General features: G+C 37.5%; 5 protein-coding genes and 1 non-coding gene across 10 annotated transcripts in view; 3 read left to right on the plus strand and 3 right to left on the minus strand.

The window, feature by feature from the left end:
* The first annotated feature begins 14268 nt into the window (after positions 1 to 14268).
* On the plus strand, positions 14269 to 23611 carry LOC139691699 (transient receptor potential channel pyrexia-like). Its single transcript, XM_071589582.1, has 3 exons — positions 14269 to 14362; positions 16788 to 16846; positions 21500 to 23611. Exons 1-3 carry the CDS (start codon positions 14269 to 14271, stop codon positions 23609 to 23611), a joined length of 2265 nt encoding a protein of 754 aa, XP_071445683.1.
* A 2920-nt stretch (positions 23612 to 26531) lies between these two features.
* On the minus strand, positions 26532 to 181944 carry LOC139694982 (organic cation transporter protein-like). Of its 3 annotated transcripts, none has more exons than XR_011702253.1 (13): positions 181842 to 181944; positions 50508 to 50875; positions 49660 to 49821; positions 47971 to 48117; positions 46468 to 46579; positions 45237 to 45405; positions 44309 to 44438; positions 42327 to 42537; positions 39793 to 39921; positions 38647 to 38837; positions 35885 to 36021; positions 30917 to 31814; positions 26532 to 27464 (listed from the first exon to the last, which is right to left on the minus strand). XR_011702253.1 is itself a non-coding variant. In XM_071593548.1 (12 exons), the coding sequence occupies exons 1-12, from the start codon at positions 181888 to 181890 to the stop codon at positions 27386 to 27388; spliced, it is 1884 nt and encodes a 627-aa protein (XP_071449649.1). In that variant the 5' UTR covers positions 181891 to 181936; the 3' UTR covers positions 26539 to 27385. The 3 variants fall into 3 exon arrangements, 1 of the variants encoding a protein (XP_071449649.1); XR_011702256.1 differs by lacking the exon at positions 181842 to 181944 and adding an exon at positions 68283 to 68808; XM_071593548.1 differs by lacking the exon at positions 30917 to 31814 and having other exon boundaries at positions 26539 to 27464; positions 181842 to 181936.
* TRNAS-AGA (transfer RNA serine (anticodon AGA)) lies at positions 138903 to 138984 on the minus strand. The gene has a single exon. It is a non-coding gene; the product is annotated as a tRNA-Ser (tRNA).
* Positions 181945 to 208411: 26467 nt separating the features above from the next.
* Positions 208412 to 226566, plus strand: LOC139691786 (organic cation transporter protein-like). The gene is made up of 11 exons (XM_071589691.1): positions 208412 to 208696; positions 211600 to 211767; positions 212853 to 212956; positions 213046 to 213200; positions 213915 to 214083; positions 217567 to 217717; positions 222421 to 222601; positions 223130 to 223258; positions 224929 to 225119; positions 225219 to 225398; positions 226513 to 226566. Exons 1-11 carry the CDS (start codon positions 208412 to 208414, stop codon positions 226564 to 226566), a joined length of 1767 nt encoding a protein of 588 aa, XP_071445792.1.
* A 3500-nt stretch (positions 226567 to 230066) lies between these two features.
* Positions 230067 to 263609, plus strand: EndoB (SH3 domain containing GRB2 like, endophilin-B). 3 transcript variants are annotated; one of them, XM_071593575.1, is made up of 9 exons: positions 230067 to 230147; positions 230324 to 230465; positions 230551 to 230679; positions 231803 to 231965; positions 236415 to 236478; positions 241149 to 241187; positions 242808 to 242998; positions 257783 to 257981; positions 261876 to 263609. In XM_071593575.1, the coding sequence occupies exons 1-9, from the start codon at positions 230085 to 230087 to the stop codon at positions 261987 to 261989; spliced, it is 1104 nt and encodes a 367-aa protein (XP_071449676.1). In that variant the 5' UTR covers positions 230067 to 230084; the 3' UTR covers positions 261990 to 263609. The 3 variants fall into 3 exon arrangements, with proteins under 3 accessions (XP_071449676.1, XP_071449685.1, XP_071449694.1); XM_071593584.1 differs by lacking the exon at positions 241149 to 241187; XM_071593593.1 differs by lacking the exon at positions 261876 to 263609 and having other exon boundaries at positions 254092 to 257898.
* Positions 263610 to 280685: 17076 nt separating this feature from the next.
* Positions 280686 to 288358, minus strand: part of LOC139695017 (uncharacterized) — a 23133-nt gene continuing 15460 nt past the window's right edge. Inside the window, exons 2-4 of the mRNA XM_071593606.1 lie at positions 284765 to 284926; positions 283425 to 283811; positions 280686 to 282497 (exon numbers count right to left, since the gene is read on the minus strand). Of these exons, the coding sequence (XP_071449707.1) occupies positions 282297 to 282497; positions 283425 to 283811; positions 284765 to 284788 (612 nt within the window). The 5' untranslated portion in view covers positions 284789 to 284926 and the 3' untranslated portion in view covers positions 280686 to 282296. The remainder of the gene's footprint in view (positions 282498 to 283424; positions 283812 to 284764; positions 284927 to 288358) is intronic.

Below are 288358 nucleotides of genomic sequence, written 5' to 3' on the forward strand. Positions count from 1 at the left end.
ACACTGCAGTCAAGCACGCCCTCACCGGAGGTAGCCTTCAGGAATCGCGTGCCTCGAACTAGGCTCTTAGAAATATACTTGCTTATTCATAATTGCGTTTTAAGCCATTTTGAGGGAAACCTATAGGACGATTGGCTCTGAATCCTGGTGAGCAGCGGTAAAAAGGTGCCCGAGATGACCTTTGTCAAGCAATTTGCATCCACAACATACGGGGCCTCTTACAAAGTTTTCAAGTACATAAATAGGGTGCCAACACAGCAGCCATGACCACCAATTCAGGAGGGGAGTAATTTGAAAACTATAAGGACCGCTAGGTCGCAAGTTTTTTCCCCGAAAACATTATATAAAACAATCCAAAGCTATTAAACGCGCCCCGTACCTGTCGAAATTACAATTGGACGTATGTCAGGGGATGTGAAAGAAAAGGTAGATTACAGCTATACTCGGAGATTCTTATGAAGACGCATGCATACTCGTGGCATCATAGGGCATTTGCGATATTAAAAATAATTCATGGTAAACATACCCGCTTTATGTAATGCAATATTGACTCATTTCCTTGCCTTTAATTCTCTAATAGCGGTACAGGATATGAGCAAGATGTGTTGAAGGTTAACACACGAAAAAGAGCATGAAGCGCTGAGAATTTGAATTTTATTTAGAACGATCTGTAAATCTATGAATATAAGTATTTTTCCAATTATTCTAGCGTCATAAAAAAATGTAATCCAAGAGAGATAGTTACTATGAATTTTGTTAGCCGCAAAAGCTAATGTACTAGCAATTTTTTATAAGGAGTTTGAGCAACATAATACTGCACAAAACACCAAACACTCAACTTGTGTAATAAAGGCTAACACTGACTTTGCACACTGACTCTGACCATTATGAAGTATCCTTGCATGTTTATATATTGTTTTTCTCTTAATTCTTTGAAATTTATTCCATTAGTTGTCAAAAGACGTCAACATTTTAGTGTCCACGGGAGCTAAGAAATTATTCCAACTTTTTACTTTGGAGCTGAGGTGCGTATTCGTTGTTTCAATCTATCTAGTGAATGAGGTAATGTATCGCAAAATACGTATTTCTATGTACACTGATGATCGCAGATCCTTCAAGTACCAATTTTGATTTACGGGGCTTGCACAGGGCTTCCAATGCCTCATCCTGGGTGATCCAATAAATTTTATGTAATTCATCAATTGCCAGCGGTACCAATCACTACGAGCCTACTCATTTCACAAATCGTAATCTTTTTCATACACGTATTCGTCACTCGACGACGGCACCCATCAATGGTTGCTCCGCAGTATTGGATCCGATATAAAAAATGATTATATCCGAGGAGGAGTACCCATATATTTTCAGATTATTGGTGTTATATAGGCAATATGTAACTTGTATTATTTCGGTTAGTGTTTTTGAGTATTGCTCTTCAATAAACATTAACTACTCTTCAGATCCAGAAGGGGTACCAGCGCGAGTAACGAAATAGTAGCTTAACTCTTGTTTTAACTATCGCATCTTGATGAACAGTAATTAATCTTGAGAACCAGAAGGATTCCTTTAGTTGTTCGTTTATTCCGAATAGTACTGAGAGAGTTGATGTCAGATAACACTAAGCCCTTTTTATATTCAACGAGACCCTTTCGGAAGGTAAAGTGTCGAAAATACCACCCTGGGGATCATGATGGGGGCTAATGTACTGGCTTCCCACCCAAAGGGATCGGGTTCTAATCCCGCCGGTGTTGAATATTTTTCAGTGGTATCTCGATCCCTACTTGAGGTGCTTTGTGGAGGGTACTTGAGTGAGTACGTCGTCCGTCGGATGGGGCGTTAGCTGCGAACCCCTTGGCGCCTTTCGTAAAGAGTAGGCTAATGCCGACGCCGGGTTTCTCTCCACCCTTCATCCTTTCTTGTCCATCCCCTATGGCGTAAATGACCTCAGATTTCGGTCGCCTCCCCTAAATACTACTACTACAAATACCACCCTTCCATTTAAAACTTCGCAAATGAATATTTTCTTTGATATTCCCGTCAAACGTCATGCCTGCCATGAAAATACTTGAACATACTGGTACAAATAATTGTGAACTACGTCACGCATTCCCTGGATGGTCGGTTTTTTTACAAACACCCGACTAGGATTCCAAAAGACTCGATTTTATGAAGTACAACGTAAGCTATTCTCGACTTCTTTACTTTGGGGGAATCGAGTTAAGATGTATACATAGAATACCCTTAGACTTAAAAAAAATTTAAATACAGTACCACACAATAAGCTGATATGCTAACTTAGATTATATGGCATCAATAAAAAATGAGTATGAAAATTGGGCTCATTATTTTTATCTTTGAGTGTAAATAAAAAGTAGCCTCTGGCGTCCCCCTGGAAAGAGCGATTACGCCCTTCCTTTTCATCATTTACATCTATAAAATTAATTCTAGCATAATTAGCAGCGACACGTTCATCCACAAAGATATGAGTAGCAACTGGCACTGTGGGGCTCCTTCTAGCGTCCTCAGAAATATTATCACCCAATGCCAGGATAGGGGTCTTCAGTAAATCCTGAAATATACATATACACATTAATGAATTTCCGGGAAAATAAATCCATTCGCCCTTTTACACAAGGGCGTGAAAGGGTAGACATAAACATATTGGACCAAATAAAATGCACGGAAGTTGCACTAACCTCGGTTCTAACTTGGGGAATCACATTAGGTACATATACTGACGGGCATATACAGACACTCTTTTCCTATAACCAGAATCAAGTTTTCTTATGGCGCGCTCAATATAGTACGAGGGTCATCCGGAAAGTAGTACCCGTTCGTGAAATAAAGACACAAAAGTAAATATTAACAAACATAAAAAATTTTATTTGAAAGAGGATACTTTAAACTACTTCTCAACATAATCTCCAAGCAAATTAAGGCATTTGTCATAACGTGTGACAAGTTTCTGTATTCCTGCTGCATAGTCCTTCGCCGCCAGCTCATTGAGATACGCGAGGGACCCATCTTGCACAAATTTTTGCATAATGCAGATGGTGTTTAACAATTTCATGAACAATTGTTCGAGAAACATTGGGAAAATGCTCACAGATGTCATCAATTGTGACGCGCCGATCGTTCCTCACGAATTCGTCAACTGAGCTCACCAGTTGGTCTGTAATGACAGACGGTCTCTCCGAACGCTCATCGTCGTGTGTGTTCCCCCTCCCCATGTTGAAGTTGCGACACCACCGCCGAACAGACGACTCGTCCATTACATTGTCTCCATACACCTCCTTTAATTGGCGATGAATATCACATGGGCGAACGTTTCTTGCATTGAGGAATTTAATCACTGCCCTAACTTCACAACTGGCGGCGTTCTCAATTTTTTTAAACATTGTAAACAATCACAGAAACAACACAGGCAATGCTAGCGTCACGCAACTTGGCTCAGAGAAGGCAGACAAGCCACTGAAGCTATCTGACCTCGTCCAGCGGCTACTCGCGTCGTCAGCACTTCATGCGGCACGAACGGGTACTACTTTCCGGATGACCCTCGTATATCATCATTTGGTTAAAATGACGTTCGGTGGGCAATCCTTAATATCACTAATGCTGATGTGGGTTTTGGACCGAAGTGATTATTGGGTGACTATGGGTGGGGTAGGCCTCTGTTTAATGGCGTTAAATTACATCGTGAGGTAATGCGGAATGGAGCAACGGGCGTGGCTGTGAAAGAACTGTTCGTTGGCCGTCGGTGAGTTTTATCTGCGGAGATGCATTAGCGAAATTTGGCTTCATAAAACGAATATGGTTGGAAAATATTTGAATGAGAAAGTATAAAGATGCGGTATTTTGCGTCAGTTCGATCTCATCTATTGAAAGCACGTTGGACAATTAGGACCCTTCCTGGAAGGACCACCCCTGAAAAACAATATGCGGGGTGAAGTTGCACGTTTAGTGAAAATTCTTAATGAACAAACAGAAAACGTCGCACAACTATTGGAAATACGTTGATGTCAGAAACCGGAAGCAGGACAATTACAAGCACGACTTCAATCAAAATTTTTAGATTTCGGAAAATAAAAATTATGTGGCTTTAATGCCGGAACTGAGGATATGTTTTTACTTCCCCCAGTACATCGGTAGGCGACGAGAAGTTTAAGATATTGGCCGTAGTGCAGCCCGAATTCCGTGACTACTACGGTAGAAAAGATCACACTCGACAATTCAGACGACTGGAAGATGAAATGTCTAACGCTAATAATAATCAGCATTTACCAGAATGACTAGTGACCTTACATCCCCTGCCATAATCCATCGCGGTTGCTTGAAATGTAAAATGTACAACATATGTAAGATGGACAACCTATTATTTACATTCATTCCGAAGGTCCTTTTAGATAAATACATTTAAAAAATAAATAAATGTATTAAAGGTCCAGTGCTCTTCTGTCCACCGGAGGTTGAGAAACCCTTCTCTACTGCTAACCAAGTGTGTGTGTGTATATATATATATATATATATATATATATATATGTTAATGACGACCACGCATGATCGCTCCATTTACCACAGGGATGGTCTCTTCTTTTCATCCCCCTTGGCCCACAAAGTGCAATTGCGATCGCGCGGCGTCATCGGGCGCCCTTCTTCCCCCTACCTTCTCCACCCGCTCACTTCTCCGTTTATAATTTCCTGCAGCCGAGCCCACCCTGCCCCCATCACCCCGGGGGCACAAAAGGCGGAGTGAAGAGGCACACTCTTCCATCGAGGGCGTCAATTGGTCGCAATCACGAGCGTCTCATGGGTCTTGTCTCTTGGTTTGACCGGTGATCCATTGATCCCTCTTCTCTCGTACCCGATTGTGAGAGTGTTGGGAGAGGTCGCCCACACGTTGCCCACCCCCGTCCACCCCTACCCTCAACTGACTCAATCGCCCCAGAGTGCATCATCCCTCCCATCCTTCCGCTGCATCCCTCACCAGTCCTCTCGCCTTCTTCTCGTGTGTGTGTGTGCAAGCGTGTGTGTGTATACATTTGGGGAGAGGGATTCAATCCGGTGAGGATAAACAAATACCATCAAGTGTGCTTTTGAGTAAATGTGCATGCTTGGGAAATACATTATTTTCGAGACTTCAAATTTTTAAAAACTGATCTCATTTAATTAAAGAGGAAATACTGGGAAAACTGATCCAATCGGCGTAGGTAGAGGTAGTTTGAGTAGTTTGAGGTAGTTTCGCAACTTGTATATACGAGGGTCATCCGGAAAGTAGTACCCGTTCGTGAAATAAAGACACAAAAGTAAATATTAACAAACATAAAAAATTTTATTTGAAAGAGGATACTTTAAACTACTTTTCAACATAATCTCCAAGCAAATTAAGGCATTTGTCATAACGTGTGACAAGTTTCTGTATTCCTGCTGCATAGTCCTTCGCCGCCAGCTCATTGAGATACGCGAGGGACCCATCTTGCACAAATTTTTGCATAATGCAGATGGTGTTTAACAATTTCATGAACAATTGTTCGAGAAACATTGGGAAAATGCTCACAGATGTCATCAATTGTGACGCGCCGATCGTTCCTCACGAATTCGTCAACTGAGCTCACCAGTTGGTCTGTAATGACAGACGGTCTCCCCGAACGCTCATCGTCGTGTGTGTTCCCCCTCCCCATGTTGAAGTTGCGACACCACCGCCGAACAGACGACTCGTCCATTACATTGTCTCCATACACCTCCTTTAATTGGCGATGAATATCACATGGGCGAACGTTTCTTGCATTGAGGAATTTAATCACTGCCCTCACTTCACAACTGGCGGCGTTCTCAATTTTTTTAAACATTGTAAACAATCACAGAAACAACACAGGCAATGCTAGCGTCACGCAACTTGGCTCAGAGAAGGCAGACAAGCCACTGAAGCTATCTGACCTCGTCCAGCGGCTACTCGCGTCGTCAGCACTTCATGCGGCACGAACGGGTACTACTTTCCGGATGACCCTCGTACATCACGTTACTTGAGAAACTTGAAACCTTACTATTTCAATATTTTGTGTGTGTTTTTGTTCATAATTCCGAGTAAAGTATTATTGAGGATAAAAGTTGCGGTTGGTGAAGAGGTGAAGATGTACCAAAAATATTATGGGCTCTTCTTTAGTGACAACTTATTTTATGATCTCGTATGCGAGTGATACTATTCTGATTGTTCACTTAATATTGTGGTGCGTTTATAGGGGTTCCGAATCACATCGATGGTTGTGCAGTGGTAACCTTTCCAGTTTCAATCAATGCAACCTAACTCATGGCTGCTATGAAGTGACATGGCATTAACTTTTTATTGGTAACTTCCTCCCTTAAGAACAAAATGTATCGCCATAAAAGGCGAGACAACATGAAGTAGATAAAAAGGGTAGCGGTCGGTGAAAGATATTCTTCTATCTGTTCGCGATTATATTCTGTATCCACTCCCTGGATGCAATGCACTACCATAATGCGCATTCCGATCAATTAACTCCTTCCTGCCTCTCAATGTGAACTGAAAATTCCTTTTACCTTTCTCGCAATTCTTTGACTTCCGCAGCGGATGTTGCAATTATGGTTCCCTTTGTGGCCATACTATTTTCTGTTCAGCGACGGTCTGTAATTTACTCACGTGTTCCGAGAGACTATTTTGAGAGCTCTAGAGAAAAAATGAGTTCCTCCAGTCTCAATGAACATTTCCTTTTCTCTCTCCATAGGCCTTCCTCTTTCCCGCGTCGTCTTTACCCTATTTCTGTTTTCATTCCCGGCCTTTGTTTTTATCCTCCAATTTAAAGTGTTTCCCTCTATATAATATTTTGATGCTCCATATGGTTAAGAGTTCATTATTATTTGACGGTGGATGATAAATGAGCTTCGTTGTTTTTTTTCAAAGACACAGATGTCATGCGACTTAGAGTAATTTTACTTATCTGTTGATGGATGGGATTTCGCTGCTTCTACTAACTGTCAACTTAAGCGAGTTAAAGAATGCGCAGTGTACAGAATTAACATTAAATATTGCGAGCTCTCCAGAGATGTACATCTTTATTTTTGGTGTGCAGCTTAGCTAGGGAAAGATATTGTCCCGCATGCCCAATTGAAATACTAATTTCGATGATTCATTCATGCATCGGATTCATTCCAACTATTTGTCTGAAATTTCATCATTTCTCGCCGTGTTATTTCTCTATTATTTAATTTTTATTTTTTATTTGCCTGAACATTCATAACGATATTTAGTTTTTGAAATTTGAAGATAATTTTAGTTTAAATTAAAGAGTTGAAGTGGTCCTTGAAATTTGAGAATCTGCGGTAACCTAGTGGGCAGGGCTCTCGACTTCTGTGAGGAGAGTCCTCCGGGATCGCTCATCATCTCTTGATGTCTTTGCATAACCTCACACATATAAAACGTTCAAGCGGCTCAAACGATGAGGTTTTCTGCATTTTAGAGCTTCGGAGAAACCAAAACGGGGCAAAGGCAGGGAGTTCGACCGTCTACCCTGAATACGTGAATTCAAACAATTTGTGAGCTCTATCGTATATCCAAAGCCATCCTTCTGTCAAAACCAATTGAAACATTATATTTCTTTGGACAACTCGCGTGGGACAAAAATGCAAATTATACAAACGCATTTTCAGCCAGTATACATTTTTATGTTGGTATTTCATAATTCCTTCGGCGTCATGTACCAGAAGTAATATCAAAACCATTATTTTTGCATGAGCACAAGCATGCAGCCGCTTATTAATTATTTTATTATGAACATTTATATTTAAATGGCAGAAATAAAATTGTATATATTTTCGCTATGCGACGATGAAAATCTATGATTTAAACGAAATAAAATCACGAATGCTGCCCGAATGTCGCCGACTTACATGTAATGAATGGGATCCGAGCGAAAAAGGCCTCATTCGGGAAATTGAGAAGGTTCAACACCGGGCAGCCCGTTTCGTTAGAAACTGTTACGATAAAACGATGAACGTCAAAGAAATGCTTCTTGGGTTGGGTTAAGAACCATTAGAAGAAAGATGATTCAATGCTAGGTTGAACTTACTAAATAAATTCTGAGCCGCATGTTTCAGCACCGAGGTCTCGCAAATTATTCGCACTCCAAAACACATTGGTCGCTTGGATCATGTATATAAAATTCTGGAAATAGATGCTAGAACTAGCACCTTCAAGGATCCTTCCCACGGAGAATACGGGATAGCTACTGTCGGGTTAGAGGTAGCAAAAATCCCTCTTGACACCCACGGCGTCTAGGGAATAATTAGTTTCACTCAAATATGTGCACTTTCACTAATCTCGTGTATTTTGCCCCCCCCCCCTGCAGTAGTGTGTGAATTTAACACGCCGTTGGGCTTAGTATTAGGTCAGTTCGACCCTCAGGTATCAAACCTACCTTCGGGTTGATAGCTGTGTTTTTTATGTTGTCAAAAATGATGCTACATACTCGTTCAATATCCTAGTTGGGTCCTTTGCTGCAGAGTGATGGATTTGTAACTAAGCTTCCCAGTGAGCCCCGAAAAACTCATGACAATTGGTGCATGTGTACAAATATGGCTAGCATGAAATCTTTGCCATTATTAATGCTATAATAAGACAAACTTATGGGTAATAGTTCTTAAATTAGGGACGTAAAAGTTAGAAGTCAGTGGACATCAGTTTTCCATCACTGTATAATATCTCTAAACTTTCCTTTTAGGTATGGTTAGCAAACCTGATCCTGCCACGTGAGAGCATTCTACCTCTTCAATTGAAGTAAAATAATGACATAATAAAAGCATAATAATACGTTACTCTATCAATCCAAGAATTTAACTATTGATAATATACCCCTCCCATAATCCACCTTTTTCAAATGGGTTAATCCAACCGTTTAACACGGCATTTCTATTTCAAATTCCAACAAACTAATGTTACACTTTTAAAAGCCCGGGAACATGTCAAAAAATGCAGCAGGCATTCCTTGTGGCAAGTAGTTAGGTGGTAGAGGAAACTTCAAAGTCTTAACTTCTTCAAAACAAAGACACGGGTCCATCTATCTGCTTCCCCAATTCTAATTTTCTCCGTTTTCAGCAATCTATCGTCTGACGTCCCGTCTTTCCTTGTCCGCCTTCCCGTCCGTTTCCCCCTGCCTGTCCCTCATTTCCTCACGCCCCTCCCTCCCCCTCGCACCCTTGTAGACCCCCCCTCCGTAAACACCCGCCTTGTCGCGCGCCCCCCGTCCTCCCATCCCACACACACCCCCGCATCCCCTGCCGTTCGAATACTGCGAGGGCCCCCCTCCCACCCACCCAACGCACCCATTCCTGTCTTCCCAGCCCCCGCCGCGCTGTGCCATGTCAATTGACGTTTTTAAGTGGCCGGGATGAGGGCGTTTGGACGAACCGGGGAGGTGGAGGGGATGGGTTGGGAGCGAGGACGGGCGGGGGCGTGTGTGGTTTGGGTGAATGGTTGGGGGGGCGAGGAGGGTGGTCGGTGGAGTGGGGTGGGTGGCTGGTTGCCCGTTGGGATGGGTGGGAGGATGTGGAGGGTGGAGGAGTAAGGGGTGGCCGGGCGGTGGAGGTTGTGGGTGAGGAGAGGAGACGGAAGGCGTAAACTCGAGAGAGAGAGAGAGAGAGAAAGAGGGCGGAGGTGAGGAGGGAAAATATCCAGCATCCCTCGTTCGGGAGTCGAACTGAAGTTTCACGCTCATTTTATTTCGGACGGTAGTTGTGACATATTAAGTGCGCCCCTTACATGTCATACTATGTATGTGTGAACGCTATTTTCAGCTCCGTTATCTATGTGTGGCATCCGCAGTGCATGAAGAATGGGAAACTGCGATTTTAGATTAGGAAAGCATGTACTTTACCGACAGTGGCAATTTTCAATCTTTGAATTGACGACAGAAACTACAGCGAGCACTTTAAAATTATGCTATCAGAGATTTCATTTTTTATATGAAAAAGCAATTTTAGGAGCTTCTTTTTCATTACTGTTTTTTTCATTTTTCAAAATCTTTTATTCGTAAATTATGCGCGGTTACATCGAAATGGAGGGGCTGAAGTGAAATTCCATGAGAAGTGCATGGCATCTGTCATTAGGAAGTAGCTTTCCTTGCACTGATATATACTGTTACAGATCAGCATTTCACTAAACAGAAAATACGTCACGACTTCGTATGACCAGTGCACCATTTACATTCGGGAAGAGTGTATGTTAATTCTTACGGTGCTACTAACCAAATAAAATGCCTAATGTAAATTAAATGTATAAAAATGTGCTCAGAGCGCGTGCCGAAAGTAAACTTTTCCCTACATAAAGTTAAATATGAATAGAATATTGTTCAGTCCATCAAATCTGAATATTATATTCAAATAGTAGCCATGAGAGGTTTTATTCTTCAAATTTAGTCGTCATATTTTTAAAATAGGAAAACTTAAGGTAGAAGAATTTTCATTTTCTTTTTCAGATTATTTTCCTTTTGAAGGATTGAAGTTGCAACCCGTAACTCACTTCCCAGAGCAGTCAGAAATTAGGCTGACGAAACGTAATCCCTCCTGTCTCGTCAAAATCCCATTTGTAAGTATAAATATCTTAACACGTCATGAAAACATTAAAAAGTTTCGTTTCGTTGGTTGACTACGAACCCTATTCGATATTTATACATTTGCCTTAAAATACGTTCTATGCATTACTTTTCCACGAGAGAGAGAAACGTAATTTTCTAGAGCTTCAGTAATGGATCTTACAAGTTTAGGCCTGTGAGAAAATATTGAATATACCTTTTTTTCAGCTTAAATAACGATTCGATGTATTAAAATCGAAACATAACTTGAAAGTACTCCTAACCTTGACTCATGTACGCGTGGCTGTGAAATCTGTTATTCTTTCATTTACACATGCATGTCGCCCTGCAGTAGACGTGCGTATGAGTTCCATTTGAGATATCTACAATCGTGTGACAAAGCAAATTTTCAGTTTTACGCCAATGAAAATTGAATTAAAGAAAACGAGGGAAATTGTTTTTATTGTTTCCAATTGATAATTCGAGTAATGTATGTATATTTTCATTTACCTGCTGTATAAAGCGATTGATAGAGACGGGAATATTAACCTGGAATCCTTCAACGATCTCGGGTAGAATTTACTAAATATTTTTCAATTTAGATCGAAGCAAAATACCTGCAGCTTCGATCTGCCTATTATTTTTTTTACGGGAAATGTCGAGGGCGTGGTATACTCTTGGGTAGAGCACGAGGCTATTTAGATCGTATGCTTCCGGGTTTAAACCCGGAGTGGCACTTCGCTGGGCGAGCTGTGTAATTTTTTATTTTAGTTTCCTCACACCCTCCAGATCTTACTGGGTTACAATGCGCGGCAAAGTGAAAGAAACTTCCTTCCCTGCACTAAATTGTGAATTATTCACGAGGGATTAATTACACGAGGATGAGCTCTTAACTTCTACCTCTCAAACCTACTTTTGGGTTGATGATTTCAATTTCGTAAGTTGATCCTCAGGCAAAATGATTAAAATAACATTACAAACATCATGTGTGTTTTGACATTTGAAAGAGAATCAAAGTAATAAAGCCGAAGGTTGGCTTAATCGGTGAGGCTAGAGCACATCTCAGTCCAAGTCTTGGAGAAGATCGCATAATCAGTGCGGCGTGACAGCTGGCGAAACGTTTTCGAACGGGGTTTTTTTTCTGAAAGAAAACAAAAATACCTCAGAGACGTCGATTTTATTATGTATATTTCATGCTTAATTCGTTAATTCGAGCACTTATATCAAACTATATTTGTTTTACAAAAACCTAAGAAGAGTGAGCACAAATTCAATCCAGAGCGTGAGGGGAAAGGAGAATTTTAATTACCTAGTTTTGCAAAAGCGGTCATAGTGGGAAGGAAAATTAAGATTTTATTTCTTCATGGATTATTAATTATTTGAAGAGATTCTCAAAGAAAGTTATTCGTATTCGGAGAAAAGATAAAAAAATCATCTACAAAAATGTTGTCGACATTTTCCGTCACTTCCACCCAGTTAATTCGTTCATCATTACTTCACCTCCTCACTGGAAACATCTGGAAGATAGTGCCAATAAGAGACATTCAAGATGGATTTCTCAATGGCTATCGAAACAATGGTAATCCACTCCTGGGGAGTGCTGGCCTTAAACCACCTAGTTCATTTCCCAAGCTGATGTCCAAGGAAAAGAAATGCCGTTAAGGAATACCAGTTCTTAAGGTAGGTGAAAGCCTTGCATGTTTACATTACATTGTTTGCATTCTGGCGAAATCGGACAAACGTCTCACTCACTCTGGTCAAAGTTATCACCAAATGGACGGGGGATAGTGATGTTCGTACGTATATAGGGGGTAGTGGTTCATTTGACTTTGTAAAAAAGGGGTAAATGCTATTCTAATCAATTCCAGTAACTTATGCCCCTCTTTTTCCATGAATGAATGTGGCACCACCTTCTCCATCCGCGTCAGAAATTTCCGTCGCTCTACAAATTCCCTCACATTCTTCGATCTCCCCATTTCTAAATACACAGCTTCCCGAAATCATTCCTAGGATTACTGCTCTACCGTAAGACCAATAGAAGTTTTACTAGAATCAGCAGACAGCAATGAGGTGATAATCCCGGGGTTGGCTCATATTTAGGTTGAAAAGACTTTTTAACCTATCGGCCGGTCGGAAACAAAGCGCACTAAACTATAACCACCATTTCTTCCCTGCCACCCCTGAGACATCCATCCATCTTTCCCTTTGTAACCCGGTTAAGTCGGTTCTTTCTGCTAGAACATAATTCTTCTGCATCCGACGATAGTGACCCGACCGCATCAACTTAAAATTTCTTCGTGAGTGTCTTTATTCATTCGTTCATTTTAATAGTCTTTTATAGGCACTGTTTGGAGAGTGGAGAGTATCATGCAGTATGACTGTCTCGTATTTGGCCAGCTAATCGCTGATAAGAAGTGACGTGGGAGCTGAAGTGTTGTGGTGATGCAACTGTCAACTCTCGTTTTCTAAAAACCTGCTTATTGTTCTCCTTTTGCGTACAGCAGCGCTCAATTGCCAAACTAACTCCAGGTAGACTATCCGATCCCGCTAAATGAATTTATAATGGACTCTGTCATTCTAATTAAAAAAAAACGACAAAACTTTCACGATTGACCGACTCATGCCAGTTTTTTGGCGAGCTTGATCCTTTCCCCGTCCATTCTGACGATTACATTTTAGTCTCGACGTCAAGCCAAGTATCATTTCCTGTTATAATGTTTGTTAAAACATTTTCATCGGCACTGGCAGTATCAGGAGGGTTTCTGACTTATGTTAATGCAATCTTTTTTATCATAGCAAACTTGGCACAATTTTTGCGGAGACGCGGGATAAGTTTTTCTGTCCAAATTACATAATCTTGCACTAAACCTCGCTCCGTGTCAGCAATATCTCAAACATTTAAATGGTGATCTTCCCGAACAATCTTAGTGCGAACTGTATCAATGTTAACTTGGTTTGTTGACGTATAATGTCGTCCAGGTCTGGGATCTTCAGCTGTCAATTTTCTGATCCTTTAAGTGAATCGTTCGTAGTAATGCGCTCTGCTCATAGTCTTTCCTAAATGGTTGATGAAACAAACCACACTTCATCTAGAGGTTTCTGGTAGTGTTAGATGGTACCTGAGTGTGGTAGACAAGTCGCCTGAAACATATTGCACAACCTAAATGTTTTTCTGATACAATTGGAGTAAATTCAGAGTTTTCAGTTCTTAGTATGTTAAATTTCAGATTTATTTGAATTAAATTAAAACTATTATCTATTTTTCCTCGTTAATAAGGTTAATTCGACATTTTTGCGTAGAAAATTAGTATTCTATGTATGTAGTCATCCTCATGGTTAACTGTTTGCGGATATCCACGCATTGGAAGTTAAAATGAAGCTTTCCATCATTAAAACCTTCGTAAATATTATATCATAGGGACACCTAGTTTCATGACTCATTTTTGTACACAATTTTATCTCCAGACGTACATTCATCTTGTGCCGAATTTGAAGTTGCAAAGGTAAGATAAGAAGGGGCAATCAGCTAACTTTCCTCTTTCGGATACCGTTACTCGGATCATGAGTTTCTGAATCGAGAACTCCGATATAATATTATCATGACTTAGATAGTGAGGCTCAAAGCCTTTCGAAAGTGATGCAGTTACTTAATCGGTGAACTGCTGTTGGTGAGAGGTCCTCGACGATTATGGACATTCCAGGAACGTCGCGTTCCTCACCCTCATCCAGGAGAGAAGTGCCAGCCGAACCATTTTCGTTCGTCTCCATTTCTGAGGATTCAGGTAGCGTTGCTGAAAATTTTTTTATTATAGTCTCCTGATTCTGTTCACGTGGAAAAGGTCCATGCGCCTGCGTGACGTCCTTGGAGTGGAGGTCCCACACTCACGCTAATCTTCCTCTCTTCTTACGTGCATCCGCCTCACTAGAATTTATTTCACTATGGGAGTCCCGTTGCAAGAGCGTTGTTCCCAACTCCTAAGACTTCACTTGGACTTCATTTTTGAAATTTTTTGAAGCTCGTTCTTGTCATTATGATAGATTGGTTTGATAATGATGAAAAAGTGGTGAAACCAATAATTTCGCGGTATCTTGCGAAATATTTTGATCCCTTTGATAACATTTTGTATTTAGACAAAACTAGTGATTTCACAAAAACTCGAAAATAACCGTAACAACAAAAAATCTTTGATACACAATACTGCTCTAAATCGGAAGTAAATCTTTAAACATAGTATTGAATAATTTATCACAATGCAGTATTATTATACATTTAAATTACTTTAGATTTTGGGTTCATTATCCTCAACAATAAGATCATCTAAATCTGCTTATGAACAAACTTCACAAATTTAATGGTTTCAGGCTCCACTTTGTGAAAATTCAAGCTCAATGAATAATTAAAATATTTATTTTTTCACAGATACCTAATTTAAAAATCGTTCGTTCTTGTAGAAGCAAAACTTAGGTGTTTTACCATCATGTCATAGTAATTTTAAGGATGACATACATATATTTGCTGCCAGCGTTTATCAAACTAGCTCTTAGAAAACTTAACGCTTGGAAGTATCTCAAAAATGTGTAGAAAATATGCTATTGATTCTTAGTTAGGCCACTCATAAATACTCTGTGTGCATTTAAGATCCTTTCCCAGAAGAATAGGTTCAAAAATTGAATCAGATGTAAAGAACGGATGAACAGTTCCCGAAAACTATTGTGAGGAGCAGATAAATGATTACTGCGTAATAGGGGTCTTATAAGGTAGGAAATATCAAGTTCTGGATTTTATGTATTGCGAAGGTATCAGTCGCGCGAAGTATTTATATGCGCTATTTCCAAGAAATGATCAAAACCTTATTATAAACATTGGAAGGCCAGAAGACGATGACAAAATGAGGCAGATAGAAGCCGAACAGATTAAAGGATCGATTTTTCCCCGGAGCAGCGATAAAGAGAGAGAAAGATCAGCGTACACCTATGCCCCTTCTTACCGATCCTATGTAGATAAGCAGATCACAAAAGCCTGAATGGAAATTAATTCAGAAAACTTCAGTCAAACCATTAATGGATAAACACGGTTTAACTGATTTATTTCTTGATACGTAATAATATCTTGTCTTGAGTGTCTCTTAGACTTGGACACACATAGAACTCTAGGTTTATCCACTCCTCTCAAACCATTAACTCCTCACTCATGTTTCGGTACTTGATGTTTCGATCCTTATCCATTCCCTCAAAATAATCGGTTTGTAGAGTAGTTGTAGTTTTTCATACTTGTACTTGTTTGCTGCCGAGATATCCAAACAACATTCTTTAATGACCCAGTCATTCCTCACCTTATCTCACCTATTTTTACCACAAACACCGCTCAAGTACTAAAAGTGCGTTTTAAGTACGGATGTTAATGGAAAACTTTGTCTTATTTCCCTGCTAATCAAAACTCACCTCTTTATTCCATGCGCTTCTCTTGGTGATTTACTTTGAGAGTGAAGAGTTATGAGGGCTAGTTTAACCAGTTGAATCGTTTCAGAATCTGCTACTATTTTGAGTAATTTATCGTACATAAAAGGGTGTCTACTAAGTCACCTTTCGACGAATGTACTCCAAAATTCTGCACGGCCTCAATAATTTTTCCTCTACACTATTTAAAACGCTGATCTTGAAATGGACGAAGTAAAAGATATTCTGAACAATTTTGAAATTTCTTACTTTTGATATTCTTTTATTGATAAAGCGTCGTAAATTCGCTTTCCATTTCTAATATCTCACTTATATTTGCTTGGCTCCTCATTTTCACTGTGTATAAAATGTTTTTGGGTGAGCCTACCTGCCCCGAGTGCCAAATTAAGCTCAAATGTACCAATGGCCCTTAAATACTCCTTCAGCAATTTTCTAAATGGACATGAAAAGTGTTCAAACAAAATATTCTGAGGAGTCACATTTTACACGCTACGAGCAAGTAAAAAAAATCATTTTTAACTAAACAATTAAGTTATTATGCGGAGGTATAATATTCTAAATCCTGTGTTCGCATTAATTTTTCGATTTGCTTTTTTCATTTTCGTAAATTGAGGGAAACTGCAAGATTTCATATCTTTCCTTTTTCCCTAAGTTGTCTCGACTTCTAAGTAGCCGAGGATGGGATTTAAATGTTTTCGGACCTTTCTTAAAGATGCCCTTCTGTAACATTTATATTTCGATTACTTACAGGTGCTGATACAGATAGTTGTGAAAGTGACAGCCATGAAACTCCAGAATATATCCCTGCGGTAAGTTTTCTTTAATCTCTTCCAATAATATTTGAAGAGCAAACTTCCATTCATAACTCCTCCATTAATTTTATTATTATTAGGTAATCTACCAGTTAAGGTAGGTTTTTGGATGGACATAATTACTAATTAAATAATTTGTGACCCCTAGCAAAACACAACATCCTACTCTACATCAGGTCCTTCTTCATCTCTGAGTACTTTCTTCCTCCCTTCATCCCGTCCAGCATCCCTATCCTGTTCCTTCCCTTTCCTCGTTTGCCTAACATTCTCCCCTCAATTACAGTCTTCAACATCCCGCTGCCGGTCAATATCCCCTTCATCCACTTTTTCTGCCTCCATAGGATTTCTCCCAACAAACCCCTGTCCTCGCCCACCATACCAAGTACTTCCTCATTTGTTTTCTTCTCTGTCCATTTCACCTTCTCCATTCTTCTCCAAACCCACATTTCAAAAGCCTTCAGTCTACGTCTATCCTCCTGCTTCAATGACCACGTTTCCGCACCGTACATAGCTACCCTCCATATCAAAGTTTTTACGAGTCTTTTCTTAATATCCTTACTCAACGTCCCCGTCATCAACTCCCTCCTTGTGAAAGCCTCTTTGCCTAGCGCAATTCTTCTCCTTAGCTTCCTACTACTTAGACCGTGTTGGTCCAAAACACTTCCGAGATACATAAACTGTTCTACCTGCTCTAGTTTTTGCCCTCCTATTTTAATGTTTAGCTTATCCATTTTCTTTCTGGAAAATCGCATTACCATCGTTTTTTATTCACTGAATTTCCAATTCACTCAGCAAAGCTTGCAACCCCTTGGCTGACTAACAAACTAAAGCTTGGTCATCAACACATTTTATGAATTCCCCACCCATTTTCATTCCTACCTCCAGTTCTTCCCATACCTCTTTAATCATTTCCTCTGTTCCTAACACTGCCCATCCGGACTCCCCGTTCCCCACTCGCACTTGAGCAATCTGAGACATGTACAAGTTGCGGATTAGCCTCCTTTCCCTCCAATCTATTCCTATTTTCTGCAATATACCCATCAGTTTTTCCCAATTCACTCTATCAAACGCTTTTTCGAAATCTACGAAACAGGCAAATACCTCCTGGTTGTGTTCGATATTCCTCTCGATTAATAATCTCATTACCGCAATGACATCACGCGTACCTCTCCCCTTCCTAAACCCAAACTGATCATCCCCTAAGTAAACATTTGCCCTACTCTCTATTCTTTTGTTTATGATCCTGAGAACAACTTCAGCTGCCTGGGATATCAAACTTATCGTCCTGTAGTCCTCACATGATGTAGCCTTTACCTTTTTCGGAATAGGAACTAAAACTGATCTCACAAATCTTCCGGCCAGATTCCTTCCCCATAAATACTACGAAACAGCCCATGTAGCCTTTTCCTCCCACATTTCCCTAAACATTTCAATAGTTCCGCAGGAATGTAATCCGCCCCCACGGCCTTATTTAGTTTCATCTCCCTTAATGCCCTTTCTATTTAATCGTCGAGTATGCCTGGACCTAAGCTGTCTTCCTCTACGTCATGGTCATTTTCTATGTCTAACTTTGTTGGTCTAAGTTCTTTACTATACAGTTCTTCTATATATTCCTTCCATCTCCCCTGGATCTTTCCTGTGTCAACTATTACCTTACCCGCCTTATCTCAACTGTTAGCATAGATCTCCCTTTCTTTTTTCCCGATAAAGATTTAACTTTGCTGTAAAGCGTACCGATTTCACCCTTCCTCTGCAGATTTTCCAGGTCGTCCACCATGCTTCTTTTGCTTAATCTGTCGCCCGCCTCAATTTATTGTTTAATTCTTTGTACTTCATTTTGCCTAACTCTGTATTGGCATTCTTCCATTTTCTCCGCTCATCCATCTTTGTAATCATCTCATCCGTGATCCATGGTTTCCTAGTCCTTTTAGCGTTAACGGTTCCAATAGTGTCTTTTGCGGCTATAGACAACCCTTTCTTGATACTTTCCCATTTTTCTTCGATAGTACTTAGCTCTTTACCATGCCTCATGATTTCCTCTACCGCCTGTTGGTACTCCTTCCTTTTCAAACCATTAAATGCTTCTACATTCCATTTTCTAACTCGCCGCCCATGCCTTATCTTTTTGAAACGGACGCTACATTTCATAACAACTAAATTGTGGTCGGAGTCGGCATCCGCTCCCGGGAAGCTCTGCGAATTTATCACATTGTTCCTAAACCTGTGTCTAACCAGGATATAATCTAGCTGATACCTTTCTGAGTCACCTGGCATTTTCCATGTATACCTGCGTCTTTTGTGGTGTCTAAACCAAGTGTTGGTGATGACTAGCCCCTGTCTCCTGCAGAACTCAACTGCTTTCTCCCCGCGGTCATTCCTCGTGCCTAAACGGTAGTCCCCGACCTCATCACCATCTCTTCCTTCGCCTACCGTTGCATTCCAATCCCCCATCACTATCAAATGTTTTCCTGCAGGAACACACGCGATCATGTCCTCTAACTGATCGTATATCCTATCGACCTCTTCTTCCTAATGGTTGCTCGGGGGCATGTATACCTGAATCATAACCAAGTTCGTCGGTTCTGCTTTTATCTCTACTAGTAATAATCTATCCGTTACCTGCTCTATGTTGACTACGCTTCTTCCTATCTCTTCATTTAATTCTATGGCAACCCCTCGTTGGCTATCGTCCCCGCCGCTGTATATTATTCTATACTGATCACTCCAGTAATCCCCGCTATCCTTCCATCTCACCTCGCATTGACCCAAAATATCTATTTTTCCCCTTTCCATCTCTCGCTTAACATTCTCCAATTTCCCTGTCCTCATCATTGTCCTAACATTCCACGTTACTATTCTAACTAATGTGGTCTTCTTCTCCTGCGTCTTCTGTCCTGCTGCTGCTGGTTTTCCCTTGCAAGGGTTTCGTAGGATGACGACCGCGGAAGCCTTGCCTCCCCCGCTGCCGGGCACGACACACGGCTGATTGGGCCGATCCCCGTAGTTGCCAGGACTCAAAATCTCTGTATAGTCCATCATGTTAATCTTGGGAATGATAATTGAGGTGGTTTCCCGTTGCCTTCCTCAATAGTGTTTTTAACGTGACACCGTCACTTACTGGCCGCCCCACTGGGGTCGGACGCCATTGCAGCCGCCTCACTGAGAAACATACGCTGCATGGACTACCTTTCGTCTGGCTCCTAACCTTCGACCTCTCTGGCATGGGTGACCCTACCAGGAGCAATTATTATTACTCCTGCCAGCACAGCTCTTGGGGTCATCGGAACGCACAAGCCCTTCCACCACGTCAAGGTTGAAGCCCGGGGAGGGAACTCCTCCATTGTGGACTAAAATACATACTATCTTTTTTTTAGTCCAATTGAGCTGTAATTGAGATAAAAGAAAAAATAATCATAATATTTGCACATTTAAGTATTTGAAGTCTTACTTTTTACTTCTGGCAATCCTCATCAATAATTTTCGAACCATAAATTGGTTGACTGCAACCCTCTCTTTCAAAACATTGTCTATACTCTCCTCTTCCTCACTTTTTTGTGACTTTATCTTCTTTCGAGTATTTTCTGCCGCCTTTCTCTTACTTTCTGCACTTATGTTTTTCATTACTGTTCTAAGTTTCTCGCCGATTATTTTCCTACTCGTACTTCTACGTATTGCTTTGATATCCGGAGTTCTTTTCTCCTCTCAATTATTTGCCTCTTCCATTTCAGTTACGCCTACAAATAAAGTCAAATCTCCAATACGAAAAAATGTACATTACATGTTATCTGAATAAATTTCAGGGATAATATATTCTTTCAATACCATTTACAAACTCTAATGATTTATAAGGATTAATTAATACTTTATAAGGATATTAGACCGAAATTCATCTTTGAGAACAAATGATACCAGACATAAACTTCTAACGGGTTTCCTCTGGTTCCGGGAGCTAATTAACTAATTATCAAATTTCAGTTTTATAGCGTGTCTAAAAGTATTATGATAACCCTTGTCCCCAATGAAGCAACTTTCTTAAGCAGCTGAAAATTACAAGGATTAAGGGTTACAAGAAATTCACCAGTCAATATTTCATAGTCCACTTTTCAAATGTCCTGCTTTTCTAATAATTGCATAAAATGATACATTCCACGCGGAGATCGTAGGATTTTGCAATAATTTGATAATGCTAAGGTGGATTTCAAATATGGTTGCGGGTGGAGCTTGTGACTCAGGGTGGCCCAATGTAAGTGCCTATAGGGAGGTGAAATAAGACGTAACAACTACTCCGCTCCTATAGACTCTTTGCACTGCAAGAGAAACGCTGGGCTACACGACGAGCCGCACGCAGCCACGAATGCTACTTTGTCATTCCACTCGGTGGTTTTCTCTATTTTGATTCATAATATTTAAGAGAAAGTAAATTACTGACACGGGCCAATTCCAAATAAAATCTTATCTGGCGAATATTCTGCCTTCAGTACCTATTGCACTTATCTTCATACGTGTATTCTTGTCCGAACCTCCCTTGAGAGGTTTAACTCGAGTCGCTCAGAAGCTTATTCTCGCTCTCGGTGTGAGAACAGGGTTGATCTAAGAAAATTCGATGATATATACTTTTATTCTGATATAGTCTTACTATTTGCTCTAAAGGTATTACCGGAGGGAAGTAGTGACCTCCACATCAAGGTCTTGGATAATGATCCGGATGCCGTGAGGGACTTGTTAAATAACAACGCGGACGTCAACGCGAGAAATTTTAAGGGTTGCCCTCCTCTACTCTACGCGGGCACCACACTGATGGCTGATGACACAGATGGCATACGGAAGTATGAAGAAGTTGTGGCAGCCCTGGTTCATTCGGGGGCCGACTTGAGCGTGGTCGGAGAGGTCTCCGTACGCTGTAGGATGTGCGAACAAGACCGAGGCTCCACGCGACAGAATTTCAGGACAACTGCGCTACTCACGGCTGTCGCCCTCCGCTCTGTTCTCGCCGTTGGCGCACTCTTGAGGGCTGGTGCAGAACTCATGCAGAGGGCTTCGGGCATCACTGTAACCCACCTGGCAGCCAGCTCTGGTTCCAAGGTGCTTCTCCAGTTCGTACTCGACCCGAACAGTGGCAACAGGGAACTTTTGCTGAATCAGATAAATGACAGGGACGCTAATGGCTGCACTCCTACTCATCACGCAGCTGAGTCTGGGTCCCATGATTGTGTCGAGCTCTTGATTAAACTGGGGGCAAATCTGAGCATAAAGAATAATTCGGGAATAAGCGTAATAGAGGCCATACTGGTCCTTATACCCCGCCCCAAGTCCTTTCTGCTCTCTGTGCTCGATTCTTGCATTTGCGGGAGCCAGAAGATAGAACCTGGGAAGAGAGGCTACATAGTGAGGTTGGATTTCCGTATGCTTTGTCCTGACCGGTGCAAGACCCAGACGGACGTCCTGAGCGCAATTTTCACGTCCCGTCATCTCCCGAGAGAAATGTGTCGCAGTATTTTCAAGCATCCTCTTGTTGAGGCTTTTGTTTACTACAAATGGCACAATCTGCGACATTTTTTTCTGGGAATACTCCTGGTGAACTTGTTATTTGTCCTTACTCTTACGGCTTTTGTTTCCATGCTGTTTTATTATCGTGTAGGTAAGGAGGTAATGGTGATCGGTCTGATTCGATATGGACACTTTATTATAGCTCTTGTTGTTATGCCAATCAATATAGGACAATTTGTCATACGTTTTGGCTATTACAGTAGACACTATGAAGCTTTAACCCATTTACTTAGCGCAGCAATGTCTGTTATCTGGACCATTGCGAGCATTTTTCAGTACTATGGGATTTATTGCGGTGTTGAGGCACCACATTGGATGAGAAACTTGCTTGCCTTGCAATTACCTCTTGCGTGGGCTGGACTAATGCTAATGCTAGGGAGACTGAATGTAGTGGGTTCTAAGGCAACGATGTTTGGCTTTGTACTAAAAAATGCTCTTCTCACTTTTGTCGTTTTAGGGTTCATTATCGTTGGATTTTCAATGAGTTTCTTTATTCAGTTCTATGATACTTCGCCTGAAGTCTTTGGAAATCCTTGGCTCTCTTTTGCCAACACATTGGTGATGATGACTGGGGAGTATGGATACATGGATTTATTTGGCACAGAAGAAAAGATCGAAAACCTCCCCATAGTTAGCCGGGCTATATTTCTTTCTTTTGTCTTGGTGGCAACCATTGTACTTATGAATTTAATAATTGGCTTGGCTGTATCTGACATACAATCCCTTTCTGATGAAGGGGAGTGGCGATGTATCAAGAAAAAAGCTGAGTCAGTGGATTTGCTGGAAAACCTCCTTCCAGATATTGCTTACCGTGGAAAATTGTCACGTAAAGTTAAAATTCCCGTGTATGGAAAGCCAAAAGATAAAGGATACGATAAAACACAAGTTTTACCAAAAATAACTCTTAAAGCTCTGGTGAATGTTGCAACGAGAGAAAAAGCAAGAGAATTAGCTAGGAGGAGCCAAATAGCGGAAAAAATCTCCATCACATTCCCACATGCACCAGAAGGAACACTCAAGCATGAAGTTTTCAACACAATAGATGTATTTATGCAACAAATTTCTCATGTGCTATCTTTACATTCAATAGAAACATGTGCCGACGTTGAGGTCCCTGGAATTATAAGACCCAAAAAGAACCATCTTCAGACCATTGCGAGGAAAGTTATGGAGAAAAAGCAAAGATTCCGATCAAATCAAACAGAAGATGAGTGAACGTTCCAAGGAGGATAACATATACTTTTCCATTAAACGATTCACTTAATCAGTTGAAAAGAAACGTATTCCTTTTATTTGAACGAAAGAGGTAAATCATGAGTGATTTGAAACCGTGCCTCCCTGGCTAGTGGCCGATCGCTCTACCAACTTGGCCACATACAATACAAATGCCACAGTTATAATCACTTCCACTTCCATGAGTACATCTTGAATTTTTCGTAAATATTTTTATTCTCTTGCAATTTTAATTGCTCATGGAATGAAATGCATGTGGAAAATTCAGCAGTCCCACTGACTCGTCTTTTAGCACATTTATACATATTTAGACATATTTTATACTCATATACAGAATTTTTTACTAACTTTCACTACATGTCCTTACGTATGTGATATCAGTGAGTACATTTGAAGCTGTTTTGAATTTGGTAATGCCTTGGAATTTTTCCAATGCTATTAACACTAAGGATTAAAGTTGTATTATGTTGATGTAAAAGCCTATATTGTGCTTTCATCGCTCTTTTCACTTTTGTTAAATATGATTTATTCAAAGTGAATAGCATATGGAGTCTTAATGGGCATCCATGCTTCCAACGAGGAAAGTTATAATGAATCACAGGTAATAAAGTCTGAAATTTCAGTACCATAAATAGGATTTCAAATAACATATTTTGGGTGAGCTGTAGGCACAATACTTACCCATAAATGTTAATAAATCTTAACGGATGGTGAACGCTAGACAGATTGATTCTATTGAATGCTATGAATAAACCTTTTACCAGTTCCTGATAGAAATTTCATCTCTTTCACGCTTGACTTTACAATAAATCTGAAATGTTTGCATTTGTAATTCCAAATAAATATGAAATAAATTTCAAAATTCAGAGAAACCTCGTGCTTTTGAATATTGCATTACTAATTTTTAATTTAAAGAAATAATATTGACATCGTTAGGAATAAAAGAAAACTAGAACCTTGGTAATGGCGACTGGAACAGTGGTGGGAGAAGGCAAAGACGAATGTGCGGAAATACGGGCTGAGAAATTCTAAAGGAGGGTACAAGCTCGTAATTGTTAGAAATCTGCAATGAGAAGAATACCGTAGTGGCAAAAACACTCTTTGAACAACATGAAGCTGAAGACACACATGGAAGATGCTGAGGGTGAGAGCCAGGTGTCCAATCTTACCATGTCGTGGTAAGAGAGAGGCATAAGAATCAAATGAATCAATGTAAGAGCTAATCGAATATGATGTATAAGCAGTGACTGGTATATAACCTTGCTGTCATGGAAAGCCAACTTCGACACAGAAATATAAAGAAAAAATGAAATGAAATTGATCATGAACACCTGAGAAGAAGGTATAAAGATCCAGCATGGCCCTCGACAAAAACTGGAGTGAGGAAAAGTGAGCAACACAAAAGGAAGATAGAATGGAGTGAAGAAGGGAAGTACAGAAGTAGTAGAAGGGCAAATCGCTCTTAAGAGAATTTAAACCCAGTTATCGTGGACAACGGAAAGAGTAGAGAGCTGCTTGAAGGAAGAAGAAAACATGAGAAGCCTAGAAATGAATATGAGAACACTATACAATACATTACAGAACCAAGGCATTCGAGAATCAGATAATGCGAATGAAGAGTGAATGGAAAACCTCTGCCAATAAATCGGCAGTGACATGAAGAAGAGAAACCTGAAAGAGCATGAAAGCTAGTGAGGAGTCAGTTTGAAGAAAAAACGAAATTCAGCAACATCACAGATTTAAATGGGTGTATACGGATAGAAGATATTGACATTAGGGAATAGCCGGGTGGAGAATATCGAAGAACTATATCAGGGCAAACCCTTTGAAAGATGGTGTAATCGAGTCCCAGGCATACTCAGAAGCGAATGCAACCAGGCAGTGAAAGAAGAAAAACAAGGCTCTAGGATATGACAACATTAATGGAAAATTCACCAGGGTGCTGAAAAGAAAAGCAAAGGATGTCCAATTTAAATTAATCAGAGACAGCTACGAAAGTGAAAGACACCGAAGAAATTCCAGAAGAGTTCATCATTGCAATGCCAAAGAAAATGAGAATTGGCTGAGGTGAGGATCATCGAACCTTTGGCCTAGTTTCATATACAACCAAAATACTAACAAGAATAGGCAGTCTATGGATTGAACAAAAGTTGAAGACAACCTATCGGAAACCAGTTTGGATTCAGGGTGAACAGAGGATTATATACGTGGTCTAAATCTGATTGAGAAAATGGCACGTGCCAACAAACCACTCTCCATACATGGACTTGAAGAAGGCCTTTGATTACAAGGGGAATAAGATCTTCAGATTGCTGGATAAACTTATAATGGATTAAAGGCAGGAGATAATCTATCGGTTCTTCAAGAACCAAGTCACAATAATGCAAATGGAATATGGAAGACAAATAGAGGCTAAAATAAATAAAGGGATTTGACAAGGATGCCATATCTTACCGGTGCTTTCAAGATGTACTACGAAAATATGGTGGTTTTCTAAACGATTTAATGCATAATTGCTAATTGTCAAAATGGCATATCTTGTGATAGTATTTTTCCTATTCTATTAGCAACTAAATTTTAGAGATGTACAAATACTTCCATTGTCGTAATTATTAAGAAAAAAATTTAATCATTTTCAAATGTGATGTCAGGTTACCTTTTATTTGGTTTTTAAAGAAAGGTAATAATTTATGCATTTTCACATTACAGCATTTCATTTATAATATTTTTAAATAAGATAAAGGTGAAACCAATAGAAAAATATATGAGTACCTGCCATTAATAATATAAAAATACCATAAAATTCACTATCCATCGGCAGTAAAAATGTTGTTTGGAGTGTTTTTTTGGGAGAACTTATTTTTAAGCAAGTATGAAAAGGACAACTATGAAAAGCGAAGGTTTTTTAAATAATTTTATTTCTTTAATTATAACATATCACAACTGTACAAATATAATTATAAATTAAATATTCTAGATTAACTTGTGTAAAAATATGCATGACCATATGTTGAATAATGAGTGCCCAAATCTGTTAATTGCTCAAAGCAATAATGCCTAATTAAAGAGTTAGATATTCTTTAATTTTAAAACACTTAAATTTATTTTTATGTATTCTACATATTATGTATGGTACAGCTCCCAACTATCTAATTGAATGGGCAATTCATTTAAGCTCTTATGATGGGATAAGGGTGCATTTATGAATAGTAAGTAGCTGCTCCTCTACCCCTGATGGCCATGCCTATAATCTATTTTCATGAAAATTAAATATATGACTTCTAGGTGAGTATTCTTGAATTGAAGAAGTATTTTCTTCTATTTGTTATGTTGTGAAATAAATGGATCTGAAAATCAATGATTCTAAATACTACATATTCTTTATGGGCAGTGCCATTATGGTACATTTGTACAACTTAAGTTGGAGGGGCTAAACACCTGCAACACTCATTATTCATAAGTACATACTCGTGACAGGATGATTTCATGAATTTATAATTGAAGCACAAATCAATTATTTACTTCAAATGAATAAGGGTTTGAAACATGAGTACCACATTTCTGTGAACTTATTCTTCATGAACTACATGAGCTTTTATGGAATGCTGTTCAACTTGTCACTAATAATACTGTTCTTGGTTACCGATTCAGTATTAACCTAAAACTCTAGACCGTAAAGATGCATGAATTGACCTTGTTCTTGCTGAATACTTTTTTACAGTTAGAAGGAACCAGCCTCCTTTTAATAACTTCTTGTTAATTTTGTGGAGAGTTCTCACTTGGCCGATATGTATCCCGACTCTCCGATGCTTCCCTTTTCTTTTCCTTGGCTCTCCTAAAAAAGGAATAATTTTCATTAGTATGAAAAACTGGCACCATAAACATGGAAATGGTGTCTGATAGAATTAAGTCTCATCTAAATCCACATCTACATGTATACCAAAAGGGGTGTGTTGCAGGGTGTGCATGCACCAGGTGGAAAGAGTAAGGGATAAGGGAGAGGCAGAGGGTTTAAGGGGTGAGGGAAAGGTATAAAAACAGTCTCCACCAACAATAATTTCAATCTGGAATGACTTTTCAATAATCTACTTAACCATTTTATTTCATCCCTTTTTATAAAGAATTGGTGACCACTATGATTGACTAAGAGCTGAGGAATTGACTCTTAGTGTGAAGAGTTGTAAATGTTACCTGAATACACAAAAAAATGATGCTTCAAAAAATTAAATATAAAGTAACTTAGCAAAGATTACCTTTATGTAAAATGAACCATGCTTCCACCAGCATAGATAGTTTGTTTTTTCTGGGAGAGATTTAACTGTCCTCAGGCTGAAGATTATTTTATTGCATACTAGAAAGAATCTTGAGTGACCTCTAGCCGTCATTTATCATGACATAACTCTTAAATTCGCCTAGTACAGATTTTTAAATTTTGAAATACATGACATACCCTATAGGGTACTTAAAACTGTATTACCAAAAGAATAGAATAGAATTAAATTCTGAATATAATTCCATTGCCTTTGAATTCTTAAATTTAACCTCTAATTAGAGCTCATGAAGATGACTCTCATTTAGAGCATTGCCTGAAAGAAAATTTGTTAGACCATAACAATTTTCCAACAGCAGTTTGGTGATTTTTCAATACCTGTTGAAAATGTCTTTATTTTTATTTTATTCTCTATCAATGATGCTTCACCATGCAATAGTTACCCATAGCTACACTTCTCCCATTATTTAAACAGGCATTTGAAAAGGCCAATGTATCCCATGATCTGTCAATATCAAAGCTTCTTGAAAGCCTAATAGTACAAGTTGAGTGATGCAGTGAAAATGGTCTATGTTTAATGTTTAAAATCTCTTAATTTATTTGAGCAACAAATATATCAAAAGTGAGTTAGCTTAATTCAGGTGCAGGGGCTAACGTACTGGCTTCCCACCCAGAGGGCCTGGGTTCAAGTCCCGGCGGTGTTGAATATTTTTCAGTAGTATCTCGATCTTTACTTGAGGTGCTTTGTGGAGGGCACTTTGAGTGAGTATGCCATCCGTCGGATGGGACGTTAAGCTGCGGACCCCCTGGTGCCTTTCATAAAGAGTAGGCTAATGCTGATGCCGGGTTTCTCTCCACCCTTCATCCTTTCCTGTCCATCCCCTATGGCGCAAATGACCTCAGCTGTCGGTCGCCTCCCCTTAATAATACTACTACTACTTAATTCAGTGGCAGGACTGGCAAAAACATAGGTTCGGATGAATCATATTCTATTGAAGCACATAAGTAGTTTCATGTTTTATGTCCTAATTTGGTACTGATTTGAGTGCTGAATTGTGATATCTACATGACCCTTGGTGTGGGTAACTAATGAATAGCAAATTCCTTAGTTCACCATATTCTTCTCTTTTTCTAGAACAGCTTAAGTAAGCTTCACTGAGTAGCTATTTATATGGAATGTGCACTGAATTACATTGTGTGATTAAATTGCATTATTCATTTCAATAAGAAAGCCTGAAGTTATCAAACAGGCTTTAAGCTTAAAGCCTGAAGAGTGCTTTAAGCAAACCCTTAAATCACTCTTCAGGATTTCCTTATGACTGTGTCAGTTTAGTCCATTCAGTGAATTCAATCGCTTCATTTTCAACTGACTACATTTTCCCATCAATAATTATTCTGTAATCTTATGAGCTCAACAAATATGAGCTTTCCTCCCTATGGACTACAACTTTGAAGTGGTGGAAGGGCTTATGCGTTCTGATGACTCCTAGAGTTATGCTGGTAGGAGCAATGATATTTGCTCCTGGTAAGGTCACCTATGCCAGTTATATTGAAGGTTAGGAGCCTGTTGAAAGTTAGTCTGCGCAGGGTCTGTTCCTCAGTAAGGCAGCTGCAAAGGCGTCTGACTCCAGTGGGGTGACCATTGAATGATGGTGTCACGTTAAAACACTATTGAGGAAGGCTACTGGAAGCCACCTCAATTATTAATCCCAAGAATGCCATGATGGACAGTATAGAGAAAATGAATCCTGACAACTATGGGACTTGTCCCAATCAGCTGTGCCTCATGCCCGGCAGTTGGGGAGGCAAAGCTTCCTCAGTCGTCATCTCCCAAAATCCTAGCAAAGCAAAATGAACAGTGGCACCACAGAAGTTGCAGAAAATGACTGAATTAGTTAAAAGTTTTAGGGCTGCGTGAGGTGAGATGGAAGGATAGGATGCTTGACTAGATGAAAACACCCAGAGGCTTGGTAGCAAAGTGGTGGTTTCACCATGACAATACTCCTTTAGGTGCCACCTTGTTGTGAAACAATTTTAAACAAAAATGGTATGATTCTACCTCCTCTCCTGGCCTATTTAGTCAGTTTATCCCATGAGTCTGTTTTTATTCCCTGAATGAACAAAAGTGCTCAAAGGAAAACATTCTGAAGATATGGATGAGGTGAAGAAAAGATCTTTTTAGGTTTTGGAAAGCATCATTTTTCAAGAGTTTCAGGCTACTTTGAAAACTGGATAATACATTTGAATCAGTTAACTAAGTCAAATGGAGAGTATTTTTAAGATTTTTAAATTGTCAGTGTGAATGAAAATGTTATTATTAAAAAATTCCAGTATTTTTTTTACCATCCCCTCTCATGCCGTCTCCCTGCTGCCCAAAAACAACTCCAAGCCTTCATATCTCAAGTCTTTGAAGTTATCCCAAATACAGCTCACCATGAAAATAGCCACCACTTGTACCATTTTATTTTGCATATATAGATATGTAACATAGAAAATGTTGTCTCCAGATCTAATCCCTTCCTAAAAAGGATTGGCCTTTATTACCGACTACAAATAAGATTAGATCATGACCATTTCCCTGATAAGTCACTTGAAGAGTTGAAAACTCCATTTGCATGAATTATCTTATCCAAGCATGGCCTGGGCCAGACATCTGTGCTGTTTGAAGAGGGGATGTTTGAAACTTTTCACTAGCATGTTATAGGACCCAGCTGCAATTGTAACTATTGTATTGGTTTCCATTGAAATTTCTTGGCCCACTATGTTAATTTATACCAACCATGGTCCATCATCCTGCAGGTTAACATCACATACATGTTGCATTAGTAAAGCCACTTCATCCAAAAATGTATGCTTACATAATTGCTTTCATTATCACAAATAACCTCAAAACCATGCATACTCTTCCCTCTATTGCTTTCCCTGCCCTAGCAATTGACCATGAAAGAACCAGATTAAACAATTCCTTTTCCAAGCATACCTGTGTTATTTTGGCACAATTCTTTCAAGTGACCTACCCTTTCACAAATATTGAATTCCTGATCCTGTAATATTTGCTCCAATTTCTCTTCATTCACATCAGAAGCCAATTCCTTTTTTGCAGTCACCAATGGTGTGGATATCACCTGGAGTTGCTGCTATGATTTGGTGAATTTCCATTGTATCTTTCACTAGCTGGATTCCACATAGTCATCACCATGAGTCTAAAGAAGATGTGTTCCTTCATGGTCCCCCTGCTGATGCCATTGAAAAACTCTCACTCTACTCTTCATGAACACTCAGCCACATTTTTAATGCCTTCTCTCTGGTCCTGAAAAACTGCTCTGATTTTCCAAATTGCAAAAACTCATCTCGCAAATACAGAGCTCTCTCTGAGTTAGCATTGCACAAACCCAGAACTAGTTTACTCTGCAATGTCTAGTTCAATGTTTGATCATAATTGCAATTCTGCCACACATTTGCAAGCCCTCTAGGGAATTCATACACCAACTCTCAATTACTTTGCAAAAATGTGTGCCTTTCTGTCATTATCGACATTTCCAGACTAAAATGGCTCAGCAGTACTGTTACTTTATCCATGAAAATGAGATCACTTGTTTTGTTTGGCTCACAAAGGTTTTTCAATACACCATTATCTATTTTCCTTTTTCAAGAAGCAGTGCAACATTCTTTTTGGCCTCGTGCTTTCCTCTGTTACCGATTCCTTTAGCTCAAAATACTGACGAAGATGTTCATCATGAAATTTCCGGTAACCCTCCCCATCATCAAAATGTTCCATAAAATTTGATATCTTCATCACCATTGCAATGCCTGGGACTTATGGAAGACAGGCGCTGGACATGTTGAGTTCTGGGGTTGAACTGCCGTGCAAAAAGTCGCCCAGCCATCACACTTATTTTTGCACAAAGTGAATGGCTGTCAATATAGGAAAACAATTAATATCTCTCCATAGAAAAAAATGAAAACTATGTACATAACACATTCATATAGCTCCTTGTGAATGATTAAATTGGAGCAAAGAGGGAGGTCAGATGCGCCTTATTTGGTTTCCCTCTAAGAGGCACCTTTCCATCAATAAAGCAGGAGATGAACTTTTAGTGTAGGGAGATATTCTATTAGATGACATTGTTATAATGCAGTGAATGTCAGGCTTACAACATACTTAACACACTTCCATCCAGTTACAACTGGATGAGGATCAGAAAACTACCTGTTTGACATTTTCCTAAAATTACATCAAGACAGGTCTTGGATTGAATTTCATTTGAACTGATCATTAGCTTTGAGCCTTATGCTGAATACATATGTATATGTTTAATAAAAATAAAAAACAACATTTTATATCTCAGCGATGGAGAACAGTGCATGTTATTGTATTTGGGTTACATAAGAGTGAATCATATTAAAGAATTCATGTAAATTTTATTGCTTTACTTCATTACCCTAAGATTTTATTCTAGTAAATTTCTCTACGGTGAAAACAATTAGTTCTCTCATAACCCTTAACCTGTAAATACATACTTGTCTCATCTTTACAATTTAAATTTCTTAGAAGCACTTCATAATGGTATTTAAATGAAAAAATAAAAATCTTTAACCAAATTTAAAGTCGCAGTCATTCAAAATAGTCACAAACATTCAGTAAGCTTCCTTAAAAAATGAAGGTACTTGGAGGATGCATGTATGTACATTATTCATGCCTTCTCCTACTCATTCATAGCATTATTAACCTTATAATATGGCATGCCTATGATTCCATTTTAACTGAAGTATCTCCCTATAGAATATTATGAAGCGAGTTTCTTATAAATGAAAGTTTTAAGATTTCATTTGAGGATTTCCACATCAGAAGAGCAAGCAGACCATGAGTTTGAAAAATTGGTTTTGTATTTTCATAGAGCTTAGTTCATTCCCCTGTCAAAGTGGCTGTGCTGTGGGATCAGTTCACCCTTATAGTATCATATTTTCAAAAGATTTGCAATGCACGACATTGTACATGTCAGATAATCAAAGAATCCAATGTTAGTATACATTACTGATGAAAATGCCAAAGTTGCTACTGGAAAATCCTTGTGGTCAAGGGATTGTGAGACATGTATTTATCCTTAGTTCAAAGTTTAGTTCATTGTTGGATTAGACACTCCTTGACTGAAATATATATATTTTTGGTGTGGATTCTAGTAATATATAATGGCGATGATTAAACTCAAATATTCTGCCTATAGAAGGAAGTATTAGAAGTATAGAGGCATGGAAATGTATTCACTTAAAGGAGAAAAGGAACTCTTTTCAGGCTTATATTAGAAACAAAATTACTGAATCTATTACTGCTCATGTGGTAGGATTGGAATATTTATTTAAAATGGAAAAAATCAAAGTAATTATTGATAATTTTTACAGATTGGGTGATTATAACTAGCTGAATGGCTGTTTTTTAAGGTTACGTGAAAATGTAATATGTTGCTGCATCAAAGGTAGGCACAGCAGGACACAACCATTACATAAATTTCACATTTAAATGGTGCTTCTTATGCCTGCCAAAAGGCATTTTATAGCATTCATGGAATGAAAGAGAAGGGATTGTGAGGTGTGCCTAATAAATTAATGCAAGGTTATGCTACTAAGGAGATGCATTCAAAAAGTCCTCAGAAAATAAATTCCTACTGGATAAGATATCAATTCTCTGCAGTATGTCTGTACTGTGAATGGATAAATGGACACCATAGAGTCAGTTAGGTATAGATATTTACTGGAACCAGTTTCCAATAGATATTACCATGTTATCTTTAATAGGGACATCAATGTGGGCTTCGAGCTGCAAAAGATAAACATATATTTCAGGCTTTAAGGTAACTATGGAATAACCTAAAGATTCCACTTGAAATATGCTGAAGTTGAATATACACCTTAAAATCACTCAAATATAAAATGGAAATGCTGGTGGTTGAAATTGGCTAGGATCTCCAGCAGGCTATGCCTATACAAAATCTCATTACCAGTGCATGGTATTATGGGAGAAAACTGAACTGTTGACTTCTGTACACACAATGTAAAATTAAAAACAACTTCAATATGTTAATGGAATGGCAGTGTTGAAAAATGTGGATCTACAGAAATTGTAAGTTGCCTGATGCACCATAAAGTCACACCTGGCTTGAAAAAATTAATGTTGTTTGGTGATAACTGCGGGAGACAAATTAAAATTAGTAGCATTATTCTTGCATATCTTCAAAGAATGAGCCTTGAACATTACTCATTCTTTTGAGCAATTATCATCTGCCTGTGATAGGAATTTTGGTCAAATTAGGCAGAAAATAAAAGATTTGGACATATATTCCAAATAACATTATGCCATGCAAATTCAAGGATGTAGAATCATGAGGCCATTCACAATTATCAGAATAGACACATCATTGTTCTTGGACTATGGTGTCCTGGAAGACTTTCTTACAAAGATGAGTTTGACCACCAGCTTTAAGGACCCAGCAGCTTTTCTGTACTCCAAGCGATATAAACCTGGCTCAGGATGAAAATCTTTGTAAATATGCATATTTACTTTGAGATAATTATGAGAACTCAATACAATTTACCTAATTCTAAACCATTGTGGGCAAATAATCCACATTATATTCTCTAAAAATCGAATTGTGAATTTAAAATTCTCTAATAATTGAACTTCAGAAATATTCCTAAAAATTTGGTATCCATATTTGGGAGCATTTCTCCCATGAAGGTTTTTTAAGCCATCATCAATGAAATCTTATCACCTAAAAAGGAATTCAGAAAGTTCTTATGATTGAACTCGGGTTATTTTTACTTGGGTTTCCCAGATATAGCTATCAGTCTCCCAAAAACTGCATCTTTCTTCATCATATTGCTTATTATAATAATATCTGTTCAATGCTGGGTTTGGCATTGTTGTGTGGTGGGACTATTCCAAGCTTTACACTCTTATTAGTTTAACTATAGAAAATTGAGCCTTTGCCTTTGTCCTAGAGATTACTTCATTTATATTTGTTGCACGCAAGGTATTATACATTTTTTAGAAATAAAGTGTAGTGTGAAATAATATTTGGCCAAGATCAAAGGGATACACATTTAATAACTTTCTTTAGCTTGAGAAAGACAGGACATGACCAAGTCCTTTTGAAAGTGGGTTTTTCACTGTTTTGACTAAAACATGGATAAGTTAGTGCTACTTGTAACCTCTTTACCTCAGAGAAGTTGCCAAGATTGTTAGATTCAGAGCTTAAATACTTTATTGGTACCATTAACCAAAATTGAAGGGAAGGGTTGCCAACAGCACAATGAAATTATTCTTGCTTGTAATAGGAAAGTTCTTGATCTTGCCATAGTAAATGACAAAAATCACACAAAGGACATGTTTCTTGTAGTATTCTTTGGCAAAATAGCAAAAAAAGGTGGCACTGGCACTGCTTCTTACTACAAGAATGATAAGTTTTAATACCTTACGTGAAGAAAAAAGGTCAGAAATTGCATATAAATAGGAATAAGTGTGCTAGTGTTCAGAGTCTAGCATTAACTCAGCAGATGATTTTTTACTTATTACTTCACTAATTTTGCCATGTAAAGCACTCTAAAACTTCATCTAGTATGGATTAAATATTCTTTAGTTATTAGTTTTCTTGATGATTATTTAGTGTAGCTGGATCCTTAGGGAAATTTTTATTCAGATTTCTAATTGACATATTTATAATCATGAAACAATTCAAAAAGGCAATATTCTCCTATGAATGAATAATGGTTCAAATAAACTCTTCATCAAAATTAGAGTGATTAGATTTTGGCAAACATAATATTAAGGCACTAAGTAATAACCTATGTCAGAGAGAGTCCAATTTCAATATGAAATAGCTTCCACAAAAGTTGTACTTTAATTGAGGAAGTTAATGCAGAAATTATTAAAATAGAGGTTAAAAACAGTCAAAATTGTGTCTTTAATTTCATATAAGGTAGGTATTTACCTTGCCATTTCTTCTCCTTCTTCAATAGTTTGTGGCATACGTCGATTTGCTGTTTCAGGAAGGAGAAGTACACACAAGCCACCAACCACCCCTAATGCACCCAGTGTGCCCATTGGCAAATGTGCATCCATAGCAGACTGCAAAATTAAAAACATATCTTAATTAGATAAATTCATATTTTATACTGTCACAAAATCAATGGAAATGTGCATATAGCCTTTTGATAAAAATTAAATTTCTTGATGCAAATAACAGAATCGGGGAAAGGGTGCAACTCTCCAGCTGGATGGGCAAATTTCACACGTTTGTGGGCTTAGTAATGGATGATCTCTATTCTCACCTATTTCATCAACCTTTTCATTGATGACTGCACTTATTATATTATACTAATTGAACGACACAACATAAATTAATTATTGTTCCAGGATTGAATCAATTCAGGATACAAGCAGAGTATTTTGGGTTGATTACTAAACAATATCATAAGTTGGTTAGGTATCTATGTAAACCACTTATCCATAAAAAGAAGATACCATGGATATCATCAATATTTTTTTTCCAGATTTGCATCAGGATCGTGATAAAATTCATACTCTCAAAAAAACTTGGCAGTCTAGGGTACTGCCGACAGAAGTGAAAACTTGATCTGGATATATGACCCAGCTACTTTTGGGTTGAATTGATATTTAGGAAATTTGATTCTCTCGGCTATTCCATTAGCCCCCACCCCTGTAACAGTTGACCTTTTCAAATGATTTCTCAAGATCGGGTAAAATTAAATATATTCAGACACATATATGTGCAACTGAGATCGCACGGCAGCAGTGCATAGGTGCGTAACCTGGCGTAAGCATAAGAGAGGGGGTCGTTTCTGTAGTAGCACAGGGACGTGCAGTGGCAAGGATGCAGCTTTGAAACCCCCATCTTTTATATGGGGTTTCATAATATATATACGGCTATGTATAAATATAATATAATATATATAAATATAATATATATATAAATATATGGCTATAATGTACAAAACTATGAATTTATTTAAAAACAGTAAATAAAATCATTAATTAATACAACACAGATGTGTGTGTGTATACTGCCGGCCCCGGTGGCGGCGGGGTAACGTCCTCGTCTGCCATTCCAAGGGTCGCGGGTTCGATTCCCGCCTGGGTGAGTTTCACTCCATCTAGGGCTTGGGTGTTTGTAAATGTGACCATTGTTATCGTTGTTAAAAGTTCGATGTAAAGGCCAAAATGTGCTGTTTTCGGACTTATACTGAATAAATAAATAAATAAATAAAATATATATATATATATATACGTATATATATGTGGGTCGCGGTATTCCAGGGGGTAGAGCATTGGACTGCTGACTGGAGGGTCCCGGGTTCGATTCCCAGGCATATCTCTGGACACCTGCAGATCCACCCAAGCTATGTGATCTTCCTGGGAAACCATAACCGGCACAGGGGAAGGAACTGGCCCCCCTACCATGATGTGAATTTCACATGCCGTCGGGCTTAGTATTGGGTGAACTCTACCATCACCTACCAAACCGACCTTCTGGTTGATTACTGTGTTTATGGTTATATATATATCTGCATCTTCTTTATAGTGAGAGTTAGAGCTTTTATGACCAAAAATTTGAAGGGAAGGTGGGGGGTAGGGATGACTAACAACCCCCACTACATGTTAACACCCTTGATGATGGAGTAGGTGGGGGTTTGAAAATGATAAGATTGTAAGCAAACCCATGTTAATGTTTATTAGATGCACAACAATAATAACCAGCTGCATAATGGGACATCACGTTACATCACGCAGCTCTCACCAAATCACTCAAATCACTATCTAGAAAAGCCGGAGAAGCGGACCTCACATAAGAAGTTTTCACTTCAAAGATAAGGATGTTCTGGATTTCATTTTGAGGAGGAAGTAATCATTATTGTTAAAGTACCTAGGCATTTATATATAACTATGGCTTAATGACAAAGATATTTATTATTAAACATAATTCTCTAGGTACTTATCAAGGTATGTTAAATAGTCAACCAATACATTAAATGCTTCATAATGCCTGATGATATTTAGAATAATGCAAGAGCAGTAAGTTGGTAGAATCATTTTGTGTGGATACCATGAAATCACAGTGACGTGAAGATTGGTTTGATAAGTGAGGATAGAGCTCACCCACTACTGAGCCCAATGTGGTGTGAAACTCACATCAGGTTAAGGGGGGGGGGGCAATTCCTTTCCCTGTGCATTTCCCAGGAAGGTCTGGTGCCCAGAAAAACAGTCTGAGTAAAGTTTAGGGTACTTAATGGTGTCACCCTGAATGAAACCCAGGTCCTCTGGTTGAGAGCCCATCACTTTCCCCAATGGACTACCATGTCCTCTATATTACATGGCTACAGGACAATTTTTAAAATAGGTAAAGATTTTTTCCCCAAAGAGTGTTGATTCTGTCTTCATAAACCTTTGCATTATGACCAATTTGTTTGTGATTTTGTAATTTTTGGCATATATATTATTATTGTGGGTCGCGGCAGTCCAGGGGGTAGAGTATTCAACTGCTGACCGAAGGGTCCCGGGTTCGATTCCCGGATTGATTTTAGATAGTAAAATTATTTGCCTACATAAAATCCACCCATAAAGACAAGTAGTGCAAGAAGTTGGCTTATAGGAACTTTGGCAAAATTTTCAATTAGGATTCAATATTGAGATAATATATCATGATGGATTCAATGAACAAATGTGTGTACTTACCAAGCCCCACAAGTAAGGAACCAACATCAATGCCACTCCTGCAGGTATATTTGATGATCCAACACCCAAATTTCTTACTACTGTTGGAAACAGTTCAGCTGTAAATACCGGAAGCATTGCATTTGAGGCAGAGATTGAAAATTTTCCAGCCATGGCCATGGTAATTGTGACCCACTCAAGATCTACTCTTCCTATTCTCAAAGAATTAAGGATTTCAAAAATTAATATTTTAAGCACTCAACAAAATAATTAATAACACTAAAATTATACTAGTTATTCTGTATTAAACAGGTCATATTGTAATAAATCTGGACAACTGGTCTCATTTAAAAATCAAATTTATATGGTTTTTCATAATTAAAATATCTGACTAAAAGAGAGGATTAAACTCCTGTTAGATGGGGTGACTCTCTACATATGTGCAATATGAATGTGGATACTCATATGATCCATGTTGATAGGTGAGATGAGAAAACCAAAATAATTAAAAGAAATCATTTCCTGTAGTTTTGTTTTACCTTTATCTCTTAAACAGTTTCATCTCCCACATATTGTCTAGGAGCTTATCTCCAAATCAATTATATAAAATAGAAGAAAAATGGTCTCATCAGTGATCAAGGTCTTAAAACTATAACAAAAAATACACACATATAAACATTTTTTGGCCACTGCCATAAAAAATGAGCTGACTAACTGACAGGATAAGGTGTGGGCTGTAGCTTGCTTGTAGTACTGTCCTGCTATTACTGTTTCTGTTTTGCTATAGTTGAAGCATGATACATTTTACAAGGCTTAATTTATTTAGCAAATATATACAAAATTTTCTCTTTTTTATAAAGGCAACCAAAGAACACTTTTGAAGCCCATGAGTCTATCATTATATATCTAAGAGTAGATACTTAGAATAAAAATAAATCAGTTATGAAACAAAATTTTGTGCAAAATTTCAGGTTAGGTAGGTAGGTACCTACTGGAAAAAAATTATGCTTAATATTTTTTGAAAAATGTGTCAATTACCTGAAAAGCAATGGCATTACTTAATATGCTTCTTTTCATTTTAAAATACCATATATATAATAAGGTGTTTCTTTTACTTATAGATCATAATTATAACATAATAATTCTCTTTAGTTTGAATCTACTTACCAAGAGGGACTGTGAGAGTTGCAAGGCAAGCAATACCACTTCCTAGCAATGACAGGCATAAAGGCCATCGTCGTCCCATTTTTATCAAAAATAGTATGCAAATGGCTATTGATGGGAGCTCAACAGCACCTGAAATTTGAAATGGACTTCATATTATGATATACACCTAAATTTATTTAGCATTAAAGTGGAGGACCATTTGCCAATTTTTGCTGAAAGGATTCACTTATAACCAACACACAAGGTCTGTCCCAAGAGTAGGGTGACTGAGTTGATTAAAAAAAATGTATTGCCAGAACGCATTCACTGAAAAGTCTTTGAAGTGTCATGCTTGTGCGTTCACACACTGCTGCCCACAGGTTTTCTACGCCTTGTATGCCTTCTGGAAGGCGGCGCCCTGGATGCTGCTAAGCTCCCTCGTCACGACCTGTTGTAACGCCTCCACCGAGCCGTGGTGATGTCCTGTCAGCATGGATGAGGTGGGGGAAGAGGAAGAAGTCTGGTGGGGCATTGTCTAAAAAATTTTGATCCTTACTCGCATGGTAGAAAAGCTCTTGGCGCATGGGGGAAAAGCGAGTTTCCTTTTGTTCATCCGAAAGCACACATGGCACCAACTTTGCATGCACCTTTCTCATGCCCACGTTTTCTGTCACAAGTTGGTGCACATCACTTTTAGGAATACCAAGTTTAGCAGCAACCATGCTAACACTTAATCTGAGATCTCTGTCCAACAAAGCCTTCACTCTTGCAAGATTTTTGTCACTTTTTGGGGTTGAAGGGCATTGTGAACATTTGGTATCTTCAACATCTCTACCCTCCTGAAATAACTAGTGCCACTCAAAAACACCCGATCTACCCATCATATTATCACCATAAGCAGCCTTGAGGATGTCATGAGTCTCATTCCCGCTTTTTCACATTTTATGCAAAATTTGATGGCGTAGTGCTGTTCAAATAATCAGTTCATGACGGAGCTTAATGAGACCGTGTAATATAGGTTTCGTAAATGAAGGATTCGCACTCGGCAAAGGCTGGGAGTCAACTGCCTCTGGCCTCTGGCCATTACCTAAGACTCCCCTCCCTCAAACCCAGCCAGAGAAACCATTGCCCGTCCATCCATCAATCCAGGAAAAAATGAGTCCTGCTACTTTTGGGACAGACCCTGTGGGTAAAATCATAGGTGGTCTATATGTACATCGGAAATGAAGTAAAATGGCTATGTAGCTACTTGTAATGTTTTTAAACAATTGGATCATTTTTATTAACTCACAATCTTGAGTGCAAAGGAATAACTCTGAGTAGAATTTAGCGAGAGTTACAAGCAACTGACAAAGGGTACTATTTCTTTCCTTTAAAAGCCATAAAGACTAAGTGTATTCCTGAAACATGGATTATTAATTGAATTGATCCACAAAAAGACCTTAGCTGTCAACACGCCCCAAGCATTACTACTACCTGGGATGATTCTTTTACATTTGACCCTATAATTAAATGATTATGGCTTTTACTTGGAATTGATCATGACCTTTCCAAATTTGACATGACCAAGGCCAACTCTATATAAAAGCCATAGCTGCAAATAGGTCATCCCCCTAAGGTCTTAAAACAACTTCAAAATTGGTTGCCATACATCTTGTGAGATGTGCAATTATTGTACCTTAGTATGAAGGGAATGGCAGTTAGAAAGCTTCCAAAATTTTTGGAGCGATGGAAAAAAAGTCATTGAAAGAATACTTAATATAACATTGAGCAAAATCTAGGAAGTGATTATGGATTTCTGTCGAGTAAGAGATGTGCAGCTCATCTGTTTGCAATTCATCATAAATTTGAAAAGTGCATTGATGTGCAAATGAGAGTTTATTGCATATTTAATGATTCCGAGAAGGTCTATTACAGGCTGAATAAAGGGAAATAATGGAAGGCTTTGTTAAAATACAAAATGAATGAGCGATTACTAGATGCTAAAAAGGAATATGTGAAAATAGTATGGTGAGTGAAAGGTTGAATATAATCTTGAGCAAGTGAGACTGGCAGATGCAGTGAATAAATGAAGTTCACGGTTCAATTTTTTATGTCCAAATATATTTTCTGCTTTATGTTACTCCAGCACACTCATTCAAATCATCAATTATGTATTCATGCTGAATTGGCTAAGGTGCAGGACAGAAACTAAAATCACACAAATTTTTTACTTTGAATAATCAAGAACATTTTGAGTATGAGATTCAAGGAAAAACATTTCAATGCTTGATTCCGCAAAATATTATTTTATATATGATGAATTTTTTCACAATTGGATTGAGGTAAGATCTTGAGTTACTTACTAGCCTGTTAATGCTATTACAGATTCATGTCCACTTCTGCCAAATGTGTTGTGTAGGCAGTGATGAAAAGTGAAGGCTTATTAGAATATGAGACCACCCATGGCATCTAATATAGTTTCACAAAATGCATGTAGAACAGATCAATCAACAGAAAAAATGAAAACAATATCATAAAGCACTTCTTTTAGGTTACTCCACTTCTATACTTACCCGAGAGAACTGTGTTGACATATATATTTCCGCCGATGTTGCTCAAATTTAGTACTAGTCCATAGTACACAAAATATAAGACAAACCAGATGACATATAGGAGAAGGGAGTTCTTTCGGATGTTTGGAGTGCGAAAAAGGTCCAGGAAACCAAGTTTAGGAGCTTCTTCTACTGGAGCTTTATCATCTGAAGATGGTGACTGAGCATTTGCCTGAAATGAACCATAGAGCAAAGTGACAGATTAAGCTGAATTGACAATGAAAAAATTGTTATGAACTACTTAACTTGAATGCTGAAGGCCACATCTACTACCAACAATCTGTTGCATTATTGGACTAATAAGTCAATATAGCTTCCTCAGATGCTGATGGCATACTCATAGTGGAATTCCGAAAGGTCTAAAATTATAATAAAATGTACATCATACAAAATGTAACTCAAGGATTTGGAATCCATTAATATATTTTTTCTCTACAAAATGCATAAGCACATACTATTGTGAAGATATTTTTTACTAAGACTGATCTGAGAGTCATTTATCAATGTCTACCTACACAATTGTTAGCTATGATTCACAAAGAGCAAAGGAATTTCTGACCTAAGCTGACCTCTCTAAGTGTAGAGAGAATTGCAAACCATCCAAAAAGAGTACTAGAAGAAGATTTAGCTTACAGGAAAATTGGTACTTTAAATATATTTCTACTATTAACGGAAAATAAAATCAAATATAGCTATGATTCTCTATGCATCACAAGCAATTCAAAGTTAATGAAATTAAGAATACAAAGTAACTTTCCACTGTCCTTTATTAGCGTACAACCAGTTTCAACGCTCAAGCGTCATCATCAGGTACAAAATAAATCAGTCGCAGTTCACTTATATACCAATCATGAGGGAGAGGAGGGGTGGGTGAGAGAGGGGGATGAGGAGGAGGCGAAAGAAAATGGAGTTGCGATTGGCATTGATGAGGAGGGGGAAGAGGGGTGTTAAGTGTCAGGACAGGTGTTTGGTTGGTTTAGAGTGGGGTGGGGTGGGGTGGGTGGGGGGTTTTTGTCGGGTCTATCTGTGAGGGAAAGGGGTACTTCCAGGATTGGGGAGGGGTATTCAAACAATAAATCTAAACCACATGACCCGTTTTTAAGTTCTTTCTGTTTTCAAATTCTTCCCACTTGTCTATCCTCATTCCTTTTTCACTCTTGTGTAACAGTTCTGGGTTGAAATCACTCCCATGGTTTTCTTCCCATAAATGTTTAGCGAAGTGCGATTGTTTTAGGTCACAAGTTCTAAAACAGCGTTTATGTTCCTCCACCTGTGTCTTTAATGACCTCCTCGTTTGACCTATATATATAGCACCACAGTCCCCACAAGTTAACTTATACACACCACTTTTATTTTGCGTACATATTTTGTCTTTAGAGTTATTCAAGAATGATTTTAAATTATTATTAAAATAAAAAGCTATTCGAAATTTCTCTCTAGGAAAAAGGTTGGCTAACTCTTGTGAAATTAAACCATAATATGGGAGTTTGCACCATTTGTAACCTATTTCCTCCGTATTAATAGGTTTGAACAAAAGATTGTGTGCTTTGGAGGAACATTTTCTTTGTAGCATTTTGTCCACTAAATTTTCTTTGTAACCATTTTTCATTGCTAAACCTTTAATCGTTTTGAGTTCTTTAGCAAAATTACTTTTGGAAAGGGGGATGTCTAACAGTCTGTTTAAAAGGAAATGAAAAGTGGAAAGCTTATGCGATATGTGATGACGGGAGTTGGAGGGGATGACCCACCCCTCCTCTCCCTCATGATTGGTATATAAGTGAACTGCGACTGATTTATTTTGTACCTGATGATGACGCTTGAGCGTTGAAACCGGTTGTACGCTAATAAAGGACAGTGGAAAGTTACTTTGTATTCTTAATTTCATTAAAATGAATTTCCACAAGGTTGAGCCAGAAACAATTGAACATTTCAAAGTTATTTACCTGAGCAAGAAATTTATCTGCTGGGAGAGGAGGAGATCTGCCATTGGCATCTGTGGCTTCCTTCAAGATCACTAAAACCTCCTCTATTCTTCCCATGGCGAGGAGCCATCGTGGAGATTCAGGGATAATCCTAAAGATAAAAAATTACAATTTCCTGATTAAGTAGATAATCAGACACTAAGGACTGTAGGGTTCTAATTTATTTTAAATTCTTCAATAACGCTTTATTTGAGTATTATTATAGTTCCTGTTAGTGTATTCGTTTTTCTGTATATGCTTCTTCAGTTCAATGCAACAATTTCAGAGAGAAAAAATCATTTGCCTTGACCGGGATTCGAACCCGGATCCCATGATGTTCACCCAAGTGCTTTAGCTAGTTAACCTATCAAGGCATCCTCTTAAACTCTGAGATTTTGGGGGCTTTAAAGGAACAAGATGTTGTGATGAAATACAATACATACAATGTCACAGGCATTCATACTCGTGTGCAGCGTGCCACAGTCCACAAGGTTAAAGCCAACTTTCAAAACTTCCAAATTCCAAGAAACTGCGGGGAATGCTGCAGTTTCTTGGAGCTTCTTTCATTAGTACAATTTTTCTCCTGCTATCCCCATTTTTTATTGAAAAAATGTGTACCTACATTTATCGCCATCTGCTCTAATTTGTTTCATCCCACTCTGATACCTGCATTTTACTTAACTTTCCTTGTTTTTGAGAATATCTGGTAGGCAGTAGACAGATTATAACTTAAGTATTTACAACAGGAACTAAGAAAGTAATATTGAAAGAGTAAATATTTCTTTGAAGTTTAAAATATATTTGAATCAATTCAAATGTCCTTAACCATGTATAATGGGAATGGTAAACCTTTCAGACACATGACTTCACGTGCTTTTGTTTATTCAGACTGGTGAGGGTGTGAACTTACCACCATAGACTGAGAAGTAAAATTGCTGGGAGTGTAATGGCAAGTTGCTGCCATTGCCACCCACGTATAACATAGCAAATGCCAGCAATTGTAATGTAGCTGAGAGGAACTGGAAACAGGTACGATACGCCAGAAATGGTTCTCCATTTGCCTCCAACAATCTCCATACCTAAGCGAGGAAATTAAAATTACAGATGGGATATGTAAACTTCCATGATATGGTTTTTTTCCATGCATAAAGTAATATAAAATGTAATGTTTACAATACCTGAGCTGTAAAAGAAAAATGAGGAGGTAAGAGGAATCATAAAGATGGCGTAAATGAGCAAAAAGATGTTGGAGGGAAGATTGTGGTGGTTGTTTTGGCTATGTGATGGGGAGAGGAGAAAAATACCATGGTGATGTTGCTACAAAGAGAGAGAAAAAAAGGGCCACCAGAAGAAATGGACAGACTGTTTAAACGTACTTATGACCATACTGGATCTGGAAGAGGACATACCCATAGATTGAAACAGATGTATATGGTTGACCCACACTAACCACCCACAAGAAGGACTAATACGTTTTGGAAGAAGACATTGGTATGTTATCAAGCTCAGTAATGATTCAAGTGAATTTCTATGCGTTAAATGAGAAAAACGTAAGAATAGATGTAATTTTTCAATCAAATACTCAATGCTTAAGTTGATTGCTTTTTGTAATCTAAGCTTGTTTTCAAAGAATAAATTGTAAACATTTTTAATCACAGGATTTTTGATTTATGCATATTTTCAAGTACAAGAAATTGTTATTAAATGGAAAGTAACTCATTAATTGAAGCAATAGAGGAAATTTCTCAGAATTGTGGTTTCTTAGTGTCACCATTTCTTTTATGTAATATAGACTTACTTTGGTATACTGTAAAACTTTACCACTATATTTTTAAAATAACCCTATTTCCACATGAAATATATCTATGAACTATAATTGTTACATTATATTCCAAATCAATTCCAGGAATTCATTTGCAAGAGCCTGATTAACAAAGAACATTATAGTACAAACTAATCCTAACATCACTTTGCCATATAGACTTATGCACACATTTCTTATGATAATTATGAGACACATAGACTAATATTTAGTTAAACTTTGAGTCACATATCATGATATTGACACATTTTCAATTTGAATACCTGGTAATGTTAGAAAAACTAGGCAGCTAATAATACTGAATTTCACATTCACTCACATATGACAAACCCACTGAATACAACGCTGACAGACACAAATCCCAAGAGGAATCGGATGAGGAAGTAAAGTTCCAACCATGGTGTAGCAGCTAGTATAGAGCCAAATGTTATCTGTTGTGGAAAACATATTTTAAAATGAAGCAGCAGCACATATACCAAATTTTCAACATAATTCAATTGCTTAATGAGTTATATTTTTAGCAGTCTCATCAACTAATGAAACCATTTTAATTGTGGGCCATAATATTTAATTATTTTTCATATTTTATGTTCTTTAAGAACTCAGACTGCCTCTTATCCCACTTTAAAAGGGACCTGGCTACTTTTTTACAAGTCAAAACAAAAATTAAGAAACTTAGTACAAGCAAAAGTGATGGTTTATGAACTACCAAAAAGAGACATACATGTAGCAGATGGTCAATAATTTTTTTATTAATTTATTTGTTAGGGATACATGTACATATTTCTTGTTTCAATTGCACAATGACAATTTTTCTATTACAACAAAATTGGCCACCCCCTAGGAGTAAGGTCTTTCCAAGTATGTAACTTGTACCATTCAAATTGGTCTAGGGTTCAAAATTTAATTTATCAGAATTTTTAGATCTGCTCGTAATCAGATAAAATAGCAAGGAATGCAGAGGGGATTGTATTATTTCATTTAAAATGGTTGCCTATGATTATTCATGGATATTTGTGCCCTCCTGAAGAATTTTGTCTTCAAAGCTCTTTGTTTGAATTAAATGGACTCATTTTAAAATTGACATTATTTGGAACAATCTCATATTCCTATTATTTGTTCTCTGAAGACAGCTCTGGTAAAACCTCATCGAATGCATCATTTGAGTACACACAATATCACTACACATACATAGACACCATTTCATATTCATATAATCTTGGCCATATCAATAAGTGCTTAGAATTCATGCCAATATTGACTAGAAAAAATGATTGCACATTCCTTTCTTGACAGATGTAATGAACGTTTTCATTTTTTACAAATATATCTATCTAAGAAATATCTTAACCATGCATTAATATACACTAATATGCATTAATATGCACTTACTGATACCAAAGTTAAACTCAATGAGTATTACATAAGTACGAGTTCAATATTTTAATACCATCTTTTTTCAAAATACTCAACTAATTATTACTAAATTCCCACTTAACTTTTCAAGGATGCTAGATCATGAATTGAATGGCCTGCTCAAAAATCAAACTTAAAATTTTTACTCATTAAACGCTTTGAGCAAACCAAGTTGCGCTAAGAAAGACAGGAAAGAAAACATTCATAATTATTCTTTGTTTGGGTAATGTATGAACTAAAGACTTAGTGGGGTACTAAAAATTCTTGGGCAGACCCTGAACATGTGGGTACACTCCTTCAATGTCGTTCTGGACATTATTTTTCTTGTGCAATAATTTTCATTTGCTATGAAATAGAAAAATGATTTTCTATGCCCTATTTTAATTTGCATTTTCTGCTGCATTACCTGCAGTGCCAATGAAGCCATTAATGTTTTTTTCCGACCAAAGCGATCTGACAGAAGGCCTGAGACCAGACCTCCAATGGCCACACCAGCAAGGAATGTCATTTCAGCCACCATGTTTAAGTAATGTCTGGAACAAACAAGTGACCACTGAAAAATAAAATAATATTTTTTAGTCCATTTCCAAAGAACAGTTTACCAATGAAGGATTCAACATAACAATAATATAACTCATAAGACTAAAAAATCAAAGAGAAGTTGCCATTTGTTATTTCTTTACAGCGATATTGTGACACAAGTAGATCTTAAAGGATTTAATATGCTATGATTCCTTGGTTTCAATAATGGCGTGCCTTAGCATTCGTGAAAAAGGTGTATTATTATATATCAACATTAGTTTTAAATTAAAATGCTGATTATTAATTCATTGATTCCTATTTCAATCTTGTCTCATATGACTGCTTAACAATGGTTTGATGGTAGTAAAAGTTTAAAAAGAAGAAGTCAGTGGTTGAGGAAAAGGAAAACAAAACTAAAAAATGGTGGTGCCATGGTTATGATGTGGCATTGGGTCTGGTCATGGGGTCGGAGCAACTGAGTGTGTTGAACTGTTTGATTTGTTTACCCTTGGGACCAGTTTCTCAGAAGGGGGAGAGTAGGTTTGAGCATATAATTTCTCATTACAAAGCATGGTATTGGGGTCTGCCAAGTGCCTATGCATCTTGATTAGCTCGAGAGCTTCCATTTTTAATCCTTTAGGGAGGATAGGTAGTATTTCTGGGACAAAATTGCAATTATGTTTACAATTTAAGAGGTGTTTAGTGAAGAGGAAATTGGGTTTTGCTTTCTGTCAAACCTAGCATGTTCTTGGGCTAGTGTTTTGAAAGTCCTCCCAGTTTGACCAACATAATATGTGTTGCAATGATCACATTTAAGTGTATAGATGTCTGTTTTAAAAAGTGCATCTTGTTTGTCTTTGCCATTAGCTAAGACTTTGGAGAGAGTAAAGGGGGGGAACTTTGAGTAAAAGGCCACTTTGAATGTAGTTAGAAGGGACCCTAATACAATACTTTGTAATGAGAAATTATATGCTCATCCCTCCCCTCTCCTTCCTGAGAAACTGACCTTGACGGTCAACAAATTCAATGGTTCAACATACTCAGTTGCCCCAACCCCATGACCAGACCCAATGTCACGTCATAACCAAGGCACCACCGTTTTTACATTTTGTTTTCCTTTTCCTGGACCATCGACTTTCACTTTTAGAAAATTCCCTGACCCACCTTCCATTTTTCACTCTTCCTCCTAAATAGCCACTCCTCTTCTCAAGGGTAAACAAATCGAACTGTTCTACGCACCTGTCCCTAGTCTCCACCTCTCCAATCCCCCAGACCAGACCCAATGCTTAGTCATAAAGCAAGGCACCACTGCCTCTCCTTCCCTTAACCGGAAAAAAACTAAGTTCATCACCTTTAAAGTCCAGAAAAACCCAACCCCCCTCTCCTTCAACTTCCCCCCTTTCTTCTGTCTGAAGGGTTTATATTCAACAGCTGTATGTTTAACTTGTACCCGATGATGCCGCAAATTGGTGAAATTTATTTTACCATGAAATGAAGTTTGTGAAAGTCTTGTACTCGTATGTGCAGTAAGCAGCAGGCCTCTTTTCACTCTCTCCGTGGATCATACCCTCACCTGTCCCTTAACGGTTCTCCCAGTGATGCTCTCGTTGAAAGTCCAACTTGTGCAGGCTTTCATGGAGGAGTTTGCTGGGATGGGCAGAGGGGGTGAATGTGACAGGATTTGCTCATAGTCGACATCCCATATTTCACATGGGTCATACTCCTTTTCTCCCAACTAGTGTCATTGACATGAGGAAAAGAAAATATTTTCATTCAGTTCTCCTTCTTTGATGGGACGTATGAATACTTGGAGAAACTTCGTTGAAATAAACAATTTTCAATTAAGTTTCTCCGAAGTATTCCAATCAAGGATGACACAAAAACATCATTTGGCAAAGTTGAGAAATCATACTTAATTTTCACATGGCTAATGAAAGTTGTCATTTTATGTTAATATTTTGATACTTATAATTATCATGGTTCGTCACAATAACACAACATTTTTGGTGTTTAATAAGGGGAAATTAATTCTGGCGAATCAAAATTGATTTTCAGGTTATTTAATTAAACATTTAAATATTTATGTGCATTGGACAGTACATTTAAAATCACAGTTTAAAAATATGTTCTTTGGGATAAACTCAAAGACATGCCTCGGATGACTCAACTGGGGAAAATTCTTTATTTTCAATTGTTAGAAAAAGACTATTGAGCTTCTCTATGAATCTTAAACTAAGCTGACATTTCTTTTGAGATTTTGTTCGAGTACATACGAGGGATTTTCACAAAGGAACATCTCTTCACTACCCACCAATCCTCACAAGAACAAGCAAGGGAAACGAGGGATAGAGAGAATTAATGACCAAAATGTAGCGATCTGCGAGGGATTTTATTCCCGCTAACCGCCGACCGTTTACTTACCGCATTCTCCTTGGGAACATGGCTGAGATTCCTCCAAAATTCGACGGCGTCTCCCTGGTTTTCTATTAGCGACACCACGTCTTCCGGTGGGGAGCACCAGAAGTCTCCATCTAGTGACTGGAAGGTGAAGGCGAAGATGTGCCAGGTGCAGGGTAAGTTGAGCAGAGAGAGGAGAAAGGTGAGGCGGAGCTGCCATTTGCCAAAGGCGCCGATGGCGTCCGTCACCGGATCGAACTCCTCTTCCTCGTCGCGGTCTCTGGGATTGTCGCCCGCCTCTTCGGCCTTAGATTTCGGCTTCTCTTCCTTGCACGTCGCATCCTTCCCGTTGCTGACGGGAGGCGGGAGCCCAGAAGCCATTGCCACGATCGCTAGACAAAATAAGACGCGAGGACGATATGTTAAACCGACGAGCGGAAGATAAAAATCATACGAGTGAAACCAAGCACTTGCGTTCCTCCCATTATACCAAATAGAGTTGGAGTTCGGATGACTAACAAATTCAGTCATTCTTCTAGTTTAAGTTATTCAGGGAATCAGCGGGAAATGGCGTGACGGATATTTTAGTCACGTGCTGATATCCACACAAAGGAATTCTCAATTAATGAGTGTTTTAGTTGTTTGAGAGTTTAAAAGCATACGCGAAATAAGTGAGAACCTGAGTTAAGAGGCCCCGGCAAGAAGACTGATATTTTTTCTACGCAATGTAAGTAGTTTGATAAAATGCTGAACATTAGGAAAATAAATAATTTTATTCTCTACATTTGCCATTAACTCAGCCTGTAATCATGACATTTCCTGTAATCCCCAAAATTTTCTTTAAAATATTCTGTACCTTTTTGCTTTCCTTTAATCCACCGTAATATACAAACTTGCAATATCTACTAGTACATCGTGTCTCTCATATAATTTCATGCAGAAAATAATTTCCTCTTCTTCCTAACCGCATTCCCATCACGCCATACGTACATGTATTCGCCGCGCCTTTTTGTAAGGTCAATCACTTTCTCCTGCAATTCCCTCTATTGAAAGCTTCCATCCAATCAGTGTAAACGCATTCATTACTCTTAAGTATCCTCCACACACTATTTGTTTTGATTTGTGTCTTCCTCACGTCATGTCAACCAGCGAAGAAAAACCTATTCAGATATGAATCGAATCATATGGAATTGCTGACTTCCTATATATGTAGACCTACGCGTCAATTTTCGGAAGTGATTGTTTGAAGGCGTTCCTCGGCTCCTCCCACTCAAATTCTAAATTTGAGTATACATCGATAATGGATTCGATGGCGATCTTTTACCTTGGAGTTGATCTGGATGGGCTTTGTCCAATGATCCATGAAGATTACTTCATTGATGCCTAAAAGTGTGTTTAGTTCAGGTTCATTTAGCTGACGATGCCAAGTTGTAATACTGATTGACATTATGCTGGGCACTTAATGCATGACAATTTTAACATATTATATAATTCAACCAAAATACGGTTTTTTTTCATGAGGAAAGCCGTCCGTCCTCGAGCTAAAATTCTCTAGAAATTTGATTCATGTGTAAAACACAAATACTTTTCATTTAGTTATTCCATTAATTTTTCAGATGGAAATAAAATGATATACCTAAACAAAGGCCAAAATATCCTAAAACAAAATGTATGGGCTATAACACAATAAGACAATAAAAGCGTAGAGAATATAATTAGACAATAGAACCATCTAGAATACAATTAGACAATAAAAAGGTAGAGAATATAATTATACAATAGTAGCATCTAGAATACAATTAGACAATAAAAGCGTAGAGAATATAATTAGACAATAGGAGCATCTACACTCTGTATAATACAATTAGACAACATAGGCATCTAGAATGCAATGAGGCAATATGATCATCTAGAATACAATTAGACAATGGAAGCATTTAGAACAACACAATTACACAAAGGAAGCGTTCGGAATCAGATTCCTCTGCGTTGCGGCATCTTTTCGCTTGAAAATCCTTCAGTACGTGGTGTCAACTCGGGGGCCCGTTACAACAATTTTCCTTTGCTCGTTTAAAACCTAGTGACTGAGAAGAAGTCATCGGGTGTATACATCTGGTCGCGGATGATAAAATAACCTCCAGATACAAAGGTTAACCAAGAAATAAGCTGGTGTACTCAATAAAGCTGGGATTAGAAACGGTTTAAACAGAGGGAGAATGAGCTCTATGGCTTAACGGTCCAAAAGTATACTTCTACATCTACATAATACCCCGCAAACCGCCACAAGGGCGTGTGGCGGGGGGTGTTAGGTCACCAGCCATACATGCACAATCGCAATCATATTACCTCCACACACACATTACTCTAATCATGCTCTCGAAAAATTTTAATCGCACGAAAGAAAGTAATTACATGCAACACTAACAAATACGTATATTGAAATCATGCTGTAGAACTGTAACAAACATGGGTATATTAAATGAAAAGAATAACATGCTGGATATCGACAAATATATAAACTACCAATTCTAATTATCTCCTACATAGAGATAACGAGTAGTGTAGCATAATGAAAAGATGCCGTGACATACGAATGGCATTAGGCTTACACTCTGCATTAGGTTATTAATATCTGGAGGAGGCAGCAGCAAGGGGTGGATACAGGATCTTTGCGAGAGGACGCAGCTATAAAAAGATTATTACCCGGAAATAAGGGAACAAGAGAATGGCAGAGAGGGCATTTAGCACAGTACTTAAAAATTGTTTGTTTATCGATCGATTCAAATTTCTCCCTGGGCATAAAGAAGACAGTTTTAATCCCTGCAAAATGACATCTATTTTTTTCCCTTTCCTTTCTTCATGGGCGGGGCCGCACATACCCTCCAATCTCCCAGCAGCAGCCTAACTTCCGATGAATGAAGGCGTCATTTCTATTTCATGCAAGTGGACGTACGTTACTAAGGCCAATTTCGGAGTTTTTAACCCCCCCCCCCTTGAAAGGATCAGCAATTCCCCATCGTATTAATTGTCGGCGCTATCATTAATATATCAAACAAGAACATTTTTCAAAGTAAAATGCACATTAAAGTTTGATTTGGGCGTTTTTCACAACGATCCCTTCAATTACGTACTTCAAGTAAACAGTTCACTGCCTAGAAAACAACTTGTTTTTTTGTAATTCAATTGGCATTTGAATACATAATACAGTAAAATGGAATGTATATTTCGGAAATATTTTAATAAAATTACAAATATTTGAATAATTCAGAACCTTTCATGATCATTTATATGCCATGTTTTTTGGTTATTAGGGATAATTAAAATCCTTTTTCATAAAAATCGTTGAAATGATACAATAATAGTAAACCTTGCATTAGATTCCTTCTGAACACACTTCCCCACCCGCATCCTCACACACCTGTAAGAAAACGTCATGAAATGGCACGCTCGCCTCGCCTGTAAGACCGCATATAAGAACAGCCCTAATACCCATTTCACTAGATGGGCGGCAAACATATTTGAACGACGAGAACACTGCGCTGTGAAAGGCAACGGGATATCAGTATATTGATCATATGATGAGGAGCATCTCCGAAATTTTCAATTTTATTGATTTGATGAGAGACATGATGAAATCCTATCGAGTAAACTGCTACTCCGGGAGTTTAACTTGTCCATTAATTGGCCTACCGGCGGAGACGGTTCGAGAAAGCTCCGGAGCCAATTTAGCACGCCAATTTATGACTGTGACTTAGAATTCCACGCCAATTATGACGTGTACACATTTAGACAAACCTTCAAGCAAAATCGCGAAGAAAAGATCTACGCATCTAAGAAAATTTGTAAACAAAGACATGAAGACAAAACAAAGACTTGATAATGCAGCCGTTCAAACAAATACGAGTAATTTCACTAATCAAAAATCATTCAACGTGATTCGAAACCGGATTCCGAGATTTCTGACCGAAAGCATTCGTGAGATAAGCTAGTGAGGCGTCCTTTTACACTGTGAACGTATAATGATGATTTCGGCTGAGTGAACTTGCTAGTACTTTTTCAGGTGACACCGCTAATAATATTGTTGCAATATGCGAAGCAGTCGTGCAATTCAAATCCCTTTAACTGACTCCGATGATATCACGATAGTTATTTAAAATATTCAGGAGGAAGAAAGTTTTATTATCTAAGAATTTGAATCTAAAATAACCAGAAAATATCATACATTAATTACCGAAGAGAAAGAGGGAGGGAAAAGAGAAAGAAGATATTCACCTGAAATCTGAGACTAAAGAATCAATAAAGAGTAATTGGCAGGTAGAAAGATAAAAGGGAAGGCAACTAAATCAGCCATTGCTGCAAGCAATTGGGAGATTACAACACTATATTTATATAAGATAGCAAAATATACAAATTGAAGGAAATTATCACAGGAAATCATGCTTCATGGATGTAGTACTGGTCCCACTCGAAGAGAGGAGACAGCAAAAAATTCTAAAAAAATTAGAAAGGGCAAAAATATTTAAAAGGCTCGAATTTAGCTAAGTAATAGGAAAGGCTAAAGAGTAAAGGGCTAAGAAACTATTCGAAGTATTTCAATCTTTCCCAATAAAAGTTGAAGCCTCACTTACATGAAGGTAGCTGGCAATAAAGATCGAGGTGATAACCTTGAAACTCTTACACTTACTTAAGAGAAGCAGGTAATGGGAAAAGAATTTGGAAATACTTTTTTGGAAATACTCGAAGACCGGACATAATGAAATACTCGAACAAATTTTACTCTCCCTCTAGTAACACCTGATATCATTGATTTGAAATGCAGAATGAAGCCAAGGAAGAATTACGACGAGAAAATTACGGAAAATATCAGTGTATGAATTAATAATAAAGTGAGAGACTATCGAGAGAATTTACTAGTTTGTAAGGCTGGTACAAATCAACTCCAAGATTGGTACCCTGAAATGCCCTCATACTATATTTACGACCATTGACAATATTTATGTAGCAAAATTATTTTCTTTTTATTTTTAGTTCACATGATCCAATTTATTTTGTAACCAAACTTAAAAACTCATATACTTGTGCATATACTTAAAAGATCATATACTTGTGCATTCATATTCATATTCCTGCTAATACGTAGTTCGGAGACAACGAAAGCCATTAGTTTGAGGGAGAAAGATAATGTGAGGAAGTTTTGAAGGACACCACCAAAATACACTCGTTTGAGTTCTATCGCCCAAGGGAGCGCGTGCGCCAGCGTGATAACGTATGCCGATATTCGGTTCTCATCAGTCATGAGGCGAGGTTAAAATGCCAAACAGAAATACTCATGATGAACAGCAACCAATCATTAAATTTTTAAATTCGAAGACGTGTTCACTATTGTAACCAGTACGCCGGGGGAAAGAAAAAAGGATATTGTCATGCACGACTTTCTCTTCCATAAGCCTGCAGATTAAACTCTGGATTTTTAATAAGTTAATTTTCACTATTCTCATGGAAATTGGTACGATAAAAAAATGACGAGTATAAATGGTTAATTCCCTTTTTGATAGTTAATTAACTGTTTAATGTAACAGCGCAAGTTAAAGAGCACCGTTTTCATATAAAAAATAGATAGTGGGAAGAATCGCCGAATCGTAAAGAGAGTTCATTTTTATCTGCTGTTGTCTCCCTTCCTGAAATATTCGCGTGAAAAAAATGGAGGGCGTACTCCACGACATGTGCTTTGTTATCAGGTTTATCAACAGTGGGAAATTGGGTTCGGAGTGGAATGAATAGCAAAGCACACATATAGTCACGCAGAAATGCCAACATTGTTATTGCCGTTTGCGACGTGCGCAATGTAATCAACAACGATTTTGGAAAGGGGACCAAGGCCAGTTGGACGCCGAGGGAACTTCATTTTTTTTGCCGGACTGTTTACCAATCGCACGGGGTCCATAAGGCGTGGGCGCCGAAATGCTAACATAGGATCGACGATCCGTGATTGGGAGGAAGGGTTGAAAATAGATTTATGTTTTTGCTCGGTGGAGGTTGGTGGTGGCTTGGTGGTGCCAGACCGCATCGGCCCGCTTAACGAAACCAATGGAAGACCCTCGAGGCATTCATTCGCGACCGAGTACATTTTAGCCCTGTTACTATCATGAATGGGCAATAAAAACCTTACATACACGAAAACTTGAAGTTTAATGTTCGAACTCTCTTTGATAAAAGCTTTCACTCACATCTGACGACGACATACCGGTGTATATACTTGTAATGGCCAGGAAATATACTAGATAGGTATTTACAATCAACACAAATTTTAAATCGCAGCATAGTTGAAAAATCTATTCTATATTTGTACTTAGTACCGGCCTAATATTGATTGATTGGGTCTATCTATTTATCTTAATGCATCCTACTTCGTTTATTCCGATCTGTATTGCTCAAGAATAAAAAAAATGCCAGCCGGTTTGAGAACTTTTCGGTCTACTAGATTGACGTTGATTCGCACGTTTTCACCAGGTTGCTGTTGCTCCAGGATCCTCCTGCGTATCATTTCAAATGATGCGAAGCAGGGTGGTCGACCTGAATTTCCGTGGTGAAATTTTGATGCTAAAAACATTTTGCAACCTATTCTTATTATACCAAAAAAGTAATTTTTAAGTAAAATATTTAAATTTTGAACTACTGCAAAAATAATACACAATTAGACACTTTTAGGCAAAACACATGAGGGAGTCCACAGCACTCCATCCGGTTCGCGAACCAAGGTCGTATCATGTCACACGGCGAGTACCGGAAGCTTTATATGTTGTTGAGCTATGCAAGAAAATTCGGTGTGATTTGACGCCATTTGTTTCCCATTATTTCTATTTTCGGTACGTCAAAATGTTTTATTCCGCCTCCTTTGGGTTCGAGAAAACGCACAAACTAAGTTATCCCAGATTATACTAGGCATGGCTTTGTGTAATTCACACGCTGGCCATCTTTTGAGCAAAATATTCGCTTATCATTATGATGCGTTTTGCGGGTTGCTATTTCAATAAAAAGTTTTTAGCATTTCTTTTAAAAATCATGTACACTGTTATAATATGAATAGAGTATTTTCTAAGTCAGGATTTCTTTTGCGCAGTAATAGCTACTACTCCATAAGGTCCAAATTTTCATCGAGATTCCATGACTCGTCAATAATATTTTGTTGAACATCGTCCAAGCATTTTTGTCTATCATATGACTTGTAAAATTAGACGCATAAAGGTCGGCCTATGTTTTTCTTACTTTCATCTCATAATCTTATAGAATTGTAGATTTGTATCGTAGTAAAGTACGCAGCATAAAATCTTGACCCGCGTCAAAATGTAAAAAATACTGCATATTGTCTTCAATCGTCATCTTCGGAAAAATTTGAGATGATGTCTTAAAGTTATATCTCTTTCTATTACAATAGTTGCTGTATTGCAATTAACCCTCGCACAACGGCTTGAAGATTTCTAATAAATGGCTAACTAATTTAATTCCCGAGACCATGTTAGGTTTCTTGAAATATTTTTTCGAATGAGAAAATAGAAACGATCACTGGAGATATATGTGCTGCGCCTTCAGAGATAATTGCGAACAACGAATGCAACTCCAGAAAGACATTTGTAACACAAAATCCATGCCCAAGGCGAGATTAAAGCAAAAGCAACAAAACTAAGCCCAGCCAAACGTCAACAATGTCACTCTCTCCGTGATATGAAAATAAACCGTGAAGGAATAACATGTTTATTACCTCCTTGCGTCAGCGCGGAATAATTTTTACTGCAAACTCTTTTTAAGTTCGCTCGTCACTAAAAACGCTACTCTTAACGGAGAATATGAGTATCATTTTTTCGATATTTCCAAGTTTAATACTATATCCAACTGGGTTAGTGCAGAAGGTAACACTATCAGAAACTAACCCAAGTCCCGCCTCAAGCTGGGGCGTTGTAAACAAGTTCAATGGACGCGTGGAAACCAAAATCAACTGATAGGGAAACTGGATGAAACACCAACGCTCAAAAGCTTCCATAAAATTAAAAAAAATACAATTGACCGCACCATAGCGAAATCTACGGGCTTGGTACACTATTAGCGATTCTCTCAGCAATGTTAATGGTATGGGTTCACCTGAAAATCTATCCATTGCCGATCGTGGAACTATGGTTGAAATTATTGTTGAAATATGCACAAAAGTAGACAAATTCAAAAAGAAAATAGTATGGAGTAATTAGAAGCAGTGCCATGATCTAGGCAAAGTGTGTAAGCAGTAAAAACAACTCGGCCATCAGTGATCATTAGTGGGTGGCATTATTGAATATTACGTGGTCTGACGGGTGTCATTTCACATTGCAGAGCTAAAACATATTACGCTTTCCAAGTTTTCAGCCGAATTCAAACAAACGCTTATAAAAACATATCATGCAATTAAAATGTTTTTTTTGTCAATGCTTAATACTTAATATTTGAGCTATGTTTGCCATTACATTTATTGAAAGATTTTCAAAATCGTATATTCAAGTTTAATTAAAGATTAAGAGTGAATGGGATAGGCAGAAGAAACATTCTTAACTCTCAATATTTGATCTTGAATATATATTTACATATTCATCTATGATATTCGATTTGTGGATGCTTTACGAGTCATGCTTCTACTGCCTGTTATTCTGTCCTGGGTTTCCATAGCTGTATCCATAATCGTGAAAGCGAAACACGGGTATTCACGGGTATTATCTTTTGGCGAGTTTTCCCGATTGGAAAAATAACTTCGCGAAGGAGGTGATTCCACAATCGGGAAATTCACGCGGTACGCTTTCGTTAGCACATTGATGGCGTGGATATAGTCTTTGTGTAATGCTCAATTTTTAGAAATTACGATTTTCTGCTCCTCTTAATAACCACAAGACCAGAAATTTCTCAATTGTTGCCAACCCCAGGTGAGGTAATCCCCAGTAAATATAAGATTTAAATGGATAAATATGGGTTTTGTTTTCACTTACCTCCACCGGCGCAGGGGTCGTAGTTTGTGACCATGGACCCACGTTAAGGCCAACTCGTGTCAGTCGAGCATTCGAAAGCGAGAGATTCACAGTGGTAAAAAAAATTGGATCAAAATTGAAGTATGTACATATTAAAATTTTTCTCATTTAATTTGACTCGCTATATCCTGAGCTAAAACATGACTGTTATTGGCAGGATTTTGGTCATGTACTTGGACAAACGGTTGTAACATGTTTTAATTTAGCAATTCAAGGTTAAAAAAGTACTGCTATCTGTATGGGATATGCGTTATTTTTTTGAATCTGATGTTGAAGCATGGTTGGTGTGCACAAGCAAATATTTATTTTTGGCCACATCAAAGTCCAAAAACAGTCTCGTGTGTAAACATGAATTGCAGAAACAAATCTCTCTTCCTAGAGCTCATCCGGGTTTTCAGTTACTAGAAAATTCTTCTAGCAGTAACTGAAGAGGTTTCCACCAGCAATACGGTTCAGGGACTACAATGGTGATAGGATGAGCATCATTAGGTATCTTCTCTTCGTAGAAAGTTACAAAGCACTCTTCAGCATCTTTCGACGACGACAAATAATTCTGAAGAGGTCTATTAACGATAATGTTGTCAAGTGGATCATATATCTTAATCTCTGAATACTACCTAATTATTAATTTTCTTTTAACGAAATAATTGAGTTTAATAAAATTGCTAAGCTTTTATAGCACCAATCTAATTCCATATAAAAAACGATTCTCGTATTACGATACGAATCAATTTTACGTATCGCTCATGTACCTAGCAGATAAAATTTAAAATCCAGATAAATGACACGTCGAGCTTCGTATTGGGAATGCGTGGATTTATTCGTTCTGGATCTTCATATACCATAGCTGAAGGTTGAAGTGGACCCTGGAGTTTAAAATAATCTTTCGAGTTTTCTCAAAGCTTTTGAAAAGGGCAATCAATGATTAATTTTCTCGCTTCTGACATTTTTATCACCTTACAGCGTATTAAAGATGGTTAGAAATGAAAAGGTTAAAGGTATTTATGGGACAATCTTCACTACTGCATTCTTCACAACTTTAATCAAGAGTAAGATATGTTTCAAAATCAACCGCAGTGTCAAGCAAGGCTTTTAGATACGGAATTATTCAAATTATTAACGCTACTACGCCGAAAAAGCAGAAATTAGCAGAAGTTTAAATTTGAGACTGCTTAGTGCACGAAGAAATGAGGCCTGGGATTTCACTTGGACTTAAATATGCATTGATCATTGTATCTTTATCTATCGGGAGAAGATGAAATTCCACAGTTATACTTCGTCTTAAGGCATAAAAAAGAAAAATAAATACAGTCGACCCCAAAGTGTCTACGCATTATTTATGACTGGGTTGTTTACTAGAGGTTGGGGGGGGGGGAGGATTGAGCCAGTTTCAAAGTTACTAATCCGCTGGTGAAGCACTCGTTTTTTTGAATTCATTTCTTGAAATTTCTCAAGGTTATCAATTGATAATTTACAATGTGTTACAATTCACGCGAGGCTGACAACCGACAGCGGTGTGAATACACAATGAGTTTATAGTGTTTCAGTATCACTGGAATTGAACACTATTCCTATAAATGCATAATCTGCATCATACTTGAAAAGCCACAGTCGAGGTCGTGTGGCAGAGAGTGTTAGGTCACTACCCTTTGAAGTAATTTTTGAATAATTCATGGAATTCGGTAAGAACAATTTGTTTTAACTTATCTGTCGTACTGTCTTGGACTCAAATTATTATTAGCAGTTGCCCACCGGCCTAGGGTAGGTTTTTGATAGACCATGGCAATACACCTTGCACTCTTAATCCCTAACTAATATGACGAAAACATCCTTTAAACCCAGACTACATATAAAAATAACTCAGTCTTTAGCTCTTGCATACTTTCTGTTCCCATAATATCATCCATAATTCATATATCTTTTCCTCCGTGTATCTCGCTTACCCAGCATTTTTCTCTCTTTTACCGTCTTCAGCATTCCATCGCTTTTCGGTATCTCCTTCATCCTCTTGCCTGCCTCCTCGGAAATTGTCTCATCATTCGCCTTTCTTCGTGTATCATGTCTAAAACTTCATCGTTTGTGTATATTTCAGTCCATTTGACTTTCCCCATTCCTTTCCAAAACCACATCCTGAAGGTTTCTAGTATACACTTCTCCTCTTGCCTCAACATCTTTGTTTCTATCTAAAACTAAGCTCCATATAAGAGTTTGTACTAGTATATTCTTTATATATAGTATTTGCTTAAGGTGCCTGTCATAAATTCCCATCTCTTAGTAAAAGCATCTTTACGAAACGAAATTCTTCTTTTAGTCTTTGATACTTTGCACACCTTCTTCTAAAACAATCCCTAAACACGTGAACTGTTCGAGTCCATGTCAAACGACTGTAATTGCGCGAAGGAAAAATTATTAATTGGCTCTGTAGTCAATTTTTGCCGCCTCATCTACCAATGCAATGACGCGATAGGATTTTTTCTTCTAGTTCCACTTTGAACTTGAATGATTGGTACTTGGAAACCTATAACCTTCGCCTGTCTAGTGTCTCCCAACCGATTGTGAGTTCGTCGCAACATCGTGAGATGTGGGAAAACGCAAATAGGTATTCCGTAAGGATCCTGTTTCAGAAAAATCATTGGGTAAAGAAGTTCTGACTGTGAGTACGGTGTTAGTAAAATCATAAATATAATAAAATAGGAGGAATTAATTGGTCAGTTGTACTAATAAATCGTTAAAACTTAAATGGACAACTAATCATGCATTGGATTGACTCATGACAGAGAGAATATTAATTGAGGTATTGAAATCGCCATGGATTGGCTTTTCTAACTTCCAAGACCACCAGTAAGATTCAATAAGGAATATCCTTAAGTTGCAACGGGATGCCATTAAAAAAGAGTTAACACACTTTTCTGGCAAAATTTGATTACCGAGGTATGCTGGGTGAGTAGCGTAAGTTTACGTAGTAGTCACATTCCTTGGTATCGTACATTGTACATCTGGTTTTCAGTCAAATCTACCTACTTGTGCAATTGCTCTAGTTTTGTTCTAGTGCTCTAGACTCACACATGCGAAACGTCATTACGGGCACTGGGAGGGACTGAATATGTCACCATGTCATATCGAAGTAGAAGCCCATAAATTAAAGCAGATTATACGAAATCATCAAGCCATTTCAAACTCATTCGAGAAGAGTCCTACTTGTGGTTCTCCCATTTAGAACAAGCCCTAGAATCAATTTTTTCCAGATACTCCTAATTTTTCCACATTAGCAATTACGCGTTAAGACGAGCAAATTGGCATAATAACTGTCCTAAATTCACGAATGAAAATCGGCTGACGAATCATTTTCATTTAGGCTGAATACGAAATGTTACTCGATTTCCATTCGTCAATTTGGGACTGTCTCGAAGCCAATTTGAACGTTTCAATACGCGCACTATAAAAAATACTCGAAAGAATATATTAATTGTTCACTGCCAATAAATATGGGTCTTCAGGAAATTTACTGCGTTGCCTTGAACTTGTTAACTGAGGAAAGGTTAAAAACCGTGTGCGATCCTCTAATGAATTAGCATGCTTACAGCGTGGGAAAGGGATGCGTTCGGCATCGCGAAGCTACTTAAAAATTGTTCAAGGCCATCAGTTTCTCTTGACCGATATCTCTTTCATCGACGGGTAGTTGTTGTCGGCTTCTTTAGGCCAGGACCTTTTTTTAATCAATTTGCGTGCACTAAAGGGATAACATGAGTTTCCAATTTTGGTAAAATACTATTACGACAAATAATTACTATATATTGTGACTTAAAGCCGAGGGAAGGAAAATGTTTTTATAGTTGATAATTGTGTAGGTCAGTTTCAATGCTATTAATGTATTTATATCTATGGATGTTGCGTGTATTCATAGCGATAACAGTAATTTGCTGTAATTGTATTTTGAATGCTCAGGGGATTATTTGGTGCAGTTTTCCTCAAGAATGCTGATGCCTGTGAGTGGAAGTGACTAGATGCAAAGACATTGAATTCCCATTTGCTTTTTATTGTTTACTTCTTTAACCGCCGCCCCGATACCATTTCAGGAAAATAACTCAATAGCTGTAAAATTAAACAGTTAATAAAAAATAAATTTAAAATTTACATTTTTGAGGAAAGAACTCTTAGCAGTTAAGTGCTTTATTACAGACAGCTTATAATTAGAGTTAGATTCTGGTTTGACCCTAAATGTATGACACAACACCTTAAACTTGTTAACCACTTTTTACACGACAGCTGGGCTGACTCCTTTTTTCCTTCAGCTGGCCATGATTTCGCTTCTACTTCACAACATCTTCACTCTTATTCTCTCTCTTCCCTACTTATCTAACATTATTCCTTTCATCGCAATCCTCAACATAGAACTATATCGCAATCATGAATCCATTCACTTTTTGTCTTCACTTCGAATTTCCTCAAAAAATATATAATCTCTCCCAACAATACACATCACATTTCAACAACTTCCATCTACCCTCATCTATTTTCCTCAAAGCTAAGACTTCATAAAAAACATCGGTACAACCTTATCACAGTTTGTCTACTCTATTCTTTAGTTGGGGTACATGAGCATGCCATCAATCCTCTTTTTTGTATATTTTACTGAGACAACGGAATTCTTTTCCTAATGATCTCAATTTTTTTCTTCAATTGATCCGCAATATCGCCCAAATAAGTAAAAATCTAAGATCTGTTTTTACTTCACTTAAACTGGATAACTTAAAAATGTTTTTACTTAAGACTTAATCGTTCTTCAGAATGTTAATACCTCACAAAGATCCTTTGATGACCTCAAACATGTCTGCAATCCCTTGACCGACTAACTTCATCATACGAAAATCTTGTCGATATGATCAACTCCGGGCTTGCTTTCATTTCTATTCCCAACCGTCCAGGAGCCTATCTCACAATTTTCTCAGCGTATGGGTTTCATAGGGCGACCGATAACGTACAGCCCTGTCTCCCCCCCACCACTCCCTCGCAATCTCTCCCTCAACCGATTCTCTTACTTGTGTTGTATGATTGATGTTAAGGTTATAAATAAATCGTGCAAGGATGTCCAGTGTGTAGAGTTTTGAACTACTGACCGGAGCCGGGTTTGATTCCCGGAATCCCTACTACCCTGATGTGTTAATTTGACACATCGTTAAGATTAGTATGAGGTGATCTATTCCGACACCTACATGTATCAAACGGACCTTCGGGTTGATAACTGTGGTTTTTGGTGGTATTATTCTTTTCTGCTCACATAATGCCCAGTGACTTCATTAACTTTCTCCACTCCTTTGACTGCCTTCTTGAAATTGACGAACCAAAAAAAAAAAAACAAAACTCCCTTGGGATTCTATTATATTTTTTGCTGACACTCTCACTATTACTGTAAGGTAATCTCCCCTCATCTTTTCAAACTCAAGCTGATCTTCGCCTTAGGGGCTTTGACCCTCTATAACCTTTTGCTGATAATAAACCAAAAAATGGTGAGTCTATAGCCCCTTTATTCTACTGATTTAGTATTTTTCGAGAGAGACTTTGAAATGACCAAGTGAAGTCTAATGGCCAACTAATTCCTCGTAATTTTGACTAATGAGTAAAAAAAGACGCTCCATTCCATATTCATCCAAATAATTGATTAAGTTTTCGTCGATGTATTTCTCCCCTAATGCCGTTTTCGCAATCATTTTCAATGGAGAGTTATCTGTTTCTCTTTTTAGCATTCCAGGGCGAAAGCAGCACCTTCCAAGTATCATTTTTCCCTTGCACATTGAAGCGTGCTGGCCTCTTTTCCTTATTTTTCTCCACTCTTCATCCTTTCCTATCCATCCCCTATGGCGCAAATGACCTTAGCTGTCGGTCGCCTCCCCTCAAAACTACTACTATATTATTACAAGTGAAAGGATATTTAATTCTTATTAACGGTGTCTTAGTAACATATACGTTAGGTTTACTTGGTTGAAGAAGCTAGCTATCTACAAACATATTAACCGTCAATCTCCAACATTGGTGTAGTAAACAGCAGTCATGATGCATAAATACTTGTCTACTTTGGTCATAAATTGGTGGCAACTGCAACTGCACCCTATCGTGATCTATATTACCTTTATATAAGGCTGCGCAATTTATATTTTAAATTGTTCAACCTTAAAACCAAATATAATTACCGTGACGAGTATTTATGAAAAAAATATTCGATTGACAATTAAGTAACGCAAAAATGTGATCAGTGCGAGGAAATGCATTAATAGATTTTCCGCGAAAACATTAGGAAATTGGATATATTTAAGAAGTAGAAAAATACCTTTAAGACTTCATGCGAGTCTAAATTCTTTTTACCCCAAAGAAAAGAAATAAATTGAAATTTGGGCTGCATGGCTGCATAAATGTGTCACCTTAAACAGTTAATAAATTATCAAGCGATATCCCAAATAAAGTTACGATAAAATATACATTTACACCTCCCGTTAATTTATTAACGGCTCGAAATTCAAATATGAGAGATCACGTATAATCTTCAGCAAAAATATGATTAAAAGGGTCTCCTCATTGTTTAAAAACAAAAATAAAAAAAATCGAAGGTGGTTTTGGTAAATTCTAGATACGAAAGACACGTATCAATAAACTCGTAAGGTGCATCTGATATTTACAAGATTCTTATATTGTGCAACTGATAACTATTTATCGATAAAATTAACTGGTTGATAGAGATTCCAAACAGCCTTCCGCGTCCTGAGAGAACAACCTTGATCATTAGTACACGTATTTAGGATGATGGGAAGTTTTTAAAACACTGAATTGAAATTTTTATAGCTTTGAAATCGAGTTTCCAGTTTTCAAGTGAAATACACAATTAAAATTTCACACTTTTAAACACAAATTTGCCACTGCCTTTCAGTCAGATTTGCCAAACAATTTATTTATATTAAAGAAACTACTTTGGGTGGTTAGGAACATTCAACACAATCGTTATTTACTGCTTCACTCTAAGAACTACGGATCATTTATGATAAATTTGGGGAAAGTTAGTTAGAAATAATAAAACACTACGCTATCCGAATGCTTGACAAAAAGTTCAACCACAATGCCTCTCGCCTAGACTTCGAGCCATCGAAACAATCGGTTGAGATTAAAATGGAATTGTTTATCAGAAACATCCTCCTACTGTTATTTAAGATTGATTTCTGGAGTGCCATGCGAGTGGACTCATCCATTCGTCTGAGACGAGTGAGATGCTTACATGTCTCCACGATCCGTACCGCCAAGCTTCCCTCAATCACGCGTGGAGGCCGCGCCTCTCCAGTCTGACTGACTGATAGATCGCGCGCGCCGCTGTTTTTGCCTGCATTTCGATGAATTTTTCCGTTGTCTCGCTGCATGTACCTCCGCATCCCCGTTCGACACGGGGCGTATAACCTTCATCCCACCGCAATGCGATGACGATGCGAGCGTAGACCGGAAAAAATGGGATTATGCATGCGGGTGAGTGTGCGCCGGCTGCGTGAGCTCCCGCTGATCTGTCCGACGCGAGGGGCCGGAAGATCGAAGTAGACACGGCCGCCGCACGGTAATGGCTCGAGGGGGAAACAAAAGTTTATACAGACGACCACGGCGAACATGATTTAATTTTTCGACTCATGCGTTTCCAGTGAAAACGCGACGACTGTAGCCATATTTCACACCTCCTGGTCTTTGTCTCAGAGACATGATCGGAGTTCGGGAAAACTCGTGTCCCTCTTCTGACGAGTACAACGGTATTCTTTTTGTACGGTTAACTATCGGGCAAAAATCTCAAAAATAGACTCCAAGGGAATCATTACCTCAACTTTTCGATCTATAGGTCTCGTGAAAAGGAGTTTTATTGTCAAGTTCGTACCTCTCGGAGGGTCGATGTGTAGGTCAGTGTTGGTGTTTGAAATTTGACAGAAATTGACACGTTTTTTAACTTCGATTCCTATCGGACGATAAGTCCAATAATGAATGATGGAGATTCACACTACCGATAGGGAGGCCCGTCTCATCCATCATCCACCGAAAGCAAACCGGCTTGGTGAGTAAGCAGTTGCGTTACGAGCCATTCTATAATTATAACTTCATGGTTAACTATATACAACGACCATAAATGAGGAAAATGTCACAATTAGAAAAAATATTTTCCACCCACGAGAGTAAATGATTCTCGATTACTCTTTCTTTTGGATAATTTCCAGATCCTCCCCTCTTAGGAGCAGTGGTCGTTATGAAAGTCGAGAGACTTCCTTCAGTCACTAGTCTTGGACAGATGGGTAAAAGACAAAATGGGACAGATAATCCCAGTGTAGTCATCAGCTTACTTTCAATTAAAGGCTCCAAGGGGACCAAGATTAACTTCCCATTCGAAGGACGGATGCAGCGAGTATATCCGACAACCAAGAACAGGTTTCGAAACAAGAGCCATTCACCTCCCTCCAGACTTGGAATCATGGCTCACTGACTGGTGGGGAACCAGTGCTTTGTCAAAAGATCCAATTCGATCGAAACTGGCAGGCATCCGTCAGCGGCGCGGCGGCAGTAAAAGCATTTCCAACCGTTAGTCGGACGGATCCTTATCCGAGAACGATCCTCCCGAGCGCGACACCGCTCGCCGTGTGCCTCGCGGCAACTCCCGTGGAGGGCGACTCGACGTCCCGGCCCGCGAACTGGCCCGACCTCCCGTTGGCGAAACGTGGTTCGCCCTCAGAAGATGAGAACTCACCCTTTCGTCTCCCGCGGAGTCCGTTCCTCTTCCTCTTCGCCGGCGGCTAACGACCGCTCTTGTAGAGCGGCTGACTCCTCGAAGTTCTCCGGCTTCCCACCCACTCTTCCGATCTTGCTCCTTTTAACGGACGGCCAAATACACACTCCACCCTCCCGAACACGCCCTCAGGAGGGTTGGAGCAAACCTATCCTACTTCCCGTGACCCCCCGTTAGGCACTCTTTCTTCCCTTGGTCCCCCCCTCCCCAAGGTGCGCTGCAGGGCACCGGCGAACTCGAGTCGTGGGCAGCGCACAGACAAACAAACAAGCGAGAAATGGATGAGAACGAAAAAAAAAAACGCTCAGTGGGTTTGCGCCGCTCCTCTCGCGGCCCGCAAGCCTTCTTCCTTCGTCGTCCTCGGCCCTGGGTCGCCTCTGCCGCCGGCGTCGCTCTAAACACGCTGCCCTTTGTCTCAAAAGCAGCGTAAAGAATTGCGGCTCTCCTGCGTCGGAGGCGGCTACGGATGGTGTTTCGTCCGCGGCGATCGCGGGCGCTTTCGCGATTGCCGGCGCGGGTGGAGAGATTGATGGCGGGGGGGGGGGGGGTGCGGGTGTGGGGGCGGGAGGAGGAGGAAGGAGAGATCGGGGGAGGAGGGAGTACTGGCGGGGGGGGGGAGAGGACGGAGGGATGGAGAAAGGGGAGGCGAAGGGAAGCGAGGGGGAAGGGTTCCCAGGGAATAAAGGGATGTGAGGATGGAGGAGCGGGAAAGGGATATGCATACTACGAAAGGCGTTCGTGAAAAGCACTGACGGGAAGGGGGCGGGCACAAAAGGCAAAGGGGGACCCTGTGTTTTGTGTGTGTGTGTGCGCGCGCGCGCGAGCCCGTATGTGTGTGTGTGTGTGTGTTTATGCGTGTATCGGATGGACGGCGTGGGACGGGGGCTAGTGATTAGGCAGGGCTGCGATTTGACGGGCGAAAATCCCCATTGTGAGCGCATGTAAGGATGTTGCGCGACCTTGCCATGCTTCAAGCTACCTTTCGGCGTGTCGCGCCAGCCACTTGTCGCATTTTACTCAAATGCCTGTGTGTGTGGTGCGTGGAAGTTGAGTTGTCTTTTTTCGGCTGTAAATGATTCATGCGGTATCTGTTTCTCGTCATCGACGAGGAAGGGCTGCGAGAACAGAACGAGTGGTGAATATCAATCGGCAATAGCGAAGGGTTGCTATATGATGGCCTGCTTTACGCGCTGGCTTGTTTGGTTTATGAAGGTTATGCTTTCATTAGTTTGCAGCGGCGTGAATTATTGCCTCATTCAGTACACCTTAAAAGTATGCAGTATATTTTCTCCATACTTAGGGAGGTTATTAGAAATATTATGAAAAATTTAGTCCATTATGAAAAATTCATGTTCTTAGTAAACTGCTTCATGCAATAACTCTGAAATTCTCCTTTCCACTTCCCTCTCAACTGTTACTGTCGTCCACGTGGATTAAACTGATGAAATACCTGCACAAGTGTGAAACTATCTCATGTCGCCGAGAATAATATGGCGAAATTGTTTTGTTTGAAGAAAGAACGGTTGTTATATTGCGTGAGAAATGACTTCATACCTTCTCTATTGCTACCATAAATCTTGGCAATGAATTTTGAGTGGAGAGATGACATTTTATCTCCGTAGTAAATTGTATGTTGATATGATGGGGCTTATTTTGACTAGGAGAATTTATTTAGGGTAAAATTTGTTGAATTGATTGTGCATCGATTAGCTAGCTGGAAATAATATGTGCCTACGCTTTCCATGTTACTCATTCATTTTGCAAGATCTTTCGAACTAGGGAAATTAGATGGTGGGAACATTTGGCCTATTTCACTCGATTTCAATGGAGTTAAAATATTTTTTAGTAGGAATGACATCCTACGATCTAAAATTATGCTTAATGAACTTTTTTTATCGAATTTTCAATATTAATGAATATATGTATTGACCACAGGTAGACTGGCATGCTAGCATAGGATTTAATTAATGGGAAACAATGACAACAACAAAACAGCGTCAACATCATTAGATGTTATTTCTTTTGGCCTTCGCTCAAAGTAAAAATCTTGTTTTCGCTTGAAACTTAAGAATTTTACCTGCAAAAAAATGAATTTTAAATAACATCCAGGTTGTATGAATCAACAGTTTTCCGCGCCCTGTAGGAATCCCCCAGGATAACCCCTGAGGTTCCTTGGGGGTTATCCTGGGGGTGATAACAATAAAACTTACACCTATTAACTCATCTTTAATCTAAAGAGAGTTTTACTTGACTACTGCATATAAATACATCTTACAAATTACCTCTTATTTCTTTGTATCATTCAACTCTTTCGAGACAATATTTCGCCCTTCCAAGCCACAGCGCAATTCGTGATATTTCATTTTTTTTAGGTTTTGTTCGGTGAAATAGAAAGAATTGCTTAAATTTATAATGGATTACCCTCTAAAATACTAAAAATTGCGTAAAAAATCTCCATTGGTAGTTTTAGAATTGAATTGAATTTTAAAATGAGACGCGGAACATTTAAATTAAGGCCAGAGCTCATGGCACGCCCACTTGGCGAAATAATTTCCTCTGGCTGGTCCCTTCGTGATTAATAACGGATATGACAGTGAGATGAGCTTCAGTTAGAAGGAAAATGTGGATGTTTTGAATTTTTATGTGGTGAGTATGAATGAAAAAAAACAAAGATTTTGTTTTGGCTGATTCCAGAACTGTAACGACTGCTTCAACAAAATCGTTTTATTTTTTTAATTGTGCAACAAGTACTTCATTCTGCTGAAATATGAGGGAAAAACTTGACTCGTAATTATATTTGAAATTGATTTCCATGAAACTAGTGGTGCATATGGCCTTTTAAATTTAATATTCGTTACTTTTTCTTCTTTTAGAGCAAGTTTTGATGACAAGGCAGTGGGTCGTCTGGCATTGTAAAGAGGAATATGTATACTTACTACAAACTTATATATATATATATATATATATATATATATATATATATGCATATACTGCATAAATTGTCATACTGGCATGCTCCAATTTGTGCAAATTCATTATGTAAATACAATGAATTTGTAATTTTTCTCGGCAATTTATCCCTATAACGCGTTTCGATGCAAACAAAACTGTCTATAGAGTATATACAAAATGCCACCTTGTAAGTTAGTATCGTTCGGTCATTTTTTACGCACTAGTTCAGAGGTAGCCGAGTGTTTGCACAAATGAAGCAATAAGCATATCTTGTGACGCTCTTATATTCAGGGATTGCGAAAATTGTCGCAACTTCGTCCTGTTTTTTCAGTGATTTCAGTCATCCTGTCCCTTTCTTAACCGATACAAGAATCTTTTCAGACATTAATATCACTCCGCTTTTACGCATCGGCTGTGATGCTATTTCATCAAATTATTTGAAATAGAATGATCCCACCTATTAGGCGTGGCATTATGTTTAATTGTTTCCACATACTCTACTGTGTAACACACAACTACTTACGAAACCGTTTTTTGCTTGAGAAACGCGCATAGCTATGTTACAGTCAATGAATACTTGGGATATTCCGTATAATCTTGAAAACTGTTTTTATAGAACATTGATGCAATAATCCCGCAAATTATTACCTTCAGTTTTATTACGTTAGTTCGGAGACCCCGGAAAGTAATATATACAAAACATATGGTCGTTATTCAGTCATTCTGATAACTCCAGTTCCACTCTGTCCACCCTGATGCTATTTATCAAAGGAGCGTGGAAGCATAAATGGATTGCTCTAATCTTCATTTCTGCTATGCGTCTGCGAGGAAATTATTTGTAGCGGATATACCTCTCCTGGGATATACCGATATGCCAAGCAAGATTTTTCACTCGGGGGTGATAGTTTTTCGGAGAAATTACTAACGTTTTCACAGTAGCTTAAAACTACAAACGCTTCTATAACGATTATATCACATTATTTAATTTTCATGAGCCTGAAAAATAAATGTTTTAAACACCCCTCCTCAAGTTCTGTACATGCATTAATCGATAAGGGTTTCGCGTCAGAGTCACACTCTTCTCGGTGCGAAAAAGTTCCCTCGAAATACGTGACATTTTCCCCATATTTCTGGAGTTGGACTTCGGTACCACGATGCCTAATTTTTCTCTGTTATCGTGTGTCATTCTAAATGTACCATCAAAAAGGAAAAATGAGGTCTAGCCCTCCGACCGCATCATTTTAATGGCGATGCTCCCGAGAGTCAGTCTCACCTGAGGTCTAGGTCATTAGTCTTGTTGCATCTCGCGCCGTCGCGCTCATCCCGGGCGTGAATTTTCCCGTCCGTATTCCTAAAATCAATCATTCATTCTGCTCGCGTTCAGTAGCCAGCCTCGTTATTTTTATCATCTCTCGAAAAACTGAATTAAATTAGTATTTTAATCGAAACAAAAATAATCAATTTTGAAAACGTGGCCTATTCCATTAAACAATTTAATAGTTAATACGGAAAAAGACCTAATAGCAATTGGCCAGCGAATTGATAAGGTCAACTTTAGTGACCTTTAAACATTATATATATTTTATTCACGTAAACTCTAGAATTTACGAAACCGAAGTTATTCATTAAATTAAAAATCAATTGGATCACAATTGGAAATGCATATTTAACTCTTGCTTTAGAAACAATGACTTCGGTGCAGTGAAAGATGATTTCCTGAAGGGTAGATTAATTTTGATGGTAACATTTTTACGCAGGAAATAAATGCGAGTGTTTTTTGTTTTGCTGAATCTTCCTTGAGAACTAGAGCTAACCCTTAGTTCAAATTCATTCTGATGCATTATAATTACCAAAATATATATTAATAATTACACATTCAGCTACGCGGAAATTACAAATCCTTATAGAACCCTACACAACTGTTATTTTGTCTTATTGTTTGTAGCAGAGATCCCGAGATAATACAAATTATGCAACGATATTTAAATGTTGTAAAAAGCATTAAGTTTATTATTTTATTTAAAAGACTTATTGACAACAGATTATTCCACTTCTGTTTATCCCGAGTTATTTATTTTACTCTTTCAAATTTGGAGTAATTTTTACTAATCCATCCCAATTACCTTATTAACTTCAGACTTTAGCTATGCTTCAAATTCTTCTCACAGCTCGATATATATATATATATATATATATATATATATATATATATATATATATATATATATATATATCAGCATTTGAATGCTTCTTACACACTATTCGTCCACATGGTCTCTTATCGAAAAAGTTCATTTAAATAATACGCCTCGCTTTAGCTGTATTTTCCTTGCACTTAAAAATATTTTCTCTTTGGTTTCGGTAGTCGTATTAGAGTTAGGAATTTCCTATCGAATTATTATTCCCACATCCGAGGGTAACGCTTTTCTGCTGCCACTATAATGAACGACTGTATTAAATAGTGAAACCACGGCTAATACCTATTGTTATTTGCACATATAGTTATATTCATATTATATGCGTGATTAAAATTAATAAATCACCCTTATATGACGTTCCCAGCATTGCATGTGGTAATGATAAAGTGTAAAACACAGTATATTGGACCTCTAACTCGTACTTACTCCTGCTCCCTTTTGTATGTCTGCAATGGGTGCGTTCTGGCTGGCTGGTGAATTTACACCATGTTACATAAGCTGCGGATATCTGAATCAGCGTATGCTGGGCCCGGCGGTTAATGGCTTAGTGGTCATTTAAAGAATTATGCAAAAACTGAGAAAAGTATCAAAATCAAAATTTACAGTAGTGTGAGAGTATCAATGAATTCCGGTTCGATGTCCAAATTAATTCATTCATTTTGTGTCCCGCTCGAAATATTTCCGTGGGCGGTTTTGTCGTTATTTTCAATCGATCCAACTAAAATCAAAAATAAATATTATAATCAAACTCTCGGTCTCAATAAATTTGTAATCGACATTAGAATTTTATCAAATACAACAGTTAGGGTTATTCCATAATAGGCGCTCTTAAGGTTACGGTAAAAAAATTCTAACTCCTTCAATTCCCTGTCTAAGTTTGCACATGGAATGGTATGAATCCCTACTACTTTTAATATTTTGTTGTTCCTTAAAACAAAAATAAAAACAACTTTGGGAAATATTCAGAAAATCCTTATTTCATGAAAAACAACGCATGGACGAATTAATAGAAAATGACGCCATATCAATAAAAATAGTCATTGAAAATATATTTCGCTCTTTCTATGCATAGGGATTCTATCCAAAAAGTTACAACTGAAAGCGTTTGGTTTTCATTAAATAGCCATAAGGATTGCCTTTACATGTAACCAAACACTGGTCCAACTAAAGCTTCTGTAACAGGGCATACTGTCGTGTTATTTGACGAGGAGACCGGAGTCTGTAATTTGCCTACGGTTCCAACTAGGTTGGGAAACATGTTTTTTTCCTTTCTTGGAATGGCACATTGCTCGTTCATTTCTCTCGGACTCGATGAGTGGTCTATAATTATTAAAACTGGTTTACAGAGGAATTTGAGCTGTGAAGAATGATCTGGTATTTTCCCGGCGAATAATGTTTTCCAAGATTATTCGGGTCTCCCACCGGGTCCACGTTCGTAGGTTTGCCGACGTTTCGATGCCCTGAGCCGTCCATCGTCTTCAGGGCATGAAGACGATGGACGACTCGGCCATCGAAACGTCGGCAAACCTACGAACGTGGACCCGGTGGGAGACCCGAATAATCTTGGAGAATTTGAGCTGATTTCGTAGAAATGAAACGATAATTATCTGTGGGCAGACATAGAGAAGGAACGGACAACCAGAGAGCAACTGAGAAGTACTCGTACAGTTATCATCCTTGAGTATTAAAAATAAATATCTAAGAATAACCTACAGGGTACAAGTACGACTACGAACGTGGTTTCACCCCTTAGAAATGAAAACGGATTTTTTTAATATGGCAGCAATTACATCATTTTGAGACTGTCACAGTCGCCTGGAGTCGCTCACTAAATGGTGGAGAAAGGTACGAGCCCAAAAAAGTCGCGAAAGCGGCAAAATCGAAAGCTGATTTAGCATCATGATCCTCTTGCAATAGTCGACGATCATCGTAAAAAACATTTTAGAACCTCTTCTCCGAGAAATATTATTATGAAGTTACCTGAAGAAGCATGACTTTGTCATATAAGGCTCTTAAGGATCATAATGATCTTCATGGCTCATTTCATGCGAGATCTATGACGGTTTAAGTATTGTTTCATAATTTTGTTATCTAGCAGATTTATGAATCAAGTGCTTTAATTAATCTCTTAAATGCGATGCGGAAACTATGATGAAAACTGTGTAGTCTGATGAAAAAAGGGGTTATTTGTCTCGAGGAAATTGTAGTCTTTAACGCAGTGTAGTGAGAACAAAGATGAGGGAATCGTGTACCATCTTCATATGGTCATATTACCTGATCACTTAAGGATAATGAAAGCTAAATTGCCACCAAGGCCTGTGGTGAAGAATTTAAAATAGAATCACAAAATATGCTGACATACTACATTGGAAATTGTATTGACTTCTGAAACATGAAAACAAATTAGAAACCTTAGTTTGTATCAAATAATTGTGTGAGTAATAGAGAATAATCGCAATGTACATTCATTGAACAATGATCGATTTTTTTTCCATTGCATATCATTTACATTTAAATGGACGGGAAGGACATCAAATTCACGGCAGGATGAGGAAAATGCTGCTCAATATCGGTGTCCTAACGTTTTGATTACGCTTGGGGCGAAATGGTTTTTTTTTGAACGAGTTGAAAAACAAGCTCAGTGGCGAGTTACGCTCATTGAGGAACAATTTTGCTTCCGTGGATATCTCCTCGAGATTCATGAACAATAATGAAAAATTATCTACAGTTGCACGCAAACAAACATATCGCTGAAAGACAACTGAAATTGATTCCAAGGTGACTCCACTACAACAACGTGTTCAAAACATTCATCTTAAACTTTTCTCTGCTCTTTGGTTTACATTTTTGTTAACCAAAGAGCAGAGAATGACTCAATTGTGATGACTATCATATCATTAGACTCTAAGCAATCAAGTGTAAAGCTTTTGGTACATAGCCTAATTTAAATGAGAGGATTGGAAATATCGAGAATGACTTGCCTATCATAGTTATTGGCAGTAAAACTCTAACAGGAAAAAAGTACGTCAAAATTTGGTAATAATGCTTTGTGCTAATAATTTCACAGTTTGAAATACGAAATTCCGCACTAATTTAAGCGGTCATAATATTTTTTAGTTACAAAAATGGAATTACTAGTCTTTAAAGGGAATTAAAATTATGGCTACTTGAGTACACACAGTGAAAATGTATGAAGGCATGGCTTAGTGATTGAGGCTTGCAAATATAGATAGTCTCATCCCTTTCAAAGCTCTGTGAAGGCAGACATGTCGTTAATGCTTTTTTCCATGCTATGTAAAGAAAATGATTTAAAGGCACCGCAGTGCACTTTGTGGAACGGATGAAACGGCGAGTCAGGTTTTCGTGCCTCGGAGGGATTTGCCATCCGCTTGAAATCCATTAACCTCAATGAGGTGCTCTATAGAATTGTTTGATCCAAACTTAGGTCTGCCTTTGGTCATTCAGGCCCTCTTGGCCCTCGCAGGGAGTAGGAAAATTGATTTTAATGGATTGAAGGATTCCATATTACAGACGATGAGTATTGATGACATGGCCATTTTTTCTCCTTATCATTACATAGTACTCTGCAAGCCAACGGTAGGGTGTGTGGCAGGGGTCGATTACACGTCAGACTATTTTTGATGCATAGTACATTCCTTCCCTAGCGCGGTCGGATGACGTTGCATTGATCCCTTATCGTTCGTGGGCAAAATGGCATCTTAAACCTATGTGTTCTACACTTATCTATAATTTTTTACACAATTTGTTATCTGTTCCAAACATTCGGGATGGGTGATGATTTTGTTAGAACTTGCCGTAGCGAGAGTCGCAGGAAAATTTGCAGGTTTTCAGGTCAGTTGAGCGTTACGTAACATTTCAACTGCTTATTTTGCAGTCAAGCAATCGGGTCAACAAATGGTCTGGCATAAAGCGGTCAAAGAATTCTACTCGTACGTGATTGCGAGCAATGTAAAATCAAATTGAACAGCATTGTCTCCATAATTTCCGCTTGTCACATGAGCGCCGGTCAGCTGAAATCTAAGGGTGGGAGGTGAACGAAAGATAAATACGTAACTTCCTCATTAATCATTACTTTCTCTTTTTCCCACCGTCCTGGTTTTTTAGGGATGTCATTTTCTTCCAGAATGTGATATTTGTAGGTTTTGATATCAGATATGTCAACACATATCATAATGTATCTGACATTTTTGAGAGAATGAGAGAACAGAGGACCTCGAGGGGTTAGGGGACCATGGACCTTCTCTGATGACGCCCTTGGATCGTCGTCTACGCCGTCAATCACCATCCAACTTTTTATTAAACAAAGAAGTTTCCACTAAGAACAGCATTAACTACTATCAACGAGGACACGCAGTAACTTACGTAACAAAGCGGGGAATATAGGCAAAAGTAACGCAATTTTACGACGAAAAACCCTTTAAATTTGACGATAAACATACTTAGGATTTCCATGCTTGTTGCAAAAGAGATATTAACCAAACGCTAAGGTAATTTCCAAAATGGACCAAATGTTATACTACATTGGTTTTATGTTATCTTAAGAATAGTTTAGCTGGCCTAGACCACAGAATAAAAATTAGAACTGACAATGCCTTGAACATCGAGCAATGTGTTCCTCAGACATCCCAAAAGTGCCGTTTGTAATGTAGTAAGTACCTCTTGAGTAAGAGTGAATCGAGGATTGTAACAATGCTCTCTTACAGGAAAATTTGAACTTCTAATTACAGTCTTAAGTTGTTTACTTATTCAGCTGTGATCTCGTATCAGAAGCCAATGATAGAAACGTACATTTGACTCACTAATGAGGGCGCGTGGTACACGGACATACTTTCAATTGTAATGAATGCAGTGTTGAATGAAATAGCTCAATTCATCTAAAAATATATCGCTATACATTATTGGTAACGTGAAGAGTTCTTTTTAAGATCATTTGGACTCTAAGATGGTTGTTATCTCCTAATGGGTGATTGGGGCTTATGGTGCTACATTTGATTCTTTTCGGTGTACTTCCTCGTACATTAACTGTGACGCTCTTCAAATATTCAGGCGACAATCTCAATTTATTTAATCAACAAGCTTAGTGATTTTATTGAACGTAACCGTGTACCTGTTTGAAAATTGCGCGGGTCTCTGAAGGATGAATCTCGTTTGGCAAAATGAAGACGTGAGCGGTAAAATAGTCTTGCTATGTGAAGCGATTTCTCGTGATAACTCCGTTGTTCCATTCATTTAAAATGCCAAAACCGAAGCAATGGTCAAGTATTGGTTTCAAATAGAGATAAACCGATAAGCAAAACGGTCAATTACTGATTTTTGAATAATCGTCTTTAGATTTTCGGCTTATTTCCGATTACTGGACCTACTACGAGTTGACATGTGTCATTTTGTGCTTCATTCGTTCGTATCACAAATGCATTCATGGTATGTGATCATTGTGAATAGATTTATTTCTATTTTCGCCTTGAAACACTGGATATTCTGGTATACATGACTCATACATATCTATTTATAAAAGAATGTGGTGTATATATTTAATACCCAAGGATATGTAGGACGCTCTCTATATTTCGGCATATTTTGAAATGAATAAAAAACCCCTTTGGTGGTAGCACAGTACCACCTCATCAATATATTGTACGGAGGAGAACAGTTTTACACCAATGATTTTGTCTATGAAATCATAAAACAATGGCACATTTGCTTGCTTCGCACATCATTGCGGTGCCAGGCGGTGGTGCCAAATGGTGTTGGGCTACTCGCAAGGTTCATCCCCCATCACCATCTCATGAAGGAAATTGATTTGAAGCCAGGAGTCGGCATGATGGGAGACAAAATTAAAAGGCATTACTATCATCGATTTTTACCACTGATAACCGTCAATTTTTCAGTTACTAATGATCTAAAATAATCAGGGAGTACATTTTACAGAAGAGATATTCGAAGTTTAATAGTTCGAAACACCAGGAAATAGTCGAAAAATAAAGTAATTAAACAATAATTTTTAAGTTTCCAAATATTCTTGTGCGGCTTAAATGTATCATATTTTGACATAAAATATTAAAAAATAAAATACGAACAACGTAAAGGAAGAAGTCTAAATAGAAAGACAGACTTTTTAGGGATAAAGTTTTGAAACTGGAAGGATTCCAAGGTGCAAAGGAGAGTGAAAAGAACAAGTCCAAAGTGATCCGAAAAAAGACAAAAGAGACGATAAGATGGTAGATTATCGGCAGAAGAGAGAATAACAGAGGAAGGAATTAAACTGGCATGTCTGGTCCCTAGATGGCTCTGCCGAAGGTATGAAGAAATTAAGTGTGAAATATAAATCCACCACTTACAAGACCAACATTTTTGTTATCCAGATGATTTACTGATGTATTTTCGTACTGAGGAAGAATAAATTACGTGATAGCTCACACTGAGAAGCATCATGGTAGCATCCGTGAGCCATCGTTTCCCTTTCGTTCACCTATTTACTTTTCGTTTCCCCCACGATTTATTTTCCAAAGGAATTTCACTTGATTCTATATCCTTATCCATATCACATAAAGCTAGAGCCCAATATAAACATCGTTTCTAATTTCAAATTACTTTAATGTACGTACGCACTACGGATTATGTGCCTAAACTACTATAATTCACTTCACGCATCTCAGGAATCTCAGAAGGCACCGTATCCGTTTGACCTACATTGGAACCTGGAAAGCCGCATTGGGGACTTGCGGAGTTGATTTCCACGTGCTATACCTGCAATGTTTGATCAGGAGCTCATGCACACATAAGCTCCGTAATAATGTGAACAGTTATGACAGGTTACTCTAGGATATATATATATTGAGGTAAGGATGTAAGAAAAGACTCGTAAAAACCACATCTATATATATATATCCTAGAGTAACCTGTCATAACTGTTCACATATATATTATATATATATACAGGGTTCGTCCGGAAAATAAGTGTACTGAGCTCAGGAAAAAAAAATTATTACACTTATACATATCTTAAGCTAATATTCCTCAGAATAGGACCCTTGTGAGTCGATACACTTGTTCCAGCGGCGTTCCCATTCCTGGAACGCTCCCGGGAACCTCTCGAAGACACGTCGTCACGGCCTCTTTGACGGCGTCCAAAGTCCCGTATCGCGTTCCTTTCAAACTCCTCTTTATCTTCGGGAACAGAAAGAAGTCCGGTGGTGCCAAGTCCGGGCTGTAGGGCGGGTGCGGCAGCGTTGCCACGCCGTGCTTGGCCAAGAAGTCCGACACGACAAGCGCGGTGTGAGACGGCGCATTGTCGTGATGCAGCCGCCAGATGTTTTTGATCGCTAGCCGGACGCGGGCGACTCGTTTTCGAAGCCTGTCGAGCACTTGGACGTAAAATGCAGCATTTACAGTTTGTCGTTCAGGTACATATTCGTAGTGGACGACTCCCCTTTTATCAAAAAAGACAATGAGCATCGCCTTGATCCGAGATTTGCTCATGCGAGCTTTCTTTTGACGGGGTGATGATGGGGTGTGCCACTCCGCACTTTGTCTCTTCGACTCCGGGTCGTACTCAAAGATCCACGTCTCGTCACCCGAAACAACGTTCTCTAAAAAATGTGGATAATTTTTGCAGTGATCCGCAAGTTGTGTCGCGATTTCCAAACGATTGAGTCTTTGATCATCACTGAGCACTTTCGGCACCAACTTTGCACAAATTTTTCGCATCTGTAATTGCTCCCTAATAATCTCGTGCACTATTGTTTTTGGCACATTACACTGCTCTGATATCATCCGAACACTAAGACGACGATCAGAGTTCAGTACATCGCGAACTTTTCGCACATTTTCGTCGGTGAGTGTCGTTGATGGGCGTCCAGGCCGTGGTTCGTCGTCGACCTCTTCTCTGCCCGCCACGAACATCTTGTGCCACCGAAAGATCATGTTTCTGGACATGGCTGACTCCCCGTAAGCCTGGTTAATCATACCGACCGTTTCGGTAGACGATTTCCCAAGCTTTACCGCAAATTTGATGGAATAACGCTGCTCCAAAAACTTCGGCATCGCGTTCCGTGACGTGGGTCGAGCGTGGAGGTTCGCGTTAACAGAGCTCCTCACTACACCACAGCTCAGAGCCGACTGCCTTTTTCAGCGTCGCTTGCCAACATACCCCCCTCCAATCGCAGCCCGTCAGAGCGGTGCTGGGCGCGCCTGGAGCGGCGGGAAAAAATCAGTACACTTATTTTCCTATATATATATATCTATATATGTGTGTATCTTTGTATATATATATATATATATATATATATATATATATATATATATATATATATATATATATATATATATATATATATATATATTTATATATATATATATATAGGTTGAGATCGCTAATTTAGAGCGGATAATCTCATAAACCATTACACTGAATCGGATTTCTGTGCATCAATTCTTTTTTTTTTAATTCTGTTTGACTTCATGTTTTCTGTGTGGCATCGCTAACCTTTCGTCTCAGAGTAACGGGGCTGATTTTTAAGAAACACTACTTGATAGATGGAAACTGAACTTTTAGACATCATTTTAGTTGATTGAAAACCAATTTTCATGACATGCGTTCTGTAATGCCGGTATTTCAAGGTAATGTCGCCAAACATTTGCCCATCAGTCTCCCAAATAAATCCTCGAACGAAGCTACTAAGTTAATTGGATTTATTGATTCAAAATTTGCGAAATTAACAGCAATTTAGTATTAAAAATGCAAATGAACCGTATTGTTGATGATTCTAAACATTCAGAAGTATTAAGGCATTTTAAAGTTGAAGAGAAAACAAAATATATCTCAACTACCATGGAACCCGTGAATTTTCGATTCAGATTGAACCAATTTATGCGTAAATACGAGCACATTACTCTAGCTCTCGAGCTACTCGAGCTCGTACATTGCCTTTCAGTCTGTTTGTAATCCTTAATTCGCTTTGACTAATGACTCAGCCCAAATTCCACAGAAGGGCTCTTTTTTCGCTCATGGTCGTATCCTTTCACTCCTTAAGACGCCCAATGCAACGTTGAGCTAAATCATGTTTCTTGCGCTGGCAGACTCGAAAGTCAAAGACGCATTTTATTCGGGGAGTTGCTATTTGGCTTGACAGAAGGCAAAAAAATATCGGAGGACAGTTTTTAAGTTTAGTCATCGCTTGGCTTAACTCTTCAGCCAGTCGCAAAATGTTCTCACCAGATTAAAATTTGCCCGCGAACTGTTCGGGAGAATCAATTGCTTTAATGTGGCAGGTGTTTAGTAAATATATGCGACGGTGGGCGACAGTTAAACACGTAAAACATTCCATCGTTCACAGCATCGGTTTCGCGAGAGCCGTGCCTGCGAAAATATTGTTTAACGGGGCCGTGACGTGCGTGCATAAACATTTCCGAACGTTGGGCTCTCTTTTTTGTGCATTCGCACTCGCATCTCGTACTTTTTACTGCATTCTCCTCCCCATTGTTCTCCGTCACACCTCTCCGCTCACTCTCTCATCGTCTTATTTCCCCCTCCTCCGCCCTTCCAACGTTTATTTACCTTCCGTCTCCACATCCTCCCTGCTCCCCCACTTCCTTTCGCTATCCCTCCCGGTGTTCTAATCCCGCCTGCCCGCCCGCCCTCCCCCTTGAGCGAGCTTTTCTCGGCCGCTCTCATCATCTTCAAATCGCTGTCCACCCTATCATCACTTCCACTCTATTCTCACACGCCCCTCCCCAACCTCCGTCTCCCTCCTCCTTCTCTCTCTCACCTCCTTCGCCTACCCACCGTCCCTCATTTCTCCAGATAATGTCGTCTGCGAGCAAGATCGACGCAATCTTGCATGTTTTTTTTCCTTCGAGGCGGAATGTTTTCAAAATGGATTTACGGTGACCCAGATCCGACAGTTGTCTTTAGCGCGCGTGTAGGTAGTATTTAATTACCGGCAATGGCAGATGAAAACCTAAAAGAACCAAGAGAGTGCTCAGGGCGATCGGGGCAAAGAGTTCTCCTATAACAGTGATGACTCACTGGATTATGGGCGTATTCCTAAATGTACCTATTGAATTTAACTAAGAAACGCCTGCCTATAAGATGATAAATAAGGTATTATTTTTGAAAATAGTTTTGTATTTATGGCAACTTACACCAAAGATAAATTTCGTTTCCCTCCCGAGAATCTATTCCAAAACTATAAATATAATATTACTTTGATATGATATACCTGGCAGTCTAACGACTTCTACTGATTTCGGTCGTAATCAATAAAATTAATAACCACAATGACTTGTATATTTGCTAAACATTTGAAGGGAGATTGTCACTCAATTAGATATCAGTATAGGCTTTAAGATACCTGCAAATTCTTTTGCCACTGTACAACTTGAAACAAAGGACATTAATTCGAAAGAAAACAAAGGGAATAATAAATATATGACACGTACTCGTATTGCAATACTATCAGCGAAAGAGACAGCATTAATAATTTATGAGCCGAATGATGTTGTTTTTGCCATCCGTTGAAATACTGGGAATAACCGAGGAGTGCAAGCGTGAGAGCTTGTTGTCACTTGGATACTGAACGCGCCTTATTATCACTAAGATGCTGAATGTGTCGAGAGAGACAATGGTGATAAACCCAAAGCTTAATTCCCGCTTAGGGGTTTTTGTTTTTAACGCCTATGGAAGCAACTTTCTTTCATCGTATCTATCTTATCCGCTGCTAATGCTCCCGCAACTCCCTCACTCTCATCCGCCTTTCTATTTCAATCTCTGCTGTGGCGACCACTCTCACTCTTCTCCCCCCTCCCCCTCCTCGCTCCCTCCCACACCCTATTCTCTCCTCCCCCCGCCACAGACACTCTCTCCCTCGCAGCACGGAGTCGATCAAGCACAACAGGAATTTTCCTTTTCAGAATCCACGTCCCCTTAAGCAGTGACTCGCTGGCAATAGGTGTTCGTTCACTGGCAGGGTAAGGCGCAGGGGTTTTGCAGGCTCACACCCAGTCGGTCGTGATTGGAGGCTCTTCGCACTTTGTTGGTGACTCCTCACGTGGCTCCATCCAACTCAATGGCAATGCGAGGAAGGTGGGGTGTGGAATGGAATGGCTACATTAACGGGTCACCATTATTTCCATCTTTGTATAGCATTTCGTGGAAATGTGATCATCAGGAATGTCCGAATTTGTGACATCTCAATATTGAATAATAAGTACTATATATTGTGCAAAAACATTTTTGCAAAGGTATGCTGACGTCTTGTCAAGTTCGCTATTGAATATGAAAGATACTTGAAATCATGTGAAGTGTCCAAAATGATAAATTTATAGCACATGGAAAAAGCAAAGAACATAAATAAACCCTATCACAGAGAATGTATGCATTCATTATGAAAAATTGGATAACTACTCCTAGTACCGAACTTGGTTCATCAAATAACCGACCTAGTAAGGAGGCGTGGAAAGAATAATGTATCTTACCTTTTTGTTTTTCTACCGATTAAACGGAGGATTTGGGCGGACACTGAAACTATTTATTACCCGATTTCGCGTTATTTTTTAAATACTTAGCAATAATCCGGCCCTGATCAAGATAAATAATCTTTATACTGCACTATGTTGTATTTAAATATGCAAAATTTCACGCCTCATTGTTTTTCGGATCAGAAAAAGAGTATATCACACAAAGGCTTGAAACCGTACGGACGCACATACATGCAAATCAAGAACTGTTACTTATGCACTAAACTGACTAACTATCCGGTTTTTCAAAATAGCATGATTCCAAAGAACGGATATACGCATCGACAGAGTAGAAAATAATGCTATAACACTGTGATTTTTTCAGACTATAATTTTACTCCTAGAAATAACATGCTGCCTTTCGAGAAACATTTTCTAAGGCTTATTTCTTTTATTACCGTTACTCTACAGCCAGTAATCTTGAGAATTAATCGGTGTTACGTTATTATTGGCAATTAAAGTCATCCTCCATCACCCTCTAAGTTATCCTCTTATATAATTGAATCGGGCAAGGCAAATGGCGCACTACATCAATGGTAACTTCTTGGTTACAATTTTTTTTTCATATTATGCATAATTCCCTCGGTGATTTGAATTTAGTTACAACATTGTAGCTTTTAGTCAGTTATGTAAAAACCAAGAAAAACAGTAAAGTAATGTTATTAATGTTAGGGACATTGCTGATTACGGAACTGTCGTGAACTAATGTTTTCGGGAGAGTAATCACTCCCTCTCCGAGATGAAGCTTGAGTTGCCATGGTGGCGATACAATGAGTTGCGTAGTTTCTATTGAGAAGACAAAGAGAACAAGGCGTTAACTTACTGCTGTATGCATTGAAAAATCCTGGGAGGGCAATTTGTAGGAAGGAATTCTCACGCAAGGAGAATCGTGGAGATTAATTGGGTCGATTATCTCCAAAAGTCATCAATTCTGGCAAATCCTCACTCAGTTATCTTATCTAATAACTTATTTACACATATTTTCTTTTACTTCTGCCATTATATCATGCACTTTTTCCCTTCGGAACTTACTCCATTATTTATTTCTACGCCCTATATTTTTCAGAACATACTGATTCTGATCATACTGATTAATACTGATTTTTACTATGAAAAATATATTCAAGGCGTCGGTCGCACCAGAGGGGTAATGTAAGACGATGCACGCGGTGGATACAAAAATGAAGGAACATTTTACAGTAAAAATTAAAGGGAAAGCCACGGTGAAGGAGATTTAAATCATACCAATTACTAGAACGACTGCGCACATCTTCCCCTTTAATATTTCTCATTTCTCCTATTTTCAAGTTCGTTTATTCACTCCAACCCCCATTTGCTACACCTAGCATCTCCTTTGTTCTATCGACGCGAACTCTTCGTACATACGTATGCTATTTCTAATTTATTCATGGAAATTAAAAATGTCCCTCTCCCATTATTCTATTATTCAGCGCCTCCCAAAGGGACATGATTCTCACCCAACGGAGAGGGCGTCCTCTGAAGTATCCAAATATACGGCCCACTGCCGTCATAACATTTCCCTCCGCACGAGCTCCATCTGGAGTCGTAGAAAACTTAACGACTTCCATTTTATCTCTCTCGTTCCGGGTGCGGAGAGCGATGTGTTTTATGCGTGTCCAAAGGGAATGCAAACCCATTAACTTGCTCTATGACATGCATAGAGCTGGGGAGGGGATATTCGAACTTCAGAGATGCAGTCGTTTTCTTTTACTTTCATCAGAAGAGTTCTAGGACAGAAATTATGACATTTACTCGTAGTTCAACTCTGCCACCTTTCCAACAGATGTTGGAAGGGCTGCTTTAATTTTTCCTCCCAAAATGATATTGATTGTATACCTAAACCTCCATTCATTTTTCCTATTCACAGATCCCCTTAGTTAAAACGCTCAGCTAAGATTATTGTTATAGGTATTCATTTTATAGCTCCACAAAAATATAGAGTAATTATATAGATATTTATTCAGGTTACTTCTAATTTACCTTCTAATTATTTTATCTTTCTTCTGAGGAAAATATAAATTAAAGCATGCCTCCGGTAAAATGTTTGCTTATAGATTCATTTTATAACTCAGATGTATATTTTGATTACAGGTTTTAATTATTATTATCTAGATTTCAACGATACATTATCTAAGGAAGCAATCAAACGTTTATACTAGACTATAATTCTGCATTTGCCTTTGCCATTGCATTTTATTACGCGAAAGAAAAAACAGGTTTACTTTTATCAACCTAAATATCAAAGAACTCTCCATTTTCCATGAATATGCCAACTGTTTCACATTTTTCTTATACGCATTTTTATCTTGGATTTTTCATGAAGCATTTAATTGTGGGAGCAAAATACTTTAACTCTTCGATTATAAATGCATAACTCTGAATACTTTAATACCAAAAAAATATTAATATGGAAATGAGATAGAAAATTGTAGGAAATAGGACCACTGGGACACTGAAAGAAGCAAATTGAAAAAGAGAAGTCGGGAAATAAATACCTGTACTTCTAATTATATGAGTTCTCATGCTAGAGTACTGAATTTATTTTAAAAATAGTTCAAGTACTAGCAAAACTCCCGATAGTTAAATAAATCATATGTCTAATTAGACCTAAGAAAATGAATTCTCATGGGTTGAGTATCTTTGGTGAATGATAGTTTACAAACAACCTTTTTGGAGAAGAAATTATTATTAAATATTAATAATCGTTTTAAATATATTTTTATCGTTGTATTACCATAAAACACATCTTCACCTCCCTTTGCTACCACCCGCTTTATTGAACGTGTCCAAGTAATGCAATAGATATCTTTTTAAAGAATAAAATATTAATTGAATTTTTTCTAAATATTCTATTTAATTATAAAAAAAGCCATTGCAGATAAATATAGCCAAAATTTTAATCATTTACAAATAAAAAGAGCTATCCAAACGTACATTAATAAGAAATACATTCTTATTAGAAAATTACTTGAATTTAAACAGCGATATTATAATTCCTTTTTTTATTGATTTGTTGTGATTATCATCTGCTCTGTCTAGGACAGGAATTTAATTCTGATGAGCAATGGAGGAATGCATTATCCCTTATTTTTTTATTGTCATCTAAATAGGAACAAACTCATTTTAATTAGGGAAAATAAGATAACATTTCTAACTAGTTAGTTCTCCTAGAAAGAAAAAACAAATTTCGAAGCGTTCATTTTTCGAACTCTGCGTACCTGGTTAGAAATATGATAACCCATCGTCTGTTCCTAAACCAAGCATGTGATACAGAGCCTGAAAAATTTGCTTCCATTTCAATGACAATATTTTAAAGCCATTTACAATTCATCCCACTATTTCCTCAAACCTAATTCTCTCAAAGCTGATACGATTAACGAAATGCTGGGATGAGGCAGCGGGTGTTTTTTTATATAAGCCACATTATTAACATTAACGTCTGTAATAAAGAGAAGAAGAAAATTGAAATCGTTATCTTCATTAGACCCTCTTCTCGTGTAATTTTCTGCAGAGTGGCGGGCGGATGACGCGACTATTTCCATCGTTGCGAAAACCACTCGAGGATCCTAGATTTCTATGTCGGCAGCCGACCGTGAACCGCAAAAGAAGCGCCGAGGATCGTTTTCCGTCGCAAAGCGTAGACTTGAGCTGACGTAGATTCACAAATATGGTCGTTATTGTGAATACACAGCTACGAACCAAGGGCGGAAAACTAACTCTTCGCACAGCATCTCACCCAAAATAAAAAGTTCTCAATCAATCTCTCTCCTTCCAGAGCATGTTAGCGTTTAAAAAAAGTTCTATGAAAGGCACTACACGATGTGACGTATAATAGACTTAACAAAAAACCGACTTCACTAGATGGGACATTTGGATACGGGTTACATTGTTGCTTGTCAATTTTGTTCAAAAAATTCGAGTCTTCTATTAACATGAACAATTGCATCCATTTTTTTAATAAATTTGTTATTGCATGTTACACCCGAAAATTATTGTTTTAGAAAATTTTTGAAAATTTCGATTTTTTTACGAGGTAACTTTATCAGACTCGAATTGAATTTAATTTGGAAAGCAATTTCGTGTTGAATATAATTTTCTATTATTTTTACTTTACTATATTTTCAAACCTATTATTATCAATATATTTAAAATCGTCGTGAATTAATTTTTTAATGTGCCTAATCCTGGCTAACTCAAAAAATCAATAATTGTTAAAAATCATTCTCAAGGATCACACTGGATATTATTTTTAAAATACACCGAGTTTGTAGTCATGTGAGAGTTAATAAACTAATGACTTCAAATTTATAAGCTGAAAAATTATTTCTGGGTAATAGAAAAGAGAAGATACCGCACAAGACTGCCAGAGGAACTAGTATTGTAGGAAACTATACCTAGTATATATCAGAAGATAGAGTTCAAGCATCAGTATACCTTATTCCCCCGGGCGTCATTGTGAAAAAACCCACAGAATATTTTGGAGGGATTGAAGAAAGAAAATAAGCAATGAAAGGAAAAGACTTTATTTCTTCTTGGCAAAAACACTGTGCAGAACATTTTATATCGTCGTACATTGCGCTTGATTTATTTTGGATGATGCAATATTTTTTCAATTGATGATCTATTAGTAACTGCTGCTTTAGGTTTCTCAGTAATACAGGAAAAAGTGTGGGTAATTTGATTTCCTGTCTCCCCTTAAATTTCTAAAATTGCCTAATCAACTTCTCTCTGAGCTATTTCAGGGGCAAGGCGACTGGATTGCTCTACAGTTTGGCACCCCTTTCGCAGTTTGGCGACTCCTACGCTAATATCTCAACCTCTTCCAGCAAAATAATGACACTTATGTACATAATTATCTATATACTGCCCGGTGCCAAAGGGGAAAGTGAAGAGACCCGCATTGGGAAGGAAAATTACAAGTGAGGCATACCAAAAGCCGATCAACACGGCGGAAGTAAAATGGTTTTCATTAAATGAAGCACACGAGAGTAAGCGAAAGTCAACAAATAAAAATATTTTTAGCGATCGATCAAAATATTGGTTTTTATAGGTGGTCGATTCGCGTTAAGTCTTATGGATTTTTAAAGCTGAAACACTCAGGGTAGCTGGGCCAGTTACATTCCCCGCCACCAGACAAAATTTCTAGCACCAACAGATTGCTTAAATTGTGTATTCCTGAGGCCTCTGCGCATTGCAATACCACGCCACTCAAGTGCCAACTATAAAGATTATGAGCAATAAAATCGAGGAAAAATTAAATGGCCTCATGCTGCACGTGTGACAAAATATTATTTGGGAGTCTGACACTTGGTGACAAAGCGTGACCCAGTGGGAGGAGGAAGACTGGGAAGGGCAAAAGACGAACGATGTAACGCATGGGCAATCCCTCGTCTCAGTCAGCATGCGCGTTCATTGGAACCGCCCCCTCGCTCCAGCTCACCCAACCCCGTGCTTCCACCGTCCATTTAATGGGCCCAAGCGGTCGGTCTGTCTAAGAACGAAATGAAAATCTCTCTCCCTCACCGTGTCCTCTCCTAGACCCACATTAAGCGGAGATTTTTTTGGCACTTCCGTTGGCCAAAAAGGGATTTCCACTCAAGAACTTGACCTTCTGCTCCCGCGTCATTTTCCTCCTCTTTAACCATTCATAGTTCAGCGGGCGTTGAAAAAGAGCCGCTGAATCTCAACACTGGGGTTTTCTCCTTTGTTCGCGAAATGTGTGCCATCATCTGTTTTTAATCGGCCCCGTTGCCGTGGCGTCTGCTTGGAAGAGATTTGGGAGCGATGATAAATAAAACGAGAAGGCTGTTCCCGAAGGTTATGTCTCACTCCTTCCATTATACTAAGGCAGGGTCATTAGCATCGACGCACGATCTGTGTGCTTTTCTTCGTGGTTACCCGGAAAATTACCGGAAAAGATGTGATAATTATAACTTTCTATGCATATAGTATAGGGGTCTGTTTAAAATCTAATTCGAGGAAAAATAATTCCTCGAGTATATTTACGAATGCTTCAGGAAGCTATGACCTCATCAAGCAGTAATAGGGATATGAAGTCACCCGCACATTTTACAATCGCCATTTCTTTCACTTCCTCGCGAAGAAATAATACGGTAACCTCTTTATAAAGAACGAGTTAAAAATGGTTTGATTATGACAATTTTTGGGTTAGGGGAAGAATATTCAAAGGAATATCTAAATATATCGAATCAAAATAACCTAAATGCGTAAATTGGGTATGCGAGGTGGTTATGAACTCTGGTTTAATTCAAATGAGAGGACCGTCGGCTGGGCGATGAGAGCTTTCCTTGACCGCCGGAGTTTGCGTCGAACGAGAACGAAGCGTGAATTATGGAATCCTTGAAATGGTGACTCACGCGTCGATTTGAAGGAGCAGTATCCCTTCCGACGGCATGTGTATTTGTCTAAACTGGACTGCAGCCTATAAATCTTACTCTGAAGATGAGCTTCAAGGAAAGCGCCTCCCTTTTAGAATGAGCAAACCATCCGTTGAGGATGTCTATTTTTTTAAAATGTAGTGGCCTCTTCCTGCGTGGCTGTGCCGAGGATGTAGGATGCAAGAGGCACGGATATTCCAGATGGAAGATGGTCAAGGGGACGGGAGCTCTTAGGGAAGTTGCGGTAGCCTTATGCGGCGTCGCAATCGTTATCACCAGCCAGGGCGGATTCGCAGTAATGCGCGACTTCGACATCCAGCAAACCGACATTAATTACTTGTTAATTTTTTTCAAAAACAGGGAACGGGAATGATATTTATGGTTGCGTAAGTTCTTTATCATTTTGCTTATTTCTTGGGGGAATCCTGGAATTTTTCCTGCTTGAGGTGAATCACTGAACTTCCTGACTCTCAGCAGATGATACAATGTAATCTAAAGATTCGGTCCCGGAAAACAGTGTGAATTGCGCGATGAATATTGTTTAGGAAGGGCAACCAGAAATTCTGATAGGAAATTGTAGTTTCGCACATGATATCACGGCAGAGTAAGTTGACACTTAGTAGAGAGTGCGTATTATTGAATTGAAAAGTCTTAATTTCGAGTAATTTGATCGGTTAATTGTTGCTGCAGCATATTATTTTGTGGAAGAATTTGGAAAATCATTCTGCGGTGTACCTCGGGGATGAAATAAATAACTTTAAGTTCAAACATTTATCTTAGGAAACATTAAAACCTACGAAAACTTTTGAAAATCTCATCCAGGGATTAGATGATAACTTTAGCATTTCCAGCAAATGGAATAGCAAATAATACTATTCATTTGGACGGTCTCCTGTGTTTTCCCATCAATGTTGTAAAACTAAATCAAAAAAGTTGTTGGCAAGAGAAATATTAATCATTTAATAAAGATTACGATAGCGATACCTTGAAAAATATTCAAATGAAACGCGATTCAATAAATATGTCATATCGATGAATTTATGAATTATTTCATTTAAATAAACCTCCTTTTCATTTTTTATTTCATTTGATTTCATCCATTGCGACTTATCCTGGAGACACCGCGTTTACGGGCGAGTCCATATTTATCAGAGATGTGCCAGTTTTATTGCTGATAAATACATAACGCTATTGTAAATTAAGCGATTCATCGATATACTTAATTAAGTTTCCCCTAACTCTAAAGACAGAGCACGGTAATGCAATAATTTCAATGTACAAATAATTTGCCTTGAATGGGATAGGCGAACGGTTTTTACATTCTGAAATTATTTCATTGTAATGCATATTTAGCGGATGAATCAGTTAAAAGTTTCTGTCTTGGCATCTCTCGCAGTTTCTTGGAATTTGACCGAGCACATAATTTTGCAAATATGTTATTTCAAACCATATCATCCTGAATCCGAAATATAACGCAGCTATATATTTCCTTCTAAATGTTGACAGAATTATTGTTGGTATTGCATCATTATTAACTTTAACCATAGCGGGGAGATTTTCAGAACGGAACAGAAAATCCGACTTTATCACGCAAGTAGTAGAAAAGGATATTTTCGATGGGTAAAAGGTTTGGTCATTTAAAAACAAACAAAGAAGAATAATGTACTCTATCATGAATAATTTGAAATTTTTATGCGTTTTCACCAACATTTCCCACCATTTGTATCGAGAAACAAAATTTTTCAATCCCCTGCTTAAAAATACACCGCTAGTTTTTATCTCCTGATTCAATTTGATTTCTCTTCACGAAGAGCTGTCGAAATGCATCGTAAATTTTACGATACTTATAGGCCTTAATGAGCGAAGGGAAAGGGAGCCATAATTTAGAGAAGGTCGTAATTCATGATGAATAAGGGAATGGGAGGAGGAATGTCATGTTAAATCCTGAACACGTTAATGAAAAAAGTTCGTTAAATTCGTCGCTTCACAATTAGTATAATTTTCAAAATGGCTACTGAAAAATTATAAAATTTTAAAGCGCTTGAAATACGGATCCACGGCTCAAACCGGCGAACTGAAATTCATTCTTTAAGAATCGCTCTTCACAACAACGCGCGCCCACACTGATGCGCAAAATGTTACAAAAACTCGGCTATTCCACTGAGATCTTTCTGAGCCTCTTTATCGCAGCAACTGCACCTAGCGACTTCCAGCTCTTAAACCTCTCGTTGGAAAAAACTTGTCCCTCGATACAACAATTACTTGGGAAACGATTGTAACCCCGTAGAAAAATGAAGTTAATAAGTTAAAATCATGAGTAAACAGTCAAAAAGGTGGTTTTACAGTTGAGGGTAGGGCCCATCGCTGTGCTTTATGGCGTGTGAAGTTCGCACATCAGTGCGAAAGTACGTCCGTGTTCCTGTGCCATCATCTTGGTGACTCTGGACACTCTCAGATCCAACAAAGAGGGGTGATTTTTCCGGTACCAGATCATCCAAGGATTCCACAAGCGGCAGATGATATGTACCAATTTTGAAACAGAAATTTATACCCCTTGGGGCGCACTTTTTCAATGACTAACCGATACTTTTGGACTCGCGTTTCGGTTGTAGAGTTTGAGAGTATTATAGGTCGTATTTGGAAAAGAAAATCCGTGTACAGATTGCGGTACCCGTGCTTCCCGCCTGATATCCTACCACCAAAACATTTCAGTCCTTTTGTGTGTACAGCACTCGCTGGTTTCAGTCCGGACACACGTATTTCCGCATTCACCCAAAAAAGAATTATTCATACAATGTGTCCTTGCTGCTTTTCCGAGTCTAATCCATTTGCTATAAAATAACAACCTTCAATTTATAGTGATCGCTTTGAAGAGGAAGAGGAAGCACAAAGGTTGCGAAAGCAAACTGAAGATCATGTCTAATGCTAGGTCACTGAAAACGTAAAAGGGGACATAGTAATTGGGGGAACAATAGCCGCGCGCACGTAATAATGCCTTTTAGACCGCCATAGGCAATTCGTTCTCTCAGTTAAATGACATCGAGCTCGACGGTGTTGTACTTCAAAACCCTTTGATGGCCTTATAGCACATCGTGGATTAACTTTTAATTTGATATATTCCAATAATGGCCACGAGATAGTACGGAAAAAAGGTGAACCATAGTTCTTGCTTAAACTAGGAAGCAACCTTTAAGGGCCTAACTACTTCTCGTATTGCAATTTAAATTGTATTGAGTCGAAGAATGAAGTCTTAATAATTGAAGGATAAGAGAATATATCATTTGAACTATGTCTTACGCATCTGTATCTACACAATACCCGGCAAGCCTCGGTAAAGGTGTGTGGCGGGGGGTGTCAGGTCACCAGCTATGCATGCACAATTACAATCAATACACCGCTATGCAAATATCATGAAGTTCGATCATGAACTCGAACAATGTTAAGCACAGGAAAGAATGTATTTACATGCAAGAATATATAATAACAGAATATATATTCAAACCATGTGAGAACAATTTTAGGAAGATGAGTCTATTTAAAATGTGTTCAGGGTATTGATTAATATTTCCCTGATTTTATGTACGTGATCTGATCCGCCATAATAAGTCAGAGCCTATAAAACTTGCTTGATATAAACAACTACAAGCAAGTAAGATTACCTGTTGCCACCACACTACGAAAAACTAGCAACAAACAACACGAAAACTAAGCTACTCCCCATGATTCACGTTTACACCACTCTTCCCTGAAAATCAAGCACACAGTCGCTTTGGCTAAAAGAGGAAGCAGGCAAACAGGTATTGTCAAATCGGTTTTCAGGAGCGAGCTCCCGAGGACCAGTTTGATATTTATGTAGACCGAGCTATTAATATAAACATAAAAAAATTTGAAGCACTTTACAATTTTCTTCAGAAATTGTCTCTATGCAAAACTGAAAATTGATCATTTTAAATTAATGAGCGAACAAGGTAATTCAAAATTTCTTAAAAGTAGCTTGAAGATTTTCCTCGAACGCCAACTCTATACAACTAACGCTCAATTCATATTGAAATATTGTGGAAAAATATAGATGCACAGATTTATCCAAAAAATACCAATAATTCGAAAGCGATAAGAAATATGTATTTACGAGAGGATTTAGTAACTGTACTGTGCAGACTCTGGCACACACCTAACCAAACTAACTAATGAAAATTAGCGATTAGCGCCGCAGTTATCAATTTTGTAAAATTATTATTAAATAATTATTTCAATATGGATTTTGCGTCAAGTATATGTTTTTTTGATAAAATGTCCTGTATTTGCAGTCCTAAGTGCATTTAATTGAGTTGAGATGTTAAAATAGGATCTTTAAAATAGGTTTTCATAGAATTGAACAAAAAATCCAAGGTTTTATACAAGTTTTTGTGCCAGTGAACTGGAACCAGAATAATTATGGATTAATGGTTTAGAAACACATGTCCTTCGCACGAAAAACTGCTTTTATTTCCGCAATCATAAAATAAATGTTCTATAGGCAACATAACAGTACCTACCTGTCTTTGTTTGAATGATAACAATTAATTCGTAGGTAAAACAGCCGAAACCGCTTTTTATAAAAAAATGGTCCAAGCTTGGTCCAAAATAACGTGAAATAACGTTTAAAAAAAGGATAAGAACCTTATAGAGTGCTTAAAAACTGTTAATTTACATATATACGAACAACGCATGAATCGGTGAAATTTTATTACTCGTCAATAATACACAAAATAATGTTACACACTGACTCATGCAGTCATGATCGAACCTCCATAGTTTATATAGCTTAAATTTATGCATGGGCGTGTGGCACCTTCCTCATTAATTGTCGCGCAGATTTCCTCTCGTAGCCCTTCCGTGCATCATTTCCCGAAAGCGGTATGTAACTGTGAAAATGAAATAGCCAGTAGACACACAACGTTTGGTGACGTCCGCTCCAAATATAAACGCACAAGGTTGGAGGCCTCGCCCGGTGTGACGTAGATGTAGATGTCTAAGTACGAACGGGAACACCTGCTACTCGAAGCAGCAAACTGGAAATTTGTTTGCGAAGGCACGAAACCACATGAATCTCTGACGGGACACTGTTTGCGCGTATTCACCAAGCAAGCCCAATGAGAGCTTGGCCTCTACCTATCGCGAGGCATAATAGGCATCGCAAGGTTTTAGTATGCTTTCGAGATAAATTCACGGCTAGTACACGGGTTTGCAGTCTCGGAGGTCACTGTTTCCTTTGAACGTGCAAAGGTCCCCGCATTCTTGATAATGAACTAGAAGAAGAAACTTATCATTTTACTACTACTTTATTTTGAATAATTGCATCGAATTAATGATACTCAGTGTCCCTGGTCATTTAAAAAATTTAATTTTGTATAATTAAAAATATTTCTTTTTCATTTATTTCCCCCAAGGATCTTTGTCTTTCCCTCATAGGCTCTCCTCTGCCTTCGTCTTTTCCCCATTTTATTTAAAAATATCTTATATTTCTCCCTGAATGTGATACATTTGTCCATTACTTTCTGTATCCAGCGGTTTATTTTGAAACCGGTAAAATTTCGTATCTTCTCTTCTTCAATCTTCAAACAATCTCCGCGAGAGTAAACTTCGCCAATTGTAAAGCATAGTAATGGAAAAATACTGGACTAGGGCATAGACTTGATTCGGGGATTAGGCGCTCTCCTCATGCAATATGCGACAGAAATGTAATTTTATGCTGAATTTATATCTCACTATATTATATAGGCATACATTTATTTTTAATGGCGTTTTTTCTGCGAAGACCATAAAAACTCGTCGTAGTTGAAGCACTGCATCATGAAAACAACAGTCTTCCACTGGCTCCCTTTGGAGTTATTATTGCAATCGAAAATATGCGATAGGAAATATGGACCTTTCGCGTGATTTGTAAATAATATCAACGGCATTAAAACTCTCATTAGTTCACAGCGTTTGGAAAATTGGTTAAAAAATGACAAAAATCATGTCATATTTTGAATGATATTTCTTATCACTCAAAAATCGCTAGCCATTCTTAATATGGTGCCAGCAATATTTTGGCTAATTCCTTTACGCTTAAAAAATAGTTTCCTCTCTCTATTAAAAATACCTTAATGAGAAAATATTGTAAAATAGGATTTAACTGGAGGTAGTAATATATAATTAAATAATATGCATCAATATTGTAATAAATAACGCTTTTCAAGTGTCGTTAATGTAGGCAGTGAAATTTAAAATACACCCATTCAATATTACAGAAATGTGAGAGTGCTGTTACAAATAACAAAGTTTTTAGAAGAGATGAAAGATTTGATTACAGTTATTCAAAGTGGTCGTATTTACGGTAGGCATTTTTATCAGAAGAGAAAATCCTCAGAGGTGGTGACCGTTGTGCAACCCTACCCCATTAAATAATCAACCCGTGACCATTAATTTTCTTCCCCAAACGTAAAGTTATACTTTGCTTTGATAAACTCGAAGCTTCAAAGTAACATAATACCGAAATGCTGATTCTCCGTTATTTCATTCTTTCTGCCTCCGACTCAATTATTATGACAAGGTACCGCTGTATTGAAAGCTTACATACCATGTGACAATATACTAATTGGCAAGAACGCAGCGTTATTTCACGCCTCTCATGTTGCCTCGAATCATTTATTTTTATTCGGGCGTGAAATACAAGAAAAGGGTTCTGGTTATAGCCGTTGGGACAAATTGGGATCAAGCAATAAGGGGCCTTAAATCCAGATTTTCTGCCATAAAAAAGGACGAAAAAAATATCACAAGTAATATATGATGCTCAATGTTGGCGGCACGATAAAGGTTTGTTTTACAATAATTCTTTCAGTGCGACAGTACCCAAATACTTAAAGAAGACGATACAAAAGACACAAAACTATAGACAAAATATCATATTAAATAAATTATCTTACTATTAACTCTTCATAACAACGGTTTTACAATTAACAAAATCATTTCTTGACATTTTACTTTATGAGTAGGTATCTACTTCCTAGTTTGGAGGAGACATTTCGGAACTCTCAAAGTCCTAATCTGTGATGAAGCTGATAAAAGACCTAGGCCACAACCATATACTATAGATAGCAGACCATGATAATACGGCAATACCGCGAATGAATGTAAATTTAGGGAATCAATCAACTCTTTCCAAATAAAATGGAATTATTTTATCCCGCAACGTCAAATAAATGGTGAGATCACAACTGCTTTCCATAAAATTATGGCTCACACAACTAAAAGTATGATAATGAATCAAAATTAAATCTTTCGAAATCAATTCAATCTTTTAATAGTAATTAGTTCTTAAAGTTTTTGGTTTTAAAGTTATTTAACTTTCGTCCTCCATAATTATATATTAAAATTATCATATTCACAGCATCTTCTAAACCCGGATTAATGTCGATCTATTCAGAATAAAAATTAAAAACTTGACTTTGAAAAATAATTCTTCATGAAACGCCGATTCCAGTGCAATCCGCATCTCACTGTACTCGCTGCTTCGGTTGCCGCCACGGGTCATAGGTGCTCGCTGGCTTCCTTTCCCACAGATGTATCGAAGATCGTGTGTCTCGTTCCGCAACGAAAACGTGCACAAGGACAGCGAAGGTTATCATTATTGCACGCAACACTTATAAGATGCCACTACTTTTCAATGCCTCCAAGGTCTCTCCTGTAGCGGTGTCACGGTGCGGAAAAAAATGATGACAATGGAGCGCTCCCCCTTGTAGTTAGCGTAATATTCTATTCCGAGCACGGAAGTCACCACTTCTTGATCCCCAAAAATATACAATTACTCGAAGATAATAGAGCATTAGAGTATTTTCACAATAAATTCATGTGCCAAGTCACCTCATTACACCAAAGTGGTCACAGTGATATTTTTGCTCGAGTTTGTTCAGGAAAGTCGAGGAAAACCACGCAACATATCATGTTTTTACAATATTTAATAGCCTCACGCCATATAACCACGTTCTCATCAGATGAGAACTCCCAGTAAGTGTTATTTCTATTCTCTCAAAACCTATTTTAATGTGAAAATCCAAATTATTCAATTCAATTTCAAAGAATACGGAAATACCGGTTTAGTTACTTTAGCGGTACATACCACTTCTGGGTACATAAAATACGAGAATATCTTAAAATTCAGTCCCCTTGACTGGGAATAAATCCTTCTGAGTACACATCGGTAGCTTAGCTAGCTAAAGCACTCGACCAGATATCGAAGGTTCCGGGCTCGGTCGGGACGAATGATGTTTGCACTACGGCATTCTCACATTGGTTGTAACACGTATAGTACCTTTTATTAGGCATGAAGATGTGAACTAATTTATATGGATACAGCTATAATGATTCAAGAAACTCTGGTCGTAAAATTAAAAGACTTAGTAGTATTATTATACATGTTGTCTTTAACGAAGTATTGTAGCCAAAATATGATATATACGAGATATGATATTACTCGTAAATATATATATATATATATATATGATATATATATATGATATATATATATATATATATATATATATATATATATATATATATATATATATATACACACACACATATATATAGATGATTTCGTCGACGTAACATGGAAGTGCCGAATAATGTATTGGACAGCACAAACAATATAGACACACATAAAAAGATCACTCACATGTTATTTCTTGATCATTTCGACGGAATTGTGCTCCGTCTTCATCGGAAGATAGAGAACTAATAATAGAGAACTGATTAGTTTTCTATCTTCCGATGAAGACGGAGCAGAATTCCGCCGAAATGATCAAGAAATAACGTGTGAGTGATCTTTTTATGTCTATATATGTGTCTATATTGTTTGTGCAGTCCAATAGATTATATATATATATATATATATATATATATATATATATATATATATATAGTATATATATATACAGTATATATATACAGTATATATATACTGTATGTGTGTGTGTGTGTGTGCTGAACTTTGAATATGGACCATCTTCGTAATGATTTAAGGTATATATTTTACAATAACGCAGCTGACAATAATTTAAACCAAAATAAATTTGGATATTTAGCTTCACGGTCATGCTCACCAATATCATTAACTGTTTGTACTATAATCCTAATAAAATCGCAATTTTGGTCAAAAATAATGTTATTAAATTCAATGCATTTACTTGATTATGTTTTCCCTCGGTACTATAGGAACTGTTTCCATTATTTAAAAAAAATTTCCCCAAGTATATTTATTTGATTATCTGCTTTAAGTGACACCTTTCCTTGTTTGTCAATTGGCTAACGAATTGTTTGGATGGTGACGTTTTGAAGATACTGTTCTCACAATGGAAGGCGACAAAAATCAACTATAAGGAGTCAGACGTCCTTATATGAAGGACGATGTATCGTCAGGAAGTGGCTTTTTCTAAATAGTGAAATCGTGGGGCGTTTTGAATAATGCTTCTTATTTACATTTGTCGTGACTTTTTAATTCCAACTGAATTCTCCCACTGAAAAGTAAATTTTCGTGCTGCGTTTGACAATACATGAAACACTTAATTCATGAGGTCTCCGCGTTCAGAGGTTCTTTCTCCGAAAATAAACGTCATCAATGGCATTTGAACGCAATTTAAACCTGTTTATTATTTTCTTTTATTTTATAAATGCTGCACCATAGGTTGTGTTTGACTAAACCCTACCGCATGGATCCTGTAAGACGCTCGCCACAAGACGAATTGCAGTGATTGCGGTTGGTTAATATTTGAAAATTGATTTGATAGGTGATGAATAGAGCTCACCTAGTACTAAGCCTAACAGCATGTGAAATTCACACATCCGGGTTGGGGGGTCAGTTCCTTTCCCTCTGTCAACTGTGATTTCCAAGGAAGATTTGTTACTGAAAAATCAATGAGTTCGGGTGCAGTTGAGGGTGTTCAAATATGTTATTTGGGAATAGAACCTGAGCCCTCAGGTCAGTAGCTCACGCCTCTACTCACTGAACTACCACGCCTTTGTGGTAATTAGTACTAAGTATGATTGTTTCGCATGTTCTCCTTGGATGGGCGCAAAGGAGAAACATTATTTTTTGATGGCATTATAAAAGTGGATTACGCGGTAGCAGAGCGATGGGATAATCAATGAAGGGCCGTGATGATAATGACTCCGGAGTGGAAAATGTTTTTATGAAAGGTCCATAGAGCACAGATGGGGCTCCTGGTACCTTTCCTGTCCTGTGCGACCGACGACGCCTCGGCATGACTTTAACGGCGGGAGGTTTCAAGGGCATCGAAGGATTTTTACGAGTAATAAGGTTTCCGGACGAAATACGTTATATGCGATCTCCACAAAATTGCTCCTTTGTACGCATCGTTTTCTGGAAATTGGTGCCGGTGGAAAGAACGATTGGCTTAGGTATATTTGCCATGTTGAACATTTTTTTACTAAGACTCAGGTTTAAAGCACGTAAATTTCAAATAACGAGGATCCATTTTAAAATTTAACGTCATGGGGAGGAAAACTGAGTCTGTGAGACCCGCAAATAAGCGACAAAACGAGTTAAGTTGGTGGGCAAAATTCCAGTCTCTTCAAAAATAAAATGCAGAGTTATGTTATCACTTTCTTTTATAACGCAGTAAAAAATGTTATTCATTGAGAATACGGTGTAAGGTTCAATTCAATTTACGGAACTAGATACTTGAATTTACATTAAAAATTAATATCTCGATACATATACAATTATTTTTTAGTTGTAATTCCAAATTATGATTACGAATATCAGGTAACTTCTATGTTATCCGATTGAATTCTCTTATATGTGTCCATTTACTTGTAAAAACAATGCATTTTTGAAACATTTTCTTGCCAACTATGAATTAGAAATATATTTTTAAAAATTCAATTTCAACGGTATTTTAGCGAGATATTCTATGCTGATTCTCCTATTTCTAACCAAAGCATTATTCGTCTAATGAATGATGTGCTGAACTTTAAGTCCATTGCACATGAGCAATAAAAACCTGAATGTCACTACTTGTCCACCTTAAAGCAAAGAATCTGGAAATTGGTATAATGAGATCCACACGAATAAATTAATGATCTAAAGCTCAGCAGGTTTCTCTGGTTTTCATCGCATTTGGTGGCTTGAATTTATTAGCAAGTTCTAAATGAATAGTCTACCCAAGTCAACGAACGTGGTGAAAACCTGACAAACATACAGAGCGCATCGTCCAGTAAGGAATCGCAAGCATTTTTTCAGGTATTTTTCGAATTCTTCTATAAAATTATTTCTGGTTTCCATTCAGAATCGAACGGCCTCTGAGAACCCTTTAATATGTAAAATAATGCTTATATTTTTGATAGACTTCAAGTCTGATGAGTCTGCATTCCTACATTTCCAATTACTAGAAGATGTTTCTTCCGCTGAAATATGTTTCCTGAACTAGTAAAACCAATTGTTGACAGATACTGTTTTCTTCGAAAAAGTGGATTCCTTTAACAGCAGATGAGGATATTGCCAACGTGCGCTCTGCGTATATATTCTATGATACTTTCAGACAATGGGCAGAACGAGTAATCAAGAAAACTGGAAGCCATCTATTTTATGTAAATATACTTTTGCAAGTTCATGGAAGTTGAAATCTTGAGAATCTAAATGGCCTCAATGCGCAAATCAGTCTTTCCAGAGAGTCTGTTAATATATAAGTTTTATGAATATGGCACTTTATGAAATGCGTTCCAGGGACCATTCTGCGAAAGCAGTAAACCAACCTCTGTAGTAGCGTCGTTGATAGCCTATATCGACCCAAGTTAATGATCCGTGAGGAAGTCATCAAGACCCTCATATACCTGCAGGTGAATCCAATATCGCTGCCCAAACATTCTGTAATAAATTATCGGGTTACGAGTTGTATATTCTGGGTGATGGATTGCCTTTGACTATAATTTATAACCCGAAGTTTTAATACTGCTCAATGCATCCTGGAGTTAAGACTTATGATCGACGCCGGTAAACCTCATCCTTCCAATGATTACATCCAAATTGCAGAGAAATTGACACAACCGCAATAAATAACAGGATACTTCCAAACTGCCACATTTGAATGTTAAGTTTTGTTATGTCTGCTTACGGCAATAGAATATACGGAAAACCTCAACTTATTGGCCGGACTTACTTTCCTGCTCAAGAATTTAAGGAAAATAATCGCACGTGTCTTTTTCGCTCATATAGGTGTGGATACGTTAATAAAGGTATTGACAAGACGACATTGGTAAATGGTAAAAACAAAACGGAGTAGGAGGATATTACTTTAGCTATAAAACAAGGAATGCTTTGATAGAAAGTTATTTTTGTACGTAAGGTTGGAGGTAATGTTTTATTTTTAAATTACATTAGATTCATGATTTTAATTTGTGATTTTTGTGTGAAACATTAAATGTTGATATTTTATCATGAATTTGGCTCGGCTTGCGTCAAATTACCAGCCATTTCAACCGAAGGGGGTATAAATAATGCTCAAATGATAGCGTGGAAATCATACTCTCAAAAATACTATGCAGGATTTTTCCTTGGAGTAATAGAATATCAAAGCTCTTGTAACGTCGCCAGTTTACCGACAAACATTGAATCATTTGAGGATAATGACTACAAAAAGAATAGAGATTTACTGATCGTTCCTTGTTAGAAAACTTGTATCATACTTTATCTAAAGAATTTGCGTCGACAAAACAAGAGATTCTTCTCAGTGTTCTTAGGAAAACCTGAATTTGATAAGACAACGAGAATAACACTATGGTTGAATCGTGAACATCGAATAATAGCAAAGGAAAAAACGAACAATTCCTAGGGGCAAGGAGGGATTCACCACATAAAAAATACACATGATGTACACATTCAGACTACAGGAAAATTTCTTCGACACGAGGAAGCTAGCAAAACAAATTCCACAAAAAATTATTGGATGTTTACTCGTGGGATAAAAGAATCCTGAGAAAAATCTTAAAGCTGGTACATGTGGACTTGATTCCCTCTCTGTTTTTCTCGCGAGTCCAGTCAGTGGGGCCGCCGGGCATGCCACTCGCGAGATCAACAGCGTTGGAATCCACCTTAGGTGGTGGCGTAGGACGTGGAGACGTACCGCCGCTGGAGGCAGGGCGGGATTTGCGAAACGACAGACGGCATCGTAATCTCGCGACTCTTTTTGTTGTTGCCGGGTGCCTCAACGGCTGTGTGGCGTGGAAATGGACAAATAAAACCTGCGCCCTGTTCCACGAAACAAGGGTTGCGAAATCTATGTTGGGGGCTTCCCCGAAATCCCATCATCCCGTCGGTGCCTCAACCTCACGCGCAGAGGATGGTGGGATACTTGTGGTGCCGGATGTGGGACAAGTAGGATACCTACCCTAAATCAAGCGTCTCAAGGAAGACGGGGTCCGTAGGCGAGTGATGTAAACCTTCGAACTCGTGCATCCCTTTCGTCCAAATATATTTTCCTGAGCTAGAACCTTGAAACGCACTTGGTTCGCGGCCAAAATTATAATCAACGAAGGTGTCAATACGTCATCTGATTTCATATAAATAGCACATGTGCAGATAAATGGGGAAGTGTGAACGACACCTCGACGATATGATCGAATTTCAATTCATGTCCAGCTTTTTTCTTGATATTGGTACATCGCTTCCTTTTTTTATGTCAGTTCCAAATAATAGCCATCCTGATTGACATTAATGCATGAGAAATTACCGAATAACCAATGATTTCTTTGGAAATGTATTCTTAGCCTGGGTGTCGTACTGGAACATTGACCTGGTTCATTCGTGAAAATTAGCTCTTCAAGAACTTCCAAAAATATAAAAGCAGAACAAGTAATGATGGTTTGAGAAGCTGTTCAATCTACCCAGGTAAATTTACAGAGATTTTTAATGCGTGATAGATAGTAGTTTTCGTACTAATTTCATCGGGTTTAAAAGACAAGGAATAGTAGGAAAATAAGTTAATTGTCATAAAAATTATTGCAACATGCCTTTTGGGCGTTATTTGTCTCACGGCTCAACATATTACATTTTCACATACACATCTACAAAATTTATGTGCACATAAAATTTTTCGCCAGATCAGAGACCGAAATATTTAATCTTGTTGTCCATTTTTCTATACCAAATTATTTGCATTACAATATAGTGGAGAAGAATCCACATACATTCAAGCCATAAAAACTTAGCAGTTCAATGTCTAAATCGATCGACATGATTTCATGCTAGCAGCGGAACATCGATCTCCATTCTTCTACCTTAATGTTTATTTCATCTAAGCGGATCAGATTCGCGGCGGCAATGACCGTCTCAATTGAGTATTCACGTTTCGAATGACCTCAGCCGTTGATGCCAGTGGAATTCAAATAAAATTAAACATCAATCGAGCAATACCCATGCTGCTAGGAGAAGGAATACTGAGTTGCAACCTTAATTTCCCAGACGATTTGCCCGAAAAACTGAAAAAATTACCTAATATATATATAGGAGAAACTAAACAATTACTTTGGTCGATTCTAAATATCTCAAGTGGCCTTCTTGGTTAGAAGTGATTCGGCACTGCTGATCTTGGATAACGTCATTAGAAGCGTAATTTACAATGGTTTTCAAACTTTATTTCACTATGTCAGTTTGTGACACCAAGGTAACTTTATATGAGGTAGTTATTAATTACGTTTTGAGCAGGGGTTGTAGAGGTGAAATCAATTGGAGCACCATGACCTTCTCTAGATGGGCGGAAGATTGCAATTTTTCTTGTCACTCAACAAAGCTCAAACGTCATTGATGATTCTCAGATCCCATTTTGATGATTAAGGTCAATTCTTTCAAAAACTCATGGTCCTGCGTTCTTGAAATTTTAAATTAACGACTCATTGCCATAATGTACATATATATTAAGTTAATATTTCATCTTTTTTTCAGCATCACATTTTTTACCGCCTGGTACATCTGTCATCAATCATCCTACCTTCGAGAGAGGGGACGTAAGTCATCCTTTCGATACGGGTATTCCCGGCTAGATGTTTTTTTCTGATCAAGTGAAAGAGCAAATGTACTGATAAGATCGCGGGAAGAAAAGTGCGAAGTCGTGACCTCGCCCGACAGGAAAGGAAATAGTTGACTCGTAGACGGAGACTCTACCAGGAAAAGTCAAAGCGGTTGCCGGATCCATATGAGATATAAGTAATCCATCCTGTTGCGCCCTTTGACGTTTTTAAGTGAATCTTGCATGAGCGACGGCTTGCCCCAACGGGCGCAAGAATCACGCGTTTATTCATATTTTATGGCTATTATTGTTGTATAATGTCAAATGCATGCTAATTTAAGACGATTTAAAGGGAAAGACTGCGAAAAAAGCTATTTTTATTTGCAATCAACGTGACTTCAACAATCATCTGAGAGGGCATTTTTCATAGTCCGTCCTAATTCAGACATGGCATCACTGATGTGTATTAAAATAATTTTCAGTCAGTAGCATCTCTTGAAGGAACAATCACCAATTTGCAGCCATATTAAGCATTCGTTTGAATTGAGCAAGTGGATTGATTTCCTAAAAATTGATGCAAGAGAATATCGTTGGTTGGTCAAATATATTTTTATGGAAGCCAAATCACCTAACGAGTCTAAATAGAAATTTGATAAGCATTGTGGAAAAGCTGTAATCTTCAATTATAATACTTAATGAGGGTTTAAAAAATTTTGAAGTGGCAATATATGAGCACAAGTGACGCTGAACCTTACTCAACCTTAGTGATAATTTAGTGGAAATGTATGAGATTGCTACATCTATGCTACGTTGCATAAATCATATATTGCATCAATTTTTGGGCATGAGAAAGCTGTCGGATAGAGGTGGGCTCCATGATTACCCAGAGTTGACCGAAAACGAAATTGAGTGAAAAGTTCCAGGGCTGGTTTAAAACCGTTTCAGCAAAATCTGCAGGATTTTAGGTATAATTTTGTCACTTTGGGTACACCATTACAGCCATGAAACGCAGGAACAGTGAAATCAATGGATAGCTAGCTGGAAGTGTGCTTGAAATGAGGCGAGGACTGTTTGGAAAAGGGTAACACTACAGTATACTACCACTTTAGTTCCACTATAGGTACATACTATGCTATTAGGCCATTTTCGAACCGAGATACAAGAAAAACGTACACAATCGGTCCAAAACAAAGCCCTTTTCTATCACGGCAGCGCACCAGGTCATTTTTCTGCAGTTGAGACCGAAAAAGTAATGGATTTAGGATTCAACACATATGCCATTCCCCCTATTCTCCAGATTCAGCTCCCTCGGATACTACCTATTCTCTAAAAACAAAAAAAAAATGGCTGGCAGTAAGAAGATTTTATTCAAACGAGGAGGTGATGGCGGAAACGCTTAGTTTGGAGAGTTGGAACAATCCCATTATTTGGAAGGGATGAACTAACTGGAATGGCGTTGGAAAAAATGTTCACCTAAACAAACAACATAAAAGAAGACCATGTTGAAAATAAAAATGGTTCATCCTGGAAAATGAAGTTGTTTCTATTTTTGCTCAGACTTTTCAAAACATTCTCGTTGGCCACATTGCTAGAGAAATTCGACAGTCTTCGAGCGTATATGCATATCGGAAAAGGTGACACCTGCCAAAATTAAAAGGGATTATCATATTATTTTGAGTGATTGTTATATTACATTGTTTTGGGTAATTATTGATCGTTAATTATACCAACTAAAGTAAAAATATATTACTGCACGGAAATTTGCACCGTCTTCATGTTTCTACACAAACATGATTAATATCTAAGCATTTTGTACCCAGAGGAAGAAGCCATTTTGTAATTCAGCTACGCTTATTCTCAGAGTTACTCAGCGTTGGCGTCATATTGATGCCTGCCGACCTGCTCGGCTGCAGGCGTCCTAAGACCAGGCTGAAGTAGGAATTGCTTCTACAATACTATTAAAAAAACTATAAAATAGCAAAAGAAACTGAAGTAATTTTATAAACAGCATATCAATTCGCAGCTTGCCAGGACGGCTGTTTTCAGTCACCTCGGATCTCTAAGAACCAAGCCATTTATTGAGGTAGCGATTTCACGGAGGCGCAAGGCATCCCGGATAATGAGAGCAGCAGGCTGGGGGTATGCGATATCGTGAAGGAGAGCGTTCAGCATTTCATGAAGTCGCTTACCCATGCTGCACACATTATTCAGTAGCCCACTTTTATAGTTGAAATTCTAAATACTCAACTAGTGAAGCGTGTGAAAATTACTTAGCCAGAACATTGTTCGTGAAGTGGCGATTTTCACGAACTTTTCTGTTCACACGTTTAGAAATTCCAATGAAATCAGCCTCAGCACTACACCTCTCACTCATCTCTTCATCCTGAATATTTGCACGGCCTTCCCAAGACTCACGACCGCAATGCCTTGACTTTCTTTCACTCACTTACTGAACCCTCATAAATTTAACACAATCATGGCGGATACGGGTATCTTTATCACCACATTCGCGGAGAAATCGAATTGTTGACCGGTAGTAGCGATTGACATGGATTTTCATTCACAAAGTATAAAGATTCTCATCCCTCAGCACATATATATCATTGGAAAAAAATTAAGCAGATGCATGCAAATTTTGGAGCAGTAATGCATACCTGCTCTTAGTTTGTATTTCTCAATAAAAAATCAATCGTTAAATAGAATGGTTTCAGGCGTCACTTTGTGGAAGCGATTCATTTCAGAATATAAATACTTGGTTATTCCACACACATTTTTTATTAAACACGACCCGGGTTCCGACTTACAAAGTCACCATCAGGATCACTTTGTAAGTCGAAACCCGGGTCGTGTTTAATAAAAAATATATGTGGAATAACCAAGTATATATTTTCTGAAGAAAATCAATCGTTATTCACTTTTGACATGCTACGTAGTACGCAATGACTTTAATTGGACAAACTAAAAATCAATTTATTCTAAATCCGAGGGTAGCTTTTCTCTTCCTAAAAGCAGGCCTCCTTCGGAAACCTCTAAATACTAAATTTGTCACCGTGCTCGAGGGAGGGGATGAGTCATCCAACGCTTATCTATGTTTTCATGATAAGGAGGTTCTTAAGAAGTCAGACGCAACTATGAGGAGTCAGACGCTCTTCGATTTTATCTGCCCGTCGCAGCCAAATCGCGCGGCCCACGAGACTTGTTTTGACCTAACCGGCGCGGCGGTTTGCCTTGGCTCCGATATGAGCTGTCTCTTCCGTTTCCTCCACTCTTTCGGATTATGGAGATCACGAACAGTTTTGCCCCTCGTAGAAAAAATATCTGAACGTTAAATATCACTCGGGTAAGAAAGGAGTTTCTCACTCAGTATGAATTGCATTGACTGGATTTCCCTAAAAAGGGAGGGAAACTATAGGAGTGGCTGAAGGGCAATTCATATAAGGCTGTACCTTCGACAAGTTTTCAATGTTCTATAATTCAGCTGTCAGTTATGCTTTTCGCCATCAGTCAAATGCATGGAAAATATGGAAAAAGTAACTTCCCTCGAGAATATAAGGTTTTTCTACTTTGACGTTATTTAATATTTACGATAACGGATAACTATTTTTTACGAAAACAGAAGCAATACCAAAGTTTAAGGGTGCCTATTGGTTGACCTATTGACTTGTATCGATTACAAAGGTTCAAAAAATAATTCGAAATGTTGTTTTCTGCAACATGATTCAATTCTGAGTTCATCAAGACTTACATATATTTGCAATTAATGATTCTTGTGTTCCGTAAAATACACACTGCCACAGAAGGAAGGAGGATTAATTTTTAATTTCCTACGAATAGTCTTTATTTGGTGCACTCTTTATGCCTAAATTATACCAAGAATTACGATTACAGCGATTAAAACGTTTAAATCGAGGCTGGGCGAATAATTGTTTGGATTATTAACTTTTCTTTCCAAGTTCGCGGAGTCATTATGACACTCTAAGATCTATTTTATTTGATTGATTGATCATTATTACTAATGAAGTGCATCCTATACATACTAAGTGCTCGATTTACCCAATTATGAAATGTTTGAATGAGCATAGACAATCTTTAGTCAATCGTTAACTTAAGTACTAATTAGACTATTTTTTCAGTACTTTTTTATATGAATTGCTAATAATAAATGGCTGCTCAAGAATATTACAATAACTCTCTTAAAGACTTGAAAATTATTTATAATAGACAATCTATTCGCATTTAAAGGTGTAGCTAAGGGCAATTACCGTCTTATTTTTTCCTGCTTTAGTTACTTCTGTGAATCAATTGGTAACTCTGTGTTCACATCAAACTGCTTTATGCATGCTGCGCTATAATACCGTCCTATATGCATGTCATATTGATAGTCGGTTAAGGACAATTACGTGCTTTTAGAAATTGCTGGTTCTTTATTTCAGCAATAAACGTTAATCGTCCCTGAGGAAGAAAAAAAGTCACCTGTCTCATCAGTCCTTTGCTTGCGATGGAAGTGGGTCACATAAAAACAGTCAAGAGTGAAATATACGACTGGTACATAGTTGTATGATTCGATACGTATAGTTCAGTTCTCACAGTTTCGCTCAGGGTCAGCAAACCATAGATATTTGTAGTTCTCATGCGCAGATTTTACGATTCAAAAGCTGGCTAACTATGATTTGCGGCGTTAAGAATCTGCTGAGAGCCCTGTCTAAGCAACTCACTTTCCACTGCTCGACGTTGCATTGCCATTATTCCCAACCGTTTTTGGGAAGGATACTAAATTCCTCAGGCATTATTGCGCTAATTAAACTGCATGCTGAGCCTTATATGTACCACAATACAATAGTTCCCGTTCGCAATTTACCGTAAAAGAAGGTTGCGTGGATATGAAAGTCGATGACTACCACGTATAAGGACGTATAAGAGATTAATGACCTTTTCAATTTCTTTCGCAAGGAACCATCACTCCGGAGTAAAGAGTCGATTAGGGTGCAGTCACTACGGTTTATTTTCTATTACATATCATTTATAAAACCACACCACATTTCCATGCCATTGTTTCCTCTTTTCTTACGCAGAACGTAAACGCCAAAATTACCCGCATAAAAAAATAATTTTGTGGCGGCCCAAGGCTTCCTTGGCCTCGCTGTGTCTTCCATAATTGTACACGAATAAAAGATCTCGTCACTGCGAAATAGTATTTATAACATCATTTGTGAGTAGAAGCTGAAACAATCACACCTCTTCCTACAACTTTCCCAGATTATTGATACTTAAAGCCTTGATCGTAGTTGGGACCCGCACACGATGTGAGTTGGACGGCGAATGATTTTTCACTCCTAGACGCCATGTCGCTGGGTTTACAGAAAGTATTCATTCTTATTCCTTTGTAATAAATAATTTATTTCAGAAAAGATGCTTCATATGTAATTCTATGGGTATGGATATCTATAGATTTCAAATTTCTGGGACGTGGCCGTACAGTGGTTAGAGCGCTTAGCCACTGACCGGAAGGACCTGGTTCTATTCCGGTTGACGAGTCCGGGAACCCTCAGCTTCACCCATGCTGTGTGATTTTTCGGCTACCAGATCTTCCTGGGAAAACATAGGCGGCACGTGGAAAGGAATTGACATCCCTTAATACTCTGATTCTTTAATTCCACACGCATTTGGGCTTAGTAATAGGTAAAGCTCAATCCTCACCAATATACGGGTTGATAACCATGGCTTAAATGTCTCTGTTTGTAAATGTATTGGTGGGTCCACAGAGATTACGCCCATATATATACTTTTGAGCCATTGAACTCACACTATTGGAGTTCAAGAGAGTTGGCATTAAGGTTATCTAACCTAAACCGTACGTCGTGCGACAGGAATCTACATCTACGAGGGTCATCCGGAAAGTAGTACCCGCTGAAGTAGTGCCGCATGAAGTGCTGACGACGCGAGTAGCCGCTGGACGAGGTCAGATAGCTTCAGTGGCTTGTCTGCCTTCTCTGAGCCAAGTTGCGTGACGCTAGCATTGCCTGTGTTGTTTCTGTGATTGTTTACAATGTTTAAAAAAATTGAGAACGCCGCCAGTTGTGAAGTGAGGGCAGTGATTAAATTCCTCAATGCAAGAAACGTTCGCCCATGTGATATTCATCGCCAATTAAAGGAGGTGTATGGAGACAATGTAATGGACGAGTCGTCTGTTCGGCGGTGGTGTCGCAACTTCAACATGGGGAGGGGGAACACACACGACGATGAGCGTTCGGAGAGACCGTCTGTCATTACAGACCAACTGGTGAGCTCAGTTGACGAATTCGTGAGGAACGATCGGCGCGTCACAATTGATGACATCTGTGAGCATTTTCCCAATGTTTCTCGAACAATTGTTCATGAAATTGTTAAACACCATCTGCATTATGCAAAAATTTGTGCAAGATGGGTCCCTCGCGTATCTCAATGAGCTGGCGGCGAAGGACTATGCAGCAGGAATACAGAAACTTGTCACACGTTATGACAAATGCCTTAATTTGCTTGGAGATTATGTTGAGAAGTAGTTTAAAGTATCCTCTTTCAAATAAAATTTTTTATGTTTGTTAATATTTACTTTTGTGTCTTTATTTCACGAACGGGTACTACTTTCCGGATGACCCTCGTACATAGTATCCCGCAAAGGCGTGTGGCACGGGGTGTTAGGTCACCAACCGTCAAAGAGAATAAAACCGCATGCAAAACCCAAAAGATTTATGCCAATCTACATTCACAAAGTCGTATATATTCATGCAAAAACATTTCTAACTTACACACATGAAAATGCATACTACAAGTATGCTACCAACTAACAAATATATGCACCTATGAATATACATTATGTCTATGCAACGTTTAATCTTGTAATGACTTGTAAATTAAATGTATTTAATGTTTCTGAAGTAAATTTGGTTTCTTAACATTATAATTCCTGATTGTTCAGGGAAAGAATGAGTACGTATATCTATCTGTACTGGAATCCATCTCCCTTATCTTGTATTTGTGACCTGATCTACCTAAATAGTGTGGGGCCATAATAATTCCATTGGTAAAACTAGTTTGTCCTGAACCTTTCTGAAAGTCTCAGTCCCACTTGTTCACTTTGACTTTCAAGTGGCTCCCAGCCTAATTCCCCTAAAAGGTCTTTCTCACTCGTTTTCTTATTATAAATATTTTTCACGAATCGGATGGATTTTCTGTGGACTTTATATAATTCTTTTTGCCAAATTTTCTCCCAAGGATCCTAAATACTTGTGGTTTATTCCAAATGAGATTTAAGTAGAGTGAAACAACACCTTTCTTTAACTTTATCATTACATTTCCCCACCATCCATTCAATGAAGCCGTCTCTCTTTAAAGCGGATCGGAATACTGTCCTTATACGTGCTCCCCACGAAAGGCGTTGGGTTAGGACCAAATATTTAACTTGATCGGCCTTAGTTAGCACTGAATCCTCTATTTCATAAATTAATTCCTGTTCGCCACGTCCTTTGTTCCAAAATTGATAAACTGAGCATTTGCGTATGTTAAGTATTAATCCCCATCACCACTTTCTTGCACCACTCCTTTTTTCAAAAGCTCTACTACGTTCTGACGTAACTTGATTCAACCTTGAAAGGTTAAATGACCATGAGAACCGGACACAAAGCACTTCTTAAGCCGGTGTAGAATCGGACCTATCTTCATTCGCTGTGTTTCCGAAAAGTTGGATTAAAAAATTTGTCAAAATAATGAAGACCGGAGACGTGATTGGATGAATGTGAATACTTTTAACCTAATTTATCTTTAACATTAGCTCATGTAAAATAAATGAAGGATAGCCTTTTTCATTTCTATTAAAATTGAATGAATGTGCAAATATATATATTCATTAAATTTAGAATTATTATTACGTATACCTATTTTCCTTCGTTTTTTTTGGTTTTCCATCATGCTATCAAATACGTAGCTGACCTTTAGACGATCGAGGAGACAAATACCATCCGTATTTGTACTCAATATAAACTTTCCCTTTCACTGTGAGCGTTTCCATCACTAAACTGTTTTACCCTATCACTTGCCCCGCCTCTGCCGGCGCCGTCAATCTATCCAGTCGCACCCAGTCCTGCTCATTTCACCCGTAGGATGTTGTGACTTCGAGCAGAGGACGAATCAATATCTAGGTCTACACAAAATGAAGCTGTTCATGCAGCGTAACTGAAATGACCAAGGCTGAAGAGGACACCAGTGAAAGAATGGTAATCAATCCGACTCGTATTTCATTTTCGGAGGTCAGCAGAATGCTTTTAAGAAGGCAATTAACTGCTCGAAGAGTGTGAAGGGCTTTTAAAATATTCTCTTGTATTTTATTGACACAGCATCAAGCTATGTACAAGAAAAAAACAGTTGGTCAATAGTTTTTACTAGCAGTTAATTTTTCTTAAAATGTTAAATATTGCTAAAATAGTCTAAATATCTTCTTAGCAATTGTGCTAATTTCATTAAGATCGTTTCTTTAAAATGTACTTCCAATCCTTGATCTCAGAGAGAGGAGATCCTTCCCTTAAAAGGGATGAATCTACCTTCCCGTCCTCCACCCTTGGAATCATGGATAGCCTTATACGGTTCATTGTGGCCTTTTAAAATAGTCATTTATTTCAAGGACGTTTTCTCTTGATCGAATGTCTATAAACATATTGTTTTTAACCATTCATCTAATTTTGAGAAGAAGACACATACATGGACAGGAAAGAGGAAATCTTAAATATTAAAGAATTTTTCCAAGATTTTTAAATAAATATTTTTTTGCGATTGAACAAAATCTTTACAAACATTAATGACACCTTTTAATGAATAGTGCCTGAGCAGATACAATCAGCCACCCCTGGGCCTGGGGGAAAACGTGAACCAATCAATCAATCAATGAAACATGAAGAGGTTTTAAATGAAAATCAAAGAAAAACATTTGTCACAGTAAATGAAAATGGGAAAGGAATTCAATTGATTATTTGAAATTTTAACCGAGTGAAAGTCAATTAGGTGAATGCTTGCAGCAAAAAATTATTTATCCACCCTGAAAAGTTTTAAGGGTGAATGAATTCTGGGAAAAGGCAATAAACTCGCCCAGCTTTACTCTGCGTGTATAAAAATGTATCACTTCGCACTGACCTTTGCCTCCTATGAACCTTTTATGCACATAGATTGGGGAGAAAACAACACGAAATAGGTAAGATTAAAATGAGATGAGTGCCCTTCAAAAAATGGAATATGAGCTCATTTCATGGCAAAAAGTCGCCAAAACACTCTTACCCTCATACATTTCCCTGGAATTGGAACACAAGGGGACATTCCAATCTGAAAGGCGTAGCCCAAAAAATAATTCTTCCATCTCACCGAATCAACCGTACCAGTCCGCCTCCTCCCTTCCCTCGAGGGCACAGTCACGGCTCCCGAATGTCAAGGTCCGGACGATCCTCGCAACGAAGGCAGAGATGGAGGTGAAGGCACTTCGAAAACAATCTTCGGACTGATACAGATCGACGACAGCGAATCAACTGCCGATGTACGCGGAGAGAGGGAGCTCTCAGCCAATTACCCTATCCGAATCCTCCTCACTCCGCAGAAAGGAGGAACATCCGAAGGACTTGATGCCTGTCAGAACGGATTCCTCGGTCGAGAACGCGCCCGGGAAACTTCCTCCTACCGACCGGTTTACACTTTCCGCATTTGTACATACACTTTGACGGAGTCCGCGAGGTACAGTATTCAAACAGCGCGGTGGGAATAGGCTTAAGAGTGCGTCAAGAGCGCGTCACCCCTCGCCCTTTTTTCCTCCCACCCTTTCCCCGCGCACCTGACCTCCCATTCTCGCAACCAATCAAACTAAGGGTCCCCGAATCCCTTCCACGCCCCCTCTCACCCTCCCCCCTCCTTATTCCGCGTCTCCTCTTTCCATCGCTCCTCTAGCCTTTCTCGCACAACCTCCAAACAACCTCTCACCCTCTTCTACGTTCCTCAAACATCTCCAATCTTCATCTCCCCATCCCCCATTAAGTGATCTCTAATCGACATTCGATTATTTCGATAGAAGTAGGGAGAATTACCGAATGGGTTACGAGGCGCCGCTAACGCGACCATGACAACTGGCAGGAGGAGAGCGGTCGGCACGATCATTGTGCGTAGTCTGAAGATCGTCTAATTCAACAAGTAGTTTAAGGGGCGTTGGCCTAGGCGAGCGAATCCGCGACCTGATTCCAACGGGGCCCCATTAAGGTTCATCTTCTTTCCTGCTTTTAAAAGCCGATCATTCACTGACTCTGGACCGCACCCTCAAATGTCTTGTTATAATGGACGAGGTGGTGGGTGGATCCGCTAGAAAACAATGGCTTTCCTCAGAGGTGAACGTGGAGCACGAAGCATACTGGAAAAATATCCACCAGAGAATTTAAAAACAATAGGTGATATTATTATGTCAAATATAATTTTACCGCATAAAAAATAAATAATTTAGAGCAAGCGAAAAGTCGATCATTTTGCTGAAGTGATTTCTAATGCATTATAATTAATCGGACTCATACGATGCTCTAGTACCCAGTAAATTCCTCTATCAAAGCAAGTATATGGATAGTTTAATATCTTAAAAAAGCAGAACCATCACCCACTGGTCCAAAGCGATGCCACTCATGACTCGTTACCGATCTGCCTTTGCGATTTCACGAATTTTAACGTCCAAAAGTTTTCCAGTATGAAAAATGACTTGGTCGTGTAAATGACGGGTCTCTGCTTCACTGGGGAAATGAAAACTTGTATATCATTCGCGAATCACTATCGATGAGTGTATATCGATCCGTGTGTTGAAGACGAATTTTAAAAGGGAAGTAAATTGCTCAACGGCACACTGGTCGGATTATCAATACTCGTAATATATACCCCCGAATTCGTCACGTTCGCTTTATTCTCTACTCCAGTTTTCATTGTAATGTTGTGCCACTTACTAAAGATACAAGCTGCCCAAGTGAGAGTTTTATCTCCCTCGTATGCCCGCGGAATACCGTTCGCCCTCCAGTTACCTCAGCACACGAGGCTGTCGTTGGAGAGCTATCCATGGAAAAATATGAACTTAAAGGGAGGGTCCTTCGTAACCCAAGGTCTAAGGATAAAATTATGACTCTCTGCTCATCTCCCAGATTGCATCGACCCCGATTCATACCAACTATTGGCTTACTGGAACATCAGCCCAGGTAATAATATCTAATATGATGTTTTGAGTGTTGGCACATTAATTCCTGAAATCGGATGAGATTCTTCGAGTCGTATGAGTATCTTCAACCCTAGTAGTCTTCATATGAGTACGGTTTTGTTGTCATTCTAGGTACGTGAAGTAGTTTTACAGATCTTATTATGAAGCGCATGGAAAGAATTTGACAGATTTTTTAAAATCACACCTAAATGTGACTCCAAGTGAAGGCCAAACTCTGGCCATGACTCCGGCAGAAGTGACTCTAAGGTCAAGGAACGTTGCTCCCACGCTCATGTAAGACCTCATTTAGAATACGCCTGTAGCGTATGGGATCCGAGTGAAGAATATCTCAGTCGGGAAATTGAGAAGGTTCAACGCCGGGCAGCCCGTTTCGTTAAAAACTCTTACGATAAAACGAAAAGCGTCACTGAAATGCTTCTAGAGTTGGGGTGGAAATCATTAGAAGAAAGACGATTCAATGCCAGGCTGAAATTACTAAATAAATATAGATCCACATGTTTCAGCACCGAGGTCTCGCAAATTATTCGTACTCCAACATACATTGGTCGCTTGGACCATATGTATGAAATTCGGGAAATAGATGCCAGAACTAGCACTCAAGGACTCCTCCTTCCCACGGGCAATACGGGATAGCAACTGTAGGGTTAAATTTCGCAAAAAATCCACTTGCCACCTTAAGCCCAAAGGGAAAATTTAGTTCAGCTCCATGGCATGCACTTTCACCAACTTCGTGTGTTTTGTTGTCAAAACCCTTCCCGCATGACCGCATTAGAATGCCATTAAATAATGTAGTTCTCTTTACAGTATTGCTTGCTCTGCCTTTTCTGTTTTTAAGATTCCCCTTCCATTCCTCGTAACTCTCTGTGGGGGGACCCTCCCGCTACCTGCAGCGTTGGGCCACATTCCCTACCGGTGCCCTAGGGGGAGGAGACCGTTGTATTTTGCATGTCCATGTGGTAGTGGAATTTCGCTTCTTACTTTTCAAATTCTAGCTTGCACATTATTGTATAACTTTTTTACTTCATCCTAAGGTGCAATTGTTCGTCAGTTGAAAGTATATGTATTTGCATGCGTGTAAGTTGAAAGGGTTTTTGCATGTATATACACGCCACTGTGGGCATAGGTTTGCATAGATGTGTTGATTTTGCGCGTGGTTTTGTTCCCTTTTACAGGTGGTGACCGAACATCCCCCGCCACACACCCTTGAGGCGGTTTGCGCAGTATTATGCACATGTAGATGAAATGTTAAGTTTTCCATTGAAGCTGCGGACACAGATTCTCCATATCTTACCAATTCATCTCACTTACCATGGCGTGCTCTTCACACATCCTTTCTCCCAAGTACCTATTTGCTTAGTGGATTCACCTTTGCAGTATTCCCCGTTATTTTTACTTCCATTACATTTCTCGTAAATATGACGTCTCAGAGGGTGTACACATCCATCTTCTTTTCACAATAGCGAGTCGACAGAGCCTTCTCCTACTTTGCTTACATCCCTAATTATCACTTTGTTCATTAGGAACAAAGATAAATGAAATAGTCAAAGAAAGTTCCTAGAAATAATTTCGTTAATGCTGGCAACTTTTACGCCATCTTAAATGACGATTTAGTTGGAAAGAGACAAAACACGTTTCAATACAAGGCATATGTCCTTGATTTGCGATAAATTGATGGGTAAATATTCACAATTTCTTCTTATTCCAAGGAAGTAGTGTCGATATATAAATCTAATTTTGAAATTTTATAAGTCTCGTCAAAGGAAAAAGTCCTCATTACTGTGGTACATATGAATAATAATAGATGAGGCAATTTTGGAATGCACAGATGAGCTTATTTAAAAAAATCATAGAATGGTAATATTAATTGGAATTTCATGAAATTCTCATTTTAACCTCCGCAATGAATTCGTGCCATGGTATCAAATTTGGTGTGATAGAAAAAAATCATAGCAAAGGTATACATTATTTCCAAGAGCTTGAGGGAAAATAGAATTCCTGGATTGCTGCAAAAATGATTGAGTCATCGCGATCGTAACTAGGTAGACAGAATAAGTAGCGTTTTCTCTCAAATAACGACGAACAAAATTCTTAAACAGAAGCTGCCACTGACTTTCAACTCAGCATATTTTAGATTAAAAAAACAATAAATAAAAAACTCTTGTTGTAAACATTCTCTACCAACTACCCAGCAGCGAAAAATAAATAGTTTTATATGATGATCACCATTCCTATAGACTTTTTCATCATTTTGATTTATAATAATTATATTTCAGGACAGGTCAGTGACCATTTACCTGGAAAGAAAAATGAAGCATAACAGGAAACAAGATTATATCTAATGTTTTGGAACAAAGAATAATATTACCATTAATCTAGATTTATTGGCTGATACTAACTACTAGCAGTGTTTTTCTACGAGGTTCCTCTAAATTTTTACGTATCCTAATTTTTACTTGAAAAAATACTCAGACTAGAAAATTAAAACTATTGTTACTTCTGAACATAATCTACCTGTACATGTACATATTTTCCGTCCACGTCCATGATTCCATGGCCGCTGAAAACGCTAATACAAAGCTTTCTTTCACCCACTGGAAAAACCGGATGGACCGTGGCCGAGCTTTTACCCGAAATATTGCACATTTGCGTCATCCATTACACCTTTTTCGCATATTTAATGCACTTTACGATGAGTTTTGATGGGTTTTAAACCACGAAAGTAAATGAAACGGAGGACCACACGCTGTTCTTGTTCACCACAATGCCATTTTAAGCATTGAAAACGCTTCGCAATCAAGCGACAGCTTTGCAAACTCTATTCACTCTAAGACACAGATTGATAGATGGCATTCATGACGATTGTCATAGCATTTAAAGCTTAGCTTACTCTTTAAAATCACTCTGAGTGATGAGAAAAAATTGGAATACCTTAAAATTTAAAGGCCTCGTTAATAAAAGTGATATTTGGCATTCGAGTATTGTTGCTCTAGTAAAATTCAGTCGACACTATTCCGATAAATTTCATCCCTATTATTGTTTTTTCAATCTGTTCCGCAGTTTTATTGTCCCATCGGGAAGAAAGAATAGTGTTAGGAATGGAATGAAACTGGAATTCCGAAGTCAGACACCCAATGGCGCAGACGACAATACTTGTCCCGCCAGTCTAAATCAATTATCAGCCCATATTTTGCGCTTAGGTTCATCCCTAATTTGTTCGTTGTCGTCCCTCAAGCAAACAATCTCCATTTCCTGCTTTTTTACGGTTCCCAACCAACCACGAAATTACTGATCATTATGCAGTCCCATTGTTCGTGGCTGCAACTGTTTCCTTTGTAGAATGTCACCAAATAACGTGTCTTTTCTTTCGCAACATGAGGTTTGCTCAAGGCTGGTATTTTTCATCAAAATTACAATTCAACAGCAGTTTTTCAAAGAAAAATTTTTGACGCAAATAAGTCTCCATTTCGTTAAGCACTTAAAAATAATACGCATCCCATTTTCTATGAGTAACGAAATTACTTAGCTATTAATCTTCCCAAACTAATTTTCTTAATCTTAATCAACTCGTTAATCTTCCAAAACTCATTTTCTTAATCTTAGTCAACTCCTTAATCTTCCTCAACTAATCTCAAGTCATATATCAAGGCATACGAGTATTTTATTATTGATTGATATGAATCACTACGGCCCGCGGACCTTCTGGTCTCATCCATTTTCACCCATTTTCTTTTCCTTTACCTTGCCGATTTTTTATATTTTCACTGCCGTATAGCCTTCTGGTAAAAGATTTGAAAACGAAAAAAATCTAAGTTTAGGTGCCGAATAAAAAACAATTCGACCACAATTATGAAACCTTAAGGTTGTGGAGATGGTTGATGTTTGTGCTGACCTTGTACGAAATCTAACCGCGCGTGAAATTCACACATGAGGGACAAGTTCTTTTCTCCGTTTACCGAGAAAAACTAGCAGCCATAAAATCTGAGAGCTTGGGATGATTCTGAGGGTATTAACTGTAGGAATCAGTTGGACGAACCCGAGACCCTCCGATCCGTATGCGAGCGCTCAATTCACTGAACTACGACGCCGATGCTTCGAAACGTGAATCACTAAATTCACGAATGAATAACACTCACAGGATACTTTTTCACTACTTGAATGAAGGTTTCTGGCCTCATTCAATTGTTTAAAAATTTTACGAAAAATCTAATTCGATTTTATTGTATCATTCAAACGCTGGAAACTTAAAATTCTCCAAAGTTCTCCTAGTGTTTCTATTGACATCGCCACAGTTTTTCGAGGATTTTTTCGCGCAAAATTTTACCGAAAGGCAATTTTGAATGTTGAAGGATCTCAGGTTTTCCCGGCGTATGGTATTCAAGAAGTTCTCTCGGGTTTCCCACCGGGTCAGGTTGCAGTACACCGACGTTTCGAAGGCTGACTCTGCCATCGTCTTCAGGGTGAAGTCACTTCACCCTGAAGACGATGGTAGAGTCAGCCTTCGAAACGTCGGTGTACTGCAACCTGACCCGGTGGGAAACCCGAGAGAACTTCTTGAATTTTGAATGTATTTTTCATTTTTTACACATTGTAAGTGGTGTGGTGGCCCAGTGAGTAGAGTGCTGAGCTACTGACCGGAATGCCCAGGTACCTTTTTCGGGAACGCCTCTGAGCACTCTTAGCTTCTTCCAGCTGTGTGATTTGTCGAGTAACAGATCTTCCTGGGAAACCATAGGCGGAACAGGGAGAAGATGTTCACCTCTGCCTTAAAGTGTGAGTTTCACGCGCCGTTGGGTTTAGTACAAGGTGTTCTCTACCCTAACCTATCACACTAGCGTTCAGGTTGATAAGTGTGTTTTTTTTTACTCGTCCCAATCAAAGCTTTGTGCACGCAATATCGCTTCAGTTACTGGAAGGGCGCGCGATACGGGGTGTATTGAGACACCAGACATGAAAATGTTGGCCAAAGAGACCAGCCATTAAAGAGTAACTCAGTTAAACAGAAATATGCTTAATATAGATCATCCCCCTTTTGTTGCCTTGTCATGAATTGTTTCGAGTGGAAATGAATTCGTTTTAACATTCCTGTTACGAAGTTGGCATCTTTCATTTTTCAAATATTACCTGTCCTGTCGATTGATTATGGAGCTGGAATTATTTCCTCAGTCCCGCAATAAAGTGTCATGAGCAATACTTTAGTAATTTTCATCTCTGAATAAAGAATACATACCAAGAACATTTTGCTAACGCCAAATTTTCCATTCTCCGGAGGATCTCTTCCTTGATTTTATAGCTCTTGTGGGATGGCCCATCTAATCCATTCATACAAAAATATGACTCAAATTAAGTGAAATTAAACCTCTCTTTAACTTTTTCACCACACTTAAGACCACATTTCGGTAATTGCTATTTATTTATCACGATCACGGCTTCGCTCTATTTCACATCAATCAGGAGATGCCGCACCATCACGAAGCTGTGATCTTGGTTATAATATTGAAAATGTGGAAATTGCGGTGCGCCGCCTTTATTTTCAACCTTTTGATTATGCCGGCTGTCCCGCATATCCTTCCGATGCGTGGAGCCTTCCACACACTCTCTTTTCGGCGCTCTCGGAATGCGGGTTCACGCGAGCGATGCCGCTTCTGGCTCGCGCGATAAGGGGTTTAGGTATGTGGGGGGAGAGAAAAGCGTGGGAGATATGTTTGCCGACCGCCGCCGGGTTGAGGCGCCGCCGTCGCGTGCCCCTCGCGCGCCCGAATGCCCTGGGAGTGGGTGATACAGCCGCACTCGGTGCAGCCGGCGGGGCGGAGTGGGCAGAGGGTTGGGGGGGGGGGGGGGGTTGGAAAGAGTTGTCTCTATTTTTTTTCTCCCACTGCCGTCGAAAAAAAATATCACGTCGCGGGATAAGGGCACGCACGTTTCTAGTGCAAAAAGGTGGCATTAACTGAACTCCGCGGGGGGGATATGCAAGGTCGGGCGGGAGCAACCTCCTACTCCCCTTCCTTGCCCTCCCTCCCCTACGTCTACCCTCTATGCTCTTGCCCCGGAGAAGATGAAAGGAGAGGAAATGGAGGACGGCGCTCTGTGATATACCTCTCGCCGTCGGGGGTATGGAAGGGGGCGATGGAAGTTGGTGGCGGGAAGGAAATGACGAACGTATAGAATTCAGAGTAAATAAACCCTCCCAAGGTCAGGGAGGTGTGAGTCGGTTCCATTTCCGATGGTCAAGTACCGGAATTCACACGGTCAAAGCACCTCAAATCTCGCGCGCCTGCACAAAAAAATCGCGCGGGGGTTATTTTTTTGCCGCGGTGGCGACCGTTGGGTGTGGACTGTGGGAAATCCTGCGAAGGTCGAAATGCGGAAACTTTAGCTCTCGGAATACCTAAATGTGAGGTGACAGATGTGATTCTGTGCGAGAGTTAAAAAAAATTCCTTCACCTCTTTCTGTCCAACGTAAATTTGGGTCATGCATGTGGCGCGGCGAGACGCTATGGGGTGTATGTTTTTTTTTTGTTATTGGACTGCCCCACGAATATGACTGACACTTCCGAAATTCTCCTCACTGAAATGAAAATCAGACCTCCATGATGGTTAATTATACGAAATATATCTGGCCAACTTCCCCAGTATGGTTAAAACGTAGGTCTTTTAACAATGATAGATGACGGGTACCTTAAGTAAAAACATAAATAAACGACTAGTTTAAACTGTAATGTGGAGTGTAGTTCTAAGTTCGTGGGAATCACGATTGTTAAGAAACAACGTTAGGCGTAAGGCTTCTAGGTGAGAGGATAAGCAAAAATTGTAGGCTTTAGAGATGCGAGTGTGGATAATGATGAAGAAAATAAAATGGACGGAAATGAAAACAAACGATTACGTTTTAGAAAAGGTGGGGGGGAGTGATAGCGGTTGAAAGAAATCGAAAGAGGGTAGGACAAATGGAGCAGGAGATATTGATAGGTGATGGGATGCATATGATACATAGAGGAGAATGCTGGGATAGAAAGGTAAAGGTAAGAAAGTAACAGGCATTTTGAAAGGGATTAAGGGAGGTAGAAAGTATGCAGGGCTTGAGATTGAGCTATCGTAATATGCAGTAAGAATATTTTTTGTCAACTTAATTAGGGCTTAGAAGTATAGTAGCCTTTCAAGTTATGGCTCAAACCTTAAAAAACCCACATGTTCTTCAACTGATTGAATGCTCTTAATAATAATAAAACTCATTATAAATGGCCAAGAGAAAATCCTGAAGCGTAAATGATCATGAGGCCTGGAAATCAAGTTTCGAGAGCGATATGAATTTCAATCTAATTAAAATATGTGTACACTAGGCACAGTATGCGTCGAATTCGACACGTAAAATATTTTATGAACTTCCAGGGCTATCCGGTACAGGGAGTCAGCACAAACCTGCCAAACCTTAGTAAAGCACCATGGGGATCGGAATGGCGCGGTTGCTAACGTTCAGGCTTCCCACCTAGAGGGCTCGTTCGAATCCCGATGGTAACATACTTTTCAGTGGTATCCCGTTCCCTATTTGAGGCGCTTTGTGGAGGGCACTCCAAATGAGTACGTCGTTCGTCAGATGAAACGTTAATCTGCGGACCCCTTAGCGTCATTCGTAAAGAGTAGACTAATGCCGACACCGGGTTTCTCTCCACCCTTCATAATTTCCTGTCAATCCCTAATGGCGCAAATTACCTCAGATGTCGATCGCCTCCCCTAAATACTACTACTACTACAATTTAGATCATGGTCATCTTCGATGTAGATAAACTGTGTTCACAGAAAAATTCACCACACATGGAATTTGATGGGTAGCTGCTGATGATAAGTCAGGAAAGCATAGGCAAAATATGTTATTAACAAAATATGATGGTGTGACTGTTGTTATACGATGCATGGTGTTTGATGATTTCAAAATCTTGCAATAATGCCATATTTCTTCACGAATCAGGCGCCAACGTCATTCACACCAGACCGTATGCATTAAAAATCAGCCGCACACTATTGCATAAGTGACAATTACACAACATAAAACCTCATCATTACGTTTTCAACGAATCTTTCGACGAATCGTATGCTCAAAATACTAGCATATAGCGGAACTTTTCGAAACTTTTGCTACTTAAAACGATCGATTTTCTTTACAAATATATTTTCACAAGACGCGACGTCACATTTATAAGGTAAATCACATGCTACATACACATCTATAAACTGCGAAAATATAATTCCTATCGCAAAATTAGTTTGGCGCCAGGTTGCCTTATTCTCACGAGGATCAAATTTATTGCACTGCTATTTTATTTACGCGATAGCCAATGTACCTCTGTTTTAGGAGTGCACCGATAAGCAATTCTGCCGTTTGCCGATGAATTGGCCTTGCCTAATCGCCAGATACTGATTAAACGGAAAATGACTAAAAAATAGTTCGTACTATGCCTAACCTCCCATGATAGAAATCGCAAAATCCATGACAAACATCTCGGAGTAGCGACCTTCGACCTATTAAACTTTGGAAACAAAACAAAAGGAATTGAATATTATGATATTTAATTCGATCATTGACACTATCCTGACGTGGGAATGAAATTAACTCAGTAAAGTACTAAAATATTTTGTATTTTCTAACTCAAGTTTTGGCATATCAACTAGTCATTTTGAAGGTGCATCTTGAAATTATAAACTTCGAACCTTTGCCGGAAAATTAAAAAGAGTTTTGCATATTACTGTCTATTTCATTCATGAAAAGAACCAAAATAAAAGGAATTCCAGAAAATACCAAGTTTAATCCATGATGCGTTGAATAAAAAATAATGCGGATAAAAATTTCTTGCAGCTTATCAAATTGCTGAAAAAAAGAGTACATTCTCTGTAAAATTTATCATGCCAGAAATACATGCGCTTCTGCCGGATACTGCCGTCCCCTTCCGCTTTTAAATTCGCGAGTCTCCTGGGCAGAGCACGCGGCAATGTGTGGGCGTGCATTTTAGTGAAGGGGAATATTGACGTATGACGTCATCGTTCCCGATCGCCGACTAATATTATTCAGAATGCACGGTACTTTAGATTTTTAGGAGCCATTATGAATACTATACATGGAAATGACTGTTATACACCAACCACGGGATTAATTCTACGAAACATGCTTGAGAAACAATGTAGGACAAGGAAGCAGCCATTATAAAGTTTAAAATAGAAATAATGTTCTCTTACTATAAATTTGTATTTTTGAGAAGCCATCACACTTCCACCACTCATGTATTGGTGAGCTAGTTTCGCTCGAGTTACTTTTTAAAATAGTAAAGCGGCGTGCGGAACGTTTGCATGTAATAAAAAAAATTCCATCCAATCGTGGACTATGACAGATTATGTGGATCATGAATCTCGGAGAGTTTTTGCATTTGCAAACAGCCACTTTTATGTTTAGTTACATACGTAAATGTCTACGTCAGTAACAATCGTGATCGAGTGGTTAAGTTGGATTATAGATTATATTACCTCAGGGAGCGTAGGTTCTGATTCTACTGTGCGTGAAATATTTTTATCCCGTCATCTGTGAGGATTTATGACGGGTAGTGTACAAAATATTCAATATACATATATTTTTTAAATGGTTGAATACAAACTATCCAATGCATAAAATAAAGGATACATTTTATTGATATGTCTTCCTATCAGTTGATGATCTAACATTACACGCGACGCACTTTTATGGTGGTGTTGTTAGTAATATGCTAAGCATGGAAATTAACATGCCTAAGTCGCACGGAAGGAGTGATAAATTTCTGTTAATTAATATTAAATTAATTCAATTGACGATTAATATCACAATCGAAACACGTTTTCTTCTAACTAATAATAATTTATAATGATATTTTGAAACCATTTTTACACATTTCCAAATGCTATATTTCTTGGAAAATTTTATGTGTACAATAAAGTAATGTTCAACATTGAAATGAAATAATGGGAAAAAACAATGCAGAGTTGTGTTTGCATTATTGATTTGATTGTATGGAGCATAAAAACGCAATGATGTTATGACCTCGGCCAATCAGCGACAACTTTCAATGCCCGCGTCACTATCATGACATCAGGCAACGTCATTGTGCTGTGAAGGGTGACATACTACATCTGTTTAAAATTTATACTGTTTATTTCTATACTTAAGTCCTCGTATTTTATATTAAAATTCAAATGAATCATAATTACTGAAGATATAGTGGAAAAGTGTGAATATTTCAACGACCGTTTAATTACATTTTTAAAAAATATTGCCATTTCAGGTGGTCCTTTATCTGTTATTTGGTATCAAATCTTCCGCTGACAACTTACTTTTCAATAACTCGACACAATCATAAAAATAAATAGGAGTAATATTACTGGATCAAATGAAATCCATAATTTTTAATTCAGTAAAAAACATTGCCTAAATTCGTGGTATCTTGTGGCACTATAAAGACACACCGTATCGCCTCGTGAGCCTAATAAAACAAAATCCACGGAACCATGGACATTACTTTGTTTAAATTATTTTTCCCACTCGCTAAAAGGGATCAGGTTGGAATGGTGGTGAGTGTTTATAGGCAGAATGAGGGGGCAACAGAGAGAGAGAGATATGGGGAAGTACTGCCAGGATGGAAAAAATATGTAGTCTTTGTCTTGATTTTTCTTCGATTCTCTAGCTTTTTTTAAGTGCGCCCATGAAAGTCAAGTTGACCTCTTCAAGCAAAACTATGCGAAAGAAATAGAATTCGCGGTAAAATGCCAATGGCAATATTCTCAATTTTCTCTCCTCCTTATTGGTTAGATGGCTACGAGCTCAATGTGCTGGCCTTACCTAACAGCCTACTTAATAACCAGTCGTTCAAGCTATGGCGACAAGCTAAGAGATTCCTGTGGATTTATTGGGGTCATTGGTCATGGTGATTTTCTCATGCAAGCTGATCAATGACAGACATCTAATTGCGAGTGAAAGGTTTCGGAGTATGAAAGAAACACGCGGCAGAGAGAGATTAACAACGAAAGAGATCAAGAGGCAAACTCTTTTGGGGTAGGAGTATCCGGTGACTTTTGCAGGGAAATTTTTTATAGTTGGAGTATCCGGTAACTTTTGTGAGACCATACGAAACAAACGTTTTTGTGAACACGATATAAAGTGAAAACTGCGTTTATCCAATAACTTGATTCGCTGGCCTTTTCAGCGATTTTCAACCGATTCGCCGTGGCACACTTATTTGCCACGATAGGTTTACAGGTGTACCGCAAGATTTTAATAGTTACTAATAGACGAGGATAGAATATTTATTAAAAGACTACTTTCTCTCCTTGAGTCTTAGATGTAGTAATGGAAAACGTTAAGTTATCAAGGACTGACGTAACTCTTCGAGCTCTCATTGGCGAGTGAAACGCTAATTCTCCATATAGGTAGGTAAGGCATTCAGACGTAGAATCTTATGGATGACGTAAAGATCCACGAGAAAATTTTCTGTAAGTTTTGTTTCATTTCAACTGTGCTGAATTTCACCTTTAAATGTCTTGCATAAGAATACGGAGGCTAATAATTCTAAATGATATCTGTATTCCTATTTAAAGGCTAGAATTGATTTACATGTATACATTTTGTAATTTGGCTACTTTTCTGGATAACTTTTCAATTATAATTTATATTTTATTTAAAAGGCATCTCATTTAGCACGAGCTAGTTCATAATTAAAGGCGAAAACTGGAAAACGATTGATAAACCAATGATAGCATGTCGAGAGGTGCTTTTCTCAGAAAAACAGTACATCGGTTGCTCTTAGCTGATACATCGGTTTTACCACAATTGGCACTTATTCTTCTAAATGTTTTACTCTCCATGACGAAGAAGATGATTCATCTGTCGGGAGACAGTGATGGAAATTCTCTTCGTATTTATATGTTTATCATCGCAAAATATTGAAATGAATTTATGGTTCCTTATAAATTAAAAATGACATTTGCCGTGTAAATATTCCAACCTGTGGGAAAATGTATTTTAAAATGCACATGATAGATAATATAAACCTTGCAAAATATTTGGATGTATTTGTGATTATATCAGATAAAGTACAAGGAGCAAGTTACGCAATTGGATTAATACTGTGAAAAATGAAATCTAACGCAACTGTGGAATCTAATAGTGACGGATTGCTGTAAAATTGCAAATATCATGTTTTCTAAAGAACACGAAAACAAATTTTGGGAAACCCAATGCTAAATAACACTGGCAGGGTTATTCTGAAATCCGAGACCATACGGGTACGTAATGTCAGCTAAACGTGAAGTTTGTCCCACCGTAAGGTTTACGGCCTACAGCGATTCTGAGTACGTGGGATGGAATCTAAAGGCCAGACCTTTGAGTCAAACGTTATTTCTATGGGTTTGTAAGATACGAAAATAATTAAATCACCGTTAGTCAAAATTATTTTCGACACCACCGCCAGTTGAATTGTGTAAAAATTGCTCAGAGATCATAAAAACAAGACGATCAGACAGCACGGAAGAGGCGGGAGATAATTCGCTGTTGAAAATATCAGCAAAATAAAATTAAAAGACATCAATCAAAAATATTATGGTGCCAAAATTTTCGTTTAATTACAAATCATAAATTAAAAATTCCCAAAATATTGCGGGTCCAAATGTTTTTACGTTCATCTTAACTTCTCACCTGGGTTTACGATCATCAATACATTTACATGTTTCCTTTCGGGGATATCACAAAAGTAGCTGCCAAGGCAAAATATTATCAAATCAAATTAATGATATGTGAGCTCAATTATTTCCCCCGCGAAAGAATTTAGGGTGTGCTAGCTAAGAGTCAAGTAAAAAAGCCGTGGCGACACTTGCAGGAAATGTCGTCGCAAACGACGTGTTTAGATATCGACCACTGGAAAAAGGTGAAGAACACAAGATAATTCTCCGTATTTTCTCATTCTATACATTCAGTTATCCATATTCAATAAACGAAAGTGTTCAAACTATTTTCATTAAGTTTATATTGGGCCAATGCCATATTAATATCTTTATATTGTTTATGCATTTACTTCGATATTAAATTAATCTTTCCTTTCTCCATATAAGTGCCACCTATATGAATACAAATGAATCTCTCAAGGAATCAAGATCACCTATTACTATTCTAAACTTAATAATTCACGTGTTTAAGAAAATGTAGAGAAATATTAAATTCCTTTGAATGCGTAGCTGAAAGGGACCGCTGTTAATATACAGATGAATTTATTTTAACACCGTTAAACTCTAAATCGTTCCAATGTGTTTGAGTGCTGAGACCTCATGATAGTTTACACTTCAGTGTCAGCTCCAAAGCTTTGCGAAAGTATTAAGAGGTGACTTTAGACGATCGAAAATACGTCATAAAAACATTTTATCAACTTTGAAAGGGTTATGAGGGTCTCTCAATGTTCTCCGGTTAAAAGTGAGTCACTGATCATCATAAGTATGGAGAATAATGGATCTATCCATTCTATTAAACTCTCGTTTCATGTTTGTTTATCCGTAGGACCGACTTTTGACCACCCTTCTTGCCATTCGTGCATTTTACGGCCTTCAGGCCAAATATAAGGTCCAAAGTTAAGGTCTACCTCCTATTTGGAATTGCTAGAGGCCATTCCATTGTTCTTGGGACGAATTTAAGGTCGAGTTACCCCAAGGGCCTGACCATACGAGTTTCAGAATAGCCCTGAAGGCTATATTTGTTATTTAGCTGGTTAAATAATTGATGTCACTAGTAGAGATCAACTCCTAGCTTTCAGTAGACTTCTTCATAGAGCAGAGATTATAGGGTTGATTTTATTTTGTCAACTACTCCCATTAACAAAAAATATACAGTATTTGTTTATGTTTTTAATTATAATTTCAAGTCGTACAATTTGTTTTGATCATTTTACATTATCGCATTTGTACGGATTGAGGAAATGGTTTTCACTAATTTGTTGACATTTGTGAATATTCTCACTTGCCAGAGCACTTTGAATATGAAAAAGTATGAAAGTTGAACATTAAAAAGCAATAAAAATATTTTTATTGATAACATTATTTGCAGTCAGACACCCTAACCACAAGCTCACTAGCAGTCTGAAAATTTACAATTGTGATTAAACCAATATGATTGAAAACGAAGTTCTGTTTGTTACATATAATCAATATGCAGTAATTGATCATGATTATACGAGGTTTATTTTCGAATATATATTATGAACCAACTGAAATTACGAGGCCATTTCATTTCGTTTCTTTGTGATAATGCGAAACCTTAGAGTAGCACTACCCTCCTTATTTATACCATAGATAACAATTCGAAATGTATGAAGACAACGAATGAAAAGGGAGCACTAGTACTTCACAGTTAGCCATATTGTAGACAATGTTTAACATTTGCAGCACCTCTGTAAATGTTAAACATGTTTCGGTGATTTTTGAGTCGAAAAACGCCCTGGAAAATTTTCCATTTCGGAAGGTTCCCAAACCAAAACAATCTATAATATCTCAAAATTATTAAGCCAACAAGAATTATGTTCCACCAACCTAACCTAAAACAAGCTTAATCTACATCTACATAATACCCCGCAAGCCGCCACAAGGGCGTGTGGCGGGGGGTGTTAGGTCACCAACCGTAAAAAGGAACAATACCACATGCAAAACAACAACGTGGAAAACTACACCCACAGCAGCGCACACACTCATGAAAAAATCCCTTCATCCGATACTCATGCAAACACATATACCGCAAACCAACAAAAAACTGCACCCCAGGATGCAGCACGAAAGCCATCCTACAACATGGAAGCCAGGACACAACAAATGTTGTTATGATAAACTTAGTAGCGTATTCACAATATAAGAGAAGCTAGGCTGCAAATCACTCACGGATCGGAGGTTAAATTACAGATTAAATCTCTTCCATTAATAAGAAGAACGTCCCTTTAGCAGTGATGTTGAAAATGCATTATTATCCCCATTGCACTAGGAGAGGAGAGATCAATTTAATAAAATTAGAGAGATTAAGTGTAAAACAAAATAGATTCACACTTTATATTTTTTCTACGAACGTAAAGGATCATTATAACACTGTCCGACCGCGGGAGGGTTATAATCGGGTCAAAATTAGTCTGATGTGTATTCACCCCTTGCCACACGCCTTAGCGGTAGCTTGCGGGGTACTTAAATATCTAAAATACCTCATTTACTCCAGCAGTCATACCAGTTGATCCTACAGTTATTACAGATACTCAATTTTCACGGGATTACTGAGAATCTATTTTAGCAAAATTATTGTTTACCTAGGAGCGATAAAGTTTTCGATAGGCTAACTGCCGTTCCCCTTTTAAGCCAGGCTTATGATTTGTGGATTACCTTAACACTCGAAGACAAACGATAATCCTGGGAAAGATTCTAAAATTATCTCAGAAAAACAAATAAAATGTATGAAAAGTTTTACAAGCCTCTTAAGTGATGGCAAATATATGCAGCATGTAGGTTTTTGAAACACATACCGAGGTGAACCTTATTTTAAATGAGACAACGAATCCACAAGGCCACCACCAACGGCGTTCGCAATAACGATTTGGTTGCACTGAAAGGCCGGAGGGCAAAATATTGTTCTTTGAGGATAAATAGGTATCACTCGCTATTTTATATGGGTTTTAAGAGAGTTTCTTTTCTAATGTAAAGTAAGAAACTAATGAAAATACATTTATACCGCATTGGGTAATACCGTACCGCATGATCGTAATACTCGTAATGAGATGCAATAGTTAGCACCCCCGTCTGTGACAAAATCAGAAACAAATTCACCATATTTGAGGACACAAACTGAATTTGTGAAAAAGAGATGAAACAAGCATTAGCAAAAATGTTTATTTTTCACATCATCGGTTAAAATTGATTGAAACAATACGTCCTCTCAACAATATAGGAGATAATGTGAGATAATGAGTGTAATAAAAAAAATCGATCTATAAAAGAGAAGGAATGAGATTTAAATGGAGTTAATCGATCAGTGGCAGCATAAAGATAGAGAAAATTTCATAAAAATATGCACTTAAACTTTCTATTTTGAAATTACAAAAAAATAGCAGGACCTTGGAATACGATGAGTCTAGAAAGTAACTATTTAGAAAATAAAACCGCAGGACATCGGCATCTAATAAATATAAATGAAAGCATTTTGTTCACGTCAAAGTCTGGAGTTGTTTTTAATAATAAGTGCTCTCATCAATAAAGCAGGTAATGGAGGCATTATAAAATCAATCTATAAAATAGAAGGGATAAGATTTTAATTGAGATAATTGGTCATTGGCAACATCGAAACGAAATAATTCTTAGAAGAAAGGGGAATGAAAAATATACATCTCATTTTAACTGGATTGAAGATATGTAATAAAAGTTTCCTTAGCAAGCTATGATAATGTATACAATTAGCGTATTATAAAGGAAAGAGATGATTGGATATTAAAGAGTTACATGCAAATTAAAAGAGGTAATCATTTGTTCATAGCAACATGTAAATTTCTTCTGGCAAAAAGGGGTCATAACCATATTTCTATTATTTGTGACTTTTTAACATTTTATAAAAATGAGGAGGGGCTGTAATTTGTGGCCTGACACTTAGCCAATACGCCAATATAACCGACTTTGCCGACAGATGAAGACTGTGAGTATACCATTATGCCGTATAGTACAATGTATTGAGTGCGGCTCTGTATCTGATCAAGATTTTACGTGGACATTTTTCGGGTTGATAAAAAAAAAACCGCTAGAATAATATCTCTTTTCCTTTCTTTGCAATCATGCGAAACATTAGATCTAATGCCTCCATCTGAACTGATATCACAGTCGATAGTTCACTGAGCATGCAGACTAAAAATGAATATGCAATGAAGAGTAGTATAATAATAAATCAGAAGAGTTGTTCACAATACTAACCGAAATTATAAATCAATCTTTAAACGGTAATATCAAGTAACTAATTTCAGTAAGTTCTGAGTTCATCGATTATTGGGAACAAATGCTTAAAAGACTGTCGAAGCGAATGAAAATGTCATTACCAAGTTATGAGGCATTTACCATACTTAATTACTGGGACAAATCATTTACAACCTAGGCATTATAATAAACGGAAGCCTTCATGCTGAAGTAGCGATTTCATTTCTACCAGAAATTCAATCATGAAAGATTATATGACGTTTTCAGCGGTAATAACAGCAGTATTTTACCAGTTGTATCATTACAGCGAACAAGACATTTTAAAAATGGTATATGAGCGTATTCACAGAATGGCCAGAAAATATTTGTCATAGGTAAGTTACTCAAATATCTTAAGCCTTAGAAATAACTGTACATGAGTAGTGAACCAGGAAAAACCCCTGGTATAGTACAAAATATAAGGATGTTGAAAAACGATATTTTAGTACTAAATGAGGTAAGACTATTTCTGGAACTAAATTCATACATTTGTTGACCAAACGGGCATTGTTTCTTATATTGATGAATATAAGGAAAGGGGAAACTGTGCATCATGTACTTATCGAGCCTATTGACCATATTCACTGATTTGTGGCCCAACGGTTTATTCACTAGCTGGCAAAGAGGGCTGGCAATTAACAGTTGTGATTATACGAGGGTCATCCGGAAAGTAGTACCCGTTCGTGAAATAAAGACACAAAAGTAAATATTAACAAACATAAAAAATTTTATTTGAAAGAGGATACTTTAAACTACTTCTCAACATAATCTCCAAGCAAATTAAGGCATTTGTCATAACGTGTGACAAGTTTCTGTATTCCTGCTGCATAGTCCTTCGCCGCCAGCTCATTGAGATACGCGAGGGACCCATCTTGCACAAATTTTTGCATAATGCAGATGGTGTTTAACAATTTCATGAACAATTGTTCGAGAAACATTGGGAAAATGCTCACAGATGTCATCAATTGTGACGCGCCGATCGTTCCTCACGAATTCGTCAACTGAGCTCACCAGTTGGTCTGTAATGACAGACGGTCTCTCCGAACGCTCATCGTCGTGTGTGTTCCCCCTCCCCATGTTGAAGTTGCGACACCACCGCCGAACAGACGACTCGTCCATTACATTGTCTCCATACACCTCCTTTAATTGGCGATGAATATCACATGGGCGAACGTTTCTTGCATTGAGGAATTTAATCACTGCCCTCACTTCACAACTGGCGGCGTTCTCAATTTTTTTAAACATTGTAAACAATCACAGAAACAACACAGGCAATGCTAGCGTCACGCAACTTGGCTCAGAGAAGGCAGACAAGCCACTGAAGCTATCTGACCTCGTCCAGCGGCTACTCCCGTCGTCAGCACTTCATGCGGCACGAACGGGTACTACTTTCCGGATGACCCTCGTACAAATATGCAGGAAGCGGAAGTATCGTAGCATCAAAGTTTTTGGAGGACTGCATCAGAAAATGTTTAAAATAATATTCAGCTCCCTTAAATATGGTAAGTCATATTTTTTTCGTTAGCAGACACTTACTTAGTGCCAATGTATGGATTATGTCAAGACATATCCATGTTTTCATTCTAAGAATAACTGTAAACGAGTGAATACGGTTGGAAAAAATATTTAAAGAGTTTTAAACCAGTACGGATGGTAGGGGTATAATTCGAAATATGCATTTTTTGAATTTCCTCTCGCAAAGGTAAAAACATTTATGGAGATGTATTTGAATCGCTCCATCATGAACACTGTACATTAATTGCTGGTGCTTTTAACATTAGTATCTTATTTGGCGAGTCTGATAACATCCGCTTCTCCTATTCTTTGAAGAAATAGAAGTAGTCAACATAGCAAAATAAATTGAGACTTCATTAACAACACTCATGAGCTCTATGGCGCTAAGGTTAATAGGATCTAAGTCATATTCGAAAGCTTTTAATACCACTGCTACCTAATTGTTAGACTGCTACTACTACTTATATTACATGTGCATCTTCCACTTCAAGCAGACCTACTATGATACTTTAAATGGAGTTTCCAGAGGAAAGAAATATACTTAAGTTGGAATTCTTTACCTGAAAGTTTTGTGGTATTGATCCTATTGGCACAATAACTGATATATCCGTACTTGTAATCAATTTTTTTTATCAGTTAAGTAAACACTCCATGGGTTCGCTCTTTTGATAAAGGAAAATATGTCCTCACATGCTTCCACTCGAGGGCCCTGGCATGTTAGTGTTTCCACCATTCAATGGCTACCTTCACGTAATCGGTCGGTCACTATTACCTCCGCAACAGGGCACAGAGGCGCCAACTGCAAAATTTATGTTGAGCCTCCGAGGCCCTCCTTCGACACAAATCAACCCCACTCTTAGCGAGAGATGATGCGATCTTCCCTGCGAAATAACCGTCGTCCCCGCACCATTCCTTTTAGCTCCACTGACTGTTGGTTTTCGTTCGATTACCGAAGATAGCATAGACACACGGCCTCCCTTCTAGTGGCGGGAGACAACACGGTAATACTCGCCTGACCAAGGACGCCAGTCTCAGGCCCTATCTTTACTTTTCCTAGCTCCCGGGCCTAAATGACGCCATCCTTGTTCCTCCGATCAACTGCCCCTGTCTTGTATTGGTATATCACCACACTTCTTCTTCCTCATCTAACCAAAAAGAGCCCTACCTTTTGTTTGCCCCTCTAAACTGCCACTTCCTCATGAAACGCACTCACCCTACCATTCTTCCCCTGTTCGACCCAGAACCCTTTTGTTCCATTCTATCTACTCCTGGCCATATGTCACCTTGCATTCCACCAACCATTTCTCCCTCTTTCCGGGCCTCCACTACTGTCTTTTATGGCTTCTCCTTTTCCTCACCTTTCTTCCCCCGCATTGTTGGAGGTGTTAGATGCCCAATTCTCAACGGATTGTATTCTTCGGAGTCTCCTTCCGATATGTATCGTCCCTTTCCTTGACCCTAATCCCCACTGAACTCACTCCCGTTTCGGCCAACAGGACCTCGCTTCATATGCTCGTGTTGCTCAATATGCCTGTCCCTACCTCAGCGTTCATCCTGACCCCTGCCTTCTCCTCAACCCAGGTGCTCCGATTCCAGGGGCGGCAAGGTTGTTTTTCCTCTTTTCGCCTCGCGCTTCCTCTTCGTGTGCGACAACGTATCTTGATTTCGTTGTGAAGTTTGGGCAATTTATTCTCGTGTGTCCTGCATTTCCACCTCTTGGACTGGCCTGGAGCTTCTCGGTCGTAGTGAATCAACGCCTCTTCCTTGTTTATTGGTAAGTAAGTTGGGATTGGGGTTTGTTGGGATATTTTCACAGTCGAGGTTTCGGCACTTCTAGGGAATAGCCCGACATTCCCCAGCAGCCTCTAATGTGTGACATCACGTTTCTATATTTCACCATCTCCGGATAAATCTCGCTCCTTGGTACCGCCAGGAGCAGCGTCGCCTCGATAGCGACGGCGACCCTTGAAGATACATGGCTCCAAGGATTTCAACCAATACAATTAAGGGTCTCATTTTATGAGGTAGCCAGATATTCCCCGTATCACAGGGTTCTTAAAAATTCTGTCTTCAATATTTGAACCTACATTCTCGTGAACATTCAGATTTCAAATCAAATGTACGAACCACTTAATCACCTTGAAGCACACACGGAACGATAGTTAAATGATGATTATAAGTATTACTAATATAGCAGTGATTATTGGCTCTATACATTGCTGCGAAGGCTGCGTTTGTAAAAGATATTTAAACCTACTCTAAAAACTACATTCAATTAAAATATATGCATCATCCATAACTTAGTCTCGGCTGGAGTTCGAGACCTTCTAGTTACTTGGAAAACGTCCGAACTATCGGAGCCTCCGGGTGGCATAAAATTAGGACTTAAAAAATATTTTTAGTGACGAGGAAGGAACTGAAATATTAATTTCTGAATCTTCTATATTCTATAGTTAGCAGTACGAATAGTGTTACTTGTTACATTCTATGACATAATCACGGGGAGGACAATTGTACTCGCCCGTTATTAAAGGTGGAGTACTCAAGAGGTCCCAGGTGGCGTAAATGGTGGCAAAAGTATATTGCAAAACATTAACGCATAAGACTGAAAAAAATGTAATTTCAATCCCAAAGATGCACTCAAAAAAATTCGCAGTCGGTAGGATTCGAACCTACGCTCCCAGAGGGAATCTGATTTCTAGTCAGACGCCTTAACCACTCGGCCACGACTGCCCGTGTTGAAATTGGAGAATAAAGTGAAAGTCAACGGTAAAATTATGTTACCTCGGGAATGATGCCTGGTGTCCTTTTTATTTATTTTTACGAATGAGACGGCCTTTAAACGCTCTCTCTTGGCCGTGACTGAATGGTAGTGTCATTTGATATCGGGAGCAAGCATTGGCATAGGAAGGGGATCCATCGAACCTTCCTTCCCCACAAAGGTCCTTCAAGGGGTGCCAAATTTCACTGTGCACTACCCGTGTGAAGCCGAACTGCTACTGCCCTCCTACGGGCTTCCAGGATCTGCAAGACACCGGAGGCGTATTAAACAGCACAGGGACTCGGGATACAATACCCTCCGTTAAAGTATGAGAGTACCTTTCATTCTCAAAACTTAAAGAGCACAGGGCGCATGACCTTGGTACAAGGCACCGCGCGACACGATAAGACCATTTGCACCAGTTATGACTTAAAAATTTCGTTAGGTGCACGTTGCTTCATTTTAAATACCATTTTTAAAAAATTTTATATAGCAAAGACATACCCCTAAAGATTACGTATTATAAAACGGTATGCTCACGCAAATGGGATGAAAATTGAATTTTTCTACAAGTTGGCCTGTCTCATTGCATCCATTGGGAGTCCAAAAGTGGTTTTGGACTCAGTGAAAACATTGACCAGTCCATATCGCGAAGATTGTGACGCAATAAGGTTACGGAGGTCTTTAATATTTATGGATGACAGCTTATTATGTTCGTGATAATGAAAAAAATCTAGGTACTTTTTTCCGCGGGACACTTCTTAACTTAATATCCATAAACTAGTCCTTAAGAATGGGAAAAATTCTTCTGAAGGCTGTATATAAGGAAATTTGTTCAAGAATTGCGTTTTCAGCAAAGTACAGTAATTTTATAATTTTGCACAGTAATTTACGATAGCGGCCATTTGATTTGATTGATATACTATAAAGTTCTCAATGATAGAAGTTGAATATTGTAGATTTTGATGGGAATAAATGATCTCAGGGACGTAAGAAGAGAATGATGAATCCAAAGCCAACTCAAAAATTAGATTTCCCAATGGAATGCCGAATTTTTGAGGGAATCGTGGCGTGGGTAGTGAGTTTTCTCAAATATTCTCCATATTTTACCAATATTTCCTACATTGGAGCTAAATAAAATCACTACAGTAGTGTCATATAACATGAAATAAGTTTTATTTTTGACATTAAGAATTAATTGATATACGGATATAAAATGGCAAAACTATGATGCGAAAGCAAATTAGCCTGAGAAGTGAAATGGAAATTTGTTGGATATACAAAGCCAAATTGCTCAAACTATCTCTATCCTTCCTTCTATTAGATTATGTGATCTCCTATTAATGATAGTGGGGACGGATGTATTTCCTCAATTATACCAAACAGAAACCTTGTTTGTCACTAGAGAAAAGAAAAAAGATTATTTTGAGTGGTAATTGGCTCTGAAAACTATACTATAAAGGTCTAGTCTTACGTACGATCCATCTTCGACTGACACCCAACAAAATAACACCATATGCATATTATTGCAGAGGAACACAGAGTTTGAAAAATGATTCATATGTGTAAAAATATGTTATCATGCGTTTTCATTGCTGCCGTTTGATACAAAAAATGAAATGGAATGTACTTTAGGGAGAAATTTTTTCATAGATTTATGAATACCATTTTCATTTTGAATTGATTTTCTTGGGATCACAAAATCGCCAATCATATCTGCGTACCGCTTTCATGCTAAACCTCTCAATCCAACAAAGAAGAGAGTTAAAAGAGAACTATGGGTTTAAGCGGCATATTTATTCTTGAAGCCGGGTATATATAGTATACATGAGTCATAACACTCAACTCGAAAACCAGTTTAATAGGCTCGGGTAGAGCTCATTAGCACTAAGACCAACGGCGTGTGAAATTCAAATGTCAGGATAGGGGATGGTTTTTTCCTTTCCCTGTGCCACATTCGAGATTTGGTGAGATACTATAGTAATAAAACAGTATAAAATGGTATAATACGGGTCTTATGAAATAGCATATACGCATGACCGGTGTCTAATTGAATTACTTGAAAAACAGTACTATTTGTGCACTCTCTTTTCAAAGCCGAGTGCCCATAAAGACTGAGATACTCCCTTAATGTTTATAATATCTAAGATGGAATAGGAGTGAAGAAGGTCTGGAAACAATGGATTAGTTTTTATTTTAATCCGTCCGTGTTTACACCTTTGTAAGTTATTAGAAGACCATAACTCAAAATTCTCTTTAGTTCCCCCATGTACGTTGAAGTTTTGTCTTATGACATCTCCACCACTAGAAAGAGTTAAAAGTTAACTAAAATCTTTTACGGATCTTAGATGGCAAAAGAGCTTCAATCTGAAGATGGATATTAAAGAGAATCCTATGTACCTCTTTCGTTATTCTCAGCCATTTTCTTGCTCCAATAAAAAAATAATAAACTAAAATAATCGTTTGGTTCAAAAGCTTCACCAACTCAATGACTGCTATTAAAGTAGGCAGTATCATGTCCCATCTTATGTCCATTCAAGGCTATTAAGATAGAGTTATGGATAGTTTCTAACCCTTGTCGTCTCTATGCTAATATCAAATTAATATTTGCAATTTATCACGTTAGTGAAATGTGATTGAGAAGAGCTACGGGAAAACCTGAATCGTCAAGATTGATTGGGTTTCGTACCATATGGTTCCCACGTCATTCTAGATCAGGGCTCTTTGTAATTCGTTTCAATTTGGAACAGCCACTACTTAGTCATACGTCCGGTAGGTCTGTTGAAATGTGACCATGCACGTGCGTCTGGATGGATTGGGAAACATTTGGATCTGGTTTTAGATGCTCTTTCAGGAAAAGACAAACTTCATTGCGAGGTGAAAGCATTGACCATTTCAAACTAACCTGAGCAGCTGTAGAAACTATCTTGAAGAGTGTACTGGTGTTGCGTCATGAAGTAGCTAAACCTTAGCACTAGAGAGCATGCTAATGATTGTTCTCTATTTCGTATTTTTCACGGCATATATATCATTAGAAAGGCATGAACTACCTTCCCTCAAACTCCTTTCGAGGAGTTGTGACCTCCCTTCGTTGAGTAATGTTCCTTCATTTACCTCATTAATGAAGGTCGACTAATTAAACTATGTGCCAGAATATTTTGTTCACTTTTACAGAGAAATGGCTCTATATATGTTCCGGATAGAAGGCGCGTGAAGCAAATATTTCTTATATATTTTTTAAAGCAATATATATAAGAGAAAACGCTCATGCGATGTGTACCACTGAAGTAGGATGTAAAGAGTTCAGGCTAACCCGCATATTCATGTGATATAAATTGAAATTTAATTTAATAGGGGGCCTATGAAACATCTCTGAGACTTAGCAAATACCACTTCTACTTTTCTTAGTTCATGTCGTCAATAAGTTGGAAAATACTTGTACTTTACAGGTAATGAAGTCTATTTCATCAGTGAATCATTTCATTTAACCGTGAATGGCGCAAAGAGGTGGAAAGTTATTGCATGAAATGATAAACAAGCAAATTTTGTAATCTGCTCATATTCATAAGAATAAACGACGCGTGGTTCAACATCTAATCGTCAACATCTGATAAAAATCTAGATTTCTTCTTAATTGTGCATGTTGATTCATATAATGAATAGGAAGCCAGAGTATTACACTAATTAATTGAAATACAGACTTGAATTATATGAGTTGATTCATATTATGAACTGAAATCCAGACTCTTGCCTGATGATGACGCCTAAGAGTTTAAACGTGCGCTGTATATTGAAATAAATGAGTGGACCGTAAAAAGTATTATCTTACCTTTAGTTAATCATTAAATCACCTTCTCAATTATAAAACAACATTTGCATATGTGTGTAAATTTTTTTTACGAATGTCTCCATGATGTCTAAAAGTACTACACATCCACTTGAGAATTTCATACCTCTGTTTTTATATCGAGAATGTGAATGTTTCTCATATTTCACATACTTTTTCTTTAAATATGTGTTGAATTCGGATTCTGGTTTTACACAAATGTTCCGGGTGCCACAAAAAAAGTGTTTAAAAGATAAAGGTGTTTACGCCGGTGATAATGGTATTTACTATGCCCTCTCCAAAAACTGCGTTCTAATCGCTCCATACATGGCATCCAATGGGGTCACGGAGATTCGCAAAATGCCTCGTCATTACCGAAATACAAACACTCGGCTTGGGATGCCCATATCGAGCAGTTAATTGACCTTGACAACTATTTTTTAAAGCGTTAATTAAGCTGGTTTGGTCCTATCTTCTTCATTCTGTCTTACTTCTATTAATTAAATCAGTGCATTTGGAAATATAATAAGAATATGTTTCCAACGACATTATACACGGGATAGATTTCGATTCATACGAATTGAGTCACACAGTATCATCACTATCTCCTAAATAACGCTGCTTGCTCAACAAAATGGCAGATGAGAGATCCTCATTTCGCCAAGATTTTTAGGCTGCATACTCCAAGATATATAGAGCATTTGTATAGTACCTAAGTAATTATTGTGGGGTACATATTCGGTGGAGGAAATAAATTACATACTGAATATCAGCACCATCCTAGCAAATTTAGAAATTACTGTTCCAACTTTCTTTAGCGGTATAATTCGAGAAGCTTTCGAACTTGCAATGGGAATACTGTTAATGTGTTGAAAGTTTAATACGTAAGACTGTGTCCAAGTTAGAAGCTTGCGAAAAGCTGGATATTTGTCTTTTAATGAAAAACATATCTACTAGTTTCATCGGCGAGTAATCAGCAACTTCCTTTTTATTATTATCGGCATTCTTTTTAGTCATTCCTGAAAAATATTTCCCAACGGAAATGAGCGCATTATTGTTTTTTATCCGTCGGAATCCTTCCAAGAGGACAACTAGAAGACGCAGATATAGTAACGAACATAATCCTCAGCGGCCAATAGTTTCACGTAAGGGGAGGGGGGGGGTTGAATGCAAACACCTTTGTTTGCACTATTTTATGTCCTTATTTCACGCAGTTGTTTTTATATCAGGCACATACCTACGACGTTCACCGCAGTCTGAGGTGAACTGAAAGTATCGCTAATTAACGTAGTTACATTGATGCGAATATGTACATACTATATATGCGTTACAGACTTGAAATAATTACTCCACTGTTTTGAACTCCAGCATGAAAATAACTGCCTACGTTTCGTCACATCAGAGTTCAAAATGACGCATAACTCGGAAAGCCTTGCCGTGTTCAATTCCGTTGATGTGTTCTAAACCTCAGTATTTGCTACCGGTAATTCAACCTGTAAGAGACGTTGGTTCTTGTGATCTATGGCTTTGTTACCGTTGTCCAACTTTGTGTGCCGCAGGCTTGAAGCACTTTCAAAAACTACGGTTGGTCCCATAAAGAATTCGGTATATCTGGCACTTAAGCATATATTTTCTATTTTCAAATTATCAGACACAAAAATACAAACGGTTTTCCCTTGTCTTCCTGGGGAAGAATAAATGTAGGTAAATAGCATTTATTTTATAACGTCATATTGGTCGGTCATAATATTTATGGAAAAAAATGAGCGAAAGAACTAGAATGGAAGTCTCTGGAAAGACGAAGAAAACAGGTGAGGCTAAGTATTTGAGGAAGAAATAAAGCATTTTTGTTCACTTGTGACTACGAGGGAATCATTGGGATCCCATATTATTTTTGGTAGATCACACTACCCTGATGAAAAGTAGAGAAATTGACTGCGGCTGGGATAGATTCCGATTCCGTTTTTTCCCTAGAACAATTCGCGAACAAGATTGAGTGTCCCATGGTGAACATTAAAAACCCTGATTATAATCTGAAATTCTCAAAACGAAAAGATCACAATTTTTCAATTAAGATTGGCATTTTACGTGAACTAGGCTGGCGTCGTTAACACCTCTTGCACTCATCCACACCTGGGGGCTCGCAGAGTACGGAGTTGACGTATTTTACTACACCCACTTTATGCTTCACACGGACTCTCTGTAATATAAACCCACCCAAAGAGAGTAGGCAACACTAAAACTAAGACGTACACTCGAGGACACCCGAGTTTACTTGCAACACCGAGGGAATAGTTATGGCCTCACAAAGCATTTATAGATTAACTACCGCTTGAGGTTGGACCAACAATTTGAAATAAGAAAGACACGATCACTGACAAAGTCAAATATTCGTTCTTCCATCGATTGATACAAAGAACTAAGAAAATCAAAAGTAACAACTCGTACAATTTCAATTCAAAAAGATAAACTTCTAAAAATCTACATCTAAAATATTAATTTATACCTAATGTAAAGATATTCGTACCTACATATTATTGCGCTGATAACGCATTGATCCATTCGGCTCAACCGCCGTTGAAGTCATCACCTTCAGGTCCGAATTGACGTCATGATAATTGTAACGCCGACAAAACCGTCGTCCAGCTAAATGGATTAACGCGGGAGCTTCCCAATAATTTTGATGCCATCAGTGCATCGCCGCGGAAGCCATCATAATTATGTACAAATAAATATATATTTATGAAAAAAATAGCTGTGGCTCTAACAGCCCCCGCTACACGTCTAAACGGCGGTTTTGCGGGGTATTGTATAGATGCATGTGCCTATCTAACAGACCCTACCCATTCAAATCCCGGGCCTGATGGGGTCTGCGGGACGTACTAACGGAGACACGAAGGGAACTTGGCGGTTTGGGTTTCCCATCTATCAATCGGCGGAGAAAAGTCAGCTGTTGAGGGTCTTGGCGACTTTGGCTGGGAGTGGTGGCGGCCGCGAGGAGAAGCGTCGTGGTGGAAGCGAGCGGTTGAGAGTGGCGAAGCGAGTCGAGAGAAAAGGGTCAAGGTTACGGACGGGCGAGGGATGGGGGGCATCCACCCAACGGGTTCGTGGAAGCAGTGGACGGAGAAAGGTGGGCAGGGCGGCCGATTAGCGGGCTCTGGAGGCTAGGGTGTGGATAGGTGGGGAATTCCATGGGAGCCGTGCGTGCGTATTAATAGGTGTACTAGACCGTTCCGCGATGCATTGAATGTGGAACTTGGTGGTGATGGTCGGGAATGCTCAGTGGTTTGAGACTCGATGAAAGCCTTCATGCATGAAGCGCCGTATGAAATATTTGCAATTGAAACTGACATTGACTTAATGGATGTGTTTTGATGAGTAGAACGCCGCGAAAAGGATCATGAGATCAAATTCGCTTGGTACTATTTCTTGAAGCAACTCGACGTATACGTTAGAGCCACGTCGGAGACATGCGGCAAGGGTGTGGTCATCTACGTGCATTGAACCTTTCAAGTCGCAACGAGAGAGTCTGGTAGAAGGTGCTATATCACCAATCAATAGAGTGATTGGTGACTATTAGAGTTTAGTATCGTTTTATTTACCTCGTATACTTCTTTTTTACCAATGTCACTGCTGATACCAAATGCTTTTTTTTAAACTTTCAAGTCATTTATGCGTTTATTTATCAACAGAAAATCGTATACATTTACAAGATACCCCAGAAGCCACCGCAAGAGCGTGTGGCGGGTGTCAGGATACCAGAAAGAAAAGCAGTTACATTAATCAATGCATGCATTTAATTATATTTGCTCATATTCATGAGAATTCATTTTCATGTTGCCTATATGCGTCATGCATATTGTTAACATTTGATGTTAGACGGAAGCTTTAAATTTTAGCTTTTAAGTAAATGCAATTCGGATGCTTGAGTTCGATTTAGTTATCATTGCGTATCATGCGAGGGAAGAAGGAGTATTTGAATCTAACTCCGACAGTGCCTCTATTGTTTTACCTCGTTCGTGAAATCTACAAATTTGGAGAGAAATAAATCCTTCGGTGTCAAAAAAAAACTCAGGCGGCCTGTAACCGTCTTTGAGTCTAAATCTTACCTGCTCTCTTCGTGAATCAAAAGACTCCCAATCCAATTCCTCCAACATACCCGTAACGCTCACTCCCTTTTCGGAGTATTTTTTTTACAAATGTAGCGAAATTCCTCTGAAAATTTCCGAATTCCTTAATTAACGTTTCCTTCCATTAATTTCGAATAGCTGCCGCTTATTCTGAAAGTAGCCTAGCTAAAGCGGAGAAACACCTCCATCTTACCTTTTCAACTGTATTTTCCTACAATCCGTTGAATGAATTTTAGCTTCTTTCAGATCTGATTAGCGTATTGCTATGATGTGTGCGCCCCATGAATAGTTTGATGTATGTGTAGCACCCAAGTGTTTGACCTGTTCCGAGTTGCTTCCAAGTCGATCCTATCTCTTTTAGTAAGGGCTCTATAACATTTTCCTTATCACTCCTGAAAATACGTTTGCCTTCAATGAAATTACTACCTTGGTATTTACATATACATCAGCCAGCCATCTTACATCTCAGCAAGCCACCGGGAAGGTGTGTGGCTTGTGAGCTAGCTTCCGGTCGCACAGTACATATGCTTCTTCCTTTAAAAAACCGATAAAATGTGACGTGTTCAGCAAATTTATTCAGCATTCCAGCTGGCATTCAGTCCGGGCCTAGGGATTGGTATGTTTTTTTATTTCTGAGCTATTTTTCTATTCCCTCTTAGGAAATTAATATTATGTCACTCATGAGCTCTTTAGGGATGTGGTGGAATTTTTATGTGCATTTTTCTGCTAGAGACGTTCTGAAAGAGATACACAGCTTCATGGACCAAATAGTAGACATGCATTCAAAAAGGATACTATATAATTGATTGCTGAATTGAACCTATTTTGTTGACAGAGAGGATAGTATTTACAACCATATTAATAACCTGCAAGGTATCCAAAGGTTCAGAGCATGGCAAACACAAATCAATAGAAAAGTAAAGGAAAGAGTTTTAAGTGATCGGAATAGGTGAGTGCCTTTTGCATTTACTAAATATCACATCTTGTGCGTGTGATAATGAAGCCCCAAATTTCTAAGTTTTGGAATCAAACCCTGATTCCTAGATAAAACCAAGGTTACGAATAATTGAATAAACGGGACGAGTAAACTCTATCCCAGAAATTGTTTTTAATTATCTCAATATATCAATAAATTCTCTTTTTTTTAGATTGTTAACCCAAGACTGGGAGCCTGAGCTGATATTAGTGCATTTTTAGAGGTATTCAATTTTTTAATTTTTTTAAAAAATGCGACTATTCTGAGCTACATTTTCTCGACGTGGCGAATGAAAACGTATTGGCACCGGTCACAAATACCAGATGCATCTTCTGAATGGAGTAATGCAGCAAAAGGAAGATGAAAATGGTATCCAATCTTTAGATCATTTCCATCAACTCCTATAATGAAACTTATGATAAACCCGTGGATCCCATGAAATGCTTTAATAGCAGTTGCCCTAAGGTATTACCGAATCAGCTCATCTTAAGCCCCTGGTATACACACAAGTCTTGGCAGGAATTCTGGGTTTAATACAATTCCAATCATCTCTTCTTATACCAAAGCAATATACTCTTGAAATCCTTGAAATCAAAGAGATATGATCTTTATTAGATACCTAATTCATTGTAAACCACTCAATGTACTCGACAGACCGCTAAATTTTTTCCCTAACCAAATAATGTCATATATATATATCTATCAGAAAAAGGGTTCCCCAAGTATCTAAACTTCACTAAGGGACATTCTAAGATCCAATAAACTTCAATGTAACTAATACTCTTACCAACAACTCTTTCCTCGTACGAACAACTTTCACACAATGTATTGCATAGTAAATTTAGACCACGTGCTACAAATTGATAAATTAACTTCGCGAAACTTTGCCAAAAACCTTTTAAATAAATGCAGGTTTCACAGATCTATAAAATAAAGTCGAACTAAATTTTAGTGGGCCAAATGCAAAAACCAAATCTTTCTTGACAATGATTTTCTAAATCGTGCTAGTTATGCTTTGATTATAAATTTATTACAATCTAGATATTCCAACTGATGACAATATCTCCCAGGATTTTACAAGGTGGTGATGTTTAAGGCATAGTTCTTTATAATATTAAATCCTTTCTTAAGCAACTTCAAAAAATTGAAGCGGTTCTATTGTCCAACTCTTAGGAAATTTATCTTCTGCTGCTGTAGTTTTAAATGCCATTTTGATATGTGCTACGATGATAGTAGCTGATACTTTTATTGCTCTGGTTGGTATATTTTCAGTTATAGGATTGTGTTAACTTGAGAAGCCGTAACACTTTTGTTATTAATGTTAATTGAAAATTTTATTGGTAGATTTTGATGAGCATTTTAGCATAAGTCAACTGTTCGCTGCTGTTATCATTACTTGTTTAATCTCACCCATTCACAATCCCATTGCAATATGGAAGAATAGTACAACAATTGGATATTTATCCCGAATTCCATAATACATGGCACAATTTCAGTAATTCTTGAAGCCGACGAGTGAAAACACCATGTAAAACTCACGAGGAGCTTCACGTAAAGACTTTTGTTTTTAATTTGTGATCATTTGTGCTTCTCCATTAGAATATATTATACATACGATGCATTTTTTCGTTACTTATAGTTTTAAAAACATGGTTTACTTTATAGAACCTTTATGCTAAAATTTTCGACATTTTTAGTTCACAGTTATTTTCTACGTATTTTGAATCAATAATTCAATAATATACGGGTGCATAATATTGATCAATAAACAGTTTGGTTCTTTGGTATTGCATTGACATGCACGTAATTTGAATACAGGTAATCTGGAGGTTAACAGAAATCAAAAGGTTTGGAAGTATGTATTATAATGAATATTTTAATTTAGATTCGTTTAGATTCTTCATTATTATGTGTAACTCCTCATGCACACCCTGGTAGTCACTCAATCCATCGTCAGCAGTCACGAACAATCTTACATTTGATTGAGAGCAAAGCTTAATGCAGTATTTCCAAGTATTTACGTCGACAGCTTGGCGTAAAGAATTCATTTCTAAGGTTTTAATAGCAGTGAACAGGAATAGCCACCCGGACTCATAGTGTTCCAACGTTGTGATCATCTCAATCAATGGACGGTTTGATTCACTATCATTTATTTTAACACTGCGGCCGTATGCCCACGAATGAAATGTTTTGCGCATCGAGAGGTCTGAGTATTTGGCCATCGGAGTTACGTGGTTTTCCAAAAGCGAGTGAACTAAATATTAAAATTTCGTTTGTTTATCCTCGAAAATGGATTTGCTTACGTCACCAGGAGTATCCCAGTCGATCTTCGAGAGGGCCCCCGTGGGCCTAGTCATCCCTAAGTGCTCTAGCCCACAACGGGACTACTTCTTTCCGGCTATTCTAACTACATCCCTATTATTAAAATACCCACCCTCTGACTCTCCATCAATGACGCACCACAACGACGCAGGGTAGGCAGTGCCCCGAAAACACGTCAAACCTATTTTTCGCGGGCAGAGAATCATCAAGTCTGCGGGTAGTGTTGCGTCACTTTCACGCTTTCCGGTCCTGCCTTCGTCTAAATTAGCTTATTCGAAATTGAATATTAAGGAATGAATAATGAAATAAAAATGATTCATTGGTGAGACGACTTGAATTTTTACCATTTACACTAAGACACACCAATCCGCACCATCAAGACGCACTACTTGAGATGGACCAAATCACATGAATACAAATTTTACTTTGGTGCTACATTTAGCGGGTTACCATTAAATAATTAAATTCTCTCGCTCTTCGGGGAAAACATTAAATCATGTAATAAGTCATTCAAACAAACTGCCTTATTTTCCATGCATACAGGTAGGTCAACTTGAGAAAATCTCCAATTCCTCGGTAAATTAAAATGTGTATTTTGCTCGGGTTGTAGTTCTTTGAAATATTCAGAAAATTGAGGACTATTGTTTCACCACCTTAATGAAAGTGTTCAATCGATTGACACATTAGATTGTAGCCGGAAATGACAAATATAGAGTACACTTTCGAATGTACTATTTTCATAAGGCACATTCAATGAAAAATGTATGGTAGTCAACTTACTGAATTACTGAGCAAAGTAAATTACTGAGAAAAAGCTGGGCGTGGATTAATATAAAAGTTCCTACACCTGATGATGATGGATTTATAATTCAAAATCCAAACAAATCTCAAAAGAATTCAACGTCCTTAATTAATGTAAAATAAATCAGTCATTTTTAATGTTCCCTAAAGAATTAACTAACCGAATGATATTCTCGGATGATCCATATTAGGAAGAGTAGGAATTTCTTGATAGAAATATTGGTAACAATGATCTCCCATATTCGAGTGTGACGAATGGCTATGACGTATTTCAGGCAGGATTCTCTCTCCGATAACTTGGCTTGGTATTACGTAAGCATATAATACTGTAATCTACTTACTGATAACATGAGTTAAATGAATTCAGAGCTTCACAGTGTATTTCAAAGTTTCGTTTCTCTATGAAGACAAATAAAATTTGAGTTAATTTAAATGTTTCCGATGTGGTTTCCCTGGATATGCAAGGTGTAAGTCACGAGTGAGGGTCGATCAGTCAATAATGAATTAATACTAATGGAAAAATTATAGCTGTTTCAAGTTATGTGCGAACCTATCTACGTGATTTTTTTTGTAATCATCGTATTTGAAGCGTTTCTCGATATTTTTATATAAATCCACCGCCAATCCAGTACTACAGGTAAGTAATACTGAACTGGTTCGGAGAGATTAATGAGATGGAAATAACACTATTTTCAACAATTTAGTCTCATCGAAACATTGGGAAGCAAATAACTTGTTGAGATGAGGAAGACAAGAAAGTCAATAGGTTTATAGTCAGTACAGTAAGTTATTAAAAAGTTGCCATTGAAATCGCTGAGTCTTCTGGGAAGTGCAGGAAGCGGTTGGTATGCGTGCAATATCGAGAAGGAGAAAATTCCATACGTCAGCATTCTATTCCGCCGACCCATGCTGCTTACAGCTTACGAAAGTCTTGGTTTTCTGTTTTTTTTACATATCGTGCATATATGGATATCTTTTGAATAGCTCTCCTGATTGTTTTTTGTTTTTGAAATGGTAGTTATCAAGGATTTTTTTGAGTGAGTAATACTTAGCACATATATTCTGTCACGTTATCATTGTGAGTGATCGCTTATCAATGAGGATATCCAGAGAAATTTGATATCAAAATAATAATAAGTGATACATATTTTTAATGATTTTCAATTCTTAAAAATAGCAATAGTGTTCAAATTTGAAATTCCTGGAAATTTTCCAGCAAATATGAGTGATCACAAATAATGCATACATGTGCAATGCGTTGATTGGAGGCGGTCCGCGAATATTATTTTATACGACCTTTCTTCTCCATTCCTCAACATATTCCATCTCAAGTACCTTCGACCTACGTTTGGTATCGTTTACCAGGTACTAGCATTGGAACACGATCTCGATTCTTTATTACGCGAGGCTTTATCGTTATTACCGCAACGGATAAGGAGAACTATATCGACGCTCTTCTAGTTTCGATCTACTGAACGAATCTTTATTTATTATGCAACGAATCATTGACGCGAGTTTGCGATATTTGACAAATGATAACAAGTTATCATTTGTCAACCATCAACATAGAAAAATCGTGTTATGTGTAGCGATCGTGAGTGAACGCAAAAGAGATTCTCGATCACTCCCTATCAATATGCTTGCGAACCATATTCTTCCGTGTTTTACTTCAAATTTATCATTACCTTACTTAAAGTCTTTATTTGAAACTAAAGAAGTTCACTCAGCTAATTCACCCCATTCATATATGATGTTTTCACGAACACAATTCGTTTTCTTATCTCCTTACAACTCAATCCCATTGACTTCCAAAATAAAACACAAAACTTTTCTTCCCATGTAAACTTACACCCTTCATATCCATTTTCATACCTTCCTTCAACTTACACTTCCTCTGGATTCTGAGTTAAATTTTGCCACCAAATTGTAATTGGAATTCAGATGTAATATGATGGAACTCCCTGGGCATCTGTATGAAGTAATTTTTGTTGTCCCTTAATGCTTTTAGCTGCAATAAGATTAGATTGGCATATCATCATCTCTCCGTTCAGTTTCCATGTGTATCTGAGCCTACGACGGTGTTTGAACAGGTTCTCGAAATAAATCCCTCTTCTGCAAATACTTGATCGCTTCTTGCTCCTAAACCATAATCGAATGCTTGACTCTCGCGTCTCAATTTTGTCCACTCATGCATTTTGAAATCCCCCATTATTATTGAGCGTCTTCCTCCTAGTAGGTAACATCTCAGTCGTTTCTTTCCACACTATCACATGCCGTTACGTAGAATCCACGACGCGTGGACTGTCTCTCGTCTGGCACTTACCCTTCAAGCTGCGCACTCGTATCTTACGTGGGTGAAACTAACAGTAATTATAACTATCTTTGCTCCCTCCAGGAAAACTCTAGGGGTTGTCGGAGTAAGCAAGCCCTTCAAACACGCCAAGACTTCGGTCCAAGGAGGAGGAATTAGCGTGTTGGTTTCCTTTAAAAATAAGCAGCTTTCAGCTGAAATGAGTAAGAGAAAATCAGTATCTTCATGTACTTGTACATCTTGAACCACAACATAGGCATTCCCAGTCAAACAAATACTCGTAGACTGACAGATTATTATAGAACAATGTAAACGTCTGCAATCTTTATTCCGGGATCATGGGTCTAGCGGAGGGTTTCAACTAATGACATTCGTTTATCTCCTGAAGAATGGGATGATACCGGAAAACGCAATCCAACCTTCGAATATGAAAATAATTTAATCAATGCTAAAACAATAGTAATGGATATATTTTGAAAGGAGCTGCAAGATATCAAACACGTTATAAAAAATATACCTAATTGATCAGAATTAATTGTGTTGTAACTCAAATGAAAACTGTATCTTTTCGAATGTAATAGTATTTGAATGGGTGATCGGCTCCCATTGTGCAAGAGGGAACTTCTTAAGATCCTAATGGCAGCGTACGCGAGCAGACTAGCGGTAGAACTGCTGGAGTCTATTTCTAAGACATTAGGTCCCTATTTTCACGAAGAATCCTACCATGTCTTTAACTAGCTTCCTAAGAATACTAAGAATGCCTCTTACAAAATTGAAATTCAGTACATGCATTCCAGGAGTCTCAGGGGACAGTAAAAGAAAGTAAAACTCTGCCCTCTGTTGTGAAACTGAGGGAAATCTCCTTTTTTCCCAAAGATTCCCTTTAAACATTTTGGCTTGATCAGCTATTCAACTAATCTGTTCTTTATAAAACATGAATGTGCAGCAAAAACCGGCAGGTGTGCCACTACTCTGCTTGTGTACACCGTCATATCTTAATTTTGGCATGAATTCGCAGGGTACCTACATCCCATGTACAACGGAGCAGAGATCCTCTCTCCCGATAGGAATCTCGATGCTTTGAACTGACCTACACGCCGCTCTTCCGAAGGGAACTGGGGCTCGAATTGCGCCGGCTGAATTGAAAGAGAGACCTGATCTGTCGCGCTGCCTCCATCACTTCTTGTTTTGAGGTCCCCTTCAACCCCACCCCCACCCCACACCCCTCACCGGCGACCCACCACTTGAAAAATTCCCGGAGGCGCTGATGACATTAGCCGTTTGACGGGCCCCGAAGCAGCGCGGCGTAATGGAAACACCAAATCCACCGTAAGGTGCGCATTTCTGCTCTTCCCGTTCTCCCTCTCCCTATGACCCACTTATCATTCGCTCGTCATTTCTACAAAGGGCAGCCCATCCAGGGAAGGATTGTGACTTGGACGGAGGGCTGAAGGTTTCAGCCCTGTTTCGGGGCATCAAAATATTTCATGGCATTATAATGTTCGCTGTCGTTTTAAGTTGTATAAGCACATACAGCTCAATAGGAAAGGAGAATAAAGCGGAGGATATGGACGAGACCCTCGTAATAGCAATAGCAAAAAATAGCAACCCTCGTAGCATGGGGTTGATAGAAACTACCATCGATAGAGCCACAAGGAGATTGATCTCTTGAGGATTCAAACTTGTTTTATTAAAGTCTGACGTCAAATTTTCGTAGTTCCATTCGAGAAGGCACCCTTGTATATGTGAGTCTACCCGATAATTTATGGATAAAAATCAAGAATGTTCCAAAGTAAAACATTCTTTTCCGAAAATCCTTGAAGTTTCAACGTTTACATGATAATCGACAAGTTACTGGCATGATGTGCGGTAGGGGGCATACGAAGAGTTGCGGGCACGTACCGCGCATGAAAGATTTAATGTACGGAATGCCCTTTGAGTCGCTATAGAGGTGAGTGGGAGGAGGTGTTAGTGCACCAGTTTTTTCGAGTGAACCAATAAATCTGACTTTGTTGCATAATTGAAATTTACAAGAGATAGTTCACTGAGGATGGTTTATTACGCCCTTCGCCGGTCACAGAAAATATTTATGCGTACTCATTTTATACAACATCAATCAATGTCAAATGAATGCAATTGATGGATGCAAATTTTGAATAAAAAAATATCTGTAATGCAAAAACAACCTTCCCAAAGGCAAAATATGCCCTTGAGTTGATTCGCTCATGCCAACTGCATTTTCGGTTACTTGCATCTTAACGAGTGAAAACCGGACGAACAGGACAGTATAGCGGTGCAACAAAATTATAATATACATTTAGCTAACGTCATCTCTCACTCTAGTAATTATTAAAAAATCATTATGAATTTTAATTCAAATGTTATCAAAGGCTTATTAGCAATTGAAGACATATGGGACTCATTACCTAAGAAGGCGAATGCTACAATATCTGGCAACAAGTGAGGAAGGATAGAGGAACAATATCTTACAAAGAAATGAAATGGAAGGCCCAGAAAGAAGGGAGGTCTATGCTCATACCAATCTAACGGTTTCCAACTTTAACCACATATACGCCATGCATTGTGTATTCAACATCTATATCGTAGATAAAATAAATTGAAATTATTTTATATGAATATTATGTGATATGAGCCCATTTAAACAATATCCCATATTGCCAATCTTTGTCATCTGCGAATGATGGCAGATTTTAATCCTGGAGACACGCTAAATTGACAAATTATATTTTTTTCAGTGTGGCATGAAATTTGGGAACGGCATTGTAATTATGGCTATAGTATTCACCACAACTGAAGTTGGGAAAGTGCCTTGTTCGTATGTAAGCTAAGAACTCTTTCTCTCTAACCTGGACCCCTGCCTATCCAATTTAAAACTTCCGTGGGGTCAGGCATATACACAAATGGCCACTCCACGGTCATACAGCCACTTCGGTTCTAACAAGGAAGTTCTAAAATGTGAAAGTAGCACATAAATCTGAGAATTGGGTGCCTGTCCATTAATCGACAATGCGCATCCCGAAGAACGAAGCCTGAGGAAGCCAATAAATGTTTGGAGAGGAGGGTGTCTTTAATTTAATAATATGCAGCCTTGAATCACTGTGACCATCAGCTTGAAATATGAGCATATTATTTCTTGCCCTTCATCCTCATGGGTTACAGATGAGTGAAGAGAAGTAGGTGACGAAGGTTGCACCATTATTCGCAATGCCACCAAGGGATCCTGGACGGGAGACGCTATTTTTTACATTAACTGATTTTGCCCACGGTTCACCGCCGAGTGAGGTCAATGAAATGGTGAAATTTGAGGAAATTGTCGAAAAAATTTTAACTCTATCAATGTAATACAGCTTTTGTGGTTATTTCACTACCAGTTTTTATTACCAGATTACAACCATGCACTATTTAGTTTTATTTGCGAGTCCAGACCGCCAAGGTTATTTCACATTTTTTTTTTTTTTTTAGTATTACAATCCTAGAATTGGTGTACTGCAGCCCTCCATTCCTTCCTATCCCATGCTAGCTCCTTCACTTCCCTATGGCTCTTCTTCCCCGTATCCTTCTTCACTTGCCCCAGATACTTGTCTCTTGGTCTTCCTCGGGGGGCTTTTCCTTCAATTTTTCCTTCCATTATACTTCCCACGTAACTGTTGTGCCTCATTACGTGGCCGACCCACCTTGTTCTTCTTTGGCGTATGGTGTTCCACAGAGTCCTCTCTTCTCCGATTCTTCTGTATACCTCTTCGTTTCTCACCTTTTCCGTCCATTTGATTTTCAACATCCTACTCCAGCACCAGGTCTCGAAGGCTTCCATTCTTTTCTGATCCGTTTTTCCAATGGTCCATGCTTCTGATCCGTAGAGGGCCATTGCCCATATGAATGTTTTCACGCACTGTTTCCTTGTCTCCAGTCTTATGCTCTTCGAGCAGAGTAGTGGCCTTTTAGCCCTGAATGCCGTCTTAGCTTGTGCTATTCGACGCTTGATGTCTGACGTGCTTCTCCCATCCCAAGTAATGGTACTTCCCAGGTAGGTGAATGATTCCACTTGTTCCAATCTCTCTCCTTTCAGGCGGACGTCGGCCACTGTTTTCTCTCTTCCGCACACTAGCACCTTAGTTTTCTTCTTGTTGATTTTCATGTTGTATTCCAGGAACACTTTTTCAATTTTGTTCAGTGAGTTCTGCAGGTCTGCCTCACATCCTGCTACGATAGCGATGTCATCAGCAAATCGCAACATGTTGATTTCCTCTCCATTCACTTTGATACCTTTTATTCCTTGTTCTTCTATTTCTTTTTATCGCTTCTTCCATGTACATATTGAAGAGTGCTGGCGACAGGTTACATCCTTGTCGGACCCCTTTGTTAATTTTTGCTTCTATATTTCTTCCTTCTTGCATGCGTATTGTGGCCACCTGATCTTTGTAGAGCCGATATATGATTCTTCTGTCATTGTAGTCCATTCCCAGCTTTTCCATAGTACTGAACATCTTATTCCACTCTACGTTATCGAATGCCTTCTCCAAGTCTACGAAGGCTATGTACAGTGGTTTTCTCACGTGGATCATTTTCTCTATTAGTAGTCTCAGGCATAGTATTGCCTCTCTTGTACCCTTATTCTTCCTAAATCCAAACTGGTTTTCTGACAGGTTTTCTTCGATTTTTCCTTCGATTCTTCTGCCTACTATCCGAGTCAGGACTTTGGAGGCATGTGACACTAGACTCAGTGTTCGGTGCTCCTCACATTTCTCAGCCCTTGCTCTCTTCGGTATGGTCACCATTGAGCTCCTCTTGAAATCTTCTGGCAGCTTTCCGGATTCGTAGGAATCTTGGATTATTCCATATAGAACGTCTTGGGCTTTTTCACCAAGTGCTTTGATTACTTCTCCACTGATTTTATCTTCTCCGGGCGCCTTTCCATTCTTCAGGTCTTTCAATGCTCTCTCGAATTCACTTCTCAGTATCCCTGGACCACGGTTGTCTTCCTCCACTTGGTTCTGTTCATCTTTGAATGCTTCTTCTAGAGGTATCGGGTCTCGGTATAGCTCTTCAATGTACTGTTTCCATCTATTGCCGATTTCTCTATCTTCCATCAGCAGTTTTCCATCCGAATCTCTTATGTTTTTACACCTTGGTTTCCTTTCTCCAAAGTGCCTGTTTATTAGGTTGTATGCCGTTGCTGAGTTTCCCCTCATCATATTTCACATTGCGATGACAATTTTCAAAACTTCTATGATATGTATAATGACTTTAAGTCATTGGTATTAGGAGGGAATCAAAACTGGGAATCCAAGATAGCCGGGGTTCGTACAATCCATTGGACTGTCATCGCCTGTTGACAGTATTCGAATAAAAATTTATCGCTAAGTGATAATAAGTAATGGTGAGCTAGAGTATCAAACTTCGATGAGTTTAATCGTAAATTCAATTCGAAAGAACCTGGTTTAGGGTCGCACTTATCGCAGTAAAACCATTCAGAGAAAACTGTGATATTTCGGGTTTGAATCCCGATTAAGTTATTCATTTCTTCATGGCGGGTTTTTACACTAAATACGAGAATTGGAATATTTTGTTGCACTTCACTACCCTTTGCACATATTAATCAATGTCCAATTGTGTGTACTATCAGTCAAGAATTCATGCATATTTTATTCATTTAGTGCAATCAATAGGTACTCACATTTATGTAATACATAAGTATAATAATTCGAGGATAAACATGTTTTATTACATCATCGTGTAAATCGAAGGTTCAAATGATTCCCCAAAGACAAATGTCTATTTTCGAAATAGTGTTCGAATTTATATCTTCTTGTGTTAGCCGAGTGGCGACGTGGAATTTGTGGGACACTTAAAATTAGACCTCATATGCCAGCATTTAAATTCCATTGCCGAACTTCGGCTGCTGACAAGGTACATGGCCCGCTCACGACCTCACCCTAACTGAAACCACAAATTTAAGAGGTTGTGCGGTATATTGCTGACTTAAAAGTCTATCTCTTGTCAGTTCACACTTTGGCTTAACGTAACCTCTACAAATAGCCTTATTACATAACATTAAAATGTGCACCATTGTTTAAATGCCATTTCAAGGACACAATAGCTAAGGACCAACATAGAAACTTTATTCAAACAATATAATAGTCAATGCTTTCTTACTCCAAGTAAGTTTCAATCCGAGGTTCAGGTCAGAAGAAAAACGATAAAACTGGCCTGATGGATCTGATTGGTAACCCCCATTATGCGAATTTACATGGTGGATTGAAATAGGCATATGTATTTATAGATCAACGGCAGACAAACTTGGATACGATAAGAAATGAAAATGATGGAACAGATTTCTCAAAGAACCCTACTGTTACTAAACATAAAAGACATAAAACATGAAATACACATGATTACTTAAGTTAAATGATGACAGGTACATTTTATGACCATCTCAATCGATATATTTACGAATATACGATATTTTTGTTTATTTTGAAATCGCGGGAATTTTAAACACATTCCTCATGCATACCCCTAATGGATGGGTAGGCACTCAATTTCAAGATAAATGCCTATCTGGAATACAGCGTTTAAAACTTCCATAATTTTTTGCAAATTTCATGAACGCCCTGAAGCTTCCTAGGTCACATTTAGAGAAAGCCTTCATCTGCATGATACTAAAAGCCACCAATAGGGTGTATGTCAGAGGGTGGTTTCACAGCAGGCGTACAAAAAATGAATTTTCTCTAATTCATATAGACAGGTGCAAAAAGCAAAGAACCCGTTGGCGCAACTTAGCGCAAATAAAAACATGCAACAGCATTGAAAACGCCCTGATAATCTACATTTAAATGCCTCCACATGCTACTCAAACTGAATATTAGCGTTGGGTATAATTTTATTTTTGTGAAGCTCGAATTAGGAATGGGCGCAATGCATCAATGTAAGTCCATGTTAGTAATTTTGATTAGGCAATCCAAGCCTATATTTGATTTGATATGCAAGCCTTACACTTTTTAAATGAGCATAGAAACACTTGCATAGCGAATGCATGTCTTATCGGTCATATGGCTATAATGCATAGAACATACTTGGCCTGAAGAATATGAAAGAAAATCGGTTATGTTTATGTGCAATGGACGCCGAACCGACCCGACTACCGACTTGATCGACTTCGCCTGACTTGAGGACTGCCCTCTCTGGTATCTCTCAATAGCTCCGGGGTTCATTATACCGCAAAGGCATTGCAGCTGATGGCGCGTAGGCTACAGGAACAAGTTTTGAGTGTTTAGCATAGTTGGTAGGAAAAAGTATTAGTCATACATTTTGGAAAATTAAGTAAAATTTAGAACTTTTTGTCAGTTCAAATCAAACTTTTACTTTCAGATCGACACAAATAAACACTGCCGATAAAAATGCACATGACTCATGCAGAAACAGTAAAATTAGTTCATCGAAAAAATGATAACGTTAACTATGTGAGTGAGTATAAAAGTACATCTACATCTTCAACATAACCTACAAACTACCTTTAGGGCGTGTGGCGGGGGGTTTTAGGTCACCACTCGTAAAATAGAATGAAACCACTTGCCAAACTTACAAACTCATGGCAATTGACACCCTCAGAGGCGTATCTATTCATGAAAAAACTATTTATTTTAATGTACCCACATGCAACATACACTAGCAACTAACTTACACATGCACATGAACCTTACGAATATACCTTATGTCTACGCAGTGTTTAATCTTGTCCTCACTTCAAAATCGAATGTCTTTACTATGTCTGTGATAACTTTTGTTTCCTACAATTATGATTACTGAATGTCCGGGAAGGAACGAATATTGGTATTTTTTGTAATGGAGTATATCTTCCTTATCTTATCTTTATGGTCTAATCTATGGTAAGTTAGTACCCTAAGTAGTAGTAGCAAAGTAGTATTAGGCTAAAAGTAGTGTCAATATAGGTGATGAATCTTCACGAAATAACTTTGTGAGCTTCCAGAATATATTTAAACAAAAGGTAATAGACCGAATAAAAGTCATAAGTTTGACTGCCATAGCGTACAAAACAAAACATCGGATATTGAGCATATTTTTGTTAATACTCGTACAAAGGCAGGCACAGTAGTTGGAACGGAGAGCTGGCTCACGATCTACAGAAAGGATGGAATATTCGTTGCCGTAAATTCACTACTCAGTAATATTAGTCATTCGACGAAAAATACACAGAAAGCGTTTGGTGTGACATAGTGGACTTCAACCTCAGCAGCCTATCCGTGTGCTCAATTTACAGACGCCAGTATTTCAATATTAAAGGTGTTCTACATAAGCTCGACGACCAAATATCCACACGCAGCTAAAAACAAAGCACCAAGATGGTACAACGTGGAAGTCAGAGCGGTTTCAAGAAAGCAAAGGTTGCAGTCAGATTTTAAAAAGAGTTTTGACATAGTCTTTGTGAATACGTTCTATCATAAACTAAAAGAATCTCGTGGTAGAACAAAAATTATCTTCCACAAAGTCCTTCACTCTTTCAAAACTAAAATCCAATGCGAATATCTTGAGGAAAATGCAGTCATTCTGGTCTAACCTTAGAGAAATTCAGGGTAAAAATCCAACCGTACTTTCTTTGAAGATGGAAAACGGCGAGATTATTATAGACAGCGTGAAAAAGGCAAATATTTTAAAGAAGTTTTTCGGTACGTCTACAAGAAAGATACAATCGCACTAAACAAGCTTTTTCAACCACATGGAGAGCACTTGAGTGATATACATGTGACTCTATCCAAGAGAGGAATAGAACATCCATAGTATCAAAGCCAACAAAGCACCACGCCCGGAAGAAATACATGGTAGAATATTGAAGGAACTAGCTGAAGACAGAAGCTTCGATAGAAGAAGGCTCAGTACCTCGCGACTGGAAGCTAGCTCACATTACTCCCATTCACGAAGGCGGTGTTTGTGGAAAATCCCATGTGTGTGTATGTATGTGTATTTGCATGAGTGTTGGATGAAGAGATTTTTACATGAGTGTGTGCGCTACTGTGGGTGTAGTTTTCCATGTTGTTGCTTTTTCATGTGGTATTGTTATCTTTTACGGGTGGTGACTTAGCACCCCCCGCCACACGCCCTTGCGGTGGCTCGCGGGGTATTATATAGATGTAGATGTAAATATCGTTGTTATTTCTCTTTAGTTAGGCCACATTTGGATTATGCTGCAAGTACTTGGAATCCTTGGGAGAAATCGTACATAAAATAATGAGATAAAAGTTCAGAGATTCGTCTTCACATTCGTCCAAAACTGTTACGATAAGAAATCGAGTGTGATAGGCTTTTTAGATGACTCCGGTTGGGAGCCGCTTGAGACGCGAAGGGAACAAGCGAGACTTAGACTTTGAGCAAGGTTAAGAACACACGAGTTTAAGTATAACACGAAGGGAATTATTATGGCCCCACACTATTTGGGTAGGTTAGACCACAAAGATAAGGTAAGGGAAATATACCCCAGTACAAATAGATGTAAATACTCATTCTTTCCTCAGGAAATCAGGAATTATAATAGTAAATTGTCGAAGTCAATATTAAAATAGTAAATAAAATCGAATTACAAGCGAGAACAAGATTAAACGCTGCGTAGACATCCGGTGCATTCGTAGGTTCATTTGATTGTGTATGCTGGTTGCTAGTATATTTATTTGCATGTGTGTAAGCTAGAATGAATATTGCATGGATATAGTTGTTGTCTAGAATTTTATCCTAGGACCCCACGCCCTTGGGCGGCTTTCGGGGTATTGTGTAGATGTAGAAATAGTATGGGAGCCCCTAGATTCACAAAGAGAGCCGAAAAGACAGGCTTATAGATGGATTAAGGGCATATGAGTATTCTTGCGACATCGAGCATATAATTTTTTCCTGAATTATATTGGTAGATTTGGCCACCGCTGTAAAATAAGAGAAATAGATACTGTTACGGATTCAAACATGACAAGAATCAAATATTCCTTCTTCCTTCGCATGATACGCACACGCAAAATTGAATTCAACCATCCAATTATATTTATCCATGATCAAAATTTAATGCCTAGGTTAAATACACCAATTGTTACATGATGTGTAAAGGCATGCATGTGTATATGTTACGAGTGATTACGTACATGAGCAAATAAACACACGCCCTTGTAATGACTTTAAGGGTATTTTTAGATGCAAGTAACTTAAAAATGTAGCTGTAAAGCTTTGATGTGCACATTCAAACTTTCGATTTCGGATCTTTCTTCAAAAAGCATCTTTCGTGCCCTTTCATGTTGCTTTCAACGCTCTACAAGTCTGTCCAGTAAACATCAATTCACTGCCCAGTACAGTGGAGCTTGTAAACGCCAGATTGTGGAAGCTGTTTCTCTTTCCTGCGGCAAATTACGCCGCAGATATTCCAAAGGGAAAAATGGGAGTGCATAAAATGCCTTGCATTGAATGAAGTTTGCATAATTACTGTGTTGTCGAAGACTGCAAATCGAGGGACGCTAATGAGGATTGATGAGATGTATTTTTCAGTTTTTCTAAATATAATACTGCCAGTTAAGTCTGCATTATAGGCGATTCAATGCCAAGGCTACACACATAAGAGTTAAAGGAAGAGCAACATCGCATGGTATTGTGTGTTCTCTGTAGGATTGTTTACATAAAATCACGAAATTATGCTGCCCATCCTTAATTGAAATGCTTAAATCTAGAAACTTTATGATTTCGGTATCACCGTATCCCACAATAAAGGCAATGCTTCCATACAAAATTTAGTCAATTTAAATAAACTCGGCTGTCAGTTAACTCGCCGTCCAAGCACAAAGAATACCTTCTAAATATCCGTTCAAACAATGCACGTATTGCAGAAGCCCATTTTCAAGTTCGATTCATTTGTTTCCAAATTATAAAGTAACTTTTCTTCGAGGACAGGGGAAATTCATCACCCAAGAGTTAGGCCATACCGGTGAATATGTAAAGAGATTTTTAATACCGACACAATTGTATCAATTGGGCCGATATTAACTTCTAGCTTAAATTAAACCAAATCATTTATCAGAGGACGTGGATCTTGATCAATTCTGGAAGCAACATGATCAGCTGGCAGATGAAAGTTATCTAAAAGTGGGCCCCTGATGGGGTTGCGGCAGTAACTAAACTGGAGCTGATCAATGGGCAACCAAGGGATTGAACTCGTTCGAATTCGCTCGCCTAAGGCCTGCTCGCGAAGCACTGATTACTGCTGTTAAAGGAATTCCTAGACTTAAATGAAAAAATCTGATTTTCAGGCACTGTTTAGAATGTTTGTCTGAATCAGGCCAATGTCTATAAGAAAGTTTTCACCATACTTTGAATTATATTTCAATGAAATAAAATGTTCCTATACATCCTAAAATATTTCACTCCTTGGCGATATTAACGCTACATCTCTGTGACAATATATCCCATGCATAATATATCCCATATATACACTAATTAGGCACTGCAATGCAATATGCTTAAATAATAAAATGTAGTAGAACACCCCACGATTACGCTTTATCATTTACTAAAATCTATTCTTCTTGGCAATTTTAAATGCAAGCAAGGTTTGGAATAAAATTCACGTAATTCATTTGGTTTTATTTCATGTTGCTCAAGTGTTTTTTCTTCAAATAACCGGTAAACCATAAAGCTGTTTTATTATTAAAATCCATCTACCCATATCTTTTGCCCCAGGAGGGTGGAATGCCCTCGCCCTTCCAAGTTCTCAGTTCATTAGGAAGGACGCATTCATAGGGTTGGCCCCACACTCCTTTACCGATAACCGAGTACCGCAGGCAACCCCTGAGGGCCCCACAGTCCCCGCGTAGGCAGAGTCACGACGCGACAATCCGAGTGAAGGTCTCCAAGGAGCTAGAAACGACAAGAGGAACGCGTTTCGTGGGAAGAAGCAAAAGGCTTGCGCAAAATGCCGAAATGTCCCGTGCGTCTTATTTACAACCTGGAGAGTGGGAGTAAGGACGGCAAAGTTTCTATTGTTGGCTGAGGCGTGAAGATAATTCGACACGATAAACGGTGTGCATCGCTGCGGGCCGGAGGGGTTAACAGGGACCACGCCGAGGAGATGGGGTGATGTTTCGAGGAAGCTTCCCGGAGAATGCCAGACGGCAGTTTTGCAGCAGCGTGGGGGAAAGGGGTTGGGAATGGAAGTGACCAATGGGTGAGGACCTCTTGGGTCCATAGGGCATTAGTCGGGGGGGGCAAACCCGTACTTATCTCTCTCAACTATTCCTCGGCTACTCACTCGCAAGCTCGGGCTTGAAGTGACCGGAGACAGCCCCAGTCTTTCCGAGTTCGATCGCAGAAGCCGGATCAGAGCCCATATTGCTCTTGGGTGCTGAGGCTCAGAAGGAGGTGTTTACCAGACATAGTGAGCTAAAGAGTCACGCTTCCTGTTTCTCCACCCTTGAGCAGTTAGTTCCCGGGAACCCGAGGTGCCTCCAGGATGGAGCATTTCAAAGTAAGCATTATTTAGCGGGATAATTTCACGTACAATTCTTTCGGGGCTCCCTTGCAGAGTGACGGATTGGTACCCAGTATTTTAGCGTCAATTGATGAGAGTTTCTCAAGGGCAGCTAATTCAATTTGACTCGGAATTTTTCAAAGACTGAAGTCGAAATGTTGAGCGTGAGCGTACGTTTATTATTTATATTCGCGTTTAATCCAAATAATATTAGAATATATAAATATGAGATTTAATAGACTGACTAATTATATTTCACAAGAAAAAGAGCAAAGAGAATATTTTTTAAATTGGAAATCTAGCTATAAACTCATAAACGTTTGACTTGTAAAGGGGAAAGATCAGCTGTGAACTTAGATGATCAGCTCAGAACATGGCTGTGTTCTTGTTTGTTCAGTTACTTAGATACTACTTTTCCTGCTAAAAGTATTTCATTTGAAAATTAGTCCTAAAAGTTAAACGGTAACTCTTATTTTTGAACTGCTTCCCTTAATTACCTGGCAGAATTATGCTAATCATAAAGAAGCTCTTATTAATACTTATCCTGGTTAACAAATTTCAAAGCCGTTATTAGCTTATAACTGATTTTTCTGCTCTAAGCTTTAAGCAGAGGTTTCAATATCCATAGCTTATGAGCAATATATGATGCAATATGATAAAAAATCATTAATGTAGCATTTCTGTTTTAATTAAATATATTACTTTACCTGTTACGATTTTTTTCCTCTTCAGGCTGAAAATTTTAGTCTAACATTTTTTTGCCTCGGCGGCTTTAATATTTTTCTTTGGCGGGTAATGATTTTCAATTTTTATGTTTGTCTTATTTAGGGAGAATATTTTGTAAATTTTAAGAAAATAAGAATAGAAGCCTCTTTTTCAATGTTGATAACATCGTTTGACTAGCCATCTAGCTAGACATTTATGATTTATAAAAATATGATTACACAGACTGACTATAGAGCCGACATAAATCAAAAGTCACTTTTTTGGCGAACAAAAAGGCATCAGGATAACTAAAAATGTCAGCGCTAAGGAAACAAATTGTCATGCTAAGTAGCTTTGGGTGAGGCCATTATTTTATCTAAACCTCATTTTATTGTTCCACTTATCAGCTCGTTTTGCATGTCTAGTGAACTATTATACACTTAGATCCTGTAATGCATGTTAGATTTTATAATAATTATTTCCATAATTTTAATTATTTAACATTTCTTTCGGTTACTAACATACAAGCAACATTTAGTTTTAATGGTGTATACCTTGGTGTGGAATCACCCCCTCACACACCCTAGTGGTGACGTGCAGGGTAGCAGTAGATGCAGATGTTCAGAGATCATGGGTGCGCTGCCAAAGCAAGTGTGAGACGGGAAGCGAATGTACGAGAGAGAAGGGAAAGTTATGGAAAGGGTACTGAATGAGAAAAGATTGTAATAGGATGCTTCCGGTGGTCTCTTTGCTCCCTGAAAAAGAGCACTTTTGGCCCATATGCGGCCACGCTAAATAATATTAAATCATCTGCTGGTAAAATACGCCGTTTTTACTGTATTTTAAATACCTTAACTCAATATACATGCCAAAGACTAAGACCAAGTAAATCTAAAAATTTGTTTATATTTTATTTTTACAAAATTTATTTTCTTCAACTATTTAAAGTTATTTTTGTTTGCCATTATTTGCGAACATAGAAGCGATTTTTGTAGACATTGCGTCAAAACTTTTGACTGAATAATTACCAAATTGAAAGAGTTCAAAAAATTTCTGGAAATATATATTGTTTCTCAATGACAGCAACCTAGGCTAGACTCTCAATTAGCCTTGTGAGAAACTTAAATCCAAATAAACATTATATCTACGGAGGAAGGCACCTGAAGTTTCCGCAGCTTGATAATATTTCACAAAAACTCGTAGCGATACACTGCGATAGTTAGAAAATTGGAATCAAAAAAACTCTCGATGACCAATAGCCCATCCCCTGCGCCACAGACTTATTAAATTTTCGACTTTTCACGGCCAGGGGGTTGAAGACTTACAATCTTTATTACCTGTAATCCGAAGATATTTCTTGCAATCAATGACATTTGAAATGAAATCATCAAATACACCATTAAGAAGAGGAGACGTATAGTAACAGATAGGGCAATTGCAAATATTCAATGACAACATCTATATGGTACTCTTAAGACCGAGTAGGGTGTTTAGTAAGAGGCAATTTCACACCATGTGTACGAATTATTGAAACTGCACATATATTATGTATACAGTGAATGTTTAAGCAAAAAATACTGTTCAGGTGGAAAACAATTACCTACAAGTATATCAAGTGATGATTACACTGGGTGAAGCCTAATTCTTAATAAGAGTGGCAAAGGGGTACATTCTCTGCCTAGGACCGCCGCATCTCCTTCATAACTGGAATTGGAAACTACAACGGATAACTGGCCCAAATTAAGGCCTGGCAATTTCGAAACAGAATTTAACCTCGGAAATATTTTAAGTGGGTGTTAAGCCAGAACCGATTTGCTGGTCTTCAAGAAGTCGAATACAGGTTATTTCTTTCCATACCACATTAGTTGAATACTGGATAAGATTTCTAAATATTGAATAAAAGGGCATTTTATTTTCCAGTACGTATGAAATTGAATTGTACACATTTATCTTTTGAAACAGATAGCATGTGTCGAAAAAATCAATCAATTTTTAATTACCTTGACATATTACCTGAAGAACTCAAGTATAGTGTATGGGCGACTTCACATTCAATCTGACAAGTACTAACATAACTTTATTTGAATTTTAAAATTTTCTTCGCAATTACAGGATTAACAAGTAATGAGAACAATTGATTTTAAGTCAGATATCGTTGCCGAAGAAGTGAGCAATGCGCGGCCGGTCAGTGTACTCAATGCGAAATCATACGCACATTTCTTCGTCAGAAATCGCCATTTCGAAAGGCGGAGAGTTATAATAAAAGTTTTCACATTAAGATGCTTGTAAAAAATGAAGTAACGCCTTTTCAATTGAAATTTAACCGCAGAATGTTGTCTAAAAATCAATTCAATGCGTATTTCTCCTTACAAAACTAATTAAACTCGGATGGAGCGAAATGGTTATCAGTCGATCGATGGAGTTGTTTCGAGCTGTGAGTGGTAGTATTTTTTTAACTAACTAAGGATAGTTTAACCGTATGTAATCTGGTAAGCAAATTTTTAAAGTCATCTTTATTCACATAAATTTCTATATTTAGTTCAGTGTAATTATAACACGTATTAGAAGTCAATATTTGACATTTCTTTTGCCAGTGAAGGAATGCAATCTTGAATCCAACAGTCCCTGTTGCCCGGGCGCCCATCAACTTCAACCTCCTCTTAGGCGTCTTTCCTTTCAGACACCATATTTTGGACAACGTATTTTGTGATTTATAGTGAATGAGGGAGTTTAATGGCATTTCTCTCCTCTCTTTTGAGACTAGGAAAAGGTAATAAACATGAAAAAAAATGAAAAACAGCGCTAAAAAATCTATTTTTGCTAAATCAGGTAAAATCTGCATATTGAAGAGACCTCGGATGTTTGCCAAATGAATTATCTTAGATAATAGCTGATCAATGACTGTGAAGTTTAGAGAAACGAGGAGTGGGATGAAGGCAAGGTAGGAATTAGAAAGGGCAATTGAAACTTAAGGGAGCTGGTCGCTTGCTGGAAAATACATAGACGATGGGCATCTACAGGAGCTGCTGGATATTGGTGGCACTTTATAATCAAGGAAAGAGAAATTGGGAGTTCACTGGAGCTGAGATGTGTTATTGAGGAAGGCAGGGGTAGTTTGTGAGAGACAAAAGATTTTTTAAGAGGGATAAAAGGAAAATAGAAATGAGAGAGAAAAAGAGGAAGTCGCAAATCCGTTTCGATAGAAAGGCCATCTTCGTCAGGCTTTGTGTTTATTTATGTAATGACTACACTACAGATCTCGGAGGAAAAAAGGCGGTAGGAAAAACTGGAAGGTAGTGGAGGGTACGGGGGTTGAAGGGTAAGGTATAAATCGAGAGTATAATTGGAAGAGGAGAGAGACTACGGGGCCCAGGTTTGAATTTTAAATACTGTGCGATTTTCGGATGAAAATGCAACAGGATGGATCACGGAAATAGTGAAGGGGACTTGTTAAGAATGGAAAATTCACCCATTATATAAATATAGGCCTGTATATATATATATATATATATATATATATATATATATATATATATATATATATATATATATATATATATATTTATTTATTTATTTGTGGAATATTTATTGTTTCTGTTTTAGCCGCTTGATGGTGCTGGATTTTTCCTGTTTGTTGTATTTTAGTGGGCTAAATGTATTTGATGAGAAGTTGGCGTTTGGCAGCAAGGTTGGGGAATTGAGTTTGGTATATACCGAATTCATGACGGGTAAATGTAACAGAAAATCAGGTTTTTAATTTTATTTTAGCTCTAGGAAGAAATTGAGTTGTCATAATCTTTAAAAATAGAGCGAACGCCATAGGTTAAAGATGGATAAAAAGATATATGATTTTGTTTTTTTTTGTCGGAAATTTGGTAGTGGATTCATAAGAATTTAAATTTCCCTTAATTAAGAATCCAGTGAATCAAAGTCGTGTTAAAACCGAGTGTGTTGTCTACGCTTTCTTTGAGTTGAAGCTCTTTGTAAAGGACATGCTCATCAAGGGGATGGATGAAAAACGGTAATAAGGTATTTGAAGGAAGAATTTTTGTTTTATTTTGTTGCAAAGAATGAATCTGAAGGGCCGTGGAGATCTCAATGTGTTAGTTAGTTTGTTATCCAAAAATTCAGCAAATATTACCGTCTTATTTGATTTTGTTTCTATGGTAAAAGAAATGAGTGATAAACGTTTTTGAGGTCATTTAATAGTCATGTATGCTTTGTGCGGAAGTGTATAGGTATTGAATATATCGTCTGCGTAGCGAATGTAAGTGGACGAAAAAACGATTAAGGTTTTGACAGGGTTTACGGCATAATCTCATTCCAGCTAAGGGGAAGGGAGGTTTCCCATGTTATTGCCGAACCTTTGCTTGACCAAGTGATTGTTGAATTTTAATATGCTTTTGGTACACGCAAATCATCGATAGTCAACGAGCACAAAAGAGAAAAAATTCATCTCGGTCCAAAATATTATTACGACTAAACACCCATCTATTACAATGCAAACAAAAGCCACCTTCCCTCTCCAACAGCTAAATATCACGCCTCTCTACCATGCATTTTCATTCGAAAATTCAACAATAGTTCAAATTCAGGCCTGGGCCCCATTCTCTCCCCCTGTTCGAATCATCTTCGCGGATTTTACTCCCTCCTCCCTCCCATCTTATTTCTTCTTTTGTTCTCTTCCTTCCATTTTTCTTTGATTTCCATCCTCAAATACCTTTTGCTCCTCATAACCTACTTTTGAGTAAAAGTCTCCCGAGTTCCACGTTCCTACACCCTTATGCACCCCTTAATACTGCATTCCAAACCACGGTGACCCTTATCCACTATCTCGTGCCGCACCAATTAAGTGGCACCAGCATCAACTGGCCCTGCAGTTGCCCATAGTCGATGAATTCTTCACCGAGCGTTCGACCCCCATGAGTTACGAGTACCATTCTCTAATCCTATCCTTTCCCTGACCATATGGGTTGGATGGAAGAAGAGACAGCCACAGTTTCATTCTCGCCCGAATATAGCCGAATTACGAGTATTATTAGTATCTCACTGTTCGCCTCGCTCCACTTCACAACCGTTTGCCATCCATCTACCTAACATAAAAAGTTAAACGCTAAATTAATGATATTTTATTTAATTATAAAAGATTAAAACAATTAGTTTTCGTAGATGTCTTTAGGAGATAATGAATTTAAAAATACCGAGGGTTTTTTGTGCCATCTCGTACATCAACATAAATACCCCGCGATTCACCAAAAAGTTGTGTGGCAGGATGTTCAAGAACCAGGAGGGATGTGTAAGTGATAGGAGACTACATATGACTGTAAGATCAAGGAACGTTGTTACCATTCTCTGGTAAGGCCTCCTTTAGAATATGCATGTAGTATATGGGATCCGACTGAAAAACAGCTCATTCGGGAAATTGAGAAGGCACAACGCAGGGCAACTCGTTACGTTAAAAATTATTTCGACGAAACGAAAAGCGCAACAGAAATACTTTTGGAGTTCTGTTGGGTATTATTGGAACATATATGATTTAACGCTAGGTTATTGAAACATTCAGGGCCGCTTGTTTCAGCAACGCGGTCTCGTCAATTATTCACTATCCAACATATATTGGTCGTTTGGATCTTCAATATAAAAGTCGAGTAGCAGATGCAATAACTGGCAGACTCAAGCACTCCTTCCCACGGACGGTAGGGGAGAGTAACTGCAGGGTTTGAGATAGCAAAAATCTCACATGCCACACAAAGCGACTAGAGAATAATTAGTTTTACTGAAACCCATACACTTGCTCTAATCTCGTGTGTTTTGTTGGCAAATCCCTTTCTACATGATCACATGGGATTGCCATTTAATGAATATAGTGCCCGTTACAATATTCTCTGACCTTTTTTGTTGTTTTCATGCTCCCCATTCAATCCCTCATCCCTCTCTGCGGGGAAATACTACACGCCGTCCGCTGCCAAAACTGGTTTTCACATTTTCTACCTGTGACCTTAGGGGCGGGAACCGTATATTGCATGTCCATGAATTAATAGAATTTTCCCTTCTTACTTCCCAGTTATTTTACAGTGTCTGGGTATAGTGGAGGTCTGTCGTATAAGAGGTTGTTGTCCATTTTTATTTTCTACTTTTTCATATAACAAAGAAATAATTTATTGGGTCAAATAAACACTTGTTTTGATTGTCTTCCTCCAGGATGTATATAAATTTTTACGGTAGTTGAGGTTTTTTTAGTATTTATTGTTTCCCTTCCAATCCAATATCATCCCTTATTCCTTGATCATCCCATCCGATGCTTGCACCCCCTGCCGCAAACCTTCTTGGAGGATCACAGGTATTTATGTAGATGTATTCTGTAGCTCTTCTCCTGCTGATAACGGCATTGACCATCTCCTCACCCCAAAACATCTACAGTTTCATGACTATTGTAATTGTTAAATGATTCTTTTTGACTGTTTTTATCAACCAATTAATATATATATATTATTCTTATTACGTAATCTACCGGTTACGGTAGGTTTTTGGATGGACATAATTACTAATTAAATAATTTGTGACCCCTAGCAAAACACAACATCCTTCTTTACATCAGGTCCCTCTTCAGCTCTGAGTACTTTCTTCCTCCCTTCATCCCGTCCAACATCCCTATCCTGTTCCTTCCCTTTCCTCGTTTGCCTAACATTCTCCCCTCTATCACAGCCTTCAACATCCCACTGCCAGTCAATACCCCCTTCATCCAATTTCCCTACCTCCATTGGATTTCTCCCAACAGGCCCCTCTCTTCGCCCACCATACCAAGCACTTCCTCATTTGTTTTCTTCTCCGTCCATTTCACCTTCTCCATTCTTCTCCACACCCACATTTCAAAAGCCTCCAATCTACGTCTATCCTCCTGTTTCAATGACCACATTTCCGCACCGTACATAGCTACGCTCCTTATCAAAGTTTTTACGAGTCTTTTCTTAATATCCTTACTCAACGTCCCCGTCATCAACTCCCTCCTCCTTGTGAAAGCCTCTTTGCCTAGCGCAATTTTTCTCCTTACGTCCCTACTACTTTGACCGTGTTGGTCCAAAACACTACCGAGATACGTAAACTGTTCTACCTGCTCTAGTTTTTGCTCTCCTATTTTAATGTTAAGCTTAGCCTTTTTCTTTCTAGAAAATCGCATAACCTTTGTTTTATTAATATTGATTTTCATCCCATACCTGTCGCACTGAATTTCCAATTCACTCAGCAATGCTTGCAACCCCTTGGCTGACTGACAAACTAAAGCTTGGTCATCAGCAAACCTGATTTTACGAATTCCCCGCCCACTTTCATACCTACCTCCAGTTCTTCCCACGCCTCTTTGATAATTTCCTCTACATACAGGTTGAACAGCAACGGTGATAATGGGCAACCCTGCCTTACACCTCTTCCTAACACTGCCCAACCGGACTCCCCGTTCCCCACCCGCACCCGAGCAGTCTGAGACATGTACGGGTTGCGGATTAGCCTACTTTCCCTCTAATCTATTCCTATTTTCTGCAATATACTCAATAGTTTTTCCCAATTCACTCTATCAAACGCTTTTTCGTAATCTACGAAACAGGCTAATACCTCCTGGTTGTGTCCTATATTCCTCTCGATTAATAATCTCATCACTGCAATGTCATCTCACGCACCTCTTCCCTTCCTAAACCGAAACTGATCATCCCCTGAGTAATCATTTGCCCTACTCTCTATCCTTTTGTTTATGATCCTAAGAACAACTTTAGCTGCGTGTGATATCAAACTTATCGTCCTATAGTCCTCACATGACGTGGCCTTTACCTTTTTCGGAATAGGAACTAAAACTGATCTCACAAAGTCTTCCGGCCAAATTCTTTCCTCATAAATACTACGAATCAGCCCATATAGCCTCTTCCCCCCCCTTTTTCTAAACATTTCAATATTTCCGCGGGAATGTTATCCACCCCCACGGCCTTATTTAGTTTCATATCCCTTAATGCCATTTCTATCTCATATAATATATATATATATATATATATATATATATATATATATATATATATATATATATATATATATATATATACATATATATATACTAAATTAATTAATATTATAATTATTATATTTATATATGATGCACAATAGAAAGACATTTCGGGAAATGGCGAATAGTTTTGTAAAAGTCACGGACGTTTCGGGGCCAGGATATGGCCCCTTCGTAAAGAGGAGAAGAATGAATTGAATGTGTACTGTTCTTTGGTGAATGGTGCAAAAAGCGGGGATTAGAGAGGAGAAATATCCGCGGGAGAGGGGGTTTAATATTCCAATAAAAGATTAAGTCGATGTTTTAGTAAGTAAAAACAACGTAGCTTCATGAAAATTGTTGCGTCCTGGCGGATGGAAATCCTATAACAACCAGATAATGGATAGTTCCCTTCTTGTGAGTTAGGCACTCGACACAGCAGGAGGTAGGGCATGGAGAATAGAAACGGAAAACCAATTATCAAGTGAAAAGTTGTATGAGAGGGTATATTTTGGGACTGGAAACGTAAGAAAGATGTTAAATGGTTGTTGATGCGGAATGAAAGGGGAGTAGAGGTTTCACTTAAAAAGAGGGACACTGGTTGTACTGCAGGTTTTTGAATATTTTGTATAAAGTTACTGGAACTATTTGTTAGATACGGCATATACAATGTGAAAATCTCTTGACGCATCCCTTTCCGAGAAAAGTGAGGCATTAAATCTTACTTAATATATATATATATATATATATATATATATATATATATATATATATATATATATATATATATATATATATATATAAATGATTCTGAAGACAACAGCCGAGCTGTCGAAACGGCAAATAACAAATTGTGAGTGTCCTTTCTTTGTGTCTCTATATTCTAAAAATCTACATCTGTGTTTTTATATATTTGTGCGTCGCCGAAGAGCGTTCCATTTTGAAGACATTTTTTTATACATACATATATATATATATATATATATATATATATATATATATATATATATATATATATATATATATATATATATATATATATATATATATGTATATATATATATATATTTGTACTACTATTTGTACCATCATTGTAAATCCTATATTATTATCAGATGATTTCATCTTCATTTGAATCTGTATTCTATTATTTATGCATGATTATATGGATGGCGGTGGACTTAGACCAACCTAAAAGTTTTTTTGCGGAACGTTTTTGGTTATATTGTAATGAATATCTTTTGGTCAAACCAATAACTACAATGTTTAGGCAAGAATATCCCAATAATACGCGTGCTTTCTTTCGTCGATTAGCTCGTCGGTATCCTAGTCATCGTCACTGTTTTACTACAGTGCCAGAAGTCAGCGTATTCATCTGATCCTGAGGCTGAGGAAACCACCTACTTCCTACGGCAGGAACCTTCGCCACCACTCTTCCCGTCGCCGCTTGCTACGTTTGCTCGTCCTCATGAATGGGCTAATTCCTTCAGAGATCACTGGAACAAGTGGTTTCGGAGGCAATGGCCAATTAGATACTGGGTGGCGCCAGAAGTGGAGAAGATCGACGGTAGTGAAAGCGTCAAGGAGGCGATAATTTCAGAAGATAATACTGAGCATGGGGAATATCCAGGAAATGTACTGAAAGACTCCATCCATCAAGAGGGAGTAAAGACAGGAGTTCAAACTGTCAGTCCTATTCTGACAGAAAAGAGAAGGCCTGGAGTTCCTGGAGGTCCGATAAGAAGACCCACGAGAAAACCCACTAGGAGACCATTCATCCCAATTCCAGGTTTCGCCTTTCCTTTGGATCCGCCAAACATTTCGGTTCCGCACAATAGTATGAGACCACCGCCACGAAACCCCTATCGACCACAGAGCAGACCGTCAATTTTTACCATTTATATTCCCGAACTTGGCAAACCGAATGGAAATCAACCATTGGCTGAGATTACATCAGGGAACGTTGTTGTATACAACATACCCCATAAGAGACCGAGTACAGGTCACTCAAGTCCAACAGAGTCAAATTTTGAACAACCACATATTTATAACCAGCATCAATTTATAACAAGACCACCGAGTGCCCATAAACCTCACGGGACGAAACCACAAAATTACATTAATACACATCACCACTCAATACCTCCAACCATATCAACTATTCCACCTCCGACAGCTTACAGTACAACAAGAACGACCCCACACCAATTTCACACTACAACGTCATTAAGCCCAACCACAACACCTCAATCGATGCATCATACAACGTCATCCACCCCTGCCACAACAATAAGAACAAAACCACCACACTATTTCATGACACCGCCAGCAACTACCACTACAACTCCAGGGACTACAACGCCGAATTATCCAACTACAACGCCTCCAGGAACGACCCCGCCTACCTCTACTCCGCCTACAACACGCCCAACGATCCCTCATCGTTATACCACGACACCTGGAGTGCCTACCACCACACCTTTCACTACTACTACGCACAGATACCCAACCACAACGCCTCCAGCAACGACTCCGCCTACAACACGCCCAACGACCCCTCATCGCTATACCACGACACCTGGAGTGCCTACCACCACACCTTTCACTACTACTACTCACAGATACCCAACCACAACGCCTCCAGGAACGACTCCGCCTACTTCAACTCCGCCAACAACACGCCCAACCACCCCACATCATTATACCACGACGCCTAGAGTGCCTACCACCACACCTTTCACTACAACTACTCACAGATACCCAACTACTACGCCTCCAGGAACGACTCCGCCTACCTCAACTCCACCTACAACACGCCCAACGACCCCTCATCGTTATACCACGACACCTGGATTGCCTACCACCACACCTTTCACTACTACTACGCACAGATACCCAACCACAACGCCTCCAGGAACGACTCCGCCTACCTCAACTCCACCTACAACACGCCCAACGACCCCTCATCGTTATACCACGACACCTGGAGTGCCTACCACCACACCTTTCACTACTACTACGCACAGATACCCAACCACAACGCCTCCAGGAACGACTCCGCCTACTTCAACTCCACCAACAACACGCCCAACCACCCCACATCATTATACCACGACACCTGGAGTGCCTTCCACCACACCTTTCACTACTACTACGCACAGATACCCAACCACAACGCCTCCAGGAACGACTCCGCCTACTTCAACTCCACCTACAACACGCCCAACGACCCCTCATCGTTATACCACGACACCTGGAGTGCCTTCCACCACACCTTTCACTACTACTACGCACAGATACCCAACTACTACGCCTCCAGGAACGACTCCGCCTACCTCAACTCCACCTACAACACGCCCAACGACCCCTCATCGTTATACCACGACACCTGGATTGCCTACCACCACACCTTTCACTACTACTACGCACAGATACCCAACCACAACGCCTCCAGGAACGACTCCGCCTACCTCAACTCCACCTACAACACGCCCAACGACCCCTCATCGTTATACCACGACACCTGGAGTGCCTACCACCACACCTTTCACTACTACTACGCACAGATACCCAACCACAACGCCTCCAGGAACGACTCCGCCTACTTCAACTCCACCAACAACACGCCCAACCACCCCACATCATTATACCACGACACCTGGAGTGCCTTCCACCACACCTTTCACTACTACTACGCACAGATACCCAACCACAACGCCTCCAGGAACGACTCCGCCTACCTCAACTCCACCTACAACACGCCCAACGACCCCTCATCGTTATACCACGACACCTGGAGTGCCTACCACCACACCTTTCACTACAACTACTCACAGATACCCAACCACAACGCCTCCAGGAACGACTCCGCCTACTTCAACCCCACCAACAACACGCCCAACCACCCCACATCATTATACCACGACACCTGGAGTGCCTTCCACCACACCTTTCACTACTACTACGCACAGATACCCAACTACTACGCCTCCAGGAACGACTCCGCCTACCTCAACTCCACCTACAACACGCCCAACGACCCCTCATCGTTATACCACGACACCTGGAGTGCCTACCACCACACCTTTCACTACAACTACTCACAAATACCCAACTACTACGCCTCCAGGAACGACTCCGCCTACTTCAACTCCGCCAACAACACGCCCAACGACCCCACATCATTATACCACGACACCTGGAGTGCCTACCACCACACCTTTCACTACTACTACGCACAGATACCCAACCACAACGCCTCCAGGAACGACTCCGCCTACTTCAACTCCGCCTACAACACGCCCAACGACCCCACATTATTATACCACGACGCCTAGAGTGCCCACCACCACACCTTACACTACAACTACGCACAGATACCAGACTACAACGCCTCCAGGAACGACGACGTTTACATACACAACGCCAACGACACGACCTACCTGGCCTCACCATTATACCACACCTACTACGGGGACTAATGATTATTACTCTAGACCTCATAATTCTCACACATATAATATAAACTTGCCTAGCATTGCATCTCAATCCTCTAGCCCAAATGCTGAAAGCCCTTCTCCGGATGATTTAATGAGCTATCAAGTTTTTGAATCCCTATCCGGTGTCGAACGCCCTATTTCTTATTTTAATCAGCCGGCTTCCTATAACCCATGGTTTGGCACACAGTCTTATGTAGGCACAGATCATTCTCCTATTCCTTTTCCTAAACAGAATTCTCCCGACACCATTTCTGATAAGCCCTCAACTTCTTCTGTTGTGGAAAATAGTAATGCCGATAAACTAAGTTCGCTTAATACTGTGTCGAAGGGCATTCTAAAAGTAACTTCTGAACCCATTTTCACTTTTTATGAATCCGATGAGGATAATTCCGCGAAAGATGACGATGGAAACGAGGAAATACCTGCCGCTGAACCTCTTAAGCTGTCCCTTTGGGACACAACTGTTGATCCCAATATGGTAGGCATTCGGTCAAGCCCATCCTTTACTTCGTCAGATAAAGCTGCTTTGAGTGTTTCTCTCGAAAGCGCTGGGTCTTTTCTTAACACCGACAGTAATGGAAATGTTTTGCAACATTTCTTGAGAGTACCAGTTGCAGGTAATCTTGCTGAATCCTTCAGCACAGAGCCCAGCGTTCTGTTTCCAAACAATGTTCCCTATATGAGATATTCCACTGGAATTCCGCACAGTTATGTCGCTCATTACCCATATATATTTCCTCAGATGTGGTTACCCGATTACAGGGATTGAATATGTGCGCTACAATGTAAGGAAAGTATTTTCTTATAAAGATATTTCAGTGCATACGATTTGGGCATTTAAAAGCCTTATCAATTTTCCTAACCCTTTGATAACAGTGTTAGGTTTTATCGCTTTTTTGCCCTTCTATAATTAATTATAGTGTATCTGAAAGAAGAATAGAAATTCTCTGGAGTGAAGAAATGGGAATATGTAATGAGTGAAACAGTGAATGCTTTGTTGGTGTAACGACTAGCAGTGACAGTCTTTTAGGAAAGAAATTCTGGGCACGATTGGTGCTGGCATTGAATCACTGACTGTAACAACCATTCCTTTCGCTAGTGTAACCGGTGAATTGTATTCGAGGTAATGGGCCAAGGAACATATTTTTCGCAAGCGATCTTTGAGATGGCTACGAAATTTTTTAGGCTCTGCTGATTGTATGAAATGCCTTAGATTTCTGTCAGCTGCATACTCAGCCGGGCAGACATTCCTTGTTTTCAGGAAACCAAGTTCGTGCGTTACTTAAGTAGTCCTACCCCCCTCTCGCAAAAGCCCAATACATTCCCGATTACAATCCATAAGAGACGTAATTTGAAATATTCATCAGAATAATTTATTTCAGTTTCCTCTCACTTTGAAAATGCTTTTTTGTGAACAATTCTGTAATGGCATGTTTTTTCTATTTTTTCATGCAGTCTGAACTTGATGATGCTAATTTAAGTAATGTTGATTTCATTTCAGTTTTCAAAATAAAATTTTTCCCCATGAATACCAATAGTGCTATTACTTTCCTCATAAACTGTTAACAGTATTATTATTGTTTTAAGAGTTTGTCATTCTGTGTCGTACTATAATTTCAAAGCATTATTAAACCTGTATTTAATATTGTATTTAATAATTTATTCAACATGTATTGTTCATTTTGTAATTTATAATAAATACTAATTAATATGCCTAATTTTATCATTTTTATATATACCATTCAATGTAGATTAATCATTTATTTATTTAATAATTTTGTGGTGTAAAGTGTGCTACTCCTTTCTCATAAAATGTATTGCTCAAAGACTGCATGCGATATACATATTTAGAACTCAAGAAGGGATGCTGGGTTGCATTCACCGAACTTAAACCGCAGAGAGCGTCCCCTGTTGAGTTATCAACTGTTAAATAAATCTTCCATTATACCTAATGAATATTCTAAAACAGACTTGGAAAGCATAATCAAGATGCTCGTATTCACACATACTAAAACACTTTCCTATAAAATTAGACAAGCAAAATCACTATACTCCTTGAAAAGCTTTTTTAAGCACTACCTTCGATTAATCGTTGTTTCAAACAACTCAATCTTTCCATGGGTTCCGCCCAGGATCCAAATGTTAAGACAAAAAATACAACGTTCAACGCTGGTATTGTAGCCTGATTAATAATCACCTCTTGGCTCGGAACAAATGTCATTGATTACACTATTTTTCTTGAAATGAGATATCATACTCTCATATGTTCAGTGAGAGGAAGACCCGATTTCTCTGAAGAATTTGAAAATGTGAACTACAGTACCAGATATTATATATTAATGCAAGCAATAGCCGTAACCTAATGCCTTATGCCTAAGCTGTCTCATGTGGATAATCTCGAAACATTTATTATTAAATATTCGCCTTCGTACACACATTTGCTACATAAATTTAAGTAAGGTTGAAATCCTCTCAACACAGACTAGTTTGTAGAAAATAATGTAGACTTGCTAAAATAAATAAACTCTTGTCCCTCAAAATTGATGGTAATGCATAGAAAATATTAAATTATGCGTTTAGGTCATGTAAATCTTTGTTTCTGATTTTTTGAGGAATCAATTGATATAAACCTTTAAGAATCACAGCTGATATATTCTAAATGAAAGCAAGAGCAAATTATTGCTCTATTGGGAGTTTTACTCACCATCACTGTCTTCCCCTAACGGCACTTTGTGGTATGTAGCCTGGTTCATTTTCGGTTTGTCTGCTATACTTTTTCCGATGGGTTTTCCGATGTTCTTTCCCACTTTTGTTTACCAATATCCGCTCTCTTCCAGCGACCAGAGAGGCCCACGTAAGGAACGTAGCGCGTGGCGATTACTCTGCGAGATACTGAAGAGGACGCTTCAACTGCCTCTCCCGTATTTCACGAGCGGATTTTTTTTCGGGCCGCAGATAACGCTATCTTGGTCACGCATCCTCATCCTTTCTATTAAATACGTCGCCAACTCCTCTTCCTTTGCATTCACTTCACTATGTCGCTCATGTGTTCATTACATGTGGATTTTAGTACGATCTTCACGAATTTTCAGTCGCAGAGTCATGTCCTCTGGACAAATGGAGTGGGGTTTATCGTTTGGAAGGAGGGCTATCCGTTTCATGACGCTCTCGGAGGGAAGGGGTATATTTTAAGGGAGATAATTAATAATGGTATTGTTTATTTGATAAATCAAAAGAGCTCTGGTTTTTCTCCTTTCCCTTTAAAATGACTTGTTTCTTTGAAATGGAACCACATTATCGCCCAGCATGACTGTTTTTCCCTCCGGATGTTTCTGGAAGTCTGCGTGTCTCTGGCTTATTATGAATGTCAACTTTAACTTATTATCCTAATTAGTGTTCTCAAAACATTCTACCGATGAAGGTAGGTTTTGTATGGACAATCTAGGCAACGGTAAAGCGATGCAGTTACCTTTCTCTCCTAACAAAACACAACCTGACATCAGACGTCAAAATAGGCCCCTCTTTAATTTCGCTTATTTCTTTCCTCCCTTCACTTGATTCAGCATGAATATTCTCGTAGTTCTACCTCTATCTCGTTTATCTAGCGTTTTCTCCTCTATCGCAGTCTTCAAGATCTCATTTCCAATCGAAATCTTCTTCATCCATTTTTCCTGCTGGCTTTGAGTTTCCTCCCCCAACATACCCAGCACTTCCTCGTTTGTTTTGCTTTCTGTCCCCTTCACCCTCTTCATCCTTCTCCACACCAACATTTCAAAATCCTCCAATCTACGCCTATTATCTTACTTCAATGGCTATGTTTCCGCACCGTAAAAAACCACTCTTCTCGACGAGCCGTTTCTTAACCTCCTTACTCAACGTCCCTGCCATAATTCCCTCCTCCATGTCCAAGTTTCTTTGCTTAACACAATTCTTCTTATCCATACATAAAAAACCTTTACACAAAACACTTCCTAGTGAGGTTAACTGCTCCAGCTGCTCTATTTTATGAACTCCTTTTTTAATATTGAACTTTACTGTTATCTTTATTGAAAACCGCATAACCTTTGTTTGTTAATATTTATTATTGTCTCATGCCTATCATACTGAATTTCCAATGCACTCCGCACTGCTTGCAATCCCTTGGCTGACTGACAAACTAAAGTTTGATCGTCAACTAACCTCCTAATTATATAAATTGTGCACTGAAGGTCATTCCTATCTCCAGATCTTCCGATGCCTATTTAACCACTTCCTCCTCATATGCGTTGAACAGCACAGGTAATGATGGACATTGCTGTCTTACCTCTCTTCCCAGCACTGCCCATTCGGACTCTCTATCCTTCACTTGCACATGAACAGTCTGAATCATGTATAGGCTGCGGATAAGTCTCCTCTCCCTCCAATCTACTCCTATTTTCTGCAATACATTCATTAATTGTACCCAATTCACTCAATGAATATTTACCCGACGTACTGTTTTAATCGCCCAAAGCATTAAATTAAATCTGATGCCATTTGATGGACATTAAACAGCAACTAGTAGCCAATTTCCATTGACATAAAACAAAATAAGAGGCTAATTTGCTTGTTCTCGCTATGAGAGTTTAACGAGGAGGCAGATACAACGAGTACCGATTTCACAGCATCATTGATAATTTCATATCAAAGAATTTTGTGTAGTCTTGGAGAGCTGACAGAAGTGTTTTACTAAATGATCAGATGGCAAATAAACATATGAACTCCAGCTTAATATTATTGAAACATGGAAATGGTCTCGAACACCATCATTTTCCAAAAATCTTTTTTCCATCTTTAAAACATAGCTTTCCGCCAACTTGTTTATGTGTTTCCTTCCCCATGCATGCACTTTTCGTAGATTTTAGGTGGAAGTTTTCTTCCCTTTCCCTTACCCGTCAAATACCCTCTTTATCCCTCATTCCTTACCACTTCTACCAGGTGCTGCCACAAACATTTTTGATGGAACGCGGAGTATTTGATTAGATGTGCATCATTGGGTGACTTCATCATCAAGCAATCGCGGTCTTGTTTAAAAAAATATTAGCATTGGTTTGCTCTGTTTCTTTGATCCCTGTCATTACTGCAGGTCAACCCATAGATAACTTTGCAAAAGCTATAAAAGTATCTAAAAGTATAGCTCGTATATCTCGAGCATCATTTCTTGCCACTTCGCGTTCGCCATTGGTTTTAGTCGGCAATTCTATAGATTTGCCAAGGCCTGCATGCGCGATGGTCTACGTCAAATACGAACTGTTCTCACAACTTAAAGTGACTCTTTCTCAATTTCTTAACAAATTTGTTGAGAGTTTAGTAGTTCCTGATTTTTCACAACTTTCATAACTACGCTACCCTGGAGATAACCCAACGCAGGAAGGTCTGATTTCTGATATGTAATAAGGCATGAAATAATCATGGAACTCAGTTATGATATGAAAAGAAGAAAACATTGGTACTTCGTGGAATATATCTACTTCATTGACGAGCATACGTAGAATCATGTTCAGGAAGTATAAAAAATTATTTCTTATTATAAGGAAAGATGTGAACCGACATAATCGTATATGTATGATACCTCGGAAATCTTACAATAAGTGAATCTACGTTATATCCTGCGACTAACAACAAGGAAGTACTCCAAAGAGTGTTTTTAAGGAGAGCCACCCTTTATTATTTACATTATGTAAATGTCATATGTTTGCAATGAGGATATGCATTAATATTTTTTGGACATTCATTTTGTTGGGGTACTTATAACTTGTTTCCTTTGCGATCGCACACTGTGCTAGGGAGTAATATGTATCTACACCTGTCCGTCTCGGATAAAATTCTATTTTATCTGAGAGGACTATATCAGACTTCATTGGAAGAGCATTTGATCAATGAACAACGTATGTATTCTATTCTTCGCCCCTTCTATGTGCAGTCTATCAACGCCCCTCCAAACTCACACCCAGCACAGAAGTTAGCACCATAACTCAAGTGCACAAACACCAGTTCACTCTACCAGGTTCGTTTCCGTTACCTACTTACCTACCCACTTGATAATTAATTCCAAATCCCATCTGTATTTAGTATCCATTTGCATCCCCTCCCTCCCTCACCCCTCACGAGGTGCTTACCTAGGGCTGTCCCTAAGATCACTTCCGAGTCAACAACTTTTCCATATCATTCCCTACCTGAACCCAATACCCCACTTTCTTTTCATCTTCTCCCCCCAATATTGCATCTATGCGAGGACAAACTAATGACACAAGACAAAAGGGACTTACTTTTGACGAAACCATTAGCTGCTAGATTATGGGCATTCTGTGGTACAGAAGCGATTCATTCATTTCCTATCCATTCCCTGATCTGTTTGAAGACACGGACAGGGAATCATTTGATAAGAGAAAATTTAGCATCACAATGAAACAATGGAAGGAGTGGTAACTAATTCACTCGTGAGGTTCATTCATTCCTGACCCGGCATCCACGTAGATCATTTCATATTGCAATTGAAGAAATAATAGATTAATGAAAACTTATCAATTTACGAAAACTGGACAATACATGCTTGCACTAACTCAAAAATCCCTTTCAAATAATGAATTTCAATCCTCATTAAATCTCATGACACCATTCCCCAGCCCATTCCACGTGTGTACATGCACCTCGGGTGGCTTTGCCAAGGGTACACTAGTGCTTAATCTTAAAGATTTATTCAGACTTGCCCCTGATGACACAGGAGAGAGAATAATTGCCATTATGTAAGCGATATCCGACTTATAAATAACATTAGTTCAAACTCGGTGAAAACAAACAGTGAAAATAAATCATGCTTAAATTTGAATCGAGGGGTTCTGCATTGTATTGTACAGTAATTCAGGATCCAGTGATTTTTTACCAACATCTTACTAATCTAAAGATTTTCTCTGATGTTAGGCGCAATTTTTTAAAAAGCACTAATAAATTTGTAGAAAGCACTAAATAAATTCATAAAAGTGCTTTGGATTAGAACAATAGGAGAAAATAAAAAACAGTTAATTTGAAATAGAAAATCTGTTGATTTATAGCCTCAAAAATGGCAAAGTGAATACAATAAACCTGGAAAGGATTGTGAGACGCGGTTGGATCCTCGTAAGGGCAGTCTATTTGTGGCAGGAAATGTGCGTCAAAATAAAGTTGCGGAGGAAGTCCTCGACTCGTTTAACCGGGTCAGATAGCATACGAGGTCGAGGACAGGTGAGATACGACGGGCGGAGTCTGGAGGTTTCACTCGATTAAACGGATATTTTTAGGGTTCTTAAAATGAAATGGATGTTTATATGCTTAGAAAATTTTGCACACTTTCAATGCGGAGAAAGTTAAGCAGAGGCGGGAGAGTAAGAATTAAGCAGTCTCGACTGCTCACTAGTAAGTGCATAGAAAATGAAAAAAAAGAACCGAATTCAAATTAGTTTGTGTCAAGATTTCAAGGATTGGTTCTTAAGAATGACATGCATTTATCGAATTAAATCCATTACGTCAGTCTACCCCTTGGGAATGGGAGCACCCGAAAACATGAATTTATTTTTTTTCTGACGCAAGTGTTCGGATTGGAAGTTATTTCTGTGCTCTCTTGGAAACTCTTGAACTATTCTGCGCTCATTTTTCAGCTCCATGAAAAAGTATTGCTCCTATATAAATATTGAGGACATGTTAGTGTCTTATCTACAGCCCAGAAAAAAAGAAGGTACGAAAGCAATGAAAAGTTTACCCAAGATTTTCCTTTAAACTAGATCATATAGGGATCAAACAATAACACAAACCTGAAAATTAACCAGGAGTGATATTTTTTCAGTGTTGCAATCAAGACAAAACTCAGTAACAGATGATAAACAGCTGTTTTTTGTATCAATAGGATAGCCTATAATTAGATACATTCGTAAACGTAATTAATACATACCCTAGTTTATGTAGGTTTGGCTCCATTAAGGTGCAAGTTCTCCTTTACATTGAATGAAGCTACAACACTAAGGTTTTACACTCCAAATTTCGAGTTCAACAAAAATGATTTTAGCCTCCCACTAGTCTGAAATAGCCACGGATTTGATCGCTCAACTTCTTTGAAGCAGAAGTCTCCCTTGGACAATGTACATACCCCTTATCGGATTTCCTCGCCATTCCGTCGTGACTTTCATTCCACCGGAGGTTGGAGCCGAGTGCTGAAATTCGATGAATATTCTGCGGTCTCTCTCTGCGAACCGTTTCGGGCGAGAAAGTTTCGAAGAGTAAAGTTTTACGAGTTCACATTGGCGACTCCATCCATCCATTTGATCAGGTGGATAGACTCCGGTTGCCCTCTCCCCTTTCCATCGCCCTCGGCAATCAGGAACGCAGAAAATGCGAGCTCCTGCAGTCGGCCGGTGCAAATTGTGGGTTCTTTCAAACACGCTAGATGTCCACTCACGCACTTTTTATCTTCAAAGAGGAGCGAGGAAAGCAATTTAAGCCAAATTTGACGATTTTCAATCGCGTGAAGATCACGCAAGGCGTCAGGTGACTTGGAACAATCGTGGTGATTGAATTTTTTTTAGTTCAACATGTGCCCACTCTAAATCGTGCCTTTAAATATTTTATCAATTATTCTTCAGTATGGATATCACTAAATTCTTTATCTTACGTCGACTGTCAATTTACTTCAGATGAATACAAGTTTTAGGATTTCACTAGAGGAATAGGCGAAAAGGAGTTGTTAGCTAATGAAACGGCAACTAGGGAAATATATTCGCCGAAAAATGAGAATATTGTTCGGTGGTGGTTGTTTATTTAACAAAGTTTGGTTTTTTTTAATTTTTGAGTATCGTTGACTTACTCGACAATGTCTTAGGGGCGAACTTCCTCCAGCCATTTGAATCCGCCACCACATGGTTTATGCGAGTCACCAAGGGAGCGTGTGAAAGAAGGAAACCAGCCCCCTATAACATTATTGATGGGAAATGTGACGTTAACCTTATATGAATGCGAATCAAAACTAGGTTTCAGGGCTTAATGTTTGGTCTAATTACATCTCATTTACTTTTAATTGCGAATTGTGTCAGGGAGAAAGAAGTCCCACAGTCCGGCATTACCGGAGTAATTCCAAGACTCTGCGGGAGATGCCGCAACAGTAACTTTTAACAGAGTCATCCGCTATGCGCATTTCATCTGCTATATGCGGTATCTCCCGCAGTTCCTTGGATTTTGTCAAAGGTAAAAACAGCCTAAGCGTTTAAATTTGCCTTTAACCTCGTGGACAGTGGCGCGTCGCGCATGACTACGAATACCTGTGACATTGTATCGTATGTACGGTATTTCGTCACAACATCGTGTTACTTTAAGGCCACCAAAATTTTTGAGTTCAAGAGGAAGCCTCGATACCTTAACTGGCTGAATCACTCGGCCAGACATCGAGGGATCCGGGTTTGAATCCCGGTCAAGGCGAATGATTTTTATACTTTAAAATTGCTGCATTACTGGAGTATTTAATCGCATTTTATCTGGTCGGTCTGAGCTTCCGATGAAGTGTGGAATCCAGATAATTACCTCACTTCCATAGTAAGCTCGTGGACCATGTATACACCTACATCCCTCAAGTTATTAGTTTAATTTGCTTTCTTCTTTGATCGCCTGAGCTATACGTACAATTCAGATGGCAAAAAGTGGAGTTCAGAATCAGAGCGCTACCAAAGAAAAGCTGACGAAAATGTGTCGAAGCATGATCACGCTAGTAAGTACTTAAACTCAATATGTCAAACCTTGACAACGTAATAATGGTATCGAGTTATCCTTGGGATATGTATTCTGTGGACATGCGATATTTTTATTCATTATCCGTACATTATAAATATGTCTATATTTAATTTTCTCGGAAGAAGTGGTGGGTGATGTGGTTTCATTAAGAAAGGCTCAAATTCCTTTTTGGCGTTACTTTCCATCCTATGTACAGAATTGATATAAGCTCATTGACCAAATAATATATTCTCACTTAAATTGGCTAAGGAATTGATGTTTCTCATACATTTATGATAAGAGTTACGAGTTCTCCTAATATAAACTTCCGAGAACCAAGATAACTCACTCGTTCTTCATTCACACTCTCTGTTTTCGTGAAGCCTGGCTATTATGGTCTGGCTACTGGCATGCCCATTATTTTTATAGTTATAATCAGCCGTCTACAGGGATACGGTAGGTTTTCAATGGACGGAGACACTTCACATCGCTGTACTTCTAAAATCTGACTAAAACGACACCAAAAATCATTGAACGCATCACTACATATTACAATAACGCGTTATTTAGCACCATCGACTGCCTCAATTACATCACAAATCCTATTTCCCTCCTTCTGCGTTGATTTTCCAACATTCTCCTCTCTCGTTACATTCTTCAGCATCTCATTTCCTCTTTGTATCTTCTGTTAGCATCCCCCGGCTTTGCGTTCGACAATTTTTTCATATAAATCTTCTCTCTACTCACACCCTGCTTACCGACTTGTCGTTTATTTTCCTTTCTGACCATTATTCACCATTCCCACAGCTCAAAACTCTTATCTATAAGTGTCCTCTTGCATCAGTGATAAAGTTTTCGACCCGATTAGAACTGCACTTTGTGTTAAAGTTTTCCCTAGTCTTTTCTTTACAGTTACACTTATGATCCCTGTCATTAATTCACTTAGCCCCTTTGTAAAAACTTCTTTATTTAATTCTTCTTTCAATGTCTTACTACTTTGCCCAGCTTCTCCTAAAACACTCACTTAATAGATGTACTGTTCTACCTGTTCTAATGTATGCCCCTTACCTTAATGTTTAGCTTAGCCCCCGCGGGGGAAGCGGGGAATCAAATCAGGTAATTAAAGGATTTAATCAATCCCCCTGCTTAATTTCACTTCTCCCACCTGCCCTTCTCATGCCTCTCTTACCATTTCCTCAGCATATAAATTGAAAAGCATGGCCGATTACGGACGGCCCTGTCTTACCATTCTTCCTAACTTTGTTCCTCCAAACTCACCACTGGCTATCCGCACTTGTACACTATCGTAGTAGTAGTAGTAGTAGTTTTGAGGGGAGGCGACCGACAGCTAAGGTCATTTGCGCCATAGGGGAAGGACAGGAAAGGATGAAGGGTGGAGAGAAACCCGGCGTCGGCATTAGCCTACTCTTTACGAAAGGCGCCAAGGGGTCCGCGGCTTAACGTCCCATCCGACGGACGACGTACTCACTCAAAGTGCCCTCCACAAAGCACCTCAAGTTAGGGATCGAGATACCTCTGAAAAATATTCAACACCGCCGGGATTTGAACCCGCGCCCTCAGGGTGGGAAGCCAGTACGTTAGTTGTACACTATCTGACGTACAAGTTTTCGATGAGTAATATACCACTCCGTGCTACTTTATCTTCCGCAAAACATTCATTAATTGAACCCAAATTACTCTGTTTAGCGACCAAACTATTGAAAAATTCTAACGCTAAAAAATAATAAACTTAGAGATGTATTTTTTGCACAAGGTGCATTCATAAAATCAAATAGGAAAATTCTAGAATTTTAATTACTGCAAAGCAATTATTTTCAACAAATTTTCACATAATTCGCACGATATTTTTGCCCTAAATATCAAAATCAGTACCAGGATCCAAAAAGTATAAACCATAAACACAGTAATCAACCCGAAGGTCGGTTTGTGGTGGGTGATGATAAAAGTAGTAAAATCCTTTTTAAAACTAATTATTAAATCTAGAAAGTGTTGAAAAAAACAAGCATTAAAAGACCTCCAAAAATGAATGTATCGTGAATTAAAGGACGCAGACTCGCCAAATGTGCCCATTATTTACGGAAATATAGAATTATAATCGGGAGTAGGAGGAATGAGATGCGAAAAGGAGGATAAGGAAGTTCCAATGTGTGATTCTGAGGATTAACGAAAAAATAAACCATAAGGTGGTGTCGACTACAATCTGAAAGGCCCAGGCACACTGAATCCAAATAATGGAGGTATCGGTGAATTGGAGCTTCACGTTCGTACTGCTTGCTGTAGGGAATTGCCCCACAAGTAGGCTTAGCATGCTTCTCCAAATCTGATAATTCTGGTACCTATTTCATTTATCTTTATTTTAGCATTGCCGGACCACTTATACAAATACACGCAGTTATACATTAATCTGCAAGCTAGTGGCTTTCGGCTGTTTGACGAGTCGTCTGCTGTACTTGGTAGGCAATTCTTTCCACAAGTTACTATTCTAAACCCTTTTGTTTAATGGCACCTTTCATGGCATCAATTAGAAATCCTTCTGCTTTTTTTTTACAAAAACCACGAGGTACCTACTCATCTAAATAAAGGGATATTTTTATCATTCGACAAACCCATTATTCAAATAATGGTGCTGATTGAAAAATGTTTTAAATTAACTCAAATTGTTAGTCTCTGAGACTTTTTGCGGAAATCCCCTCACGGACGCAAGTCTTAACTATATACATAAGTCCTGAGCGACCTACATCAACAACTCACATGCTGCTCATTTAGCATTCGAAATGAGGAAGAGGCGAAACTACAAAAAGTTCTAATTTATACCACTATCATGTTTCATGGCGCTGCTTATATTAAGAGAGCAATCACCTACATCTGGTGGGGACGTGTCAAGGTAACTTTGTTCCGGGGCGCTGTTTCAACTCAGTCTTAAAAACGAAAAAAGAGAGCATAATATTTATATGAAAATAGACAGAATCATATCATGTTTGGGCATAAGTGGTGCATTAACACGCAAAACGGACACTTTTTTTACTTGAATTTAAATTAACTAAAATACAAGTTCGCAGATTTGATCATTATATGATTTTGGGGAGAAACTTAAAAAGCCCTAATAATTCGCATAAAACAGTCAGTCGACGCAATGTCTAATAAAATATTATTTTTTATTCTCGTGAAGAAGGAAATTTGATGAAACAATAGCATTGGATGACATACAAGTATTTCAAAAAGTGCTAAAAAACTAATAAAGCAGATGGAATTTGTCTTGCAAGAAATTTGAATGAAAGAACAAGAGGTAACCCGAAGGAGATGTCAGGGGTAACTTCAGTGAAACTACGTTCGAATAAAACGGAAAAGAACACCTATAGCTAACGATTTCTAACTAACTGGAAATAGCAATTTCCCGCTTCAAGAAAAAATACATAAATGGACATGTGCAGAGAGTCAGAGGATAGTTCAAACGCACTGACTCTATTATCTTAAATAATAAAGTAAGGATTAATGAATGACAAGTGGGTTTTCTTATGCTCAGATAGGGTCACATCCTTTCAAATAATAGGCGAAATAAAAATTGAAAAAAGATGGAAGAAAAATTAGCATAAAACAACAAAAAAAAGAAGCGTACAAAATATTCCAACAAGGAAATTTTACAAGGCTTGCTAGTCTAAATGATTACCTAAATACAAACACCGAGCTAAAGGGGAAAAGTATTTTGTGTCAAAAGTAGTTTGGTGTGTAACCACACCCTACCACTCACCCTAGTGGCAGCTTGCAAGGTACCATGCATAGTAGTAATGAAGTAAAAAGAATAACACCAACTAAAGTCGACATAAATTAAAATTATATGTTTATGAGGCAGGTAATATAGTATGTTCGTCCATCAAACATAGTAGAAATAGCAACTTCTATTTTTGAACTTATTTCGATAGCAAAATAAGAATTTGAATCAACGATTGGATAATAAGATTATTTTTTTGCAGTTGTATCAGTTCTCTGTTAAAGTTGCGTAGATCAAAATGGATTCCATTCTTATAATGAAAAACACGTCAAAACACTATTCTCAATTCCCTTGTGAAAAATAGATGCATATTTTTTTTAATATGGAAACAACGAAATTTCACAACTGAATGATAATTATCATTAAAAATGTATTAATTCGATATTAGCGTCACGGAACTCGCAAAAAAGCACTGCCTCAATGAATGCGGTCAAAAAGAACTCGAGGATGTATCTGGTAGTTGAATTAAGAAGTGCGTCTTACGTTTTTATCTCTGGATTTGATGAATTGCTGATGTTTATCCTCGTATGTTACCGGTATTTAGTGCAGGGTGGTCGAAGCTTTACTCTCCTTTTTCTTCATCACTTTCTCACTCAGTTTTAACTTTTAAACTTCAGCACGTGCTCACAAATGTAAATCTTAAACTTCGCTTACGTGACTGGTCCACGAATGAACCGTTATTAAGTCCACTAGCGATAGAACAGCGAGATGATCGAGTAATAACAATTTTTTTCCCTTAATCCAGCAAATATCAAAGATTGAGGCAACACAATCGGTATTGCACCTGATATAATCTTATCGCTATAAAAAATATGAAATAACATGAATAGAGATACAGTACCGGTAAGTAGTAGGTTTTAGTAGACCTGTTGATTCAGGACCTCATGTTAGATGCATTCTTCATGGATTAAAAAAACCCTATTCTCTGCCTTTCTCATTCCACTCTCCCAACATTTTCTCTTATTTCACAGACTTTTCACATGCCTCATGTCGTGTCTATTCACTCTTTCTTCCCGCTTCGGATTTCCCTATAAATCCCTTTGTTCCCAGATTGTATCCTACGTTGCTAGGTTCTTCCGACTGGTTTAATTTCTTTCATGCCCATCCCGACCTAGGTTCGCCTTCCTAAAAGTGCCAACATTTTTCACAAGAATATAAATTTTCTAAATTTTCTTTTATTGATTTTATTGACTTCATCATAATTTTAAAAATGGCGGAAAAATAAATACATGAGCGCAAACATTCGTAAAAAAATATATTTTAATGTTTGTGAAAACACAAAATGCTATTTATTCTTGAGAATTGAAGTATCCTAAGACGTAATGATCTATGCCACTTTTGTTGCTGGTCCTCAATCCTAAGATTGTTTGGAGCTACTTCTCTATTGATTTGCTTTATCGGCTGAACTGTATATGACTAATATTTTGACGTCAGTCATTATTTGCTCAATGCATTACAACCGGGATCTTCCTCTGTAGCTCTTTCCGATCATTCTTCCCTCGAAAAACGTCTCCATGAGTTTACGATGTCTCTAAGTGTGCTCGACAAGTTTATCTCTTCTTTTTTTTCAAAGTCTTCATTTTACTCCTTTCTTTGCCACCTCATCGTGAAAACACTTTCTTAGTTATTGCATTCGTCATTTTGGTCTCCATCGTTATGTTTAATATCGCATTTTCATTGCTGCGAATCTTCTTGTTTTGTGTGTCGTTGCTGCCCATAACTATACATTAACTATGTGAATTTTTAGAAAAAAGCTAGAAATGAGAAGATCAAATTTTAAGTAACTTTTTCTAGGACTAATTATTATCCGAAAATATCCAGAAACCACATCTTGGCGTTATTTTTTGATTAAAAAAACCATAATCACCGTTATTTACCAGAAGGTCGGTTCGATTGGTGATGATGACTGATTTCACCCAACTATAAGCCCAACGGCGTGTGAAATTCCCGCATCAGTTTGGGGGAATTCTTTCCCTGTCCCACTTTTTCCCAGGAAGATTTGGTACCCGAAAAATCACAAAGCTCGAGTAAAGCTGTGGGTGCCCAGAGAAGCCTGCCCGGGAATTGAATCCAGGCCCTCCGGTAAGTAGTCCAACACTTTACCTCTGAACTAGCCCTTCCCCCGTGTATCGTGTGATATCGAGATATTTTTCAGCATTACGCTGTTGTTATTATTTGATAGTCTACCGTTTAAGGTAGGTTTTTGATGGACACAATATGGCCTTTGAATAGGCAAATAATTTGTGGGGGTGATTACATATTACCTCCGGCAGGTTAAGGGCGTTCATCTGAAAAATTAGCTCCAGTTCCCTTTGTGATTGAAATAATTCTTCAATTACCGACTATGAGCTGTTTTCTTTTGAAATCAGAAATACATTAGCTACAGCGATAAAACATAGCAAAACGCATTAATAAAAAATCCATTTTCAAAGTGTACCATTTGTATTTTTTTCAAAATTATGTAATAATCTTATTACTTAACAGTGTCATAGCAAACGAGGCACATAAATACCTTCAAAATGTGTTAACAATGCGTTAGAGTGAGTGACAGAGGTATGAGGGAGCGATTTCTGATCAAAAGTTTACTCTGCTTGAGATACCAAGCTTGACCCAATTTTAGCAAGAAAAGTAGGCATTAAAACAATCTCACAACGGTTTATCAAGACAATCCTCAATAAAAATAAGCAGTTTTTTGGCGTATTGTTCTAATTTTAATCTTTTACGGCGGTATGCGGGGACAACTCCCTCAAAATTAAGGGCAACTCCTGAAAAATATGTTGGTCAAAGCAGCACGGGATTTACTTGTTTCACTCACCGCACCATCACTATTCTTACTCATGTAGTCGATATTTTGTATGACTTAGACCTCAGGTATGAATTAATAGGGTTCTTTTTATATATATATATATATTTATTTATTTATTTATTTCGGGATAACAAAATTTCATTTTTTGCTAGACGCTTCGAATGCGAACTGGTATAATATGCAATAATAGTGGTGTACTTCAAACCTTGCCTAGTTGCTGTCTTGTTCAAGTATCCCATTCCCACTTGTCACAAGTAATGATGACCAGAAGCTTGCAACTTAATTTAAATTGTAACACAATACTTGATTGATATGGTAATAGATAATTGAAAATGTGGTTCACGTGTCGCTCACATACTCCTGTGTGTTTTAGCCTCGGAATGAAGATGCTCCTGAGAGTAAGAGGATGTAAAGACATTTTTATCTCATCAAAAACCCTTCTAAAGACAAAAAAATAAAGTTTGGACTTTTTTTTAGCAGAAAATCAGGCTTCATACAATGCTTACGCACAGCTTTTGGAGACAAACTTGGCTATCTGCACAAAAATTACGAATGTATAATTTACAAATCATCACTCATGATAAAGAGAGTTCCTACATTTACACTCGTCGAAGAATTGACAGATACGATATAATAATTTTCCTCTTGTCTTCCACGTTCGTCCTCTCCACTGACCACTCTTATCTTCTTTCTCAAGACGCCCAAGAGCTTTCTCCGCTAACGCATGCACTTCACCTGTTCGCATTCGTCTCACCTACTTCCGCGCTCGAAACACCTCATCTAGCCTACAGCAGTGTGGAAAAGGAGGGTTGACGCATTTTGGAACTCATTCCATTCCTCACCACCTGACCGTTCGGACCAGACGTACCTGATGACATTTTCCGGAGGTAATATTTGAGGCCGGCGGAATTATTGTCTAACCCCACAAGACGCTCCTCGGAAGAGCCATAGTGGAACAACTCACAGTGAGTACCAAAAATGAATGGCTTTATGGTTGAAGTGAGAATTTGATTATCAGCAGTGTTTCCGGAAGGTTTTCCCTTGAAATTTTAATTGACCACCATTTCCGCTGGAAAAATTTGAATTACGCCCTAGCTAATGGACATGCGTACAATATTGAGCTATATAATATTTTAGGTGTCCCCTATTGTTTGGAGGGAAAATGAGAGTAATCACTGTGAAATTGTCGAGCTCTAATAAGTAAAACAATTCCATATACGAGGCGCCTAGGTATGAATAAAACCTTGAGAATGTAGGAATGTGTACTTTCCAGCGAAAAATAAAGAAAAATATTGCCGTTATTTTGGGAAAGGTTTGGTTTGCAGCGTGGTGACACGGCCCATTGGAAATTTTCAATTAATTTCTGACGGAGGAAAATCACATTAGAAGCAAAGGCTAATTATAAGCTTCGCAAAACCGAAGGTGTCCCACAATTTTGAAAATAAAATATGGCCTGCGCCTTGATAACTGTCGTAATCAGGATACATTTCGTGTTTCCAGTTTTTCTATTATCTCCAAACCGTTCCGACGACGATAACTATACAGGTGCCACCATAGTCCTGAACTTAATGGTTAACACATTACGAAACAGTACACACTACGAAAAAAACGTGCCGCGGGTAATAACAGCCCACTTTTAATATAGCAGTGAAATATTCGGCGAGGGACAATTCCACTCTGATTATGCATAGGAGAGAAAATCGTCAATGGTTGGAATTAAGTTAATTTTGAGCTTAATGTAGATATTTCTGCTGTCAATTGCGTTAATAAGAATTAATCTCGCGGAATTTTGCACAAAAAATCTCTTTTCTGTCAAAAAAGTACATCCGAAATGATATTCACGGCTACATTACATGAAGACCAAACTTTAGCGATGTAAAACCAAAATCTCGAGATTTGCACTGTGTATTCATTGCGCGCTGATATATTTTCAAACGAGAATCATGATAAATATACATACATGCATATATATATATATATATATATATATATATATATATATATATAATATGCGAAGATGAATCATATGTATATGCGAGTCCACGTGGGCCTTCGCACCCCCGTAAAACGCCAATGACTCAAACTGAGTTTATCATCCATGACCCTGGTCCATTCTTTGATTTGGCTATCTTGATAAATGCGTCGATGAAACTGTTGTATTCTCTATGTTTTTGTATCGTTGCTCGTCTCGAATGGGGATTTGAACCCGTGAAATACATAGGCGAAACGTTCAATAAGGCTGTAAGGTTCAGATTACCCAAAAAATTGATAGATTAATGCAATAAAAAGGGGAACGCCCAAAGGCCATTCTCCATTTCATTTATGTACGAGATAATATTAACTTTTACATGGTAAAACTTGAGGAGCGATTCTACAAAAGGGCATTTGGGCGACACGAGGCGCTCTTGATCTATCGACATCCATTCACTTGGCTCACTCCCGCAGCACACGGGAGCGAGCCAACGTGTGACGTACCTCAGGTTTTCGAGAGTGCTCGTTCCTCAGGATGCTTCGGGTCACTCGGTCTTCAACGCACATGCCTTTTTGCCGATAGTGGTGGAGAATGAGTCCTGCAGATTTGAGATACCATTAGAGCAATTTCCATACGGCTGTTAGTGTTTATTGGCCAGCCTTAAACCCATGCCATTGTTTTTACTACTTGAAGATCCACAGTTCCCGATAGGCCACGCTGACGTCGTTCGGGAAATCTTACTGAATTCCATACTTGCGTCATTCACTCGAGTAAGAAGCGAGTTCTTCAGGAAAGAGACTTTAAATTATCCAGCCCGTATGAAAATAGGTGGAATTCAGGGAATGTATCTATTATTGCGGAATAATATGCATCATGGAAGGCATATTTTAAAGATGATCAATAAAATATCGGGAACCGATTTCTATGTTGATGCGTATAAGGAGGATAAGAAGCTCTTAATGGCTGTGTATTTATATTTTTCTACCGCACTTGTTTAAGTGAAAATTCATCCATTCTAGCATTTCATTTGAAATTTTGCAAAGTATTTACCAAAGACGTTTTATCCCTTACGTATTGCGTGGCTACGAAGTCGAGCTCGAAAGAAACAAAGAAAATATCTTTCCGAATATTTCTCATTTCTGAACATGGCTGAATGAGGACACTTTGCAGGAGGATTCCCGTTCATCTCATCAAAAGCAGATGATAGGAAAATTCTCCTACCACAAAGTTATAGGTATAACAGAAACATTTCCGTAGCCACTATTTCACACAAACATTTCAATGCTCCGGCAAAACTGAGGAAGGGAAAAGTGTGTTGCAGCTATGGCAGCTCAATCAAATGATAAATCCTCGCTGCACTGATTCATCTTGGCTCATTCATAACTGCGGTTCCCTCTTGTGTCATTTTGGAAGTAGGAATTCTTAAGTGTCACCCCGAAAAGGAAGATAAGTGTAAAATTAAATATACTCACAAGTAAGATTGAATATTGATTTCCAGATAATTTAAAAACATCAATGAAACTACTGTAATGTTTTAGAAGTTATTTTAAGTAAAATGAAGCAATATCCGCAGGGCTTATCAACTCGCAGGGTAAATGGTACAAAACTGGAGCAAAAGAATGTTTTAATTTATAATTTAGCGGAGAATCAGCAGAGATTCGATAGGTTATGGACTTCTATTTAAATTTTGCAGTTCCTTTCGAGAGGCAACTCGTACGCTAGAGCCCACAAGCGTTTACTTTAACTGTATTAATGTTTCTTAAATTAGCGGACACTAAATTGTATAATAATCTAGTACATCCTCAGATTTTAGTCTACGATACGCGATTACCCTCAGTCTATCTAACTCTTAGACCTACATTTCGCTACTGGTGATATGTGAGTTTGCTTGCGAATTCACTTCTACCAACTTGGGAGTTGCAGGGTTGAGCTCAATGACGAATAGCTCGTCGTACCCAGTTCTCTCTTGCTTTTACCTGTAGCATGAGTGTAAGTGTGGGAGAAAACACGCCAATTCTCTTTTCCTCCTCATTCCCGTAGTGTCTTGGACTTAGTTCAATATAATTCGAGGACGAGAAAGTTTTCAAGGCTTTCTTCGTTTTTTAACCTCAATACATTGAAAAGAACTAGTCTCACTTTACACAAAGGTTTCTCTCTAAGATACCAATTTCTTTATCATGCACAGTACGGCATTCTCTTTATTCCGAGAAATCATGTTAAATATTTTGAAGGTTAAATGATTCCTGCGGATTTTGCAATATTATTGTGTGGGATATCAGTAAAACCTATATAAATAAAGCTTCGTTCATTTGAAGTGAGTTGAGCAGACGACGATATAATAATGTTAGCAATAGCATCCTAAATCGACTGAACTTTGGTCTTTTAGCGACGGTTAATAACATTTCGATCGGAATTATGTGTCCAAACGCGATAAAAATATTTGAAATATACGGCGTAGGTGTATATTTCAAGTAAGAAAAACGGTAAAGTTTCATATAAGTAGATTTGAGAGAAATCACATTGCTTTCATTGCAGGTGATGAATATCTCTGCCGCAGAGTAGATGACTGCTCTGATGGCCTCAGATTTTTAGCAGAAATTTTGATTGAGGTGTTTAGACACCATAGGGTCCATACAATTGAATTTAAACCTGGTATGGTGTGATTTTACCAATTTAAATAATTTTAAAGCATTCAAATTTTTGACAATTCCTCATCTATTATCTATTAGAGAGAAAGTTTAACGAGCATATGTTTCTTCTTGTAATAACCATGCAGTTATCAATATATATATCCCTCCCCGGATTACAACCTTGAGGTGGTGGAAGGGCTTGCGCGTTCCGATGACCCCTAGAGCTGTGCTGGCGGAAGTAATAATAATTGCTCCTGGTAAGGTCACCCATGCCAGATAGGTTGAAGGTTAGGAGCCAGACAAAAGGTAGTCCACGCAGCGTCTGTTCCTCAGTGAGGCGGCTGCAATGGCGTCTGACCCCAGTGGGGCGGCCAGTAAGCGATGGTGTCACGTTAAAAACACTATTGAGGAAGGCAACGGGAAACCACCTCAATTATCATTCCCAAGGTTAACATGATGGACTATACAGAGATTTTGAGTCCTGGCAACTACGGGGCTCGGCCCAATCGGCCGTATGTCGTGCCCGGCAGCGGGGGAGGCAAGGCTTCCGCGGTCGTCATCCCACGAAACCCTTGCAAGGGAAAACCAGCAGCAGCAGGACAGAAGACGCAGGAGAAGAAGACCACATTAGTTAGAATAGGAACGTGGAATGTTAGGGCAATGATGAGGTCGGGGACTACGGTTTAGGCACGAGGAATGACCGCGGGGAGAAAGCAGTTGAGTTCTGCAGGAGACAGGGGCTAGTCATCACCAACACTTGGTTTAGACAACACAAAAGACGCAGGTATACATGGAAAATGCCAGGTGACTCAGAAAGGTATCAGCTAGATTATATCCTGGTTAGACACAGGTTTAGGAACAGTGTGATAAATTCGCACAGCTTCCCGGGAGAGGATGCGGACTGTGACCACAATTTAGTTGTTATGAAATGAAGCGTCCGTTTCAAAAAGATAAGGCAGGTGCGGCGAGTTATAAAATGGAATGTAGAAGCATTAAATGGTTTGAAAAGGAAGGAATACAAACAGGCGGTAGAGGAAATCATGGAGGATGGTAAAGAGCTAAGTACTATCGAAGAAAAATGGGAAAGTATCAAGAAAGGGTTGTCTAAAGCCGCAAAAGGCACTATTGGAACCGTTAATGCTAAAAGGACTAGGAAACCATGGATGACGGATGAGATGATTACAAATATGGATGAGCGGAGAAAATGGAAGAATGTAAATACAGAATTAAGCAAAATGAATTACAAAGAATTAAACAATAAATTGAGGAGGGCGACAAATAAAGTAAAAGAAGCATGGTGTAAGACGCAGTGCGAGGATATGGAAAGTCTGCAGAGGAAGGGTGAAATCGGTGCGCTGTACAGCAAAGTTAAATCTTTATCGGGAAGTAAGGAAGGAAGACCTATGCTAACAGTTAGAGATAAGGCGGATGAGGTAACAGTTGACGCAGGAAAGATACAAGAGAGATGGAAGGAGTATATAGAAGAACTGTATAGTAAAGAACTTAGACCAACAAAGTTAGCATTGAAAAAGAATATGACGTAGCGGAAGACAGTTTAGGTCCAGGCATACTAGACAATGAGATAGAAAGGGCATTAAGGGAGATGAAACTAAATAAGGCCGTGGGGGTGGATAATATTCCCGCAGAACTTTAAAAAGGCTTGGGAAAATGTGGGAGGAAGAGGCTATATGGGCTGATCCGTAGTATTTATGAGGAGGGAATCTGGCCGGAAGACTTTGTGAGATCAGTTTTAGTTCCTATTCCAAAAAGGTAAAGGCTTCATCATGTGAGGACTATATGACGATAAGTTTGATATCCCAAGCAGCTAAAGTTGTTCTCAGGGTCATAAACAAAAGGATAGAGAGTAGGGAAAATGATTACTCAGGGGATGATCAGTTTGGGTTTAGGAAGGGGAGAGGTACGCGTGATGCCATTGCAGTAATGAGATTATTAATCGAGGGGAATATAGAACACAACCAGGAGGTATTAGCCTGTTTCGTAGATTTCGAAAAAGCGTTTGATAGGGTGAATTGGGAAAAACTAATGAGTATATTGCAGAAAATAGGAATAGATTGGAGAGAAAGGAGGCTAATACGCAACCTTTACATATCTCAGACTGCACAGTTGCGAGTGGGGAATGGGAAGTCCGGATGGGCAGTGTTAGGAAGAGGTGTTAGGCGGGGTTTCCCATCATCACTGTTGCTGTTGCATGTTTAACGATTATAATTTTCATTGGAAGATTCCGGTCCGTGATACGAATATATTTATTCTCTGAATTTTTTGGAGGGACCTTAGACGATCGTCAGAGGGTAGATGTGACGATGGAGTTTTATTTAAAGGTTCGCTGAAGCGTGCATGCCACAAGATGAGTAAATCAAGCATGGCAAGATCTACGGTTTTCGAGTCACATTGTGGCACAAACCAGTATTCATAAGCTCCTCTCCATCGAACCAGAGGAATATGTCTGAAGTCGGAGTACTACTAGTGAGCAGCAGTACTACTAATCGTACAATTAGTCTCTTTCGAGGCGAAGGGGAGATAGGGCAATGCAAGGGCACTAGGTCTCAGCCCTGCTTTTGTTTACTTTTAAGCAAACACAAGCGTCTGGATCGAACCAAACATGTGGAATGGAGGGCCTCCCACATCTCATTAGTGATTAATGGGAATGGTATGCAATTCAAAGAGAATAATGCACTTTCTTATCTTCTTAATCTCTTTAGTTTGCCCCTCAGTACTTCCAGTTAGACTCGCTAAAACCAGATATATCAAAATGCTTTATTTTCTTTAGATACAGAAAACTAATGACTATTATCATTTACCCAGAAAAAGCGTTCATACATGGCATAATTGCTACTTGCTATCATTGTCAATCAATCTTCAGCTTGTTAGTTAACGCGAGAATAAACAGTCGTAAGGCGTTTGAATGCCTACCCAGTCTAGAGACACAGAAAAAATTTTCTCAAAGGTCATTGAGATGAGGATGAGCATAGGTACTACATGCATAAAGCCGCCGTAAACGTCTCCGTGTGTGCGAGAGAACAATTGTATCATATTATTTGTTTAATTTAGGATATTATTAAGACCCTTGGGTGTCCAGTTTCGGTAAACATTATATCTACCACTGGTTCATCCAATTCCACTGTCACAACTTTTTCAGAAATTCGTCTACATTACAGTCAGAAGCTGAGGCTTATAATCAATCGTACGGACGTGTTTGGTCCTTCTGTAGTCATGGGCACTACACCCAGAAATCCCAGTGCCCAGATATTTTTCTCGATGCAGTAATTTTTCCGTCTTCAATTAATTCTAAGAAATGAGTTTATTATCTTTCAGCGGAATGGCCTCAGATTGATCGTCGAGATTCTACATTCATTCGATAGAGCACCGTAAAAAACTTAAGGAAACTAACCTATTTAATAATCCGGGGTGCGGAAAGCGATTCCATGTTTTGTTTAATTTACCACTTAATTTTAAACCGTCTAAAAGTTCCACTAAAATTAATCTACTGTTAAATAATTCCATATTATTCTGTTTAATGTATCTACCAATTACCAACTACCGCCCGAAGGTCGTATATGGCTTTCTAAGCGTTTAAGGCCGACTCGAATATTTGGCGAAAGAGTCAGCTGCTCGGAAAGTACATGACTATTCCCGCAAAATACAAGGTTTGTATGAAAGGTATCGGGAAAAGTTTGCCAGTGGCTTTTCCAAAACTCGAAGGCTTCCTGGTAGGCGGATTCCGGAAGGTCCTTATGGGTAAGCTTCTTTGATGGCACTTAAGGTCCCATGGTGGTGTCCTTTGAGGGAGGATTTCAGCTTTGGGAACAGGAAATAATCTCCTGGTGCCAAGCCGGGACTCTAAGGGGATTGGGAAATCGTCGCGATGTCGTTTAACGTCAGGTAGTCGGTTACCTCGGAGCAGGTGTGGTGGGGTATATTGGGAGTTAAACGCAGATCTTTCGCATCGCCAAATTTTCAGTGATAATGGGGTGCCCTGTCATCTCATCAATACTAATATGATCTGCGATCATGCACACCCTTAACCAACTGTCTGAATTAAGCACTTCACGCACACGTTGCACGTAGTCGTCGGTTTTTGATGTCGATGACCGTCCAGCGTGGGGCTCGTCCTCCTCACTCTCTCGGCCATCTTCGAATACCTTGTTCCACTTAAAAACTTCCGTTTGTAACAAGCTTTTATCCTTGAACACTTGGCAATTATGCCCAACGTCTCCATACCCGATTTCTCCAGTCCAGCACCAAATTTCATGGCGCACCGCTATTCAGTCATTCGCTACATGCTTGCACCGAGTCACTCGAAAGGAGTCCACTAAAAACACGATCTAACCTGAACGAACGCTTACAGGCGATTGGCGCTTGGCGCGTGCGGAAAGTCAGCCCCCCACCACCGAGCCTGGGTGGTACGGGCGTGCTACGACGTACAGTCACTTAGGAAAAAATTGTTCCTCGTGCTTTTTCTGCAAACCTTGTATAGCGATGCGGGTAGCCCAAGGGCCTTATCGTCTAGCTTCACACAGGGTAGTAGAAATGCTCCCGCGGATATGGTTTGTATCTCAGGTGAAGTACTAGTTCGACAGTCCCCGTTGTCATTGGTTTATTTTATCCCATAAAAAAATGCATCCGATACCATTCCGGGACTTAGCAATTTTCCCACCGCCTATGCTCATTCCGCGAGTGCCTAGCAGCTGGAAATTATAGATGATCTAAGATATTTCAATTACCTTCAACCTCCATTTCCTATCAAGTACCTTATTTCAAATTGGAATTGAGCTCGGAGATTCCAATTCCCAAGGAATCAGATTCCTTTCCGAGAAACTTAATAGATCCAGTCTAACACTAGTCCTTCGGAGCCTGGCTGTTAGGGTGTTGGTTAAGCACGCGGGAAATGTTTTCATCTCGATAGGGAGTACGAACTCTTATCAGGGGGTAATGAACTCCAACACTAAAGTCCAATAAACGTTACGTTCATTCGGTCAATATTTAAAGAAAGCCACGTCACATTTTCTTCCAAATGTATAAAATACCAGCGCTATCTTATTTGAACAACGGAAGCCCTGCATTAATTGGAATGAACGGTTTTGACGGCTGAATGAAGAGCTTCAGCAGAGATTTTATTTATAGAGTCAACCGATTTTTAGAGAGAGAACGTAATGATTGCTGTGATATAATTCGTCGTTTTTGGATTTAAAATTCCCGGCAGATAAAATTATGGCGCATAATAAATCCGTTTCAACTAAAGTATCATGTGACAACATGAGATCAATGCCCTCGAGGGGGACGCATATCACGCGTGTAACTGCACGCCAGCCTTTCTGCGTTTGGGAAGAGAATTTCAAGTCATTGAATTAAAGTCCTCAACTTGACAATTACCGTTAGCATTTCCTCACAGAATACATCTAAGTTATCAATTAAATAAGGCACTCGGAGTAATGACCGATGAAAACATGTTTTGATGAGTTGACATAAAACTTTTGCCACTCGTTGGCAAGCGAATGACCGCGAATTTTTCAACCCTCTCATTCTGTTCGCTCAGGGTTAAAAAAGTTCGCCAATTCAAAGGCGATTCGACCGCACGGCCTTCTCCGATTCTTTCGAATAGTCGAAAGGACAGACCATTCACATTATGGAAGCTCGAGTTCACACCTGAAGGGAGGTCGACAGCATTACGAAATGTATGCCCGAGGCGGATTTCGCATTACCTGCTGGATTTGGATGGCGTAACCTATCATGCTAACCAAGTCATTATAAAGAGTTAATTACGGATCATTCGGGGAAAGTATTCTCCATTCCCCTCCATAAGTATATTTTAAACCGCGAAGTTGCCCGACAGTCGATGAAATTGGGACGTGAAAGTAAGTCAGAATTATTTCATATTGAGGTCCGCAATACATCCTTACCCTTCTCTTTGGTTCCTTATATTATCTCAAAAAGTGTCGGTGGAATATATTTCAGCGGAGTTTGTAACATGTTGTCGTGGTCTTTTTATATTCGCTGAAAAAAGAATGGTATTACTTATACGAAACGTCGCGGACGGCGAATACGTAATAGGGGACGCGACGAGAATTTGCCCGCCATTTCAAGGGGGGAAGAATATTTTCGCGGGGAAGTTTTTATTATGAAACGGTAAAATTATAATATTCGCGTATTGTGGTGCATATTTAGAGAGGAGATAAAGTTCTTGGAAAAAGAGCCATACCATTGCTAAAAAAGCAAAAGTGGCTACATTTAATGATACGTGCCGGAAGGGTTTGCGGCTTCAGTACTACGATACTTAATCTTTATGTTTGTGTACTCTACGGATACTGAACGAGAGTAGTGAAAATATTTTATCAAGTCACCCAGGCATGATTATGTATTGTATACACTGTGCCGTATTGTCATGGTTAAGTATTTTTATAAGCTTAAACAGTTGACGTAAGGTATTTTGGGAATCATTTCTTCTGTCGGTCAATTTTCATTAAGTCTGAACTTAGAGACCGAGGCTTGAGCTAACAGTAAGTGACTATTATGATTCTAAATTACAGATTCCGGTGTGATATGGTGGATGGGTTCCACAATAGTAGAGACAAAGACTATTACGAGTTTCCATTTAATAAGATAGTATGTGGACAATTGTAATAGTGTCAGTCTCCGTTATTATTATTATCCTATTCTACGGTGTATAGATGCTCGGCGAATTTCTCCCTAATGAGCTAACTATTAAAAGGTTAGCTGAAGCAGTGTGGGACTACATTTTTCGGTCCTTTCTAAGTCCCAAGGCACCAGACTCATAGAGTTTAGAGAGAGCACTCGACCTATGTAAAGGATCGGCTGGAATGCTTCTACACAAGCTTCTAAAAATGTTGATTTTGTAATTAATTTGGAAATTTTGGGTTTTTTGGAAATAATGAGTTATGGTAATTTCAATGCAGCAATTTCAGAGTATAAAAGTCACTCAAAATTTTGACCGATATTCTGAAATTTTGGGGACTTCAAACGAACAAGATGTTGTGATTCATATTACCGGACGTCTCCGTTAAAAGTTACTGTTGTGGCATCTCCCGCAGTTTTTTGGAATTATGGTAATGGTAGCATGTGAAGATAAATGTAATAGGACAGCGGCTGCTTACATTAGCGTTCGTTCATAAGTTTAGTCACAAAAGACTGCAGCTGAAGAAGCTGCACAATCTAACCCGTAAACGGAGATATAGAAATAATGCATGCGTAAAAACTCATCACTTCGGGAGAATTTTTAACATTCATTGAAACCGTACAATTGTACCATTCCAATTAATATTATCGATTTTTGCACTAAAATTCACCGTTTTACATTATCATTAGATACAAGGGAGAAACATTTGCCTAAAGTGTGCTGACAAAATATGAGGGAAGAGGAGAAGAAAACAATGGTCATACAGGGTAATCGTTAGCTTGCTAACTAACTCTTCCTACCTATCAGTGACTTAGGTCACGTTGACGAGCCACCACTGTTTCATAATCCCTCTACCTTCCCGTGTACAACCATTGCATTGCCACCTCCTCCTCGTACATTTTGTGTGTTTATATACCACTACTGAATGTTGCAACATTGTAGCTGATGATGCTATAACATTGTGAAACGTGTCGCACTAATAAATATTCTGTGGCAGAGTTTGTTCTTTTTCAATTGTTTCACAATTTTTAAGTTCCAAGAGAATCGCTCTGGTTATCTGCATATTTTCCTCCCAGGGAAGTCCAACATGTTGGCCATAAAAATGACTTCTTGCCTCCTCGCCCACTTCAGTTAAATACTTATCACAAGAAAGCAGCTGTTCGTGAGAAGAGGAGCAATACATGTTCCCACACTGATTGAAATTTCATGCGAAGTATTCATGCGTGCCTCTTATGCTTGTGTGCATCGTTTATTCTATATTCAGTGACCATTTGTCGATTTTAAATCAGGGCTCAGACAGGACAGGAAATAATAAATAGAGATATTTTCATTTAGAATTTTCTCCATACTGCCTGGAATAATAACAGCGCCCATGTTCTATAGTTTATAGCGAGAAAAATATTTATACGGGAAAGAAACTAATTCCGTGGATGCTTGTTAAAATGTTGTTTGTATCTTCAGAGGAGAGAAGAAATTATTTTCGACCGACAATTAATAATGATGAATCTCTTCGATCTTTCTACGAGGTATATGAAAATTTTTTCTTGAAATACGAATTGAAATATTTTTTCCATTATTGAATTTAAAATATGAAATATCTAACAAGCATCGTATGATTTAATCTAACAGGAAATATATAACTGAAGGAGATTTCCTCGTTTCCAGTGCAGTTCTACAATGAATAACAGTAGGACGGATGTCGAGAAACGCGATCTCTGTCTTGATGGACAGAAGGATGTTTCGCCGCCGGACACTGTACTCTCAGCCGTAGGCGATTTCGGTCGATGGCAAGCCCTGGTTACGGTCCTACTCTCTCTGGTGAAAATTCCAGTGGCATGGTTCCAGCTTGGCATTGTCTTCCTAGCTCCTCCGCTGCCTTCACCGCCCACGTGTGCGAGACCTTCCGGATCTAACATCACGCAGGAGCTTTGGAGGAACATAAGCCACCCGTTTACTCAAGTGGTAAGTCAAAAGCGCAAAAAGTGAATACTTATTATGGCATATGGCAAGTGATTTTTTTTAATTTTCAGTGTATAAACGTGTTGTCGGAAAACACGAATTTAAATGTTCCAATGAAAGCATAAAAAGTATTGCCATTTAATGGCGATGTAGTATTTACTGATTAAAAGCTTTGTAAGGCCTTTTTCCAATACCTTCTTCTGATGCCTTATTTCTCTTCTTTTCCTCAGAAAAAAAAGTTGAAGGAAAGTTAAATTACTCTATTTCCGAAGGTAATTTTATAAAACGTCACCGTAACATGAAATACATATAAGAAGTAACACTTGAGTAAAAAGTTAAATCACACACAAAAGTTACATACAAAAATTACACATACAAAGTAAAAATTACGCTTTCCTAAGATAATTTAACTATTCTTTAATCGTAGCATTAGAACAATTCAGATTCAAAGTATTAAAAGTGATTTGAAGTTCTAACTACTATTTCTTTTCATTATTACATTTGAGATTTTTAGTACATGAAATGACCAGAAGTGTCCTTCAAACGTATCACAGATTTAACACAGATAAATTCAACCAAACACTGGCTAAACCATCATTCATTAGGATAGCTTCAATGAAAATGAAATGATTTTGGTCTTGTACAAGGCAAATAAAAAAAGACAAGGAGACCAATAGCCCTAAGGTAAAATCAATATTTAATTTTGGTCTACTTTAAAAATATAAGATCATGTTAAGCACAAACAATGAATAAAACTTTGAATAAAGAATTTGAAGAGTTATTGCTAAAACAAAAGTTTGCCACATATCTAACCCCCAATTTTAAAACTACCATTTAGTTACATTTGGGATTTGAGACCTCCCTCATTTAACATAATAAAATACTACAATAATCATTATTTTTATCGGTAGTCTATTGGTTAAAGAAGGTTTTCGATGGACACAAGCTACCAACTGGTACAGTAACAATTCCCTCACACATCTTGACAAAACATAACCTGATATCCAGAATTACCATAAGCCACCTCTTCAATTCTGTATTCTTCCTTCCTCCCTTCATTCCATCCAACTTCCACAAGCTTTGCCTACCCTTTCCTCATTTGTCTAACATTTCCCTCTTTATTCTTTAGTCTTCAACACCCCATTGCCGATCAAAATGCTTTACATCCATTTTTCCTGCCTCCTTAGGATTCCTCCCAGCAAACCCCTCTCCTCGCCCACCATACCTAGTACTCCCTCATTTGTTTTTCTTTCAGTCCATTTCACCATCTCCATTCATCTCCACACTCACATTTCAAAAGCCTCCAATCTATTTCTATCATCCTGCTCCAGGGACCACGTTTCTGCCCCGTATATAACTACTTATCAAAGTTTTCATGAACCTTTTCTTAACATCCTTCCTCAACATCTCTCTCATCAATTCTCTCACCCTTGTGAAAGCTGCTTTGCCTGATGCAAATATTCTGATGTCCTTACTACTTTGAACATTTTGGTAAAAAAAATTCTGAGATAAGTAAACTGTTCCACTTGCTCAAGTTTACAAACCTATCTATTTTAATATATTTAATATTAATTATTTGGCATAACTTTTACCTTTATTGAACATCACATAACATTTGTTTAATTATATTTATTTTCATCCCATGCCTGTTGCACTGACTTTCCAAAGCACTTAGAAATGCTAGCAACCCTTTGGCTGACTGGCAAACTATAGCTCAATCATCAGCAAACCTAACTGATGGTATAAATTGTCCACTGACCATTACTAGGAAGATTCCCATCTCCAGTTCTTCCTATGCCTCTTTAGCCATTTCCCCTACATATGAATTGAACAGCACAGGTGATAATAAACACTCATCGTAATCCCTTTTCCCCCCTTTTGTTAACACTGCCCATCTGGACTCTCCATCTGCCTCTCGCACCTGAGCAGTCTGAGACATGTACAGGTTGTGGATAACTCTCCTAATCTTCCAATCAACTCCTTTTTTCTGCAATAATGTTATTAATTCTACTAAATTCACTCTATAAAATGACTTTTTGAAATCTACACAACAGACAAATAGATCCTGATTGGATTCTATGTTCCTCTCGATTAGTGTCCTCATTATTGCTATGGCATCATGTATGCCTCTGACTTTCCTGAATCCAAAATTACCATACCCTGAGTAATCATTTACCCTTCTCTCCATCCTTCTATTGATGATCCTAAGAACAATTTTAGCTGTATTTGAAATCAGACTAATTGTTCTAAAGCCAAAACCTTTCCCATTTACGAAATTGGAGCTAACACTGATCTAATGAAGTCTTCTGGCCTGATTTCTCCCTCATAAATGCTATGAATTAGTCTATAAAAACTTTTCCTCCCACCTTTTCCTAAACCTTTAAGAAGTTATGTGGGAATATTGTTTAGCCCCATGACTTTCTTTGATTTCAATTCCCTAAATGCCCTTCTGCATCTTTAACCATGCTTCTTTTGCTCTATTTGTTACCTGAATCAGCTTATTATTTAACTCTTTGTACTTCCTTCTACCGGAATCTGTATTTATACTATTCCATTTCCTTCTCTCATCTATCTTTCTAATCATCTTATCCTTGTCCTTTTCCTATTTACAGTTCCTATAGTTTCATTTATGAATTTTAATAACCCTTTTTCGATATGTTCTTTTCCACTTTAGTACCCAGCTCTGTGGTCTCTCTCATTTTTTCTACAACATGCTGATATTGCTTTCCTGTAATTCCTGGCTTCAAACAGTGATGCACTTTACAATGAAGTTGAAATGTTGAAACATGAGTAGAGTAAATAAATAAAATAAAAATATACTATGAAATTTTACTCTGTGATTATCTTTGTGAGTAATTCTGCAATTTTTGAGGTTGTTTAAATCTTACTTTCTCTCCATTTCACAGGGTGATACTATTGTGTACAACAGCTGTCAAATATATGACCGTAATTACTCTGCAATAGCAGCATCTGGGTGGAATGGAACTTTCAAAGATTTGAAATCATTACCAGTGATCCCTTGCAAGTCTTGGGAATATGATCGCAGCTTATTTGAAGAAACAATAATCACTGAGGTATCCTTTTAAATATGACTGCTTTCTTTAACACTAAGAAAATATAGCCCTCACAAGGCTGTTGTTAAGTCAGTGCCAAAACCAAAGAGTCCAAAGATTAGTGAAAATAGTTAATGCAAGGGTCATGATAATATATTTTGGGTAAAAACTGATTACAACTGCTCATTTAAAATTTTAAATTATTTTGAAATCATAATTGAAGACCTGATGGATCATTTTATCAATAATATCATCTTGAACTTCTTTCCAATTTAAAAGACACTGGACAACTCAGAGCACTCAAAAAGTTGGAATCATCTTGCTCAACAATTACTCTAATAATGTAACTGACAATTTCTGGGATTAAAATGATTCCAACACACAATTTAAAGATTTTGGGTCATATTTAGATTTATGTACTTGATGTTTAACTTCACTAAAACAATATCTGACATTTTGTTGAGGCTCAACTAAAAAATTGCCGACATTGTGTATTTGTGTTTATCGTGATGCCAATCACATGAATCAACTGACATCATGAACAATGATGCAAAAGAGGAAGTATTAATGTTAGAGTTGGATGTTATTTCTAGCCATTATGATGGAAAATATTTCACCTGGATTTTGTATATATATAATCATAGAAGATATTGGTGTTTGGAATAGGCTATATGTTTACTCTGAATTTATTGCACTTCCCTAGGGGGAGTTAATATGATAAAATTTAATGAAAAAGATCATAAGTGTCCATGTAAAGAATTGCCTTTACTTATATAGAGCTAGGGTTTGATCCCCTGTAGTGGCAGGGGTTTTCAAAGGTATTCCACTGCATATCGTATTTGAGTGCCATGGAGAATACAGCTTCAATGTAGGACACCATCTATGACATACCGCATGGAAGTTTGATCTTCTTGTGACACAAGAGCTAATATAGAGATTAGATTACCCTCTAGTAGAATCTCCCACAAAAACCCTTTACACAATTTAAACAGGTAATTAACTATTCCCAAAAGTTCAAATTACCTCAGCAGTTATGTAATTCACAATATCTAATACTGGTATTTGCTTACATTTTTATGACCATCTAATTGCTTCAACTCATGCAGTGGGACTTAGTATGCCAAAGAACACAGCTCTCTAATGTTGTTCAGATGACCTTCATGCTTGGAATATTGATTGGTAATGTTTTATTCGGAGTATGGGCAGACAGGTAATGTCATTAACTCAGCATCTAGTCAAGCTAAATAATTAGAAAGATTCCATGCGAATTAAATGATGATTATCAATTTTATTCCACAGAATTGGTAGAAAAAGACCGCTAATTGCTGCTCTTGCTCTACAAACCATTGCTGCATTGGCCTCTGCATCAGTTCCATGGTTTGAGGCCTTTATAATCCTTAGATTTCTGCTTGCTATAGCCACTGGTGGCACCATGATGACCAGCTTTGTTATTTGTGAGTCTATGTTTGTTTTTTAGTTGAATCAATTAGGTAAAATGTAATGATTTTCTCAAAATACATGGGGAAAAGGCTGATCTTAGGAAATGGCTAAATCAGAAAATTTCATACATTTATTTTATTTATTGATTGCATTATTCACCATAAGCCGTTTCAGCATGGTTTCATCATAAAACAAAAAATTTATATCAATTTTGTTAGTATACATCACATGGGAATAAGGTTATTTACATTGCATAGGGATATTTTACAAACAAATTTTAGACTTTTCTTTACATAATGCGCAAAATTCATCCACAGAGTACAAAGGTTTAATAACAAAGTACACTTTAAGATTACGCTTGAAAATATTTTAAGGAAATGCTTTCAAATCTGGAGGAAGCATTAAAATATTAAAGTAGAGATTCATCTGTAAGTTTACATGGAATAATTTAAATCCTTGTTTCTGGCATGTCTATAATGTACCTATCATTAAAACTAATTATTTTATGCATTACGACCTTGAAATAATTGGTTACAATAGCTGGGATGAGGTTGTGCCTAACTATTACTATCAGTCAATCAAATAATAAAAATACAGGAGTGTTAGCAAGTCTCTCCTCAATCTAAAAACATTGAAACCAGATACCTTGAAGCCTGAATATTTACAATTGATGGAGAAATATAATTGAGAGTCAGTTCTATTTTGAATTAACTAATCTAATCTTGCAGGTATGGAGATTGTTGGAGGATGGTGGCGTACTGCTATTCCAATTCTTTATCAAATTCCATTTGGTATGGGGAACTGTTCGATGGCAGGCCTAGCCTATTACCTCCGGCACTGGAGACATCTTCAGATCACCCTCGGAATGCTGTCAGCTCTTTTCATTTCATACTGGTGGTAAGTTCATCACAAATTCAAAATATTGTTTTCTCTTTGTCATTGAGAGGCATAAAATTTTTTTGGCAGTAAAATTTAAAAGAAGGGAACAGATTATCCAGTGGAAATAAACCATATCAAAAACTAGTACAACATATAAATAGAAATGTTTAGTACACTGGTAACCTTATTGCATATAAAAAACCTGGACGTGGATGAACCTGGGAGGTAAAGGGGATACAAATGAAACCATGGGTGAAGAATTCAGGAAATAGGAGCATTATTTGAAGATCAATATGATGCATTGATTGGGAGTGTATTGCACAACAATTTTCATTATTTCCCTAGTGGTGACACTTGAGGCTACTGCACTCCATTAATAAGGGTTATAAAGGTGCAAACTTAACAAACATATACTATACATTAACCTCGCCACCCACTTTTATTGCCCACTCAAGCCCTTCCCATACAGCCATAAAAGTTCCTCAGCCTGTAAGCTATTTTGCATTAGTGATAGCATATAACCCTCTCTTACCCTCCTTTATATTACTGTTTATCCTGAGTCTCCTTCTGCTACCCTTTCCTGTAGAGTCTGATTTATAATAAAGGCTTCTTATTAGCTGCCTATTCCTCTAGTCTACTCCTATATCACACAATATGTACTTTCATTAGCTTTGACCACTCAACTTTGTAAAACTTCTCAAAATTCACTAAGCTCACAAATACAATATGGTTTTACTCTATATACTTGTATATCTTACTATTAGAGTAATACTATCTTTATTTTACTGTTGATGTTCTCATTAATTTCCTTGCCAAACCCGGAATGATAATTTTCTTGGTAGCCGCTGGCTTTATTACTTCAGTTATATTTCCCAATTACCCTTCCCGCAAGTGACATTAATTATATGTTTCTATAGCCCTTGCATACTGATACTTGACTCTTTTTTGGGCTGGAATCCAAATTGACCTGAAAGATTCTTCTGGCTACATTCCTCGTTAAAAAATTATACTTCTTCAACAAATCTCTCCCTTACATTTTCCCCTAAAATATTTATACCTATAGTGATATGATTTATTCCGACTACCTTGTTCAACTACATCCCCTTTAGCACTTTTTTCTATATCACTATTGATTATGTATTCCTGAACTCTAGCCATTCTAATCCACATTGTATTCTTGTTATATACCTAAATTAACCTTATATTTTCCGTTAAATTCGTCTGCTCTAGCCACCTTTATTGAATGTATTTTAATTCCATTAATAACTGCCATGTTTTCTTAGGGTTGGCATGGCTTTTCCTTTGCAACATTCTGAAAAATCTCTCATCTCCTCATAAGGTGCTTTTAATTTTATTTTGCTGAAAATTTCCCCATGTCCCTGGATTGTCCTTTCTGCCACTTTTCCTTTGGCCCATAGGTTTCTCAAAAAAAGTTTACTATTTAGTTTTCTGTCCACTTTCCTGCACAGTTTTCTGCTAACATTCTTCCTCTCCTTCCTCTCATCCCTCCTGTGAATCATCTCTCCTTTGATTGCTGACTTCTTTATCTGTGAAAACAGGATAGCTGAGACCATAAACTTGATTGGCACAAAGTTGAAAGGAGGTGGGGAAAAAACAAAGTTATAAGTAAGGGGTGGGACAGGGAACACACACTAGGTCACTTGGGTGTGTTTAAGAAACAGTGACCCGCGTATACCTGAATCACACACTAAATAAAAAAAACTAATAAAAATTAAAACAAACTTTCAGCCTCTCTATCACTAGGGTGTGTTAAGGAATAACAGCACTCCAGTAAATCGCATTCACACACACACTCAGGGTTTGCAAGGATCTCTCCTATGACAGTGACCCACCAGTCACATAGATGCAAGCCAAATTATAAAAAAAATGTAGCAAAACAGAACAGATTTACGTAAACAAGCAATCACTCAATCACTCTGGTGTGTTAAACCTTTGTGAATCACATTTACACGCACACTCAGGGTTTACAAACATCCCTCCTAAAACAGTGACCCGCCAATCACACAGACAAGTAACAATACAGATACAATACCAAGTAACAATACAGATGCAACAAAATAGGATGGACTTATGTAAATAAGCAATCACTCAATCACTTGGGTGTGTTAGACCTTTGTGAATCGCATTTACACACACACTCAGGGTTTGCAAAGATCTCTCCTATGGCAGTGACCTGCCAATCCCACAGATGAATAAAAAATAATAAAACAGATGCATGCATGGCTTCGCTCATTCACTCAATCACTCAGGTGTGTTTTATCTGAAAACAGTGACCTTTGCGATTCACAAGTACTCACTATTTCAGGGTTTACCAGGATTCCTCCTAAGCCAGGGACCCACCAAACATACAGAAGTAACAAATGAAACAGAATGGACGACGTAAACATGCAATCCCTCAGGTGTATCAGACCTTTGTGAATTGCACACACTCACTCTTTCAGGGTTTGCAAGGGTTCCTCCTATGCCAGGGACCATCAATCATACAAACAAAAATTAAGGAAGTAGGAATCAGGGATAGTTAAGTGCCTAGATAAAACCTGACACCAGGTGTTTCGCCTGCCAAGCAGGCCTCTTCAGAGAAGAACAAATTTCCTTTGTGTGGGTTTGAAGGAATAGGTCATTGGAAGGTGGAGGGGGGAGAAATTAAATTCGTGAGTGTTCCCTGTCCCACCCCTTACTTATAACTTTGTTTTTTCCCCACCTCCTTTCAACTTTGTGCCAATCAAGTTTACGGTCTCCACTATCCCGTTTTCATTGCTTTCAGACAGTAGGTATGTTCATTTTATATTTACACTTCTTTATCTGTTTCACATTTACAGTTCATATTATTTCTTATTCAGTTCTTACAATCCTATTTATTAGGCATACCCACCCTACCTCAACAGTTACTCTCCATGCTTCACCCTTTAGATTTTAAATACCCTATCCCTTTTCAATTTCAAAATGCATTTCAGAACTACTAAATTATATTCTGGATCTCCATTTGCCCCTAGGAGCTGTGTGATTTGATCATGCTGTTCCTAAATCAAGGTCTAACCATGATGTAATCTAACTGGTTCCTGGGGCCAGTGGACAGAGTAATATAGATGCCAAGATTGATTTTGGCATTTATTAGCATCCATAGTTGAGCCTTGGGTAAATAATTGCAGTTGTGTGTTGCTCAAAAGTGTTTTATCTGACCATTGCTTAATGGGCAGCACCACTGGGATCAGAGTCTTTTGAGTCATCTGAGGAACATGAACTTTGTGGGCTACCATTGGTTTGTCTTCTACCCTTCAATCTGACTGGCATGGGTGACCCTACCAGAAGCAGTCATTATTGCCCCTACCAGCATTACTCTAGGGTTTATTGGAATAGGCATTCTCTTCCACTATATCAACATTGTAGTAGTCTGTGGGAGGCACAAAAAGGGTTCAATTTATAAACTAATGGATCAAAATTTAATTACATATATTATTATGCAGCATTCATTTCTTTTAGGGTGATCCCAGAATCTCCAAGATGGCTCCTTTCAGTTGGGCGGAGGAAGCAGGCTTTGGAAATTATAGAAAATGCTGCCAAAAAAAATGGAAGATCCATTGAGCCTCTAAATGAACTAAGACTTGAAGAGCAAATCAAGAAAGGTATTGAGGTAAAGATTTATTTGTAAATAAATGAATAGAATATCCTACATTCAAAGTTTAAAATCACTCTGTTCATTTTAGAATTGAACACAAGGTATTGGACCTCATTACTCATAATTTCTTGATTATCTAAATCCCTTTGACACTCAATTGTTGCAAACTATGAAATATCACTCGATACTTGCTATAAATGCTAGGATAATTACATAAGAGTATGTGCATATCTGTATAAATGCACATGAAATTACATAATCCCTGCTACTAAAAGATGAAGCATTGTCATCCCTTACTTTTGTCAATTGTCACATATATATTACATGGCAAATAGGATATTGTAATGGAGTTAGGAAAGTACAAAGGTGTAAAAAAAATGGGATTGTGGGAGAAAAGGGCAATGGACCACTATAAGTACCAACCATAGAAAAACCTTGCTGACCCATCTGGCACTTAATTTTCAGTTTTTCCGACCACATACCCCCTACTCCCTGCCTTCAAGGTCAGATCCCTTGACTAAAAACTCAATAGAGCTAGCCCGAAAATTGAAAGATATTAATGTCCCGGAAAAAGCGAGACTAGTCTCCTTTGACATTAGCAATTTAGTATCTAAAGATTTTAAGTGGTGCTCGATCCCATTTCTGGGAGATCTTTCATATAGGATTTCCAACTGCCTACCCACCTCACTCAAAGCAGCCTTCTACCCACCCATTACCCTCTCCAAACTTCTAGCCAATGGAAAAGACACCCAGGATAGCCTTCTCAAATCAGACATTTATAAACTGAAATGCGAGGATTGCAAACAGCATTTATGTCAGTCAGACCGGCAGGAATATCAAGTTACGAGTCAAGGAACACGCAAGGTGTCACAAAAATCAGAATAACAACTCTCTCTTCGCCAAGCATTTACTAGAATTCGACCACAGCAGTGACTTTGTCCCAGAGATATTACACACACTCCCAAAAGGATTAAAAATGGATGCTCTCGAGAAATTAGAGATAAGAAGGCACTTGGTTAACCCCAACACGACACTTTGTAATGAGCAATTGTTCCTATACCCCTCCCCACTCCTCTCCAAGAAACTAGCCTGGAAATGGTCAAAACAATCCATCAACGCACCTGCAAGCCCCCACCCCCCTCAAATCCTTCCAACCCTCCCCGCCCCCACTCTGTCATGAGGGTATATATTCTTGCTCTGTCTGTTTTGCAAATGTGTACCTGATGATGCCGCAAGTCGGTGAAACGCGTTGTACCGTATAATAAAATCTGTGGAAAAGTACGAGTCTTTCTTTTTAGTATGGATAGGTACTTAAGCCCACATTGATTTTTTAAAGACTTCATGGACTATCCAATCTACCTTCCTACCAGCATTCGCATGCCTTTTGTTCTCATCAACTTTGATGAACATTCTGCCAATGCATATAAAAGCAACCACTAGTACAATTATTTTGCCATTTAGACTCACAGTGCAATCCTTATTCCCATTCTTTCTATCAATCACAGTTACTTTAATAACATGAGGTCTGTCTGGAAAGGATTCAGCCATGCAATATTTTGAGAAAAATAGCCTACCTAGAACAATGAGGCTCTGGCCCCCTTGGAATTACTCCCCTTGGGACATCACAAACATATCCCAGTATCTCTTCCACTTTTCAAAACAAATTGCAAAGCCCTTTTTTGGAATGGTCATCGGCTGCCTCATCATATTCTCCTTCATCTTTTCAATGTCAAGAATTCCATGCAGCAGTTGCAGGGGTATGATATGCATTTACGACTTGCTCCAAGCCATAAATGAGGATCCAGATTTTCTAAAAAAATGGCAATTACTGAAGATAAGTCATGGGTCTATGGCTGTTGACCTAAAACAAAAGCCCAGTCTTCCCAACTGTTGAATGATGAGATTAAATAGAATGCGATGAGACAGCTGATGACCTGTATATATCACATTTAAAGCAATCAGTAATACTTCCTCTGACTATGTTCTCTCGAAAACTTCCACATTTTCCTATATTTGCTATATCATTTACCTTATCCATTCAACAAATGCATAAAAAGAAAAAAAATCCCATTTAGAAATTATATCACAATATAGCCTTTATAAAATTCAAAGCCTTGTAGACTGATGACGGAAATGAAGATTTTAACTAGATTCATGTACAGATATGACAAAAAAAACCAAAAACACAGTAATCAACCCGGAGGTTGGTTTGGTCGGTGATGGTAGAGTTCACCCAGTACTAAGCCCGACGGCATGCTCAAAATGATAATTGAAAGTCTCATCTGCATAATGTATTATAAATGTCAGACAAAAAAATTTTTGAGCTCAGCTTGTTATCATATCATATTATTACTAGACTTATTCCTATAACGTAAGTTTACTGTTATTTTTAGAAACCTCTTAATGATAGATTTAAGATAGAAAGCTATTTTGATACCCCAATGTCACCTTTATCACTGGCAGCATCCCCCCTATAGCAACAGGGTACTGCAGAAGGATAATGTACAGATAGAATTAAATTATTGATACTCAAGGACTTTGAAAATTTGATCATAAGAATAACCATAAGCATTCATTTCATTTGATTAATTTTTGCTGTTACATTGCATTAGTTCCAAAAATCTCATCATTTGTTTTTGGTTGGGAAGATTATATAAATATAATGCTTACTTTATTATCCTATTTGCTAATTCTCATCATTTGAAAAATTGAGGATTTTTGCATAGTTTTAAGAGCAGATTTTGTAGCAAATAATATATCATCTCCAGAAGCTAAAGATGCGTAAATTAAAGGTTAGAAATATATAAAATTAAATCTAATGCATAGTGGATAGATTATGGCAATGTCTGACAAAACAATGCTGACATGGGAGTACTCATAAATTTGCTGGAGTAAACAAAGTTTGCAGAAACATGAAAGCTCTTCCTGTGGTGTTAGATGTGGCACATATGACAAAATGGTATGGTAGCTACAGATAGTCATTATTTAGCAGATTTGAAGTGTTTGAAAAGAGATTTATGTTAAATAAAAAATTTCAGGGTCAATCCTGATTTGAAATTATGCGTGATTTTATTGCATAACATTCACTATTTTATTTTACCATACATGAAAACCAAACTGAATGGGCTAACTTCTCATTTCTGATATTTATGTAGGTTCTTGTTTCCTGTGAAATGATAACAAAAAGCCTGTTCAATGTTTAACACAACCTTTCCTCATTTCATTGACTAACACTTATATGACCATTAAAAATATATCTCTTGATCATTGATTTTTGAGGTGTGAAAAACAACAATAGCCATTACCCAGTACAGATATATAGTGCTAAGCTTTCCTTTTAAGAATCAGGGGACAATCACAGTAATTTAATTTCACTATGACAATAAAAAGGTGTCAGCAGCTACTTTAAATTCATCATAGCTAATAGAAAAGAGGTGACATAATGTTAGTAATGTTACATGCAAATAGTTAAATCAACATTTTATTATTCCATATACTCGATTAACATATAATCTTAAATTTTGTGGGTCCTTAAACCACAAACTAAGCCTCTATTCATTGCAAACTGGATGAAACAATAAATACACAGCAATCAATCCAATTAAATTCAACATACTATCACACTCTCTCTAGTTTCTCAACAGCACTTGTTAATGAAATGCATTTACTCACAACATGCAATTTTATTCTTCATCCTTTCCTATTAATTCTAGTTCTAACTGTTCCCAATGTTCTCTTGCCTTGAATATTTGCTATATAATGTTAGTATGCCTAGCCTTACATATAGAGGCATACATGTTTCTGTTGGTGAGAAAAAAGTAAGCAACTCAACCTTTTTCTTAAAAATAAAGATTTTCCACGCTATTGGTGTATTTACCCACAGTTATAACCCCTAGGTATTATAAAATAGAAATAGAGCATCATTTTTTAATACTATTTATCATTTTTCAGTCATGCTCATAAAACTGGCAGGAATTGGCGTTAGCAATGATGGCCTTTTCAATGGTAATCTGATCTCCACTTGAGTACTATGATGATTGCATTTCAAAATGTTCCCATTCAACTGTCCCTTTCCTTTCATTGCATGGAGTATTAAACCATTCTCTAAAGAGTACCCATATTTTGTTAACAGTGAATCAATTTTTCCAACACTAGCTAACTTTCTTTTAATTCTTTGTTTTTTATCAAATTAGATGGCTATGCCAAACAGTATAAATGATTCAGCTGTGGGCTACCTCTCTTAATTTCACAACTAATATTGAAAACTAGTATTTTCTTCTGACTTTTACCTCTGAAGGCAGATTTTTAGTGACTAATTCATGTGATAATTGAAATATGGATGAACTTTTGTCAACTCTAACTGTAGCAACAAAAGTTGTTTTTATTTCAATTTAAGCCTTACATCATTGTATTCCATGAAACCTAGCATATTTTGCAGATTCAATACAATTTGAGTCTGGAAAACATATCAATGAAATTATGTAAAATCCATGATAGTCACCATCAATATGTAACTAAAGATGAAGAAATGGAGGCAGATGTAACTTCTAATCATATTATTCAAGGCTTCTGTTGTATAATGAGAGAGTCAGTCATCTTCAGTGGGGTCAATCCTGACCACACAAACTGATGATGTATGTGCAAAAACAAAAAGTAGGGCATAGTTAATAGTTACCTTTCGTCTAAAATCAAACAATTTTTTCATTGCAATATTTCAGAACAATAGAATAGCAGAAAGAAAAACAGAAGGAGTTCTTGGCCTCATCAAACGGCCTCATATGAGAACCATCACAATCTGCATATTTTTTAACTGGTTCTTTGGGGGACTGGCATTCTTTGGATTGTCCCAATACTTAGCATACATAGGAGGGAATCTCTTTATTACCATAGTAATATCTTGTAAGTATCTCATTTTGTAACATAAAATGGCATTTCATATGTTGTAACAAAGGATGCAAAGAGTATCTACATATTTTGATTCCATGTATGAATGTTTGACTTTTCTGAAAAGAATATTCATCTTAATAGCCACGAGGATATCAATATGTAATAATCATAACTAAATGGTTGAATACTGGTAAAAAATTATAAACGTACTTCAATACTTCTGTCATATAGGCCAAAGGGGACAGATATGTGAATAAACTCTCAATTTTAGCTCACTGGAGAGAACTACTTCACATGCAGAGTGATTATATAAATGATTATTGCCCATGTATATGTGAAAATTAATATTTTGTAAGCTTTCAGCTCAAAGCTCAAATCTCCTTCACATGGGTCATTATTTCATTGATGCTAATCATTACTTCTGTTTTTTTACCATTATTATTGTTGTAAATTATTATTATTGACTGCTCTTTTGGCAATAAAATTTCAAGAATTTTATTGAGTGATTCTGGACATACAATGTGTATGCTTTATCAACAGCACTTTCCTCGGTTCCTGGAACATTAGCTTGTGTGTATATTGTGGAACGCTTTGGCAGGAGGACATCAATTATTGCTGCACAAATGGTAACGGGAGCAGCAACCCTTCTAATTGTGGCATTTCCAATTGGTAAGCAGCTTCCATTTCTTGAAAAATGCAACATGGTAAAATATTATTATTTGCTTTAAATTCCCTCTACTTTACCCCTAACTTTACATTGTATTCTTCCCTTCATATTGTACAATACTTGACAACAGCAGGTTATTTATCACTGTCATTAGTGATGGTTAGAGAACTACATCCCACAAGGAAACATCCTCCCACCTATCATAAAGCAAAATGTTTAGCATAAAACCTATTTCAAATTTGTTTTTTACATTTGCATTGCACTCAAATTCAGTTTTATTTCCCAGGAACCACAACACGTAGTATCCACAGCAGGAGAAATATGATGGTAAAAGCATGTAAAAATGTCATAGCAAAACAATTCTAATCAATAAATCTGCTTGTCAAGCACAAAAACTTAAGATGCTACATCAGTCAATATTTTTGTATTCCTGCATTGTTAGATGATTCTTTCAGAGTCATTTTAGAGATTTGTTGAGCTAATCAAGTGGGTAGAGAGCTCTCCTGCTAACCCAAAGGTTATGGGTTTGAGTCCCACCTTGGGCATGGACATTGCGTCCATTTTGGTGTTTCAGCCTCTGGGAAACTTCAAAAAAACCAAAGGCTAATCAGGATCCCAACGAGCATACAAACAATCGCAGACATTAGAAGATCATTATGTAGTTAGGGAATTCTTACATTACTATTGCTCAGATTGCTTGTCAACAGTGTGCATTAGGCAAAACGTTTTAAGAGCTCATCTATCCTGAATGCATTTGAGAAATCTTATTGCTGGATTTTTGAAAGATATTGGGAGAAGTTTTATTGAATAAATGCCAATAGCAATAAAAATATCATTGAACCTTTGAATATTTAAAGGGTTAGATAAAGGTTTACACCCCATACATCATTTCCTTTTGGGGTAGGCACTATCAATAAAAGCCTAGTTACAGGTTACAAAGGGTAATACTTTCTCTTTCAACTTTCTTCCATATCAACCTAACTTATCACACTTAGGAAACTTAGGCCCTAGTCACTACTTTGATATTTTAGTACCCTGCAAGCCACCACTAGGGTGTGTGGTAGGGTGTGAATACACACCAGACTAATTTTGACCCTATTCCTTGCCTTGAAAGTCTTCTTCTACTCCATTTACCCATCCATAAACTTGACATACTATTTTCATGCATACATACTTGGAATAATTGCTTTCATAGGATTAAAGGACAGCTCTTTTATTGAATATTCCCTCATATAATCTTTCACAACTTTCCTCTACTTACTCCAAATCAACAAATATGCATACAATTTTATTTTGAATGCCCATAAATTTCTCGTGGCATTTTTTCCATTCATTCTAGGAACAGCTGAAGTTCGTAAGCATGGATTGAAAAATTCACACATACTAGTCATCAGTGCTTTTCAACCATACTTGGTAATTTCTCTTGACATTACATATATGCAATTCTTCTTCCTTCATTGTGAATAATATTCTTTACTCTGATTCTGCATCACATGTCTTCCTTTTCACTTTTTAACCATTTAAAAAACAATTTATTCCCAACAAAGTCATTCTGCTTTTTGCCCTGCTTCTGGCAAACATATTCTTTCATTACTTCATCTACAATGGTATTTACATTAATTCTTTTTTTTATTACCAAATTATAATGAAGGCTTCATCAACTTTTCTTTAGGAGAATATTATGCTGATTGGCCCAGGATATCATTGGTTGTAATTGGAACAATGGGAACCTCTGTCTCATTTCCAGCATTATATCTTTATTCTGGAGAATTATTTCCGACAGTTATTCGCAACTCAACAATGGGTATTGCATCAATGTTTGGTCGATTGGGATCTATGGCTGCTCCTTTCATGGCAACACTGGTAAGTAATAAAAGCACAGTTCTCCCTTCAGAATATTTATCCCTATACTATGGTGAAATGTACATTAGGAAATTCAATATACATAATATTTGTTTGCAGGGGTATTATGGAGAGTATCTACCACCAGTGACAATTGGAGGGGTATATATTGCTGGAACATTTCTCCTTTTCTTTCTACCTGAAACCAAGGGTAAACAGCTCCCTGATAGTCTTCAAGATACAGATGAACTTTTCAAGAACAAAACACAAATTAAAGAAAATGCATCACATCAGTTATCAGTGAGTACTCTAATTTATATATATATATATATATATATATATATATATATATATATATATATATATATATATATATATATATATATATATATATATATATATATATATATATATATATATATATATATATATATATATATATATATATATATATATATATATATATATATATATATATATATATATATATATATATATATATATATATATATATGAAACAAAGATGAGGATTTAGGGAGATACACCTGTTGGAAATGTTTCAAACTTCCAATTTCTACAGTGTCAATTTCAGTTAAGTTGCTAATACATATAAATAAAAAAAAAGAAGATTCAAATCCTAATCTCAGCAGGTCTGTGGTAAGAGGTCAGTCAGGGAAAGGGCAAGGAGGGTATGAATATTCCAATAAAAATACATTTAATTTTCTTTTAATATTCAACTTATGTTTCAAAGAATAGTTAATATGCATTCTTTTTAACCTTTTCCCTGGGTATGACAATGTTCAGCCACCACCTCATTGCTATACTGATTTAAATGCTGTTCTAAAATGGACCTCCATTCTTGAGCCACAAGGGTGGCATTATTTCTTGACCATGGGAATGATGCCTCAAGTCTTGGCAGAAATAGGTTGCTTGTATTTAATCTTTTGAGATGATGACTAGATGAGAACTATTCAGTATTGAAGAACACATAGCCCTTATTATACAGTCATATTCTATAGAAAGGAATAAGAACATTGATAAGCATAAAATTAGTTTCTCATACCAATACCTCAGTATAAACATTTCATATTTTTTCAGTTCATGAGTACAATGTTGTATTCATATTCATCATCCTACTGAAAAAATGCAATGGTATCATATTGTGCACCCTCACTCAAAATATTAATTTTGTTAACATGTAAAGGCAAAAAACTATACTTCGTTTGTTATATGAGAAGAATTACTCAAAACAATGCTCAGCTTAAAAATTTGAAGTAGGCAACCATTACAGTACAAATCTCAATAATAATTAATATTTTCATCATTGCAGTATTATGCCTCTTACTTCTTTGCTGAGTGGGGTTTTTATAGGTCGCATTCCTGCTATGTTGTGTAGGCATTCTTTTATAAATAGGTACCAATATCCCCAACTGGTCAATTTCTTGTTGCTCCCTCTGTTTCCCAATGATGATTGTAATTCCACCCACCCTTCCTTAGTGTGTTTGAAATTACAAATGCAAATTAAGGATAATTTGGGATCAAAAACTAAAAACATCTGGAACCCAAATTCTTTTTACACCCTTAACTCAATTGTTCCCATTATATTTCACCGTGACCTAACCTTCAGAGAACTATCATTTTGCTTGCCATATGAAAAGTAATATGTGGTTAAATTACTATTTGACTGAAACATTAACTGGCTTTAACTAATGTTTTTGCCTCCATTTTCCAAATTGTACAACTTGTTCTCCAAGCTACTCATCATAAAAATCACACCTTAACCTGAAGACCCAGTAAAAAGACTAAGCAAAATATCTTAAATCTATAGAATATGTAAGTACAGGCAAAACAATCTGACAAAAGTAGGTATATGGAAAGGAGAGGTATGAATAAATAATTCAACTGCTGCTAATAACCCATAATCCAGAAGTGCCATATTAAGTGTCTGGACAGCACATGACTTTCAGCATCTCACACTTGATAATTCACACTTTATGCCTTGATGCCAGTGTTATCAGTGTGATGTTTCATTTTATTCAATAATGATTTTTACTACATACATTTATGGTTCATGAAGCAATGAATGCCTCTTAATATTGAGTTTATTTTTGACTTAGGAGTTTAAAAATTTATTTTCCTTATTTAAATAATTTTTATTAAGTATAATACCTTTCCATTTAATTGCATGCATTCTTATTTTATGCATTTATTTTTAATATTATTAATTTACAATATTCATTTGAAATAGGAGTCCTAAATTTGCAGAAGATGAAAATGTTGGAGTCATAAACAACTGCTATATTCCAATGACAAAAATTACTATGAAGAAAAATAAATGAGATATGTATCCTGATAATTTTTATAGTTGTTTATGCAACACATTTTACATGTTATTTTAGAAAACTCATGTGAAATTTAATTTGTATAAAATTGCAATAAATCATTTCAATGATACTTGTGAAAACTTAAATTCAACAAATATTTTCATGCATGTAAATCCTTTGAAATTTTCACTCCTACAAGATTCACAACTCATGAACTAACTAAATGAAGAATGCAGCACAGAAATGGCTTTTTCATGGTTCGAAAAATAGCTTAGATACCTAACTATATAGATATTTCCCTTGTAACTAAAAAAATAACTGAGAAAATATTAGTACACATGTATTCCATTGAACTTCTTTCCCCCCCATCCCTAATAGCACCCTTTAAAAGGCATTGAAATATAAAAATATTGTGCAACGTAAATGTGCAAAATGACATGCAAATAAAGGAGGCATTATGATGAAATTTCATTAGACACGTATCAACGGGAGCATCACTTCCCATGTCTGCATTTCATGCTTTATTTCATTAACTTTGTTTTACCATGGAGAGGCATGACATGATTGGTTAAATACACAATTTTGGATGTACGTTTAGGTTTCATTCATTTAGTCGGTAAAAAACAGGGAGATTAGGTTAGGGAGGCAAATCAAACTGTTATTATGCAACCCAAAAGCATACTCCTGTCATCAGCAGAATGCATCCTTTTACTGATACCTAAGAGCAAATTATTAAACTAATTTTTTAAGAGTAATTCCATAAAATTTGATAGATAGCTTAAGAAAGAAAACCATAGTTCAAATAAAAAACCTTTAAATTTAAAAAGTCAGTGTTGCCATAATAATTTACGGAATGAAATTGGCTAATGAAACACAATGGAATAATAATTATTAGTAATAAAATATATTCAGAGTGAGAATCTGAGAAATTTAAAATGATAAGAATTCTTTCATATTAATTGATTGAATATTTTGTCGTGTGTCCTACTCTAAATTGCTGCAGGATGAAGAATTTGATATTCATACACATGTTAAGATATTAAGGATTTATTAGACTCCACTTTAAGGTTTCTGAAGGATTATTACCTGTATATATTATATGCGTGTGTTTATGAACATATAAAAATATATATATTTATATATATAAACCATAAACAGAGTAATCTACCCAAAGGTTGGTTTGGTAGGTGATGGTAGAGTTCACCCAATACTAAGTCTGGCGGCATGTGAAATTCACACATCAGGCTAGGTGGGCCAGTTCCTTTTCCTGTGCTGGTTATGGTTTCCCCAGGAAAATCTTGTTCCCGAAAAATCACATAGCTTGGGTGGAGCTGAGGATGCCCAGAGAGGCTTCCCTGGGAATCGAGCCCGGGCTCTCTAATCAGTAGTCCAATTCTCTACCCCTGGACTACTGCGACTCACATATACACATATCTACATGGGTGGTCTGAAAAGTTTCCGACCTAACAAAGATACAAGACATTTTTCTGAAATTTTTGAGGTCAGAAACTTTTCAGACCACCCTCGTATATATATAATTGATAATAATAATTAATTTACATAATTTCACAAGTGAGCATGCACATATATGTATATCTATATTATTTTCATTTACATTTCGATGGTGCCGTATTAATAGACATTGATATCCTTGAACAGCAAAAGGGTTTTTAATAGGCACTAAATAATGATTAATCTATCAGTGTATCAAAATGATATTCTGATTGCCTTTGGATAAAAAATCAAGTTGATTTAATCCAATGTATTGTAGAAAACTAAGGCTTATGCACCAACTTGTAGTCAGGTAGCTTGAGAAACAGTGTTAGAGACTCAGTTTGAAATTGGGAAAGACCAGTCTGCAAAAGCAGAAGTAGGTGAGGGGCAAGTGAACTCATGATGAGATGAAGCATCTATAAAACACTCAAGAGAAAGATGGCAATAATGCCTATAATACTTTACTCTTAGCATGAGGCCTAGCACCACCAAGGAGTAAGTCACCCTTCTCCTAGGACACAATATGTATATTTAGGATAAATCCACCTGCATTGGGTATTGGAAAGCAGCTCCAGCAATTATAAGTAAATGTTTTAGCTCAAAGGACCAAATTGCCGTTGTTGAGTGTTTTCCGAAAAGACCTATTAGTGGAAGCGAAACCCATTGAAAATACGCGGGTGATGGTCTGACCTACATATGCATGTATTGTGGTACTATTAACATTCATTACCCATTAGGTTTAAACTAAAAGACATGTTTACCACAAATGTAGCAGAATAAAGAAATACATTTCCGATTAACTTTTTTGTGACTTCTTTGACAAACCTCAAAGTGTCTATAAGACCTACTGAACAAAATAAAATGGTGATTATGTAACAACGGTGACAACTAAGTATTCATTTATAATTTCGATCGTATTTCCAAATGATAAAAATTGTCCTTTCCAGCATAATGATAATGAATATATTAACATAAATAATAAAAAATATGGTTTCCCTCTTTTCATTAAGGTACATTTGTCCGTTTAATAAAGAAAGGAAATAGATTAGTAGAAAACTGTATTCAAATTACCACGTTGCTCACGTGACATCAGCGCATCTCGGCTTTTCATTTTCGTTGCGCACGAGTTAAATACATACGATCGATACGAGCTGCGCAACCTGCTAAAATGGACTTCAACATGAAAAAGCTTGTCAAAGATGCTGGGACTGTGTTTAATCGAGTTGTTCAGGTAATTTTTGGAATATTTTATGATATATTTTCACTTTGTTTAAAAACTGTATTTACTACATTAACTAATAGTTTCAAATTACTTGCCACGGCTAAATTCTAGATAATTTTTACTTTGTCTGGATGGAACTTACAAAATATTCGTTTATAATGCGAAGTTTCATTTTTTTACTGTAGCTTACAGAGGAGAAGTTGGGGACTTCCATCAAGACTGAGTTGGACGCTCAGTTTGAGCACTTAGCGGAAAGGTCTGATGCAACGAAATTATGGACCGAAAAGTTAGTTTGGGATACCGAAGCAGTCTTGACCCCAAATCCTGGTAATGATATATCCGGAACAATTTTTATAGTTATTGCTTTGTGACAGTACTTTGAGTGTAATTGTCACTTGTCATTTCGTCAAAGGCAATCGAGTGGAAGACTTCCTAATGGAGAAGATCGACAAGAAAAAACCGAACCGTTTGACAAACTTGGAATATCTTGGACTTGATATGATTCAGGCTGGTAGTGAGTTTGGACCAGGTACAGCTTATGGTATGTATTATGCGGCGTTCATTTAGAAAATTGAAAACGTTTTCCATTCTTGCGCTCACTGAAGTTCTCAAGTGCCCCGAATAGCATACTGTGAGCATCGAGAGTAAAGATAGTGTTTACTCTGATTTCTGTGTAGGTATTCCAGTGAATGGAAATATTAACCCAACTATCTCCAACCTCCTTATTGTGTGCGGTTGTGAATGTTACGGTTTTGGTTCCTTTTATACATTTAATGTTTGAACGTTTATCCTCATTCTTTGGCGAGACTAGGAAGACGGGTGCTATTTAGCAATGAAAGGTCTTTTAATTAACAGTTCTGCTTTGTCTTATGTTAAGAAAAGTCGGCCTCAAGTCATGCGTAAACTAATTCTTCCAACTATAAACTTTGGTATATTTGGGAAATCTCTTGATTTTATGATAAAATGTTCATGTCTCCCATCAGTGAAAGTAGTCTGTGCCGTAGTGCATTTTAAGTAATTAATTCAGAAATATGAAGGTCGCAATTATGTAACGGTAAATTTTACGTAAGAATCGGCAAGTAAGGGAGAGATATAAAACATTCCTATCTAGTATATCCTCTTTATGTTTCTGAGACACACCGCATAAACTAATATTGCACGTTGAAACAACTTTTTTAGATATAGCCCCACTAATGCAGTCATAATTAATGCATAGTTTATTGCATTTCGCTGATATTAATCTCCAATTTTTATCAATGAAAATTAATATTGAATCAAAGAATTGGTGTCTATCTGGGGCGTTGAAGACGGATTTTCTGACAACCCAATGAATGTGCCATGGTCATGGAGATGGAATTATAAAATAAATCTATATCATCTTGCAAAGCAACCTAATCAAAATTTAAGAATTTTTGTAATGGCTTTTTAGCAGGGATATGAAATAGAGAAATCAATGCAATGAACCTTTAGTATTGTTTTACTATTGGTCTTCCTCTTGAAGGAAACTACTGTTATTCAATGAAGGCCCTTATTTGGTTTAAAAGGGTGCTCATATTGTTTTAATTAAATGTGGATTTTACAATCTTAACAATTTAGCTTATGTAACTAGGAGCTACAATGTAGTATAAGTGATCTACCATTAATTTAATTCTGTCATATATTAGGGAGCACCTTAATAAAGGTGGGAGAATGTGAAAAGAAGCTTGGGCATGCCGAGAGAGATTATAGCAATTCAGTGTTGAGCTGCTATGTTCATCCTTTGAGGAAGTTTCTGGATGGAGAAATGAAGACTATCATAAAGGAGCGTAGTATCTTGGAAGGCAAGAGGTGAGCATTCTTAGTAAACTAATGGTTTGGAAAACAATCATCAAATTTACATTTTCCTATAGTTAACATTGCTTATTTAGAGTTAAGAGTTACCCTGCTGAATCAGACTTGAGTCATCAACTATGAATATGATATTATGTCCTTGTGATAGAAAAACTGGAGTATTTCTGTTTCAATCCCAAAGGAAGACAAATCCTTCCTCCCCTAACTGCTCTCCTTGCATTAATTTCCTAGCATAAGCCTAAGTTGCAGTTGCTAGGTGCTGCTGTTTGTTTTCAACGTACATACCCCACTATTAAACATGTGTGGCAGAAGTTACTGTAACAATCTGGCTTTTAATGAATGATCCATTCTAAAGAGTTACGAGAAGGAACTAAGGGGTATAATGATAAGTAGTTGACCTCTCCTCCTGGTGATCACCTTGAGGGTCAGTTTCTTATCGGTTCAGATCTACTTGCAATATGGAAAATCATGGACTTAATGTCATGTTTGTGACTGTATTCGACAATGTTTGATATTGGTTTAACTGCTTACAGTGTACACACTTGGGTAACACCTAGAGCCAAGAATTTATGGTAAATAAAATTCACCTGTTTTTTCTAGTAAAAAGTTAAATTTGGAATAAAAGCAGGAAAATGTCTAATAAATATTGTTCCATAAAAATTTGAAATGTATCACCCCATAAATGTACAGTATTGTCAAGATTATGAATGACTTGAGGTTCATCACTCAGACACAGACATTGAGCGATCTGTGTTTTAATTCTGGTCAAAGGGAATGATTTTCATGTGGTAATTCTTACATTTCAGTGCACATCGGTGCATGACTCGATTTAAGTAACCATTTTGGTATTTCCCTTAGTTATTTGAAAAAAATCGCATTTAATTTGCTAGCCAGTTTGCCCTATAGGGAAGGGAATTTGGAAAAGTGTTTTTAAAAAATGAAGCATATTTCACTGTGTAAATAATATCAGGAATTTGTTATTTGACTGCATTTTTTTCTGTCATCTGACATTTTTCTTGGTTTGGGCATTCTTTTGGAGCCCAACAAGCCCTCTCTTGTTTCCTGACTTCCCTCAAAGACGAATGGCCAAATTTTATGAAGAATGCATAACATGAACCTTTGACTCATCATTTGGCTGCATTACACCAGACTATCCTTCCCAGTGTTTTTGAAACATTTGTCGAATTACTTTTTTCCTAAAAAATTAAGAGCTCATTTGATTTTTTTCCAGTTTGCTCTTCCACTTCGCCAGTGGATTGGGTAGTTATGGTGGAAGGTTTAATTTTTCTTCTTTCTCCTGTCTATTTTGATATTTATGTAATTTTAATTAAGTTCATTGGAAATGCCTTCTTCATTATTGTAAAAACATTCTTGCTGATTTAGAATAGTTTTTCCAGCATTCAGGAATGCAATTTTGGCTTCATGGTAGCTTGGAAAATCCATGATTTTTATTAGAGCCTGAGAGCCATCACTGGGTGCGGCAACATAACTTCCTTTTTTATAAAGCACGAATAATTTAAAACCTTGTTGAAAGAACAGTATAGTGGAACCTTGTACAATGAGCATAATTCATTCTGGAGTCTTTCTTGTAGAGTGAAACAATTTTTCCCTTATAAATTCATGTTATTATTTGTAATTATTTATAATACAGTGCTATTTTTTTTCAATAGAAAGCTGTCTTGAAATATGTTTTTGCTGACCCAATTTTTTTTGAAAATGCAACACAGAATTCATTAAATGCATTTGTAGCACCTATAGCAACTACTTATCAGGGTGGTTCTTCTCAATGTACAATGCAATAGTTTCCCATGCTTCACCATGTCCCCTACATCAAATTTAGCCTACTCTTCTGAACTTTACACTTACTGAGGGCTTGTGGAGTTTCTGAATATTAAATAAGCTGGAGTTTTCAAATCATTGCTTTCATTGGCACAAAATGGCTGCATGAGACAGTCTTTCATTGGCTTGTGACCAAGTAATGCATTCTCTTATGCTGTTATATAGGTTCACTTCGGCATCATTTCTAGAAAAATTCCAACCCATTACTATTGTAAATCTGTTGCAGCAGGTAACCCTCAAGAGTCTACTAGCTTCTTGAAATCACCGATGAAGTTCTCAGCTGCCTTTGATTCAGAGCCTGCTGCTTCACCAAGTCCCACAATGCTCTTTATGTCGGTTCTTCTCTTCAACTTCTTGATCCACCCATGGCTTCCCTTAAATACCTCTTTTTTGGCCATTGATGATTCTGGCTTCTTCTTAACTAGATCCGTGACGATCACTTTCACCTTCTCACAAATTATGTTTTTGTTAATAGCATCGCCTTGCAATTGCTTTTTGTTTATCCATATGAGAAGCAACCTTTCAAAATTATTGATAATATGTAGCCATTTCATAGATATTCTTGTCACTCCATTTGAAGCATCTATCTCCTTAATTTTGTCCTTGTTCTTGAGGTTAGTGCAAATCATTAATATCGACTGATTGTCAAATGCTCACCAGACATAACTCCATATAATGATATAACTTCATATAATGATATTATTATTATTTCAGAATGCTTTTGCTCATTAATCAAATTACTGTATATTAATGTTAAGGTTTCAAGTTATTCCATATCATTTAAGTTTGTATAGGCCCATGCTCTTTTCCTCCTTCCTTGATGAATACACTGAATTACTGAAAAGAGCTGAGGAATAAAAGGTGATCGATTTGAGGTCTTTAGTAGAAGTGGGTATTACATCTTGCTTTAAATTCTGTCTGGGCTAAAGCCAAAAATTAAGTTAATGCACATTGCTATTGACCTGTAAGAAAAAGCAGAGTAACATTTTGCACAAATGAAAAAAGATTATTCCTGATGAAATTGATTGCACCGGAGACAACATCAACATTTTGATCATCTGGTGTTCCAGCAATTAGACCCCAGTGATCTTCATATAATGATATTATTCCTAGCATTTATACAGTTACTATAATATTTTTAATTTTTGAGAGCATATTTTTCTAATTGATTGTGGTCATTATAGCTCAATTAATTTTTTCATAATTCCAATTTCAACAATTATTTAAATTATTGTACAGAGTGAATAGGAATGCAACTGCCCACCCAGGTTATTAAAAATTAGGTGTAACGGGTAACCCAACTTGTCAGAATGGTATTACATGATGCCCAAAGATTTGAATATGAGTGGCAAGTTTGCCATGATGGAAACAATCTTAGCAATTATAGGAATTAGCAATGATCCAATGTGGTTTTACTTTTCTTAATTTTTTGGATCTGCACAAATTTCAAGAAATACTAGGATAACCTTCTTAGAGACATATTTTTTTGGAGTGGGTGCAAATAGAACTTAGTATCATGCAGTAGTTGTCTTAGGCAGAGATAGATCTTTTCAAAGGAGAGGTACCATTACCTTTGTCAGTAATTCCCAGAATAATGATACATGATTAAAAATTTTACTAGATAGTTTCTTGTTGATGTCCAAAAAGGAAAACAGGTATAACTGGCCAATATGAAACTGCTAGACACAAAAAGTTATAATGTGAGTTCCATTTTCTTCTTTTTCTTAAGATATGACTTTGAAGTTTCTGCTCTCTTAAAGAAAGGATTAACTTTTGAGATGCAAAACTCAAGATTTTTCTCTTGAAGCCCACTCCGAGACACTCTATACATTTATAGTCAGAGGTTCCATAAAAATACATGGAGCGATGAATCTTCCCTGATTCTTACCTAAGAGAATTCCCTGATAATTCCATGTTTTACAGGTTTTCCTGGGCTGTTACCATCTTGGACATATCTGATAATAGATTTTTTGGTTTGTATACATCTGTTGTAGTAGTTCAATGTTCTAAATTGTTCTTTGTGTACTGTCCTCACTCCCTAGCTATCTTTCTTTTCACTGGAGAATAGTAAGCACCAAATCAGCTTCCCATGGTCTTTTCCTCTACATGAACATTTCATAGTGTACAGCATTTGGAAATCTATATAGTTCATATTCTTTCTAATAACCGATTGAATGAAATTAAATAAAAAAGATCTTCAAAGCTAGCTGAATTGTGAACTGTTATTAAAATTGCACTAATGCAAAACACTGCTTGGAGCTCACATAAACATTTGGCATGCTGGACGTTGTCAAAGGCAAGAGATCTACATCTACTAACACCCCTCACCAGACATAACTCCATGCTGGATCACTCTTCTCTCCAGAAATCACAATACTTGTGTTACCTTCTCACCTTGGATGATCTCCTTTATAACTCATTTGGCTTATGAGGCTGCTTGTCCGTTAACAGAGTCATCCCTCTTAGGGTTTATCGAGTAGGATCTAAATTGTCTAAGATTTCGCTTTAATCTTGAATTAGGGTTGAGGTAAGTGGATTTGGCAAATGCCATTATGTGTTAAGCCTTGATGGGTCATTGCATAGTAAAAGAATTTATTTCATTTTCAGAATTGACTTGGATGCTTGCAAAAACCGTTTGAGAAAAGCCAGATCCATGCAAGGGCAACAGAATGTGAGTTCATATATACGGTACCTATTTTCCATGAGGGAAATGTATATCCAATGACAGAGGGTCAATGGTCATTGATAAATTATTCAATATTGATGCATAATACTGGGTCAAAGATGAACAAATGACAAATAAAAAGTTGTTTTATGAAGGTTAATTTAGCCATGATTTCTTCGGTAATGAATAGCAATAGCAGCAGCAGTATACAATTAGTAATGGTTGCAGTTTTTTGTTGTTAGGTATTATATGACCTTCAGCAGGTAGATTTCCAGGACCAGGAGTTATGTAAATGAGTGGTGAACTTCTCAGGAGTAGCTGCTCATAATGAATGGATTCTCATGATTTAATTTCTGTAAAATGCCCTCCCATTTGCAATTGCTGTTTTTTTCTTCTACAAAAGGATGGAATGTGATGAAAGTAGAGCAGAAGCTGAAATAAAGAACACTTGGAAGGAAGTATTATCATCACTTTTGATCTTTAATGCAATGCATTAAACAAAAATGAGGAAAAGGTGAAAGGCTGTTTATTAATGCATAGAGAAAGATTATTTTGTGGTTTGAAGACAATAGTGGAAAAGGAAGAAAACCAATGTAACCTTTGTGAAGAAGGGGATGAAGGAATATAAAACCTTAGAATGAATGGATGCCTAACATGGCCGATAAAGAAGTCATACTACCTTGATCAAAAGGTTCCCGGAATAACCACCGTGTGGCGCTCCCATCGTTCCGATTTGAGTTCTGTTTTTTTTGTTAAATTGGTACATCTGTTGTTGATATTCCCTTTAAATCTTAGTGTCATAACTTGACATTTGCAAAAGTTACGTAGCCAAGAGTACATCTATCTCTGTGTGTGTTGGCGATTTTTTACAATTTCAGAAATGGATTTAAATTTGCAACAACGAACTTGTATTAAATTTTGCGTAAAAAACGGATTTAGTGGCGCACGGACGTTGGAAATGTTGGAAAAGTGTTTCGGCAACGATTCTCTAAAAAAAAACGGTCGTTTACCAGTGGCACGAGCGGTTCAGAAGTGGTCGTGAGTCAATCGAAGATGATGAACGCAGTGGCAGACCATCGACATCGAAAGTCGGTGAAAAAATTGATAAAGTAAAAGAAATGTTGGTCAATAACCGCAAATTAACCATCAGAGAAATAGCGGAGGACTTGAACATTGCCTATGGATCCGCCCAAGACATTGTGGTTAATGATTTGGGTTTCCGTCGTGTAGCAGAGCCAAAAGACCTCAATTTCATGCAAAAAAGAGACCGTGTTGACGTCGCAAAAGACATGATTTGCGAGGCTGAATCCGATCCCACATTCATCAAAAGGATCATTACTGGAGACGAGACGTGGGTTTATGAGTACGACACGCAATCCAGACATCAGGCAAGTGAATGGCGTTCACCAAATGAGCCGAGACCAAAAAAACCACGTCGTTTTCAGTCAAAAAAGAAGGCAATGCTGACGGTTTTCATGGATTACAACGGTGTAGTGCATCATGAATTTTTGCCAGAAGGCCAGACAGTAAACAAAGAGTATTATTTGGGCGTTATGAGACGTTTGCGTGAAGCAATTCGCCGAAAGAGACCAGAAATGTGGGCAGAAAACTCGTGGATTTTGCACCATGATAACGCACCGTCGCACAGTGCTATCATTATTCGTAATTTTTTGACGAAAAATGCAACAAATACCATCCAACAGCCACCGAATTCACCTGATTTGGCTCCCTGTGACTTCTTTCTGTTCAATCGAGTTAAAAAACCATTACGGGGAACGCGTTTTAGCAGCCGAGAGGAAGTAATGGAAAAATCGCAGGAAGCACTGATGGACATACCGAAAACCGAATATAAAAAATGTTTCGAGGATTGGATCAAGCGCTGGCATAAGTGTGTTGCAGTCGATGGGGATTACTTTGAAGGGGACAATATAGATTTAGATGAATAAACTTGTATTTTTAATTTTCTGAATAAATTCCGGGAAATTTTTGATCAAGGTAGTATAACGAGTGACAAGAGATGTCATTGGGAGGCACAAGTAGAAGGAAAATTGTAACCTGAAGATATTTAAGTGAAACAGATAATAATCTGCCCTCAAAACAAAAAATAAACCTCAAGAAAATCTAAGAAAAAATATTTTTTAAAAACTTACTAATTTGCTATTTTTACTGTTAATCACTGTAGTAAGAAAGAGGAAGATAGTGAGCAAAATGATGCTGGAAAAAAATTTTTGTATCAAGAGATGCAACTACTGATGGAATAGATTTCAGTATGAGTTTAGACTAAAGGAAGTAGTTGATAAAAATTTAATATAGAGTTTAGTGTTCCTTGGCTGTGAAACATGATTAATAGCAGCGGCAATAAAAATAAGAGAAGAAATAAGGGAAATGTCAATGATAGAAGTGCTGCGGAAATTAAGTAGATTAAAGGAGTACTTCAAAGAGTGGTTGAGAAAGATAGAAGGGTAAAATGGTGATCTTATATACTTAGAGAAATGGAAAATAATCGAATGCATCCTGATATTTCATGATATCCTGAGATTATATTAAAGCCACTATGAAGAGTATATTGATAGAGGAAAGGTAGACAAAATTTTGACAAGAAGGGAACTAGAAAGAGATTGACTGACTAGCTTGATTGGTTGCTACAAATCAATCCTTACTAGGCCATGATGATGACTTGGGGAATGGGAAACACATTTGTACTTCCAAGTACTATGCCAGACAGATGGTAATAGCTTCATCTGCCAGAAGTATATTTAGTTACTTTGGAATAACAAAGGTGCTTAACTCGAGACAATGAGGTACAGTATAAGGATGTACAGGGTCTACCTAAAAAATAAGTTGAATGATTTACTCCCATTAACGTGGATGGCTGGAGGGGGTTGGTTTGTGGTGGGAAAGGTGATGGGCAAGAAATCCTACCCACATCAATTATCTGTGGGTCGTTACAGAGTGAGGTTTGCTGATAGCCTGCACCCCCACTTGAGGGTAGTGTCACTGATTCATGATGCTACATTCTCTGGTACGACGAAATAAGATAAAATTTGGCCTTAAGCTCAGAAAATTGGGTTCTGAAACCATGACAATTGTGACGGATGCTAATAGAAATAGCGATGTTCCAAAAAATTGTTTTTCCCTGGCACAAGATATTCTCGTAGGGTAAAGAGGAGGTGGATGATGAGAAATGCCTTGGACGTCTGTCGATTACACAGTTTGGTGAAAATGCTCAAAAAGTGATAGACATGCTTAATTCCAATCAATGCCCGAGTGTCAGAATGTTAGCAGTAGGGTGCAATATCTTAAAAACCACTACACATTCTTACTGAAGATTTAGCCATGAGGAAGGTGTGTGCCAAGATGGTCCCCAGGATGCTATCAGAAGGCCGGTGGACTTTTCGTGTGACAATCTTGTGTGACCTCTTAGACTGCCATGAAAGTTATCTTCAGCGCCAATGTGGCACTTCCAGACTTCTCTTTGTTACCAAGAATTAAAAGGAGCTTGAAAAGCAACAATTTTGGAATGCTGGATAACATCAATGAGGCTTTAATAAAGTGCCTGAACAAGGTTCCCGTCAACACCTTCTAGGAAGCATACAATGACTGGCATATGTACTGGCTATAGTATGTCGATGCACAAAGGTGCTATTATGAAGAATTTAAGTAATTTTTTCTTTGATCTGGAATAATTTTATCTGATAGATTTAGTTTGCTTATTTATGGGGCTGACCCTCTAGCTAATATGCTAGATTTAAAATAAAGAATTAAGAATACCTATTTGGGCATGGATTAGTATTGTAATGAAAATTTTCTAGTTGAGTAACCAGTAATGTGCATACTACTATGGGAGTTTTTGATGATCATATACCAATATATTAATTTGAACATTGTGTTATCTTATTTGGAAAAAAATATATGCTCATTCAGCAGAAAAGAACTGGGATTTGTTAGAGGGTAAAATAGAAATATCAAAATAAAAGGCATTAGGCCACGACTCAAAGATTTAGCCCAAACTGTGGTCATGTTCGAGAATGAAAATTGAAGTCATGGGATAGAGCCAAATTTGAAGAAGACTGCTGATTTGTATAAATATTTTTCTTGGTAAAAAAGAGGCATTGTTGACTTTTTGAAAATAGATACTAGTATCTCTTATCATATAAACCAGAAGAAATGTACATATATTTTGGGGATTGTTCAATAGAGAGTGATCATACATTTTTATTCACATAACATCATGTAAACATTTAATTTGTTTATATATTTAGCTAAATGTGTACCATATATGCGGTGGTAAACGTTACATCAATTTAACTCCAGTAGTGCATAAGGTGCTGCTGCTGCAAGTGAAATTTGTTCATGAAATTCTTAAAAGTTAGTATTTATGCACAAATAATTATGCAAATAGCAATTTGTGGTTATTCTGAATTGAACTGCTCTTGTATGAAGGGTCACTTTCTTTTCTATAAAGAATAAAGAACATACTGTGAATTGTATTTTTAGTGCTAAGGATAGGACTCCACTAGGAATTATTTACAAAACAAATCGTCAGTCACATGTTTATGCTATTCAATAAAGTTCACATGTACTGTCATTCATGTAGATGTTTTAAATGAATGAGACGTATTTTTTGAAAATATACCATTAAAGTAGTGGTTGTTTCTTTCCAATGCATTGCACAGGATAAAGATGGAATTAGTCCAGAAGTAATTCTGGAGCAGGTATGTTGAACTCTCATTTATTGTACCTGTAGTTTCTTGAAGTTATTATACTATTATGTTCTTTGCATTCCTTAGAATCTTCTACTTTGGAAGTTAGGCATGTTGACCTTTCCAGTATGTTTGTCAAACATGAACATTTGGGATTACTGAAGAAATTGTATAACTAATAGCATTTTTGGTATCCTTACTTAAGCTATTTTCTCTTTTACCATTTCTGTAATGGTTTTAATTTAAAAATTTGCTGACCCATGATGGTAAATAAGCCTTGCTTGAAACTTTTTATGGATATTTCATTAATCTATCTTCCTTGTCAGCATTTTAAAAGAAATGAAATAGAATAGAATATTTGCTTTCAAAATTCCTAAAATTATATTTAGGTTTTGCAGCCACCTTGTATATCACCAATTATTGCAAGTTGCTTTTTCAGAAATTGAGTATTTTTGTCCCCTTGATACATCATCATATGCATACATAATTTCTAAGCAAATGATTTGTTTTATGGAGAGTTTTCAGTATTACTTTCCTATTGAATAATAGAGAACTTTGCACTCATAAAATCAACTCTAGATTTTCAATGGATGCACACATTTGGAAGTTCCTGAGGAAATGTATTCCATTTTATTTACAATATCTGTGCATGTATTTAATTGGCATTCTGTAAGCTTAGTTCCCCAAAACTACTTGTACAAACTAAATGGATTTAGGCATTTTTAATGGAAGTAAAAAAACCGATTAAATTTTGCCTAAAATACTTTTAAACATTTGATATTGACATATTTCTCCACTTTACTTAACTGTTTACTTTATACCATGGATTAAACTCAAATATATTTCATGGTCTTAAATTTCAAATGAGTAATTATCATGGTTTTTTACTAGTCTAATAGTTACCGTGTTCAGTTATAATTTTTCTTAGTGTCCCAATTTTCACTTCCTTTTCCATCTGTTTCTTCTAATATGTGAAATTCGATTTAAGATAAATCTTTCCCTTTACATATTAAGAATCCCAGCCAGGACAAATGATTTTTGCTCTTTAAATTATTGCATTTTATTGCAAATTCGTGTTGTCTTATAAAAATAACTATTTCTGTTTTAAAACAGTAAATTATGAACAAACATTCTACGCAAGATTCTCCTATGCATTATATATTTTTATATGTAGGTGTAACTATCTGCTTGCTCAGTTGAAATTGGACTGTATCCTGAGTTTCAAGAATTGGGTATATATGTGGTCACTTGCTCACCCACTTTACTCATTTGATGAATTCTTTTGTGATAATCTTCATCACATTTAAGAACTTATATTTATATATTAAATAATATTTATATTGATGACATTTAATATGGTTATATTATTTTTCAAAATGAATGAAGTAGTATTGTTATAATTAGAGATGGGTCTCTACAGACCATGTATGTCTGTGGGCATACAAAGTCCCTCTCTATCCTCGTGATTATTCTTGAAATCTACTCTTGGGTATGCTTGTTTTGTCACTCAAGTCGGTGAATTTTTCTAAACAGTGAATTTTTATGCTTTTAGCAGTATATAATCCCTGATAAATGCTTGGACAAGAACTTTTTGTGCATTTAATTTTAAGAATAATTATTTTTTCTTACAAGGCTGAGCGTGATCTCAGGGTGGCCCAATCAGAGTTTGATCGCCAGGCTGAAATTACAAAGCTGTTGCTGGAAGGTGTAGGGAGCTCACATGCATCTCACTTGCGCTATCTTCATCAGTTCATTGAAACTCAGGCTCAGCATTACGCTCTCTGCCATCGCATCATGCAGGATCTTCAAGCACAAATAGCTGGGTGAGTGTTATGATATGAATTAGTGTTATGGTTATTTATTGTGAAAGTTGATTTCACCAGGTCAATTAAATGATTACCTCACCAGTACATTCAATCAAATTTACAGTGAATTTGAAGAGCAGAATGTGGGTTAGAAGTGAAATTTTTCCAATTTCACATTTGAGATTTGATTCCAGTGTAATAGGAGCAGCAATTGAATTTCTCCATCTGATTTTCATTTAATTGATTGAATTTGAGGTTTTCCTTAGTATTTTTACTTCAGTGCTACTGAGCAGAATTTTGAAATTAATGAATTATGGTATTCAATGGTGTAAGTAGCATATTATTTATTCCTTGCGGCAACACTGAACAAAATGGTACATAAATTTCAAAATTTATTTTTCGAAACGCACCAATGGAATCGTGTTTAAGTAGATCTAAATAACCTGTTACCTTATTTTACTATAAATGCAAGTTATATCATTCAGTTTTTAAATAATGTAATGTAATACAAGAACTCTCCCATTTATGATTTTCCACTTTTTAAGGGTTGTACATAGCCTAATTGTTATAATTCTGTTTTCTTGAAATTTGAAAAAAATTCACTATCAATTGGTGAAGATTGCTGTAGAATTTGTAAATTGTCTAATTCTTTATACTTAAATCTAAGTTTATGATATAAGATAAATAGTCATCTGGGCTGTGGTTAGAGTACCTTCACAATTGCCAGGTTGTAAAAATTTGTTGAAATTGTTCTGACCATTTATTTCTCTTACTCTGAAGCAAATGGTTGACTCAAAATGGTGTAGTTTATAGAAGAAGGATTTTACAGACAGGATCATCTAAATCACAGGATGTAATTGACATTAATGCCAATCAACCCCTTTAAAAATCTTAGCTGAAGTGTATAATGGAATTAACATTTTATATTTGCGCTGAAATAACTGGAGAAGCAGCTTTATAATTACCTATTATTGTAGTTATTTTGGTGAAATGTTATTTTCCTGTATTGGTGCTAGGAAGTACCCAGGTGTGGAAAATAATTTTTAAAACTAAGGAATTCAAAGGAAAAATCTCTTGCACTGATATGTTTTGCTTTGGCATTATAAATTTTGCAATCATTATTGTAGTTATTCATTTAGTGCTCTTAAATACTCTCAAATTTAACTTTAGTGTCTGAATTTAAATTTAAAATGATTACTTGGATAACAAGAAGTCATCCATCTTCATGGATGGCTGTTGTGTGTTCCCAATTGACATTAGAAGGAAATGCATGTTGCATTTCTTTATTATGCATTATTATTAAAATAATATTGTATTTATGAAAATTTAAGGAGACAAAATGTGTATTTACATGATTTGAACACAAAAATCTTGTGTTTGTGTTTTGTAAGGGCAGTGATGATGATGATTCTTTCAGGTATGAGCTTTTTTTGTCGCTTTTGGAAAATGAAACTAAACACAAATGGAAATGCATTGAGGTGAAAAGAAATATTATGCTACTTTTGTACTGTATAGGCCAAATTTCATTTGTTATTCGAAAAAGTGTTAGAATTCATTTAGATAATAAAATAACAGACAAAATCCTGTGACCAGTGATTAATGATAAACTATTTGTGATCAACTAATGAATAATTTTCTAAGTTAATCATACTTTAATCTTGAAGATTCTTGTCCTTGTGTATCATATAACAAAGAGTAAAACCTCAATTATTTGGCCCTAATTCAACTAGCTCTGGCATGAACTGGCTGGTTTTCTGTAGTTATCTTTACATCATGAATACCATCGACTTGATTCCATGGTAAGCCTCAGAATATTTTTTTGACATTAATGTCTTTATTGTTTCAGACACACCTAAATTTCTCAAATAGTTAACTCATTTTTCTTGTACACAAACAACAGGTCAGGAAAATTTTAAAGAAATGGCTTTTCATTCAATTTTTTAGTATGAATCTGTGTGTTTTATGCTTTCATATAAAACTATATATCAGAGTTACTTGTTAGGGGGGCTGCATTGCAGCCCCCATAACAAGTAACAGCCCCCCAGCTGCATTGCAGAAAGTGGTTATAATTCCTCCAAGAAAAATTGCATAATAAAGAAATTTTCAGAGCCCACCATGAAGTATGCTTAACGCAAAATATAATCTATGGTTTCGGTACGGTAAATGTAATTGAATCTTTACAAAGCCTGTACCATTATGTATTGTTCTATGGCGAATAAATCTATCTATCTACTATCATTATATTGTGGAATGGGAAAATTAGTCATTAATAGTGTAAAGAAAAACAAACAGGATAAAGATTTTTACGTATAAATGGGTTGCCTGTAAGAAAAAGAGGGGGGTATTTACAAAATATTTTAAACTGATGAAATCTTGGAGAAACCAGTCTACTGTTGGAATTAACAAAGGTGATCTTATGGTTCATATTCATGATGTGGAGATGCAAGAAGCAGCCAAAAAATTATAAACATCCCTGGGTCCATTATGGCCACAGAATGAAGATTCTCAAATGGCACAAAACAGGGAGGAATTAGAAGAGTCGGTAAAAAATAAATGTAGCGAAATGGATTTTTTAATTTTAATTATTTTTCAAAAAGTAAAGTTTTCAATCCCTCCTTTTTCTGTGCCCATGAAGAGAAACTTCCTTTTAGTGCAAACTACAGCTGTCTGGTCCTATGAATGGCCCAATTTTAAGGAAAACTGGTATTAACTGTTGCATTTCTGAAAAGGACACATGCTTATTAGCTATGGTATTTCTGAAATTGGCTCAAGATTAATAATATAATGATTTCGAGGGAATGAGGGATGATGAGGGAATGTAATGTAGAACCATAGATAAATGTTAAGAGGAAATTTGACTAGTGAAACTAATACTTAGCATAAAACACTAACGACTTTTTTTTGAAAGGACTGCTGGAAAATACTCAGTCAGTCATCAAGACACATCTTAAACTCCTGACAAAAAACTATCAAAATAAGAACATAATTTGTCCTAATCTGCATGAATGTCAGTGGCAGCTATTATTTATTACTTTTAATCTGTATTTTTTAATTGATGTAAGCTTTCTTGTGCTCTTACAAATGTAATCAACTTTCAATGTATGTATTACAACAACTCATCAAAGGCTTGGTGCACTCAAAATAAAAAGATAACTCGTTATTGAATCACCTTAAATTTGAAGTTAACATTTTCAGATGAAGAAAGAAGGTTGCTTCTTCTTAGTTATAATTTAAATTGATTCTAAACAATATTGCGTCCCCACCGTTGCCAATAATCTCATTAGTAGTAAAGTGCTGCTTATTGTTGAAGAGTTAATATCAATAAATGTATGTTTTAAGGATAGGTATCTCTAGGAAAGTAAGCTAAAATTCATGAAAAAATATCCTGCGATGCACTATGGTAAATCAAATATATTAATTATTTCCCCCAAATTGATGATTTCCCCCTTTTTGACAATTGAAGGTTTTTTTATTTCTTAGGCAGTAAAATTTGATTGGTAGTAAAGTGCTGCCTATTGTTGAAGAGTTAATATCAATAAATGTATGTTTTAAGGATAGGTATCTCCAGGAAAGTAAGCTAAAATTCATGAAAAAATATCCTGCGATGCACTGTGGTAAATCAAATATATTAATTATTTCCCCCAAATTGATGATTTCCCCCTTTTTGACAATTGAAGGTTTTTTATTTCTTAGGCAGTAAAATTTGATTGCAGAAAAATTGGCAATTTTTGCGTTCAACCTTATGCATTTAAAAAAAAACTAAATGCATGCACTCTGTTGAAGTAGCAAGGTTAACTAAATAGATTAACTCATCATAATCATAAAGTAATAGCTTTTAAATAAATTTTGGGTTAAATTTACCAAAATTGTTAGGTACTTCCCCTAATCACATCCCCAAAATTCATGATCTATCTGGCCTACCATTAGCTCAACTTATGACAATTAATTGAGGTTCTACTGCACTATATTTAATCTATTTTTCTCAGACACCACAATAGTCTAGATTCTAATGTAATTTATGTTATTGAGGAGTGTAATATCTGCATAAACAGCAGTCTGGGTCAGAATGCACTGGATGAATTCAGATTTTTTACGTAATTGCTGACCTAAAAAACTGGCCAAACTAATGAGGCCAGTTTGGTCATGTTGTTGCACATGCTTCTTTTTGGCTTTTTATTCTGGATAGTCCCCATTTTAAAATACTTAATTAGATATTTTATTATCAGTTGCTATCCCAAGATTCTTTATGTGAGTTCCTCTCTCTTGTGGTGTAAATGTTATTTGTGTATTTTCACAAAGGTATTTGATTCTTCTAATTTAGTAGAGCTAATCAAAGTTGCTTGTAGAAGAAAACATGGCTTATTGTATTTACAGACTCCTCCTATGTTAACTATTTGAAATAGTTGTAATCTCCAAACTGACGTACATACTCTTTGTTAAAGCCTCAGTTGATGTTGACCTTTATTTATTTGCATATACTACATTTTTTGGTGTTGGATGATTTGTATTTGTGATGTGCTCCTAAGTACCTACCTTCTTACATGCTATCCTGCATTTGTAAAATTATGTAGACTATGGATTATGATATTGATAATAACTTATTTTGAAAATTTAAGACTTTGAAAATTTGCAACATCCTTTAGAATTTCAAACATGGAGCTTCTCTCTATCATTTGATTTATTTTAGTTCTCTGTTTGTATTCTTGACTTATTAAAATATTTCTTTCTATTTGGCTCCTTGTGGATCAAACAGTAAGCTATGATATCACAAAATTATTTTTGTTTGGTTATTATCAAAGTTGCTTACTCAAGTCAGTGGTGATGACAAAACTAAGCTCATAAGCACAGTACTTAGATGAATTATATAAAATGGCACTTTGTGCCTTCCGTCTCCCAAGAAAATTTGTCTTCTAATTATTCAGAATATACGATTAGAAATTTAAGTTGTAGAGAGTTATATGCAAAAACATGGTACAATTTCATTTACATTAAGAATTAACCAAGGAAAACTGGTGTAACACTACTGTATATAAAAAACAGTATGGATATGGGTTGTTTCTAAGTTATGCCACACATATTTGGAAAACTCAGTGTATGAGTAACATGAGTAAATTGCAAATACATAATTGTATAACATTCTCATGTAGTATAAACATAAATTATGATGTGAGAAAATTTGCTTACTTACCTTAGTTACTCTGAGCATTTTCTTGTGGTACGGTGTCTCGCTACTTATTTTGAGACTGCACGCACCAGGATTGAAAGGACTTAACGTAAAATGGGATATCAGAAACATGGCCAACTAGGAAAATTAGAATTATTTGTGAGCTAGCGATGAGAAATCCTCTTGGAATTACCAGCATTTCCGAGCATGATTTTATTTTTCTCTTATTAGTACAGTAAGATGGTGAAGATAATTGAAGATTCTTTGACGGAAATACAATTTGCCTTATATCCAGGAAGTCAGTATAAATATTCTGGGGTGTGTGACTCATTTCCAAAAAAAAATTAAATAGAAGTTTGCTTAATCCTCACAAGACAACATTAACCCAATGCATCAGTGGGATAAGGTTTGCAATGTCACTATCCATTTCTATTTCCTAAGATGCTTTAAATTTCCCTCCAACATTACTTATTCTGCAATTAAGCAATTAATATAAATTAAACTTCTAATTATGTTGCATTGTGTCAATAATTGTTCATAATTGCCTTAATTCATGTGCATTTGGCTTTTCTTAGAATTGTTTTGTGCTTCCTGCAATATCTTTTCATCTGTCTGAGCTACCGTGTCAGCAGAAGGTTACTGGAGCCTAATGATTTGTGCTTAATACAAATGCTGGGTTTTTTTGCTGTCTTGTCATTGAAAGGAAATTAGCATATTTGTATAAGTGAATTTAGTAAGTAGGGTTTTTCAGTGACTTGAAGTAATATCTTCTGTTTTGGGTACAGCTGTTTTGGTCATTGAAGAGTCAACCTTCTCTGACCAATGCAGCCATGCCTGAAATGGAAGATGTTATGTATAAGTGAATTATATTCTTGAATTTGTGCACATCATGCAAGCAACTTTATTAGTGTCACAATGTTTTGAGCACACAATAGTGATGTCGTTTTTGCCATGATGCAGTTTTCTTTTTAATCTTCTTTGTGCAACTCATGCTGCATTTGCTAAAAGTTCTTAATCACTCTGGCCTATGGTTTTTGAATGGCTACCGAAGACTAGCTGTATTGCCTGGCATTGCTGGTACTTATCAGGACTAAGCAGGAAGATTAATTCAAGATGTCGAATTCGTATCTGTATAAGATAGCAAAGGAGTGTTCTATTAAGAATTAGGGCATAGAAGTTAAATGGGATAGAATCACAAAGGACTACCACCCTTGGCACATTGGCATTTGCATATTGTTCGCTCCATTGCAGTCATTCTATTTCTTCCAATTCTCTGTGCTGCATACATTTATTTAGTTAGTTCAAACCCTAGTTAAAATATAGTGTCATTATTTTTATCTGACTCTGTTAGAAAGACGTTGGATACTCATTTAGTGATGGTTCATATTATAATGAAATTTTTTTATATGACCTCTGTAAATTACTTCGTTTTATCCCATGTTTTACATTATAGTTAAAACTCACGTAATAATCATGTCTATTTGGAATTATCATTATAAATACCATTATATGTGGTCAAATAATATTAATATCATCTGGCTCTATACTGTGTGCTTAGAACAAGGAATCATATTGAAATTTAGATTGGTCATTGCACAGGTCTCAGTGTCGTTCCATGCCATTCTTCTTGACCAATACCCACTTTTGATGGGTGTGTCATATTACTATTTTTAAGTGATAGACCTTTTTTTATTAATGTAGATAGGTGGCCTTTAAAAACTCAGCTTTTAAGCTAAGTTTTTTAGGGCCATGAAAGCATATTTTTATTATTTTATCAAGTGGAAAAGTGCTTCAATCAGTTATTCATTATGTTCGACCTCCACCACATCACACCTGAAGCTACTCAATTTGTTCTACATATCTGTATACTACTCAAAATACATTTTCTTTTGCCTCCTCCCCTCTTTGCACAATTTTTTCCTTATTTCGGTGCCTTGAATGTATCCCACAACCTCTTTATTAATCCAATATCACACCAAAATAAAGACTACTATCTATCTATTATTTCTCTCGTAAGTTTTTTGTCCTTGAAATTACCTTAACAGCATTCTCTTTTCCACTTCTACCATGAATGGTTAAGAGATGGACCTGAAAATAGAAAGTTGACAAACACTAACTTGATACAGCCTTAAAAAATTCCTTTCGATCAGGTAATTCAGTCAGTGGATTGGGAGTTCAGGTTAGTTGACATCCCCAGTTCCTCTAGCAATCATTCCCTTCAATCTGCTATTCTATACAAGTATTCTTGTATTACTTGGAAGATAAGGCTTTTGACCAATTCAGGTACCTAACTAAAAATTAAATTTCAGATTCATAGTTTGCTATTAAGTTCCTTAAAAAGGAGTGAAAAACATACTGGCCCTTATGAAATATGATATGTAAACTGACTTAAAAGTAATAATTCCTGAAAATCACATTTTTGTTTAGAAAATGATCACCTTCACTCCTTCAGAAATTATATATTCCATTTCAATAACAACACGCTTGTATTTTCTGTTCATCATCAAAACACTTCTAAAAAAGGTTTTTTCATGATGAGTTACATTTTTTCATATCTTTTTACTACCACTAAAATGGTATGAGATACCATAAAAATACTAGACTGAGTTTATTTTTCATATATGTTTGACAATGTCTTCACCTCCTGCATAGTCAGTTAATTCTTGCCATCTATATTAGCAACCTTGGAATACAATTTATTTCCTTTTAGAATCATTTCATAAATATGGAATTTTTCACTGAAGGTGAGCACTTCATGGGTTTTCTTAGGTTTTGAAGAACTACCATGATCACTTTTGTAAAGGGAGAAGAAAATCTAATTATACTTGGGAGACTGGGATACAATCATTGGGGTAGGCTAAAAAGGAAAGTCATTCGGAAGAGGTGGTATATTGAAGTAAATTATTTCAATATTGCCCCTTCTCATAAATTTTCATAAAAAACCCCTTACCTCAAGAAAAAACATATTTGGCAAGGCATTCCTTGTTCAGTGCTTTCTTTAAGGAGTTGTACAATTTGATTTTGAAGAATTTGTGAATAAAATGCTAACCATAGCTGGTAGAAAATCTTTATAGTATCTCCTGCCTTCCCAACTGCATGGGTTTAGGTCTCAATGTCAGTTCGACTAAGTTCTCTCACTTTTGGGTGGCATTATGGTGCTACCAATATACCTATAGCTCCTATTCCTCTGCATTTGGCGCAAATAATATTCTGTTCAAATGGAAAAAGAAACTTCATTTATACCAAATTACCTTTAGTAAATCATCATTCCTCTTTGCTGTTCAACCATCATTTGCTTACCTACCATTAATTGTTAATTTTAGGAATGTTTATGGGCTTGTAGTCTAGTTTGACAATGCCTAAAAGAAAGCACCAGTGTGGAGTGGTTCGTAAATATATCTTTGTTTCAGATTATATATTAATAAAAATTTCTTTGTATTTTGCAAATGTTATTTCTATTACAGAAAATTATAAAACATGAAAAGTGCCATTTATTTTGAAATAATTTTGGACAAAGTTAAAGTAATTTCCTCATCAGGAGAACTAATTTAATGACAGGGAAATGAAAAAAAACATAATATGGGTGGGGACAGGTTAAAGAAGAGTGAAGGTCCTTGGAGGTTCATCACTCTGAAGGTACTCTTGAGTAGCCACTGTTTAAATCTCTCGTTAAGAAAGAGGCCATTGGTACAGTGTATGAATACGTTCTGTTGAGACAATGAGCATCAAAGGGGGGAAAAGGAGAAGGGACTTCAGGCTGCATCCTTTTGGCCCATTGTATCATAACTTAGAGGTGAATTCTGAAGGAGACAAAATGATGTTCACAGAGGTATCCCACATTTTAATGCCCATTGATATTAACTCAAATAAAGCTAAGTAAGCTCAATCTTCTCAAGATAGTCCTCTTAGTCCTTAATCTTAATTTTAACTTTTTGGCCCTTCTCCTTTATGGGATAGTTGCAGGGGCAGGATGTGAAAGCTAAAAGGAATTTCTGTTGCCTTTTGCAATGGCATGTAATATAAGAATAATCAAGCAGTTCAAATGAAGGTTGCTAATTTATAATAATAATTTGTCATTCATTATAATCAGGATGGGCCTAGAAAGTGGCTGAAATTTGAAGATCTTTAATAAGAAGAATAGGAAGATGTTGCGAGATAATCTGGGTTTATGACTGTAAAAGAAAAAATACATATATAGCATTAGATACCATCCATGGTTTCAGTGGAATTTTGTTTATTCTTCATGATATCTTGACTCACAGACCTGTGGATTTACAATTTTACAGCAATTTTATGTAACATGCAATGGCATAGTCACTTGTGGGAAATTCATAAAGTGTTCCTCGCCTACTTGACTTAAATTCGGTTAGTTATAGTTTGGCAAAGTGAAGTCATGCATGGAATATTCCATTCCAAATGCCCCTGTGTTGAGAGGGTCTTGCTACAAGGAACTAGCATGGCTATTAGATTTTTTCAATACCAACAGAGTGTCTGCTAATGAGGGGCTACATAGGGAAGGCAATGATAGTGAATTTTTTCAACATAAGTTTTGAGTCATACTAGGTTCACTAATAAGTTTATGGAAAATGGTGGCCTTCGAAATTTTGTGTGAATAATGCAGCTTTGTATGAATCATGGCATGGGCAGTCTTGCAGTCATGATTTTAATTCCCCTATTACCCTAATGATGACAGAATATATTGTTTGCCCATATCTGAACAAAATTGTTGAAGCACAGTTACCAACTCCAGTAATCATAAATCATCTTCCATCTCCTTAAGGAGAGGCGGGTAGCCATAATTGCAGGGAATTTTCTGTCTTGAGTTTATTAGGATTTGGATGTGGAGCAGAATTAAGGTTTGCCTTTTCTTATAATTGAGGAGTTAATACTCATAGAATGTTTAATAAATATATGGTTATAATGGAAACAGTGGTATGTGGATCTGACGTTCTGCTGTTTTTAATTGTTGAATTCAATGGTGTCTTGGGCAGTGAGCCGTTAGGCCTTATTGTGGAATGATATATAGTATAGGTACATATTTTGCGATTTGCCATATTAACATTTTTCTGAATGATAATTCATGACTGAGGACTTATGAGAAAAAACTAAGTGATACTTATTTTGTTGCTTGCTAAGATTTTGAGTTATTGAATTTTATTTTTATTCTGGGAATAGCACTTCATTTTCAATGCACTGTTCAGCCTATATTAATTAGAATATTATGCAAAATGGAAGCTTTTATTGATATATCTCATTTTCATTTTATAACCTAAATGTATCATTATTTTTTAAACCTTTGGTGACTTTTGTTCTGAAATGTTTTTATGTTTGCAGACTCACCTTTTATTAGTTGTAAGTATTATGAAATCAGTTGAATTCTATAGGTTAGTTTAAATAATCAAAAATTCATATGAAATCACTAACCATATAATTTATTAACTAGGGTGCATCTTAATTCCACTTTTATTTTTCTTTTTCCTACATATTCCTGGATGTCAATGCTTGTCCTTCCATGAATATTTTTCCTTTATCTCTGATGCCTTTACCTTTCTCGTTAAATACAAATTTCTGATTTGATTTCTTCTGTGTAAAATAATATTTATGTTGCCATGCCCATTTTCATTTAATTTGACATGGTATTATGCACATGTATTCCTCTGTTGCTTCATTTCTATTGAATTTACGTAAAATCAACCGATGAAATTTACTTAAATTTTCTCCTCATATTGACCTGTTCTTTTAATCAAATGAATGCAACTCCTTCATTTATCTTTTTATCATACTGCCATAAAAATGAAATAAAATTATGGTCTCCAATAAAAAATATTTGATGTGGCTTACCAAAATGCACTGTTTTGTCTTGCATGATTTGCTTTGCAATGATTCTTTGTTCATGTTTGTTTTGTGAACAATAACTTGTTTGTTCATCATTGGTTGATGACATTAGAGCTCAAAAAGCAGCTCCTAGGTTACGCTTGAATAGTGAGGAGGTCGACCTTGTCACTCCATCAACCACCCCCCCTGCCGATCCCTCAGCAGCTGCTGCTCCTGCTGATGATGATGTCCCTTTTAGAATCCTTGGAGTCTAAATTCCAATTTTATCCCTTTTAGTCCTAAAAATTTAATTCTTATTTTCTTTGTAAATCCCTTTTATTTTTATTTAGTTTGAATAGTTAGTGATCTCATAAATACCCATTACATATCACAATACACTCGACAAATCCATCCACTACATGAAGGGCGAATGATTCAAAATTTATTTAAATTTCATAACATGTGTAAAAAACCTTTATCTAATTACAATGGTATAAAAATGTTTGTCTCTACCATTAGAAATTTTCACTTGAAAGGACAATATCAGTCACAGGGTAATGAGGTGGAAGAGGAATCCAATCATTCTTCCTCTTCTGGCTTTACCCATTGTATAGCACGTTATATCACTTCTTTCAAAGCTCATATAGCTTCAAGAATGTTGTGGTAACTTCTTTAGACCGTAATTTTTTTGTGATAACTTCTTCATGTCTTGAGTCTTGATGTGAAAAATCCTTAATATATTTAATCCATTGCAATACCTCAGGTAACATGAAATTTAAAGGTTTTCCATTTGATCACAACTCCTGTAATTGCTCCCTCCAGTTTATTTTGCTATATCTTTTCATTGAAGCCTATCTTTCCATAGTGGTATAATGCTTTAGAGTGTAGCCAATAAAAAGTGCCTGTTGCACTGCTGTGCATTATAGCTAAACAACACCAATTATGCTTAATGCCATTTATGACATAGTATTAAGCATTTTAATATATTTTTCCTCCATTCATGTGTTGTGACGTTACGATAAGCGTTGTTTAAAATACATTTTATCCCATGCCATGTTTATTTGAGGAATTTCATAAGGACTTATTTATGTGTGGTTGACAATAGCAATTATTCTGGATCTCTCCAGTGGCTGATTATAGCCTACTAATAAGTCACATTGTTACAACTTCATGCTTACATGGTTGGCTTTCCCCCTTTGGGGCCATCATATAAGTATATCAAATTATATTTGTGGAGAATTATAGAGATCAATGAGCAGTTGGCTAGTAATCATGCAGCAGTTTTTGTTGCGTATCCGACAATATATATGTAAGCAAATGCTAGTTATGATGTTAATAGATTGCCAGTTATGTGCCTGTACATTGATCTCAATCTAAAAACATAGATGAACTTAAATAATTAATGCATGTATTTAGTTTTTACTGTGGCAGTTATGAATGGCGTCATTGGAAATTATGAAGTTATAAATGCTACACATTTAAAGATCATTACATGATATTCAAAGTAATGAATGACACTCCTCAGTTAAGGCACCCCTCTGCATGCCTTTCGAAGTTCATATAAGTTCCAACGTAAAGGGAAATTATGATCTTATAACACCTAACAAAAATACAGTCACTCTTTTCAGTGAACCTTATACATTCATTAAGTTAGACTCTATTGTTTTAGCTTAAACATTCAATACGGCTGCTGCTTATCGCATGTTACATTGAATTTGTGTATGTGAAATTATTTAAGCTCTAAAGTCAGTTGCTCAGCAATGATGGCTAACAGATTTGCTTGGTTATTAAAATTCTCTCTTGATTAATAAAGCGCTTTATAAGTTCAAATGATTTGCTTATTTTTACTTGGAGATCAGTAAATTGATAAGAATCTTCTTATGCTTTCTGCAGATGAATCAGCTTTCTGGTTCATCTATTGGCACTTGAATTAATAGTTACAGTATTTCTGTTTTTTTTTTACCTGGTCATGTCAAATTTGGTCAGTGAATGTTTGAATAAAAATGCATGAACTACATCTGTTTGTAAGATGTGATGCAAGTACATTGGTACTTCAGATATTGTATGTATGAGAAATTTAGTAATACATGACACACATCAATCAAATTTTGTTGGTAGAGTTTAGTGCTTGGTGGTAAATGTTTAGTTAAATAAAAATATAGCGTTGAAACAATATGATACCAAATGTGTGCAGGTGATAAGTGTATGGTGACTAATGTGCTCAATATTTTATGGTATATGTATGGCTGCCAAGCTCTTTCATATTTTATTGTAAATATTCCCTAATGAAGGAGTAAAAATAGTTAAAATAACACTTCACAGTACCTATTTCTTATTTCTGCATGCTAGTGTATACGATGTATCAATGACCAGATAAGTGGATGAATGAAGGAAGCTGTAGTTAGTAGCAAATACTAAAAGAATTGAGTGACTTACTATGGTTATGTTTTGCTTATCTTACTTTATGCAATTTAGTAATTTATTGGATTTTATTGGCGAATGACAATAGGTTATGTAGTGCGTTGTAGTAAATATTAAGGCCAACCATAACTCAGGAAACAATACATGTTTCTGTTGAAATTGGATTCGCTCATAGAAAAGGATGTTTTCTCACCTAAAAATTAATATTTGCTGTCAAAAGTGACTTCAGATAAAGTATTTCTTCCGTTTTGTAAGCAGCAGCTGCTAGTGAAACAATTTTAGATCTGCCAGAGTTATGGTAGCAATATTTGTTTTAGCAAGGTATATATTTTGCTTTATTCCTGGTAGTAAAAATGAAAGATACGACTTACATCCATGGAGTGTAGAATCCTTGCTTGTTAAGTCTTGCATTATTGTCCTTCTACCTTTAAATAGCTGAAGCAGAATGTGAATGATACTCTAAGATTCCAGAAACCATTTAATATATTAATTTGAATCTTGGAGTGAGTTTTGACCCTGGCAATTTTTTTACGTTTCTTTTGTTTTCCTTCCCTTCCTTTACCTCCCTTTTATTCCCTCCAACTCATCTGCTAAATTTCCCTTGTTCTGACCTCTCAAATACCCACAATTAATAAATTTGGGCACTTAATACTAAACCTTTTAATCTTTGCACTACTATTGTCTTGCTGCCAACTATATCCTCACACAATCTGTATTCATGTCAACTTTGACTGCACACTCTTTCCTGATGTGCACTTGTTTTAATCTCATTTCATGTTTTTTATAATTTGATACTGATATTGTTGTTTATGTAATGATGACAACCTATATATTATGCACAATTCCAACCCTCTCTTTAACTATATACTGATAACTTAAATATATTCACTCTCCATGTGCACATTACATTAAAAAATTGTCTTTGTGACACTGAAAAATTTACAAAATATCCCACTTATTTTTGTTTCTAAAAAAACTAATGAAATGGTATACCTTAATTGTTTTTATTTATTGAAAATTCTCTCTCTATCTTTCTGCATATTCGATACGAAAATCAATCACATCAATTATAAATTCTTATTTTTCTTTGCTATTTCTACAACTGAATTTACATTATGAAACTCACACTTCCTTTGCAAAAACATTCTCTACATTATTTCCTTTCACCATTCTTTCCTTAATAAATGATAATCATTTATTTCATCTTTTGCTTGCTAATTATTTTCAACAAACCTGCTTTTTTCATCATTAATTCCATTTCTGTTATGCAATGCTATTTTTAATGTTCCTACCACTTATGGACATATTTGTGTGGCCCAATGCTTTTGTTGTCACCTTCCTCTGCCATTCCTGTCCCCTGTACTACCTACTCCTTCCCACTTGTGCTATGACTTCACCACCAGTTTGTCTACGGGGAGCACACAGATCCCCTTAAGCCAGCCACAGCAGCAGGCTACAAATGATGGGGGTGGTTCTTCATCATCATCTGCTGGAGGACCATCACCGACTGATGGCACAGCCAAGGACTTAAGGAAGCGTGCGAGAGTGCTTTATGACTATGTAGCCAAGGACAGTACAGAGCTCAGTCTTATGGCAAATGAGGTAAATATCTTCTTTCTATCCAACTATTATTAATTTTATTAAGTATTGTTTTTTCCATTCAATTTAAATCGGAAGATATTTCATCTGAATTTGTTGCTCATTTTCTTTACTGCAACAGCGCTCAGTTTTCAGTTATATGAAATAAAACTGAGCCTCCATATTAACATTTTATGACATGATATATAGTTTTTGACGAGGTATTATCTAAAATTTTGGTATGGGTAGTTAATTCACTCTTTCTCTATTGTATGTATCAATTGTGTTTGTCTTCCTGTTTTGTAGCAGGATTAATCAGATGAAATAAGCTTTTAAACAATTTAATGAAATGCAATAATCAATTAGTATTAACTTAGAACTAAGACAAAAATCTCCTAAAAATCATTTTGGTACATTTTTTACTGCAGTGAAACATGGGATTTTAGAGCACTATGGTGTAGAAGCATTTGAATTAATGTGAATCCTACGAGTTAAATAAATTTAACATTGTATAAAACATAGCAGTAAAAAAGGGATGGGTGGGTAGGGTCCATAATGCAGCATGAGAAGATTTTGTGAACCAGAAAAGAAGCGAAAATAAATGAGAATAATTGGAGAGGAAGACTGGAAAGAGAAATATATGAAGTAGGTAATGGAATACGTGTGGAGATGAAGAGACTAGCTAACGATAGAAAAGGGCGGACAAATTCAAATGTACAATACTTAATCAACAGGCAGTTAACCAAGGAAGAATATTGTTAAGGAATTTTGCTAATTACTTACTTTTGTGAAATTCCTTGAAATATGTGGCCTCATTTTTTTGCAGCTGTCAAATTCCACTTTCATGTCTCCGTTTCTATGCTGATTTGTGCTTAAATCCACTTTTGCTGAAACAGAGTTGTAATAACAGATGAAAAATAATTTTGTAGGCCTTGAATTAAAAAAAAGGACATGAATTTTCTGTTTACAATGGGCATTTCTGTAAATGTGTACAAAGAAAGTGGAATGTAAGGATAAATTATGGGCTAACCTCCTTCAGTTGAGGGTGTGTTTCAGAAAGCCCACCAAAGCCTTATACCAAAGGCTGTTGACATATAGAGTTTTATTACTTTTAAAACTCATAGTATGAAAAATAATTTAAATTCTGTACAGGAATCAGTAAGCTTGAGATATGACTTCACATGTTTTCACCAGTGACAATGATTACTTACGGTTATGCTTAAACGTGCACTCACATTATCAATATGACCTCATGCAATGTTAGTTACAAAAGAAGGATTGGACTTAATGAATTGTCCTCGACAATAAGAAATGTCAATTGGGAGCCAATAGGTTTCTTCTGTTAAAATGATGGCCTAAAAGTACTGTGAAATCCTATATAGCTTTTGTAGCTTGGTGAGTGACTGCTATCAACTAATATATGCCAGCAATGACCCAGATAAGGGGGCAGCAGTCCTCATATTAGTAGTTTTTGTGGGAGGCAACTGACAGCTGAGGTCATTTGCACCATTGGGGATAGACAGGAAAGGATGAAGGGTGAAGAAAAATCTGGTATTGGCATTAGCCTACTCTTAACAAAAGGTGCCAAGGGGTTCGCAGCTTGACATCCCATCCGACAGACGGCGGACTCACTCAAAGTGCTCTCCACAAAGCACCTCAAGTAGGAATCGAGATATCACTAAAAAATATCTGCTGCCACCATGATGGGAACCTGGGCCCTCTGGGTGGGAAGCCAGTACAGTGGCCACTGTCATCACAATCCCAGCAGTCCCATTATATATGTGGTTGAAGGCTGAGACCATACCAGTTGGTATAGAAAAATTCTTCAAAGTAAATTCATGGTAGGAGTTGAATGAATGGTGAGGGAGTGAATAAAAAGAGACAATTGGCTGTATTATTATTATGTGGAAGGTAGCAAGAAGTCACCACATTATTTTGAGTATCTGCAGCTAACACCTATATGAATTTTTATTCACATGAGATGTGATGGAACCATTCTGTTAATGCCTTTGGCAAATAATGTGGTCTCATATTGGATTCTTGGGCACGGAGATAAGTTAGTTCACCATCAAGCGTAGTAAGTAATTAAAGATTGGATCATTAAATGTTTGATCGCCTTAGATTTTTCAACAACTGGTGAATCTGACTGTATAATGGCATAGGATGGATTAATACGAGGGTCATCCGGAAAGTAGTACCCGTTCGTGCCGCATGAAGTGCTGACGACGCGAGTAGCCGCTGGACGAGGTCAGATAGCTTCAGTGGCTTGTCTGCCTTCTCTGAGCCAAGTTGCGTGACGCTAGCATTGCCTGTGTTGTTTCTGTGATTGTTTACAATGTTTAAAAAAATTGAGAACGCCGCCAGTTGTGAAGTGAGGGCAGTGATTAAATTCCTCAATGCAAGAAACGTTCGCCCATGTGATATTCATCGCCAATTAAAGGAGGTGTATGGAGACAATGTAATGGACGAGTCGTCTGTTCGGCGGTGGTGTCGCAACTTCAACATGGGGAGGGGGAACACACACGACGATGAGCGTTCGGGGAGACCGTCTGTCATTACAGACCAACTGGTGAGCTCAGTTGACGAATTCGTGAGGAACGATCGGCGCGTCACAATTGATGACATCTGTGAGCATTTTCCCAATGTTTCTCGAACAATTGTTCATGAAATTGTTAAACACCATCTGCATTATGCAAAAATTTGTGCAAGATGGGTCCCTCGCGTATCTCAATGAGCTGGCGGCGAAGGACTATGCAGCAGGAATACAGAAACTTGTCACACGTTATGACAAATGCCTTAATTTGCTTGGAGATTATGTTGAGAAGTAGTTTAAAGTATCCTCTTTCAAATAAAATTTTTTATGTTTGTTAATATTTACTTTTGTGTCTTTATTTCACGAACGGGTACTACTTTCCGGATGACCCTCGTACATCTTAGGAATCATTGACATTAATTAGCTCAAGTGTTACTTTTGGTTTAACATGAAAGATGTATAAAAGTGAGAATAATAGTCTAGGGTAGGAAGGAATACCATGCGTTTCTGAATGTAAAGAGAGGAGCACGAGAGTTCTTTGTAATGCAACAAACATTTTAATGGTTAATACTGCAATAGAGCAAATGAACATTATGGTTACAGAAGTTTTCCTGTCTATGATGGGCTGTGAAGATGAAGAAGTGGAAGAAACCTTAGACGTTATAGAAAGTTTTAAAGGAAAAGAAAAAAGGAACTGAACAATGGCTTTTGGGGCGGGCCAAGTAGGATAAACCATCATGACATGAATTGGGAAGCAGAAATAAAGAGAAAAAATTTAATAGGAAATCTGCATGTAATAGAAGGGGCGAAAACACTGTTAGGAAACTAATACTGAAGAAGAAAATATGTCAAGAATCCCAGGAAATGGATAAATATTTTGACTTGTCTAATTTCTTGTGAAGTAGAGGTTCAGAAACAAACTAGTGCTGATCTGCCAGAGCTGGCATATGAAAATAACTGAAGGGATAAAGAGAATATAAACATTGATGGAAGGGAAAAATGTCAAAAAGAAATTAAAAAATTTAAGATGACACAATTGATAAATAAACTGGCAAATTACCTTTCCCTTATTCCTAATTCTCTATTTGCCATATTCTTCTTTTGTTAATTTAACGTCCATGGAATGGAAATAATTTTGGTTTTGAAAATTTGTAACAGCTGGAAATTTTTGAACTCTAAAATACATATTGACTTTGTGTCTGCCTTTGGTGAGCGAAAGAATCCTGAATTTCATGATAAGTATCGGTACCTGATTTTATTTTGTTGGGTATAACAAGTTGAGAGTAAGAATGAAATGTCTGATGTCTCAGACAAAATTTTGTTATCTCTCTAAGTGCTCTTTGGTGATCACAAAATCTATTCTAATGCCATTGAATTTCTTTTAGGTAATTGTCATTGTGGAAGAAGAGTATGAACCAGAGCCTGACTATGCATTAGGTGAAAGAGGTAGCCATAGAGGGAAGGTTCCCAAGGCATACTTGGAAATGATTTCCTATTAATTACTTCAGAGTTTTGAGAATGGTATAATATAGTGGTGCGCACATTTTGGGAGTGGTAGTGGAGTTGTGTAACAGTGTAACTAAAATGTGAAACAATATGGAAGACCATGCCTGATGTTTTAAAGTGAACTGCAGAGAAGAAACATATATGTACATCAGTATGGTGCATGAGAATGACTTACTGGTGCTGGGATTTGAAGTAAGGAAAGAGAGTACAGTTGATAATTATCCATTTTTATATCCTGATATGGAACAATTTTTGTGGTAATAAGATCATAGCCACTCGCCAAATGTTTTCAAAACATGAAAAATATCCTCTTTCAGGGATGTTCTTATGCTGAATTTGCTTTTGCTCAGTTCATCTTGATGCTCGAACAAATATTTCAGGACTGGTAATTGACGTGTAAGAATAGACAACAATGCATAACAGGTTGTATATATTGAATGAATATGTAGACAAATAATGATTAAAATTCATAGAAGATGAACTTAACGATGGTCAACTGTAATGACTCAATGTGTGTTGAGTAGGTCACAGTAATTTTGGAGAGCAAAAATGTTAGGAGTATTTAAATGAAGAAATGTTGATAAATAGAGAGAGGATGTAGAATATCGAGATAAGTACATCGAATAAGCATGCGTTATTGAATTACCTTTTAATATAGTCAAAGGGAAGACTGAAGGGAGTTCATATCAAAAATGGAGACATCTTGTTCCTGTTATGTTAGTAAGTTTTTGTTTTACTTTAAATTTTGTGTAATTAATTGCAAAAACTTTGCCTATAATAGGCATTTCTATTATTATTTTTTCTTGCTGAAATGGGTTGGTACTTTGAACTTCTGTTAAGAGAGCTCATGTCAAAAATATTATTTTGCTCTCTGTTGTACAGTTCTTACTGGAACTCCTCTGGTTATTTATAGTTATAACTTCACATTCCAAGGGAATATCTTTAACGAAATTAATGATGGTAATATTTGGCTTGTGCCTAACACTTAAAAAGTTTTTAACACCGGAAGTTGGTATACAAATATCATATTACTACTTCCTCAAACTTGTTGAGTTCATGTGGACTATTAACCTCCTAGTTACTGATGTGTATTTTTTTTAGATTAATTTTCAATAGTATATACTACATTCCACTAGCTAAATAAAATGTTACTCTGACAAATAATATTGTTATGAACTTTGAGTTAGTGAACTCTTGAAATGTTAATAAAATGCTAAGTGCCTGAGGAATTCAGAAAGTAATACTATAAAATGCCTTTCCCATCATGCTTAACCCAGGTTAAATGTTGCTAATTGTACGTTATTATTAGTGAATAATTATGTGATGGAACTTTGTCACATTTTATAAATTCATTTTTACCTTAAGCTGGTAAATGCAATAATGACTGTTAATCATATTTTTGTTTTTTCTTGTTTATACATCCTGATTCAAAGAACAAGTTGTTAGCACCTGCTGATCGTAGCAGCTAAAATCATCTTATAATTAATTACAAGCAGCAGAAAGTATACATTTAGTACCAGACACTCATTATTTCAAAGTATTGATTTGAAACTTTGTAATGAGTTATTAGCATCAGAAATATGAGATTTGTCTAATTTATATGATAAATTAGTTAGAGAAATTAATTATATATATATATATATATATATATATATATATATTTTTTTTTTTACCCATTACTCGTAGTAAAAATTGAAATTTCAGTATATTGGTACCAAATATGAAATAAATATCAGCTCCTTAATTTTTATTGGCCATTGTAGTGATGTTATTCTGACATCATTCAATGATTTGGCAGCAACTATACTTTTGGAGACACCTTTATTTGTATATCACACTAGTGATGGGAATTGAAACATACCTTTGCAATGCAATGAAAGTAAATGTTTGATATCAAATTATACACCACCCACACACACACACAAAAGTCTTTCACTACTTGAGATTTTAATTTCCTAACATAATTATGTAATAGATCACATTCAACAGTAGAAGTGTGCTCAAATGGCACCAAAAGCATTTTAACTACACCATATACATAAGCTTGAAAAATTTATTTAAAGCAATAATCTGAATTATCAGAGTGATTTCGAATTGCACTATTTATCTGCTTAGGCAGTCATGAATGGAGGTGAAAATAATGCATCTGCATGGGACAATAGTACATGAATTGTATCATGTTAAACATCTTATAATACTCTATAAATTATTTCTTAAAAAAATTATGAACAAATGTTTAGTTGCATTGAAAAGATGTAATTAAATAGGCTCATTTGTTAAGGGGATTAAGAGGAAATATGTGTAAGAAGTGGTTTTGTTCATACATTTTAAATATGTTGATGAAATCAAGGCTACTACTCGAGTACAAGTTATCCACATTCTACCATTGGTTTCAAATGTGTAAACTGATAGTGTGAAACCATTTACTAGTAGTCAAGTTATGCTCCTCTGAAGTGGAGTTAGAGTTATAAACCCCGCTGTACGGTCTTGTTCTTGTAACTGTATTGGTTACTTTCTAAATATTTATGGCACCTTAAATTTACAGGAAGTGCATTAAATGAAAAAAAAAAACTTATGTTATGAGGAATATACGCCTTTTAGCTGTGATTATTATGCCAAATTATGGAATATATCTTTGCTGTGAATTATTTTTGTTTTAATGTGCATGAGTTAATGTAGATAATTTTGTAATATTTGTCATATGGTGTCTTTTGTTTGTGAATACAGCTTCCTGTTTAACATATTCTTTAAATAAATAAGTTATTATTATTTTCTTTTAGTTTCTTTATGTTAGGTGTGTAGTCCCTTGAAAACTATGTATGGTGATGCAACATGAGAATTTACATTTCTTCAGTTATGGTATCTGTTGAATAAAATATAAACAATGGTGGGAGTAAGTTTATTTTTTTGCATTTTTATGAACTTGACATCATAGGACCTTAAAAAATGGAGACTGAAGTTTGGATACAGTTTTTCAAGTATTTCTAGATCTAATTGAATGTTAGTTTGGAACATTCTGCTATAGAGTTAAGAGAAATGTTGTATCTGGTATATATAATTTTTTTTAATATATCAACCTATACAATTATATAAACTGAGTTGAAATTCTTGCCAAAAAGGAAAATTTAATGTTTATCTCCACAAAAGAAACATGAGAGCCAGATGTGCACGGAAAAGTATTAAAAAATGATGATGAGTTTACTTTTCATCTCCAAATACCAGGAATAAATTACTTATTTTTAATTGTACAATTATAGAAGTGTGTGGTAGGCTCATGAGTGGAAAAATCTACTTACAAATTTAAAGTCATAGATTTAAATCCTAATGATGCCTTTAGGTTAAATGTTTTTATCTGTTAATGAACATTAATCTAAAGTTTTTATACTAAACTAGAAAAAATTTACACCATTTGAATTTCCCATTGTAGTTTTCAAAAATTAATTTTCTTATATAGACTAAGGAATTTTTTCTTCATCAGTCAATGTAATACGAGGTATGTTCAAAAAGTATCATGACTTTGTGTTTTTTCAAATATTATGTATTTATTCATAAATATCTAATTTTTCCCCTTCAAAGTAATCCCCATTAGATATTATACACTTGTGCCGACGCTTTTTCTAATCCTCGAAGCGCTTTAAAAAATAATATTTTGTGATCTTGTTCAGCTCATTCGATGCAGTCTTTATCTCGTCAATCTTGGCGTAGTGTCGTCCTTTCATGGGCCTCTTCAGTTTCGGGAACAAGAAAAAGTCACTGGGGGCCAGATCTGGGGAATACGGTGGCTGCGGAATCATTAGTGCATTGTTTTTGGCCAAAAATTCGCGCACAAGTAACGATGTGTGAGCAGGGGCATTTTCATGGTGCAAAAGTCTATTTTCGTTCTTCCACGAATCCGGGCGTTTGTGGCGGATTGCTTCGCGCAATTTGCGTGTAATTTGCAGGTAATATTCCTTATTTACCATCCTACCCTGTGGCAAAAACTCATGATGCACCACGCCCCTGCAATCGAAGAAAACTGTAAGCAAAACTTTCACATTCGACCGAACTTGTTCGCGCTGTTTTCGGTCTTGGCTCGTGCTGCAGCTTCCATTGGGATGATTGAGCTTTAGTTTCCACGTCATTACCACAAACCCATGATTCGTCACCAGTTATGACTCTCTAGAGCAAATTTGGGTCGTCGCGGACCGAGTCCATCACCTCATTAGCAATGTTAATGCGTTGCTGTTTTTGGTCGAAATTGAGCACGAATTGAGGTACGAATTTCGCGGCAACCCGTGTCATGCCCAAATCATTGGTAAAAATCGAATGGCACGAGCCAATCGATATGTTTAGATCCTCAGCAACTTCTCTAACGGTGATTCGACGATTGGCCAATGCTATTTTCTTCACTTATCAATGTTTTCGTCTGTTGTTGACGTGCTCGGGAGTCCGGTACACTCTTCGTCGTTCACATCTTCTCAGCCCTCTGAGAACATTTTGTACCACCGATAAATGCTTCTTCGGTCCAAAGTAGCTTCTCCATATACCACGGTCAACATTCGGAATGCGTCCGCGCACTTAATTTCGTTTTTCACACAAAATTTGGTACAGAGTCTGTGATCCATTTTTTGGATCAGGAAAAAATCGAAGACAAGCCAAAACACGTCAAAGCAAAGCAGCTGCCAATAATTAACTGAACATTCAAAATTAATAAACTTTTCGGCAAAAGTGAGAGACACAAGTACCAACATAATGCAACAAAAAAACGAAAATGAAATTATATGTATTCGAAAATTCAAAATCCCGATACTTATTAACAGACCTCGTATGTTTTTCTTTTGAAGTTTTGTGTTTTATGATTTTATCAAAATAGAAGCCTTCTGCATAAGTTATGACTTTGGAATCAGGACTTCTATCAAATAGACAAATGAATTCCATTCTCTGGGAAAATTTTATGGTGTCCTAACCTGTTTTCAATGTCATTTTGAATTTTTCAACCCAAAAATTAATTGTCATTGATAATGCTCTCTTTTTGTCTTTTGGTATCACTTTCATGCATCAATTTTGTCGGCAGAAATTTTCATGACGTATTTTTTCAGATATCTGTAGATGGTAGCTATCAAAAGTTATTAACCATTAACGACATTTCCTCTTAGTATAAAATATCTTTAACGGTGAATAAATGAAGTCAGTTGAAGGGTCAAAGGAGAAGTGGGATATTCTCCATTTTGGGAATGCTCCTCAACAATGACCCTTGTTTATTTTCTTAGGCATACATGGGTGGTCTGAAAAGTTTCCGACCTCAAAAATTTCTGTAAAAATGTCTTGTTTCTTTGTTAGGTTGGAAACCCTCGTAGTTTCAGTACTTAACTGTCTTTGTGGCAAGCAACTCTGCCAGCGCTTGTCATAACCATATCTGCCAAACTGCAGGGAACAACATGTCTGTCAGGGGACGGATTTTAATTAAAATTTCTCTTCACACCTGGCTGGAATATCATTTTTATATTTTCAGTGGTATTGGTGATTTGCTTTTAGAAATTTTTGTTCCCATAGCAAATAGTATTTGCATGTAAATATATGTGTAATGTTTTATAAAATTTTATCCTTAAATCCATGAATCATATTGATATATTATCTCTTCAAAATTTAAAATACCACTTTGTTTTTCAATTTCTGCATTGTTGGAATGGGGTAATGAGGCGTGAGAAAATCTTTAAGAAATAGGCTCTATGTTTTTATTAACTTTTCTAATTTTGGTCACTAATCTTAAGAGCTGTTGGGCTTTGCCATCAATCGATAGTTTCACTTGGAACTAAGAAGCCTTTATGTTCAATATTTTCACTATGTAGAGAAACTGCTTCTTGTACTATATATCATTCATCAAGCTATTAAACCTAATCACTACTCTATTTGAATCCTTTCCCTAATTTTTTTCACCCTCTTTATTTCTCTCACTCCTGGGTCTCTGTTGGGCCTCTTCGTCGTTAACCGTCTGGGAGAAGGAGGTACTTTGCGAAGAGCGGCATTGTATGGATGCAAGCGCCTCCCACGCAGCATCTTATCCGTTCTTCGAGAGGAAGCCTATTATCTAGCTTCCGCGCTGGGGAGAGTGCCTTCTAAACTACCCCGTCCTCCCATCCGCCAAGGCCTTCCTCTCCCGTCGTCAAATCTGCGCGCTGAACACACTGTTACCACCCCTCTCTCTCCCTTGACCTCCAACGCTTTCATTTGACGCTGTTATCTAAGACAATGGATTGAGTAGTTGGCTCGGCGTGATCGACGATCGTTGTGTTTATCCACGAGTCGAGGGTCTACATTATTCCACCGGCCGCTAACGAAGGACATCGCAGGAGGTCCACTTCTTGATTTCATGGAAACTTTAGTGAAACGATTTTTTACTGCTGAGAATGTGGCGATTTTCATTCATGATAACACTGGTCGCAAGCTTTGGTGAATTGGTTTCATTCTCTTCCCCTCTCAGTTATCTGGAATACGTGCAATAGCCGAGGAGTTGAACCTGGCCGGTCAAAAGTGCTCGAAGTGGTTTTCATACAAATTTCGCACAATGTACTGAAGGTTTGGTGAGCGGGGAGGTGAATGTGCACTTGTGTGTATAAATTTGATACGATTTTATCTAGAGTGATTCACTGTCATGCTACAATTCCGCATGATACGAAGTGAAAAAACTGCCTCATTTTAGTTCTCATTTCTAGGTCGTGTAAGAATCTGCTCACATCATTCTTTCTGATTATGATTTCTTAATTTAATTTCACATTGCCAGAATGTAGCGGTTCATTAACTCGTTCTAGACGCTGCTCTGCTAAAAGTTAAACTCGGAAGGGTTTCCTTGTTTTCATCAAACTTTCGATTGATATGTATTTTAGTAGTAATTAAGTTCGTTTGCGAGAGAAGTCTATGGTTTATTCAGCTGATGCTCACTCCCAGTCGTGACCACTGCTTTCCCCGAAATAAAAGAATACGATCTATTTTTCTGCCTGCATTTCAAAGTGCTGCTTTCGCTTCGAGAGTCATTCGTTAGAAGTCCGCAAACTTTTGCTCTCAAATTCTGTGAGACTCTCGTTCTTCGGAGATGGCCGAGACGGCACCTCGCAACACACTAGGGCAATTTTTTGCGCTTCATTTAGCGCTGACCATCACATCACCCATTCTTTTATTCTGTCGCACGTCGGCCCTAGTCGGAGAGAACACCACTGTCCATTCCGTCAGGAGGGAACAGTTGTGGGCGTGGAAGATGGTGGACCAATTGGGGGCTAATAGCGGTAGCGCTGCCACGCGTCCCCCTTGGGAGGATCGGCATGTCCCGCCGCCTCCCCCACGCCTTCCTCCCCTGCCCCCCCCAGCCTCAGAGAACTTTTACCCGTCTAGGGGCCCGGATCCCTTTGAAATTTCTATTTGTGACTTAGACGAGTGTGCTTGCAAGAATCGAACCAAGGACGGGAAGGAGTTGGTGGATATTCGCTGCAATTGTTTGGAAACACATGATGTAAGTATATGTATACTTTATCAGACCTTACCAGATTAGTTAGAGGGAGCTTGCCTTATGGAGTAATATCTTCACTTTTGGAATTAATTTCGTTGCTTACCAACACTTATGGTGGCCCAGGTGTCACTGAGATATCGGTAGGTCATTTGAGGCTTTTGTCCTCGTTGAGGCTTTTTGTGAAGGCAACGCGAGCAGAGAAGCGAGTTCAGTAAACACTCGATGAGGGTCTCTAGACCAAAACGTATGAATTAGCGGACATTAGACATAACCCTACCAACATCGGTATTTTTAGCCTTCAAGGCAATTTTAACCCTCTTTAATTATTTAACCCTCCCAAGGCAAAAGCAATATATGCGCGCACAGAGAGCTGCCTTCTTCAGAATTCTGTTTTGAGCTTTCGTGCCTTTAATGTCTTGGAACTTCCAGGAAGGGTCGTCACATTATGTTGAATAATTAAATCTACAGGAGAAAAAATGGTGGGACTGGAGTTTGATGCTCAAAATGATGAACCGAATACTATCGAGGACTAAACTTGTTGAAGAACCGATCCGCGAAACGGGAGGATGTTAACTCCTGAGCGACCGTCGAGTTAGCTAATCTTCGATGGGATATATTTGTATACATCATTCAAGAACGTTCTTGCTTTATGGAAACCGAAGTCGTCTTTGGAGTGAATAATTACCCCTGTAAAAATAATTATTATTTCCTTCTTTATTGCCTAATTCCCAAATGTCAAGTCATAATAAATGTTTAGATTTACTCATAATTAATAATATTAAATAAAAATGCTCTTTTAATTGAGAACATCGCGTGGGCTACGCCGCATGGCTTTTAGCGGTGGGCTGATGAGCGGCGAAAATTGCATATTTAAAAATATATTGTGAGCTGACACACCTTTTTGAAAAGCATACATTTGCGACTTCCGCTTCAACGTGATAATAATAGTTAATACGAAAGTAATATTTAGGCAGAATCGATTTAAAGTGATACTTGGTGAGAAGGAATCCGACCAAGGTTAATTTAATTTGTAATTGGGGTCTATGAAATGGGGTGCGACAGCTGAGGCCATGTGCGTCATTAGGGATGAAATACGCCAAAGCTTCCACATTTTCGCGCCCGACGAAAGGAGTTTTGCACTTGAAATGCCTTACGCATGACACCCAATTGGGAACTGGAATAACTCTTAAAAACATGTCCCTGTAGGCATTTGAACCCATACCCTCGTTAGAAACTAGTAAAAAAGTAACCACTAATATGCGATCTCAATGCACGTGATAAAAAGAACCAACTGGTCTTTCCATTTGTATCTGATTTGGCACCTTACTCTATGTTACTCATAAAAGCACTTTTTCATTAATATAGTGATCAAATTCAAATTTAGCAATTGTTTGAACCTAACATTTAATGCGTAATTTCAACGCTTGCTATGAAACAGATTTAAATCATTAACACAAAATAATTTACTTGCATTCAAATGTAACTTTAATGCATTCTTTTTATTAGAGAGTTCAATTCGATACTTAAAGTAAGTGCTTAGTACTCGAATTTCAAGTTGAAGTTTGATTTTATTCGCAAACAGGGATGCTAAATGTACTGCTGATGCCAGAGATTGAGAGGGGATGCAAAAACTAAAGATTCTACCTGGCATTCTCTCAGTTCATATGCTAAAAGAATGACTTGTCAAATATAAGATAAGATGCAATAATGTATCACCAATCAAGACGGAGGTTTACATACCGTTTATTTCCACTACTGTCTCGTAATGCCATACGCCGTTTACACCCTTGCCTTTCGGAGTTGGCACAACAAAAAACCTGAATTCAGAAAATTTTTGGAAGCTTGGCATTCTTTTAGTGATTTCTTCAATATTGACTTCGTTTGCTGCGTACCTACTTTGTCTTCTTTTAATGAAACTTCTAACATTACTTACCTCGTACATCAGTCATGCGTAGGAAGCGCATGGATAAAGCCGTCATCTAAATTCCATTTTCCATATCCCCATAGGACCTCAAAATAAGGGAGAGTATGCTACCCGTACTTGCTGACACCTTGGAGATCACCGACTGCGACCGCGTTTGGCTGGACGGAATGGCTTCAAGAGAGGAAACCCCTGACGAGGATGACCTCCATGTCCCCAGCATAAAACTATTTAAGGGCAGATCGGGCGACCTCCTATACGCGAGGCGGAAGCGGGAGTCCAAAGTGAGCGAGGGCAGCGAGGAGTCAGAGGCCGACGAGGGGGGAGTGGAATGGGAGGAGGCGGTTTGGGAAGCCGAGCTGGGCTCCCCCGACGAAGAAGAGCAAGACACAGAAGAGCCTCCGGAGGAAGAGGAGGAAGATTCAATGCCGGATGGGGAGGAGTCTGAGAAGGGAGGAAGGTATGCGCGGGCCGCTCCCGTTTTGAAGAAACCACCTCAAGCCCTGTCCTCCCTCACCGTCCGCCGGACGCGGCAATTGTGTATGGAGCCTCATGCCATCGGCCCCGTTCGGAGCGTGCTGCTGGAAGACGTGATGACCATTCGCGCGTTCCCCCCTTACGCCTTCCAGCCTCCTCCTTACATCCCAATCAGCCGCCCCCCCGGTAATCAAAAAAGGGATTATCCGTCTGATTGGACGCAGCGGGCGCAATGGGAGATGGATTCTGTGACGTTCAAAAACGTTTCGCACATCGAAAAGATTCCCGAACGTGCCTTCTTCAACGTACTCATCAAATCCCACTTCCTTTGGTTGCGCACTAACGTGATCATCATGGAAAGGAATGCGATCAGTGTAATGTTTCGCGAAGCGAAAGAAGATGATTCCGTGGACCCCTGCGAGACGTCCTACCGGTCGGGGGACGGTCAGGCGAAAGAGGACGTGAACGCCACCGGAGGCCAGTCGCCAGAAGTGGACCAAGGAAGCGGAAACATAGCCAGCGGAAATTCTTCGGTGGAATTGAAAACAATGTGCGAGGCGTCGCATAGGGGTTTCATTGTGGCCGAGAGTGTCATAAGCATGTGGAGTATGTACACCTTCAGCATAATAGGCGCTCAATCGGTCATTTTCGACGGGTGTCACGTTTCCAGGCTTAGTCGCACTGCCATACTCGTGCAGGGTGCCAACACGTTCATGTTCACAAGGAACAGTGTGCTTGAGTCAGTCTCAGCGGATGCATTCAGTATCACAGCAATTTTTGTCGAATTCCGTAGAAATCGATTTGGAAGGTTGGAGGAAGGTGCAATGTTGGGACTCACTCCCAACATGGCCTCCAAAACACCTTTTGTGTTGCCTCACTTAACTTTTGAAGATAACCTGTTGATGGATGTGGATCCTTTATCCTTGCATTCATATTGGGAGGCCTTTATGTCCAATGAGGAGGTGTCGGGGCATGCCTTAGGTAGGTATTCCTTCAAGAATAATGCATTTGCAGATTGTTCGTGTTTACAGATGGGGTGGATTGTGCAACTGACAAGAGGACAGGATGCATCTCCTACTCTCTATAATTTCTATACCCATGTGATAAATGATGAATCAGGCAATTATTGCGTTAGGGAACCAGTGGAGCCTATGGGAATGGTTTTGCCTTGCAGACTACCCCTGAAGGGAATTGATTATTTGTTGGAGGATGATGGAGTCACATGCAAGAGACATGTTGATGTGGTTGAATTGTGTGAGATGTACCAAAGTGCTGCTTCAAGTTTAAGTCATTCTTATTATTTTCAGGGTCTGTATGTGATTTCTACTTTGACAGTATATTTGTTTCTGATAAGTTCTTATGATGTCACTACTTGATCTCTCACCAGACATGGTGAAACATTTTGTCTGATTGCCTGTACATTACGACTATTGTCTAACTATATCATTAACAAGCTGCATTTCACAGATGCAATAAGAGCAAAGTGTGCATTACGTTTTGAGTTTCTCAAAGTTGTAAGATAGGCAGCCACACATTGCATTGATGTATCTGCTGATGAAAATTTTTGTTCACTCAAGCTTACTATCATTGAAAGGTTATTGGTAAGAAGAAAATCCAGATAACTGGATTTTGCTTTCTATTCAAATATTACCTGTCATATCTAAAATGAGAAAGCATTACTGTATTTTATGTAATGGTGGACTCCTACTCATTTATAAATTATTTATCACCAAATGAAAATACTATTTTTACCAAATATGAGAGGCATGATTTAAATTTTTTAAGAACATATGCAATTGGAGAGCTCATCATTTGATAATGTGTTCTAATGACTATTTTAGTTGATAAAATGTCTCATTTTCATTCATCTTTCTGATAATTGCTAACCAAGAATCATTTTTTCATTATAAAATAATATTTAATTGTTTATAAGTATCTGTGTATCTTCATTTTATTCCATTCACTTATCACTTTTTAATATTTGCCATTTACATGCTAATCTCATTTGAGTTTCAGGGTATGATTTAATTCAGCAATGGAATACATTTCTATATATATCATTTGCTTTTTGTCTTAAAATACTCTCGTATTTTAATTATAAGTGACCAATGTAACAGCACTGTAGCAGTGGCAATATTAATTTTGATATGACCAATTTTCATTCATTTAGGACCTCAGTTGTATAATATACATCATTTGAATATTTGATATTGTTGCATACACGTGGTGTTTCCAAATGAACTAGGCATTGAGAATGTGGATGCTAGGTTCTGTCTGCCTTAAGCCCTATTTTTATTTCAGGTTCATTGTTTTAAAATTGAATTCCTTTCGTAGTCCTACAAGTTCTTTTTCTCAGTTCTCTCCCTCTTTGGTCTTCTCTCACTCCTACTTCTTCCCTGAGAGGATGTATGGTTTCAGTAATGTAGAGGGAGCAGCAACATAACTTCCTTTTTTCAAAATGCATTGAAACCCATTTTATGAAACAGAACCTTTTAATATTTTTACAAATGTGGATACATATTGAAAGTTTGGTTTTACACAGTTTTTCACAGTTTTACACAGAAATGTTGGCAATTTCTGCCAAGATGTAGTCCTTCAGGTCTTGTGGGGTCCTTGGATGGTCATCATAAACACAGGATTTAGAAAACCTCCCAAAAATATCACAAGGGGCCAAATCGGGGGAGCAGGCTGGCCATTCCAAATCGCCCCTTATTGAGATGAGGCTCTCCAGGATGTGTTCCCTCAATATAGCCATTGATGCCCTTGAAGTGTGAGCCATTGCTCCGTCCTGTTGGAACCAAATGTCATCTAGGTCAAGTTCATCAAGTTGTGGAAAAAAAATTCCATTAACGTGTTTACATACCGGTCTGAATTCACTGTCACTCTGACCTCATTTTCTACGAAAAACCAGGGACCAACAATACCGACTGAGAAAATTGCGCACCACACTGTGACTTTAGGTGAATGCAAAGGAATTTGATGCAATTCTCTGGGATTGGTGTCAGCCCAGTGGCAAATGTTCTGTGTGTTAACATATCCACTCACATGAAAATGGGCTTCATCACTGACAAACACAATTGTGTCCCCAGGAATGTTTTCTAGAATAGCCTCACATGCATTCCTCTGAGAATTGAAGCCACATTTGGTGAGTTCCTACGCAGTCACCAACTTTTGAAGACAGTAATGAAGGTCATCGTGAAGAATTAACCTCACTGAATAATCAGACAGTCCAAGAGTTGATGCATGTTTGCGTGTGAACGCCATGGGAATTTCAAGATGGTGGCTCTCACTGCCTCAATGATCTTAGGTGATCGGATGGGCCGAGGCATTACAGTTCTTCATCTTGTCGCACTTGCGGTTTTCCTGAACATAGTGATCCATGTAAAAATTTATTTCCAGTCCGGGACAGGGCCCAGCTACATTGCTAATTTGAAGCAATTTCGGAAGGCCTGCTGGGTTGCAACATCCGTTCTATGAACACCCATTCTGAAAGTAGGCCTTGACAGCAAATGTAAGCTCGGTTTGCCCTGTTCCAATACATGATGGTAACTGACTGGGGTGGGGAAAAATTTAGAATCCCAAACCATTGACGTGAGGAAATAGCCAGATGGTATAAGTATTTTCTAGATCATACTCTCTTACACTGTTTCCCAAATGCTATTCTGCAGTATGCACCCATCCTTTTTGTTCCTCAATGTGAGGATAGTGGTTCAACCAGAAAAACAAACCTCTTCAGAGAGATATATGTAGAGTTCATTCATGTTAACTGGGCCAAAGGTGTCATACAAGATAGCAATAAAGTTCAAGAGAGGGGGAGAACTTAAGAGGTAAGTATGCATTAGACATCATGAATATTGATTGATTTTGGTACGAATCCAGTCTAGGGTTTCTGGGTGGAAATTCCTTCCCCCCGTTCTTGGGATTTTCTTCCACTTTCCCATTCCTGAATCCGGAGAAAATTTGATTAGGAAATTGGGAAATTTGCAGCAAGAAATAACCAGGAGTGAAAAGACGAAACTAGAAGTTATTTTGTATTGTGAAACACGCTGGAATACACTGAAGAAAATTATAGAGAGATTTTTAAATATCATAAATCCCATTAAGACTGTGTTATGAGAGTTGAAACTGGATCACTTATAGAAAGAAGAGTATTATGAAATATTGAGAAGTTTGTGGAATTGTTTACAACCTGTAAGATTAGCAGTTGAAACCTCGAGCAAGAGAGAAGCTAATATTCTCACAAGTGAAGGAATTTTTAAGTTCCTGTTAAGTAATTTAGGAAAACAGAATTCTTCAATGAGCCAGACGCTTTTAAAGGAAATAAAATTTGAATTGGTGAAACGTAGAAATAGAGATTTTGTGTCTCTCACAAAGTACTTGACCAATGTTAGTTGTCTATGTGAGATGGAAGAGAATGAATTTGATGCCTTCTCCTTACAATGAGTTCTGTCATTAAATCATAATCTGATCTAAAGTGTGAATTGAATAAAGCAATACCAATGGCGACATCAAAGCCTTGCCTTATGCATGTAGGCAAAATATTTGCTTCTCTAAGGAAGGAAATGAGCTTACATGAAGAAATGTATTTTCTCACTATATGCAGCGATAACAATTTGTCCAAAGTCTACAGAAAATGTATGAAATTTTTCCATATCAGGTACAATGATTTCAAAGCAAAGATCATAATCGCCTGTTTGGGAATTTAATACTCTTGTTTCTTAAAATTGTTTCATGTTTCTTAAAGTTTCATTTTTGCAATGGCAAATCAAAACTGTTTGAAGTTTTTGTTAATTATCAAACTAATAATATTTGCATTTGTTTTCCAGTAATGCTTAAGTTAATAAATAAAATGTTTAAATGAGATTGGGAATGTTAATACATTGTGTGATACATGTAAAAACTCACTGTATACTATAAGGTTTGGATTAATTACATTGTTTATATTTTGAGAAACCCAGCCAAAATGATACTGTGGTGACCGACCCCTGTTCAGCGCTCAGGGCAAAAGATGCACTAGTCAAGCAATTCCAGTCGATGTCCATTTTTGAATTTTATCTACTCAAGTTTTGCATTGACCTACTACATATAGGAATGTCTATAAAACTCTGAAAGACTGCACCAGGGCCAGGAAGCCGGTTACCCCCTTTCTCCGGGGATTTTCTTCTTATTAGCATTTACTATCACAGTTATTATTACAGATGGTAAACGAAAATTAAATAAAAAAGATCATTTTGGAAATGCTCGAATATTCTCAGGAAATATGATTTCCTGTTCTCGATTCCCGAAGTTTACAAAACGTTAAGAATTTGGAAACCCTAGTCTAGCCCAAGTTCAGAACAATGCCCATTGAGAGGAATGACCGTTTTGGACATATATAACATAATTAAATGTAAACACACACTTATCTAATTTGGTTGACAAAAGGAAACTGACTTCCCCTTCCCTTTAGTCTTTTCTCTCTGAATTGCTGTTTTTTACACATCTATCTTCAAAGTAATTATTATCCCCCATATTATCCATGATATACCAGATCCATCTCTATAGTAGGCTTCTGAGTGTGTGACAGATTATCTTTAATAGTCCATAAATAGCTATTACTAATTTTTTACTGAATTAAAGGCAAACTTGTGTTTCTTAATTTGCGATTTTTATTTAGTAGTTTTCTTCTCATGATAAACCAAAAACACAATAATCAACCCAAAGGTCGGTTTCGTAGGTGATGGTAGAGTTCACCCAGTACTAAGTAAAATTAGGGGATACATTTTCAAATGAGGTGAGCGTATTAGCAGGAGTTCCACAAGGTAGTGTTCTTGGGCCATTACTCTTCCTAATTTACGTAAACGATCTACCAAACAACTTACATTCCCAAATAAGACTCTTTGCTGATGACTGCATTATATACAGACGGATAGAACATGTAAATGACCACGTAATATTACAAAATGATATCGATCGCCTTGGTGACTGGGTTACAAATAATAATATGGGCATTAATATAAGTAAAAGTAAGCATATTAAATTTTCAAATAAAAAGAATGCAGAAAAGGAAATTTACACTCTCTTCGGAGAAAGAATCCTATGTACTAGTCAATGCAAATATTTAGGCATTTATTTAACTAGGGATCTTGGGTGGGGAGTCCAAGTAGATAATTTGACACGGAAGGCATTTAAAGTATTGCATTGGGTGATGAGAAATTTAAAAGGAAGTAGCGTAGCCACAAAAGAAAAAGCATATAAGGCACTGGTTATCCCTATCCTAGAATACTCCTCCATAGTATGGGATCCATATGAGGTGGGACATATTAAAAAGATAGAAAAAGTTCAAAGAAAGGCAGCAAGATATGTACTCGGAAGGTACAAAAGAACAGATAGTGTCACGGATATGTTAGATGTACTGAAATGGGAGAGTTTGAAAAATAGAAGAAAAAGGAGCAGGTTAGGCGCGATGCATAGAATAGTTAAAAAGGACGAAGCGTGGGAAGATTTATGGCAAGGGATAGAAAAGCCTAACTTTAAGGGAAAAAACGACCATAGCCACAAAATAAAAATAAGGACTCAAAAAACCAATAAGAAAAAATACTCTTTTTTAAATAGAACCATTATTGATTGGAACCAGCTGCCTGGAGGTTTGTTTGAGCCCTTTCCATCCAATTTTAGAAGTTTTAAGTTTAAATGTAAAGTAGCCACTGGGTAATAAACTTCACTGTAGTTTTGAAAATATTGTTTGTGTGTGATGTGGTCGGCATTTTGTATGTGGTGTGGAAGTTTGTTTGTATGTGATGTGGAAGTGTCATTATGTAAAAATATTTTGTCTCTTATCTGTTTTTATGTGTTCGAATGTAATTTTCGTTGTTAGTAGTTATCGTTGACCTAACCTGACCGTTGCCACCAGGAAATTTGCCTAATTGCAACGTAATTGTGTAAATAAAATAAATACTCGAATTAAAAAAAAAAAAAAAGCCCAACGGCGTGTGTAATTCACACATCAGGGTAGGGGGGCCAGTTCCTTTCCCTGTGCTGGTTATGGTTTCCCAGGAAGATCTGCTACCCAAAAAATCACATATCTTGGGTGGAGCTGCAGGTACCCAGAGTGCCTTGCCCGGGAATCGAACCCAGGACCCTCCGGTCAGCAGTCCAACACTCTACCCACTGGATTATCGCGACCCAACTTCTCATGATAATAATTATTTTTTAAACACAAACTTTTCCATAGCATGGCAATGGGGCTACCATATGCTGTATACTAGATGATCACTTTTTAACTTACCAACTAGTCAAGGATAAATTATAGCAATATCTACTGTATTTTTCCTAACATAGGGTCCACACATCTTATAGAATGAAGTTCAAAGGAATTATAATAAGATTTCACTGCTTTATAGTAATAAATAGTGGGATGAGTTGCCATGAATTATTTAAGTAACTCGATTATAATTCTCCTCTTGATACTTTTCTGGAGGTAGAGATGGACATTTCTGTGAACAATCTGATGAGGCTGAAGTCAGATGTAGGATCTCTGTTATTGTAGCAAATTAAGGAACCTATGCGCTACAGGGATGAAATAATGCTTTAACTTAACTTAATTGGCTATATTTTAAATAGCAATTAATTGCAGGTAGGTAGTGCAAGAAGCTAAAATATATAACCAGTATTTTGAGGTAACTGTCTCTTAGTGGGTCGCGGTAGTCCAGTGGGTAGAGCATTGGACTGCTGACCAGAGGGTCCCGCATTCGATTCCCAGGCAAGGCACTCTGGGCACCTGCAGCTCCACCCAAGCTCAAGTGATTTTTCGGGTACCAGGTCTTCCTGGGAAACCATAACCAGCACAGGGAAATGAACTGGCCCCCCTACCCTGATGTGTGGTTGATTACTCTGTTTATGGTTTTATATATATATATATATATATATATATATATATATATATATATATATATATATATATAATATAGAAAACTATAGAAGCCTGAATGAGCTGCACATTTATTGTCACTGATATTTGGTTGTATCCATTTTCAAGTTGAGTCAGCTCCTCTTTCAAAATACAAAAAAAAATTTTGTATGATTTCCTTGTTTGTATAGGTATTATCTAGGCCTAGTACCATTCAGAATGTATTCAAAAAGATTAAAAAAATCTTTATTTTACTATGTAATTTATTTTTCGGTTAATGTTATAAATTGATTAAATGCTAATGGAATAGCTTTCTCCAAGACAATTTACATTATCTTTAATTAAGAACATTTGCAAAACTTTGCAAACCAAAATAGACTCCAATAGAACTGCTAAGATTTGGTCAATATTTTTTCTGAGGCTTTTTAAGTTTTTATACTTCTCATAACTTAGAAAGTCTTACTGTTTATTTACACCAGCTTTGTGAGCGAGTCAATGATACTGCCAGTTTGGGTACCATAGGCTGAAGGTTGGAAAATTATCCTATCAATTGTGGCTCAGATCAAAAGTAAAAAAAAAAGCTTTTAGGAGTGCAAAAATAAGAAACAACTGACTGAGAGTTGCTTAGTTGATAGGAGATTTTTAACCTTAAGTACCAAAATCTGATTTAAGAGAAATATTAGGGGTAATATGATTGGATAGGATATTGGTTACTTAGTAGCTCCAGTGTAACATTCAGTTTGGGCGAGATAACATGTTTCTGAGGGAGTAGGTGATTTTCATGGACAACAAACCTTTGTTCTGGTTAGTACCAAAACTCTTCATTGAGCAATGATATTAATGGAAATCAAATACAAATAAATGCACATACATCTTAACCCTTTTATAAAGAAAAATCATTTTAAATTTATTTAAGAGATTTATTTTTTAACACATGTACTAAAAGATAAATATTACAAATAACTACTTATGACACTTAATTTTTACCAACAATAAAAAGGAAAAGGGACAATAATACTGTTTAAACTTAAAATTGTTATATATGTATATGCATGTGTATGAAGCTTGACAATAGCTCTTATAATGGAGAAAATATTAATACATAATATAATGTTAACAACATCCAAATTGCCAGCCATACAAACAATGTAGTAATGCCCTGAAAGTGAAATAATTATGCATAATATACAGTTCGAATCTATATTATAAGCAAGTATATACATTAATGCTTCGTCATTCTATGAAATAATAATACTTGAAACTAACTTCAAATAATGGAAATGTCTTTTAGGAAAACTATGCGATTACATTTTAGATACATTTTGACTTACTTTATAAAGTTCAGTTACTAAAGGCTATTTTTGAAATTAATCACTTATTGTTTCATCACTTCAGGGATTTTTAGTACATATTAAAGTTATTTTCAGCTACTTGTTTGTGTGATAATAAATACATAAGTCATAATCAATACAATATGACATGATGCATCTATGTTAATATAAGGTGTATTCATAAACTGTACAAGGTTTTACTTCCACCAAAATTAATTTCACTACATTTTCTCAGTCACAATGTATTCTGGAAAGAATAGAAGCTGACAACATCTGACTGCCACCAATGACTTATTACAAAATTCAGAAATTGAACCGGGTGATCTAACCATTAGTACCAAATTGTTTTTACTCTTTGTACTCAGCTCAAAATTTTTTGTATTTATGTCTTGATGATTGAGAAATGGTTTTCTTTGAATAGGTATTCCTCTAATAAGAACTAGGAAATCAGTCTGTTGGTGAAGTAAAATCTTGAAGGATACATCAGAATTGCCAGGGCTGGTCAAAATGAAAACTTTCAACTGAATACAAAAATATGATCCCTGATTATATTCAATATATAGGTACAAATGGTTAGAGCTGTAAGTAGAGACTTCCTCTATATATATTTATGAATAAGGAAAATGACATAATGTGTCAATAATTCAAAAGTAGACAAGCTGTACCTTTTAAAATTTTTTAAAAAGTGAAGTGAGTTTTTTGATTGAATCAGTCTTATCACATTTTTAGATCATACTATTACTCATTCATTCAAATCTCTTAAAGAGACATGTAGTCCTTTTTGAGTTTGTTGAGGGAAACATTCAATACCAAGGATTCACTTCAGTGTTATTCAATGCCAGTGCATATGATTAGGAAGTTTTAAGGTGAAAGTATATGAGTTGCTTAATTACTGTTAAATATCTTATGATAATATGAAAAATCAAAATTTATCTTTTATTTATAGTCATCCGTATTTAAAGTTTCAGAAAACCTGAACATTTTTGCAACACCTGCAACCAAAATATTTAGGCACTGCAAAAATCTTGTTTCAATCTTATTGAAAACAACATAAAATATTTTGATATTACTTGAAAAATATACATTTTTGTTGGCAGATTTAACTAATTACTACCCATAGGAAAATGATGAATACTCTGCACTGGCATTGAATGATTTATCATATTTTTCCTTTTGGTGGTTATTCCCTCCAAGATGGAAATTCTACAGGAAAAAGAAGCCAAACTTCCTGTTTCCCCCACCGCTCCTGCTTTGTGGACAGAATATCCTTTCAGATTCTGGCAATATTCCAACAAGATAGCGATCTAGTGCTCTGACAGCAGCTGCACTGTGTCCAGCTCCAGTGAAGGCAAAGCTTGCATCACGGCCACCATGCTCTAAAAGCACATCTTCCCCACCAGGATGCTGTAAAAGTAAGAGGTTTATATCATTTGGTGATACAAAAGATATATGTGCAAATAAATAGATAAATAAATAACTAAATATATATATGCATGTATATGTGCATGTGTGCGTGCGTGCGTTCGTATGTGTATGTTTATATATGAATGTGTGTTTATATATGAATGTGTGTTTATATATAACATTAGAAATCTCCATAATGGAGTTAATTTACAGAAATTATTTAGTAAAATAGACACATTGGCAATAGTTTAAAAATAGACATATTAGTAAACATTATCTGTATGGCTGAGATACTTTCCTTAGAAAATTTAGCCATAAGCTAATTGTAAATTTGTAACTTTTTTTCACATAGATTGAAAATTGGTGCATGACCTTGACTAAAAAATCTGTACTACTAATATTTAACAGATGAATAGCTTTTCAAATAATATTGTTTATCATTTTTCGCCTTTTTATAAGAATGGTGCTTTATCTATCTTTGGTGTGGGCATCCTACTTCATACCAAATATACTAATAGTATCTCCCGATATGGCACTGACAGCTTTTAAGACAATATTTTACATTTCAGATCATGACTGCTAATGATAGAGGTTATACTGGTAACCGACAACAGTTTATTCAAGCAGTACCTACCCCATTATACATAAGAATGTTTTTTGGTCATCAAATATGATTTCTAAGCATCAAATTGAAAAAAGCCCTACATGGTGAATTTTATTTTTGGGATACAATCTTCATTATTTGGCAAAGGAAAAGCCTTAAACAGCCATTAGATTATGCTACCTGTACAGCATATTTTAGCAGCATTTTCCAAAACTGCTTCACCATTTTATATGGTTCCATCCCCTGAAGTTCTACACTCTTTGAACTTCCACAGTCCTGAAAGATTGAGTTTACTAAAAACCATGATACCTTGTTTCCCTTACCTCAAAAAGGAATTCTGTGACATCATAGACTCTATCATTTATGACCACCCAGCAGTCTTGATGAGTATCATGCCACGAAACTTCTTCCAGTGTGATGATGGGCAGCCTTTCGTCTCCAGTGGATGTGCTTGATGGTCGGATTTCTGTACCTGTGCCCGAGAGAGAGGTCCTCGAGGAGGAGGTGGTCATGGAGGCAGAGTGGTTGGAAGGGGGTGATGGCCCAGAGGCTGCTGCCCCACCCACCCCTGAGGATGGCTGTGGGGGCAGAAGGTGGTGTTGGGAGACGACAGATGCAGTCCCAGCAGATGATGAAGCTGAAGGGAAGGGGCCGTCCATGGTGGCAGAGTCATCAGAGAGGATCATTGAGATCCCAGGCGAGTCCATTGCCTGGAGAAATGAAACATATTGGATGTCAATACTGCCGATTTTATCTTGTATTATCTAATCAGAGATTCTGACTTTTGAATATTTATTCATACGCTCGCTTCAAATTTGTCTTACCATATTTTTCTCTTTTCATCTGCTACAAACTGGAAATATTCAATTTTGAGCTATATGAATAACGGAGATAATATTTTTCTGTTTTGTTAATATAGCAATTCATGAACTTCGTGGATGATAAAAAAAATCCACTGGTGGGCGACCATTGAGACTTAAATAATCACCATAAAAGAGAATGGAACCTAAAGATTTCATCCTATTTTACGAATATTCTTGTATTAAAAATTGCATTCAATTTAGGAATGAAAGCCATAAATATATATTATCTTATTATAATTATTTATCAGAACTACACGATAAGAATTTGAGTAAATATATTTAAAAGTCAGTTTTAAAAATGCAGAAGTTATTAAATTGGTATCTGGTAGGAAATTCCCATGCGCTATTGATTTGGAACAATGACGCCTTTAAAATTCACTAAGAATTAAAACTTTTGAATAATTCATTTCATCTTGCTAGTTCAATCTGGTGGTGTACCGTCATCCCAAATTTCGGAAAAATGTTGGAAAATTGTAACGGGTGGGTAGACGAAAAATTGCGCATTCTTATGCAAGAATAGTAATGATCAACAGCTTCAACTTGATTCAATACAAAATTGAGCAAGTATACTAACTCCGTTAACAATTTTTTGATAGGCCAGATTTTGTGTTTTCGATTGTCATATTTAATGAGATCAAAATGTGTAGGTCGACCGAACAGAGCATAAGATGATCAAATGGCTGACCTAACTGTGGCAAATTCATACTAATCCGACCCCTTCATCCGATAAAATTATTTGGAAATCTACATTTAAAAGTATATTTAAATGGGAAACCGAAGAATAAATACTGAGAACTTACCGATTCTTGCATTGAATTGGCCATTTCTCTTGCGGAACACAGGTGTTGCGTCTTGAAACTTTTGAATGTTGATTTCTGCCCTCAATAGTGCACCAACCTCCTGGTATCAGCCTCACGACGGGAGTCCAAATACCCGGTAGCTAGTCTCCTTGTGAGTAGGCTCTAAAAGGAAAAGATTGCTTTTTGAGAGAGTTGAATCATTTAGTTTCACTGTAAAATGACCCTCTTGGAGAAAGAGGCTTCTCAAATGAAAAATCTAAAGGCATTGAAAATGAATAATTGGAATATGAAAAAAACTACTTCATAGTCTTTCGTATTCTGAAATATTCAACCAGCTTCCGTATTCTGATTCACTCATCAAAAGTTATTTATTAGAGCAAAATTTATGCATCTAGTTATTGGTAGTTTTAGTGCTTTTAACTATATTGACTTTTGACTACGGGTTGATAAAATTGGCAGTGATCGATACTCAATAGAAACGTAAATGGATGTTACCCACCGAGACCTGGAAAATCTGGAAATATTTGAGTTTTGTGCATTTTTATTACTTTGAGTAAATTTCCGATAAAATTAATTTTAATTGATTCAGAACAAGGCATTTAAAGTTCGTGTTTGCAGGGAGAAAGTTTTGTAAGTGAAATAGAATGTGGATGCATCTTGTTGGCATAAGCATATCTTGTTCCGGAAAGCCAGCTCAAATGTTGAACAATAATTGGAGAAATTAGCACAACCCTTGTCTAAGCTCACGCTAATATTGTGCGGATATTTATTGGTCCATTTTATTGCACATACACCATTATTTTTAAATTAAAAACCATTTGTCCAACTCCAAGCATGTAAAAAGCGAAATTTTGATAACATAATGTAAGTACATGCTTGGTGTCAATCGGTAATCGAGGCAATTAAAGAGTTATAATTTGAAATAAGTTATAAGTTTGGCGTTAACTGGTGTATTGAAGGCAGCAATAAATAAATATTTATTGGTGTTATTTGTATTGTGGGCTTCGGGAAACAAAGTGAATTTAGTCTCTATCAATGCGCTCTTAATGGATGATCTTATTATGGAATGATGTAAAAAAAACCAAACGTATCATATCGGGCCGATGGACTCAAGCGTTACTGGCAAATAACTAACTAATCGTCTATCTTTGGACTACATATCATAATGTGTTCCACAGTTTTATTAACACTCACTGCGACCGTTTTCACCTTCTAGTGAGATGATATCACATAGTTGAGACTGATTGCAGTTCTTGTCAATAAAACTGTAGTAAAGTAGGAAGGTTTTTACGTCAACGGATACCCGCGTCTTACAAAAAGTCACGCTCGCAATAAATAAGTTTACTACTTCACATCTTAAAAAATGACCCCTTTCAAGTCCTCGTAAGCTGTAAAAAATAATCGATGCTGCAGTTTGGCTCTGACGGAAAAGTGGAAATCAAGCGGCATTCCATCGAATTTAATTTCGGAACGAAATGGTTCCAAGAAGAATATTATGAGGAATAACTTCAGACTAGTGACCAAACCCACTGACTGGAGGAATGAAATATACTTTACCCAGAATTGGTCTTAAGGACCCGTGATTTATTTTACGACGCACTTTTCGCTTCATTAATGCCCCAGAAATTGGCCGAGATGATGCTCAATGGGTGACCGTTAAGGCGATCGATAAATGGGCGTAATGCTCAATTTGTGCGAATATAAATGTCTTCCCCCCCTGCGGTTTTTCTTAATTTGGACATAATAGATAGTGCGAAATCATAGTTTGATAGAATCATTTTAAGTGCGCACCAATAGTACAAATTTTGAAAACTTTTCGGATTTTCGAAAAAATGTGAAAACTATATAGCATATTATAATTTTGTTCTCAGTTTTATAAATTACAACCAATGATTTTTTTATAAACAATTGTGAGAATGTTCCTTAAGTCAGCCCTTAAATGATTGAGACTCAATAATGACGTGTCAAGAGGCACTGTTTCGCGGTATACTTAAGTTACAGACGTTCAATAGACTGCTGCGTTGTCACAACGCTCTTGGTGACTGTATTATTCACCACGTAGAGACTCTTAATACATTCTGAAGAAATTATAAAATCTTCGCGAGATCCCAGGCGGAATTCTTGCAGCCAAGTAAGCCATACGCTTTCTTAAAACAAGTTAAGGAATACCATATCCCATTCGGAAACATATTTGACTCCTTTTCAAATAGCTCATTAATATATATTCTACGCTAGCGCGATAGTGTAACGGCTAAGGTCGCCATTCTTACCTGAAACTTTTCACGAAAATCTATGGGTACGGGTAGGAAGAATTTATTTAGCATTGGATTCATGATTTTTTTCGTACATTACCATGAGCGAGTAGAATGGGAGGATAGACTACTAATACGAGACGTTCTCATGTCTCAAACTGAACGGGTGTGGGTAGCAGACGGAGAGTCGGGATAGGCAGTGTTTGGCAGAAGTAAGAAAGGATTGTCCATTATTACGCGTGCCTTTCAGCATAAACGTGGAGTAAATAGTAAAAGAGACAAGGAAGGGCTGGCGAAAGGGATGCAAGTATTCGGGGAATTCATATTTTGAGGAAAATCAAGTTTAAATGATATTTGCGGATGATTAAGCTTCAGTTGGCCAATCAGCAAAAGAACTGAAACCTTTGCTAATTACATTCCAGCATTATTTTGATAGGTGTGGGAAAATCAACGAAAAGAAGGTAATGAAGTTATCACAAAATAGGAGGGCTGAGTTCTACAGTAAAATTACAGAGCATTAACTAAAGAAAGAGAAAATGTGCAATGTATAAGGACCTTAAAATGAGGATTGAGTTTATTAAAGAAGCTTCGGGACGATAAAAGAGAGACTGAAGACAAGGGACTTGACGATAGGAACCTTAAGTAGAGATACATACCTGAATGAAGAAAAGACTAGGGTAAACTTTTACGTAGAGCGTTGTATTTTACGGCTCGGAAACTTGCTCATTGAGGTAAAGGGATAAGCGTGGACTGGATGCTCTTGAGATGTGTCATTGGAAAGAATGAGCATAGTGAAATGGACAGAAAACAAACGAAGAACTTCTTGGTATAGTATAAAGTTGGCTTGGAGAGAATACTGTTGGAAGAAATTGACAGAAAAAAATGATGCAGGGGAAAAATGGATGCATATGTCCATGGAATGTTGATGACTGTGATCTAGGGGATAATGATATACGAGGTGCAGGTTGGAAAACGGTAGGAATGCTGAACGGAATGAAGGGAGAGAGGAAAAAATTAGATTTGAAAAATTCTTTACTTTAATGCGGGTTTTCACAGTACTCAGTGCCGTGGTAGGCAGGGTTTGGAGGGGTAACAGCACTTAGTGCCAGGGTTTATCAAAAACTAATTAGATTAATTTTAGTAGAAGGGAACTGGAGTTAGTCATTCATAACGTATATCCAACTTTCGAAAATAAGTGCCATCCTCAGGGCGGTCTCGTTTGTAGATAAATGGAATTGGGCAATCACGAGCCACCGAGTCCACTCCCTCCTCGGATTTGAACATTTAAAAAATGTTTGGTCACACATTAAAATGTTATCTCGCCCAGACTACATCGGGGAGT

Source organism: Hetaerina americana, unplaced genomic scaffold (genome assembly GCF_022747635.1).
Source record: "Hetaerina americana unplaced genomic scaffold, ioHetAmer1.1.p SCAF_1, whole genome shotgun sequence".
In the NCBI taxonomy this organism is placed as follows: domain Eukaryota; kingdom Metazoa; phylum Arthropoda; class Insecta; order Odonata; family Calopterygidae; genus Hetaerina; species Hetaerina americana.

Coding starts and splice junctions, on each gene's coding strand:
- LOC139691786 (XM_071589691.1), top strand. CDS start 208,412: ATGAATAACAGTAGGACGGATGTCGAGAAACGCGATCTCTGTCTTGAT. Junction 217,718..222,420: donor AAATCAAGAAAGGTATTGAG/GTAAAGATTTAT, acceptor GCAATATTTCAG/AACAATAGAATAGCAGAAAG. Junction 225,399..226,512: donor ATGCATCACATCAGTTATCA/GTGAGTACTCTA, acceptor TTTTATAAATAG/GTACCAATATCCCCAACTGG.
- EndoB (XM_071593575.1), top strand. CDS start 230,085: ATGGACTTCAACATGAAAAAGCTTGTCAAAGATGCTGGGACTGTGTTT. Junction 231,966..236,414: donor AGTATCTTGGAAGGCAAGAG/GTGAGCATTCTT, acceptor TTTCATTTTCAG/AATTGACTTGGATGCTTGCA. Junction 236,479..241,148: donor CCATGCAAGGGCAACAGAAT/GTGAGTTCATAT, acceptor TGCATTGCACAG/GATAAAGATGGAATTAGTCC.
- LOC139691699 (XM_071589582.1), top strand. CDS start 14,269: ATGGACATTCCAGGAACGTCGCGTTCCTCACCCTCATCCAGGAGAGAA. Junction 14,363..16,787: donor CTCCATTTCTGAGGATTCAG/GTAGCGTTGCTG, acceptor GATTACTTACAG/GTGCTGATACAGATAGTTGT. Junction 16,847..21,499: donor CTCCAGAATATATCCCTGCG/GTAAGTTTTCTT, acceptor TTTGCTCTAAAG/GTATTACCGGAGGGAAGTAG.
- LOC139694982 (XM_071593548.1), bottom strand. CDS start 181,890: ATGAACCAGGCTACATACCACAAAGTGCCGTTAGGGGAAGACAGTGAT. Junction 38,838..39,792: donor AACTCTCACAGTCCCTCTTG/GTAAGTAGATTC, acceptor CTTTGAGAATAG/GAAGAGTAGATCTTGAGTGG. Junction 36,022..38,646: donor TTCCTTACTTGTGGGGCTTG/GTAAGTACACAC, acceptor TTAATTTTGCAG/TCTGCTATGGATGCACATTT.